This window comes from Lepidochelys kempii, chromosome 2 (assembly GCF_965140285.1).
Source record: "Lepidochelys kempii isolate rLepKem1 chromosome 2, rLepKem1.hap1, whole genome shotgun sequence".
Lineage (NCBI taxonomy): Eukaryota > Metazoa > Chordata > Testudines > Cheloniidae > Lepidochelys > Lepidochelys kempii.
Genome location: NC_136381.1, coordinates 13,940,581 through 14,220,703, shown reverse-complemented (window position 1 = coordinate 14,220,703; position 280,123 = coordinate 13,940,581). Strand labels below are relative to the sequence as shown.

The 280,123-nt window shown below is 40.9% G+C and overlaps 1 protein-coding gene and 1 long non-coding RNA gene across 4 annotated transcripts; both read left to right on the top strand.

Annotated features, from left to right (window-relative positions):
• The first annotated feature begins 65,590 nt into the window (after positions 1-65,590).
• KHDRBS3 (KH RNA binding domain containing, signal transduction associated 3) lies at positions 65,591-259,115 on the top strand. Of its 2 annotated transcripts, none has more exons than XM_073330059.2 (9): positions 65,591-65,880; positions 121,396-121,514; positions 145,290-145,406; positions 148,596-148,742; positions 169,289-169,428; positions 193,122-193,314; positions 220,735-220,817; positions 254,884-254,942; positions 258,721-259,115. In XM_073330059.2, exons 1-9 carry the CDS (start codon positions 65,793-65,795, stop codon positions 258,810-258,812), a joined length of 1,038 nt encoding a protein of 345 aa, XP_073186160.1. In that variant the 5' UTR covers positions 65,591-65,792; the 3' UTR covers positions 258,813-259,115. The 2 variants fall into 2 exon arrangements, with proteins under 2 accessions (XP_073186160.1, XP_078707545.1); XM_078851419.1 differs by lacking the exon at positions 65,591-65,880 and adding an exon at positions 99,025-99,045 and having other exon boundaries at positions 258,721-259,101.
• Positions 259,116-259,634: 519 nt separating this feature from the next.
• On the top strand, positions 259,635-264,704 carry LOC140905839 (uncharacterized). 2 transcript variants are annotated; one of them, XR_012156958.2, is made up of 3 exons: positions 259,635-259,831; positions 260,261-260,319; positions 263,645-264,704. It is a non-coding gene; the product is annotated as an uncharacterized LOC140905839 (long non-coding RNA). The 2 variants fall into 2 exon arrangements; XR_013635250.1 differs by lacking the exon at positions 259,635-259,831 and having other exon boundaries at positions 260,194-260,319.
• Positions 264,705-280,123: the final 15,419 nt, after the last annotated feature.

Here is a 280,123-nt window from a genome sequence, read left to right as displayed (position 1 = left end):
CGTTCAAAAACTTACAGTATCTGATGACTTTTCATCCTTTGCAAGTTTTACTGGCATTACTTTCCCTCTTTGACATAATTTCTCTTTGAGCTCTGTGGATATTTTGAACGTTTCAGCCAGTGAAGCAGCAGTTTCCTTAGATGTAGTGAACCCAGAAGACCATCATTCCATTAAAGCATCTCAAAAGCCACGCAGTAAACTGTGAGCCATTTGAACATCAAGATCCAAACTCTTAATTTTTTGTTCACAACATTAATTTTTGATAAGATAGGATATCACATCTCGGCCGAAACAAAAAATCCGAAGTGTTCCTTTGAAAGCTATCAGCGTCTGAATTAGGGTCTGGCGTAAGACTGTGTGAAGCCTTAATCTCATCTAAAGCAGCAAGAACATTCTCAACCTGATTTTGTAGTGGACAGATTGCCTTTACCCTTGCTGTCCATCTTGTGGTGCCTTGACATTTTAATGTAATGCTAATATGCTTTTTCAACTCATCCCAATGACTAGAAGAAGCAGAAAAATGGGATATACAATTTCTCAACAATTACAAAAAACAGCACAACTTGAGGAAGAATTGCCAGAGCTTCTCCAACATGATTCAGTGAATGGGCAGCACATGGGACAAAAGACACATACTGATTTAACTGCTGAATTTGATTCTGTTAACACCTTTGTATGATGCAGCCATTGTCATAGCTTTGTCCCCTGCAATCAGCCATATCTAAACTGTCTTTTTTCAGCTTCTCTAACATAACCTCCATCATATCTCCTCTGTTTTGGTGTGCATTGCAGTGAAATCTACAAGGTATGAAATGGGGCCCTGAATTGTCCATCTGGGGCCATAAGCAGAGAAGACTAAGATCTCCACAATGGAAGAAAATAAGTAAAAAATCCATATCCCTGATGGGCCCAGGCCCAGTGCCACTGGACCCCCTTTGCACCATCTTGCACTGGGCACCTTCATTGAGAGAGCTGGGCAGTTCACCCCGTGACTCTCTGCTAACTCTCATCTATGCACTGGTTACAGTGGTAACATTTTCTCCACAACCATAACAGCTAGAAACTTTCTTTTTACAGAAATAAAAGCTAAGCTTCTGGCAAACAAAACAGCAGCTACGGAGAAGTGCTGCTATGCTATCCCCACACCTTCTGCTGTCAAAGGGCGGCCCACCCTGTAGCACCCCCTTCTGGCCAAAAGTGGCTCTGCTGATGGCAGCTTCAGTTTCTCTTTAACTCAGGCTCCCTTAAAAAGTCCACACAGTCCCAATATTCAAAACATTCCCCCCTTCTGTGGTCCAGTTTATTGAGCCCTGCAGAAAGTCTTTCAAAATGCAAACTTACAAAATCTTCCTCCCACTTTCAGCTGGGCCCAGCCCCTCCTCCCTGAGGGTCTGTCTGTCCCTCACAATTCAAGCACTCTTCTGCTCCAGCTCCAAACTGGGCCCAGCCCATCCTCCTCCCTGGTCTCTCAGCACCTCTTGCCCTTCCCTGCTGCTGTCTTCTCTCTGCTAACTCAGGGCCCTACAGGAGCCTTCTTACCCCCTGCTGTGTCTGCAGGCATCTAACACCTCGCCTATAGCTGTCTCCTCCATAGTAGGTCCCATCTACCTTCCATTAAGCCCACTGGGCAGCAGGCAATCAGTTCATGTGCACCGGACTCTGCTCCCGTTCTTGCAAGGCCAGTTATCCTGTGACACATGCCTAAATCCAGGCCCTGTCATAACCAGGATGACTGAATGAGGGATGTGCTTGTTTTTGTGGAGGGTTGCAGTATCTACATCAGCCTACAAAAAACTAAACAGGTAAGCAAGCAGGCATGCCATGGAAGAGATGTCAAATCCTGCTGCAGGAGCTCAGTAAACATATGTATCCTTCCAGAGGAAACAGCCATCCAAACTTCCCCTTCCACCTGATGTAACCATTCAGATGCACAAGGGTCCAGAAAGAAGGAAAGACTATCAGTTTTTAAGTTTTTCATTTATTTGAAAGGCAGTACACCTTTGTACCTATTGCTCATTTGCCCATAAAGTTCTACATTTTATGGCTGTGTAAGTCAAAGACCCATCATTCAATTATATTTACAAGTCATCCTGACAAAGTGCTAAGGGGATTGTAAGATAAAAGGCTCTTATAAACATACAAGTTATTGCTGCTGTAACTAGTTTTATCATAATTTGTAAACTGTACAAAGAACTCACCTTTGCAGCTATTCATTAATTTATGTTTGTGCTACCACTAATTGGTGTCCCCCTAGGGATTTTTCAAAACCATCTGGGTGACCATATGGATAGGTACACTTGTTTACAAATCCTATTATTTATGCACATACAGATCTGCCTGGGGAAATAATATTGTGACTGGATTCTGTTAGGGAAAACAAACAAGAAATGTATTACCACCGCAAATGCGGGATTACGTTTTCCCATACCCTATTGAAAGGAAGTTATAGAAGACCCCAACACTTGTGTAGTTCCTTAAGAAAGCCCATAATGTAAGTCAGAGGCAGGGTTAAAAAATAACTGGACAATTGCATTAGGATCACCAGTCTTTTCTCTGAGCCAAAAATAAAGAAATGCAAAACAAAGCACATTTACCATATAGATCATATTTATGAAAGAATTAGTGGGTTTTGCCATTGTTGAGTAGTCTAAAAATGCCTAGGGGAGAGCTTGTAAATGGAAATGAAATGAAAACTGCAGTTTAGATGCTAATAAGTGGAGTAATGGTAATGGACCCATATTTTAATCTCAGTTATACCAGTAGAGTTCAGAGTAATTCCAATGACTTAAGTCAATGGAGTTACTCTGGATTTACATCAGTGTAACCAAGATCATTACCTGGCCCAATGTCTATAGTTAAACTTATAGCAGTTAAGTAAAATGGCATTTTAATGATAACTTAGATTTATATACTGAGTTTTAACCAAAAGTACTTAATCCACCTCAAAAATGCATTCACTGTTTAAATGGCTAACACATTCCATTGACTTCTGTGGGCTTTGGATAAGTCCCTCAAGGGGCCCAAGTGGTCACAACATCCTGACTCAGCAGGTTTGGACAGGAAATTAAGAATAGTGAGCAGATTCAATACTGAATCACTGAGACACAATAAGTAAGGAATCTGATGTTACCATTTGTATAGAGTCAGTTATATATCTCATCTAAAAGACAGCATTTCCACCACAGTATTCTCTGGGAAATATGTTAATAATAAATAAATACAATGCCATTAGATAGCACCTTGTATCTGGAAGAATTCCCAAAAGTGTACATGCTGCATATTATATTGGTTCGTTACTAACAGACCATGAAGAGTGCATCTTACATAGTCGCCAGCACCTCCAACACCATTTCTATTAGGATTTCAGCATATATGTCAGAAATTAAATATAAATAAGTATATTAAAACAGCCTCAAAACTGAACCGGTTGAAACACAGTTAAATGTGGTAAAAAATTAAACATAGCCTCTATCCATTACAAAAAAAAAAATAAGGCTGTTGTGAAACAAGTCCACTGCATCTCGGTCCAGCATCGGACCAAGATATTGAACAAATATCAGGTGGTCTACAGAGCCATTTAAAATACGTGTGATGCACACGTGTATTATAGCTTGAGTTTTCAGATTCTTGGTTTCAGCTCCAGAGCACTGCTGGGAGTTTACCCAAAAGCAGCTCCCCTGCTAAGCTTCATTCACATGATTATTTTCCCCTTTTCAGTAAGCTATGGGAAGAAAATAACTAAACTCTGAGTTAGAGTTATTCCAGTATGGGTGGACGAGCTACTTCACACAACCGTTAGCTGGAAGTATAAGAAACTTCAGATGTTATAATTGAAATAAAACTAGCCTCCTGCCACGAAGGAATTTTTTTATACATCTAATGCTAAAGGCTGTAATTCTGGACTACATTTCTACCTTTTGGCTCATCTGGGCCTGTACATCTTACAAGTAATATGACAGTAAATAATTATATATGTTATAAGGTCAAATTCTGGTAGGTGCATTGCATGGGCAGCTGCTGGGAAAAAAATACCCAACAGCAGGTGTGTAAGGCATATGTTCCTATTGGGATGACCATTCCATCACTCACTTCCCACAGCTCCATGGAGACACAACACAGTAGGCCTTTGATTATGGAGCTGCACAGCAGGGGAACAAGAGTGAAGGGGCCTTGCTCCTCATGTTTATACACATACACTCTCTGACCTGACCCCTGTGCATCATTACAACTGTGCAGATTATTTATACTCTTACCAGGAGTAATCTGCATGAGGGACTGATACCAGCAACATTACAAGCACATATTGATGCTGCTTTTGTAAAGTATCTGTTTAGGGGGCAATTGCATGTTGATCAAGAAGTTAGCTCTAAGCATTTATGAGCCAATAGAGAAGTGTGTGTGTCTGTGTGTGTGTCAAGAGGCAAGCATACAGCAATCATTGTATTTCCATTTTGGTAGCCAATAGTAAAAGATATTAATGATGCCATTGAAACAGGCGACCATGCACAGAGGAAAACAGTCTGTACCCAGAGATTTGTACACTCTAAAGTCCTGACAGTAAATCTCATCTGATCAACCAGACCCTTCTGCCCACACAAAATCCCGTTGAATTTTATGAAGCTCTATGTGAGCATAGGTTTCAGAGTAACAACCATGTTAGTCTGTATTCGCAAAAAGAAAAGGAGTACTTGTGGCACCTTAGAGACTAACCAATTTATTTGAGCATAAGCTTTCGTGAGCTACAGCTCACTTCATCGGATGAAGTGAAGTGATAAGTGAAGCTTATGCTCAGATAAATTGGTTAGACTCTAAAGTGCCACAAGTCCTCCTTTTCTTTATGTGAGCATAGTGGTTCACCTCCATGAATCAGATGGCAGGACTGTGGCTGGTAGTTACCTGTGACCACTGAGACTCCCCATGTATGCAAACCTACCCATCTTTACTGCGAACTTGTTCACTCACCTGACCCATTTTTCTCTCCAATAGTGGGACTGCATAAAGGCAGACCAGAATGTGGCCATTGAACTGAGCAACTACAACTATTTTCACTTCTTAAATGTTAGGAGTAACTCCACTGAATTCAGTAGCATAATAACAGTACAAAAGTGGGAAAATATCAAAACTGAGCCTTTAATAAATTTCCACTTTAAAAGTATATTTAAAAAAAGAGCTAAATAAAAAAAATGTAAACATCCTACTCATAAAAAGATTAAACAAATTGAGTACCCAACATCCTGGACAGATTTGAATGTCATGTAATTTGGTTCTGTTTGTGGGGTTTCACAGGGTTTAAGCTAGCACAGAATCTGACCACCTGCTGCTCTGAACCATCCTTCCTTTGTCTCTATTGGACTGAATGTGGGAGCTAAGGGGCATTTATCTGTTAAACTCAGATCCAACACAATGAATTTCCTGTGATTACAAAGTGGGCATTAGAAGACTCCAGTCTTTCCCTTTAGAGTCAATAGAGTTACACTGGCATCACTGAAAGCAGAATCTGGCCCAAATGCCAGATTAATAGTGTTGGATTTTCTTACCTGTAACAGTCTTATAGGTTACACTGACCTGGGAAACCCACTATAATTTGCTGTTCTTGTATAAGGAGGCTTTGAAGGATGAGTTCATATAGCTAATTATTTGGCTTTCAGAGGGTAGGTCCAAGGTGAATGCCACATCAGGTAAAAAAAAAAAGATGTGATGCTGTTTTCCATCCTGTCACTTGGAGTAATACAACAGGTTCCCTCCTCATAGACCTATGATCATTGCAAAATAAGACTAGTAATATGAAGACAAGGACTTCTACTAATATCCTGACATAAAGAAATTACCATAGTAATGTTTGGTCTTGCTTTGAGCAGTGGGTTGGACTAGATGACCTCCTGAGGTCTCTACAAACCCTGATATTCTATGATTCTATGACTGGCCTGATATTTCAAAAGTGACATTGCCTGATGGTATGTAGGAGACGGTCAGTCAAGGGATCTGGGATCTTTTCTCCACTTTGTCAATTGCTTATTGTGTGACTTCAGACAAGCCACTTCAACTCTCTTTACTTCCATTTCCTAGTCTGTAATGTGGAGAGAATGATACTGACTGGCCTTTGTAGAGTGCTTCAAGAACCTTGGATGAAAGGTGCTGTGTAAGTAAAAGGTATTATTGTCATCAACTTCAACACAGGAGCTTGCAAGGTTTGGAATAAATAAACAGTGCCAGAGCCTGCAAAAGTAAACCTTACAATCAATTATTAAATCAAATTAACAACAACAATATAGTGCAAAATTATTACTTAAATTTTATATTCCGAAAGTGCACAGAGGAGTCAGTGCAGTTGGAATCCCATTGTGCTAAGAGCTATATAAATATATTGTAAAGGAGAGTCCCTGGCCTTGCAAACTTACAGGGTAAAGGACAAGACATAACAGCTGAATGAGGCAAACAAGTGGGTAGCAAAAACAGTGGAGTATTTTAGTACAAATGAGTTGAGTGTTCAGTTTTTAGCTAGTCTATAACTAGAATTACAAATCCTCAGTTGCCTAACCATTATTAGAGGGCAATATTAAATGAATATTCATGTTTTTGCAATGGATTTTCATTATTATTCAAATCTGTAGTAACTTTTATATCAGAGGTGGGCAAACTGCAGCCCGCAAGCTACATCTGGCCCATGGGACCCTCCTGCCCAGCGCTTAAGGTCTCGATTGGGAAGGCTAGCTCCCTCCCCCGCAGCCTCAGCTTGCTGTGCAGCCAGCGCCTTGGGCGGTGGGGCTGAAAGCTCCTGCTGAGCAGCTCGGCTGCGAGAGCCGCTGGCCTGCCCTGGTGCTCTAGACTGTGCGGCAGCGTGGCTGGCTCTGGCCGGGCGGCGTGGCTGCCAGTCCTGGTGCTCTGAGCAGCACGGTAAGGGGGCAGGGATTAGGGGGAGTTGGATAAGGGGCAGGTGGTCCTGGGGGGCAGACAGGGAACAGGGAGCAGTTGGCTGGGGTGGCGGTTCTGCGGTGGGTGGGTGTCGGGGACAGAGGGAGTTGGATAGGCATGGGAGTCGCAGGGGGCTTGTTAGGGGGCAGGCATGTGGATAGGGGTCGGGGCAGTCAGGGGACAGGGGGCAGGGTCCAGGGGGGACGGACGGTAAAGGGACACAGAGATGGGGGGGTTGCTTGGGTCAGAGGTTCTGTGGGAGGGCAGTCAGGGGATAGGATGGCGGTGGGGTCAGGCTGTTTGGGGAGGCACAGCCTTCCCTACCCAGCCCTCCATACAGTTTTGGAACCTCGATGTGGCCCTCGTGCCAAAAAGTTTGTTCACCCCCATTTTATATGGAAGTAATAGGCAAAACAGTCAACACTCCTGTATGTGACATTAAAAATACAGCATGTACAAAAGAGATCTTGCTTCATCAGTCTTAGCTTAGTTGAACGGCTAATTGATTTTATGAGCATTTGACCCTACAGCAATATTTTTGCCAAACTACCATTTGTTCTTTAGACAGGACACAAGTTCACACCTCAGGACAATATTTCACAATATTGGGACATTCCTGAGAAGTTCTGAGCATTTATAATTCCCATGGAAGTTACAGGCACTCAACACATTTCAGGTCTTGACCCAAAGTTTGCATCTCCAGCTACTGATACAATTATGATGGCAGATATAACTTCTGATTGATGAGAACTATGAATTTGACCCTGCAACACTGACGTTAATGGGAGTTTGGCCGCTTGTCAGCAACTGGATCATGGGTGATCTTCCCTAATGGTTGGCACAAGAGTCCAGACTACCAGTTAGGGCTGGATCCAGACCAGGTGGGTAGGAGATCAAAGCCAAGTCTCAGAGCCAGGAGCCAAAGCTTAAACCCAAGGGTGAACCAGAGTCACAGTCAGAAGGCAGAGCCAAGGGTCTGAACCAGGAGTCAGAAGTCAGGAAGAAGCTGGAGGAACGGGACTGAGTACAGACTGGGGCAAGGCTAGAGATGACAGCAGCAGCAGGGACAGTACCCAAGCACAGCTGTGGGGCAGGAATGCATTGAGCAGCCATTGGACTGTTGCTGCTACTGAGCTTAAGTATCAGCCTGCTGACTCCTGCAACCATTCAGGTGGTGCAGTGAATCAGACAGCTTCTATGAGGACCAGCCCTGCTCATTAGGTTGCCAGGAGATTGGCTCTGCTGCAGGCTGGCCCCTGACTAGCTCAATGGGAGCGAGACTGGATCACAAATAACAAATAATGGAGAGAGAGTTATTTTTCAAAATTGCATGGAATATACGGCCTTCTCATACTGTAAGGGAATTTAATAATAAATAATAATAGTAATAATAAAGATACAGCATTTATTTCGGATTTTATTCAGGGGTCTTAAAATACTATATAGACACCAATGAAGCACCTTGTGAGATGTGAAATTCTTGTGAAATAAGTATTATACCAACTTTACAGGGAGAAACTGAGGCACAGAAGGATTACATGAATAACACACAGTTCTAAAAATTCAGCCCTAAATTTCTTGGCCAAGATTGCACAATGAGTCAGGGACAGATCTGGGAAAATAGCTTGTTAACCTTGACTCCCAGACCAGTGCCCTAAACACTGGACCATGTTTGTTTCTCCTATTGGTTCTTTCTAAAAATATTCCCTGAAGTAACTACTAGATTTATTTATTTATTTATTTATAGGAAAAAAATCTTGAAAATATCAAATTGTGCTTTTATTTACAGTACATATTTGATCAAATTTCAATATATATTAAAGTACATGGGTAGGTTTAAAATTTGAAAGTAGATATAGTGTATAACAAGGAGGAAGGCTATTTATTTATTCATTAACATTTTTAAACTAAATTTGTTAACATTATTTAGGTACATCCTTCGGGATTTGATGTGGGTTCTGGAGAGATTCACAGCTGTTTGAAACTTGTACCACCTTGTATTGGTAGGTTGATGTGTGAAGCATAAGAAGAAGAAAACAAAATGTTTTGAGGGGGAAAAACAAAAGAAAATGAAAACTTATCTTCTTGATAAATCCATCCTTTCAGAAGTCACACTAACTAGATGACAGTGATATTGCACCACTGTCCAGATCTCACCAAAGTTCAAAATTTCCCTTATTTATTGTACTTTTTGAAGTACTTTGATGTTGAGAGATCTTTATCCTTTATAAATGAACCTGTCATTAATGGTCTCTTATGAATCTCCAGAGAGCTATCACAGTTCTCATTAATTACTAAGCCTAAACGACTGAAGCAAACCTCTTGTTCCAAACCTATGTATTTTTAGCTCTGTTATCATGGCCTTGGTGTCTTAAACAGCCAGAAAGATGCCACAGTACAAGCCACAAAATATCTGCCAAAAGACTACCTTGGGTGCTGTCTATGATACATATGAAAAAGAAAACCATACTGAACTTCACATTTCCAATTGTTTATCAGGTATCTGAACTACATCCTCAAAACCACCCACTATAATTTTCTCAAAAGAGATAAAAAGGAAGTGTATTGTTGCAAAGCCCTTTCTTGTGTAATTCTACAGTCTTGTAACATGCTGACAATCCACTGCATTCCTTTATTGGTTCTGAATAAATCCATTTAGGCCAAAAGGGAAACCTGTAACCATTCAAGTTCCCAAAGGATTGGACATTAAAAATCTTTGCGTAATTAACAAATCCCATTGAGAAGAGTAATTGATTACAATCCCTTGCCTCTTCCATCATAGCTTTCCAGGGAAGAAATCTGACAGAGTTCTCTTCTCTTCCTAAGCATCTACTTCGTCCTGTCTGTTGTTCTTGATCTAGAATGACATGTAGAAGCCCCTTATGTATTGGAATAATGAGATTGTTTTGCTGTTTTCGATCCTACTAGTCGCCTTTATTTTAGCTAAAATAATGTAGGTCGCTTTGTAACCAGGTCTTCTGACCTAATTTCCTTCCCTCCATCTAAAGTGAAGGATTTTATGAAGGACTGTAACTACACAATCGCCATCCCCTTTTATGAGCACAGGCAACATACCCCCCTGCTCCCCGTCCTTTTATTATGTTTGTAGTCTGCCTGCCAAGGTACTTTTATGACTGTGGAAATGATTGCCTCATTCTTGATAAAGTCTGGAATATCCCTTGGTGCTTCATATAACTTGTCACAATATTCTTAACAGCAGTTCTTCATGTATTCCTGTGCAAGTGGCACTTGCTCTCTACTCCCCTGATGATGCTTTAAAAAGGCAGCAAGCATTCTGACATTGGTAAAGGGGGGAAAAAAGTCCTTCTTTGTAAGATCTCTCACACAGTGCCATATGCTAATTCTTCCAAGTTTCCGCTCTGGGTTTCTTCACTTCTCGTAACTCACTGACTTTCCCCTTTGGAGACAATAAAAATGTATGCCTTTGTTTTGTACAATAAAGTGACCAACATTTGGAAGTGACACATTTGCTTCTTTCTAGAATGCTTCTGTACTCTGTGTTAGTGTGTGTGTGTTTGTGTGTGTTACAATAAGGTGTACATTCCTCTCCACACACACACACACACACACATATCCCCAACACATTTCAATGTGATTGGACACCAGACACATTTACCTCAAAGAATCTTATATTAAAGAAAGCTTACAGGAAACTTATATTGCTACAGAATATCAGCATTCCATTCGGCTCTGCTTCACTAGCTTGTCTGCATTTCTGGTTTACAACAGATTACATTATTGTAATGTATTACAACACAGTTACATTATTGTGAAATGTGTGAGCTAAATGGAATACAAGACTAGGCTACAGTGTAGATCTGGGTTCTCCTTCAGAGGACTTAATGGAGAAAGGAATTACTGAAGATCATGTTAGAACTCTTATCTGCTGAATCATCAAATCTATTTGCAGTGGTAATTGAGACAGCATATAAATACTGCATGGAGATCTCTTTGCACTTTATTCATAAAACAGTTATGTTCCATTAAAGTGATTTTCTTGTACAAGTTAATAGCTCTCTCTCAAAAAAAAAATGGAAAAGACAGCAACCAAACAAGACCACATTTTCATTACTTGATAGACCTCTCTTCACTTGTCTGCAAATAAATCTTTCACTGTAGGCATTCTCTTCAGACGCCCTGTAGACTAAAAAGGGCAGAGAAAGGAATTCAAAATTGTCATTGCCTTCTCATATGAATGAATAATAAAAACACAGTATTAAAAGAAATAAACAATGGACCAAATGTTGTCTTGATTTACTCGCCAATAGCTCCTATTGATTTGAACAGAGTACAAATCTGATCAGATTTTGGCCCAATATGTTTAAAGCAGAAACACCTTCTTACTATCTGATTGTTTTGCATTTTTATCTCCCACACTAAATTCCTAGTCTACGAAGTAGGTTAGGAAGGGGGCTTACTGTAACTGAGAATAGCACATGGGGGAGCAACTAGTTTGGAATAGCAGAACACATGTAAAACATGAAGGAAGGAGGAGATGATGGACAGAAAACACTGTCAAATCCACTACTGCCATAACAGCACATCAAATAGATTTTCTTGTACATCCATCCTATTCCCATGTCTTTTGTCATGTCTGTTTAGACTGTGAATAATTCCTTGGGGCCAAGACAGTGTCTCCCCATAAAGTCTGCACAACAAATCATATTTTGCGTGATTCTGGAATATAAATGATAAAAACATATATTCCTTTCACCCATACATGCCCACACTTAAATAGTTCCAAGGAAACTGAAACCACAGCAATCCTCTCCAATGTCATGAAGAAGGGTCGAATGTGGTCAGTTTTTGGATAGGAGACCTCTCAGGAAACCCCGAAGTGCAGTAAGACGTGGTACTGTATTCTTCTCTCCAGTGTCCCAATTCTTCAAGCTGTTTTACACGGACAGAGCCCTGTACTCATGAAGAGCACCACTGCAGTAGGGCTCCATGGAGACACAGAGGTCCACCCACACAAAATAGCTTGCGGGATAAGGGCCTAAGACAGCATTGAAACCATGTTCCAATGTGGTAGTGAGGGAAATTGTGCTCATTTCAAATGAGTCTTTTTTTTAAAAGGCATTTTTCTCTAGTGGAGATGTATTAGATGCTGTACACTGCCCACATTCCAACTCCAGTAGTTAGATTTAGTTATATTCTACCTAACCAAATTTCACCTACAATTTTAATTTGATATAGTTTCTTTCTTCACTTCCTGTCCTAAACTGTTGTGTAGTGATATTAAGCAACTGTTGCTTTTTGCCCCAGAAGTGGTTGCATTTTCTTCACGAGTCAAGCATTTCCTTTATCTACACAGTAGTTGGCTGAGTTAATAAAATGCTTCAGGATCTTTGGGGATGAAAGGCACTCTATATAGCTAAGTTATTACTATTAAGAAAACACTAAATGAGTTGTCCCTGCCTAGAGGCAATTCCAATATGTGGTCTGGTTGTTTATCTATAAATCATAGAAACCTAAATTACTGGTTTACTTTACTGTCTATGAAACAGGTGCTTGGATGACATCCTCTGCATCAATGAATGCTTCTCCACAGTTTCTCAAAGATAGTCACACAATATATTACCTATCTATTGTGAAAATGTGAAATTCCAGGAAAAGGGAAAGGTGTTTGAGCACACTTACTTTCTAACTTCCTTTGCAGATTTGTTCTATATCTTCTATACTTTCTTTAGAAAAGCCATCCAATTATGCACTGAACACAACTGTTCTTGCTTTACCACCCATTTGTTGTATCCATATATTTGCTAAGAAAAATAGATTTTGCCTTAACTCCCTGTTTCAGGCTGTACACATTTAATTTAGGTCTCCTTATTGGTTCAATCAGTCCATTAACACCAGTAAGCACAAATATAGCTCTCCTAAGGAGCCTAAGGAAAGGGCTAATCTTGCATTCCTTATTCATGCAACTAGTCCCACAGACATTTGTGGAACTTATGAGAGTAGAGGGATGAAGGACTGGACTCTAAGGCAGAGATTTTCAAAGGCATTTAAGTGTTGCTTCACTCAGCTGACCTGGCTTATTGGCCTAACTCCAAGAGAGGGTTCATGGCTGAAGATCCTCAGTGGAGGGAAATGACTATTTCTGGCCTCTCAGCCAGGAACATAGAGTCAGCTGCTTACGGTATGTCTAAACTACAATGTAAATCTACACACAAATTGGGCTAACTCAGGGCTTGAACCCAGGGTCCCAGGATCTCACAAGAGTAGAATGGTCCAAGCCTGAATCAAGCTGTGACCCACAGTTCAAGCCCTATTGCTTTGCTGCATAGGATGGAACAACTTTCTTTGTTCTCTGGACAGTCAAGTTTGGTAGGCAGTCAAGTTTTCCCACACTGCACCATGAACAAAGGACTAGCATGGCCACCTAGGAAGTCTGGGATATGGGTGGTTGGTCTCAGGCCTGCATAATGCAGCATAGGCAATGGAACCCCAGTCTGGGACCCAGAGTTCAACAATCCTAACCTGAACTGTAGACAAGTTACTCTAGACATTCAAACCCTAGATTAACAAACCCAGGGTCTGTTAACTCAAGTGCTACTAACTCTGGGCTTACACTGAAGTGTTGACAGACCCTTAGATGCCTAAGCAACACTCCTCTCCCCACTCTTCTCCTAGACATTTCAGTCCTGGCTTGCTCAGGTAGCTCCCTGCTCAGCTGGCCAGCTTCTGAAAATCCCTTTCTTAGGTGCTTAACTATCCCCATGCCTTCCACAGGAAGCCTGGGCAGCACAGAGCCACCTAACTCAGGTCTGAAAGCTCCATTTTGAGGCAACTTGCCTAAGGGTTAGACATTGCTCTGCTCACCTAAATTCCTTTAAAAATCTGGGCCCTAGAAAGCAAAATCCCACCAGGTTACATTAACATGAACTAGGTGTCTTTTAGTTTGTGATGGCATTGTCCACACAGGGTAATCAGATCACAACATTTTGGTGCACTCGACAATTCGCTTCTCCTGCCTGCCACACCACAGTCTGCACTGTACAGCAACATAGACAAGACCTTAGACTCCTAAGTCAGTTAGGCATTGCAATGCTGAGTGCAGCAGTGCCTAAATACCTCTGAAAATCTGGACCTAACGGTATATTCTGCTGTCTTCTAATAAGCTATAATTTTCTTCACAATATTGTACATATAGAATTCAATTTTGCACCTTTATGCAGTACCACTTTTCCTGAAAGTATTTCAAAGAGATTTATAAATATTAATCAATTCTCACAACATCCTTGAGGGGTGTTATAACTAGGGCTCCAGGTCTGTCACGGAGGTCATGGGAGTCACAGATTCTGTGACTTTCCGTAACCTCTGTGACTTCTGCAGGGGCCAGTGTGGCAGCAGTCCCCAGATGGCCAGAGCAGCTGTGATCTACAGCCCCAAGCAGCGGTCCCTGACTGGCTGGCAGGAGCAGCCGCAGTCCATGGCCCCAGCAGCAATCCTCAGCCGGCCAGAGATGGTCTGCTAGCTCCGAAGCAGTCCCCGGCCTGCTGGAGCTGCCGTGATCTGCAGCGGCAGTGGCCTGCTGGCCAGAGCAGCTACAGTTCGTAGCCTCTGGCAGCTGGTGCCATGAGCATCCCGCCTAGTAGTGGCCCCCCACAAAACCCCAGCAAGATTTAATCACAGATATTTTTAGAATAAGTCATGGACAGGTCACTGGCTGTGAATTTTTGTTTATTGCCCATGACCTGTCCATGACTTTTACTAAAAATACCCATGACTAAATCATAGCCTTAGTTATAACTGTAACAGGTAAACTGAGGCAGAACATGGTTAATTTTTCCAAGGACATATACAAAATAAGTAGCAGAACGAGGAAAAAAGAAACCAAAAGTCCCTGTTGCCCATTTCCTGCTGAAACCATTAGACTACACTCCCATCCTAAGTACTACATTGTACAACCACAGAACCACATCTTTTGATTTATATTGTATTCCTCTAAAACTGCAAGTCAGCAATTAATAGGTGCATCATGGAATGAGAGCTTTAGGAATGGGTCTGTAGTGACTTCGGAAATACATTCTTGGGTAGCGCGGTGCAGCACTATTCTATTTATCTAAGATTGTTTGTTGTAATTATTTAAGAGCTATTATGCTAACTATATACTATATTCTAACTGCCATTTATCAAATCTCATACTTGAACGATCCAAGGCTGTATATCCAACTCCAGAGAATTACAGAAATACTGGAATTCAACAATAATATCAAGATGCTTCAGAGTTTTTATTCTGCTCAGAAGTTGAAGCCTTCTATATCCTCTAGTTAAAGATTCACAAAAAGTTTTTCAGAGTGCATACCACATTTAGGCATTATCATAGACCAACCCCAATGGCACTTGCAGCAATTGCTCACGTGGAAAATATTGCAAAAATATTTGCATATATTTAATTGTCTTTACTGTAATAAGAGTTCAACCACTTTCTCCATTTTCGTTTAGTACATTATCTCTTTCTTCTCTCTCTTCAATTCCTCCCTCTCCCCCTTCCACCTGAACATACATAGAATCATAGAATCATAGAATATCAGGGTTGGAAGGGACCCCAGAAGGTCATCTAGTCCAACCCCCTGCTCAAAGCAGGACCAATTCCCAGTTAAATCATCCCAGCCAGGGCTTTGTCAAGCCTGACCTTAAAAACCTCTAAGGAAGGAGATTCTACCACCTCCCTAGGTAACGCATTCCAGTGTTTCACCACCCTCTTAGTGAAAAAGTTTTTCCTAATATCCAATCTAAACCTCCCCCACTGCAACTTGAGACCATTACTCCTCGTTCTGTCATCTGCTACCATTGAGAACAGTCTAGAGCCATCCTCTTTGGAACCCCCTTTCAGGTAGTTGAAAGCAGCTATCAAATCCCCCCTCATTCTTCTCTTCTGCAGGCTAAACAATCCCAGCTCCCTCAGCCTCTCCTCATAACTCATGTGTTCCAGTCCCCTAATCATTTTTGTTGCCCTTCGCTGGACTCTCTCCAATTTATCCACATCCTTCTTGAAGTGTGGGGCCCAAAACTGGACACAGTACTCCAGATGAGGCCTCACCAATGTCGAATAGATCTCAACCACCTGATCCTTTTTTCCTCCCCCAGTCCTGCACATGCTTCCCTGTTGCCTGGTCTTCCTCTCCCTGGCACATGCTTCAATGCCCTTTGGTTTCTTTCTCATTGGACACACCGTCCATCCACCTGGATCTCTTCTCCCCCTGCTCCTCTGGACATACTGTCTGGCTGCTTTGTTCCTTTCCCTGAAGTGACTGACCACTCCAGTTCCTGAGAGTAACTCTTCTCTTGTTCCTATGTAGTAGCTGTTCATAGCAGAGGCAGCTAGTGTGGCTTCTCTTCCTTCTATCCAAGTGCTTTGGCAGGCCTCCATACTCTCATTTGTGATGAAGACAGAGACACATAAAAGCAGATGGAAACCCTTCAGACACAGCACCGTGTGACCAGCCGGCTCTTTGCAAACCACCAGTAAGTTTCCACAGACCAACAGAAGTCTACAAGTTACAGTGTGGGAACTGCTAACCTTGTGGAATTCTTTAGTGTTCAAGTAGTAACTGATTACTCAGAGTGTGTCCCTTCAGTACAATGTAGCTTGATTTTATATAAGTATTTTCTTACAACAGCATTCCAATATGCTTAACACAACTACAAATGACAAGCCCCTCCAGACAACATATAGTCTTGTTATGGGTTGGGTTAACCCTCATTTAAGCTGGTGGGTGTAACAGCTGCCTTTCATTTAGGATAAGTAAGCTGTTGAGGCCTGAAATAGGGTCAGCTGCTTTCTGAACACTCCCTCATGGCCAGCAGTGGCTCAGCAGTACCCTGTCTCTGTGTTCCCTCCTCAGGGCTCTGTAACGAACTCCACAAACACCCTGTCCTTATAGTCTAGGAACCTCCTGCTCACTGCTGCTGTTCTGCATTCTCTGCCACAGCTTTGTGTCTATTTCTTCTTTTCTTATGCCTTTTTTTTTTAAAGAGACCAGCTGCCCTCTACCAGGCCCCATAGCAAGGCAGTTAACAAGGCACAAGTGGGCTGCACCAGCTCCGTGTAAAAGGGCCCAGTCCATCCTCTAACAAGCTCATTTATGGGACAGATAGCTAATACACTAGGGGCCTCTGCCCAAAACACAGGCATATGCAAAGCTGGAATATGAGTTTAGCCATATATCCTGAGGGGTTCCACTATGATCTGGTAACATGCTCAGGGGCAGGGGATGCATTTGCTTACAAATGTGTGTATGTGTGAGAGAAACTCAGAAGCAGCAGAAATCCAAGGAGACAGCTAGAATGAGCACTGGGTGCAGGGAACTGTGAAAACCCCCTGAGAGAGCCTTTTGATCAGAATACTGGCTGACAAGAGGCTTGGAATTGTGAGCAGAGAAAAACAGTCTTATTTGATTCCTACTGTGTTCAAAGAAACAAGACTTTGTGCATGCTTTATAAATAAACAGTATATGCTAAGAACAAGGATCATATAATGACATTGTATGGTGAAAAACTTTTAGCACTAAACTCTGGAGTGCAACATAGAAGTTGTTTTTCTTTCTTTAAATAAATGAATAAGAATAGATGACCAGGACAATTCTACATAACTACTTAGAGCAGGAACTGAATAAGGAGTTCTCCTGTAACCCCCTTGGAAACAGGATTCAGGTGCTATGGAGCACAAACCAGAGAGATTCATACCTTACATGGTCTTCTCACTCTTGCCACTGCTGTTGAACACTCTGAAGTCATTTGCTCTGATCTCCAGGCTTACCTTTATGAGGTAATTGAATGGAGTCAGGGAGTATTAGGTGATACTGAATAAATTCCTAAATCTGTAAGTGGCACTTTGTAATTACATCTGTGCAGTGTTCTCCTTAGAGTGAGCTGTTGCCTGCCAGCAAAGCACAAAGCCAGCTTTGTCCTTCAAGTAGCACGGGAGCTGCTATAACATATTAAGCCTTCATAACATGTCTGTAATTGAAGACTTTTGATTCCTCCGCACCCTCCCCTCCCCCGCCCAAAATAAAAAAAAGCTAAGTTAGCAGGAGTGTACAAAAAAGCAGCACTTACCAAAGAGAGCTGTCTTCTTCGGAAATATGTACTTACCTGCAGGGGACTAGCGAATTGAATGTGTGAGAGATGATCCCCAGGGCAAGGAAAAAGAAGTGGTTACATAAAAGGGATCACTTCTCCTCTCCCTACATATCTGAGAATTATAAGGGAGCTTCCCGTATGAGGCAGATGACAAACAAAATAAATGCTAGGACATAAAATTTAGTGTTAGGAAACAGTGAGTAGACTGATGATGTGCAAAGAGAGACCAGTGAACATGACAACTTTTCTTCTTCTTAAGTCTTGTCTTAATAGTAACCTGAAGACATAGGGCCTGACTCTCAACTGCCTCACACACTGTGTACTTATGTCCCTTTGTGTAAGCCCTGGTCTACACTAGGAGTTTAGGTCAAATTTAGCAGCGTTAAATCCATGTAAACCTGTGCCCATCCACACGATGAAGCCCTTTTTTCAACTTAAAGGGCTCTTAAAATCGATTTCCTTACTCCACCTCTGACAAGTGGATTAGCGCTTAAATCAGCCTTGCCAGGTCAAATCTGGGGTACTGTGGACACAATTAAACAGTATTGGCCTCCAGGAGCTATCCCAGAGTGCTCCATTGCGACCGCTCTGGACAGCACGCTCAACTCAGATGCACTGGCCAGGTAGACAGGAAAAGGCCCACGAACTTTTGAATTTCAGTTTCCTGTTTGGCCAGCGTGGCAAGCTGCAGGTGACTATGCAGAACTCATCAGCAGAGGTGACCATTATGGAGTCCCAGAATCGCAAAAGAGCTCCAGCATGGACCGAGCGGGAGGTACAGGATCTGATCGCTGTATGGGGAGAGGAATCTGTGCTATCAGAACTCCGTTCCAGTTTTCGAAATGCCGAAACATTTGTCAAAATCTCCCAGGGCATGAAGGACAGAGGCCATAACGGGGACCCGAAGCAGTGCCACATGAAACTTAAGGAGCTGAGGCAAGCGTACCAGAAAACCAGAGAGGCGAACAGCCGCTCCGGGTCATAGCCCCAAACATGCCGCTTCTATGATGAGCTGCATGCCATTTTAGGGGGTTCAGCCACCACTATCCCAGCCGTGTTGTTTGACTCCTTCAATGGAGATGGAGGCAACACGGAAGCAGGTTTTGGGGACAAGGAAGATGATGATGAGGTTGTAGATAGCTCAAAGCAAGCAAATGGAGAAACCGGTTTTCCCGACAGCCAGGAACTGTTTCTCACCCTGGACCTAGAGCCAGTACTCCCCGAACCCACCCAAGGCTGCCTCCTGGACCTGGCAGGAGGAGAAGGGACCTCTGGTGAGTGTACCTTTTAAAATACTATACATGGTTTAAAAGCAAGCATGTGTAATGATTAATTTTCCCTAGCATTCGCAGCTCTCCCGGATGTACTCCCAAAGCCTTTGCAAAAGGTTTCTGGGGAGGGCAGCCTTATTGCGTCCTCCATGGTAGGACACTTTACCACACCAGGCCAGTAGCACGTACTCGGGAATCATTGTAGAACAAAGCATTGCAGTGTATGTTTGCTGGCGTTCAAACAACATCCATTCTTTATCTCTCTGTGTTATCCTCAGGAGAGTGATATCATTCATGGTCACCTGGTTGAAACAGGGTGCTTTTCTTCAGGGGACACTCAGAGGAGTCCATTCCTGCTGGGCTGTTTGCCTGTGGCTGAACAGAAATGTCCCCCGCTGTTAGCCACAGGGAGGGGTGAGGGGTTAGCCACGTGGTGGGGGGAGGCAAAATGCAACCTTGGAACGAAAGCACGTGTGCTATGAATGTAATGTTAACAGCAAGGTTTACCGTGAAAGAGTGTACCCATTGTTCTATAAAATGTGTCTTTTTAAATACCACTGTCCCTTTTTTTTCTCCACCAGCTGCATGTTTTTCAATGATCACAGGATCTTCTCCTTCCCAGAGGCTAGTGAAGATTAGAAAGAGAAAAAAATGCACTCGTGATGAAATGTTCTCTGAGCTCATGCTGTCCGCCCACACTGACAGAGCACAGACGAATGTGTGGAGGCAGACAATGTCAGAGTGCCGAAAAGCACAAAATGACCAGGAGGAGAGGTGGCGGGCTGAAGAGAGTAAGTGGCGGGCTGAAGACAGGGCTGAAGCTCAAATGTGGCGGCAGCGTGATGAGAGGAGGCAGGATTCAATGCTGAGGCTGCTGGAGGATCAAACCAATATGCTCCAGTGTATGGTTGAGCTGCAGCAAAGGCAGCTGGAGCACAGACTGCCACTACAGCCGCTGTGTAATCAACCACCCTCCTTCCCAAGTTCCATAGCCTCCTCACCCAGACGCCCAAGAACGCAGTGGGGGGGCCTCTGGCCACCCAGCCACTCCACCCCAGAGGATTGCCCAAAAAACAGAAGGCTGGCATTCAATAAGTTTTAAAGTTGTAAACTTTTAAAGTGCTGTGTGGCATTGTCCTTCCCTCCTCCACCACCCCTCCTGGGCTACCTTGGTAGTCATCCCCCTATTTGTGTGATGAATGAATAAAAAATGCATGAATGTGAAGCAACAATGACTTTATTGCCTCTGCAAGCGGTGATCGAAGGAAGGAGGGGAGGGTGGTTAGCTTACAGGGAAGTAGAGTGAACCAAGGGACAGGGGGTTTCATCAAGGAGAAACAAACAGAACTTTCACACCGTAGCCTGTCCAGTCATGAAACTGGTTTTGAAAGCTTCTCTGATGCGCACCGCGCCCTCCTGTACTCTTCTAACTGCCCTGGTGTCTGGCTGCGCGTAACCAGCAGCCAGGTGATTTGCTTCAACCTCCCATCCTGCCATAAACATCTCCCCCTTACTCTCACAGATATTGTGGAGCACACAGCAAGCAGTAATAACAGTGGGAATATTGGTTTCGCTGAGGTCTAACCGAGTCAGTAAACTGCGCCAGCGCACTTTTAAATGTCCAAATGCACATTCTACCACCATTCTGCACTTGCTCAGCTTGTAGTTAAACAGCTCCTGACTACTGTCCAGGCTGCCTGTGTATGGCTTCATGAGCCATGGCACTGAGGGGTAGGCTGGGTCCCCAAGGATAACTATAGGCATTTCAACATCCCCAACGGTTATTTTCTGGTCTGGGAATAAAGTCCCTTCCTGCAGCTTTTGAAACAGACCAGAGTTCCTGAAGATGCAAGCATCATGTACCTTTCCCGGCCATCCCACGTTAATGTTGGTGAAACGTCCCTTATGATCCACCAGAGCTTGCAGCACTATTGAAAAGTACCCCTTGCGGTTTATGTACTCGCCGGCTTGGTGCTCCGGTGCCAAGATAGGGATATGGGTTCCGTCTATGGCCCCACCACAGTTGGGGAAAGCCATCCACTATGACCTGCACATTTCCCAGGGTCACTACCCTTGATATCAGCAGATCTTTGGTGCGTGGGCTACACCACAGTAGATTTGCTCACTCCAAATTGATTCCCAACTGACCAGTAGCTGTCTGGCGTTGCAACCTTCCACAGGGCTATCGCCACTCGCTTCTCAACTGTGAGGGCTGCTCTCATCTTGGTATTCATGCACTTCAGGGCAGGGGAAAGCAAGTCACAAAGTTCCATGAAAGTGCCCTTACGCATGTGAAAGTTTCGTAGCCACTGGGAATCGTCCCAGACCTGCAACACTATGCAGTCCCACCAGTCTGTGCTTGTTTCCCGAGCCCAGAATCGGTGTTCCACAGCATGAACCTGCCCCATTAGCACCATGATGCATGCATTGGCAGGGCCCATGCTTTCAGAGAAATCTGTGTCCATGTCCTGATCACTCATGTGACCGTGCTGACGTCACCTACTCGCCCGGTATCGCTCTGCCAGGTTCTGGTGCAGCATATACTGCTGGATAATGCGTGTGGTGTTTAATGTGCTCCTAATTGCCAAAGTGAGCTGAGCCGCCTCCATGCTTGCCTTGGTATGGCGTCCGCACAGAAAAAAGGCGCGGAACGATTGCCTGCCATTGCTCTGATGGAGGGAGGGGCGACTGACGACATGGCTTATAGGGTTGGCTTCAGGGAGCTAAAATCAACAAAGGGGGTGGCTTTACATCAAGGAGTATTTCAGGCAGGATTTCACGGAGGGTTCCAATAAGAAATGGTGCACCTAAGTAATTGTTCTTATTGGAACAAGCAGGTTTGTCTGGCCTCAGATTGATACATGGCTAGATTTACCTCACTGCACTTTCTCTGTGAGTGACTGCAGTGTGACCTAGAGGAATGAGTCCCCTAGATGGGGGGGGGAGCAAATGAGTACAAAACAAATCTATTTGTTTTGTCTATTTGTCTATTTCTTGTTTTGATCCACTCCATCTATCTTTTACATCTTTGGCTGGCAGCAGATGGTGCAGGACCGCAAGCCGTCCACATCTCATGGCTGCTCGGCAGAAGATGGTGCAATAGGACTGCTAGCCATCCTCATCTCTTGCCTGCCTGGCATAAGATGGTGCAATAGGACTGCTAGCAATCCGAATCACCTGCCTGCTCACCATAAGATGGTTCAACAGGACTGACTGCAGGACTAAAGAGAATGACCTGGTCGAGTCACTCCAAATTTAGTCCCTGTGCCCATGTCTGCCCAGGCGCTCCTGATTGACCTCACAGAGGTGACCAGGAGCACCTCGGACACGACGATGACGGCTACCAGTCCTATTGCACCATCTGCTGTCACAAGGCAATGGGTTGCTGTTGCTGTGTAGCAATGCAGTACCACGTCAGCCAGCACACAGGAGACATACGGTGACCGTGAGCTGAGCGGGCTCCATGCTTGCTGTGGTATGGCATCTGCACAGGTAACTCAGGAAAAAAGGCGCAAAACGATTGTCCGCCGTTGCTTTCACAGCGGGAGGGAGGGCCTGATTACATGTACCCAGAACCACCCGCGACAATGTTTTTTACCCCATCAGGCACTGGGATCTCAACCCAGAATTCCAATGGGCAGTGGAGACTGCGGGAACTGTGGGATAGCTACCCACAGTACAACACTCCGGAAGTCGACATTTGCCTCGGTACAGTGGAAGCACTCCACCGAGTTAATGCACTTAATGCACTTAGAGCATTTTCTGTGGGGACACACACAATCAAATATATAAAAACGATTTCTAAAAAAACGACTTCTATAAATTCAACCTAATTTCATAGTGTAGACATATCCTTAGGGAGTATGAAATGCTAACGTGAGTTTAAAGGGAAGGAGACTCTGACATGCATATTTTACACCCAGCTTTGTACTCACTTTGCACAGATGTAAATGAGTGCACAAGGCAATGGAGAATCAGGTCCACTGAGTTCATTCCTGTGTTTGTGGTACTTATATACCTGTGTATGTAATCAATAAATATAGGTATTACATGCAAATATGTTAATACAGCATAAAGATTAAAGGTAAAAATCACAATTCCAGGAACAGCAAAAAACGAATTTTCCTATAGCATTAACTCATCTTTGTTGCATATATGTATCACATTCTTTTCCTGTTTTTCCATGCTATTGTAAATCTTTAGCTATTGCTTAATATATCATAATCAAAGAGCTACATTTTCAGAAGTCACTGCTGATTATGGGTGATTCAGTTTTTGGTGCCCAACATGAGACACCCAACAGACTTGATTTTCAGGAAGTGCCTCTGCCTTTGACAATCATAATCCTTTTATATGCCTCAAGTTGGGCACTCAAAAATCACTAGCTACTTTTGCAAATGTAAGCTTAAATGTTTACAGGTCCTGGAGTTTATAGGGCCTGGATAATGTGGACAGTTTAACAATGTGGTAAGAAAAATTTAGGCCAAATCCTGTTATGAAAGAAATCAAGAAAAAAGACAGACATTGGCTTCAATGAGAGCTTTGACTTTTGCATTTTTCGAGAGATATTTTAACTGTGCAACATAAATATCACATTAATATAGTTTCTGCATCTAGTTTCCTTGTTAGCTTTATTCTTTAAGAAAAAGAGAAAATATAAATTACTTATTTAATAATCCAAATGAGGCTTTGAATTTCACCAAGCCATTGAAGAAAAATAGATGGAAGAGAAGTAAGTTTCTACCTCCACAAGCTTTTGGCAAAGCTGTGCTAATTAATAAAGCAGAAGCACATCTGCTTATCTATATAATAGCATTCCAGGATTGTCACTGTGTCAATTTGAAGCCTAGAATGTCTGTTGAGTCAGTGCGGAGTGATGAAAACAGCTACAACTGTGGTTGACATCTCTTATTGTTCAGAATATCACCAGGTTGAATCATCACTGGGAGTCAAGATCTGATACTATCTGATGTTTAAGTTCTCAGCCATTTTGCCTTTACAGATTATACCCATGATGTCTAAAGCTACAGTAAGGCATGTATTTATGCCATGCCAAGAGTCCTAAATCATTGTGATATCAGATGTAACTATCAGTCACCAGCCTTACTCTACAGCTAATCTGCATGCAACAATTTCATTGGTTGTATGAGGCAAACTGCACAGAAGATGAATTACTTGGCCCAACTGTCACCATTCTTCAAAACCAGCCACACAACACAACCAGCATACATCATAATCCCAAACACACATAGCCTCTCATTGCAGTACATACCCCTCATTTGCCACCTACACAAATCAACACAACTTTCCCAGTCCAAAACAACCAGCGCACAAAACAAACCCAACACCATCCTGAAGCCTAGAATATCTGTTGAGTCCTTGTGAAGTGATGGAAATAACTGCAAGCATGGTTGAGAGCTTAGAATATCAGCAGGTTCAACCATCACTGGGATTTGCAGTCTGTTACCATCCAGTTTTTAAGTATTCAGTGATTTTTGGCTTTTTTAATATAAAATTTTACAAATTACACTGTGCGACAGCATGGACCTTCAGCTACTAGTATTGTAATAATGTCTGTACCTTGACAAAATATAGAAACTTATTTCAAAATGAAATCTTAAGAACCTAAAGTCTACTGTGCATTATTACAAATTTAATTTTCTCTCCCTGTTCTTGATATTAAGATAGAGTATTTTGGAAAGATTTCAGTGTGTGTGCCAAAGAGACATTCTTGCCCATGTTGTCCAAGGTGTAGCTTCTATTCTTTCCTAAGCTCTCTGTCAAGTTTCTGGGAGGCCCACTTGAAACACCCTTAGTGAGTTTTAGATTGCAAGATCTCATTGTATACTAGCCTCTATATTTCATTCTACAAACTAACAATTTCAGCTCCATACATGTTGTGCCATCTGTATATTCATAGATACAGATAACACCCCCATGCACGCACACCTGCACACATGAACTTTTAATGACAGATTTTAAAGTGCTTGGCACCTACAATCAGGGTCAATTTTTTAAAAGTGTTCAGAACATTGAGTGCTCTTTGAAAATCTGGCCATAAACATCCCCGGGGGAGTTTCTGGGTGCCAAACACTTTTGACAATCTGGCCTTTCTTTCTAATGAGAGCTGACCTGTTTTGAAAATTTGGTCTCATTTGTGGGTGCCGAGTGCTTAAAAAGTCTATCCCTCAGCCTCCCTTATGCATATATCCCAAATGGATTCAGGTGTTCAGATGTAGCCTTAAAGAATGCAGACGGACACTGATAGCATGTAATTGATCAGTAGAAGGTTGCTGATGTCCTACCTGAACACCAGGTAGTGTTTGCATTCTGCAAAAAAGCAGACAAATTTTTAAGGTGGTCAATTAATTGCAGTTAACTCAAGCAATTAATACAAAACAAATTAACTAGATTAAAATTAGTCACAATTAATTGCAGCTTTAACTGCACTATTAAACAATAATAGAATACCAATTTAAATTTATTATAAATATTTTGGATGTTTTTCTACATTTTCAAATACAGGCTTTGGGAGGGAGTTTGGGTGCAGGAGGGGGCTCTGCACGCTGCCCCTACCCTGCCCTGAGCGCTAGCTCCACAGCTCCTATTGGCTGAGAACCATGGCCAAAGGGAGCTGCAGGGGTGGTGCCTGCGGGCGGAGGCAGCACGCAGAGCTGCCTGCTGTGCCTCTGCCTAGGAGCAGTCAGGACAGGTCACACTTGCAGGGAACCGCCAGAGGTGAGCATCCCCCATATCTGGTACCCCGCACTCCTGCTGTCCCAAGCCCCCTCCCACACCCAAACTCCCTCCCAGAGCCTGCGCCCTGCACCCCCTCCCACACCCAAACTCCCTCCCTCTTAGTTAACTGGCATTTTTCACTTCCAGCACTCCCCATTCCCCCAACATGCCAGATAAAACAGCTTTTACTGTATATTGATTTCAATTACAATACAGAATATTTGTACAGTGGTCACTTTATATTATTTTTATTACAAATATTTGCACTGTAAAAAAGAAACTAAATAAATAGTATTTTTCAATTCACCTCATACAAGAACTGTGGTGAAGTCTCTTTATTGTGAAAGTTCAACTTACAAATATTAAGATTTTTTAACATAACTGCACTCAAAAACAAAACAATGTAAAACTTTAGAGCCTACATGTCCACTCAATCCTACTTCTCATTCAGCCAAACGCTAAGATAAACACGTTTGTTTACGTATGCTGGAGATAATGCTGCCTGCTTCTTATTTACCTTACCTGAAAGTGAAAACAGGTGTTCACATGACACTGTTGTAGCTGGCATTGCAAGCTATTTAGGTGCCAGATATGCTAAACATTCACATGTCCCTTCATGCTTCAATCACCATTCCAGAGGACATACTTATGACCAGTTCTGCTCTATAATGATCCAAAGCAGTGTGGACTGATGCTCTTTCATTTTCATCATCTGAGTCAGGTGCCACCAACAGAAGGTTCATTTTCTTTTTTGGTAGTTCAAGTTCTGAAGTTTCTGCATTGGAGTATTGCTCTTTTAAGACTATTGACAGCATGTTCCACACCTTGTCCCTCTCAGATTTTAGAAGGCACTTCAGATTCTTAAACCTTAGGTATAGCGCTGTAGCTATCTTTAGAAATCTCACATTGATACCTTTTGTGTTTTGTCTAATCTGCAGTGAAAGTGTTCTTAGATTGAACAACATGTGCTGGGTCATCAGAGACTGAGATAACATAAAATATATGGCAGAATATGAGTTAAATCAAGGAGCAGGAGACATGCAATTTTCTCCTAGGACAGGGGTTCTAAAACTGGGGGTCGTGACCGCTCAGGGGGTTGTGAGGTTAACAGCTGGGGGTTGCCAGCTGTCAACCTCCACACTCAAACCCTCCTTTGCCTCCAGCATTTATAATACTGTTAAATATAAAAAAGTGTGTTTAATTTATAAGAGGGGTCCCACTCAGAGACTTGCTGTGTGAAAGGGGTCACCAATACAAAAGTTTGAAAACTACTGCCCTAGGACTTCAGTTACAAATGTAATTAACACATTATTTGAATGAGTCTCATCAGCATGGAAGCATGTCCTCTGGAATAGTGTTTGAAGCATGAAGGGTCATAAGAATGTTTAGTATATCTAGCACGTAAATACCTTGCATTGCCAGCTACAACAGTGCCATGTGAGCACCTCTTCTCACTTTCAGGTGACATTGTAAATAAGAAGCGGGCAGCATTATCTCCCATAAATGAAATAAACTTGTTCAGCCAATTGCTAAGACAAACAAGAAGTAGGACTGAGTGGACGTGTAGGCTCTAAACTTTTACATTATTTTGTTTTTGAGTGCAATTACGTAAAAAAAAAATCTACATTTGTAAATTGCACTTTCACAATAAAGAGATTGCACTAGAGTACTTGTATGAGGTGAAATGAAAAATGCTATTTCGTTTGTTTCTTTTTACAGTGAAAATATTTGTAATAAAAATAATAATATAAAGTGAGCACTGTATTCTGTATTGTAATTGAAAATGTAGAAAACATCCACAAATCTAAATAAATAATATTATTGTTTAATTGTGTCATTAAAACTACAATTAATTGTGACTTATTTTTTTTTAGTCATTTGACACCCCTTCAAATTTTGCACTACATATTGGAAAGTGAATTATTTTGTGCCCACATTTGACTGTTTAAAAACACATCTATGTGCGCTCTTAAAATGTTTCCAGCTCAACAGGCAGAAAGAAAATCATGCAGCAAGAGTTTCTGTGTGAGAATTGTGTGATTTAAAGACATATCAAAATTAATGCATAAAAATACTTATTATTTTTCCTATGGTTTGTCTGCACCAGGCCAGTTCATTTAAATAATTTTTAAATCTGTATTACTTTATTATTATACAAATCAAAGAATGCAGCTGAAAATGATATTTTTATTTATTTAGCTCTTAAAGAAAAAGGAAAAATGATTCAGTTCAGTCAGTTTTAAATTTCAATAAGCCAGTAAAGAATGACACACAAAGCCACTGGGAGGCAGTATTGTCACTTTACAAGTAGGGCTGTCAGAGCTCCATTCTCCTTCTGTCCTATGTCCTCAGAACACTGAAAAGCAGCATGCAGTAGTACTGAATGCAGGTCAACTTCCAAATAAGCACATCAAAGTGCAGAAAATATATCACATACAGATCTTTAGAGGCTGATATATTTGAACCTATCTTGAATGGTATTGAAAACATTTCCAATAAAAGTGATGAACCACTTCTACAAGTGACCCAAAACTAAAACTTCTTTTTTTCTTTTTGGTACAGCATCCCCTTCATCTGTCTTATGTCCTAATCAGATACAACCTTGATATAATGAAAGCAGAGGTTATACTGTACAAACTGCCACTTTACGTGCTCGGAAAAGGGCTCCTTTGTAAGGGAGAAATTATGGCCTTGCTTCAGAGTGATTATTCTTCCTCTAAGAGCACAAACTGCTGTGTAAAAAAGAAACTGAGTTAAGTGATTTAATGTGATTTCTCTTTTGGATGACCTAACCATTTAAATTTGTGTTTTCTTATGGTTTCAAGGCTTTACCCATCATCCCTGTTGACTACTGGCTCCTATTAAACAACAAAGAGATGTGTGTCATGAATTTTTTAAAGATCAAAGTCAGATGTCCAAAATGCATTATCTAGCTAATAGAGCATGCCTGTATTAACCAACATTTCATTACTATTCTAAGTCATGTAAAGAATAAGGGGAATTTGTAGCAGACACACTGAGCTAGATTCAGTTTTGGAGCACTTTAAATAATCCTTCACGGGTAGGAAGATGGACTAGATGATCTCACAGGTCTTTTCCATCTCTAACTTCTATAATTCTGAAGCCATTCACTCAAAATAATTGTGACCCTCAATTGCAGTGCTGCACTCAGAGCAGGCTCCAAATTATCAATGAAATTTTACATTTTTCTGCCAACTTTTACCCAGTCGCTGTGAATTTGGTAAAACGCAGGAATAGCTGATACATGTAAAAATGGCAAAATGCTTTTCACTAAAAAAAGAAACATGGGGTATTGTTTCAAATGATGGCTTCAAATTTCTATTAACCCATATGGTCACATGAACATTTTGCTCCTTAAATTGCCAACAGCACTTTTCCTTTTCCTCTGTTACCCACATGACAGTCTGCATTCAGACCCTTCTGCCAGACGGAGTCAGCAGCTACAAGGGCAGAGTTCAATATCTAGGAGTTCCTTTTAACAATACAAAACAGAATTCCCTCAAGCCACCATCCCGTAATCTGGGAAAATTAAACACCACCCCAGGCACCTTTAAGAGGGAATACTTCCCCACTCATAACCACTGCATCTGCATATAACAGAAGAAAACTTTTATTAGAAGGGAAAGGGAAACCAGCATTAATTTGGGAAAACACCATTACCACAATTCAAAAGCATTTCACCAGAAGCAAACACCCACCCAACAGTACATTGGGCAGTGTCCTTTGCCTGAGTTTCCCACCTTGCAGTGTGAAAGTCCAATGAACGAATGGCCCTTTAACATGCCACTCCCCTCTCCAGCTGCTGCATCCCACTCACAGTGGTTATTGCTGGTCAGAAAAGACCCAGAGTTCAGAGGTGCATTCATGCAGGTTCACCTCCCACCCCTAAAAATGGGGCCGGTAGGGGGGCCCGAGCAATGCCTCTGCTGCTGCTCTGCGTCTGGCTCTCTGCCACCATTTCCTCTGCTGCCACTGGCCACTTGGAGCCACCTGTGTCACAGCTGCTTGCCACTCACTGCCACTTCTGCGATATTGTATTCTGAGGTTCCACCACTTAGCCCAGCTCGTAGTGATTTCAGCTCTCACAGCTCCCCTAGGTAGTGGGGAACCTCACTGCTCTTCCCTCTTCATGTCACTGCACACTGTCTCTCTCTCCCAGTCTAAGGCTTATCCTGTAGACCTGCTCATCAGAGATTTTGACTCTAGTTAACCCTGAACAGAAACATGGACTCTCAAGTGAGTCCAATCAGCTCTGTCTGGAGCGGGGAGGGTCAAATAGTGTCTAAGGCTCTTTAGGCAGAGTCCACACCATACAGTAAAGACACCTTTTCCCACCCCCTCTCATTTGCAGTGGGATTTGTCATCCCTACCACCTGCTTAGCAAGTGAAGCTCAGTTTAGGGTGACCCCCTTAGTCAGGGTGTGCTAAATAGTTCTGCTGCCCCTTACTCATACAGGAAATGTAACATTTCATTACCCCTGCATTCAATACGCATGTGAATTGTAACTCAAAACCAGCCCAAACTGATCACTTTGGCATAGTTGCTTTGTCTGCGGAAGGGTAGGTCCCATGCAAATACGATCTGCTCCTAAAGTCTTTTCCCCCATATCATCAATAGATGTCAGGGGACAGCTCATTCAGACCCTGCCTATATCCACATAATGCATGCCCTCTGTCACATAGCGAAAGGTTCATGCACCTCCAATTATTGTTACTGGAAGTTTTGCATGCAACTCACCACAACACTCAAAGAAAATTAACCCATCAAGTTTTGCTGATATTATGAGAAATCAGTAAAGAACCATAATTGGACTATTTAAGGCACATCCTAGTTTTTGTATTATTTTATTTCTAATTTTAGTAAAATAATGGGGGGGAGGGGGAGGAATAAGGGCACACATCCCAAAACAAATATCCCTTTAGATTAGAGTTTTTAAAGTTAAAGCAATTTGATGCATACAAAAGCTTAGTTCTTTGGAGACGTGTGGAAGATAGTTGGCACTGGAATCATCCAGTGAGACTCATTTTGTTCTGGAACAAGTAGCGCTGGGGGTGCTGCTTCACCCCCTGACCTGAAGTGGTTTCCATCATATAAAGGGTTTACAGTTTAGTTCAATGGCTCTTAGCACCCCCACTGTATAAATTGTTCCAGCACCCCTGGCGAGACTACCAGAGAAGAAATATAGTCTGACGGTTAGGGAGACCTGGATTCAATTGCCTGCTCTATCACGGACTTTCTGTGAAACCTTGGGCAAGTCATTCTGTGTCTCTGAGCCTAAGTCCCCCATTTGGAAAAGTACTTCTCTACTCTCCAGGGGAGTTATAAGGCTATATACACATTAAAGGGTGTGAGGTGCTTACATACCATGGTAGTGGGGGACATACAATTACCTAAGATAATAGTCTCCAGAGGGGTCTTTAAAAAATCAGCTGAATAATCAGAATAAGAGAAGGGCATCCAAAGCTCTAGGTCCTTTAGTGGCCTTTTGTATTCTTAAATGCAATCCACTGCTTCAGGGAGAGGGGAAAAAGCAGATTACTTGCTTTATTTGTTTATGACAGCTGGTAAACACAAACAAGGAATAATCTTTTAGTTCTATACCAGAGAGAGAATATGTAACACGAAGTACAAGCAAAAATTGTGGTTGTTTGCATTTATCTTTACTAAAAATAATTTGTGTAAATGTGAATCCTAGTTACATGTGCCATTCAAAACTTGTTATAAGCAAGTCATGTGGTCAGCATGTACAAGACACGTCTACAGACTGTCCCTGCCCCAAGGAGCATATGGTCTAAAAGACAAACACAGATAAGACAAGACGGACTGAAAGGTTCTCTTATAAAGTTGTGATAGCGCATGTGTGTTTTCATTCCTTAATTTCTGAACCTTGTGGAAGAAGTCAGGTATTAGGAGGGATAAGAATGTGGAAAAAGTGGGGTCCTTCTCAAAAGTTCCCAAAGCAGTCCTGGATGTCGCAAAGTTTAAGTAGCCTTGAGGTAGAAAACAATTGCAGGGGCATTATAAAACTTACTTTTTCTTGTACTGCCTGACATTTGTGATCAAAGACAGGTTCTTGGTCCGGCTCCACCAAGTACATCTGCAGGTCATCAGACTGAGGTGGGAGGACATTTTTTTCTAAATTTCTCTTTCTGTAGCTGAAACCACTGACAGAGACAATCTGTGTCAATTCTTGGGAACTGCCAGGTTTGACCAAATGAAACTAATCTATTATCGGCACTGGGAATCTGGAATAGCTCAAGGCTGGAGTACCGATCACTCTTCCTCTACACCAAGCCTGATCCTGTTCCCACTGAAGTCAATAGAGTGGGATACAGCTTTTTATGAGCTACACCTCAGTCTGGAGTAGATAAACTAGACTTTTTCTCCACAGTATGCATCCGATGAAGTGAGCTGTAGCTCACGAAAGCTTATGCTCAAATAAATTTGTTAGTCTCTAAGGTGCCACAAGTACTCCTTTTCTTTTTGTAGACTTTTATCCATCATTCAGAACAGTACTTCACCATGGCATTAGGGGGAACTATGCTGCTGCAAGCCCCATCTTTCAGGTGAAAATGTATACACTTAACCTATTGATTTACCAGAAGTTGTAATTCCACTGCAGTTCTGAAGGGTCAGAAAGGGTGCTCTGACCTCTTGGCAGCTTTCACCTATTAATTAATTATTATTATTATTATTATACTTCATACTAAGCATCTGGACAGAGTATTTCAAGAAAAAAAAGCATATTGGTCCTTGTCCTCATCTACTATATTTGCACCAATGAAATGTCATTCACTGCAATGAAGTTGCTTCTGATTCACACCAATGTGAGAACACAATCACATGCACCATTTCTAACCACCATGTTCAATTAGCTAAAGTTCCTTCCATTCTTATAAAAGTACAGAACCACAATTGTTTTTGTATTAAATAAGAAAGAGGGGAAAATGGGTATTTACCATTATTGTTTGGGGGCTTCATTTTGTTTAACACAGAACTTAGGGTACTGCTGTGTGTAGTCAGTCTCTCTTTCCCACAATCACACCTTCAAATAAAAGAAATTGTAATACAGAGATTGTGCACAGCATGCAAACTGGAAAATGTACAAACATTCTGTTATAACTAAGTTCAGGGGACTTCCTGCCAGGTTCATTTTTTTGCACAGATATATATATATGTAAACCCAATTTTAACTATCCTTTGTTCCCAAGAAAAGGAGTCTTGTCTAGTGGCAAGATATGGGTACTCGCTGTGTGTATCACTTAATCTCTTTGGGCCCCAATATACTCATCTGTAAAGTGGGTCTAACAGGATTAGCTTAGATTCAGAGGGGGTTGCAAAAATTGCTATTTGTAAAGTACTTTACATCCTAGAACAGAAGATGCTATATAATTGTTATGGCTTTTAATATTATTCGTTCCTGGTTTTAGGAATGAGCATACCATTATTTTCCTGTAGCAACGTCTTATTGGAAAATATTTTTAGAGCATAAGTGTTATGTCAACTCTTTTCTCTAAACAAAGCAACTTACTTTGGATGCAGGCTTCTTTGTTGTCAAAAATATGGCCTTCATTCTCCAATGAGCTCTGCATGGCCACAAGAATCTTCCCAACTGGATCCAATTTCAGGATTGGGACCTATAATTATAATATACTATATTTAACAAAAAAACATCAACAGTAGCAATGGGTGGACACTGGGGGTACTCATGTGAGTAAAGGCCATAAAAGCAGACCCAATATTTTCAGTAATACCAATATGGGCTGATGAAATTACTTTAGTCAAAGAAAATAAACATACACCTCTTAAATCCAGTTCACTCAGCGCCTCAGTCTTTGAGGCATCATTACAAGCATTCCCCTGCTTCCTCATCATAGTCTGTCATTTCCTACAATGTGCCCTACTACCCAGGATACCTGGGCGTAATGAATATATGAGTTTGTTTTCCCCACCCCTTCCTACTTTACATACTGAAAAAAAAGTCTATGGCTCAGTAGTGGACTAGATCAAATATTACAATGGCCAGATGTGGACTATGGGTATATTTGACCCTAATGTTGCCACAGTTGGTAGAGTCATATTTGACACTAGTTTTGCCAATTAAGTACCGCAGAGGACAGGTGAAGAAGCCTGATTTGCAATATATATATATTTTTATTTATATATATATAATTGAGTGGATTAAAGTACTCTCCACACTGCAATATAGGAATCAAGAAGTGGTATTGGACAGAGAGCTAATTTAGGCTAACATTGAACACTCTGTCTTTGAATCCATTATAAATGAGAGGATTAGAGGCCATCGTAATGGGACTTCATAGGTCTCACATTTAAGTGCCTGCATAAATCTTTGCAGGATGGGGATCATAGCAATCAGTTCCATTGGTGGAAAATTTCTTTTCAAGAGACTACATGAAAACTTGTTTTTCCACACTCTAAGGAAGTTACCAAGGCAATACAATCCCACTAAATATCTCTGGGAGATCAGAAAATTGTCTGAAAAACTATTAATGTAAAGCCTCAGAGTACTGAACATGTATGAATGTATTCTTATTTTAACATGTCTATAAACACTAGCCCTATAAAGTAGACATTTTGTGATAGAAATAACCTAACGTAAAGATATTTTTCGTTAGGAGATAATGTCAATGGAACAGAATGTTGTCACGGGATAGTAGTGTCTGCTGCTAGATTAATAAGGCAAACATGAGGCATTTCTCAAAAATAAACACTGAGGTGAAACCAAGACATTCATTTTCCAAGTGGGCTACATTTATATTATGACAACACGTTCCAGTAACTTTGTTTCTCTCATAGAGCAGCATGGTTTGATAGAGCAACTTTTACATACTCAGGTTATGCCAAAGATCCCCCACCGCGTCCCCCTCCCCAAAGAGATGCAGTAACACAGTTACTTTGTAAGAGAGCATATCACTCACTTTGCAGTTATAATTAACTCACAGAGAGAAGCATTACTACAATACTAGCAATCAGATTTTAAACTCAAAAGCCTACAAATTCAAGTAATTTTTGAACAGCAATTATAACTCTCCCCCCTGCATCTAGAACTAGTATAATTAAAGTCTTGTTATTTATTTATTGTGAGTATACTAGTTAGTTTGGCTTAGACACAGGTCACATAGCATGTTTCCTTCCACTGACTGAATGAGCATAGACCAAAAACATCATTTCAAGGGTTATATTTCCATTCACAATTTCAAACTTAACTTTGTACCAATATCTTCCAAAATCCCATAAAATGTGCTACCTTTGTGAATATTTCAGCCACTAACAAGGATAGTCATATAAAGCAAACACGAAAGGGATGACAACAAAGTCAAAATGAATTCGCTAAAAGATTCTACTGGATATTCACTGACTTTGTTTTATAGTATCTGATTGGTACTAATAGCTTCCTTTAATTGGTGAGAGAACATTCCTCTGAGCACTAGGACAATCAGCTTCACTTTTCTGAAAGAGTGATAGGATCATCCACTCTTACAGGCACAAGATGGGGTAAAGGGTCCTCCAACAGTGCAATAACTCCTAATAGTGCACGGTGATGTCCACCTGCACACTTCTGATGAAGGGAACTCAACCTGCTATTGCAGAGGTCAAAGAGCTACCAGCTAAGTTGTACTGATAAAAAAGAAACCACGGTATAAACAGAGACCAAACATCACTTTGTCAGAATGTTGCTGAGTACAGCACCATTCACTCATTCAATTACTATTAGCAAATTGTATCCTGAGTTTTAGACAGATTCTGTGCTCTTCAAAGAGCCCCGTAAAAACAAATGGCATTTTTAAATAAATCACCTCTGTACTATACTCATAAACAGCTACCCTCCCTGCCCCTAAATAAAATGCTTGTAAACGCTACAAACCCTGAACAGAGCCAACTGGAATACTAACAGACATTATTTCATCAGCCTAACTCATTCTTGGTAACACATCCTCTTTTTTGCTATTAAGAGGTCCTATTTATAATGGGCCCCAGGCTCCTCACCATTTCCCAGGATGCTACTGCAAAAGGGTCAATCTTAAATAGAGGCAGTAGGAAACCACTGACTTCCCACATTTCCAATTGACTATCATCAAGCCCCGTGCAGTAGTATTTTACTTACAAGTGAATTATTTTAGTTAGTTTGATTTACTAGTTTCCTTAACCTTTCTGGGGAACTGGATTTTAGGATTGAATAGAGCCAGCTACAACACAAACAGGTACTGTTTAACTGTTCCCAACTCCTGGTTATGCGCCAGCAGATAAATAAAGAGAAATTGTTAAGGTGGTTCTTTGTTTGTAGATAACTTACCTAGTCTCTACCACAGTGACACAGATGCCTTTACGTACTCCAACAATAGCTTCTTTTAACTAAGAAGAAAAGCAGAAGACTTTGGAAAGTCCACTAGGGACCTCTTGTAAAGACCTCATTTGCTTGGGAAATGTTTAAATAGCTAAATGATAAGTGTTATACGAAATCCTAAAATACACTGATGGAGCTCCAATTTCAGGGCTTGGGAAAAATATATCTGAGAAAACAAATGGGCTTGTTAATATGAGTGACTCTATTTCCCTAAAGCTATTTTTTTTCCCTATCCTTTCCTGTTATCCCTATTAGTCTTCCCTATTGTGTTAATACATATGCAAACAAACTGCTATTTTTAAATGTTTGGCTAAGTTTAACATATCTACTACAGCGTGTAGGTTAGCATCTAAATTCAGATCCATTCTGAACTTCTATTTAAAAATCAAGCTAGAAATCTCACTTGACTAGTATGTTTTTTGTGGTTTGAGTTAGACTAGAAATGACTCCAGAATGGGCTGTTGTGGTGTCATCACTTTAGCTTGTGGATGAAATCGGGCCATGCAGAATTGTGTGGAAATGTAAAACAAACAAACAAAAAACTTGAATAGTTTAGGGCCCTGTTCAAGTTTTAAATGAGAAGAAGCTGGCTCATAAACAGGTTAGTTAAATACCAAATTAGGTACAATTTAGTCCATCTCTTTTCCTATCTCTCACAGCGTTGCTGTGAAATGTCACAATTTTAAAGTGATTTTGTATCCTTGGGTAAGGCACTATATAAGTGCATCTTATTGTTCCTGAAAAGGTTGAGATGATACTTTCCTTCCAGAAAAAGAACATCACTTTTTTCTTTTGTCAGCAAAATAATCTTAGAAAGAAAGTGCCTGGGGTCAAGATCTTGTATACTGTTCCATATGGACAAACGAGCTTGCCAGATCAGGACCAAAGATAGTGGATAGATTTGGTTTTCTCTCTATTAAAAAGAAAACAAATGCTTGTTCCTCAAATTATAGCTTTCCCTTTTCTCCCATGGCACCAACTTCTATAAAACTTGCACAGGGTGCTTTTGTTTTTAAAAATCTTTATCTTTCAGCAAGTGAGTCTGAGAGCCTCTTGTTTTCATTTATTATTACCACTTTATGCATCTAATCTTGGATTATATTTTTTGCAAACAGATGTCCTAAACTGTGTCCATCTGAGGGACTTTGAGAGCAAATATTATTTCTGAGCCTTTTATGTCCCATAATGCAATGCACGGAAGAACGATGAGGTTGACCTAAACGTGCTAGTCTTAATTATAAAGAATGTAACACTGCTCATCTCAGAGCATTTGCTTGACTCAGCTTTCTCCAAAAGCCGATAACTTTTACGGTAACTTTTCTACAAATACCTTCATTTGACCTTGACATTTACCTAGAAGTAGAAAAGGCCATTAGTCTGCAATAACATTGTTACAGTGGCTCTTAAATAAGAAATCATATATCTACCAATCACATAGGCTGAAACCAATTTAATTGGGTGATAGTGGAGTTATTAGCACTGTCATAACTGAGGCTGTTCGGTGTTTATATTATAATACCATGGTATCAGTGCCTTATAAAATTCAGCTGCAAAAATTAGATTTGGGGTAAAACTTGCCATATTACAAGGTCAACGCCTGAAAGTTTTTTTCTGAATAAGCTTTAGTCAATTTTAAGTGAATGTGAGAAGTGTTTTTAGAGTTTCCTTGTTTTCCATTCTTATAACATTTGACTCAAGCTACTTCTACAGCTCACTAATCAGAAGGCAGCACCAAGCTGTAGAAAACTGGGAGCACAAAGCTTTAAGCACAAAGCTTTAATATTACAGCCTGAGCTCCCTGCTCTTAAAAAAGATATGCCATGCTGACACCACTGATTTGAACACCACATATGGCAAAAAAAGAAGAAAAAAACCTACCATAAAACAGAACCCTGTTAAAGATCATGCTCCTTTTGGGGTTTCCAGTTTAGTTTGAACTAATATTTTTTTCTGATCCAGATTGAAAACACCTTTATAGATTTCAATATAAAAAAAAAAATTCTTTCACATCTCATTCTGGGACAAGACTCTTAAAAGCTGCTTCTAGAAAGTTACCTCTTAACAGCTGCCCTTGTTTGTGGGACAAATGATCTTATATGTTTCAAGGGGTGAATAGGGCTTTTCCTGCAATAATAACTCAAACATGGAAAGGAAAGAAACATGGAAACTCAAATATCAAGAATTTTCCTATAATTTTAGGTAGAACCATTTCCAGCCTGTAGCCTTATTAATGAAAGTTTAAGTAGAAGGCATAAATCTCACTTTATGTAGAAATACACTACAGAGTGAAATTTCTTCTTGACCTCATTTAGGCCTCAATCCTGCAAATTAACTCCATGTGAGCAGACTCCGGCACCCAAAAATTGCCACAAAGGGGCAGGGGGAGAGGGCGGGGGGAAAGAGGTCTGCATGGAGCTCACTTCAGGATTGATGCCTAGCGTGATCAGTTCTTACCCTAAAGCATGAGGATTGATAATCCTTGTAATTTTTTTATCCTGGCTGTTTAATTACAGAGGCTATTCTTATTAATGTAGTGTCTGATCCTTATTAATATTTCTCTCTCCCCAGAGGAGTGTTAAGGATTAGGTATAGTTTGTAAAGTGCTTTGAACATGTAAGGCTCTATATAAGTGCTAATTATTTATTATTTTTTAAATTGAGCACGTTAATTATATGCCTCAACTTTGCCTTCCATTAATTAAACACAAATCTGTTTACAACAGAGCAAGGTATAAACCTTTTAAAGGCTTTTTGAAGTCCTATTTATCCACAGAACATATACACCACAGGCAGAAAAACTACTTAAAAATATCTTCTGATACAGAAACTTTCATGTTCTTATTCGCCACTTTTTGAAAAACAGCATGGTTTTAGGCTTGCAATATTTAGATACTGCAAAATGAAATCAGCACATTTGTTTCACACTTTGCCACCTTTATTCTCAGATCTTAGACATTTGTTACTACTATAAAATTATGTTTGTGCTATTTATATAGTGTAAAAATAAAGCAGAAATGTATGTAGATATTTTTAGAATTGTAAAAAGAAAAGGAGGACTTGTGGCACCTTAGAGACTAACAAATTTATTAGAGCATAAGCTTTTGTGAGCTACAGCTCACTTCATCGGATGCATACCGTGGAAAATATAGTGGGGAGATTTTATATATACATAGAACATGAAACAATGGACCTTTTGTAGTCCCCCATCCCCCCTCCAGCTTTCCTGCTGGTAATAGCTCACCTTTCCTGATCACTCTTGTTACAGTCTGTATGGTAACACTGTAGCTCACGAAAGCTTATGCTATAATAAATTGCTTATGCTATAATAAATTTGTTCGTCTCTAAGGTGCCACGAGTACTCCTTTTCTTTTTATGGATACAGACTAACACGGCTGCTACTCTGAAACCCTTTAGAATTGTGTTTCACAAGCTTCTGTGGAAATCTTTCTCATACAGTGCAGGAGAAAAAAAGAGACCATAAAATTGTTATTCCTGCAGCCATAATGCAGGGTCTCAAGAAGTAAATTAAGAATTTTAAAATATCATTAAAAGATACTAATGAGAGGTGTCATGTATAGCATTTTTATTAGTTTAGCAGTATAATCACTGATATGGCACATCAGTGCTACACATTCAATTGCTCGAAAAACAAGTATAAAATAAGAGAATCGTAAATGTGTATTTTCATGCAAACAAAATATCTGTGGTGAAACACCAGACACAAATCACAGTAATGAATGAAAAAATAAGAAGCAGAGAAACTTGCAACTAGGGACCCATTTGTTCTTGGGATTGTTATGCTAATTTCTGGGACTTGCTGCAACAGCAAAGATGGGAATCAGGATGAATGCATCAATTACTAACTACTAATGCAACAAAGATATCCTTAGTGTCTCAAGATAATTTAAAAGGCTCACTTATTTTCACTATTTTTCAAGCATTGCACTTCTGCTTGAACTTCATAAGAGGTAAACTATTTGAAAGTCTATAAAACCTAACAGCTTCTTTAAGAAAACTGCAGTTATTTCTTGGGGAAGTATTATGTTCTAATTATCTGCCAACTGGCTAGTCAGATTTTTTTTTTAAGATAGCAATGAGAATGGGGATTTAAGGTATTAGCCAATTATTTCACAATTTTTAAAGAAGTTTCTTTATTTAGAGAGATTTGATTAGGTAGAATTATTAATATTTCATTGTCAAGCATAGCTCCCTGGTACTTGTTGCACACACACAGAAACATTTCTTGCAAGTACTTCAGTAAAACTCAATATATTGGTTTCAGTAGGTTATTTTTTCGTGTGACACTAATACTTTTCTTAACTCGTATTACAGGTGACAGAAAATAAGATCAGAAATGGTCACTGACTTAATAAAACCACAGTTAGGACAACAGAAACTTGATTTATTCACCACTCAAAAAAATGGAGAAGATCTAAGCACTCAACCATGACTGTAGTTTGGGCATCTTGTAATTTCATTAAGACAAGCACCAGAATGGGGGGCAGATTTGATTTTTTTGTTGAAGCCATGGCCAAATCTTCTTGTGCTGCTACCGCATCCAAATATTTCTTGTTATGATCTTCAAAAAGCAATGAACAAAAGCATTACATATTTTATAATGTACCTGCTTGTGATGTCTTAACAACTTAAAGTACTTTGAATTTATTTTGGATTTTCTGGACAAAAATTATCACATTTTCTTTTTACATAAAATTATTATTAAAGTATATTTTAATATTTTAATGTTTCTTGAAGTTTTAATGAAGTAAGAAGTATTTTAATATACATAATTAATATACATTTTTATTTATAAATTGCAAGTTTGTTTTTCTTATGAAATTTTGTGGTAAAATAGTCAAAATATTTTCCAATTTTTTAATTAGTAGCTCAAAAACGCTTTAATATAGATATATCAATGAAATTTGGTATGTGCCATAGCGTTAGTACGTGCTATCACTGTTCTACAACATTAATTGTTGGGAAGTAACAAGGCTACATGTTACAAGGTTGAAAATAAACTTTAATGGGAAAGCGGATTCAAATTGCAAGCACAGTCCTTTTACTATGCTTGCAATTTGAATCCGCTTTCCCGTTGAAGTTTATTTCCAACGTTATCATACAACATCATTCAAATAAAATTATTTAAACTACAGGCGTCGTGAACTGAGGGGACTGGGACAATTTTATTTAATATTTTTAACTCTTTGACTATTTAACAGATACGACCCTGGAATATGATTTAATGCTAAAACATGCATTAAAATGATACTCTTAATTTATTTTGTATAATTAACCATTTCAAAGAAAACTGTTTACAAATTTTAATCTGCTTAGATGCTTAGAATGAGACAAACAATTTTACTTATTACTTATTTTTCAACTTTGGAACCATACATTTTAAACTTAATAATAAATAATAATAAAAATTATTAATTTATTATGGAACATAATATTACCACTCATAGCCAGGGGCAGTCGACGACAAGCCTTTCTTGAAATATGAAATAAAAATGACCAACCGCCAGTTCGGGACTCCTATGGTTTAAATAATTTTGGATAATATAATATGGTAGCACCTACTAACGCTAAGACACAGACATAATTTCATTACTTTATATTAAAGCATTTTTGAGATATTAATCAGAAATTAACTTTTCATCACCTCCTTGAAGGGACTGTATCTCACTTAGGAAGAATTTTAGGACACGTGTTCACAGAAACGTTTTTTCTTAAGATGACCTAAGGATTCATCCCCAACATTGTGTTGGACATTTTCCAATTACTCTGGATATATCACAAAAATCACTCCTAATTTATGAAATTTTTTTACTGTATATTTATATTTCTGCTGCACGTGACTTTTTCAGTAAATTTTAAATTACAAACAATGCTATCAAAAGACCGTTGAACAGATGACATATAAAATAAGTCCGCCAGAGTGATATGGGAGCATGTACAAATGAACACATGTACCAGTAACGGAAGCCCATGTGAGAAATGAGCTTAAGTAGTTAATATCTCTTGAGATATCTTAATATATCAATAAACAAAAACATTATTTTTTGCAATATACCTGTTTGTGATATATTAAATGTTGCGTCTTCTGTCACACTCTTCCATAATCGCAGTACTCAGCGTGTCTTGTTGATCAATCTTTACAAAAGAAGTATCAACACATACTAATCTAACTAGCTAACTAATCTACGCGAGTACGTACTCGCCTAACCTTGGCACAAGGGTTGGAGCAGTCTGCAGTGTTGCCAGATGTCTGATAATTATCTGCTTCTTTAATAAAATATATCTCCAAAAAACTTTGTAATTTTGTATCTGTACATTAAATCTTGATATCGGCCAAAGTGAGAATAACTGTGACATATTACCTAAAGTGGTAAAGTAGATGTTAATATCAATTTTTATACAATCTGAAATGTTTTGGCACCTTTAGGACTTTCTTTCTAAATATCATTCATTTTGGATTGAAAATGAAAAAAAATGGAGCAATGGAACAGTCAAGATTTTCTGTGCTCCGGCTCCGCTCCAGCTCTGGGCAAAAACCTGCAGCTCCACTGCTCCGCGCTCCAGCTCCGGGCTCCGCTCCAAAGCCCTGGTATAAGCCATAGCAATCTGTAGCCCTCTAACCCTTTCTTGCACATATTATTATGACTGCTTTAAACCAGTTGAGACTACTTTAAAATATGGACTGGCAAGGTAGTCTGCACTATTGTTATGTTAATTGGTAACTAGAGGAGAACAGCCAGAAATCTTTAACTGCTGATTTTTAGTGTGTCACTAAAACAATTAATTCTTTCTCTTCAAATTTAAGATAGCATTTTTGTTTGAATTGCGAACGATTCCATGTTTTCCAAAGATGTTTGGCATTGTCTTTGCATGGGAAATGGAATTAGAAGAATTGCTTACTGTTCTTACTGTTACTTTTACCACTTGTTTGAAAGGTTGTCTCCAACCATGGCAGTTGTCTGGAATGGGGAACCTACTTCTAAGAACCAACCTCAGAAATAGGTAAGTAAAGCAACTGGACTACATTAAAGGATCCTAAATTGGAAGGGGAAAGGTATAAGCCTTATTTATACTAAAGTTTTGTGCTTGGAGAGCATAAAGGATTCTTAGGGCAGGTCTACTCTAGAAGCGCTACATCAGTGCAGCTGCAACAGTGCAGCTGTGCCACTGTAGCACATTTGGTGAAGACGCTCTAAGACAATGGGAAAATGCTCTCCTGTTGGAATAATTACTCCACCTCTGCAAGAGATGGAAGCTCTGTCAGATGGAGAGCATATCCTGTTGACATAGCACAAGTGTGAAAAGCGCTTAGGTCACTCTAACTTGCATCATTCGGGGATGTCTTTTTCATACCCCTGAGTGATGTAAGTTAGATCAACTTAAGCAGTAGTGTAGACCTGCCTGTTGCAGTTCAAATACAAGACAGCACAAAGCTTTAAGCAAGCAAACAGGCTGGTCTGCCAACGGACTGGTCCTGTCAGCTTTCCACCCTCTCCTTTATTCTTTTTCTCCCCCCGCACATTACATTCTCCAACAGATAAAAGGAATACACTAGCTTTGTTTAACATTCTTATTTACCAATTTCTATCTACCACATTCCTTGCTCTTGGGCCTTGAGCCCAGTCCTGGGAGGCTTCCCACGGTTCATGTCATCTGGGCGAGATTCCAAGGTTCATGCCCTTGAGAGGAGCTGTGTGTGCACAGCTCCTACAAAACACTCCGGGTGTGCTCTGAATGTTGCCAAGCGCATGAACCCTGTATGAATCCTACATCCCCTCCTTTTTTGATTATTTGTGCTCGGCCATCTCATGGTAGCCATCAATTTGCTTTTGCAAGCCAATTAACTCCCGGACAGACGAGGTCATAACTCGTGGAGCCTGCCAGGGTGGGTCTCAACAAAGCCTTAACAAAAAGGAAATACATTGCACAGAACAACAGCAAAAAATAAGCCCAAGAAGGTAAAGTATAATTGGCCAGGCCCCAATTAGCCATGCTAGAGTACTGGGAAGAGAGGTTCGCATAAGCAGCGAGCATCATCTCATTCCCAATTTCCTCAGGGTGATGACATACTGGAATAAGGCACGTACCTAACAATTCTTCAGCTGCTACAAAATCAGATAAACAAAAGTGGGTAACATTTGCTATTGAAGCCAATCTTTCCCATAGGTTATATGTCATTCGGGCCCGTAACGGAGGAAGCGCTCCTGAGCCAACCCCTACAGGAAACAGCAGGCACAAAAGGCATACAATCAATACAGAATTAGCAGTAATTTGGGCGAGAATTGCCACAAACAAAGTCTCAGGAGTCTTGGTTTGCTGCCAGTCTTCGTTGAGCCGCGGAGACCAATGCTTTTACTACTCCCCATGTCACGGGCTGGCTTGGGACGCTATGTCTCCTCCGTTTCCGTCCCGCCATTGTCGACCCGGGAGGCACCGCGTTCTCCTCCAAGGTCAGCTGAAACTCCGGTATGGGGTTTGACAGCCCCTGGTGCCACGCCATGCTGTTTCAGTGCCAGTCGCACACGCCGGGCCGGAACCCACAATGGTCCTGCAGGGAGAGACACAGCAGCATATCCCCGACCCCAAGTAATTAAAGGTACTGGGCCCAACCATTGCGGATCGGGTAGCTGACAGTAATAGACACGCGGTCTTTCCAGTACCTCAGACTTATGAAAATGCCAATCCGTGGGGGTCTGCTGATCTGCGATCAGCGTTAAATTATTTAAAGTAAACAAAAGGATATGCATTTGTGGCTGAATGTCTCCTAAGGTTCGGAGACGAAGCTCCCCTTGTTTTAATTGTTTGTCGAGCAAGGTTTTTAGCGTGCGATTTGCACGTTCAACAATAGCTTGGCCTGTGGAATTATAAGGGATCCCATGTTTGAGACGGACGTCCCACTGGGCACAAAAGGTGGAGAGGGCTGTGGAGCAATAGGCTGGGGCATTATCCATTTTTATCTGGCTCGGGTGACCCATAACAGCAAAACAGGCTAGCAAATGGTGAATAACTTTGGGAGTGGCTTCCCCACGCTGTGGGGTCGCCCAGAGAAATCTCGAATAGGTATCAATGGAAACATGTAAAAACGAATAGGGGCGGAATTGTGGCACGTGAGTGACATCCATTTGCCACAGCTGATTTGCTGCGGTACCTCTGGGGTTAACGGCATAAGAAAAGGTAGGGGCAGCAGCGGCACAGTGGGGGGCAGGAACGAACAATAGAACATGCATGATCAGCAGGAATGTAAAACTGTCGGGCCAAAACAGAGTCAGACTGATGAAAAAAGGCATGGCTTTCAATGGGGTCAGAAAAAAGGGAATTTACCTGATCACGTAATGCGCGATCAGCGCGCGCATTGCCTTCAGTGAGTAGCCCAGGCAGAGGGGTATGACTGCGAATATGAGCAACAAAATAAGGGAAATTACGAGTGGTGATGAGATACTGTAAGGACAAAAACAGGCGAAGAAGGTCCGCATCGACCTGAGGGGTGATGAGGGCAAGGGGTAAATGATCAATTACCTAATAAACATAATGCGTGTCCACAATCAAATTAAAGGGACAATCAGCAAAAAGTTGAAAGGCCAAAATAACAGCAGCTAGTTCCAAGGACTAGTGAAGCTCTCCAAGCGCTGTGCATGCAAATGTTGTTGTACAAGTGAATGAAGCGCTTTCAGCTTTTCTAGGGGGAGGGGCCACTGGTCAATCCATACGGGCTCTAAGGCTTGCCATACCAATGGTAATGCGGATGGCAAGGTGGGTGAGGGAGGATTTTGGGCCATTATATATTAATATCGAGGGTTGTGTCCAGCTTTACACGTAAGTCACAGCATCAAATATTGAGGTGGACAGGGAGTACAAAAGGGCTGATTGTAGCAAGGGCATGGCCTCCTGGTTTAGAGACCGTGACCCAAGACAAACTTTGGTGCCCGGGTTTGCTACCCCCGATCCCCCACAACTCTTTAGAAGGAACTGTTGGCCAACTGACCGGCCACTCCGGATCACTAATCACCGTAACGTCCGCTCCAGGGTCCACTAGCCCTGTAAAAGGAACATTATTTAAGAGAAGTGTTAACTGAGGTTTCGAGGGGCAGACTGACATTGTTAGAGCAACAAGTGGAGAGGAGGTGTTGTGAGACAGCAATTGAGACAGCGTCAATCCAAAGCCATTCCCGCCCCGGGCTCGATCCTCTGCGGCTGGCACCTGATAGGGGACTAAAATCAATTGTGTAATTGACCGTCCACGCGGGAGCGACTGCGGAAGATGGGTCCACACCTGAACCTTAATTACGCCGGTGTAATCGGCGTCAGTGACCCCTGGGATGACAAAAAAACCCTGTTTCCCAGCATGTGAGCGAGGGAGAACCAGTCCCACAAAACCGGCAGGGAGAGGTCCCATCACCTGTGTAGGTATGGCGCAAACCTCCCCCGGCAACTGAAAATCAGCGTCCTCCTGCATAATCAAATCAAGCCCTGCACTTCCGGCAGTCGCCGCCCTCATGGAGTCTATGGATTTTAAGGCAGAGGAACAGTTGTCTGAGTGGGAAACACCCCCGTTTGGCCCTGGGTTCGGGGGAGACCCATCGTGCGGTTTCCCGACCCGCTACGACACTGATTAGCCCAGTGATAGCCCTTCCGACACTTCGGGCACTTCTTTGAGGGGCGGGTGGGCGCCGTCGATGAGCGGCACTCCTGATGAAAGTGACCCTCCTTACCACAGCGATAACGCTTCCCTTCCTTCCCGCTTTTCCGCAGGGCGGCGGCCAGAACCCCAGCTTTATGTGCTTGTGTGCCGATGTTTTGGCACGCCCGCAGCATGTCTGACAGCTCTAGAATGCCAGCGGCTTGTGCCACCTGGAGAGCACGGCGGCAATCCTCGTTCACATTTTCAACCGCCATTTTTAACAGGATCTCCTGAGCTGCCGCAGGGTTATCCACCTGTCGGAGGATAGCCTCCTGCAATCTGTTGGTAAAATCCATAAAGGACTCTGATGCACCCTGACGGATACTGGCAAAGCTTTTGGTAGGCTTGCCTGAATCCGGGACCTTCCAGAAAGCATGCTGGGCGCAGGTGGAAATAATGGGGAAGACGGCCTGAGGGAGTTGAGACTGCATCTGAACGGTAGCAAACTGGCCCTCCCCTGCCAAGTGCTCATAAATGATACCTTGCTCTCTATATACCTGGGCTTGGCGTTCCGCCATCTGCCGATACTCACTAAGCCAAATAACATACTGACTGGGTGTCAGCATCATGCGCAACAGCGCCTTCCAATCTTCAGGGATCAGGGTGTACCCAGTACCTAGCCCTTCAATGAGACCACGTACATACGTGCTAGTGAGGCCGAACTCGCGAATCGCTTTCTTTACCTCTCTGATCACCGAGTAAGGCAAACTGACCCAGTTTGCAACCTGGTTGCCCTGGCCATCATCCTGCCAGGTCACTGGACAAACTGAGACCAGATCAGCCAGCTCCTCTGCTGTAATATCTGAGCAAGTCTTCACTGCGTGAACCATTTGTTGCACCAGCGAAAGCCCCTGAGCAGACGCGGATGACCCCCCGGGGGGCCCCGGAGCATGGGGCCCCACGAGGGGATGGCGATCACACACAGGCTCCAATAGGGAAGGCAAGGGAGGCGGTGGTAATAGAGGCACTGGGGCGAAGCAGGGGGAGGGATGGTTGCAGGAGCGGACGGGGGTGGAGGGATCGGCAGCCCCTGTTGGTGCGGGAGAGGGCCTTTCCGAGGCGACACACTGTGTCGCATCACCAGGAGGGGGGATGGCTGCAGGAGCAGACGGGAGTGGCGAGAGCACCAGCCCCGCGAGGGAGGGCCTGTCCGAGGCGACACGCTGTATCGTGTCGCAGGAGAGGTGCCAGGCATGTAAAGCCTGTATGGTTGCCCAAGGCTCTTTGTGCAATGTCTGGCCCAACCGCTCCCAGTCCACTAGCTTAAGGGTTCCGGCTTCAGGGTACCACGGGCATTGGGCACTCACCTCCTGTAGCAGGAGAGTGAGTTCTCGAGTGGGGCAGTCATGCTGAGCCTTACGCAGCAAATACTGTAGCTCATTGCGGTGTTGCACTTGCAAAGCAGAGAGGGAGCTTCCCATACTTACCACAATGAAAAATACTCACCGGGATCCGCGAAGCGGATGAGTGACGTGTCTGAAACCCTTGCCGGGCGAGGTGAGTGCTGAGGGCCCCACGTTTGGGCGCCAGTTGTTGCGGTTCAAATACAAGACAGCACAAAGCTTTAAGCAAGCAAACAGGCTGGTCTGCCAACGGACTGGTCCTGTCAGCTTTCCACCTCTCCTTTATTCTTTCTCTCCCCCCGCGCATTACATTCTCCAACAGATAAAAGGAATACACTGGCTTTGTTTAACATTCTTATTTACCAATTTCTATCTACTGCATTCCTTGCTCTCGGGCCTTGAGCCCAGTCCTGGGAGGCTTCCCACGGTTCATGTCATCTGGGCGAGATTCCAAGGTTCATGCCCTTGAGAGGAGCTGTGTGTGCACAGCTCCTACAAAACACTCCGGATGTGCCCTGAATGTTGCCAAGCGCATGAACCCTGTATGAATCCTACACCTGCCCTTTGATATCAGTTTGAAATATCTGGAAGATACCAGTAAAGAAGTTATAATGCACCACTTCTGCCAGGTGTTGTCAGCATCAACAAGGCCCAGATTCAAACTGGGCGTCCCTTTTAAACACTAACGAACACCACCAGCTCAAGTCCCTGTGCAGAATTTCTGAGATCACTGAATATTTTTCTGGGCACTCTTAATAGGCATAATTTCCCACTCACAAACACTGAGTCTGTGTATGAAACAAGGAAACCTTTAATGAGGGAAAGGGAAAACCAAATTCTATTCTGTTCTATTGGTTCTTGCACTATGCTTATTACTGTTGTATCTAGTATATAGATAAACTTCTAATTAGCACAAGAAAAAAAACCTTCATCTGAGTAGTATTCTGTTAAACAGCTCTGGTTGCTGCTTTCATGGAAAAGACACAAACTTAAACTTGATTGGAATCCTTCTAGGAGAAAAACAGATATTTTTGTTTTAACATTTTTCCAGTTTATACAGTTCTATATGATTACTATTTTGCTCTTTTTATATCTTCTATCATTTTAATAAAAATATATGGAGATAAATGCTGTTATGTTTGTGATGATATAGCTAGGACAGAGGAAATTAATGTTGGTTCCTAGTTAAGATCTGAGTCTTCAATTAGAAGTTGAAATCAGGTCATCAGTACATACAGAACCCACGTAACAAGTTACCTATCTTAGGTATTATTTTATATCAGTAGCTGTTGACTTTTATTTCTCCTCTCATAACCAACAATTCCCAACTTCAAATTACCAGTTCTCCTCACTCTTCTTACATTGTTCTGACCCTCCTTTGTGTTCTCTTCATCATAAAAGATTACGGTTGGAAGAGACCTCAGGAGGTCATCTAGTCCAATCCCCTGCTCAAAGCAGGACCAACCCCAACTAAATCATCCCAGCAGTCTTTGTCAAGCCATGCCTTAAAAACCTCTAAGGATGGAGATTTCACCACCTCCCTAGATAACCCATTCCAGTGCTTCACTACCCTCCTAGTGAAATAGTTTTTTTCTAATATCCAACCTAGACCTCTCCCACTGCAACTTGAGACCATTGCTCCTTCTTCTGTCATCTGCCACCACTGAGAACAGCCTAGCTCCATCCTTTTTGGAACTCCCCCCTTCGGGTAGTAGAAGGCTGCTATCAAATCCCCCCTCACTCTTCTCTTCTGCAGACTAAATAAGCCCAGTTCCCTCAGCCTCTCCTCATAGGTCATGTGCCCCAGCCCCCTAACCATTTTTATTGCCCTCCACTAGACTCTCTCCAATTTGTCCACATCCTTTCTGTAGTGGGGGGGGGGACAAAACTGGACACAATACTCACCAGTGCCAAATAGAGGGGAATAATCACTTCCCTCTATCTGCTGGCAGTGTTCCTACTAATGCAGCCCAATATGCTGTTAGCCTTCTTGACAAAAAGGCCACCTTGTTGACTTATATCAAGCTTCTCATCCACCGTAATCCCCAGGTCCTTTTCTGCAGAACTGCTCTTAGCCAGTCGGTACCAGGCCTGTAGCAGTGCATGGGATTCTTCCGTCTTAAGTACAGGATTCTGCACTTGTCCTTGTTGAACCTCATCAGATTTCTTTTGGCCCAATCCTCTAATTTGTCTAGGTCACTCTGGACCCTTTCCCTACCCTCTAGTATATCTACCTCTCCCAGCAGCTTAGTGTCATCCACAAACTTGCTGAGGGTGCAATCCATCCCATCATACAGATCATTAATGAAGATGTTGAACAAAACCGGCTCCAGGACTGACTGCTGGGGCACTCCACTTGATATCAGCTGCCAACTACACATCAAGCCACTGATCGCTACTCATTGAGCCCAACGATCTAACCAGATTTCTATCCACCTCATAGTCCATTCATCCAATCCATACTTTTTTAACTTGCTGGCAAGAATACTGTGGGAGACCATATCAAAATCTTTGCTAAAGTCAAGGTATATCATGTCCACCGCTTTCCCCATATCCACAGAGCCAGTTATCTCATCATAGAAGGCAATCAGGTTGGTCAGGCATGACTTGCCCTTGGTTAATCCATGTTGACTGTTCCTGGTCACCTTCCTCTCCTCCAAGTGCTTCAGAATGGATTCCTTGAGGACCTGTGTCATAAATATAAAGGGAAGGGTAAACCCCTTTAAAATCTCTCCTGGGCAGAGGAAAAATCCTCTCACCTGTAAAGGGTTAAGAAGCTAAAGGTAACCTCACTGGCACCTGACCAAAATGACCAATGAGGAGACAAGATACTTTCAAAAGCTGGGAGGAGGGAGAGAAACAAAGGGTCTGTGTGTCTGTCTATATGCTGCTTTTGTCGGGGATAGAACAGGAATGGAGTCTTAGAACTTTTAGTAAGTAATCTAGCTATGTATGCGTTAGATTATGATTTCTTTAAACGGCTGAGGAAAGAATTGTGCTGAATAGAATGACTATTTCTGTCTGTGTGTCTTTTTTGTAACTTAAGGTTTTGCCTAGAGGGATTCTCTATGTTTTGAATCTAATTACCCTGTAAGGTATCTACCATCCTGATTTTACAGGGCTGATTCCTTTACTTCTATTTACTTCTATTTCTATTAAAAGTCTTCCTGTAAGAAAACTGAATGCTTTTTCATTGTTCTCAGATCCAAGGGGTTGGGTCTGTGGTCACCTATGCAAATTGGTGAGGATTTTTACCAAACCTTTCCCAGGAAGTAGGGTGCAAGGGTTGGGAGGATTTTGGGGGGAAAGACGTGTCCAAATTGCGTTTCCCAGTAAACCCAGTAAGAGTTTGGTGGTGGCAGTGGATATTCCAAGGACAAAGGATAAAATTAATTTGTACTTTGGGGAAATTTTAACCTAAGCTGGTAAAAGTAAGCTTAGGAGGTTTTCATGCAGGTCCCCACATCTGTACCCTAGAGAGAGTTCAGAGTCGGGGAGGAACCTTGACAACCTGTTCCATGGTTTTTCCAGGGACTGAGGTAAGGCTGTAGTTCCCTGAATTCTTCTTCTTCCCTTTTTAGAAGATGGGCACTATATTTGCCTTCTTCCAGTCGTCTGGGATCTCCCCCGATTGCCACAAGTTTTCAAATATAATGGCCAATGGCTCTGCTATCACATCAGCCAACTCCCTCAGCACCCTCGGATGCATTAGATCCGGACCCACGGACTTGTGCATGTCGAGCTTTTCTAACTAGTCCTTAACTGGTTCTTTCACCACTTTGGGCTGGTCACCTCCTCCCAATACTGTGTTGCCCAGTGCAGCAGTCTGGGAGCTGACCTTGTCTGTGAAGACCGAGGCAAAAAAATAATTGAGTACTTCTGCTTTTTCCACATCGTCTGTCACTAGGTTGCCTCCCCCATTCAGTAAGGCTTCCACACTTTCCCTGACCTTATTCTTATTGCTAACATACCTGTAGAAACCCTTCTTGTTACCTTTCACATCCCTTACTCGCTGCAACACCAATTGTGCTTTGGCCTTCCTGATTAAACCCCCGGCATGCTCGAGCAATATATTTATACTCCTCCCAAGTCATTTGTCCAAGTTTCCACTATAAAATAAAAGGAAGTTCTTCTTCACTCAGCACACAGTTAACCTGTGGAACTCCTTACCTGAGGAGGTTGTAAGGCTAGGACTATAACAGGGTTTAAAAGGGAACTAGATAAATTCATGGTGGTTAAGTCCATTTATGGTTATTAGCCAGGATAGGTAAGCAATGGTGTCCCTAGCCTCTGTTTGTCAGAGGGCGGAGATGGATGGCAGGAGAAAGATCACTAGATCATTACCAGTTAAGTTCACTCCCTCTGGGGCACCTGGCATTGGCCACTGTCAGTAGACAGGATACTGGGCTGAATGGACCTTTGGTCTGACCCAGTATAGCCATTCTTATGTTCGTGAAGTTCACTCACTATTGCTGAGCAGTCTGGCACATTTTCATACCTAGCTCTAAATAGTAAAGAATTTTTGAATATTTAATGTATGTTTATACAAATTTCTAAAGAACCATATTCCCAGGTCATCCCCTAAAACCTCTTCCCATTTGCAGTACTGGTCTGGATGGTAACTATTTGTTCACCACCCTGACACTGACAGATTTTACTCTCTCTGTAGCGTGGCATCACCAAATGAGTCAGGCAGTGAGTCCAAAGCAATTGTATTGAAGAAAAGTTCAATTTACACACATCTTGGTAATTATTAATGATGGATAAAAAAAAATTCCATGATGATTAAGGCAGAGCTTTGTTAGAGATGGCGTGTATAAAGTCTCTCTTATAACAATTGCTCTTTACATCCATTATAGGTTAGGTCAAAAGAAAATCAGGCCCAAATTCAGGTGCAATGCAACTCTTACACCAATGATTAATCTGGCTTCCCACCCACCCACCCACACAAACTTCCTTACTGTATTACAAAAATACATGTTTATAACTGAAATAATTTAAAAAAAATATTTTTCTCTTGGTTTTGAGGGGAGGAAATAATGGAATCCTAGAATATCAGGGTTGGAAGGGATCTCAGGAGGTCATCTAGTCCAACCCCCTGCTCAAAGCAGGACCAATCCCTGTACTTTTGTATACAACATAAATTATCATATTGTTAGCATTAGATAAATAATATTCAGATTATTTATTTGGGCATTTCTGCTTTGGATAATGAAAATAGATGAGGCAATTTCCATTTTGTTGCCAATCTAATTTCACCACTAGATTTCATTGCACTAGTTGCAATCCAATGTTTGTATTGCATGCTCTGCAAGAGAATTTTAGTTAAATACCATCATTTTTTCCAAACATTTCTGTTAGTCCTAGTTTTTATTAAAGCTTATTTTTACTAAACCTATATTTTAGGCTACATTTGAACTTTTAATGTCATTAATACAGAACCATTCATTTGAACATATAAATTATTACATGTTTAAAATTATTTGGATGTTTCAGACTCTTCATCATCTGTCTCAGTGTAGAAGGTAAAGGATGATATTTGTATCCTGGATAGTTTATTGAAGAGATGGGTTGCCACAATAACAGGTAATGTTGCAGGAACGGGTAACACAGCTATTGCATAAATAGTTCAAAATGTTATGGTTTTAAAGTTACAAATGCCTGGCTAGCTGTGTTAAATATACAGCCTCCCTTACCATACCTGATTCTAGTACTGTTTAAAATCTTACAAGATTAAAAGCAGTATAAACTGGCAAGGACAAGGAAAAAAAACAAGTAACAGGAATGCTTACAAAAAGCGTGTATTCAAACTTAACTGATGGGATTTCCCAGTGATAGTAAAGGGATGAAACAACAAACAACAACAAAACCCCTTCCAATTATATTTCTAAGTAGTAAAAGAATACCAATCAAAAAAGCATTCACCCATCTTAATGGTAAGTGCCATGGGATCCTGTACTATGCAGCTGTACATTGAGAGAGTGGTCTTGGGAGCATAAAGAGAAATTGACATAGTAATCATGGATTCAGAGAAGTGAAGGTGAACCATCCGAGAAGAGCTACAGTGAGTGCTGCATTAGGGGGCTGTCAAGGTTCCTTCCACACTCTGAATTCTAGGGACAGATGTGGGGACATGCATGAAAGACCCCCTAAGCTTATTTTTACCAGCTTAGGTTAAAACTTCCCCAAGGTACAAACTGTTTTACCTTTTGTCCCTGGACCTTATGCTGCCACCACTAAAGTGTCTAACAAAAATAACAGAAGAAGTGCCCACTTGGAAACATCTACCCCCACCAATATTCCCCCAAGCCCTACACCCCGTTTCCTGGGGAAGGCTTGATAAAAATCCTCACCAATTTGCATAGGTGAACACAGACCCAAACCCTTGGATCTTAAGATCCATGAAAAAGCAATCAGGTTCTTAAAAGAAGAATTTTAATTAAAGAAAAAGTAAAAGAATCACCTCTGTAAAATCAGGATGGTAAATACCTTACAGGGTAATCAGATTCAAAACATAGAGAATCCCTATAGGCAAAACCTTAAGTTACAAAAAGACGCAAAAACAGGAATATACATTCCATTCAGCACAACTTATTTTACCATTTAAACAAAACAGAATCTAACGCATATCTAACTAGATTGCTTACTAACTCTTTACAGGAGTTCTGAACTACATTCCTGCTCTGGTCCCAGCAAAAGCATCACGCAGAAAGAGAGGACCCTTTGTTTCCCCCCGCCCTCCCTCCAGCTTTGAAAGTATCTTGTCTCCACATTGGTCACTTTGGTCAGGTGCCAGCGAGGTTATCTTAGCTTCTTAACCCTTTACAGGTGAAAGGGTTTTTCTTCTGGCCAGGAGGGATTTAAAGGTGTTTACCCTTCCCTTTATATTTATGCCAGGGCTGTGTTGTGAGCTGGTAGGGTGACTATCCCACTGTCTGTCTGCTGTGACCATTTGTTTGACTGGAGTTAGTTGCAGGGACTGTTTAACAGTTTGGTTGTTTGTTTGAAAAGTGTGAACTGGGAGTGCTTTGTTCCTGGTGGGCCTTGAGTGATTGACTGGAGAGAAGGCTTTGAACCAGGCCAATTGCTTCGAGCCAGCAGCCTTATAAAAAAACAGCCAGTTACGAACTGAGTGAGTGGCGAACAGAGGACAGGCAGACAGAGGGAGTTGGAGAGGGAAAGGTTTCAGAGTAACAGCCGTGTTAGTCTGTATTCGCAAAAAGAAAAGGAGTACTTGTGGCACCTTAGAGACAAATAAATTGGTTAATCTCTAAGGTGCCACAAGTACTCCTTTTCTTTTTGAGAGGGAAAGGAGTCCAAGAGAGCTGGCTGTATTTTAAAGGAGCCTTATTGAGGGTGCAGGAACAAACCATCCCGATGTGCAGAAAGAATAGTAAACATGGCAGGCAACTAGCTTGGCTTAACAGAGAAATCTTTAGAGATGCTAAAACACAAAAAGGAAGCTTACAAGAAGTGGAAACTTGTGCTTCAGAATTGATTCCTTGAGGACCTGCTCCATGATTTTTCCAGGGACTGAGGTGAGGCTGACTGGCCTGCAGTTCCCAGGATCCTCCTTCTTCCCTTTTTTAAAGATGGGCACTACATGAGCCTTTTTCCAGTCGTCTGGGACCTCCCCCAGTCGCCATGAATTTTCAAAAATAATGGCCAGTGACTCTGCAATCACATCTGCCAACTCCTTTTGCACTCTCGGATGCAGCGCATCCGGCCCCATGGACTTGTGCTCGTACAGCTTTTCTAAATAGTTCTGAACCACTTCTTTCTCCATAGAGGGCTGGTCACCTCCTTCCCATGCTGTGCTGCCCAGTGCAGTAGTCCGGGAGCTGACCTTGTTCGTGAAGACAGAGGTGAAAAAAGCATTGAGTACATTAGCTTTTTCCGCATCCTCTGTCACTAGGTTGCCTCCCTCATTCAGTAAGAGGCCCACACTTTCCTTGACTTTCTTCTTGTTGCTAACATACCTGAAGAAACCCTTCTTGTTACTCTTAACCTCTCTTGCTAGCTGCAACTCCAGGTGTGATTTGGCCTTCCTGATTTCACTCCTGCATGCCTGAGCAATATTTTTATACTCTTCCCTGGTCATTTGATTTAAAGCTGCTACCCATTAATTTCATTTGGTGGCCCCTAGTTCTTATATTATGGGAACAAGTAAATAACTTTTCCTTATTCACTTTTTCCACATCACTCATGATTTTATATACCTCTATCATATCCCCCCATAGTCTCCTCTTTTCTAAGCTGAAAAGTCCTGGCCTCTTTAATCTCTCCTCATATGGAACCCGTTCCAAACCCCTAATCATTTTAGTTGCCCTTTTCTGAACCTTTTCTAATGCTAGTATATCTTTTTTGAGATGAAATGACCACATCTTTACGCAGTATTCAAGATGTGGGCATACCATGGATTTATATAAGGGCAATAAGATATTCTCTGTCTCATTCTCTATCCCTTTTTTAATGATTCCTAACATCCCATTTGCTTTTTTGACTGCCGCTGCACACTGCGTGGACATCTTCAGAGAATTTATCCACGATGACTCCAAGATCTTTCTCCTGATTACTTGTAGCTAAATTAGCCCCCATCATATTGTATGTGTAGTGGGGGTTATTTTTTCCAATGTGCATTACTTTACATTTATCCACATTAAATTTCATTTGCCATTTTGTTGCCCAATCACTTAGTTTTGTGAGATCTTTTTGAAGTTCTTCACAGTCTGCTTTGGTCTTAACTGTCTTGAGCAGTTTAGTATCATCTGCAAACTTTGCCACCTCACTATTTACCCCTTTCTCCAGATCACTTATGAATAAGTTGAACAGGATTGGTCCTAGGACTTACCCTTGGGGAACACCACTAGTTACCCTTCTCCATTCTGAAATTTTACCATTTATTCCTACCCTTTGTTCCCTGTCTTTTAACCAGTTCTCAATCCATGAAAGGATCTTCCCTCTTATCCCATGACAACTTAATTTATGTAAGAGCCTTTGGTGAGGGACCTTATCAAAGGCTTTCTGGAAATCTAAGTACACTTTGTCCCCTGAATCCCCCTTGTCCACATGTTTGCTGACCCCCTCAAAGAACTCTAATAGATTAGTAAGACATGATCTCCCTTTACAGAAACCATGTTGACTTTTGTGCAAGAATTTATGCTCTTCTATGCATCTGACAATTTTATTCTTTACTATTGTTTCAACTAATTTGCCTGGTACTGACGTTAGACTTACCGGTCTGTAATTGCCAGGATCACCTCTAGGGCCCTTCTTAAATATTGGCGTTACATTAGCTCTCTTCCAGTCATTGGGTACAGAAGCTGATTTAAAGGACAGGTTACAAACCATAGTTAATAGTTCCACAATTTCACATTTGAGTTCTTTCAGAACTCTTGGGTGAATGCCATCTGGTCCCGGTGACTTGTTACTGTTAAGTTTCTCAATTAATTCCAATACCTTCTCTAGTGGTACTTCAATTTGTGACAATTCCTCAGATTTGTCACCTACAAAAAACGGCTCAGGGTTGGGAATCTCCCTAACATCCTCAGCCAGGAAGACTGAAGCAAATAATTCATTTAGTTTCCTTGCGATGACTGTATCATCTTTACGTACTCCTTTTTTATCTCGATCATCCAAGGGGCCCACTGGTTGTTTAGCAGGCTTCCTGCTTCTGATGTACTTAAAAAAAATTGTTATTACCTTTTGAGTTTTTGGCTAGCTGTTCTTCAGACTCCTTTTTGGCTTTTCTTATTAGATTTTTACATTTAAATTGGCAGTGTTTATGCTCCTTTCTATTACCTCACTCGGATTTGACTTCCACTTTTTAAAAGATGCCTTTTAAACACGAGTGCAACCCTGTTCATTGGTTCTGTGTTGCACCCTTTTGTGTCACGGAACACAAAGGCAGCACAAACTGTCAGGAACACCATGCTCTGCTTGATGAGCATCAGGCAGAATAGAAGCACTCATGAAATCAGCTTTGCACTCATTGCACTGCTTATATGTTTCATTCAGAGCAGAAACTGGAGCCTCTAAATTCTGTAGAAATCTCGTCCCTTCTTTTGTGGGAGGTTTATCCTCTGCCATACATTGCACGTTGGGAAGAATAAAATTAGCACACTCGTATCCCAAAAGAAAGGAGTGGTAGAACTGGTTGCACTACCTGTTCTTCAGTGGTTTCCCTGGGGCTCTCCCAACACCACTAGTTTGCTTCATGGTTGCAAACCTCAGAATTGCCATCTTTTCCAAATTTTCTTGCAAGACTCACTATTTTTCCTGTGGTGTTTTTTGGCTTCTTATGATCATCTGCACTGTTTTCACGAATCATTGCTCAGATTCAAAATGGGCATCATTTTCCATCTTTTCCAACAGGACTGAAGCCACAACCTGCTGTCAGGATAGATCGTCACTGTTCCCACAGTGATGGCCAGTGACAACAAGGCTATTAATAGTAAAGAAGGATACCATCTCCCATTGTTTTCGGTGAGAGTGAAGTCAAAGAGCACTCAAGGAAGATAGACAAGAACATGGCAATGTTCTTGAAGCTTACAAGAAGTGGAAGATTGGACAAATGACCAGGGAAGAGTATAAAAATATTGCTCAGGCAAATCACACTTGGAGTTGCAGCTCAGAAGAGATGTTAAAAGTAACAAGAAGGGTTTCTACAGGTATGTTAACAATAAGAAGAAGGTCAGCGAAAGCGTGGGCCCCTTACTGAATGAGGGAGGCAACCTAGTGACAGAGGATGTGGAAAAAGCTAATGTACTCAAAGCTTTTTTCACCTCTGTCTTCGCGAACAAGGTCAGCTCCCAGACTACTGCACTGGGCAGCACAGCATGGGGAGGAGGTGACCAGCCCTCTGTGGAGAAAGAAGTGGTTTGGGACTATTTAGAAAAAGCTGGACGAGCACAAGTCCATGGGGCCGGATGCACTGCATCCGAGAGTGCTAAAGGAGTTGGCAGATCATAGAATCATAGAATATCAGGGTTGGAAGGGACCTCAAGAGGTCATCTAGTCCAACCCCCTGCTCAAAGCAGGACCAATCCCCAATTAAATCATCCTAGCCAGGGCTTTGTCAAGCCTGACCTTAAAAACTTCTAAGGAAGGAGATTCTACCACCTCCCTAGGTAACGCATTCCAGTGTTTCACCACCCTCCTAGTGAAAAAGTTTTTCTAATATCCAACCAAAACCTCCCCCATTGCAACTTGAGACCATTACTCCTCGTTCCGTCATCTGCTACCACTGAGAATAGTCTAGAACCATCCTCTTTGGAACCCCCTTTCAGGTAGTTGAAAGCAGCTATCAAATCCCCCCTCATTCTTCTCTTCTGCAGACTAAACAATCCCAGTTCCCTCAGCCTCTCCTCATAAGTCATGTGTTCCAGACCCCTAATAATTTTTGTTGCCCTTCGCTGGACTCTTTCCAATTTTTCCACATCCTTCTTGTAGCGTGGGGCCCAAAACTGGACACAGTACTCCAGATGAAGCCTCACCAATGTCGAATAGAGGGGGACGATCACGTCCCTCGATCTGCTCACTATGCCCCTACTTATACATCCCAAAATGCCATTGGCCTTCTTGGCAACAAGGGCACGCTGCTGACTCATATCCAGCTTCTCGTCCACTGTCACCCCTAGGTCCTTTTCCGCAGAACTGCTGCCTAGCCAGCTAGTCTGTAGCTGTGCATTGGGTTCTTCCGTCCTAAGTGCAAGACCCTGCACTTATCCTTATTGAACCTCATCAGATTTCTTTTGGCCCAATCCTCCAATTTGTCTAGGTCCCTCTGTATCCTATCCCTGCCCTCCAGCGTATCTACCACTCCTCCCAGTTTAGTATTATCCGCAAATTTTCTGAGAGTGCAATCCACACCATCCTCCAGATCATTTATGAAGATATTCAACAAAACCGGCCCCAGGTCCGACCCCTGGGGCACTCCACTTGACACCGGCTGCCAACTAGACATGGAGCCATTGATTACTACCCGTTGAGCCCGACAATCTAGCCAACTTTCTACCCACCTTATAGTGCATTCATCCAGCCCATACTTCTTTAACTTGCTGACAAGAATACTGTGGGAGACCGTGTCAAAAGCTTTGCTAAAGTCAAGAAACAATACATCCACTGCTTTCCCTTCATCCACAGAACCAGTAATCTCATCATAGAAGGTGATTAGATTAGTCAGGCATGACCTTCCCTTGGTGAATCCATGCTGACTGTTCCTGATCAATTTCCTCTCATGTAAGTGCTTCAGGATTGATTCTTTGAGGACCTGCTCCATGATTTTTCCGGGGACTGAGGTGAGGCTGACTGGCCTGTAGTTCCCAGGATCCTCCTTCTTCCCTTTTTTAAAGATTGGCACTACATTAACCTTTTTCCAGTCATCCGGGACTTCCCCCGTTCGCCACGAGCTTTCAAAGATAATGGCCAATGGCTCTGCAATCACAGCCGCCAATTCCTGTCATTGGAGAGCCATTGACCATTATCTTTGAAAACTCATGGTGATCAGGCGAGGTCCCTGATGACTGGAAAAAGGGTAATGTAGTGCCCATCTTTAAAACAGGGAAGAAGGAGGATCCGGGGAACTACAGGTCAGTCAGTCTGAGATCAGTCCCTGGAAAAATCATGAAGCAGGTCCTCAAGGAATCAATTCTGAAGCACTTTGAGGAGAGGAAAGTGATCAGGAACAGTCAGCATGGATTCACCAAGGGAAAATCATGCCTGACTAATCTAAGTGCCTTCTATGACGAGATAACTAGCTCTGTGGATGAGGGGAAAGCAGTGGAGGTTTTATTCCTTGACTTTAGCAAAACTTGTGATACGGTCTCCCACAGTATTCTTGCCAGTAAGTTAAAGTAGTATGGGCTGGATGAATGGACTATAAAGTGGATAGAAAGCTCGCTAGATCGTCAGGCTCAACGGGTAGTGATCAATGGCTCCATGTGTAGTTGGCAGCTGGTATCAAGCGGAGTGCCCCGAGGGTTGGTCCTAGAGCTGGTGTTGTTCAATATCTTCATTAATGATCGGGAGGATGGCGTGGATTGCATCCTCAGCAAGTTTGCAGATGACACTAAACTGGGAGGAGTGGTAGATGCACTGAAGGGTAGGGATAAGCTACAGGGGGACCTAGACAAATTAGAGGATTGGGCCAAAAGAAATCTGATGAGGTTCAACAAGGACAAGTGCAGAGTCCTGCACTTAGGACGAAAGAATCCCATGCACCGCTACAGACTAGGAACCGAGTGGCTAGGCAGCAATTCTGCAGAAAAGGATCTGGGGGTTACGGTGGACGAGAAGCAGGATATGAGTCAGCAGTGTGCCCTTGTTGCCAAGAAGACTAATAGAATTTTGAGCGGTATAAGTAGGAGCATTGCCAGCAGATCGAGGGACGTGATCATTCCCCTCTATCTGGCATTGGTGAGGCCTCATCTAGAGTACTGTGTCCAGTTTTGGGCCCCACATTATAAGAAGGATGTGGAAAAATTGGAAAATGTCCAGCGAAGGGCAATAAAAATGATTAGGGGACTGGAGCACATGACTTATGAGGAGAGGCTGAGGGAACTGGGATTATTTAGACTGCAGAAGAGAAGAATGAGGGGGGATTTGATAGCTGCTTTCAACTACCTGAAAGGGGGTTCGAAAGAGGATGGATCTAGACTGTTCTCAGTGGTACCATTTGATAGAACAAGGAGTAATGGTCTCGAGTTGCAGTGGGGGAGGTTTAGGTTGGATATTAGGAAAAACGTTTTCACAAGGAGGGTGGTGAAACAGTGGAATGGGTTACCTAGGGAGGTGATAGAATCTCTATCCTTAGAGGTTTTTAAGGTCAGGCTTGACAAAGCCCTGGCTGGGATGATTTAGTTGGGGATTAGGTCCTGCTTTGAGCAGGGGGTTGGACTAGATGGCCTCCTGAGGTCCCTTCCAACCCTGATATTCTATGTTTCTATGAATGCGGTTAGGAAAATTGTGAGGGGGCAAGCTGGGGGCAGGTAAGATACTAAGCTGGTGTACAGAACAGGGACATAGGGAAGGTGTGAGAATGTGGGGTAAACATGGGGGACTAAAGACTGGTAGAATGTGGAGGGAGAATGCTTGTGGGGCATAAGACGAGAGGGAAGATGGGATAATACAAGAAGATGTATAGAATGTTTTTCTTTCCCTTTTACTCCAGGAGTTAATAGGGTAAGTAGAATTGCCATCTGAACAGGAGGTTCATCTCTTCATATGATTGCTTTGGTTTCAAAATTTAATCCCACAATCATGCACAAAATGGAGGGGAGTTTCTTAACAACTAAGACTCAAATCAGAAGGCAGAGGAAAAGTAATGCTATTTTTTTGAATCTGACTCATGTTCTCTGAAGTCTTGGGGGTAGTAATACTAATATTTACTGGGCTGCTCTTCCTTTCTCAGCCCTGCTCCTAGAACAGACACTTTCCCGTCTCTTCTCTGGACCCTGAGAACGCTACACTTTTAGGGATTGATCTCTTTGCTGTAGCTATCCCAGGTACTGTGTCTGCCCATCAAACCTTGCTATTTGGTCTTCCTCAACAACTAGAAAATCTGAACAACTTAATTGTATATGTATTAGAATTTTTCTGGTTCATTTAAAGTAGTTTTTGTTAAGGTTGCCCCAATTCTAAATTCATTTGCTGACTTCACATATTCATAACTATAGAAATGTTATCTTTATAAAACAAGCCATATACAAATAGATCTCATTAAAAGATCTGAGTATTAAGCCAAGTTTAACTAAAATCAGTCTGGTAAACTTAGGTATACATATGGGGACAACTGTCCCAAAGTGGAACTACCTTAACAGTAAGTTCAAAATTTCTTTTTGGTTGGATCTGAGTCCTTTCTTAATGATGGGTTGCTTTTGGTACTGTTTAGCCCAGTATAGATTGGTTCTGGGGTTCTTGAACTAAATAGCTTTGAATCGGGTTTATTCTGTAAATCATATAAGGAATGTAGTCAAGCTAAGTTTGATGACTTTATACAATACAATACAATATCCAATACATACCGTGTTTTATACAATAAAGTACCATGTGAAAAGGTTCATAAGAAATCCAGTTTGTATTATATGTTGTGATATTTGATGCTTATGCTTTCAAACATAATCTCTTTATATTCAATACAAAAAAGAACGTATGAAATGCTCAGAGTTCAGTCTTAATTCTGTACTTCTTTGTTTTTGAGTGCATGGTTTCTCAAACATAATATTAATATTAGTCTCTCTCTTTTTGTATTAATATTATACACGTCTGTATTTATTTTGCAAAACACTTTTGGATGAAATGCACTATATAAATATAAAGTTATCTGATTATCACCGCATATTTTGTATTTTTTCACAGATCTTTGAAATGTTGATCACTTGTTAGCATCTATATTGATTTTTTTCAATAAACATAAACTTTGAAATTAAAATATTCCGCTAGCATTATGGCAGTTTGTTGTAAAGGCTTTAGTGAAATGAGTTGTCTATTTTTCTCATGTCTGCTGGGGAGCAGATTTTTTTTCTCTCTCCTCTTAGGTTATCAACAATGATTCATTGGTGAAATTTCTGAAGGCCAACCAGGAAGCCACACAATGTCAAAATCTTCTAATATGTTTACCAACAGAAAAAATGTGGAAAGAGTGACAGGCTTTCTAGGTGATCTTGACCAACTTATTTATCCTATGTTTCCCCATCTGTACACTGATACTAAGCTATCTTCCTACATCATAGGTCTGTTCTGAGGATTATTTAGCGAACCTTTGTAAAGAGCTTTAAATCTCAGTTTGGAGAGACATGTGAGTGCTCAGTATTAAGTATGGCAAGAGAGCTGAATGTTAGTAGGGCATTTCAATATAGCCAACCACAAGTGTTTAAAAAAATATCATAAGTACCCAAAAGATCATGAGATTAAAAAAAATTGCTTTTTTAATTGGCAATTTGGTTTCTGAGCTTTTAGGGTGCACTCAAGTCATACGTTTAATCTTTTCTTTGCAACCATGAAAGCTAGAAGCATTTTCTAATGAAAGCTGTAAAAAGAAAAGGAGTACTTGTGGCACCTTAGAGACGCTAAGGTGCCACAAGTTACTCCTTTTCCTTTTGCGAATACAGACTAACACGGCTGCTACTCTGAAACCTAATGAAGGCTGTGATTCCCACAAGCACTTGTCTTCAGTAGCTGGGATTTTAAATTAAATTTCAGATATTGTGAGACTCCTGATACAATCAGGATGGTTGACAACAAGATGGTGCACGAGTGGGGAGGGATGAGTGAGTGGGGATAGCTATAGATCCCCCAATTCTTTTTTTAAAATAATGGGATTTTGGGAAATGTCAGGTGGTGACACTTTGAGGCATAAGTGATATTGGGCTGGGATTTCTGCATCTGGGAGGGAGGGTTAGCTGGAGACCACCCTCCTAGCTGGGGGTGTGTGTGCATATGGAGGTGACTGGAGGGGGCGGGGGGCGGGATCTGCAGGGTGGAGAAAGATTTGGCCGTGTGTTTGGATGAGGCATTTAAACCCTCCCGCATTTACATGATCCCCTCACACTCATCCAGCCCCTGCCTGGAGCCCTGGGTACGGAGGGCAGGCTGAGGTGCTGTTCCCACCCGCACCGCCTCAGGTACGCTCAGGGGGAAGGAGCAGAGCCTCTAACGGTTACCCCCGCCCGCCCGCTCGCGCTCCCACTGCCGGGCCGCCTGGAGGTCCGACCCAAACAAGCCGGCGCTGAAGAGAATCAGCCAATCAGAAGCCGCAGAACGTAGCTGACTGACAGGCGAGCCTACCCAATGTGAGGCATCTTCAGAGAAGGGCAGGACGATCGTTGAGGAGGCTAAACGGCACCGCCCGCTGGGAGGATCGTAGGGGCGCGGCTAAACCGCACGGGGGCGTGGTTTGAAAGGACGTTGGGCGAGGCCTTTGCTTGGCGATGGGCGTGGCCTAGCGGGCGCTATTTAAACCTGCTGCTCCCAGCCTCTACCGCTGAGTCGGCGCGGAGCCGCTGCAGGTGTTGTAGCCTCGGCGGAGGCCGCTTTGGATAACGCTTGTGCGCGCAGGTTCCTCATCCCCGTGGCTGCCCCTTTCCTCCGCAGCAAAGGCGGGCTTCGGCGGGCGGGCGGGTGGGGGAGGAGGGGGTCCCCGTCTTGTAGGGCGGCCGTGGTGGGTCTGTGGCGCCCGTTGGATGCGCTCCCGGAGCCCGGGGCAGGAGGGGGCCGGAGGGAGGCGTTGCCTCGCCGCTGCCTGAGAGGATTTACGACGTCTCGGACTCCGCCTGGCGCCGGTGCCGCCGCCGCCGCCTGCCCTGTGTGCAGGTCCCCCTGGCGCGCGGGAAGCGGAGATGGACGAGAAGTACCTGCCCGAGCTGATGGCGGAGAAGGACTCGCTGGACCCGTCCTTCACCCATGCGCTGCGGCTGGTGAACCAAGGTGGGCGGCACGGGGGCTGCGGGGGGGACGGGACCCCCGAGGCGTGGGAAGGGGCGGCCCTGAGTTGGGGACGGGGGCTCGCTTGCTCCGTGCGGCGCGGGCTGAGTCCCGGCGGGGCGGGCTCCTGGCGGCGGCTGGCAGCCAGGTGCGGAGCCTGGCCTCTCCGGCTCCTTCGGTTGCCTGCCCGGGACGCCGGCCGCCGCTCCGCGGCGGCCAGGTGAAAGTTGCTCCCGGGGCCAAGCGCCGCTCGCTCTGGGGGGTTTGGCGGCTGGGTCGCCATCTCCCGGCGAGACGCGATCCCCAGCACGCGTGGACCGGGAGGCGGAGAGAGGGCGGCTGGTGCCTTGGCACATCGCACTCCGGTGGGGGGCGACGCACCTGCCAGGGACGGGAAATCTCCGTCCAGACGCTGCCCAGGAGGGGCGAAGGGGTGACTTCAGCTCTGGAGTCTGTTGTGATCTCCCGCAGTAGGATGCCTCTGGTCCTAGGGCTGGGGAGGAAGCCGGGTCTTCTCTCTGGGGTGTGCTTGGGACGTGACGCGTTGTCCCGATCTGTTGACACTTGTGGGTTTGATGTTGTCGCTTTCAATTGATCTTAATAGTGATGTACATTTCTGCTAGGAGAAGGAAGCCTGACGAGTTTGTGTAAAGTAAGAAGGGAAAAAAATGGCCCCGAGAACAATGCACATTGTGATTCTTCGCTTCGCGTTTTAGCAGACGGATGTCGTGAAGTTCCCTTAAATACCCAAATTGTTTAAAGAGTGGGCTTTAGAAGGAAAAGATACACTTTTAGTGAGCAGATAATATAGGATTGTCAAACACTGTAATTTTAGTTCAAATAAACGGTATCGCGATATTTTCCTGTTTTACTTCTATTGGATTATTGATGATGATCATTTAAGTTAATTACTGCAGTTTCTAAAAGGTTTATTGTTCTTGATCCACTTCTAATGGCTTTTTTTTGTTTACATTCCTAATTGGGCTTGCTCTTGTGTCTAGTGAACTATATATATTTTTTTATTGTTACCTACTGTGCAGGCTGCTGTGAGAGAATCTGAATTGTACAGTGTGTGATCAGTGGAGTTAACAAGGACTGGGGTTACAAAATCATAGAATAAATAAAACAAAGTGTAATCTTAATTACTCAGCAAAATAACATCCTATTAGCAGAATGAGAAGAATTGTTTAAATTTATATGCATAGGACACTTAGTCTTGATTCCAGATTTTTCATGTTGCCACTGCTATGTGAAGTGTTGCTTTGGGATTATTGAGCGTACATGCCTGTCAGTTTATGCTGCAAACAGTCCATAGTTGGGTTATGTATTAATATATAGTAAGAATAGATTCAACTGCATGTGTATCGTTTATCTCAAAATAGCCTTACTTATTCCACAAAAAAATTGTTCTCTAGGAGCTGTCCAGTATGCCAGCAAAACTAAATAGAACAAATATGAACATAATAATTTTCTTTAAGTGGTCTGCAAACTAAGCTTTCCCACAGGAAGTCATGTACACCTTTGTAAGTAACTTCAGAAATTGAAAGTAGCTCTTAAAATCAGTTTTATGCAAAATTGCCTAAAGCAGAATTTTCTGCAATTATAATCTGTGATTGAAAAAATTGATTTCTAAGCGTCAAAGTCAATTAGCAACAGTACACTGAAAAATAATTTGTTTTAAATGGTCACTAGTATTTTCAGAAATGTCTATTGCCTGAATATTAAAGAAGTATAGTGTAAATTTGGCTATTATTCCGGGGAAGTGTCTGAATGGTAAACTGCTTTATGATGGGTAGATTACTTTAAAGTATTCATAAAATATGCTGAGGTAATATGGCACAAAATTCACAAGTAGTGGTATTCCAGGTTTATTACCAAATCAATTCACTAATTAACTTTTAAAAATGAAAATCGAGTATGCATCTTGATCTCATTGCTGAAATCATCGGAAGGCTATGCTGGTATTTGCTTCATTACATTCATTGTTCCATATCTAAGTTACAAATGTTGTTAGATTGGCATAGCTTGTTGATTTGCAATGTGCTAGGAAATAATTTCTGGCTTTAAATTTAAGGACTAACAAGGTGTTGCTTGATAGTTGATGCACATAATCTCAATTGCAAAATGCAAATACCATGGTTTTGTAGCTTGATACTCTAAAACAATGCAAAGTTTACGCCAAAAAAAAATCCCATGAGCGAAACAGTAGACCATCTTATGTGAAGGAATCTTTTTTTGTAAAAAGTTTCCAATTAACTTAAGGCAAAATTATTTGAGAAGGGAAATCTTAGTGTAAATCAAGTTTTCTGATACTGTGAATAAGTATCTCTGTTATATATGTGCTTAAATTTTTTGTAATTACTGATGTAAGTTTAATCAACTTCTAACTATATTCTGTCCTCAAACATCATGACAGTTATTCCCTTTTCTGTTAAAGTTTGATCTTTAACTAATGTACTTAACTGTGGGTCTGAAGTTTGATGACAAAGTAAATTAACCAGAATTAATACCTAGAGCTCGCCCTTTGGTATATTTTTTATTGATAACCAGGGTCACATCTATTTCTAATCCTGTTTCCTGGAACAGTAGTTTGTGTGTGTGTGTCTCCTCACATGCTTTCAAAGGTGCTCTTCTAGCTCATACAGCTAAAACATGAATGGCGTTCTCAGTAGCACATTTGTTAGTAATATATCTTGTCCTTAGGTAGGTTTTTGTTCGGCTTCAGATTTAATTTCTGTGCCATTAGTCACAGACTTAGATGTTTCACTCATTTTATCTTTTGAAATGTAAGCTCCTAAAATAAAAGCATAGTAACTACAAAGTTACTGCTCCAACTTAAAATCAGGCTTCTGTAACCTTAACTACTTAAAATTACCTGAGTTGATGGCTGGCCTCATAGACAGACAGTTGTGTATAATCTACTGTTTTGAAGTTGCTGCTGACTAAAAGAAATGGAATATGTAGGGTATCTGCTAGTCTTACTGAAATAGGATGTTTTTAATATTACTTTGACTTCAGAAGTTAATAACTCTTTAACCTATTCTCAATTATAGCAGGCTATGATCTTCTTGGTAAAATAGAATATAACACTTTTTTTTAAATGTTTTCTTTTTCTACCTGAACTTGTAATTTTGGTGGTTTGTACTAAAGTTGAAAAGCTGAGTTAACTTCCTTTTCTTACAATTGTTCAAGAATCAGAAAATCTAAACATGTCACTATTTTTGCTTATTTGAAAGTAATAGAAGTTTAATTCTTATCCATTCAGTAACACTACCTCCCCCCCCCCCGCCACCAATGGTGCAATAATCAAAATTGGAATTTGGGTTGCAAAAATAGTTATTTGTAAGGTTTTCAAAATTCAGTTTAATTATTGTTAGTTTATTTTAACTTTTGCCAAATCAACGGAAAAGATTGTCTTATGGATACGCTCCACTGTGTGGAAAGGCAAACATATTTTGATGAATAAAGCCAATTTTCCTAATTCTTTTAGAATCGCTTCTTGGGACTTATTGAGCAACATCAGTCACAGTATTGGGGAAAAAAAACCCAAAGTTCAGAAGGGCTGAAATAAGTGCAATTTTTTCAGTACGTACGAGAGCACAATAATAGTCACAAATGACTTGCCATCTTGAAATTGAGTATCGGGAGGGAATTGAGAAGCTGCCCTGTCCCCAGACTTTACATAACTGCCAATTATAGTCTCCACATGGTAATACACAACAGTATACTGAGAATTTTTTCATCTGCCATTAGAAATCATGAAATATACATGCTTGTATGCTTTCTTGGTCTGAAGGTTTGGTTACAGAACTCTGTAAACTACAGGGCATAATAAACATCGGGTCAGAGCACGGAGAGAGGAACTCTTTACCAGACAATTCTGAACTACTACAGAGAAACGAGGTTAAGTAATACTATGTTTGCTTGGCAAAAAGCATTTGCTGGCATTGAGCATACTGATGGAATTGAAATGAGCACCTACATATTTGTTGCCTACCTACATACTTATAAACTTCATTGCTTGCTATTTTCAATTGCTATAGAGCAGTAATTTTCTCCTATTGTTCCCCCAAAATGTGAGGCCTCCAATGGCTTTAATAGAATTTTCACCAATATAAATTGAGAAAGTTATTGTTGAAGTGCAGTGTTAAACAAGTATTGGAGCAATCCACTACTGCTTAAATTTGGTAGAACAGTAGGGGTCCTTCTCCAGGAGGTAATGAGAATATATTGTCACAGTTCTTCTCTGAATCAGATGTTTGTTTACTTTTCTACTTGAGCAAAACATATTAAACCTGTTTACTGTAATACAATTAGCTTTCTTTCTATAAACGTAGTTAGGTTTGTGACACAAGAGAGCCAGACACATGGGTGAGGTTTTCATATACTAATAAATTGGCAGTTCTGAAGGGATTAATATGCAGCTGTTAAGTACCAGGAATAAAACATTCTGGCTAATTCTAGCCTAGATATAGTAGCTCTTATCCTAAAGGAAGGCCTCTGGTGCCTCTCCCATGGAGGTTAGATCACATGGGGGAAAAATCAAGGTGGTGGGCACCCCCATGGCCATGTAAGAGCATGCAGCTCAGTTCTGCATTTTTTCCCATGTTTTGCAGTGTTTGGGAACTGCTATTTTGGTAGAGAAATAAAATACATTTTTGGCTTTAGAAGCTGAAATTTTCATCTAAGGGGTGAGGGAAGTTTCCTAGAAATTGTGGTGTGTGGTTTTTTGTTTTGTTTTTTTACAATCACCTTAATCAAAGGCATTAGATATAGCTTTGATCTTTAACCTTATCATGGCAATAGCTTATCATGCAGAGGGAAGTGTTTAAAATTTCTGTAGCATGAGGGACTCGTCAATCATCCTACTAAATCTTTGCAGGTGTAACAACTTTAATATGCAATGGTTACATCTGCTCCTTAACATATACGGAAACAAACTGAGTTGAAGACGACAGCAGTAAGTTGCTCCTGGTTAAAATTAAAATCTCTCTATAGCAATGCACTTGAAGGTGTGAAGAATTATAGCACTTATTTTCTGAGGTGAGGGTGAACTTTCATAGGCTTCATAGCTGAATTTATCACCAGGTTTTTGTAATTTTATATCTGCTACTGGAAATACTACTTAAAGATGTGCAACTTGAATCTGTCTTTTGAGATTAGGTTGCCTAACTTGTTTTCTACCTCTGGACATGTCATTGCTGTCAAAAGTTAAACTACTCTTTCTTGGTGTACAATTCAGTGCCCTTTATCAAGCACAGTGTTGTGTCTGCAAGGCTGACTGTTTGTCTTTCAGATTATACATTTGCAAATGTAAATACTAGAGAGGCTGACATAATACCTATTAAACTGTTCCATAGTTCAGTAACTAGGGCTGGTCTCAACTACAAAATTAAGTTGACTCTATCTAATTTGACCTCGAGCCTCTGAATTAATGAAGTCAATTGTGTGGTGCCACACCATACTCATTGTCTCGATGGAGTGCGTCCTCACTAGCAGCACCTATATCAATGCACAAAGCAGTGCATCGTGGGTACCTATCCCAAAGTGCAACTTGCCGCACTGTGTTTTAGGAAGTTTGTACAATGCCTCATGGGACCAAAACAGAGGAGAATAGGAACACTGCATCAGCATCCCATGATGCACTGTACTCCCTCCCTCATATCCATGGCAAAGAATCCAGTGGTTTTAGTCCTTAAAACCACTGTGCATACACCATAGCCTCAGAAGCATGGAGCCTGCTCAGTTGTGCTGCAAGCCATTGGAGTGGGGGACAGTTCACAATTGCTGCTGGCAGTCACAGAGCAGCTGCACTCTGAGCACTGTTTCTGGTCCTGTGAAACAAGCATGGACTGGGACTGCATCTTTTGCGGATATGGCATGAGCAGTGGCTGCAGAACTTCTGAATGCAGAAGGCCACCTTCCAGGAACTTTGTGCAGAGCTTTCCCCTGCCCTGCAGTTCAGCAACACAAAAATGAGAGCTGCTCTGACAGTGGAGAAGTGAGTGGCGATCGCCATATTTGGAAGCTTGCAACACGAGACAGTTACTGGGCAGTGGGGAATCAATTTGGAGTAGGCAAGTCAACTGTGGGAGTTGCTGTGCTCCAAATGTGCAGGGCCATTAATCGACTTCTGCTGCAAAGGGTAGTGAGTCTTGGAAATTTGCAGGACCTAATGGATGGTTTTGCCACCATGGGGTTCCCTAATTGCAGTGAGGTAATAGCACGCATATCCCCATCTTGACACCAGACCACATTCCCTTTTGGTTTATGTACTCTTTGGCATACTTTTCAGTGGTCTTGCAAGCCCTGGTGGATCACAGGGGGCATTTCACTGACATCAGCATAGGATGGTCGGGAAAGGTTCATGACGTGCATCTTTATGAACTTGGGTCTATTAAAGCTGCAATCTGGGACTTTGCAGACCACAGACTTAACATTGATGTTGAGATGCTATAGTTATCCTGGGGGACCCAGCCTACCCCTTGTTCCTATGGCTCATGAAGCCATACACTGGCCACCTGGACAGCAGTAAGGAACAGTTCAATTATAGGCTCATCAGGTGCAGAATGGTGGTTGAATGTGCCTTTGGTGATTTGAAAGGGCACTGGAGAAGTTTACTAACAAGGCTGGACCATAGTGAGGAGAACATCCCCATAGTTATAGCTGTATGCTCCAGAATATCTGGGGAGGGGAAGGTTTTGCCAGGGTGGGCAGTTGAGACGGATCACATGGCAGCCATTTTTGAGCAGCCAGACACCAGGGCAATAAGAAGAGCACAGCAAGGGTCACTGCATATCCATGAGGCTTTGAAAAGCTGTTAGAGTAATGTGAGCTGCTTGTGTGCATTGTGCTTTTCCCAAACCTCCACCTTGTTTGTATCACTGTGCTTGTAAAGCCAACCCCCCACCCAAGCCCCGTGCTTCTACTCAATAAAGAACATTTATTTCTCAAATCCATTTACTTTATTTAACAAACATCAGTAAGGAGGGAGAAGAGAGAAAAGCTAACCTGGGGGTGGGGTGGGGGGAAAAGGGTTGTAAAGTTGGAAGGGCAGAAACATTTTCAGCTGTGTAACATAACACCACATTCTAGATCATCAAAGGTCTGTGAAGGGGTGTCTTCTGTTCCTTGTACCCTCCCCACCCGAGTTAAGTGAAAGGGATAATGGGCTTTTTACCCACTCATCATGGAGCACTTGTGGGAGGGTGATTTTACGCTAAGCGATGCTGGCTGGCTGTCCACCAGGGTCTGCAGAGGGACTCCACCCTCCTGCTTCTGTTCCTGCAGTTTAACCAGATGCCTCAAAATGTCTGCTTGGTCCCTCGTAATCCAAAGCATCTTATCCTGTGCTCCACACTCGTTGGATGCTTTCCTGTTAACTTCTCAGACAGTGAAATCCTCTATGCTTTCAGCTCTGTGTCAGCAGCCCCAGAGGCGTTCATTATCTCAATGAAAATGTCCTCCCATGTTCGTTCTTCTCCTGATCACCAAAAGTCTGCTTTCAGGTGTTGATGACATGCCGAAGGACACATTTCCAGCTGTCGGGGGAGGAGGGGATAAAGGAGCTATTGTACATGAATAAAATGTTTCCATAGCAAGGTTGTGTTTTCATTTAAAAAAAAAACTTATTAGACTAGGTGCAAGCCATAACAATCAGAATCCATAACTGTTCACTGTACTGTTTTTTGCTGCTCCAGTGATGGGTAGTATTGCGCCCCCCCCCAGGTCATGGGTGACTGCACTTTTTTAATGAAGGCTTATGTCAGGAGCCCAGGTAGCTAGTCAAACAGTAGCCCTTTCCCATAGAACCATGGGAAGCTGTTTATGAAGGGGGCAGGGACAAATGTTTTCATTTCCAAATCGTGGAATCTCTCAGGTGGGGCTCAAATCCCCATCAGCCACTTTAAACTATTTGCAATCCATGCCAAGCACAGTAAAGGCACATTAGTGGCCATGTGGTTTGGCAATCTGGAACGTGTGCATGGGGCAGGATGGGTCTATATGCCTTTTTTCCATGTAAGAGCACTTTTAATGAGGACTTCACCTGTTTTCCCCTAGGTGACCCTATGTGATATTAGTCTCCTGAGGGTAACAGAGGTGGAAAGGAAGGAGATGTTGCAAGTGCTGGGTATAAACCCAGTCTCTGTGTACTACAACAATGCCAGCTGAATTAATTCAGGAGTTGTGTGGGGAAAGTGTCCTACCATGGTGGAAGAAATAAGACTGCCTGCCCAGAAACCTTCTGCAAAGGATGGCAGAGTACCTCCATGAAAGTTTCCTAGAGAGCCTGGGAATCCTCCATGGATATCTCAGTCCACATAAACAATCTTTCTGGGGGGCAACCCTCTGCGTAGCTGGAGCAGCCTCTTGTAAGCAGAGAACCACAGCACCTCACTTTTTCTTCACAGTAAACCTACAATACCATTGAAAGTGTGCACCCCCTGAAGTTTAACTAGACTTTCATTGTAATTGTGTATGTGCTAGAGGTGCCTTCCCTGGCATCATGGTCCGCCACTATGATGTCCTGCAACCCGCAATGCTCTGGGGTTAAAAATATTTCCTGGTGCTCAGGGAGAATGGAGCCACCACTCGCCTGTCTCCCATTCTCCTCCTCCTCCACCATATCATTCTCCTTGTTATCCCTAGACTCTCACACCTGTGAGGGGTCCATGTTGCTTGTGGGGGATGGGGGTGCTTGTAGGGTCACCCCACAAGAATCGCATGCAGCTCGTTGTAGAACCAGCATGTGTGGGGTTCAGCACCAGAACTGTTCATCTAGTATGCCTGGCAAAGTTTTTATTTTCATACAGTAATGCTGTGTGTCCCGCATGTAGCTCTTCTCCCCCATTCCATGAGTGATCTTTACAGAGATATCAGCGTTTCTTCTGCTGGATCAGAGGTTTGCTTGCACAGACTCTTCTTCCCACATAGTGATGAGATCCACCACCTCCTGTACAGACCAGGCTGGGGCATGTTTTAGGTGTGTAGTCTCCACGATCAGCTGTGCTCAAGCTGGTATGCTCCCAATACTAATCAAACAGGAAATGGGTAATCAAAAGTTTCGGTGCTTTAGCAGGGGAGGGGCTGTTTCCTGTGTACCTGGCTGCAGTGCAGCAGAGTTGAGAATGATCTCCAGAGCGGTCACAGATGAGCATTGGAGATACCACTTGGAGGCCAATTAAGTCTAATTAGACAACACTGTGTCTGCGCTGCCTCACAGTCGGCCCATGAAAATCAAACTAAGCACTACGCCCCTTGCAGAGGTGGATTACAGAAGTCCACGTCAGAGGCAACTTAGGTTGACTTAAAGGACCTGGTAGTGTAAATACATACATTAATAGTTTGACTTTAAGCAGCTTCCTTCAACCTAACTCTGTAGTGTAAACCAGACTGTGAACACACAGAATGCTGAAAAAGGTTGGAAAGGGAAGGATTTCTGTTAAAATAATGGAGAGAAATGAGGATAGGACCTGCCTTTCTCTAGTTATGTATGTTATTAGCCCTTGTGAATGCCTGTTGAAATATGTTTTAAATCAAATTTAAAGAAATTAATAGAAATAAAACCTGTTAACATTTTCATTTGTAGTTCTTCATTACAGAAGGCATATGGGAACCTTACACCTGCCCCTCACCCTCAGAAGAAACAATCTCAACCCATACCACCCACTAAGGCCCATATACTGTATTTAGGTTAAATGCTTGGAATAGAAGAAACATATAAATGCAAAAGCATTAGAGATGCAAACATCAACTAAAAGGAAATACGGATTCCAGGTTATTACAGAAAGATGTAATATATTTTGCTTGTATGTATGTTGAAGGGAAGAGGTTCACAGATGCAAGTTTGTGACACAAGACCCTGTCTCTCATCCTACACAGAGTAGTTGAATTAGTTTGCAGTTCCCCTCTTGATTTCCACTGACATGGCCAGATATAAGGCAGCAATAGACCTTTCCTCGGGGGAGAGGCTGTTTTTTGTATATTAACTATATTTTGATCCATTTTATTGAATGGGCAGCTAGTACTGACCACAGAACAGGCCTGCTGGTTTTTATGTACAAATTACTTGGAGTAACAATGAAATAAAACAATTAAAGATCTTGAGAACTAAACTTTGTCCCCAAAATACTTCAGGGATAAAGTAAGCTACTGACTTTTATTCAGTTAATTTCCTCCACAAATAGTAAGTAGTACTGATTAATTTTATTATGCTGTTAAAGAATTGGGTGTTTGAAGCTGTAATTAATCAGTTTTATTTTGTAAACAGTGACTCTGCATTTCTCAAAGCATCTGCATCTTCAGTCAGGTTTCCTCAACAAAAGTCTGCAGCATACTGTATTTTACTAAGAATTTGTAATTTTTATACATTGTGACAGGGTTGGGCCAGATGGGTACAGGAGAGTAATAGAAGGCAAATATATTAGCCCCAGGTTAAGTAGGTCCCTTTTCCCTGGGTAAGGTAACAAGGAAGGTTTTTTTTTTTTTTTTCTCCACAGAGTTCCCAAGCAGAAGAGAACTGACTTTTTAATGTTAAAAACAACAACAACACCACAGCATAAATCACTCCCCCTGCCCAGTAACAGCAACAACTAAAAACTGTGACAGGGTCGGACCAGATGGCTATAAGAGAGTAATAGAAGGCAGATATATTAGCCCCAGGCTAAGTAGGTCCCTTTTCCCTGGGTAAGGTAACAAGGAAGGTTTTTTTTTTTTTTTTTTTTTTTTTTAAAACAGAAAGGCTGATTAGAACACCTGCAGCCAATCAAGAAGCTGCTAGAATCAATTAAGGCAGGCTAATCAGGGCACCTGGGTTTAAGAAGGAGCTCACTTTGGTTTGTGGTGCACCTGGGAGGAGCTGGGAGCAAGAGGCACTAGGAGCTGAGAGTTAGAACACATACTGTTGGAGGACTGAGGAGTACAAGCATTATCAGACACCAAGAGGTAGGTCCTACGGTGAGGATAAAGAAGGTGTTGGGAGGAGGCCATGGGGAAGTAGCCCAGGGAGTTGTAGCTGTCGCACAGCTTTTCCAGGAGGCACTCTAGATAGCTGCATTCCACAGGGCCGTGGGCTGGAACGCAGAGTACAGGATGGGCCCAGGTTCCCCCCAAACCTCCCAACTCCTGGTCAGACACAGGAGGAGTTGACCTGGACTGTAAGTTCACGAAAACAGCCAAACTGAGTGCTGCCGTAAAGCTCCAAGGCAAGCAAATCCGCCAATAAGCACAAGACCCACCAAGGTAGGAGGAACTTTGTCACAACATGGGATATGCCATAATTTTTCAATGTTCAGGGACTCTCTTAAAGGTGTGTTTCTGGTTAGACTGTGAAGAGACATTCATATTTTATTTGATGTAAATATCTTTGGTAGTGAATTGTTTGTGTGAGGACTGGGAGTGTGACAGGTTTGGGGGATGATGATGATCTCTCCTTAAGCCTTCATTCTGTGGCCACTATTTTATTACTGCACAACCTCTAATCTTTCATCTGCTATCACAGTGTCTCTCTTTTGACTGAGAAGGAGGGTCAGCACAGATTTGTACAAGTGTTTCTTCTGAGTGGCTATCAAATTGCTTCGTAAGAGAAGTAGACATTTTGTAACTAAAAATGTAGATAAAGAAAATTCCTCAGAGATGAGGACAGTAAGTTAATAAGATGTACTAAACCATTCACGGGCTGTATGCTTAGTCTACTCAGTTGAAAATAATTGATCCATAATGAGAAGAGGCTTGCTTAAGCCTATGAGTCACTCTGAGTAAATTGTCCTCCCCAGAAGTGACTTAGAAAGTAATGTCTGCTTGGGAGTAGGCAATGATTTTCTTGATGGAATAATGATCATGGCAAAAGAATGAAAGATCCACATGTAACCATGCTTCGGGGGGTCACAACTGAGATTACCAAATTCAGGACAAACTGCTGAGAAATAAGGCAGATACACCCCAAACTGGTGGTTATTCCTCCATAAGATATACCAAATCAGCAACAAAAAAACTTCTGTCTCACCACACTGACTAACAAGAAGTTATAAAAGCAGTTTCCTTAGGTATTCCAGTCCTTGTATCGCCCCAAAACACTGGATTTAAAGATGAGTGGTTCTTTACAACCAGCCTCATTAAATATAAGGTTCTCCTGATCCCAAAGGACCAGCCACACACCCAGGTCAATATATATCTCAGATCTTACCCAAACATCAAACTCTTGCCAATCCTTTAGTGTCTAAAATCAAAAGGTTTATTCATAAACAATGTTAAATTTTGTTAAAGGAATCAAATACATACGAAGTTCTTGGTTCAGACTTGTAGCAGTGATGGAATAAACTGCTGGTTTAAGTCTCTGGTTGCTTCCAAATCACTGGAAGGACATCAGTCCCTTGGTTAGAGTGCTCCCATTAGTATAAGTCCAGAGGTTTGAGCAGGAAAGAGGCAAAACAAAGGGGTTTCCAGGACCTTTTATAGCTTCTGCCATGGTGAGGGAAACCCATTGTTTCAAACAAAGCCCTCAGCACAGCTAGTGGAAAATTACAGGTAAAAAGATGGGAGTTTGGAGTCACATGGGCAAGTCACCTGTCTGCCTGATTTTGCTTAGTCATGGTAGGAAGCCATTACCTAGACTTCAGATGGAACAGCCACAGGAAGGTCCATTCAGTTTAGATGGGCATCTCCAATGGCTCATTGTGAGTTAAGTGCCCTTTTGATGGGCCACTCAATGTGACTAGTCTCTCCAAGATGTGCTGGCTAACTACCTTGTGGGCATTACCCCAGGAGCAAACATTTGAAATCCAGGTATATTTTCAGTACTCATCATTTTTGTATTTTAAGTTATACATGCATACAAATAGCATAATCGTATTCAGCAAATCATAACCTTTCCATAGACATCTTACATGCCACATTTTGTAAAAGATTTGTTGCAAATATATAACAGTGGTTGTAACAATGATCTATATGGTCCTATTTTAACCAGATAATGTCAGACCATGAGAAGGTTCATGCAAAGGTAGATTAGTTAGCAGATTTTATGGAAAATAGAAGTAGCTATATGACTGGACATGGTTTTCTAGAAGCTTCACAAAAAAACAACTAAGTTGCTTTGCAAAAAGAAAAGGAGTACTTGTGGCACCGTAGACTAACCAATTTATTTGAGCATAAGCTTTCATGAGCTACAGCTCACTTCATCGGATGCATGTTGTGGAAAGTGTAGAAGATCTTATTATATACACACAAAAAGCATGAAAAAATACCTCCTCCCACCCCACTCTCCTGCTGGTAATAGCTTATCTAAAGTGCTCACGAAAGCTTATGCTCAAATAAATTGGTTAGTCTCTAAGGTGCCACAAGTACTTCTTTTCTTTTTGCAAATACAGACTAACAGGGTTGTTACTCTGAAACCTGTCATTAAGTTGCTTTGGTTCTTTCTTTCCCCCTCTCTTTATTACTGCAGTAGTAGGCAATGGGACTGCAGATGCATTAGAAATCAGTTAGTGTTTGAATATTGCTCCTCACCCACTAATAGGACTTATACCTGCAATAAATAAGACTTCACTGGTTAAAACTTTCAGTAATGGGATTGGTTGGGTAGTTCAGCATTTCTTGAAAAGACTGGTTTTATGATCCCTCCCCCAATAAAACTAGGTTTTGAATAACTATATGAAACTTCTGAGAACCTTAAATGTCAAATTTGTGGACTCTGTAATTGTTCCTCTGACTTCTGATGCCAACATGAGTCAAATACTTTATGTAGCAAGTAGTTAACAAGGATGCTGTAAAATAACAGTTTAAGCTAATCACACTGCTTCACCCTGGGCTCCTCTGCTCTGAAGCATGACTCCAGCCTGCAGCCACTCACTGATGATTTCATCTAGTCTAAACTGACTTCTGATTCAGTTGCACACTTACTTTGACAGTCAATGAGAGTGATGAAATATAAAGGTTTCAAATTTAAATTGATATGGTTTGTCACTTCTAATCCTCATTAACATCAGCCACGCAAATTAAAACTGTAACCTTCTGAGTACTTTACTGGAGAAGTCAGTAAGAAGGTCAGAGTACTGATCGTCTACTCTTATGTTCTGGTCTTGTTTGACTTGCATGTACTCCTAAATTCTACATAGGCAACCTTTTCTATGCCCTCTCTGGAATTCCACCCCCCCTACTGTGGGGGTGGGGGAAGTTAAAATTATTCTTCAAGTCAAGATATTAAACTCCTTTGTCCCTTTTATATGGAAGAGTGAAGTATCAGGGTTGGGGTAAGGATTCCCTTTTGTAAAGCATCTGACTTTATATTGCATGGCATTCTGGTTTTTTTTTTTTTTAATCACTATGCGATATTACAGCACATGGTAAATGGATTAAGAATGTGCTATATGAGACCTCTCAAGGTAGTTATCTGAGGAATCATTGAAGGGTGGTGTTTCTAGTGGGGTACATAAAGTAGAAGTAAATCTAAAATCACTCTTTAAAAAAATTTGTGGATGACACACATACTGGAGTGGTAAATTAATGAGGAGAGGGCAGTTGTATGAGCAATTATTCTCAAACTTATTTGATTGTGTTCCCCTTCTTTGTATCTGTCATAGTTTACACCCCCCGACACAAGTACATATATCAATTTTAAAAAAAAACACATATAAAACATACATACACTGCATATTAAACAGTAAGGCATTGATTCAAACAGAGCAAATTATCCATTGTAATAAACACAAAAGCAAAACCGCAATTGTGGTCAATGTTTGCAATTAAATATGCACACTGCATTGTAGCAAATGGATTAACATACAGATGGTAACAACTTTGTATAAGGCTATGCAAGTTTAACAGAAATCCGTCAAAATACACAGTGCCATCTGAAGACCAGCTATATCTGGAGGTATCCAATTTTGCTAGTTTTTCATTGTGGGTAAAATGTAGGCAGTAAGTTTTCTCTTCCCTGAATGTTCTCATGTCGCTCCCCAGAATACATTCTGTGCCCCTTCAGGGGGACTCACCCCAATTTAAGAACCTCTGGTATAGAGTGATTTGGATTGCTTGGTAAGCTGTGTCCATTCAAACAAAATGTATTTTAATACAGCCAAGTGCAAAATTATACATCTAGGAACAGGGAAGGTAACCCAAACCTACAGACTGCAGGATTACATCCTGGAAAGCAGTGATTCTTGGGGGCGGTGGGCAATCAACTAAATAGTGTGGTGTGACAATAAGGGCTATTGTGATCCTTGGATGAATAAACAAAAGGATTAGGAGTAGGGAGGTGATTCTCTGTGTATGGCAGTGGTGGAAAAAAATACTGGAATACTGTGAAGGTTTTGGTTTCCGCCTTTTAAGAAGAATGTTGAAAAATGAGAGAGTGCAGAGGAGCCACAAAATTCATGGTTTGAAGAAAATGCCTTGCGGTGAGATTTTGATAAATTAAAGAGATTGAACTCTAAGAATATTGAGAGATGATTGTTTCAAGGGTGTAAGTACCTTCACAAAGTAGAAAGTATTGGGTGCTAAAGAGTCATTTAATCTGTCAGAGAAAGATAACTGGAATCAGTGTCCTGGAAGATGAAGCCAAACAAATTCAAATTAGAAATAAGGCACAGATTTGTAATAGGGAAGGTGATCACCCATTGGCCAAACTACTAAGGGAAGTGGTGGATTCTCTGTCCACTTCTATCTAGACTGCGCTTTTCTAGAATTTATGCTTTAGTCAACTAGGTTATCGGGCTCAATACAAGGGTAACTGGGTGAAGTGTGATGGTCTTTGATGTATTGGAGTTCAGACTATATGATCTCTGAGAAAAGGAGCAGGCCATGAAGACTGGGGTAGGAAGAGAACAGATATCCATGTACTGTAACTTGTAAGAGACTAAAACATAATTTTCTTTCAGCAGTGGGGGGTCTCCCTGTCTTACGTAATGCATTGTTTGTTCGTTGCATAGATTTCCCCTTTCAGATCCGTCCCTTTATATAGAACTTTTCATGTATGCTCTTCTCCTTGTTGCTCTCTTTCCATTGCTTGTCTTTTTTGTGTTTTTCAACTGCCTTCTTTCATCACATTTTTTTGTCAAGTATAAAATTAATAGGAAACTGGGAAGTTAAGTGAGTTTTGCTTCACCTATTATTCTCCACTTCCAGTTGATGCTATATCGCTGGCTGCTTTCCATCTCTTGCATTTGATATCTTTATCAGATTTTCAGCTTCAGCTAGCAGCTCACCAAGAGCGAACCTACAAGGCAGCAAACAAATGCTAGTCTCACATTAGTGGTTGGTAAATCTTTTACACTTTCTTGGTGAGCATATAGGAAGTTTTTTATACAACTCTTGGGAGGATTTTTCCTTCCTTGGTTTTCTTTTTATAGAGAAATTCCATCTATGAAACCTTTGGCTAAAAACTTTTCAATAAACTCTCTTGCTTGCGCGCGCGCGTGTGTGTGTGTGTGTGTGTGTGTGTGCATTCATATGAAGCTTTGTATCAATTTTCTTTGGGGTTATCTTTTTTTTTTTTTTTCTCCACAATGGAAGTATTGGTATGATGGAGTGACAATGAGTTGCGGCTGCCCCTGAATCCTTTAAGATTCTATATACCCCTCAATTTCAGTGAGAACTTCTCTCATTTTAACTTATTTGAATCATACAGCAAGAGGAACTGTGAATAGGAAAAATACCTCTTAGAAAAAACGTGGGATACGTGCATGAGCTACACCCCCCCCCCTCCCTTTTTGTTTGGATGACTGCTGCTACAATTAGTCCAGTACTAATGGGCTTTCTGCATTCATTCTGTGCTTTGGGATGCATCTCTTACCAGCATTTCTATTGAGTGGGAGAGGTAACAATAGTCTTGGGTGATTTGGAGAAACTTTAGATCAGAGGTCTCATCCTGTGGTCCGCAAACTCCATTTAGGCACTCCGCAGATAGTTCCCTCTAAGGCGCACACCTGGGCAGCTGCACATGAGAATGAAGGACCACCTACCTTATTAGCGGAGGCACGCAGGCTTGGACCCTGGAGAAGATGCACATGTAAGATGAGGTGGTGGCCTGGGGTTTGGAGCGGGGGAGAGGGAGTTGGTTGGAGGGGGTCAGTGAGGTCCGAATAGGGGGGTGGAGGGAATTGGGGACATGCAGGGCTGCAGCAGCCAGAGAAAAAGGAGACTTTTCCCAGCTCCAGGGCTGCAGCTGCTGGGGAGAGACTGTCCTCCTTCCCAGCCCCAGCTTTGTGGCTGCTGTGGCAGGGGAGAGAGGGCACATCCATCACATTAGAAAAGTAAGACTACTGATCTTAAAATATGAGTTGTGCTTTTATTTGTAGAACAAAAAAGCTAATAAGGTGTATTTTTTATTTAGCACTTTTATCCAAAGCGCTTTACAATAGTTAGCTAACGGTACGGACATTTGGAAAGATCATTAAGACCCTCGGCAATTTTCAAGTGGTCCACAAAACAAAAGTTTGAGAACTGCTCCTTTAGATGTTCACAGCCAATTTCTCTCCTTCTGCTTCTTCCAGATAATACTTCAGACCCTTTCTCCAGTTTGTCCAGATCAGTTTGAATTTTAACCCTATCCTCCAAAGCACTTGCAACCCCTCTTAGCTTGATATCATCTGCAAACTTTATAAGTGTAGGCTTTGTGTCATTCTCTAAATCATTGATGAAGATATTAAACAGAATAGGAAGCAGAACTAATCCCTGTGGGATTCCACTTGATATGTCCTTCTAACTTGACTCTGAACCACTGATAACTACTCTCTGGGAATTGTTTTCCAGCCAGTTATGCACTCATCTTAAAGTAGCTCCATCTAGGTTCTATTTCCCTAATTTTGTTTATGAGAGAGTCATGTGAAGAAGTGTTTAAAAACCTTACTTGAAGTCAAGATATACCACATCTACCACTCTTTCTCTCTCTTGTTCCCCCCCCCCCCCCGGCTTGTTACCCTGTGAAAGAAAGCTATTAGGTTGGTTTGTCGTGATTTGTTCTATGCTGACTGTTTATCCTCTTCTAGGTGGTTACAAATTGCTTTCATATTTGCTCTATTTTTCTGGGTACTGAAGTTAAGCTGACAGGTCTGTAATTCCCCAGGTTGTCCTTTTTCCCCCATTTTTATAGATTGGCAAAATATTTGCCTTTTTCCAGTCCTCTGGAATTTCTCCTGTTTTCCGTGACTTTTCAAAGGTAATCGCTAATGGCTTAGATATGTCCTCAGTCAGCTCCTTGAGTATTCTAGGATGTATTTCATCAGGCCCTGGTTATTTTAAGACATCTAGCTTCTCTATGTTAAAAAGGATGACCTTTGTAAACTTTTTTAGCATGTATTGTAGCTTCTTTTATTTATTGTTTTTTAATGTTTTCTTTTTCACCTTAAAAATAAAAGAGCTTGCTTATAAAGAATTGTATGGTAACTTATAACTACAGGCATTTGCTGTTGATAGCCTCTGGAGAGAAAACAAAGTGTAGATGCTTGCATGTTGAGGCAGTCTAGCTTTCTGAGAATGTCACAGTGTAGGCATGGGGCCTGGAAAACTGCTAGTCAGGAGTGAGGGGTGGGGAAGAGGTCTCTGCCCAAGAGGTGACAGATGAAGAGAGGGGCACCTAGAGTGGGTGCTGTTAAGGGACCATGGAGAGGTAATACAGAGGAAGAGGGGGCAGGGGAAGAAGAGATGGCACCTTAAGTTGCATTTAAAAAAAAATATCAGTAGCATTTGAATCTGCAAGGGAAATGCTTATATTGATGGTGGCACAGATCTTTTTGTTAAGTCTGCTCCTCTAGTGTCCTTTATTTGGAGGGTACACGTTCAGTGTTGCTCTCAAGGCAGATTCCTTACACTTGTTGGCTGTCATTGTGTGACATAGAAAACATAGATATGGTCCCTTTCCTATTCAAGTTCTGTGTTGTGGTTTTTCCAAAACACGGCTGCCCACATTGGTTTGTAACTTATCTCAGGTTGTGGCATAATAAAACAAATGTTAGAGGGGGTTATTTTCTCTACTTTGTTTTATTGGTGGCCAATCAGTTATTTGAGCCACCAATAAAATCACTTATTAAAGTTTGGGGAATCAGGTTACTATAGTAAAAACTCTGCCCTACATGATTTGATCCTCAGTCAAGCCAGTTATCCTGAAATGGAAGAAACTTTTACATGCAATTAATTGAAACCGAACCAAATGGTGAATGTAATTTGGAGCTAGGGTATGAAATTAAAGAATAGGAGCAGATGGCCCCTTCAGAAAAATAGATTAAAAGAATAGACACTCCTGGCCAGCTACAGAGTTTTAATCCCTTGTCTCTTATCAAGAGGTACTGCCAATTGCTAGTGATTATGCAAGTAGGATAGAAATATATAGTGAACTCTATGACTTTAATGAAAAGCAGAAGAATGACCTAGAGCTTTCCTGCTCTATCCTTTTCCCTTTCTGTTACACTTTTTTTAAGAGACATGAATATATTAAATTAAAACAATGAATAGCCTTTTAAATACAGTGCATCTCACAAAGTACAGTGTAAAATGCATGCTGTTTTGAAAAATGATGTGCCAAGACTTAGAGAAAAGGGAGATGGTATGAATACAGCTGAGACTCTGTATTCGCAAAAAGAAAAGGAGTACTTGTGGCACCTTAGAGGCTAACCAATTTATTTGAGCATAAGCTTTCGTGAGCTGCAAATAAATTGGATAAATAAGATAGGAGGTGAAGACCCTGGTGAATGCATCCGATGACGTGAGCTGTAGCTCACGAAAGCTTATGCTCAAATAAATTGGTTAGCCTCTAAGGTGCCACAAGTACTCCCTTTCTTTTTGCGAATACAGACTAACATGGCTGCTACTCTGAAACCTGTATTAACTGAGAATCCCTTCCTTTAGAGTTGCCATTACGGTATATTCTTTTAAAATAGCATGTATGCCAAAACAGACACATTGAGCTTTATACCTTTGAGAATCTTTAAATTCCCTGCCCTATTTCCAATAATTAGGGAGTGGCTATTAAAAATTAGCAGCATGCCAGAATGGTGTATCCTGAAGTATATTCTTCGGTCTTATTAGTGATGTTGGATAATATTAATCTATGCTGGCTCAAAGCAGCAGAACATTGACAGTTCAGTTGGGGATTGTTTTCAGTGGCACCTCTGGCTGCTTGATGGACTCAAGTCAGTCACTGATCCTCGTGAAGAGTGCAGAGTTCTTTCTGTGATGGTGGTGAGGTGTGTGTGTGTAAATGTTCTAGGTTTGAAGCTGTTCAGGGTAGAGTAGAACACCTGTATTTCTCATGTGATATTTAAATGCATCACTTGGAAGGCCACTACAAATTTTAGCTTGCGTTATTTAAGGAAAAATAACAAATCATGAGTTCGGCTGAAGTGAGGCAATCTTGTACATCCAAGTCCTATGGAGCAAGTGGGGGTTAGATGTGGAACAGAGGAACACCAATGTGTATGGTAACTCCTATTCTTAATTTGTTAACATGGCAACTAATATTAAATATATAGAAACTTTTTCTTATGAAGAAACACTTGCAGTCCTTATACAACTCTGAGTATATCTTGGGAAGCTTGGTTCTCAAGGCCTTACACGTCACACAGGCATTTGGTGCTAGCCTTCATTGCTTCTCTCTATAACTAGTGAACATTAGAACATCTCCTTCCAAGGAGCTGCACATATCCAAGATACCATAGGTGCTGGGACCAGAGGTGCTAAGGGTGCTGCTGCACCCTCTGGCTTGAAGTGATTTCCATTTTTATATATGGCTCTCAGCACCTCGACTATACACGTTTGTTCAAGCACCCATGCAACATACCATCTGCTACATGCACCTGTTTGCCATTGCTATCTTGTCCCCAATTGAGTGCTGCTTACTATGAAGTGCACTAGGGAGCTTTTAACATGCCCCAGAAGGGTCTACATGAAACAACTAGTGTGCAACATTTTAGTGCACTTTAGAATTCACAGCTGTGTAGTGCACATTGCTGCACTGTGTAAACAAGCCTTAAGGGAAGGAAGAAAAGAATAAATTCCCATCAGGCAGCAGAAGTAATGCTTAGCTGTAGGTCAAAAATACATAGCTAGGTCACCAAAGGCTACAGTGATGCAGAAAATCGCATAAAAGGAAATTGGATATATGTTATGGTATGGAGCAAGATCTTGGTTCACATGGTGAAAAACATTCCTTATGGTGCATAAACAATGAATTAAAATATCTGTGTGAATTGGTGGCCGTGGGCCTTCTGTTAGCTGCCTTTGGTCAAAAAAGTGTCCTTATTTTTAGGAAAGATATCAGCCATAAATAGCCTGTTTCCTCTTGTTTTTTCCTACCCCCCCCCCCCCCCCCAGATGTTCTGGTTTAACTTGGATTTAAACTTGGAGAGTGGTCAGTTTGGATGAGCTGTTACCAGCAGGAGAGTGAGTTTGTGTGTGTATGGGGGTGGGGGTGTGTATGTGAGAACCTGGATTTGTGCAGGAAATAGCCCAACTTGATTATCATGCACATTGTGTAAAGAGTTGTCACTTTGGATGGGCTATCACCAGCAGGAGAGTGAATTTGTGTGGGGGGGTGGAGGGTGAGAACCTGGATTTGTGCTGGAAATGGCCCACCTGATGATCACTTTAGATAAGCTATTACCAGCAGGACAGTGGGGTGGGAGGAGGTATTGTTTCATATTCTCTGTGTATATATAAAGTCTGCTGCAGTTTCCACGGTATGCATCCGATGAAGTGAGCTGTAGCTCACGAAAGCTCATGCTCAAATAAATTGGTTAGTCTCTAAGGTGCCACAAGTACTCCTTTTCTTTTAGCCATAAACTAGTTCCATTTGAATGCTTTTAATAAAAGAGCCTCTTCTGTTGTTTTTTAGTGCATCTTCTATTGATTATAATGCCTCCTTTAAAGTATATTTAGAAATTCTGCAATGTTTCTTGTGTACTTTCAAGATTAAAATAGTGTATTTCTCATCTCTTTGCATCTTTGAAGAAATTTTCTCTTCCTTAACACAAAGCCTGCTAATTATTTTTGCAAATACATGTTTAGTGTGTCCCACTTGTTGAATAAATGGTATTGACGGGCCCCATATAATTCCATCCAATATTTATCATTTGGAAGAGTGGAAGTCCTAGGAAGAGCCTTTATTAAGAGGAAATCTGCAGAAAGCTGCTTCAGCAGGTATCTAGAAGGGAGCTTTTTGAGAGCATGGAGATGGGCTATATAGGAGCATTGCACTGTGCCTACAGTTGCTGAAATTGCAGATTTCAACTTGTTCAGCACCTCATGCCTTTCTGCTTTGATCTCTGAGAACTTGTATAGTTAGATTTTAGTCCTCTTGCCACATGCTTAGATTAATTTACTTTGGTGCTGATAAAATTGAAGTTTGAACTTTTTAGGACACAACTGCTCTGCCTGTTCTGAGTGGTTTGACATCCCCATATATGTTGGTGAGACTCCAGTATTGCCAGACTATGCATGTTCTTGTGCAAGATGCTAAAAACTTTTATAGGCAGTGCTTTCAAAAACTGCAAGGGTCATTGTCCTTATATGTTCCCTGATCTTTACTCTAGAAAATGGGATTTGAGTTTTTTTTATTGCAAACACTCTTTGGAAGAGGAATGGGAAGATACAGTTCCTTTAGGGCAGACTTGTCTGTTCTGATGTCAGAAGAAGCCTTCCACCTTCAGAAAGCTGGCAGCAATAGCAAGGACAGGCATCAGAAATTGTTGTACTGCTAACCCAGGGAGAGACTAAAGGTCCCTTCAACCAAAAGATTTATTAGACAAGGGGATCATCACTGCAAGGCCTGGAAGAAAAGCTGTGCTCAGACATTGTATGGGGTATTTCTAATGGGACGCTGTGGGAATTGATATTAGGCCTGATATCTATATTATCAGTGATGTGGAAGTAAATATAAATTCAGTGTTGATCACTTGCAGACAACAATTGGTGGAATAATGAGGAGGGGGTAGTTATACAACAGGCTGGATCACTTGATAAGATGGAAGCAAATGTGTGTTTAGGAACCAGGGATGCAGGCCAGACCTATAGAATAGAGGATTGCATTCTAGAAACCAGTGACTTTGAAAAGGATTTAGGGGTCATAGTGAATAAGCAATTAAACATATGGTCCCAGTGCAATGGTGTGTGCCTGGATGACTGGCTTACCCATGCACCTTTTGTTCTGGAAACAGAAGAAATAGCCTTTATAGTAAAACATAAGTTTCAGTTAACATGATGGGGTGGGGACCAAGAAATAATATATATTTTAACCACTCCAATTCTCTTGTGGGACTTGAGATTTCTAATAGATTCTAGCTAGCTGGAATTTCTCTCTGGTGCTGTTATATAAACTGGTCTTCCATTTCTGGATCATTCTTGTAATACTTTTCAGAATCTTCCCTGATAGAATGTTTGGGCTAATGCTGTCTTGTCAAGATGTGCACCTGACCATATCTAAAGTATTTGTATCTCTGAAAGAGGTGTAGTCTGGGTTACCTTTCCCATTTTTTGTTAAAGGCAGTAATTTTTCCTCAGACCTCCAGGGACATTCCCATGGTGACTCCATCTCATGATTTTATAAGCTCTTCATCCGTTTTAGATCTTGTATCAATTCTTTCATGAAAGAGGGCTATTTTGGCTCTCACAATGGGTAGGAGAGTGGAAGATCTGGCTGCCCTGTCCTGCTTTACTCCCTCTGTTTTTTGGCTTTTCATTAAGAAAAGGTGGTGATTAAAACTTGGATGCTAACCTGTATTTGGGTCCTAGAAAAGGAGTAATCTTTTCCAAGTGAATATCCACATTCATTCCAGTAGGGCTATCACAGCTTCTTGCACAGAAAAAAATGGGGATTCCTTTGAAGAACTCTGCAACACAACCTCTTGTGCTCCTTGTGCACATTCATAGTGTACACACTTCTTTTTTTTGGCAAGAGGGTTTAGATCAAAGTCCAGTGACTTGTTTTCTTTCCTTGTTCCAGTATGCGATGGGAACTGAGATTCGGGTCACATCTGGCTAACCCCATGCAATGGAACACTATTCAGAATTGCTAGGTACAATGTCAGGTAGCTGGTCAATTTCTTGTATGCTGTTATTCATTTTTGGCTAAGATAAATTCTTAGTACTAATGTCTGGACCCGTTTAAATAACAAATGAGTTATTTGGTGGTAATAAGAAATGTAACACGTCCAGTCTGTTTCTGTAAGGTTTTTTCAGCTTCCTTTCTTGTTACCAGGATCTAATTTTTGGGAGTAATGCCTTCTTGGAAGGAAGAGAGTCAGGGTGATCCAGTGGATTGAGTGCTAGACTTCAATATCCTGACTGGATTCTGTTCCTGTTACTATGCACAAGACAATTAACCTTCCTACCTCCGTTTCTGTATCTGTGAAATGGAGGTGGCACGTATCTTGCCCTTTAAGATCTTCTGATGAATATGTAGTAGTGACAGGTAAAATATTCTCATACTTTCGTAGAACACATTAAAAACCAATTTCCAAATTCTTATGCTGTCATCTTGTTTTATGGATCAAACACAACAAGCAAACCATGCAGAATACTGTTCTTGTGTCCTTTAAGAAATGCATGCTGTTTTTTTTTTTAAGAGAATTTACAATGTTAATCTTTGGTTTAATGCTCTCCTTGCATACAAATTTTTTGTCTTATTAACTTACACAGCTTGTGTGCTTCTTCTGTGGCTTTCACTTTAATAAACAGGAGGTCACATACATAAGTGCTCTGGAGTCTCTGGTGACAGTGACAGACGTGAAAGGGCCACAGAACTTGTAAACATTACAAAATTAGCAAACTGTGTAAGAACAATGTGAACAATAGGTCAAGCCAACACAATTAAAACAAACTACAGGAAGAAGTTGATATCTAGCTTACATTTTATGACTAGAAGTAACCTTTTACACTCTTTCAGGCAGTAAAGCAGTGGTGTGTGATAGCACAGTATCTAGGACAGTTCAGATGATCAGATGTGATAAACTTTATGTAATTTTCCCAGATCTGTTACTGTAATTTATGTATAGAATTCAGCGTACCCATCCAGTGTACTGGTATTGTAAAATATTTTTTCTTTAAAATGCATGCTAAAATAACTATGCTAATGGATGGAGATAATCCCTATTTTGTTTATCAAACAAAATCAATAGGAAGAAAATTTGGGTATAATTCTTCTGCACAAGAGTACTTTTGAGTAACAGGAAGGAAACTAACATTTTTCCACTAATTTCTCATACCAGTTGGGATTTAGCTCCAGCTTTTTGGAAGGCCACAATTTTTATCAACAGTTGACCATTAAACATCAACTTTTCTTTAGATTAAAAGTCAATTTTTGGCATAATCAGCAAAAAAAAAATATATGAAACCTTCACAGCTTTTTCCGATTTGACAGTCTGACAGTGTTTGAAATCCAAAATTATGCCAACATTGTAAAAATATTTCATGAACTTCCTAGAGCAGCTTGGAACATGGCTCATGGTGTTAAATGTACAGGATGTGTCAAGGTTCCTCCCCCACTCTGAACTCTAGGGTACAGATGTGGGGACCTGCATGAAAAACCTCCTAAGCTTATCTTTACCAGCTTAGGTCAAAACTTCCCCAAGGTACAAAATATTCCACCCGTTGTCCTTGGACTGGCCGCTACCACCACCAAACTAATACTGGTTACTGGGGAAGAGCTGTTTGGACGTGTCCTCCCCCCAAAATACTTCCCAAAACCTTGCACCCCACTTCCTGGACAAGGTTTGGTAAAAAGCCTCACCAATTTACCTAGGTGACTACAGACCCAGACCCTTGGATCTTAAGAACAATGAACAATCCTCCCAACACTTGCACCCCCCCTTTCCTGGGAAATGTTGGATAAAAAGCCTCACCAATTTGCATAGGTGACCACAGACCCAAACCCTTGGATCTGAGAACAATGAAAAAGCATTCAGTTTCTTACAAGAAGACTTTTAATAAAAATAGAAGTAAATAGAAATGAAGAAATCCCCCCTGTAAAATCAGGATGGTAGATATCTTACAGGGTAATTAGATTCAAAAACATAGAGAACCCCTCTAGGCAAAACCTTAAGTTACAAAAAAGATACACAGACAGAAATAGTTATTCTATTCAGCACAATTCTTTTCTCAGCCATTTAAAGAAATCATAATCTAACACATACCTAGCTAGATTACTTACTAAAAGTTCTAAGACTCCATTCCTGGTCTATCCCTGGTAGAAACCAGCATATAGACAGACACAGACCCTTTGTTTCTCTCCCTCCTCCCAGCTTTTGAAAGTATCTTGTCTCCTCATTGGTCATTTTGGTCAGGTGCCAACGAGGTTACCTTTCGCTTCTTAACCCTTTACAGGTGAGAGGAGCTTTCCCCTGGCCAGGAGGGATTTCAAAGGGGTTTACCCTTCCCTTTATATTTATGACAGGATGTCTTCAGTCTTTAGGATCCCTGATAGCAAGTGCAGTTTGTAAAGCTCACTGAAGCATAAATATGCTAATTTAAGGTGTAGGAATTTGGCTGTGAGACTGTAAACTATTGTCTACCATACAGTTTCCAAGTATTCTCAGTTTTGAGACTTATACATCTTTCCTGAACAGTAGTAAGAGGTAGTGGGCATTTTAAAAGAGCATCTTACTGGATGGCAGCTGTAGCATCTTCTCCATTAAGAACAAGAGCAGTTGGCAGCCATTATACTGGCAGCAGAAAAGCAAACAAAAATCTAATCTCGGGCAATAAATATTTTATGTACATCTACTTCTCTTGCCTGTTCGAGAGTATGGAAAAGCTCTTCTGGTGCAGGACATGGAAAAATAGCCTTGTCTCTCTTTTGACATTCTAGAATTCATGCAACGAAGCTGCTAGAGTACCAGTTCCATTATGGAGTGTTCTTCTGCTCTTACAACTTTTTTTGGTCAATGGATTTGTGTTCCTGAACAGAGTTAGACAATATTGTGATTAAAAATACATGTGTACTGTCTATAGTATAACAACTATTATTGCAGCCACGGGAGCATTTAGTCTAATTTTTGTCAGTAGAAATTAACTTTGTAGGATTTTTTGTGTGCTTTTGGTGATACTTCTGTTTTTACTTATATTCTTCATTACTGCAAATAGCTATCACTAATCTACTTATTTCAGTGTTCTCTCTCAAAAAAATGAGGGGATCATTATACAAGATGCAGTGGACATTTATCTCTCTACCAAAAAAAACCTAGATCTCTTTTTACAGTTAGTTTGGACAAGAGAGGACTAACTTTTGTCATGATCAGTAGATACTTTCTGCTTCTACTTGCAGATTGAGTACAGCACATAAAACCAACATACATTCCTGTTGACAAAAAGAACCCACATCAATCAGTGTGTAGGACAACTAGTTAACTAACAATGTTGCTTACAAAAGTGAAAACAGCACCATTTAATTTTAAGGATATCGGGCTTAATGCTTTGTTCTGAGATAAATCCTTTAAATTATATATCCTTGTATCAAACCAGTTGTACTCATTAAATAAGTTTTCAAAATAGTCAGATTTCTTGTGTAGGTAAACTTACATTTTATGGTAAATGAGGTTAGAATGAAAACACGCAACTGCTTTACCACTGAGTTTAGCTTGCTGATGCCCATTCCCCCATAACACAAATATTAAAGATTGCAGGAAATCTTCCATAAACTCTAGAAATAACTTTTATCTTTCAGGAGAAATATTTTAATCAGTACACTCAATTATGAATAAGAAATCAAAATTCATATCGCAACATTCCCTGAGAACAGGGGAGTTCAGCTTGTTCAGTACATAAATATATTTATATACTTAATGTATTCAGGCAATTTCTGAAACCCTACCCCCACTATGTTTATCTTCACAAGTTAGAAGACCTGTAAACGTATGTGTTTATATAAAATAAAATTGCACTATAGTAATTTTCATGTACCTATATATTAAGTTACTACACAAAACTATTACTGACGGTGCAAGGAAATACATAATCATTGGTGGCCATGCTTAACCAGTTTTTGTGTGTGTGTGGTTTTTTTTTTATTTAGTCTCTTTAAAGAGACTATCTGAACTAAATATATTTCAATCTTGCATCTCCCCAATCACTAAATACTGTTAAGTTGGAGTAAACCTATTAGGATAGTATCTTAACAGTGTATTTAACAAACACATCTTAAACAAATATACTACAAGAAACAGTGTTGCAAACAGTATGGGAGTATATGGCTAGAGTTAAGGTTGTTGTATGTGAAGTTTCAGAGTAACAGCCGTGTTAGTCTGTATTCGCAAAAAGAAAAGGAGTACTTTTGGCACCTTAGAAACTAACCAATTTATTTATTTAATTTAATTTATTTAAATTGGTTAGTTTCTAAGGTGCCAAAAGTACTCCTTTTCTTTGTATGTGAATTGTCACTTCTGATTTGTGCTGTGCATGTGCGTCTGCAGCAGAACTCTTCCCTCTCCCACACACCAGTTTTTTGGGCAGGAAGTCTACCCGAAGAATCACAAATACACTCTAACAAAACTTAAACAAAAATCTTTTTCATATACCTCATTTAAACTGTGAAATGTGATATTTTTAGGTTGCACTTTATGTAAAGAAGACAGTTTTATCGGGAATTGAATTGCCAAATAAAATACAATATTCAATAATCTTGTAAATTTGATACTTCTCATAAGTTAAATTACATGCTCTTACTAGAAAATTTAAATATTTCTTTTGCAATAGGCAGGTTTTACCTAATTCTCCCAGAAGCTTGAACGTTCTCTGTAATTTATGCTTTAGTGACTGTTGTGTAGCTAATCATGCCCATGAAATATTGTTGAATTGAGGATTGGCACCTGGCTATGTGAGGATGGAGTGAGTGCTTCGTTGAATGGGAGGCGGAGAGGGGAGTGAATCAAGGTGAAAGAAGGGCTTGTGTTCTGTATGTGGAGTGTAGGAGGAGAGGTGCTGTGAATGACTGAGCCACAGAATGATGCTGCTTTGATGACCACCTTAACCCTGTAAATCCTAGTTGTTACCCTGATTTTTTTAAAATATATTTATATTGTGTAGTAAAATGCCTTTACTCATCAGTAATGTTTATCAAATGCCTTGGTGAAAGTTATGATTGTATAAATACTATATTAAAGATGCTTCCTAAATGTGAGACATTGTATCTATCATCTTGTAAACTCTGTTTCATAGTTTTAAGTCTAATATATGAGGTAAGCCCAGAGAATAACATAAAAAATGTGAGCAATTTCAAAAATAACTGTCTTTTACAACTGGCCCAAAGACCCTAACTGTCTGCAAGCAGGTGACAGTATCACCAATGGGACTGCCTGCAGCTATGCAATAAACTTGTTTTCATCCAATGTCATCCCCTAGAAAGACCTAAAAGTGGCAATTCTTCAACAAAAAAAAACTTCAAAAACAGACTCCAATAAGAGACTGCTGAATTGGAATTAATTTGCAAACTGGATACAATTAACTTAGGCTTGAATAAAGACTGGGAGTGGATGGGTCATTACACAAAGTAAAACTATTTCCCCATGTTAATTCCACCCCCGCCCCCACCTCCCTACTGTTCCTCAGAGGTTCTTGTCAACTGCTGGAAATGGCCCACCTTGATTATCACTACAAAATGTCCCCTCTCCCTCCCCCCCTACCCCCGCTCTCCTGCTGGTAATAGCTCACCTTACCTGATCACTCTCCTTAGTGTGTATGGTAACCCCCATTGTTTTATGTTCTCTGTGTCTATAAATCTCCCCACTGTATTTTCCACTGAATGCATCCAATGAAGTGAGTTGTAGCTCACGAAAGCTTATGCTCAGATAAATTTGTTCGTTTCTAAGGTGCCACAAGTCCTTTTTCTTTTTGTAGAAAGACAATATAGCTGATGATGCACTGTAAATAAAGAACACCAATCTAGGGCACATCTGGCATCCAACTCACACTTCATGATTGTCTCCTTTCCCTCCCTATCCCTCCCTCCTTCCCAAAGGTGGAAGAAGAAAAATGGCACCTTTCCTAGCCCTGTTTTGCCAGGGACCTCATTGCCCCTCTAGTGGACCCAAGAGAAATGGAATTGTATTAATTTGTATTAGTTGGTGCCTAGAGGTTATTGTGCTGGGCACTATACGTACATGTAGTAAGAGACAGTCTCTGCTCTTAAGAGCTTATACTCTAAACTAGGGTTGCCAATTTTGGTTGGATGTATTCCTGGAGGTTTCATCACACATCTTTAATTAAAAAGATTAATCATGGAAACTCAAGGTTAGTCTTGGAGGGTTGGCAACCCTACTGTAAACAGGCACCATTATAGACAAAACTGGAGAAATAAAACAGGGAGCTGAGGCATGGGGATGTTAAATGTCTTACCCAAGAAGTCCATGATAGAGCTAATAACTGAACTGACATGAGTCCCAGTCCAGTGCCATAATCACAAGCTGCTCCCCCCTCCCCCCCTAAAGTCCCTTGAGATATAGAAGGGGACAGAGCAGCGGAAATATTTTCAAGCAAATATTCTCAGTGCATAGGAACTATCTGATTTAGGCTTATTTATTATTTCTTTTTCCTTCAGTTTATAGTGGGAGAGGGGTGAAGAAAGAACACTAATATGTCAATCTAGGGGCATTGGGCAAAATGAAAAAATGCAATTACAATTCCCATAAATCACAATTTTATCAATTCTGTCTAACCAACATTGGCTAAGCAAAATGTAAACATTGGAAATTCCCTCTCCTTTTCAGTTCTCCAAAAGCTAAAAAAAAAAAATATATATACTTTTCAGTAGATCTAGATGTCACTCCTACACTTGAGCTCCGCACCTGAAACTTTTTCTTGTTTTGTGGCTACTTTTTCAGGCAATTTTCTCATTCACAAGTTGGTTTCCCTGAGAATACTTTAAATTGGTGCTCACAAACTACATTTAGTTACACTTTAGGTTGCAACAGAATACCACCCATGTTCCACAGGTATCAAAAAAGCAAGACCTGCCTGAAACTTGCACTCTAAAACAAAACCTTAATGTTGACCTCATGTGCTTTTTATATCAACAGATCAGATCAGCAGTTCTCAAACTGTGGTTGGGACAACCCCTCTGCCCAGGGCTGAAGCCCTTGGGATTTGGATTGCCGCCCCCGTCCAGGGTGGCAGGATTTAGGCAGGTTCAGGCTTCAATTTCCCCCCTTCTGGGGTCATGTAGTAATTTTTGTTGTCGGAAGGGAGTCATAATGCAATGAAGTTTGAGAACTGCTGGTGATTTGCTTCACCTTCCATGCAGTTGCAAAGTTTGTCTGTCTGCCTTAGCGGTACTGATTCACTGTTTTGCTTTGCATTAGATTGCAATTTGTTTATGTATCCCTTGAAGATGGCAGTGAAAATGTTTGTGTGTTGAAATATATTATTGACAATTTTGAAGGCAACAAGGTGGAAAGAAGTGAACCCTTTTCCATTAATTTATGTCCATGTTCTAAGGTTTTGGGTGGACAGAATATGTCCTTGATGCAAACTTAACTGTCACTGAACGTTTTGTTTTTCCTGGGTTATTTTTTAAATACAGCTTTGGTGTATCTCAAGGGATAGCTCCCCAATTCAGGGAGGAGGGGAGGTGCACTTGTCTGGAAACCACAGTGCTGAAGCTGCTCCTGACTGTTGGTTAGGCCCACTCTTCCTTTTATGCTCTCAAGTGGAAGTGGAGGAGGGTATCAAAAGCACAGGTGTGGACACTGACCAAAAGAATCTGATCTCTCTCATGTGGGCTGTCCAAGATGCATTGTTCATGTGGATTCCACTCGTAAAGAACTATAGTTACCTTGGGGATATTTAAAATACACTCTACAAATCACTAGAAAACATAGTATAGAGGGCAATCCAGCATTGGTAGGGAGATGAACTGGATGACCAAATAGGTGTCCCATTTCTAGCTTCTACAGCTTTAGACAAGTTGTCAGTTCTGACGTTTTGAAATATCATGCATTATAAGAACAGTTAAAAAATGCACCACAAAATCCTATGGGAAGAGACAAAGTAGTCAGTGTCTATCAGTGATAAACAAGCTTTCTATGAAAAGTCTCTATTGTGTGCTGTTAGTTTCATTCCTTTTTACAAGTACAATTTACCCACTTCTCATTTGCTAACAGACTGGTATAGAATTTGTAGTGCATTGTTGATTACTAAGGGTGGGGGGAGAGAAGAATGCTTTGAAATCTACAATTTATGTTCCAGGTGGTGTCTTGTTTTGTTTCACTGCTGAGATGTCTGACTTTAGTGGACCTGGCTGTGATGAAGTATTTTTATGTAATACCTGTAGTGTTGTTGCCTTGTCAGCTGAATAATTAACAGTGTGCTTTGTGCATATAGTGCCTTCTGTTATTCACGATGCTGTTTGTAAACTTAATGAGTTCTTGGTATAGTAAATATTTTTTAGATGATAGACACACGAGGAATAACTATTCTGTCCAGACATATTTTCAGATATAATTGTCATGTTCCACTGAAGTTAAATTTCAGAGTAGTAGCTGGTGGCACCTTAGACAAATTTGTTAGTCTCTAAAGTGCCTCAAGTACACCTTTTCTTTTTTGAAGTTAAATTGCTATGTTCACTAAATGTAAATATCTTCTCTGGTTTCAAACTTCTTGGACCATGTTGATTTATAATATATCATTGGGAGGATCAAACTTATAGCACAGGTAACAAAGATCTTTGCCTCAAAAAATGTCAGTTACACCTCTGTTTTACCATACATGCCTTGATTGAAAAGACCCTAAAGAAACTTCATTAACAGTCAGTTAAGACTGAGTGGGGGTTGCCTTTGAGCAAACTTTTAAAAGCAACACAAAGTCAAGTTGAGGGATACTTTTAAACATACCTTACCACTCTCGTATCCCATTAACCTCTCTTGCTGACAGACTCCACCCCTTCACAACTAAACCATATATCTCCAGCATATGCAAAACACAGTACAAATACCACATTCCCCACACTTGCACTGGGACACATAACCCCGCTGCAGATTTCACGAGGTCCGTATTAGATATCAAATTGTTTGACATACTGCAGAGCACTCATTCATCTGCTCCTCCTTTAGGTGACTCAGGGAAGGAGTAGAAGAAAGGAACATTTAATTAGCCTCAACATAAAATATGCCGGATTAGATCAAGGAGGCATAATTTACATGTATAAAAGGAGGACTCTATCTGAATGTGGCAGTAGTCTCAGATGAGACCATGTAACATGTAAGTAATTCAAATACTTGAGCTTTTATTGCAGTATTTAAGGAAAGTTAAAAGGGGCTTCTATTTAATACCACCTTTCAGTGTATCACATACACTGTGTACTCCTGAGGGAATTCTGTGCCAAAACAAATAAAAATTATGTGCACAATATTTTAAAATTCTGCAAATCTTATTTGTCAATAAATAAATGTGGAGGCTCCATCATGACAATGGGAAGCACAGGCTTCTGTCTGCATGGAGGTGGGAGATCATCCTGCAGTTTCCCCTTCCCCCTGGGATAGGGACTCAGCAGTGAGTTTGCACCTGAGCCTGACACACAGCAAGGGCTGGGTCTGCCCCAGAAACACCCCAGGGCCCTGCCCCTCTGTACCAGGCCCACCAGATGTGAGCAGGCATTGTCAGCCCAGCAGGATCCACGTGGGGGTGGGATCGAGGGTGAGAGGGTTTTGTGTGGGACTGTCAAAGTTCCTTTCCCACTCTGAATTCTAGGGTACAGATGTGGGGACCTGCGTGAAACCCCCCCCAAGCTTATTTTTACCAGCTTAGGTTAAAACTTCCCCAAGGTACGAACTATTTTACCTTTTGTCCCTGGACCTTATTACTGCCACCACCAAGCATCTAGCAAATGTAACAGGGAAAGAGCCCACTTGGAAATGTCTTCCCCCCCCAAGCCCTACACCCCCTTTCCTGGGGAAGGCTTGATAAAAATCCTCACCAATTTGCATAGGTGAACACAGACCCAAACCTTTGGATCTTAAGAACAATGAAAAAGCAGTCAGGATCTTAGAATATTAATTAAAGAAAATGTAAAAGAATCACCTCTGTAAAATCAGGATGGTAAATACCTTACAGGGTAATCAGATTCAGAACATAGAGAATCCCTCTAGGCAAAACCTTTAAGTTTAAAATAAGTTGTGCTGAATGGAATGTATATTCCTGTTTTTGTGTCTTTTTGTATCAGCCATTTAAACAAAACAGAATCTAACGCATATCTAACTAGATTGCTTATTAACCCTTTACAGGAGTTCTGACCTGCATTCCTGCTCTGGTCCTGGCAAAAGCAACACACAGACAGAGAAAACCCTTTGTTTCCCCCCCAAATCCAGCTTTGAAAGTGTCTTGTCTCCTCATTGGTCATTTTGGTCAAGTGCCAGCGAGGTTATCTTAGCTTCTTAGCCCTTTACAGGTGAAAGGGTTTTTCCTCGGGCCAGGAGGGATTTAAAGGTGTTTACCCTTCCCTTTATATTTATGACTGGGGTATTCTGGGTGGTGGCAGCTCAGTGAGGGATATGGATGCACAGATCTCGTTGGGGTGGTCCAGGTGCAAGAGGGGGTGGAGCTCATCAGGGTGGGAGTTTGATGGGCCTGCTTAACGGGGGAGTCCTTGCTGTGGCTGCTGAGGGGATGCTGCATGCTGGGCTCCTGCTGCACCCCAGAATTCCCCCATCCCCTTCTCTTATTGTTTTGTGTGTTTACATATTATCTGACTAATTAGCTGTGTCAATATACGTATACCTACAGCTGAATTGGACACTGAGGGAACACTTTTTTGTTTTTAGAAATACACTATAGTAGGCACACTTGTATTCCACTGAGGGTTTATGCATGTGCACCATGTGTCTGGAGCCAGAGAAGCTGAAAATAGTAGTGGCCATTGGTCAGGGCGCACGCACAGACTCGCCTCATAGTTTCGTCTGAGGGCAGGACAGACCAACCATGTCTCCAGTTCCTTCTCACCACTGTATGGTCTGGGTCGGAACTATTAGTGTCCTCTTGCATGTGGTGCACCTGTAGAAGAGTATAGTTGTGTGTGTATATAGTGGTTTTTTAATAGTATTTTTGCTGTTTTTATGGTCTTAATTTTTTTTTAAAGTAGAATTGGAACTTCAGGAGTTTTGTTTCCTTGTTAACTCCCCACCAGTATCCACATGCAGGTACTGGACTATGTTGAAGATTCAAGACTTCAAAATACGTACCTCCTGGCTGTGCTACTTCTTGGTTGGCAACAAACATCAATGTTACCTCTGATGTAGTGTGGGCTTCTCCAAGCAGTAGAGTACAGTATCTGCCAGTCCTTCCCCCAGATGTACCTGAGAAGGCTGGGCTCTCTGCCTCCAGAAGCAGCTCATGGAAGTTGCCATAAGACCTCATTCCGACCCAGGTTGGGGATACTCCCCATTCCCCTACCGCACATTAGCCTGAGGCAGCCAAGAGGGCAACTCCAGCACTGAGTCACATCAGCAGTACCACCACTACGGACCCTACGCTGGAGCCTAACTGGGAGGTAAGGAGGCATGCACATAAGCGTCGCAATATGTCTTCCTCCAAACCTAAGAAGAGGGATGCCTCTTCCATGAGATCTAGTCATGGGGAAGGAGTGAGCTCTAAAGCACATAAACATGAGAAGAAACCACACCTGTCGACGGATCCACTGGTACCAGTTAACGAACCGTGCTCAACATCAGACCCCCATGAAGGTGTAAGACCTGCCTGCTCTGAGGAAGTCCACTGCTCTGGTACCAGTTTCAGGCAATGAAAGAGTACCCTTAAGAACAGGAAGGTCAGGAAGAACCCCAGAAAGTGTTTGCCCTGGGAGAGCCCAGGTCTTCATGCCTTCTGATACCTTCCACCTCCTAGGCAGGCCAGATCTCCCCTTCAGAGCATACCACAGCCAAGGCACCCTTCATCCCCCTGCTCAGCTTCCACCAGCTCCAACAGTATTGCTAATGGAATTGGTGTTTGTGGTTTTTCATCTTCGGAGGAGATGGATGAAGGGCAGGGACCTCCTGACCCCTATCTCAACTACAAAGACTCCAAGAGGTTGTCTACATCATGGCACTATCCTCCAGTCCAACTGCCAAGGAACCACTAGGCCCACACGTTGTGGGGCCTGCCACAACGCCCTCCGGATCAGTCATGCTGGCCCTGTTGGGGTCCCTGGCCACAATAACTACCGTTGGTATATACCTGCTCTACAAGGGAAACTTTGCTTCTCTCCCTGTCTCAAATGCTCTCTAGAACAATGGTTCTCAAAGCTCGTCTGCCGCTTGTTCAGGGAAAGCCCTGGTGGGCCGGACCGGTTTGTTTACCTGCTGCGTCCGCAGGTTTGGCTGATCGCGGCTCCTACTGGCCACAGTTCTCCGCTCCAAGCCAATGGGGGCTGCGGGAAGGGCGGCCAGCACGTCCCTTGGCCTGTGCCGCTTCCTGCAGCCCCCATTGACCTGGAGCGGCGAACCGCGGCCAGTGGGAGCTGCGATCGGCCGAACCTGCGGATGCAGCAGGTAAACAAATTGGTCCAGCCCGCCAGGGGCTTTCCCTGAACAAGCGGCGGACCGGCTTTGAGAACCACTGCTCTAGCAGACACTCTCTGAGCTGATGAAGGAAGTGCCACTCAGTCCGGTTCCACTGGTACTGCTAGGGCAGGAGTGATTCCCATCATCCTCACCAGATGCTGCAGTGGCTTCAGTGTCTCCCTTGCCCTCAGATGACTTTTGACACTTCCAAGGTCTCCTGCATAGGGTGGCAGGTGAATTTCGCATCCCCTGGAGGAAATCCTAGACACACAACATAAGCTCCTGGACATCCTGCAGTCATTGGCACTGGGTAAAGTTCCTCTGTCAATCAACAAGTCCATTCTCAAGCCAGCTAGAACAGTGTGACACATGCTGTCCATGTGTATGCTGACTCCCAAGGGGGCAGAAAAATGCTTCTGTGTACCAGCTATGGAGTCTGTTTCTTTTCTCACATTCTCTTGTGGTACAGGCCATGTCGGAATGGTCCAGACAACAGCACCCATGCTCGATTCCAGCTCATAGAGGGCAAGTGGTTGGACATATTGGGCCACAAAGTCTTCTCCTCAGCTAGCCTTCAGTTCAGAATTTTGAATTTTCAGGCATTACTTGCCAAATACAACTTCCTGAATTAAAGCAAACTGGAGGAATTTGCTCAAAAACTGCCACAACTAGATCAAGTCTGATTCCAGGCAATCTTGGAGAAAGGAAAACTGGTGGCAAGGACAGCGTTTTAATCAGCTCTAAGTGCAGCAGACACTTCATCATACCCTATGGCTACGGGCATCCTTATGAAGAGGGAATCATGGCTCCATTCCTCTGGTTTACCCAGGGAGGTGCAAAAAAATGGCAATTAATTCCATCTTTTTAATCAGAAAGTGAATGATTCTTTCCACATCCTCAAGGATTCAAGAGCTACACATTGTTCCTTGGGTACTGCAACATCTGTGCTGAAGCATAAATTCTACCATCTGCCACAACACAGTGTTACAGGACTTCCCAGTTTTTCTATCAGAGGCCTTATGAACCACCACACAAATGTCAAAAGACCCAAAGTCTCGCCCTCCAGGTTCATTGTCACAGCCTTCCTCCTCTGATGTGCAACATTCTCTCAGAAATATCTTCTGTGGATCTAGAGAGCCATCAACCACCTTCCTTACTGCCATACTACCCCCTCACTCTTTTTGGAGGTCATGTAGCACTTTTTTTCTTCCTACCAGTTTGGGGTGTAAAAAAAGGACATATGGGTGCTAAACGTCATCCACCATGGCTATACAATTGAGTTAATCACACTACCTCATTCACAGCTTCCCCCCTCCCCAATCTCTCTTCAAGGCTACTCTCATGACTGCATCGTCACCCAAGAGGTGAACTCCTTAAGACAAAGAGGAGCGATAGAGCAGGTCCCTCCTCAGACAACTTATTTCCTAATACCCAAAAAGAAGGGTGGGTGGAGGCTGATTCCAGACCTACACATTCTCAGTGGCTTGTTTCATATGGTCACACTTGCAACAAGCATGATTTTTTTTTGTTTTGTTTTTAAACTCACGTGATTTACATCTCTTGACATTCAAGACACCTACTTTCACACAGACATTTATTTGGCACACTGACTGTTTTGAGGTTCAGTCAGTTTGCACCATTTTCAGTACAGGGTTCTCCCATTTGGATTCACCACTGCTCTCAGGGTCTTAACCAAGGTTTTCTCTATTGTAGCGGCTTACATCAGGCGTTATTGGGTCCTTATATTCCCATATCTCGATTGACTGACTGGCTCCTGGTGGCACAATCCAGAGGTGAAAGCTCAAGCTTCAACCTCCGTGTCGCTCAGCCTCCTTTTCTCCCTTGGAGTAAGCATCAATGCAAAAAAAAAACAAAAAAAACCCAAAACCATGGACCTCTCACAATTCCTAGACTTCATAAGAGCCTCCATCAACTCAGTCACAGCACAGGCCTACCTACCATTAGACAGATGATGAGCGTCTGCAAGAACTCAGAACGCTCATCATCAACAATCCTTTGGTCCCAGACAGGGCTTGTCTCTCTGTCTTTGGCCTCGTGCACATATGTCATCACCTTTCCTACCTCCAGAGGTGGCTGCAGATAGTTTGGAAGAGTAAACATCACACCATGAACCAAATGCTGACCGTCCCGCCCCCCCCCCCCGAGTACTCTCTTCCCTCCACTGCTGGATGGACCCACGTCAGGTCTGCATTAGGATTCCCTTTCTACCCTCCTCCTCGGACAAAACAATTATCACTGATGCATTCCTCATAGGCTGGGGGTGGGGGGGGGGCACATGACACGGAACATGGGCTCCTCAGTAATCCAGGATGCACATAAACATTCTGAAGCACTGGGCTGTAAGGAAGTAAGGCTGTAAGGAAGGCCTGCCAAGCTTTCGTCCTGTTCATCCGTTTCCATCATGTTCTTATGTCAGACACCACCACCACCACCACCACTGTTTGCTACATCACATGAAGTCAACTGCTTTATGTGCAGAAGCAGTCAACCTATGAAATTGGTGCATCACTCACCATATCCTCTTATTGGCAGCCTATCTCCTAGGGATGCAAAACATGGTTGCAGATTCTCTCAACAGGCACTTGGTGATTGGGCACAAGTGGGAACTCCAGCACCATGGTATATGACATCTTCAGCTGATTTGGGCGGCGGGGGGGTGTGAGCGACTCTGACCAGAGACCTCTTTGCTTTCCCCATCAACAACAAATACAGTAAATACTGCTCCAGGGATATGAGTCTCTTGGGTCTCCACTCTCAGGGTGTTGCCCTCATAGTGCCGTGGTCAGATCAGATCAACTACGCCTTCCCGCCTCTTCCATTCCTACCACGAGTACTCCACAAGATCAGATGAGACGGAGCAACAGTCATCCTGATGGCCCCTACTGGCCCACACAATTCTGGTCTCCCAAACTGCTACATATGTCTGCCTTTTCCCGCCTTCCCCAGTATGCTGTCATAACACAGTGGCAAGATCAGACATCCCAATCCATAAGCGCTTTGCTTGTGGTATTTGGATGGGCATCTTGTATAGAACGGGAGTGTTCATCAGAAGTGCAAAACATCCTCTCCAGTTGTTACCAGGAGAAGTGGAATGCTTCATCTCCTGTACAAGAACAGGGACTTTCCCTGGAAATGGAGGGGATTCCCCTTGAAGGCATTGGGTCTTGCCCTCAAGGTCCACCTAGTGGAAATTAGCACCTTTCACACGCTCCCCCTCTCAAACCCTGTGTGGATTCAGTCTTCACATCTCTTGACTGCTAGGTTTTTGGAAGGGTCTCATCAGAACCTTCCTACCCATACAACCCATTGCTCCACTATGGGACCTCAACCTAGTTCTATCTGTACTAACGAAACTGCCATTCCAACTGCTGACATCATGCTCTGTCCCTCCTTTCCATGAAAGTCGCCTTCCTTGTTGCTATCATTTCAGCAAGAAGGGTTGTTGAGCTTGGGGCCATGATGGCAGACCCTCCTTTTACCACTTTCCAGAAAGATGGTGTCCTTGTGCCTGTACCCAAATTTCTGCCAAAGGTCATCTCCCAGTTTCTTGTTAATCAACCCATTCACTTACCTGCGCCCCCCGCCCCCCAATGCCGCACACCTTGGAAGAGGGTTGACAACTCCGTTCCTTTAATGTTCGTTGGGCCTTGGCCTTTTACCTGCAGAGAATGAGACTGACTAGGAAATCCCCCAGGATGGCTGTTGTAATTGCTTGACACTTAACTCTTTCAGCTATCTCTACACAGAGAATCTCCAAGTGGATTTTGGGGTGCATTACACTTTATCAGTTATCGGGACTGCATCCACAAGAGCCAGGCTTCGATCATGGCTTCCCTCCACGACATGCTGCTCCTTGACATATGTAGAGCAGCCACGTGGAGTTCAGTACACGCCTTTGCTATGCATTACGCCTTGGTGCAAGACTCCTGTAATGGATGTCTCCTTCGGCATAGCTGTCCTTCACTCCACCCTTCCATCTTCATAGTTGCACCCTCTTTTTTGAATTAGGTACTGCTTGCTAACCACCCTCTGTGGACAACAATGCGGACCATCATGTAAAGAAGAAGGTTGGTTACTTGTAGCTGAGGGTTCTTCCAAATGTGTGGCCCCTATTATTTGTATTCCACTGATCGTTTACTCATGCATACGATGTGTCCAGAGCTGGACAATTTGAAAGTAGTAGTGTCTGTTGGTCTGCATGTGCACCCTGAGTCGCCCCATGGTTTCGTCTCGGGTGATAAAGGGTGGGGCGGACTGTGACCGCCTCTCCAGTTCCTTCTCCACTGCAAATCCAAACTATCTGCAGCAGAGGAGAATGAGGAGCTGGGAAGTGGAATACAGAAAGGGATCTCTCATATTGAAGAGCCTCCAGTTACAGCTAAGTAACCTCCTCTTATTACATGATTTCCCACCCCCCCTCCACACACATTTCATATTTGTTTTTAAAAGTCTCTAAATTCTTTATTCAACAGTTCTGGGTTTTTTTTGCCCATACAAGTTATACATACATTGAATGTTTTTCTCTTTTGGAATGTAATTAGAATCTTTCAAATTTAGAATCCATCTGGATTTAAGAATAACAGTCCCAGGTACATTAATAACCACCTAAAATAGTCTTTCTAAGGTATCAATTTCTCCACACACTTAAATGTATAGTATGGTACCGGTCTCCTGTTTTAACCCCACAAAAACAAACACCATCCCCCCACTCCATCCCCAAACCCACAGCCTGTACTGAACTACTTTTTAAAGCAAAAAAACCCAAGACCAGAAATGAATAGTTGAATTTTTCCTTAGACTTACCTGCCATATTCATTGTGGCTCTTACTGTTTTAAGTTTTGTGACATACTTGTAGCTAGTCAATAGGGAAAAAAAACGCTTTGTCCACTTTCACATCTAGTGATAAAATAGGGAGTTAAATGCTCTTATGCCTTTTACAGAATGTATTAGTGCAGTCATATTTCTGTCTCGTAGTGTGATAACGCCAGCAGGATAAATGTGAGAGACACTGAATCTTCGCACAAAGGAAATAGGTTTTATAATGAGTGCAGTCTGAACAGAACTAATCTCTTTCTTGGATCATTACTTCACCTAATCACAAAGCCTTTTTTAATTCAAATCCTTGCAGGGTTCTAATTGGTGACCTCCAGAGCCTGGTAATTGTATAAGAGAGCTGATCTTTTGCAGTATATCTAAATGGCCTTTGCAATTAAAAGTGAGAAATGTAGCTTAACCCTTCTGCTGATTTAGCTGAAGAGTTGACTCAGTTTTCAGTACTGAGACTTTAATAATCTACACACTTTACTCCCCCAAAAAGTCATTAGTTTAGGAAGATATTAACTTGTAGTTGTGTTAAACTTTTTGTCTGATAAACCCTTTGGGTCTCCAAAAATGTATGCTGACCTATTCATGGTATCTAATTTTTCAGGTCTTAAGTCATTTGATTTGTAGGCAGACTGATACAAAACTAGTCCAGTTAAAGAAGTATAATTCAGATATTGCGTCTTGTCTGTATACTTTAATTCAGATGTCCTCAAAAAAAGTATTCATAACCTTAAACTAGATTAAAGCCTATATCATTAGTATTCCCCCACACATGTTTTTATACATTGTTATAGCTTCCAGTAACCTTTAAATACCCAGATATCTTATTGCTGAGGTGTATACTTTATTATAAGTCAGATGGCTTGTACTGTTAGACTAGTTACCTTTATCTGTCTGAGATTAACCTTTAAATACAACTTTAAAAGTGTAACTATCTATATTCCTCTTATGCCATAAACAGGAGTTTGCAATGCAATGTAAAAGTACTGCAAGTAATGTGTTTACATAGGGGAAATGAATGAGAATACTAAAGTGGTTTGCTTCCAGGGTTCATCTTCTGCATGGTTCTTAATATTTGATTTGAGTTCTTCAGCTTCAATGTAATATAGTAATTTTTGTAGAATATGTTTTGTTTTCAGTTTGATCCATGTACCAGCCAGTATAAATCAGGAAGTGCCAAAAAAACATGCTTCTCCATTTACATGTAATCTAAGTTGTGTTAAAAGTTCAGTTTCCTACCACTTGTGTGTTGTAGAATATTTTTTCCACTAAAGAGAGTGGTTGCTGGTCTGAAAAGAAACCGTTCAGTCACCAATATAAGTATTTCGGGTAAGGAATATTTTAAAGCAAGATCACAGTGACTGAAGACCTGTTATCTTCATATCTTCCTTCGCTTAGTATCTAGAGTGTTTGTCTTGTATATAGTTCTACACATAGTAGGTATAAGTTTACATTATAACAATCTCTTTAGTGTGGGACCACCGGTGCCAGCTTGGTGCCCCATTCTCCTTGCTTCAAGGCCTGCCGTTCATGTAACAGGTCTGTGCCAGTGAGTGACCCTCATCCCAGTTGCATTAAGGTGCATTTGAGTGACAAATGTCACATTTGTAGGGAGGTCAAACTCTGTTTTGAAAAAAGAACAGGGCTGCCAGACTTAAGTATCTGCTCAGAGTCTGTACTTGATCCACCATTGGAACCCACCTGCTTTAAATGGGTACTGAGCACTTCAGAGGTTATAAGAAATGCTCCTCCTCCTCTAAGAGTCATGAGCCAGATGTGCATCGCCAGTGTCTAAGAAGAACTTCTGTAAGTCCTAAGGAATCAGTACTGGGACCTACCACAAGGAAGGCACCGAGTCTCAAAATGACTCTCAGGTGTATCCTAAAAAGTTGCACCCTCTGGAGCAATCCTATGAACCACAAAGGATTGACTCCAGAACCCAGGAAGGGTCCATTGATATAAATCCCTGAAGCATCAATGCACCTCTTGGAACCACAGATTCAAGACTCCTTCTGGTGCTGTTGACACCCGAGGTGTTTGAGGCAGATAGGAAGTAACTTGACCTCTTCTGTGATTCAAGAGCCTTGCATGGTACTGACATTGGAACCACGTGCTCCTGCAGTCTCAATTCTAGCCCCAGAGCATCGATCAGTACTGACTTCTTCTACTCATGTGGCACCTCTGTGGAAGACTGAGTCTAGAAGCAAGCCAGCAATGATTTTGCCAGTACCCCCATCTCAAGACCTACAGGTTCAGTTCCTGTGTGGTCAGAGGAATCAGAGTTGTAGGACTGGAATGGACCTTGAGAGGTTTTCTAGTCCAGTCCCCTGCACTCATGACAAGATTAAGTATTATCGGACCATCCCTGTCTAACCTGTTTTTACAAATCTCCAGTGTTTGGAGATTCCACAATCACCCTAAGCAATTTATTCCAGTGCTTAACTACCTGGACAGTAAGGACGTTTTTCCTAATATCCAATCTAAACTGCCCTTACTGCAATTTAAGCCCATTGCTTCTTGTCCTATCCTCAGAGATTAACTAGAACAATTTTTTTCCCTCGTCCTTGTATGTACCCTTTTATGTACTTAAACTGTTAGCATGTCCTCTCTCAGTCTGTGCTTCTCCACACTAAACAAACCCAGTTTCTTAAATCTTCCCTCATAGGTAAAGTTTTCTAGACCTTTAGTAATTTTTGTTGCTCTTCTTCTCTAGACTTCTCCGATTTGTCCACATCTTTCCTGAAATGTGGCACCCAGAACTGGACACCAGTACTCCAGTTGAGGCCTAATCAGCATGGAGTAGAGTAGAAGAATTACTACTTGTTTTGCTTACAACACTCCTGCTAATACATCCCAGAATAACGTTCACTTTTTTTGCAGCAGTGTTGCACTGTTGACTCATATTTAGCTTGTGATCCACTATGACTCCCAGATCCCTTTCTGCAATACCCCTTCCTAGGCAGTCATTTCCTATTTTGTATGTGTGCAGCTGGTTGTTTATTACTAAGTGGAGTACTTTGCATTTGTTCTAACTGAACTTCATCCTATTTACTTCAGACCATTTTTTCCAGTTTGTCCAGATCACTTTGAATTTTAAGCCTATCCTCCAAAGCATTCTCAACCCCTCCTAGTTTGGTATCATTGGCAAACTTTATAAGTGTGCTCTCTCTGCCATTATTAAATTATTTATGGAGATATTGAATAGACCCAGAGCCAGAACTGATCCCTGCAGGACCCCCCCCATATGCCCTTTCAGCTTGACTGTGAGCCACTGATAATTGAGTGGTTTTCCAACCGGTTATGCACACATCTTTATAATAGCTCCATCTAGGTTGTATTTCCCTAATTTGTTTGAGAAGGTCATGTGAGACGGTATCAATAGCCTTCCCCCCCATCCATAAGACTTTTTACCCTGTCAAAGAAAGCTATTGGGTTGGTTTGTCATGATTTGTTCTTGACAAATTCATGTTGAACTGTTACTTGTCACCTTATTCTCTCCTAGATGTTAGCAAATTGATTACTTAATTATTTGCTTCATTATCTTTTTGGGTACTGAAGTTGAGCTGACAGGTTTTTAATTCCCCAGGTTGTCCTTATTTATTTGCCCCTTTCCAGTCCTCTGGAATCTCTGCCATCTTCCAGATAATCCTAATGGCTCAGATATCTCCTCAGTCAGTTCCTTGAGTATTCTAGGATGTATTTCATCAGGCCCTGGTGACTTGAAGACATCTAAGTTGTCTAAATAATTTTTAAGTTGTTCTTTCCCTACTTCAGCCTCTGATCCTACTTCATTTTCATTGGCATTCTTTAAGTTAGATGTCATAGAATCATAGAATATCAGGGTTGGAAGGGACCCCAGAAGGTCATCTAGTCCAACCCCCTGCTCGAAGCAGGACCAATTCCCAGTTAAATCATCCCAGCCAGGGCTTTGTCCAATTCCTACTAAACTTTTTGCTGAAAACTGAAACAAAAAAGTCATTTAGCACTTTTTCTGTTTGTTTTTTCTCCCTTCATTGAGTAACTGGCTTATCCTTTCCTTGGATTTCCTCTTGCTTCTAATGTATTTGTAAAATGTTTTCTTGTTACTTTGTGTGTCTAGCTAGTTGACTTTCATTTTGTACCTTGGCCTTTCTAAGTCTTGTCCCTACTTACTTGTGGCATTTTGTTCATATTCTTTGTAATTTGACCTAGTTTTCACTTTTTGTAGGACTCTTTTTTGAGCTTCAGATCATTGAAGATCTCCTGGTTAAGCCAGGTGGTCTCTTTCCATACTTTTTCTTTCCTATGTAGTGGGATCGTTTGCTTTTGTGCCCTTAATATAGTCTTTTTTTTTTTTTTTTTTTTGAAAAACTGCACTCTCTTGAACTGTTTTTTCTCCTTAGGCTTGCTTCCCATGGGATCTTGTTTACCAACTCCCTAAGTTTGCTAAAGTCTGCCTTCTTGAAATCCATTCTCTTTATTGTGCTGTTTTCCCTCCTATCATTCCTTAGAATCATGAACAACTAATCATTTCATGATCATTTTCCCCAAAGCTGCCTTTCAAATTCTTAACCAGTTCTTTCCCATTTGTCAAATCTAGAGCAGCTTCTCTCCTAGTATCTTTCTCCACCCTCTGAAATGAAAATTATCTCCAATACATTCCAAAAACTTATTGGATAATCTGTGGCTTGTTGTGTTCTTTTCCAAGCAGATGTCTGGGTCATTGAAGTCCCCCATCACCACCAAGTCCAGTGCTTTGGATGATTTTGTTTATAAAAAGCCTCATCCACCTGTTCTGCTTGGTTAGGTGTTCTGTAGTAGACCCCTACCATGATATCACCCTTGGTTTTTCCCCCATTTATCCTTATCCAGGGACTTTCAACAAGTCTGTCTCGTATTTCCATCTCAACTTAAGTCCAATTGTATACATTTTGATGTATAAGGCAACACCTCCTCCCTTTTTTCCCTGCCTGTCCTTCCTGAGCAAGCTGTACCTTTCTATACCAATATTAGAGTCCTGTGTATTATCCCATCAATTCTGTGTTGCCAGCTATGTCCGTTCTTTTTATTAACCAGTATTTCTAGTTATTCCTGCTTATTCCCCACACTTCTCACATTTAAGATGCAGACATCTAAGATACTGATTTGATTTTCTCCCTATGTTCTCTCTTGTCTCTCTTATCACTGCTATAACATTCTATGCTTCCCCTCCCCCCCACCCAGATTCTGACCCTTCTCTTTTTGACTGACTTTCCTGGGGACTTTTGTCTTCTGCTCCCATCGAACCTAGTTTAAAGCTCTCTTCACTATGTTTGCCAGTTTGTATGCGAAGATGTTCTTCACCTTCCATGATAGCATTCCTTCTTCCCTGAACAACATCCTGTGGTCCAGGAAGCTGAAGTCCTCCTGGTGACACCATCTTCACAGTCAGGCATTCACCTCCAGGAAATGGACTCCTCATAGGACTTGGAAATTGGATCCACTGTGTCCTGATCTGAGCTTGCCCAACAGCCCTAGTGAAGTGCTTGTCCACTGTAGTACAGTTCAGCCTCAGCATTTTAAGAGTCAGTGGCATTCTCAGAATTGGTCCCACATCCTTACTGATGGCCCTTCTGGATTCTTTGGGACTCCCTTCCACAATCCAGAACCTTTCTCCTCCCTTACCGCACCTCAAGATCAATCAGGCACTGGCAGCATTTAAAGGAAGGTCACCATCTTGTTTCGCTTTGATTTGTTGTAGTAGTTAGTTGAATTTCTAGCTATAATCTTTAATGGAGACATTTTTGTCTTGTCAGCTCTTAGATGCTTTATAGCATCTGGTCTTTTATATAGAGTTTTCATTTGAAGTCAATGATGGGTGTATAAAGAATGGAGGATTGGGCTCTTTTGTTCACTTCCGTCTGAAATAGAAACAGTTGCACTTATATAAATTATTATATGGTTGGCTGGATTTGGCACAGTGTCAAGTGAAAGTTTTCTGAACTTGAAGGTAGATAAAACTGATATTTCCTTTGGCTTCCTGTCAAGGATACATATTTGTTGCTGATCTTGCTTCTTTTAAATATTCTTTCAAGTGAATCTGTTTCGGTTTTAAACTGTAGTGTAAAACATTACTAGTATAACCACAGTATCTTCCCTATGGTTATACTAAGGCCCCAATCCTACAAAAAATTAATTGTGTAGTGTGTAGCATGGGTTCTCAAACTGGGGGTCACAACCCCTCAGAGTCGCAACGTTATTACGTGGGGGGTCGTGAGCGGTTAGAGTCCACCCCAAAACCTGCTTTGCTGCCATCATTTCTAATAGTGCTAAATATTTTTAAAGTGTTTAATTTATAAGGGGGGGGGTCACATTCAGAGGCTTGCAGTGTGAAAGGTGTCACCATTACAAAAGTTTGAGAACCACTGGTGTGTAGGCATATTGCAATCAGTTGCTTAACCTTTTTGCTAAAGTTAAAACTTTTTGAAAAAGGAAATCTAAGGCCTGTCTATCCAGGGGAAACTTTCTAATAGGTTTAAAACGGATTCAGCTAACATGATTTTAAAATTTGGTTAAAGCTAGTATAGACCCAGTTTAGTTGGCTTCAGCAGCGTGACCCATGTTTACTGAACCAGTTTCAAATGATCCTAAGAATAAGGTGGTCTTGAATCTGGTGGGGGGGGGATGGAGTGGATTTGGATGCCTTAAATCAATGTGGTATCATGAGACCATTCAAATATATTTGTTAAAACTAACTTAAGGCCCACATTTATATATTCTATATATTATCACTTGGGTATTGATTGCAAACTGCTTTGGGGTCAGTGGACAGAAGATATTTTAAAAAGTACTTATTTTGTGTCTGGATCTGATCCTAAAGATCAGAAATGTGGGGCTGGACCAGTTCAGTTATAATTACTGTTTCTTCAGTACTTCCTTACGCTGTTGACTATCCTATTCTCTTGTCCATTTTAGATTGTTCAGTCAAGTCCGTTGCTATAACTTGTCAACAAACTTTCAGTCATTTCCTTTTAGAAGCTCTGAATTCATACTATTCTAAAAAGGAAAAAAAAGTACTAGCCCTGCTGACTTTTTACATTACGTAAAGTAATTAGGTTTTGTGCAAAAGAAGTTTGGTGAAGAGTCTTGTATTTTATGGCCACTGTACCTGTTTGAAAATAATGATGTGGTTTCTTGTCTCCCTTTTCCAGGCTTGCAGATACAAAAATTGTTCTCAGTTATTTTTGTTATTCATAATTGAGCTGTAAGCACAGCATCAGTAGTTTTAGAAAACCTAGACATAAGTAGAGACTGCATGAAAACTTCAGTGTATTGCTGTAAGAACATCCCTTTTAGATTAGGAAATGCATTTTTAGCTCTCATCCTTGCATCTGTCATGTTGAAAAAAATAGCCCTCCTAGTCGGAGAAACCATCTTTTTGGATCTTGTTTAGGAGCTATAATCTCAGTGAGCTGGAAAACATTGCATCGGGAATTCAGTTTTGTGCAACATCGTTTGACACAACAGCCCACAAAAGAACAGACTATAGCAATACCTACTTCAGATTTGAGTTTGACATTTTGGCCTCAGACTAAGGATGATGACAATTAAACAGATAAAGGCAGATATGCAGTACTTAAAAGCCTAAGCAATACCATTTAAATTGGAAATAACATGCCTGACTATTGTAGTTCTCTGATAGGAAGATTAATTCTAGTTTGGGATTAAAGTTAAAGAAGTCTACTTTGCCATTATCTAATATATTCATTAATGTTGTATTGTGTCATATGGGTTAATCGGCAAGCAATCATTGCTTAGCCTTCTCTGCTGTGGATAAAAAAAACCACGTAATTATTCATTCAGCCGAATTCCTAGACGAATGCAAATGCTACATCTATGGCCTGAGAACATGGGATTTTAATCCCTTGGCATTATCAGAAGCCTTAATCACATGTTCATTTATTATTTCTGAACAAGGAGACTGCACTGTCCCACAAAGCCGAGTAGTACAGAATGTAATCTCGGGATTAGGGAAAGCAAATCCTCCTATCTGTTCGACCTTGAAAATCTGATTGGATTTGCTCTTTGGACTGGCATAGTTTTCCCCAATTAAGTTAAGCTTGATATACATGAATATTTGTCAAATGAGTCTTGTATATCTTATGAGTGTATACTCTGATGCTAAAACTTTTGGTGTTCATGCTTTCCTGAAAGGGGGTTGGAAGTAGGAAGAAATGAGCAGAAAGAGAAGAAAAGATAGAGGTAAAAAATAAATTGGCTCTGCAATGCATAATAATTTTTTCTGTGTTTCTTTAGTGTTACAACAGCCAACAGGACATTGCTGTAGGGTTTTTTTTTAAATGCTCTTTCAGAATCCAATTCAATTTTATGATAACATGAACTAGCACAAATCTTGGAACAGCAGTTTATTATTATTCTGTTAAAACAGAGTAATAGGAGAAGTCTTGTGTGTTTTTGTTTTTAGTACTAACATTGTGACTATTGGGGGAAGGTTTATTATTACTGGAAGAAGAGTAATTCATTTTAGGAAAAAAAAGCCTGACTATGGCAATTTTTAAAAGAACATCTGTTATTTACCAGCAAGTTATGAGTGGCCCTTTAAGGATTTACAAAATAGTTGTATTGAGGCTAAGAAAAAGCTTGAAAAAACATTGGGAAAGCAAGACATGTAGGATAGGTCAAATGGCTGGTCAATAAAATGTACATTGATATGCCTTGCTCTGGACAGAAATGCTAATATTCAGATGAATCAATGAATTTTCACTTATCTGTGATACATATTTTGAATTAACTAATTATCTATCATTGGTGAATGAATACAATATCTTAAAGCTACCTGTTTTTATAGCATTTTATGTCCCAGATAATACATATTTTTACTAATATCAACTTAAATCTAATTTAGAAATTTAAAATATTTGAAGTAGGACAAATTACAATAAAATTACATGTAAACAAATATTAAGTGGATTGATTGTCCTTAAAGTGAGGTACTTAAGAACACTGAGTTCATATATATTCATTACTCTTTATTTTGTAGAGTAAAATCTCATTTTAAGAGAATAGCATATTTTACAGTGTGCTCATGATGGTAGGCAACTAATCCCAATGTCTATTGAATAGCGCACATAGGCATCGTGGGAGCTTTTATTTTACTTATCCAATGTATCTTAATTCTGTAAGCAGCTCTTGGTCAGACTGCTGATTATCTTCAGTTGTGTGACTTTTTTGTTCTTTGCTATCAGTGTACATAAAAGCCTAGAGTGAACCACCATTCATTGCAAAAGTAGATTTTAAAGTTTTATTAAAAGTCCTTTCTGATTTGGTTTAGAACTAGTTAAATTTGCTTGTTGCCCTGGGAAAAGAGGAATAAATCTTAAGTCATCTGTTCAATTGAGTGCAACAGTGCATGACTTCAGCTTTAATTAGTAGAAGAAAACAAACCTCAGTTTTTATTTGGTTATGCTGAGATGAGAAACCTTTTTAATAAGAAAAACGTGACTGTTTACAGGTTAGCTCACCTGCAGAGATAAACAATGCCAGATAATTTCTTTTCTAGTAAATTTACTTTAATTCATAGAATAAGTTATGTGTTTCTTACATATAATCTATTAATACGTTAGTTTCATAATCAGAAGTCACTGCAAATTTAACTTACTCCTGCACAGTACGTGCCCAGAAGTCTCAATTTTGAGTGGCGCTTTTATCTCCGTGAAACAAAATAAAACAAGTAAAAGTGTACATTGGAAACTTTTTTGTTTTACTTTCCACCTCTATGCAATTTCTAGTAAAAATTGTTATACAAAGGATGGGAAATAATGAAATCTGAGGCTTATATATTTCTATTATTGTAGTTAATTTGTTTCAATCACAGGCAATAAATACATAGGCAAAAGTTTATATTACAAACAATTAATATACAACGTGTTGTGATCTTTCATGAGATGTTATGTCAGTAAAATGGGACCAGTGTTGAATAACCAAAGTCTTTTAAATGATAAAGCTTTGGGTTTATCTGGAGTCTATATATCTTTAGTATGTTGTCTTTTGATGTTGCAATTAACACACACATTTTCTCCCACTTTTTCCATATTAAATATTGCAGAATTTATTTTAATTGAGTAAACAGCCTCTTAAAAAGTTTTGTAATATGCTGACCTTATTAGCTGAGCGATATATAACCTAGATGATTATAATCAAGTTTACCTTGCTTGGAAAAAGGCATTCTAGCTAGTTTAGTATTTTAGAGAGTACTACACTTGACATGTTAACTGGAGATATAAATCTATAAAAAGGAAAAGCTTTATAACTTTAAATGGATCATTAAACTTCAATCTTTGTATAACCTAAATTCCTAACTGTTGTAGATACACACTCTTGTCAATTTCACCTGAAAGTAAATTTCAAGCTAACTTTACATTTGACTCAGTTGTCAAAATGCACTAGGACTTTAAAATTAAAGAGATGGCCAACAGATATTTGTGACATCTAAAAATAGTTTTGGTTTTATTTTTGCATTTATTAACTTTGAAATTTATTTCAGTAGCCAAACTTTAGAAGCACACCCTACCAGAAACTTTTTTATCTTCATTTGTGAATCCTGTTTTTGTTTAATTTGTAGGGTCATAGGAAATACATACTCATGCTTATTATCTGTATTAATTTCTTACTTTTTGTTTGCTGTGTGAAAGTCTATCCTAAAAATAAAAACAGTTAAATTTCAGTAGTGAGGAAAAATGTGAGCTGATTGATCTGTTAGCTGTCCCTCAAATTTTATTGCAGTGATGAACAAGAATGACTTGGTATTCATTAAAATCAATTACTAATGATCCAAAGCTGCCTATTTACCAGTAGGAATAGATTTGTCGATGAGCTAGTTTTAGTTCCTTCTAAATTTTTTCTGCTAGCAGTGAAGGAGACAAATTAGTTTGTGAGAGCATACCTTGAAGACACTCTGGTTCTCTTAGTCATTTTTTAAATAATTCAGAGTTTTGTGTCGACCCAAAGCAAAAATGTGGGGAATAAACAAGACTCTGTTCCTGCATGACTGATGTCATTAGAAGCTTTGCTATTTAATTCAGTGGGTGTAGGATCAAGCCTACGTTGAATAAACTTTTAACAGGTGTTTCAATAAATTTTGTTCCTGTTGACAAAGGGCTGTTATAGGTTCAACAAGGACAAGTGCAGAGTCCTGCACTTAAGACGGAAGAATCCCGTGCACCACTACAGACTAGGGACCAAATGGCTCGGCAGCAGTTCTGCAGAAAAGGACCGAGGGGTTACAGTGGACGAGAAGCTGGATATGAGTCAACAGTGTGCCCTTGTTGCCAAGAAGGCAATGGCATTTTGGGATGTATAAGTAAAGGCATTGCCAACAGATCGAGGGACGTGATCGTTCCCCTCTGTTCGACATTGGTGAGGCCTCATCTGGAGTACTGTGTCCAGTTTTGGGCCCCACACTACAAGAAGGATGTGGAAAAATTGGAAAGAGTCCAGCAGAGGGCAACAAAAATGATTAGGGGATTGGAACACATGAGTTATGAGGAGAGGCTGAGGGAACTGGGATTGTTTAGTCTGCAGAAGAGAAGAACGAGGGGGGATTTGATAGCTGTTTTCAACTACCTGAAAGGGGGTTCCAAAGAGGATGGCTCTAGACTGTTCTCAGTGGTAGCAGATGACCGAACAAGGAGTAGCGGTATCAAGTTGCAGTGGGGGAGGTTTAGGTTGGATAGTAGGAAAAACTTTTTCACTAGGAGGGTGGTGAAACATTGGAATGCGTTATCTAGGGAGGTAGTGGAATCTCCTTCCTTAGATATTTTTAAGGTCAGGCTTGACAAAGCCCTAGCTGGGATGATTTAGTTGGGGATTGGTCCTACTTTAAGCAGGGGGTTGGACTAGATGACCTCCTGAGGTCCCTTCCAACCCTGATATTCTATGATTCTTGTCTACACTACCCACCGAATTGGCAAGCAGCGATCGATGCAGCAGGGGTCGATTAAATTGACCGCTGAGCACTCTCCTGTCAACTCCAGTACTCCACCAGAATGAGGCGCACAAGCGGAGTCTATGGGAGAGCATCAGCTGTATACTTACCGCACTGAAGGCACAGTGGTAAATAGATCTAAGTACGTCAACTTCAGCTAGGCTATTCACGCAACTTCAGCTACGTGATTTTTAGATTATACTACTGCGCAGTAGTATAGACAAGCCCAAACAAAAGTTATGGTAATTGCCATCAGTTTGCAGAGCGGTTTACTGACAAAGGCCCCTGATCTTTTAATATGACATCATGGGGGAGGGGGACCCTATGCCTGTATGGAGCACTTCTAAAATCAGCTGGGCTCTGTGTGGGCACAGGACTCCACATCTGGTTAACATATTGCAGGATCAGGGTTTAGGGCTCTAGTACTGCAAAGATTTAAGCATATGCAAAGCTTTACTCTTTGTTTTAAAGGAGACTGTGTTAAAGTAATGTGGAAAACGTAATGAGAGACCATAGATGTGGATGCGGAAATAACATTCTCAGGATGTTCAAAAGCATGAAGAGTGAATGTGTTTCTAACCATCATCCACAGGAATGTTATCATCTGTACATTAACTTCAGTCCTAGACTTTTGGACTTGGCATGTGGTTATTTGTTTTGGTAGTTTGTAGCTTTAAACATTGGAAAGACTGTTTTTACTTCATCTGGAGGCTAACAGTAATGTGTGTAAGTAGATGTCAAACATATACAGTGGAGAATTATAACTCCTTTACAACTCTTGTTAAAATGTATGTTGAGAATAGGGAGTGAATTATGGAGGGAGAAGAGAATTTAAATACAAATAAACTATATACAATATTGTAATGGGGCACTCACCTCAAGTATCCACTAGCAGGAAGGTGTGGTACTGTAATTGTTTCCCCTACTTCTGGAGCCCGCTGTTGGTTGCCAACCTCACTAAGCTGGTCTTCAGTGGTTCGACCCTCTGGCGAAGTCACACCATCAAAATGGAGCCCTTTTGGGGTAGCAAAGCATTTGCCAAACTGTCTTCACCAGGTTTCAGAGCAGCAGCTGTGTTAGTCTGTATTCACAAAGAGAAAAGGAGTACTTGTGGCACCTTAGAGACTAACAAATTTATTTGAGCATAAGCTCTTTCGTGAGCTACAGTTCACTTCATCGGATGCATTCACCAGGGTCTTCACCTCCTATCTTTGGGCCCTTTAAATCCAGCTCTTCTCTCATGCTTCTAAAGGATCCTTGTCCCCTTCTTGGGGGCTTAGGCCACTTTGACAGTGGCTGGTATGGGAACCTGGGTCCACCCGCTACTTCAAGTTCCAATGCAGGCAGGCACAGATACTGCTTCATTTAATTAGTTGCTGTTACAGTCCCTGGGCCTCTTCCCACCTGATCCCTTTACATCTACCTGTTTACCTTAGGGTTAGAGTTCTCAGGTCCTCTCACTCCCAGATTTAGTGCAAACAGCCCATCAAGATCTTCTGGCCAGAACGGAGTACCCTCTAGCACTAGCCAGGAACTGACCAGCTAAGGCCCTGCAGCGTCTTTTAGCTGAGCTTGCTGAGTTCGGATTGTCTGCTTCCACAAGGCCTCTAGGCAGGCCTGGAGGACCCACCTTTGCCACCCTTTTCTAGGGCGGGGTGTAGTAGGCATACAGCCAAGGAAAGTCCAGGTACATTCCATCACATATATATAAATAAAAATTAAAGCACTTTAAAGAGGTTTTTTTTCCAAATCAACTGTTTTGTGCTTAAGCTACAAGATTTGTTTTCTTAATTCAAGGGTTTTATAAAATCAAATAGAAATGTTCTCATGAGCTCTTGAGTTTTCATTGAATGATTTCCTTTTATTTAAAACTTGAAGTTTTGGAAGCTGAAACATGCAACGGCATAAGGCAAATGCAGGAGAGCCCCCTAAAATGGTAGTTCAGACATTTCATTGTCCAAGCTGAGTAACTTCTAAGTCTTATAAATGATTCAGTGTGTGGTATAAATTATATTTTCTTAAATGTCAGTTGTAGTCCAAAGTGCTGATAGTAACAGATAAAGTATTTTAAAAAATTACCTTGACTCAAATATGTGGCTGTAGATTGCAGCCTAGGAGAGAAGTCAGTCTATTTTACAAGTTACACCCTGGTTTTGGAATTTTTGCTGCTATAAGTTATTCCTCTACTTGGGAACATGATATCCAGTTTAAAAAAAATCAGTAACAGATTTTTGTACTTTTCTTTCCAGAAATTGAGAAATTCCAAAAAGGGGAAGGAAAGGAAGAAGAAAAGTATATTGATGTAGTGATAAATAAAAATATGAAGCTGGGGCAGAAAGTATTAATTCCAGTAAAACAATTCCCTAAGGTAAGTTAATTTGTTAGTAATTTAAAATTGGATCTTTGTAAGAATGTGATAGCAAAATATATTCAGTTGTTTAAGCAACAAAAGATTGTTCCTAAACCTAAGACAGTATTATCTACTATTGCTCATGCTAGTCTATAGTTTATATTATATAGGTCTTATACGAGCTTCCTCACCATACTGCTCCAGATACATTTTCTGTGAACTGTAGATTTAAAGCTGTACCTATGCCTACCTGTGTGAAGGGAAGGCTACTTGTAACCCTCATTTCAAGCAGTAGAAAAAAGAAATATTTGTTTGTAGTACATTGAAACTAGCACATAACCAAAACCTCGAAGATATTGCAGCTGTTCTGTAACCTCTAATAATAAAAAAAGGAATAAAAAATACTTATCGTGACTTTAATCCATAGATCTCAAAGTAATTTTCAAAAGTAGGTAAGCATTATTATCCTGTTTTTTGCAGGTGGGGAGTCCAAGGACACACAAAGTGAAGTGACTTGCTTAAGGCTGCACAATGATTAGGTGGCAGAGCTGGGATTAGAACTTGGGCGTGCTGTCTCCTGGTCCTTTATACCACCCACTGGATATTGTTGCCTAGGTGGTTAACAAAATGATGCTAATAAATTAATATCAAATCCCACAAATGTAGGGCTGGAAGAGGTTTGGATAGGTCAACTAGTCCAACTCTGCTCTGAGACAGGACCAAGTCTGAGGCTGTTCTAGATTTGATTTTGACAAATAGGGAGGAACTGGTTGAGAATTTGAAGGTGGAAGTCAACTTGGGTGAAAGTGATCGTGGAATGGTAGGAGGGAGAACAGCACAATGGATTTCCAGAAGGCAGACTTTAGCAAACTCAGGGAGTTGGTAGGTAACATCCCATGGGAAGCATGTCTAAGGGGAAAAACAATTGAAGGCAGCTGGCAGTTTTTCAAAGGCTATTGTGCCCTTAATAATATCTCTATCTTTCCTATGCAGTGGGATAGTTTGAAGTATGGCAAGAGACCACCTGGCTTAACCAGGAGATCTTCAATGATCTAAAACTCAGAGTCCTACAAAAAGTGGAAACTTGGTCAGATTACAAAGGATGAATATAAACAACACAAGTATGTAGGGACAAAATTAGAAAAGCCAAGACACAAAATGAGATCAAACTAGCGAGGGACATTAAAAGGAAACAAGAAAAAAAATTCTACAAATACATTAGAAGCAAGAGGAAGACCAAGGACAGAGTAGGTCCATTACACAATGGGGTAGGGGGGAGACTACAACAGAAAATGTGGAAATGGCAGAGGTGCTTAATTGCTTTTGTTTCGGTTTTCACCAAGAAGATTGATGACGATTGGATGTCTAACAGTGAATACCAGTGAAAATGAGGTAGGATCAGAGTCTAAAGAAAGAACAAGTACAAAATTATTTAGACAAGTTAGATGTCTTCAGATCACCAGGCCCTGATGAAATGCATCCTAGAATACTCAAGGAGCTGACTCAGGAGATATCTGAGCCATTAGCAATTATCTTTGAAAAGACATGGAAGACAGGGGACATTCCAGAAAGTGCCAATCTATAAAAAGGGAAGTACAGACAACCCAGGGAATTAGACCAATCAGCTTAAGTTTAGTACCCGGAAAGATAATGGAGAAAATAATTAAGCAATCAATTTGTAAACATCTAGAAGAGAATAAGGTGATAAATAAGTCAGCATAGATTTGTCAAGAACAAATCATGTCAAACCAAACTGATACCCTGTCAAAGAAAGCTAACAAGCCTTGTGGATAGGGGGCGCACAATAGATGTGATAGATCTTGACTTTAAGACTTTTGATATTATCTTGCATGACCGTCTCATAAACAAACTATGGAAATACAGCCTATATGGAGCTACAATAAGGTTGGAAAATCGTTCCCAGAGAGTAGTTATCAGTGGTTCACAGTCATGCCGGAAAGGCATAACGAGTGGGGACCCACAGGGAATGGTTCTGGGTCCGGTTCTGTTCAATATCTTCATCAGGGATTTAGATAATGGCATAGAGCATACACTTATAAAGTTTGTGGACGATACCAAGCTGGAAGGAGTTGCAAGTGCTTTGGATGACAGGATTAAAATTCAAAATGATCTGGACAAACTGGAGAAATGATCTGAAGTAAATAGGATGAAATTCAATAAGGACAAATGTGAAATACTCCACTTAGGAAGGAACAATCAGTTGTACACCTACAAAATGGGAAATGACTGCCTAGGAAGGAGTACTGCGGAAAGGGATCTGGGGGTCATAGTGAATCACAAGCTAAATATGAGTCAAGAGTGTAATGCGGTTGCAAAAAAAAGCAAACATCATTCTGGGATGTATTAGCAGGAGTATTGTAAGCAAGAGACAAGAAGTAATTCTTCCGCTCTACTCTGCGCTGATTAGTCTTCAACTGGGGTATTGTGTCCAGTTGTGGGCTCCACATTTTCAGGAAAGATGTGGACAAACTGGAGAAAGTGATTAAAGGTCTAGAAAATATGACCTGTGAGGGAAGATTGAAAAAATTTGCTTTGTTTAGTCTGGAGAAGAAGACTGAGAGGGGACATACATTTTAAAGTATGTAAAATGTTGTTACATGGAGGAGGAAGAAAAATTGTTCTTAACCTCTGAGGATAGGACAAGAAGCAATGGGCTTAAATTGCAGCATGGGTGGTTTAGGTTGGACATTAGGAAAAACTTCCTAACTGTCTGTCAGAGTAGTTAAGCACTGGAATAAAATGCCTGGGGAGGTTGTGGAATCTCATCATTGGGGATTTTTAAGAGCAGGTTGGACAAACACCTGACAGGGATGGTCTAGATAATACTTAGTCCTGCCTTGAGTGCAAGGAACTGGACTAGATTACCTCTTGAGGTCCCTTCCGGTTCTGTGATTCTAAGTATACATAGACCATCCCTGACAGGTGTTTGTTTAACCTGTTGTTAAAAACCTTCAGTCACAGGGAAGCCTATTCCAGTGCTTAACTATTTGGATGGTTAAGAAAAAATGTCTAACATCTAACTTAAATGTCCCTTACCGAAGACTAAACTAATTACTGATTGTCTTTCCTTCCGTGGACATGTCGAACAATTTATCACTGTCCTCTTTATAAGAGACCTTAACATATTTGAAAACTTATCAGGTTCCCCATCAGTCGTCTTTTCTCAAGACTAAACATGACCAGTTTTTTTAAAATCTTTCCTCATATGTGTGGTTTTCTAAACCACTTATCATGTATGTTGCTCTTGTCTGGACTCTCTCTCCAGTTTGTCAAAATCTTACTCAAGGTGTGGCGCCCAAAGCGAGATACAGGTCTCCAGCTGAGGCCTTAGTGGCTCCAAGTAGAGCAGGACAGTTACCTCCTGGAATTATATTCACCTTTTTGCACCTGCATCACATTGTTGGCTCTCGCTCAATTTGTGATCCACTATAACCCCCAGATCTTTTTCAACTGGCTAGCCAGTTATTGCTAATTTTGTATTCATGTATTTGATTTTTTTTTCATTCTGACCTGTAGTACTCTGCATTATGGACAGCATATACTGGTTTTACTTCAAAGATCTGAATTTCCTATTACGATGTCTAGATGTGGATAAGTTTCAGAGTAACAGCCGTGTTAGTCTGTATTCGCAAAAAGAAAAGGAGTACTTGTGGCACCTTAGAGACTAACCAATTTATTTGAGCATGAGCTTTCGTGAGCTACAGCTCACTTCATCGGATGCATACTGTGAAAAGTGTAGAAGACCTTTTTATACACACAAAGCATGAAAAAATACCTCCCCCCCACCCCACTCTCCTGCTGGTAATAGCTTATCTAAAGTGACCACTCTCCTTACAATGTGTATGATAATCAAGGTGCGCCATTTCCAGCACAAATCCAGGGTTTAACAAGAACGTCGGGGGGGGAGGGGGGAGGGTTAGGAAAAAACAAGGGGAAATAGGTTACCTTGCATAATGACTTAGACTTGAATAGAGACTGGGAGTGGCTAAGTCGTCATGCAAGGTAACCTATTTCCCCTTGTTTTTTCCTAACCCCCCCCCCCCCCCCCCGACGTTCTTGTTAAACCTTGGATTTGTGCTGGAAATGGCCCACCTTGATTATCATACACATTGTAAGGAGAGTGGTCACTTTAGATAAGCTATTACCAGCAGGAGAGTGGGGTGGGGGGAGGTATTTTTTCATGCTTTGTGTGTATAAAAAGATCTTCTACGCTTTCCACAGTATGCATCCGATGAAGTGAGCTGTAGCTCACGAAAGCTTATGCTCAAATAAATTGGTTAGTCTAAGGTGCCACAAGTACTCCTTTTCTAGATGCGGTTAAAACCACTAAAATCCTAGGGACTGTCAGCTTTTAAGTAAAGCATGTCTATACAGAGAGTTAGTACATGGCAAACTGTGGTGTAAATTGACAGTGTTGCAGCATGCTGTGCATTAACAGGTCATGTGAGCCCTGCTACTGCATGCTAAAAGATGTGTAGTGCACTTGGACCTATTGCTGTTTTAGCTTTCTGCGCACTAACAGTCCGTATCGAAAAGCCCTAAGTGATTTTTGTCCTTACTTCATGAAACCCCTCTCCTCCATTATATTTTGCTTATTGTACTACATTATTTTTCTTAGCCAGTCTCTGTTTGTGTTGATGTTGGTATGAAATAGAAAGTTGTCAGTGATTTATATTTAATATAGATTCTGTTTTTGGGTGATCAAGTCTTTGTTATGAATGCAGATAAGATGCAGAATGCCATTTTGTTACCAGCCTAACTTTTTCGAGTAGCCTGCAGAGAGAACCGTTGCTTGGAGATGGTGTGATTTTAATGGTTTACACCAGTGAGTGCCTAAAATAGGGATGATTCTGCGCCGAATAATTGAGCATGAAGGTTTCGAGTCAACCCTGTGTAAAAGTTAATAGTCCTGCCAACAGTTGTAACAAAAAGCTTTCACGTTGCTGTCAGTTAATAGACTGAGCAAGAGAAAACTCTAAGTACCTGCCCCTCTAGACCTGTAAAAAGAAGGGAAAAAAAAAAGGCAGATGGCATTTTGGGACATTGATGCTGACTCTGCCCTTTGAGCCTCTCTGTCTCAGGCAAAAATGCAATTTAAGAAATACACTAAAAATTATTTAGCTTAAACTATATTTCTACTTCCTAACTAAACTTTTTTCATGCTTTAATCAGTATAATGTTGTTGAAGGGTGTTCTGTCCACTTCATTTACTAACTGACCCTCTGACATAAATATAAAGGGAAGGGTAACCACCTTTCTGTATACAATGCTATAAAATCCCTCCTGGCCAGAGGCAAAATCCTTTCACCTGGAAAGGGTTAAGAAGCTAAGGTAATTTCACTGGCACCTGACCCAAAATGACCAATGAGGGGACAAGATACTTTCAAATCTGGAGGGGGGGAAAAGGCTTTTGTCTATCTGTGAGATACCTTTACCGGGAACAGATCAAGGATGCAAGCCCTCCAACTTCTGTAAAAGTTAGTAAGAAATCTGGCTAGAAAATGCGTTAGGTTTTCTTTTTTTGGCTTGTAAATTCGCTGTGCTGGAGGAAATGTGTATTTTTTGTAACTTCAGGTTTTGCCTAGAGGGAGTCTCTGTGCTTTGAATCTGATTGCCTGTGAGATTATCTTCCATTCTAATCTTAGTGTTTCTTTTATCTTTGTTCTTCTAATAAAGTTCTGATGTTTAAGAATCTGATTGGGTTTTTGGGTCTTAAAAATTCAAGGCTGGTTTGTGCTCATCTTGCTTGTTCTCAAGCCTCCCCAGGAAAGAGGGTGTAAGGGCTTGAGGGACTATTTTGGGGAAATAGGAACTCCAAGTAGTCCTTTCTCTGTTCTTTGTCTAAATCACTTGGTGGTGGCAGCATACTGTTCAAGGACAAGGCAAAGTTTGTGCCTTAGGAAAGTGTTTGTGTTTTTTTAACCTAAGCTGGTAGAAATATGCTTAGGGGGTGTCTCATGCTGGTCCCCACATCTGTACCCCACAGTTCAGAGTGGGGAAGGAACCTTGACACCCTCTCTTATTATTAAGATGTTCTCTGGACCCCTTCTAAATTATACTTTTGGCACACTCTGTTCTAGGAAAAGGAGGGATCCCCCATTATTCCATTTTGAGTAAAGTTCTGAGCAATGTATCTTAATAAGAGTTTGGTGCTCAGGCTTTTTATACAATGAATGGAGGAAGATAGGTACCTAAGAATGGGATTCACAAAATTCAGCACACTAATAGCCAATGGAAGATGCTAAGGATAAGAATGTGTCCTGATCCCTGCCCCTCTCGGGGGTTTGATGCCTGCGTCTGGGCTTCAGGGAGCTGTGAACCCTTACTTGAAGTTAAGTTCCTAAGGTCGGTCTTACAAGGGAAATCCTTCTCCCACTCTGCCCACAGCTTCTTTCTTGCAACTTTTAGCCCAGCAGTTGGAGTATTCACCTGGGATCTGGGATATTCTGGTTCAAGTTCCCCCTCCACCTGAAAGGGGTAAGAGATATTGAACAAAACTTCTACCTCTTCGGGGGGTGCTCTACCCACTGGGTTGTGGGATATTTTGATGTTTGTCTCCCTCAGCCTGGCCTGTTGGAGCATGGGGATTGGATCCTGTGTTTCATATATACAGCCTTTCTTATGCATGCTGTCTCTCTGTGGCCTAAGGATTTCATTAATTATTTATCCCAAGTAGAACAGCTTCACTGGGAGAGATTGAGGAAGGGTGGCAGAGCAATGAAGTCCTCCTCTAGAGCTGAGATGTAGGTGTCTATGAAAACAAGACCTGAATCATCATCATATTAGATTTGGCTCAGGCTCGGCTCCCCAGTCAAAGGTATAACCTGTGGCATAAGATGGGTCCCCCTAGGGCCTCTATATTAACCATAAACCAAGTACCTGTGGTACTGGCTAAATCAACAGGTCACATTTCCTCCAACACAGACTCTTCGATATTGGCACACAGCAGTACCTGACACTGGTACTGAGCTCCTGGGTACCATTATCACTGTCCCATATGTAGGAATGTTGACTGTGCCAATGCCTTCCCAGATAGAAGAGCATCGTAGCGCGCCAGAAAAAGTAACCACTGCTGCTGAGCATGTACTCCTTTTCATCTTTTATGTCTTTTCAGATAAATAGTCCTCTCCTGTGCATCCCCCTTCTCTATGGTTATTAGAGAGGAACTTAGGACACTGTTCTCTGAGCAGTAAAAGGCATGGGTCTCATAAAGAACAGGCCCCCTTGGTATACTCCCCTGGATCCAGATTCATATGGTTATCAGTCACGTCCCTACTAGGTACCCTTGGGTATACAATCCTGGTCCTACAAATGAACATTCACTCCTGCTCCCTTATAGGGTTAGATACACTGCCTCTTAAGGGTACGGTATGTTTTTTCCCAACTAGTTCAGTTGGTAAAGTCATAGATCCTAAAGAAAAAGGAGAGTGTGTCATTAGGATCACCAAAAACTTGTGGAAGAACAATTCATCCTGGCTGCAATTTTGTCACTCCTCCTGTGCCTTGTCCAGTGGATGACTTTAAGGCATTCCAAGTTTTGATGAAACACATGGCTCAGATCCTTGATACTCTGCTGGAGGTAGTGCAAGAGAAGTTGCGTAAGCTGTTAGGTATTCTATACCCTTTAATACCTTGCAGACTGGCTTGTTAATGAAGGATTGTTAAACTTGCAAGGAATCGTGGCAGACTCCAGCATCAATATTGACAACATTCAGAAGAGCAGATAGATGTACAAAGTGCCTCCCAAAAGCTTTGGATAAATCTATTCACATCTGGGGCCAGGGTTACATGTCATGATAGTGCTTGAGAGGAGCTGATTGCCCAAACTTTCCTGCAGACAGCTTTGGAATCGTCTGACATTTGCAGCATCCACCATAGCTACATTTAGACTCCTAAACTTTTAAGACCAGAAGGGAACATTGTGATTATCTAGTCTGACCTGCACATCATAGGCCACAGAATCTCACTCTCCCACTTCTGTCATAAACCCATAATGTCTGACTGAGAATCAGGGTCTTTGCCAGTCTGACCTGGGGGAAAATTTCCTTTTCCAACCCAAATATGATGGTCCATTAGACCCCGAGCATGTGTGCAAGACCGACCTGGCAGACACTTGGGAAAGAATTCACTGTAGTAACTCAGATCCCTCCCCATCTAGTAGCCCATCTCAATGGCTGAAGATGGGACACATTTTCTACTAGTGGGGCAGGTGTGCCACATGCCATTGTAGACGGTTTCATCATACCATTCCCCCTCCATAAACTTAACCAGCTCAGTCTTGAAGCCGGTTAGTTTTTTTTGCCCTCACTGCTGCCCTTGGGAAGCTGTTTCAGAACTCCACTCCTCTGATGGTTAGAAACTTTCATCTAATTTCAAGCCTAAACTTGTTGATGGCCTCTTTATATCCATTTGGCCTTGCTCTTTGTTCTTGTGCCAATATTGCCCCAAGTTGTCAGATATTCAAGGAGGTCTGACAGTTACACGGTAGAGTATGGCTGTGATCTATTCAGCTCCAAGACCAATGAGGCCCTTGATTTAAGATTGTAGGGCTATCTTGCTTTCTTTTTCAGGGTATAAGCCCAGAGAGCACAAGTCAGACCTCAGAGGTCCATCAGGCAGCATCCCTCAGCCCCATACACCTGTAGTCTGCCAAGAACATGCGAATCACTGAGGAAGAAATTCCAGTGCGGATGATTCTTTGCCATTTCCTTAGCTGCTATGCAGTCTGTGTCTTCCTCTTGGCAGAAGGTTTGACACCATAGTTAAGACCTGGCAGAACCTATGAGGGATCTAGAACTGCTGCCCCTCCTCTTTATGGCAAATGTTTTGCCCTTTTCTGGGAATAGTTGGCTGGCATCACCAAGGTGCATCTCAATTTGTCAGCAAAGTATACTGCTTTCTTACTCTCCGTCCCCATACCTTCTCAGGGATCTTTTTTGCTAGAAAGTGTTGGAAGAGGAGTTGAACTCCGTTCTGCAAGTTGGTGCAAAGGAGGTGATGCTTGTAGAGTTCGGGGGACTGTATTTCCACTGTTTTCTAATCTCAAAGAAGGAAGGGAGGTTGTGCCCTATCCTAGAAATATGATGCCTCCAAGTTTCTCTGACATTTAAAGTTCATAATGGTGAAACTGGCTTTTATAATCCCCTCCATGACTGGTTTGGGGCTCTTAACCTATTTCCACCGGTGTCTTCATCTGGTACACAGGAATTACCTCATGTGTGATATGGAAGATTGCCCTCCAATACAGGGCCCCCACCCTTTGGTCTTTTCATAGTGTTGAAGGTTTTCACCAAGTGCCTAGCCACTATGGCTGCTCACTCGAGATGTAAGGTTTTCAAGTCTGTCCATTTCTTTGCTATTAGCTCATCCATAGGCAATTACCCTAGCAGCTGACCAGGTTGACCAGTGTAATTTAGAGGTTCTGTGCTACTCTGGACCTCCAGATAAACAGAGAAAAATCCACCTTTGTGACAACTCAAAGCGTAGAGTTCAAAGGGGCTGTATTAGATTCTAGGTCAGGAAAGGCTTATCTAGTATAAGAAAGATTCTAAACTACATAGTGACCTTCTCAGCCATCTGTAGGCTCATCCAAAGACATTAGTAAGAATGTGCCTTGCACTTCTGGGTTGTATGACCTCTTGTGTCTATTGCAGTTTGCCACACTTCAGTTTGCCCTTTATAAGGGTACTTGAAATTAGTGTATTTGCCAAGCGCATGTTGCAAGGACATGCAGATGATGGTCTCTTAAGAGGTCCTTTCCTCATAAAATTGGTGGAAAGATCTACTTCAGGTGTGCAACTTCTCACCTCTTATTACCAGGATTCTGCTGAGACATGCTTCGACTCAAGGGTGGGGTGCTCATCTAGAGTCCCTACAGACTTCCCCCAAAAGTTTGTCTGCATGAAATGTTCTGGATCTCATAGCCATCTACCTGACAAGCAAAGCGTTCCTTCCCTTGCATCAGCCGCTGACAGACCATACAACAGCCATGCACTACCTTGACAGACTGGGGGAGCAAAATCATCTTCACTCTTTTTCAGGAGGTCTTGGACTTAGTGTATTTGTTATCAGATAATGCCAGTGGCTCTGTTCCTGTCAGATGTTCAGAATTCTCGAGCAAAGGAAAAAAAACCAACTAGATTGACTTAAAAAACAAAGTGGAACAGTGTGGCTATTTGGACATCCTGACATTTGTCTCTCTTGAAAATCCTATTTCTGCTCTTTTGATCTATTGGCTAGACCTAAAACAATTGGCACTTTTCATTAATCCCATAGGATATCTAACAGCAATTTTCACACATCACCCTCCTGTTCAGGGCCACACACCATATACGTTTCCTGAAGCTCAGGAGCCCCAGCTTTTCTGGGACCTCAGTATAGTACTAACAAACTTTAATGGGTCCCCCTGTATGCCCCTCTTGACTTCCTTATCTGTCTATGAAGACTACCTTCCTTGTAACTTGGAGGTAGAGACAATTCAGACCCATATGGTTAGCTCACCTTTCATGGTGATCTATAAAGTGACTTACACCTCACCCACCGGGTTTTGCCCAAGATTGCTTTATTTGAATCAGTCTATTCACCTTCTGGCTTACTTCTCCAAGCTTCACTCAAATTAAAGGGAAGCTAAACCACACATGCTTGAAATAATGAAAGCTTTGGTCTTTCAGGAACTCCCCTAGATTTTGTGACCTTTACTGACAGGGTTAAGGGTCAGACAGTACTCATTTAGACCATCTCAAAGTAGGTAACTTTTTGTAAGATCCTTCTGCAATTTAGCCTGGTTAAAGCCACCTGTCTAGATTACAGCTTAGTCCAGCCGAGTATGGGCAGCCTCTATTGCTTCCTTAAGATACATCCATTGCAGGATACAAAGAGATCAGTCAACAAGTTCTCCAAGCCCTGTTCCTTAGTTGAGGCTTCCAGACTGGATTTTCACTTTGGGTAGAGCTGTCCTGCAATACTTTTTTAAATAGGACTCCTAGTATCTACCTACAAACTAGGGGGTGTAACTGCTTACTAGTCACCAGAAATGAGATCCCTATGGACAATTACTTGAAAGAAATGCTACTTACCTTACGGTAACTGTTGTTCTTTGAGATATATTGTTCTCATGGAAGCCATGACCTGCACTCCTTCCCTGCTTCTGCATAGTCTTGTAGCTTTGAGATTTTTGTATCAGTGAAGAAGCTGAGGGATGTTTGGGCCCAATCTGTCCTTTATGTCCCCAATGGGGGAGAGGTCCATGAGCATCCAGGGTGCAGATGTGGCTCCAACAGACATTGCTGGCCAAAAGAATCCAATCTCATGTGCATGGGATGCATACACACCAGAAGTGGAATCCTTGTTGACAGTACATCTTGAGGAATCAGTTACTGTTAAGTAACTACTCTTTTCCATTTTATGAGTAAGTTGTTTGTTGAGCCAGTTCATCCTCTCGGAAACCTGACTTTCTTTGGCATTAGAAGGAATATGGGGAAAAATGGCTTCAGTCAATAATAAACTAGTTTTCTGAAGAGACTCATCATAACTTTGGGGGCAGTTACTTCCCTTCTAAGGTAGGTTAAAATTTAAAGATTGTTTGTTTCATATTGACTTTTGAGAATGACTGGTATATAGATATAAAGCTGTGAGCAATCTACGTATTGTATTCCCTTAAGTATTAGTCTCAATTATGTACTCTCAGCAGTCAGAGCCTGTATTGTGGGTTTATCCCCATGTTAAATTGCTACTGTTTACTTTACTTTAAAATGACATTTTGGTCTATAAGCATTTTGTCTACTGTTACAAGTAACACCAAAGATTAGTGTAACCTTTTCTTCTTTCTATCAGTGTGTTTATATTGCACATTTGACAGTACTTAATCTGGTTCATAGGTCAATGTCTCTTGTTTTGCATGGATATTTAACACAAATAAAAAGAGGGAGGAGAGAAAATTCTTAAAAAAAAAAACAAAAAAAACAAAAACAGGAAAAGATGATTCTAAAGTGACACAAATTCCTACAAGGAATTAGGGACAGATGTAGTACCGGAAATTGCTTTGGAATTTCTTTAATTGTTTAAATCTAAAGTTGCTAACGTTGTTTTAAGATCTGTTGTTGTAATTATAGCTATGGTTACTGGATACCCCAAGTGAAGGGGGCGAATATTGTGTAATACAAACTGGGTGCTTGAAATGGAGAGTCCTTTTTTTTTTTTTTCCCCTGTGGAAGCTTTGCATTTCTTGGAAGAGGCAAAGGAAATTCTCTCAGGGTTTTCTGATATCAGACTGTTTAGGAACAATGAGTTCCGAATGCTGAATAAACAATCACAACTGTACTCTGTTTCAGGGATCCCACATGACAGAACCCCCTAGCGGAGGACCTAATACGCCATAAAGCTACCTGTAGCTTTGGAATTGGCTTGTTAGAGCTTTGCAAATAGACCATTTGGTCAAGTGTTTATACTTTCACTAAGCATTTAAGCTGGATAGATAGCATGCTCTGCAGATTTGTCTTTGGTGGGGATAAACAAGGATTACGTGTCTTATTACGTATCCCCTCTACCCCGTAAATTATATGTTTAAACTTGATTTAGCATTGATATTCTTTTCTAGCTGAAACTCATACAGGAGATTAAATGCCTAGGAAAGGAATGTCCTTTGTAGTCTGAATGTAAATCTGGAAAAAAAAAATCTGTTTCTGATTCCTAATAAGGTCCAAGGATCCAAGACTTGGGTACTCTGCTTTATACAGACCTGGAGGCAGACCGTGCCTGCTGTCAGAGGCAGAGGAAGTGTGGCTCCATTTGAAAAATCCGACCTCATCTGCCTCTCCAAATGCAGGCAGACTAGCTCCTGCTGCTCCTGCAGAAAAAAGGGGTGGGGAGGTTGTCAGGGTCTTCCTTTATTGAAAGAGAGGGTTGCCTCAGATACTGGAACTCTGTGCCAGCAGCTCACCCATCTGGGGTCTCCAGGATGAGAAACTAAGTGGGGAGGAGAGAGCAAGACACTGTTTCCTGTACCTCTCCTGTTGATTAAGTGCCTGCATGAAGATGTGCCTGTTCTGTGGAGGCCCAGCCTCCTCTCAAGTACTCAGGCAGAGACAAAGATTCCTGTAGCCTCAGTCCCCAAGCAGCCAGGAGAGCTCCCAGGAAGCGGTGGCAGCATCTAAACAGCAACATCCCCTAGACCTGGGACCAACAAGAGGTGAATCTCTCATTTTCCACCACATGGGGATAATATAGTTTGTAGTACAATGTTAAAGGGTCAGGGAAGTTTCTCACCCAGCTGCTGGAGCCAATTCTCAGTCAGTACTGTTGACTGCAGAGCAGCTGCCCACCTCCTACCCTGCAGCTATGGCAGTGATGGAACTAAGGAAAAGCATCTGGGACAAAACAAGGAGAGTATGCTAAGAGGCAGTCAGGCACAACCCTTCCCTCCATTCTGCAGTATGCCCCCTCCCCAGCCCTGCAATGGCTCAGGGCTACTCATTGCCAGCAGTGTCAGCCCAGCGCTGTCTCCCAGTGCTGTAAGTGGGCCAAGTGGGACTCCCTTTGAACCTCCAGGACTGGAGCCTGGGATGACCCCTGCTTCTGGGGTGAGGTCAGCCTGTGTTCAGGCCATGTCCAGGAATCTCCCTTGAACAAAGCTTGGGAACTTGTGAATCTCTTCTTCACCCAGTCCAGCAACACCCTCAGTCTGAATCTTCTATTTCTCAGGACAGGAAAGTGTGGTTACTCTTTTCAGCAAAAGTTCTTCCCTCTCCAGGGCACTGTCAGAATGAAATTACTCTTTCTCCTTCTGGGGAGGAGGCAGATCAAGGACAGGCAGAAGAAAAAGGTCTCTGACATTCAGGTCCTTCAAGTTTCCGCAGCATAAAGCATGGGCACACAAAAAAGAGTCCCCAAGCGCTATCTCTTGAAGAATCTGATTCAGGGGATTCCTCTAGGAGGTACTCTAAGAGCCACAACGTGGAATTGGTTTCCCTTCAGCTGTATACATCAGCAGAGTGCAGGAGGACAGGTATTCTCAGCACATGGCTCCCCTGCTTACCTCCCCAGAGTGCACCAGGGCAGATATGCCTCCATGCCAGTGTACCCTGTTCATTTTCCACAGAGTGCAGCATGAGGGGGGATAATCAATACTGGGGCCCCCTGCCCACCTTCCTAGAATGCAGCATGGCAAATCAGTGCAGAAAAGACCTGGCCATAAATAGGTGCTGTCTCCTCTAAGCGTGCATATCCTGTGCTCCCCTCAGGGAGTCTCCCTACTTAGGGGAGAAATGCCAATGCTCCTAATCAGAACTAGAGACTCAAATAATATATTTTAAACAAAAGCCAATCACACACAGGATAGACTTTCAAGGCAGAGTGCGCTGAATACTTTGAGAAATGTAAACTGCAGTTATGAAGTATACAGATGCCTTAGGCAAGCTATAGCTGTATATCCCTCATGCACTCTGTGTGTGTGTGTGTGTGTGTGTGTAGTAGTGGGGTGCTTAATAGCTCTAATTTCCAGTGTATTCCAGTGTCACACCTGATAGTCTGGGAAAGCATCAGACTGTCCTCCTCAGTTGCCACTGTAGGTCACCAGGCCCTGCCATCCTGGTTTTTGCTCCCAGCTTCTGTTGCAGGTTGCCACATGCCTTTCTACCACCTCTACCTCCTTCCCCCATCAGATGGCTCTGGAGTGATGAGAGGGATAGCAGCCCAGATGTGGAAGAACTGGCAGGCACTAAGGGGAGTCTTGCCCACCATTTCTTTTTTCTACTCCATGCTTCTTCCCAGGCCTCCATTTTACAAGGCCAGAAGATTTGTTGGTGTTCACCAGTCAAAATGTATCCTATCATCACTGCCATAGATAAATGTTCCCTTTCTTTGATTGTCAGGGACTCGTTTCTAACTGGATGAGATTTTTATCTGAAAGAGTGACTGTGACAGTCTATGCCATTATGTTCACCACTTTTTCAAGACTCTGACAGGTGTTGCACAAAGTATGCCTTGAGATACCATTTGAAAAGTCACAATCTGCTGAACATTATTATCCTATTGAAATATGTAGTAATACTAATCTCAGGTTATGAGATTCTACTGTATATTGTTACCCAGAATTATAACATTTCAGTAGCCCCTACAAACCAGTTTTTCACACACACACACACACACACACACACACACGCCCCAGCCAGGTGTTAAAAAACAGAAGCTTAAATGGCCATTCTCACGTCCTCAGGAGACTGCTTGTCATCTGCACCCCAGCTGGGGGTAATCCTTGAAGAAGGGAGAGGGATATAACAGAGACAGTAACCTCCAACTCACCTCTCCTCCCCCATCTCTCTGTTTATGACATCAGTGAATACTTGAAGGACACCACTAAAGGAGGGGAGTGGTCCCAGGCTGAAAGGGAACCCAAGCTGTAAAATGTACAGCAGAACACGGAGAGGAAAACCTTTTGCTTTTAATTGCCATTATCTTGTTAAATTAGATTAGCTTGTATATTTTTTTATGCATCATTACTGGTAATCACTTAAAATCTATCTTTGTGTAGTTAGGACACTTATCTTATTGCTTTGAATAACAAGGTTGATGCATAGATCACTTCAATGAAATGACGGACTTCCTATGAGCTTGCATTGTTCAGTAGTGTGCTGGGTAGTACAAGACCCACATTTCTGGGTGGGAAAGTCTGGACTAGGGAACTTGCTGATGTTGCTCTGCAGTTTAATTCATGAGCGAGTGGTCAGAGTGCTCATGTATTTATCTGGAAGTGAATTTGCATGCTGAAGGCTATGTGAGCAGGTCAGAAGTAGCGGTTCTGGTAGCAAAGCAGTATAAAAAGCACCTCAGGTTATAGAGTTAAGGGGACATCGCTGTTCAACAGTCCAGATTGTACCCTGGGTAATGTCACATGGCCTCCTCATTATACAGACCCTTCACAGGCAGCTAAGGCCAGGCAGCTATAATCTCAGCCCCCTCTTTGTGGCATGAACTTTATCTGGGACAACAGGCCAACAAGAATAAATAAATAAAAAAGAACTGTTATCTGACATTCTAAGTGCCTCCTCAGACTTTCACAAACAATGCTTACATGGGTGGACGGTATTGCAAGTATGGTCCCTTTCAACTTTAAATTGCAAACCGTAAAGCCTTCTTCCTGAGAAAGAGGAGGAATCTGGGTAAGCAGATGACCTAGGATGGCTTCTATAAATGGGAGCAGCAGGACCTGTTCCTCCTCGCCAGAGACATTGCATGTTGCTCATAGTCATGCCAAAAAAAGGAACACTGCAGAACAGCTATTGACATCAGTTATCTCAACAGATCTATGAAGAACTTAAAAATTGAAGATGAAGACCTTAAAATCCACACTAGCTGCCATCAGCAAAGGGGACTGCATGACTTCAAGTAGATTTGAAGGGTGCCTATGTCTATATCGCAATTAAAAGTCTCATAATGCTTTCTAAACTTTCCTCTTGGTCCTTTCCCTTTTTGGTTTAGCAACAACACTGCAAGTGTTTTATGAAAGTGATGGTATTGTTAATAGCAGCTCTCAGACAGAAAGAAGTCTGTCTGTCCCTCCCTGGGTTACCTCCTTATTCAAGCCTCATCTAGTGTCAGTCATAAATTGTATCCCCAAACAGCAAGGATGTGCTGAGCCATGGTTTTGTGAAAGAGTCAATTAATAGTTTCAACATATTCTCAATCTCTCTGAGTGGGAGAAGTCCATTATCCTCTACAAAGTTTGTTTGTGGCAGGAAAGACTGGAGAAGCTGAAAAATCTTACCAAATAGTCAACCTCTCAAAGGCAATACTCATTCACATGCTTGTCTCTTCTGGGATCTATGGTCTACTGTGTGGATATTCATAGTGTGCCACTGCTCACATAAAGACAGTACAGAGCTTCCTCTTGCTCCTCCATCAACTGTTTTATCTAACCCTCAGCAAAGGTGTCTCACCCCAAGAAGATTCTCAGGTCATTCATGTGGTGGATGAATCCAAGTAAACTAAGATTTTTTTTTTCCCAGTAGGAGAACCAGTCAGCATAGTTATCTCCACAAATGCTCACCCTGTATCAAGGGCTGTCCAAGGGATCTGTTCCAAACGAGAGACCAAGCACAACATAAACTGGTTAGAGCTCAGGGCAGTCCAGTCAGTCTCAAGGCTTTGCGCTCTCTCATCTGGACTGCCCTCATGTGCTGATCATGACAGATGACATCTCTGCCATATCATACATCAGCAAACAAAGGGGAACAAGGTCTACAATCCTTGAAAGAGAAGCTCACCTCCTGATGACTTGGCCAAAGGACAATTTGCTGCCTTTGCATCCAAGGAAAAGTCAATGTTGTGGTTGACTATCTCTGTAGTCAAAAGTTAGATCATCAAAAAAGGGGAACTAGAGGCGGAGGAGTTGCATCCCTTGGTTAAGAAATTTAATCTCACAGCAACAGATCTGTTTGCCTCCCATATGAATCACTAGGTTTCAGTGGTATTCTCTTGCCAGTGGAATCACAAAGTCAAAGCAACAGATGGCTTGTTGCAAATGTGGCAAAAAGAGGGACTCGTATACCTTCCATCTCTTTTTATATCCTCACCAGAATGTTACTGAAGAGCAGTAGAGAAACATCATTGGTAATTCTGGCAGCTCATGGTTCTCTGACTGCCTTGATATGGTACAAAGCTCTCTCATCTGCTTTCCATCCAGAAGTGATATATTACAAAGGCCAGTCATGCATCAGAATCCAGACAGTATGAACCTGGGTGTGGGGTTCTTGAATAGAGCCTCTTAAGCCAAAGAGGTTATTCAGAGAGGTAATATCCACAATTCCATATATTCATGGGCCTGGTTGAGGCTTACTCATTACCACCAGGACAGGTCTCACTCCTCCATTAGCATCGGTACTGCACATTCTCAAGTTTCTTCAAAATGGACTCCAGGTGATAAGCCTGACTGTTCAAACACTGAGGTCAAGTTGCTGTTTTGTGTAACATCCTTATTGCAATAGACAAGAAGTGAATTTCATCTTACCCAAATATCCAGCATTCTTATGAGAGCAGTATGTCTTCTACATCCTACTTAGATGCCTAAAGTTATTTTATGTGATCTTACCTGGTTCTCAGGTTCTTCCATTTGAGCCTGTCATGAAGGTGCCCTATTACTTTCTAACCATTGAAGTGGCCCTTCTGATTGCAATCCTGGCTATTCTGAGTGTCTGAGTTGGGAGCTGTCTTTCTGGAACCTCAATATTGCACCTTCCATAAAGTTGAAGTGGTGCTCAATATTCGACCTTGTCTTCATACCAAAGATAAACTCCATTCTCTAGAGGGCACAGGAGATTATTCTTCCATCCTTCAGCAAAGCTCCATCTTCCCTCCCCCACCCCAAAAAAAAAAAAGAAAAAAAAAAAGAGAAACTGTGGCTTACTTTAGGATGTCGTCTGAGCTGAAAAAGTATATATTCACCACACAGCTCAGGTCAGAAAGGCAAATGTTCTGTTTGTGCTTTATTATCTTGTGTCAGAGGGAAAGAAGGTTTTGGAATTCTCCATTTCCAGGTGGCTGAGGTATTGTGTCTCAGAACAAGAGTTAAAGAAGCGTAACTGCATTTTCTAATATCAGAGCTCAATCTATCAGACTTGTGGGAGCTTTATGGGCAGAAAGAGAAAATCCGGAAAACAGCCACATGGCCAGCTGCTCATTCCACTTTCAAATTCTACAGTCATCATCTGATGTGGCCTTCAATAGATGGGTGCCTCTTCCTTTAGTATCCCAGTAACTATTAGAAAAGAATTCTATTTCACATCTGTACACAACTGGGTAGAGTTCCTCTGAGTGGATGCTGGTATGAAAATCCCAGTGTCATGGATCTGTGGACCTCATTATGAATAAGAAAATAGGAAAATGTGTCTTAAGTGAAAATTTCCTTACTTGGACTAATAAGGTCCACAGATCCAACCCAACCTGAATGGGCTGTTAATTGATAAACTTGAGTGCCATTTAGTAATTTGATATTTTTCCCAATCACTGAATTCCTTACTCTGCAGGAGGATTGTTCTGTTTAGTCTTTAGTCTTAGCCTAATTTTCCTTATTGATAGTGTTTAGTTTTTCAAATGATGTGCAAATGTTTCAACTGGTGGTTTCTCAGTGGTGGAGTCACATCTCCCCTGCCTCAGACAGGTTTTGGTCTGCCTTCAAGGCTGCATTGAGCAGTGTACCCAATGTCATGAATATGTGGACCTCATTATTCCAAGAAAGGTCATTTTCAGGTAAGACACTAATACATTTTCCTATCGATGGGATGTTGTGCTTGGGTAAAAAGAGATCTTTAATCCTGTGTATATATAACTAGGCACTCTTTAAATTTGGGGGTTGTGTAGGAAGTAAATCTGTACAATGATTAGGTTAAACTGATGCACTATATTAGTGCTGAGACTTATTTTTCAACATACCAATTGAATATATTTAATACAGAATTTTCAAGTGGAAATTTTTCTTTTCATGTAATGTTGACAGTGTATAGGATTATTTTTAACTGTTCTTCATTAACCTAAAATGAACAGCCGTCTTATGTTTTTTTACCACTCAAAATAATTTTTTAAAATAAAGTTATCCTGCAGTTAAAGGTGACCTTCAAAGTGGGGTGAAAATGGCTTGTGTTCCTTTTCACTTCTTTATGATGTGTAGAAGACAGGTCTGAAAGGTTTAAATATTGTCCTTATTTTTGGATTTTAATCTTGGAAATATCAGGAAAACTGAAATCTAGTTGTCTCTGGTTTTGCTGGAAGTCTTGGAGGTTTCAAATTTGTTGTAATTTTTTTTTAAAAAAGTCTCTTAATTGTAGGGGGCAGGTGTTCTGAATCTTTAATCAAGACCTTTTTTTTTTCTTGAGTGTTTTTCAGGCATTTAATTGAATAACTGAAACCAGAGTCTTTTTCTGCCCAGATCCTCTGCTACACAGGAGCTCTGCTCAGTGTAGCTGGGTATCCGAGCACAAAGGTGGGTTTAAGTCATTTTTTATTCCCCGGTTTCACAAGGGCTCTTGAGGGGGAGTTCAGTCCCCATTATAATTTAGAGTAGTCTCAAAGAGGGCTTCAGCTTCTCTTACAAGAAGTTTGTACAGCACCATGCATGAGGGGCCCTGACTTTGATTTGGGCATTTGAAACTACAGTGATATAAATAATCAGTTATTGGTTGATTTATGCCTTGGAATATGCGGGTTCGTATCTTGTATTGAATCTCAAACAAAGAAGTCTTTCCAATCAAGTGTTTCTCAGGCATTTAACTTGAATAGGAGCTGAAACAATGGTTTAGTTTGGGAAAGTAAATTCCCATTTGGGGCAAATGTTCTTTTTCCATGCTTTTATCCATTTTTAGAACCATAGAAGATTAGGGTTGGAAGAGACCTCAGGAGGTCTAACCCCTGCTCAAAGCAAACTTTTGTAGCGGGTTTACTTCCTACATTTTCTAGTTTGTAGGTTTTTTTCTTTTTATATGAACAGGGTAGCAAACTAGATTTTTAAAATATAGCTGTCGATTTTACACTTGGTCTTTGGAGAATGTTGCAGGAAGGGGTCCTTGAGACTGAATCTAGCCTATGTACCCTATGTTAGACATCCTTGCACTAAACATCAATTTTTGTCAGGGTTTTAAGCTGTCTCCAGCTGTTTATATCTTCAAACCATCAAAAATTTACAGATTTACAGCATGGATTTGACAGTTTTGAAACATGAGTTATGTATTTAGAAAAAAGAAAAGGAGTACTTGTGGCACCTTAGAGACTAACCAATTTATTTGAGCATAAGCTTTCGTGAGCTACAGCTCACTTCATCGGATCATGCCTCCGATGAAGTGAGTTGTAGCTCACGAAAGCTTATGCTCAAATAAATTGGTTAGTCTCTAAGGTGCCACAAGTTAGGTGTCACTAAATTTGTTAGCCTCTAAGGTGCAACAGATTTAAGCTATATCAGACGAAGGTCAGAAGCCATTTCCAAAGATCAAGGAGCTGTTATGGAGGACATCCTATCGGCAGCTCCCACTTTTTGATACCAAGGAGCTCAAGCAGCTAGGTTGATCTCAATTGTGATTTGTCAGGGAAAAAAAAGGAAATTCAATAGCATATTGATAAAAATGCCTATATTTTTGCATGCATCCGATGAAGTGAGCTGTAGCTCACGAATGCTCATGCTCAAATAAATTTGTTAGCCTCTAAGGTGCCACAAGTCCTCCTTTTCTTTTTGCGAATACAGACTAACATGGCTGCTACTCTGAAACCTGTCAATGTATTTAGAAAAAAGAAAAGGAGTACTTGTGGCACCTTAGAGACTTTAGAATTTAGAGCTTCTCAGCGCACAGTGAGCAGGTCATGATCTGACATAAGGGCGTAGCTAACACAGTTCCTCATTCACTGAATAATACGTTGACTAGAAGATGTCTACTTAGCTTGCACATGATGACTAGCTTCTACCTTCAGGCATTTTGTAATTGAGTAGTGAAGCTAATTTATTTTTAGTTATGTTAATTCTGGTTTGTTCTGCTTGTTTTCTCCTATGTGAATATTGCAGAGATTTGAGATTGGTGTATTTGAGGTGGATTACTTCCCTCAGGATAAAGTGTGTACTGTTTTTTGTTTGTTTTGTTCTTTTGAGTCTAATGCCCGCTAGTTAGGAGAGCCTAGTAGTTAAAATGAGTTGGAAAAGCTTTTTGTCTTCAAAAGGAAGTGAAGTTCAGCAACTGTAATTAATTATGCATTAAAATTATTTTAATTTTGTAAATAGTATTTACTGTATAGGGTTATGTGGGAAGACTACAAAAATCAATATTACGTTATATTATGTGTTTATAAAAACAAATAGTATTCAGTTGACTAAACTACTTTTATCAAATGTCATTGAGAAGAATTGATGCTAAATATTTCTAATTTTGATATTTTGGATAAGTATTAAAGTTCTGTCTTCTGATTTATATAATAAAATAAGCAGTTGGTCTTTATATATGCATTGAAGATTTATTTCTATTCCTTCCTCTAATAGCTTACCTGGCTCTGTTTCTAACTGTTTCTACAAAAATAGCCTTGTAAACATTGAAACATGGTATGGTTTGAACTATTGACCTGTCGTTCCATTAAACTGAAATGGAGATTTTTTTTTTACATATAAGGCTTCTATTTGTAAGCAATAATGATTAACCAAAACCATTAAATCTGTAAGGAGGGGATCAACTAACTAGCACTCTGTTTAAATATATGATGTGTAGAAAACTGGAAGCTTAAGGCTATGGAAAATTTTGTAACCTCTTATAAAGAATTTTGTGGAAATCCTGACTAGAGACAGAGAGTTTAATCTAGTAAGATTTTATGTCACCTTTAATATCTAGCTAAGATTGATCCCCTCCTGAAAGAAAGATGTAATGGTTTTGGTATATTATGCTTAAATGTTCATTGACTACTCCAATTGCAGGTTCTAATCTTTCTGTTAAAACTGATGTTCTAATTCTTGTTAATCACAGGATCAAAAAAGGATCATGGTCAGTGTCTGATAAAATAACCCCTACAGTAAATTACCTTTCCGTATTACCTCTCCAGGCAGACACTCAGGCATATAGAAAATATAGGAATTTTTTATCAATATGCTATTGAATTTCCTTTCTTTTTCTGACAAATCACAGTTGAGATCAACCTAGGTGCTTGAGCTCCTTGGTGTCAACAAGTAGGATCTGCCGATAGGATGTCCTCCATAACAACAGCTCCTTGATCTTTGGAAATGGTTTCTGACCTTGGTCTGATTATAGCTTAAATCTGTCGATCATAAGTAAGGCTACATTTTAGTCATATGTATTTGTAGTAAGTCACCCCAGATCATGGGCAGGAAACAAAAATTCACCAGTTTTGACCTGTCCATGACTTATACTAAAAATACCAGTGACTAAAACTTGCAGGGGGCTGCCCGCAAGCCGGAGCCAACCCACAAAGCTGCGTAGCCGTGCCTCCGCCTAGCATCTGAGTGAGGGGGATGTTGCCGCTTCCGGGGAGCCCCCCCCAGGTAAGCGCCGCCCGGAGCCCACCTCATCCCGTCCCGTGCCCCAATCCCCTTCCCCCTCCCACATCCAAACTCTGCTGCTGGGGAGGGGAGTGTGTGGGAGCCCGAGGCTACCCCAGCGGCCCGTGCAATTGGCGCAGGGGCTGCCCGAGCTGCCCCTGAGCCAGGCGCACTGGCCACTACAGAAGTCGTGGAAAGTCACAGAATCTGTGACCTCCATGACAAACTGGCAGCCTTAATCATAAGTGCTTATCTTCTTACGGAGGGTTTTTGAGGGTGGGGTTCAGGGGGCATATTCCTTCACAGATAATTTTTAAGGAGCATGAGCTACCTGTTCTTTTAAGAAATAAAAAGACTTGATTGGTTGCTTCTTTATACGGTTGAGTTAGCTTCTGAATTTATTTTTATATTGAACTGGGCTTTTAGACAGTGCCCAGAGGTACTTCGGGCTTAAGGGTTGGCATCTTTTTCTGTCTGTCCTAAATCTAAAACAATATAGTTGAACGTGAATTGAGTTCTCTTCATAGGATTTGAAAGTTTTTTGTGTATTGATGTTTGTAGGTTTCTGTACAATGGGAGAAGTCACTGAAGTGGTGGTATCTATTCCACATATGTTTGTTTAATGGCTATAAAAGTTGTGACCTAATCAATTTTTTTTTGTTTGCAGCTACATTAAGCAACATCTTTCATACCTTGTTGCAATTCTACATGACAGTTCCTCAGTGTTACAATATTTTTATTGCGTTTTTGTTGTTTCCTTACAGTTCAACTTTGTGGGAAAACTTTTGGGTCCACGTGGCAATTCACTGAAACGTTTACAGGAAGAAACATTGACAAAAATGTCTATATTGGGAAAAGGTTCCATGAGGGACAAATCCAAGGTAAATCAAGTAGCTGAAACATTTTAGTGCATAGGACATCCATGATATGTGGCTTCCTTTAGTCTTCCCAGCACAGTTTTTGCGAAAGTGGGAAAAGCCCAGAAGAACTAGAAAATGAATATAAAACAAAGCATGTGTGGGCCAGATTCAGATGTGGTCTGTTTTTCCATATGAGTCCTCCGATTTTGCAGTGAACTCTACGCAAGCAAACCCCTAAACATGTGAAGATAGTGAAGTCAGTGGGGCTCAGCATGGGCTTGTGGGTCTGCCCACTGCGAAACACATCTCAATATTGAGATGTAAGTCATGAACTTTCCAGAATGTTAAATGTCTGAGGAAATCATTTAATGGCAGACAGACCTAAAACTTGTAACATGAATAGCCATTCAAAGGCATTTTGAAATATTTATTTCAAGTTAAACAAATGTAATAGTAGGAGAGAAAAGGATGAAGTTATTTAAAACCAAACTGTCTCAAAGAATGCAGGGAGAAAAATTTAGACCACTGGCATATTGTGATGAAGTGCCTCCCAAGAAAATAATTACAGATACCATGATGATGGGCATCAGAAGTGTGTAGGTAGATGGTGATGTCAACTACACCACCAAACTGCACCCCAAATTTCTCATGCCCAGCCCCACCCCTTCCCACACCCCTGCCCTGATCGCCCTCAGTCCCAGTCCAGAGCACCCTCCTACTCTCCAAACTCCTCATCCTCAGCCCCCACCCCAGAGCCCGCACCCCCTCCCACACCCCAACCCCAATTTTGTGAGCATTCATGGCCCACCATACAATTTCTATTCCCTGATGTGGCCCTCGACCCAAAAAGTCTGCCCACCCTTGATCCAATACATCCAAGCGCTGTGCACACTACTGTTATCAGTTCCACTTATTAGGTTTTTAAATCCTTTCGCCAACAAATTTCCTAGGGATGAAATCTAGCATATGGGCTCTCACAATAAGCAAAGTTTGCTCATATAGATTTTAAACAAATTGTTGAAATCTACATAACTATGTTAAAATTAGGCTGATTAAATCCCTTTTGTTTTGTACTCTGAACCTGCTACCACTCAAAGAATCCTAGATATTTTCCATCTTTCTTCTTCTAAGTCATATAGTGTCATGCAGGATTATTCACTATCATGTTTTCCAGTGGTATGTTCTCTTAAATTATTCAAGAGCTTGTGCTGTTTCCCAAGGGAGATTATTATACAGTTTGATCATTCTCTGTTAAGTTTGTGATATCCAGCTTAATTTTTTCAGTTTTTAATTTAATTCATGGTGCTCTCACCTGTACTCTTTGGACCATGCTAAATTACTCTTAAGCAGAAATTTTCTTCAGCACTTTGAGAAGTCTGATTTGTTAAATGAGCTGAAGAGGAGCTTTTGAAAAAACAAAACAAAAACCTTCCTAGCTAGAACATTATAGTCATTGAGGGAGGTTTTTACTTTCTATTTTTGTGGTCCTTTCATCATTTGTATTGACAAGATGATGGTTAAGGCTGACAAGATTCAGCCAACTAATTACGATGTGTTAATTTTCCTGCTCTGAACGCTCTATCAACTAATCAGATTACTTTGCTTTTCCAACCAATTTTGCAATATTCATATATTGTGTACATTTGACGACAACAAAGATTACCTACAATAAGCTAGAACTGATTGTCATAACTTTAACTCATAATTATGACAGAGAAGGAACAAATAAGAAAACTTTAATCTGTAATTAATACTACTATTTTTGGACCCATTAAAAGAGATGTTAGAGCACTATTAGTTTCTTACTTAAATAGAATAAATGTCAGGAATAGCATACTTTTTAGAGCCTCAGATAATTGACAGAAAAAAATTCAAATCAAATTATATTAGTACTTAGATTAGCATACTCTTCTACAGCTTGTCTAATAGCACAACGGAACCATGCTTAGGCTGTTAGCAGTGCTTTTTGTGTTGGGATTTTAAAACACAGTTGTTTTTCCAATGCTTATTAAAAAGTCATCAAAACACATTTCAGGCATAAGTATGATTTTTAAATTGATGACCTCCTTTAAGCCTCTAAGCATTTCCAGAAATTTCTGTTTCCAGAAATCTGAGCGCACACAGATTGAACTGAGTGCTCATTCACTTAATAAAAAGAAAAGGAGTACTTGTGGCACCTTAGAGACTAACAGATTTATTTGAGCATAAGCTTTCGTGAGCTACAGCTCACTTCATCAGATGCATTCAGTGGAAAATACAGTGGGGAGATTTATGTACATACAGCACATGAAACAATGGGTGTTACCATACACACTGTAAGGAGAGTGATCACTTAAGGTGAGCCATTACCAGCAGTAGAGCAGGGGCGGGGGAACATTTTGTAGTGATAATCAACCCCCCCACCCACCACTGTTCCTCAGACGTTCTTGTCAACTGCTGGAAATGGCCCACCTTGATTATCACTACAAAAGGTTCCCCCCCCCTCCCTGCTCTCCTGCTGGTAATAGCTCACCTTAAGTGATCACTCTCCTTACAGTGTGTATGGTAGCATGTTCTCTATGTATATAAATCTCCCCTCTGTGTTTTCCACTGCATGCATCCGATGAAGTGAGTTGTAGCTCACGAAAACTTATGCTCAAATAAATTTTAGTCTCTAAGGTGCCACAAGTACTGCCTTTTTTCTTTTTGCGAATACAGACTAACACGGCTGCTGCTCTGAAACCTGTCACTTAATAAAGATTATGCACTCTCTCCAGCTAGCCTAGAAGTAGGTTGGTGCAAGAGGAATGAATAGAGTAAAACCCCCAATGTTGAAACAGTAAATAGAACAAAGATATTTTTCACGCTGCTCACAAATACTGAGAGTTTATTTTAATCAAGGCAAAACAATGGAAACAATTCTGTCTGTTAGAGGAACCAGTCATCCTCTCAGGGTAGAGATCTTATCTACTAATTTTCTCTTGAGTAATATATACTTAATAAAACATTCTTTGATAGGCAGAATAGCAATATTGTAAAGTTTTCATTGGCTTGGAGTACAGTAGAGAATATTAATTTATAATTTCCAGTTATGTTTCCATTTAGTATTTGATCCAAAAAGTATATGAACTATATGTATATGGCAAACATCTCAAACACACATTCATTTTACATTTTTTTCTTCTCTTTTTGTGATTACATTTTAACAGTGAAATTTTCTGTCCTTCCCAGGAAGAAGAGTTGAGAAAAAGTGGGGAAGCAAAATACTTCCACCTAAATGATGACCTGCATGTTCTAATTGAAGTATTTGCCCCACCAGCAGAGGCATATGCCAGAATGGGGCATGCTTTGGAAGAAATCAAGAAGTTCCTTATCCCTGTTAGTATTGTAATCTTACACTGCTGTTTAATGTATAATCTAACCTAACCCTCTCTTAGGTTTTGAGGGATGTGTACTATAACTCATCTGAGAGATCATTTGCACTAGATGTGAATGAAAATATTTAAATTGTGATATTCCCATGTAAAGTAAAACATTTTAATATGTGTATATTAATAGGAAGGCAGCATGATTATTTGTGGGTAGGACACTGGACTGGGAATTAGGAAACCCGGATTCTATTCCTGGCTCTGACATTAATGTGCTGTGTGACTTTGGTCAAGTCACACCAGCTCACCATGTCTCAGTTTCCCCATCTGTAAAATGGGGACAGATACCTTCCTTTGGAAAGCACTCTTAGATGTATGGATGAAAATCGTTATATGTGAGCTAAGTTATTTATTACTGGTGATATGCCTGTTTCCCAATAACTCATCCTAATTATATTTTTGATTTAGCCACTTCTGTTTTAAAACTGAATATAATTTGGAGTTAGCTCATTATCAAAAATACATTGTCAAAACAAATTAGGTAGCAATTGAATTGATTTTTAAACCAGTTTTATATTCAGGTGTGGCAATATAGCTTTAAAGCAACTTTTGGTTTCTTAGTAGTAAAACACAAGGCAATTCAGATGTCCCTGGTAACTTGGGTTTCTTCATGTAGGCTGTTAAGGAAGTCCTTAGAAAGAGTGGGCAATATGCAGACCCATGCTTTTGCTTGCTGTTAGGTTGGGGTAAGAGGCAAATATGAGGAAATTTGCATTGCAATTCAAAAAGTAGGAACCATTACAAAATAAATAAATCTCCAATTTCAAATGACAACTGAGTGAAGGCAAATTAGCCATGGTTACCTTATCTGCAAATAAAGGTACAATATTAACAGTTATAAGTAAAAGGCCATAGATAGTAATAGCTAGATAATAAGAGGGTTATTTATCTAAACGTTGTTGTTTTGCCAGATGAAATTATCTTTAAGCTATAATGGCTTTCCATAAACGTATGCATGAACTTTAAGTTTACAAATAATTATAAAACAAAATATTTGAAAAATCAGTTCCTCCCCTTTACTTGCATGCTAAGATGTTAATTCAGGTGATGTTTTCTTTGGTACAGATTGTGTTGTGTTAGAGAGTACCTGAGCTGTTGCAGGAAAACACTGAACTCTTAAATCAGATCTTACTAGATAAAGAGCCTTCTTTAAAGATACTACCCACACAGCATTCTTACTCTTGGATTTTTTTTCCAAGTGTGAGCTATGGGACCTTACTTATTTTATTTGTCATCACTGAGAGTCTTCGTTGCATTGTTATGTATTTGATTTTGTTCTTAAGTGAAGCTGAAACAGAGTTTGCTCCCACTTTCAGTCCTCAGCACTGAAGTTTGATACACCTACATGATGTCTTTTATTTTTAATCCTGTTATGACAGGGGTGCTACTAAAATTGTGTATATAAAGTGCATAGAGAGTGTTAGTGCTCTGTGGTGCATGTAGAAGACAAACTTTACAATGTGAGTGACTCACCACATAGTGGAGATAAGCTCTTTGCTTGTCGAAGTTGATGAAATACTCTGACAAAAGTTGGCTTCTGGTGGATGTTATGTTTAATATTTGATTATGAAGCTCGAAAGGAGTCATTCAAGCAGGTCTGTATAGCTCAGTAGTTCTCTCTCTTCTGGACTCTGGGGTACAAGCACAAATTCCAGTGCCCACTTAGAGCCACAGCAGAATACCATTACCTGGAGCAGAGTGAACATCTTAAATGTCAAGAGAGACACTGGTGGTGCCTCGGGTTGGGGAGGTTGTACTGTTGCTCCAGAATGGAGTGGTTTTGTTACCCCAGAATTTGATCAAGCTAATTGGAACCTTATTGTGTGTATTCAGCCACCATGAATTAATGAAATATGGAACACTACATAGTTAAGAATTAATTTGAACAAGCAGGGCTTCTAGAGGCCAGGTCAAAAGTATCTGCAGGGTTGCAGTTTTGGCTAATCAGAATGGGAGGAGATTGAACATGTTGAGACTGAAATAGAATAAGTGGATGGGGTCCTTGAGTTCAGGCGCCTTTGATATAGAAGCTTATTATGACTAACAAACTACTTAACAAAACATTCCTAACAATCTTAAAGTTAGGAGAACTGATGAACCAGTACGGGTCACTATGAGGTATGTGATTTGTAAAAATTAGTTATCAGAAGACTAGATAATAGAGTGTACTTTAGAGTGAGCTCTCTGAAGCTATCCTGAGAGACTTTCCTGACACCGTACTCCCTGGTGGGGAAGCGACCAACCATTGCGGACCTGCTGTTAACTACTCAGTACCATCTCAGATTCTGTGTAATTGCTTGGGATGTTCTAAACTTATTTCTTGTGCTTAAATCTAATAAATAGTAGTTTTAGATCAGAGCACACTTGTATCAATTTTTCATCATCTGGAAGCGCTGTGTTCCCATTGATTTATTCCTGACACCACCTGGAGTGAAACAGTGAAGTTTCTACTGCTTTGGGTTCTGAAAACCCTGGGTAACAGTATGTTGGTGACATACTTTGGAGGAGGCACCATGTGCAAAAAGAAATGAAAATTCAGTGTCTTTGAAATTGGTGCAACTCAGCAGCGGATCCATACCTTCAAGTGCCTCTGGTGTGGAGGAGATTTTGTGTTTTGTCATGTAAGGCCTGGATGCAGCGTGGATGTCATTGGGTGTGTGGAACATCATATAGTTTCCAGTTTACTTTTGTTGCCTGATCTATTGGTTAGGTATTATTTAGAATTTACAATTTAACATGATGTGTTATTGCGCTGGTCAGCTGCCTCTAGATCATCTACAAAATTAGATTGAGGGCCACGGTGTATCAGAGAGACTCACACTTAGGGAAGGGAAGACCATTTCTGATTTTTGTAATAATTTTATTAGCACAATGAGCAATATCACAAACACTACAACCCAGCAAAATAGATAATACAGAATTCAGCATTCATGTACTCTCACCATTCTTTGTGGGGAGCCCAATAGTAGGTGAGATGATTCACAAGTTGTCCTTGGACTTGTAGGTTCCTGGAAATCTATCTGGGGTGCACAGGTAGAGTACTAACTTTATAATAGGTTATGACAACACTCCCTATTCCTCAGGCATATGCAATAGGGATTTCAACCTCTTTTCCTTACCTATGCATCCTCACCCTACTAATGTTTGGATACTCTTCTCCAATAGGTTACTAGGCCATTTACCTTAAGCTTATTAGCATATATGTTTCGTTACCATGGCATTATCTGCTGATGCTTCTGATTTTAAAATATTAAAAGCTGTTCCAAACAGGTATGTTGTGGTTACCTGTCAGCAGTTTAGGATCAGTTACTTAATGCAGCACTCTATCTTGTGACAACTTATGATATAGGGTCACTTACTGGTTAGCTTATTATGTCAAATCTTTAGACCTTAGGCCTCAGTTAGTTTAGCTAAACTATTGGTTTTTGCGTTAGTGCCTTACTCCATACCTATACCTTGCCTAGCATATGTCTGTATATCTATAGCAATAACTGGTGACAGTTTGATGCTCTAAATGTGGGGTACTTCTTGGAGCATCTGTTCCTCTTGGTTGGCAGTACCTTCCTGTGCGTGCCCTTCCATATGTTTCTAAGGTGAGAGACACTCTTTGAACGCTGGCTGACTTCCAGTATGTTAGAGATTCTGCATCTGGAGACTCCAAAAGTTCAGACTGTCTAAAGGACTATACCTCAGTAGCTCTACAATAGCATTGTGTATACTTGTGAAATTCTTAGCAGTAATGGGAGCCTGTCTGCATGGGCTGGGAGTACACATGGTTTCCTATCTTGATGGCTGGCCGATCAGGCACACCAGTATGAAAGGAATCACTTGGATTTATCTGTAGGTATTTATAAAGTATCTTATCACCATAGTGTCTAAACACTAAACTAAACTTGCGTCAAATCTTGGATGAATGGAATACCACACAGCAGAACTTTCACTTAGAGAGTTTGCTGTCTCCAAGAACAGCTACTCTTGAATATTCCAGAGATGAGAGCAATCAGTTATGCTATCCTAATCAGATCTCGTGTCTAAATGGACAACCTGAGCATCATCTTCTAGATAAGAAGGCAGCAGATCATAACATCCTGTGTCGGAAAGTCCTGCAGTAGGCCATACTCACAAGGTATTTTGGATTGCCACTAATCCAAACACAATTACATTTAGTCAACAGATGATAAACCCTGTTTCTTGAATCAGGTAATGATGGAGTAGTGGGAGAAGATGGAGGAGATATTATTGACTAATCTAATGAACAAGAAGCTACCTGACCTGGCACCAACAGAAGACTGCTTGATCAGAAACACTGTCTCCATCCACTGGCAATGAAGGTATTTCCTCTGGTACAGCTGGAGCAAAGGCATAAATTAACCTCAGTGGAGAAGTTGTTCTGTGATTCTACTAGCACCATAAGAGATGAGACTGATATGATTCTCAGCTCAGCAGTGGCTGATCCTATCCTGCTGAGTGTGGAAAGATGAAGACTGAGAACCAGAGCAACCTTTCTCCTTTCCTCCCTAATTACATGGTTTACTTTTTTTCATAGCAGATTGTAAGAGATGGGATGGAACCTTGCCTGTGTTGAGTTCAGGTAGTACAAAATGACCTTTTGTTAGATCCAGGGTTAAGCCCATGTTGTCTTAAGATCTCTTAGCTTTTCAAAAGGAATCTACCAGAAGGACTAAAAACCTACATTTTTAAAATGGAGTATTCATTTTGTGTAGCACAAGAGAGAAGCTGTCCACCTCCTAAAATCCAGTCAAGCTAGGGTTTTTTTTTCAGTAGCAGTGGGTAACCTAATTGTGGTTTATTTGCTACGAAGCCTGGTGTGGCTTTCCTGGCAAACTGAGCTATCACTTGTCTTTCAGGAAAAATAATTGCACTCCGACACTCTGGTTATAACCTGTAGCTTGCAAACATTATTCTTTCTTAAAATCAAATCAAACTCTGGCTTGCAACAACTACAGCTGCTGCTGCTAAGTTTGCAAGGCTCTAGAAGTTGCTAAGTAGACACTTGAAAGGCAGCCAACCCACAATAAACTGACTAGTACTGAAAACTCCAAGCCCAACCTCTCTCTCTCCTCTCAAGTCATCATAACTCCATGATCCAAGCATTAGCAGAGAACACTTTTAAGATTATGTTCAGCCCTAGGCATAATCAGCAGCATACGTCTCCACAGTTCCAACCCTTTCTCCCCAGAAATAGTCTTTGTGGCTGAAATGAAGGCCTAATTCATTCCCCTCTGACTTGAGGCTTTGGTCTGTTGTACGGATTGCATTTTCTCCTGCTTCTGCACTACTCACATCTTCTCGTTCCCCTTCTCTTCGCAGCGGAGATCTTCTTTTTTTCTTCTTTCCCACTCAACTGTCTGATCTCCCTCCACCCGGACTGGGAGGGCAGTATCTTTGTGCCTGTTATCACTTAGCCCACTCCAAGCATTTCTTCTTGTCTGTCAGGCAGAAAGGAAACCTGATACTCTTTACTTGCCCAGATAACATTTACTATTTCATTTTTTGTATTACTGTTGCTCGCAGGAGGATTCTTCTCAGTCTTTGTTGCATAATATAAGGTATTGCCCTTCATTCTCTCTGCCAACTGCACTATTAATCATGCTTTATATTTTGAGGTATCATTTGAGATGTCTACTCTCCAGGAGTAATTTATGGTGCAGACGGTATCTTATTAAAAATAAAATAAAATGTATATACCTGTAATTCTGCTTCTTTGAAGATTTCAATTCACCTTTCTGACTGCACTTTCAAGAACTGACAGAAAGCTGTTTAGGAGGCAGTGGCATTGGCACAAGCTACTGCCTCCCCTAGCACTTCCATTTTTTGTGTTTTACCTTAGACACTGACATTTTGGAAGGATTCATATGGGAGCCTTATGCTCGTCTATCAGTGCCTTGGTGGATGAAGAATGTGAATTTCAAGCTTCTCTCATGTTTGAAACTACAAGAACCAAGAAAGTCCTGTGAAATATAATTTAAAAACAAGCAGATTACAGATTAGTATCTTACCCTTTTAATTTGCCTTTTAAAATGGACTGTAGAGAACTTCCTACTTACACAAATATACCCATGATTCTTGTTTTGTTTCCAGAATAAAGACTCTAAGAAAAAGATAGATTCATTGAATTAAGGCCAAAAGGGAACATTAGATCATCTAGGGAGTCTGGCCTATTGCAGGCCAATCTTCCCTCCCAGTTACACCTGAATTGAGCCTATAACTTCTTCCTGAAAGGCATCCGGTCTTGATTTGAAGACCTCAAGAAATGGGGATTTCCACCATTTGCCTTGTTAGTTTATTCCAATAATTAATCACCCTAATTTAAAATCTGTGCCTAATTTGAATTTGTCTGGCTTCTCTTCCAGTTATAGATTCTTGTTAAGCTTTTCTTTGCTAGATTAAAGAACTCTTTAGAATCCTGTATTTTCTCCCTGTGAGGGTACTTATGCTGTAATCAAGTCACCTCTCAATCTTTTTGATAGCTAAACAGCTTGAGTTCTTTAAGCCTCTCACTGTAAGGCAATTCTCCAACCCAATCACTTTCTACACCCTCTCCAGTTTTTCAATATCCATAAAACCAGAACTGTGTACATAGCATTCCAGTATTGTCTAACCAATCTCATATACAGAGGTAAAAGAATTTCCTTAATCCTATTCACTACTTCGGTTTTTATACATCCAATGATCACATTATCCCTTTTTGCCACAGCATTGCACTGGGAGTGCATGTTGAGTTGCTTGTCCACTGTAACCCCTAAATCTTTTTTTAGTCACTGCTTTCCAGGATACAATCCCTCATTCTGTAGCTATGGCCTGCATTCTATGTTCTTATATTTGGCCATATTAAAATGTATTTTTGTTTGAATGGCTGAGTTTACCAAGCGATTGAGATCTTACTTTACGATGGGAAGTCTTTGTGTCCTCTGCAATTTTTATCAACAGTAGTTTTATATTTATTTTACTACTGATGAAAAATTTTAATAGCGTTGGACCTAGTACCGATCCCAACAGAACCCCACTAGAAACATTCCCATTTGATGATGGTTCTCCATTGACTACTGTGAGATCTGTCAGTTCTAAATCTATCTTGAACCGTTTTAGTGTGCTTTATTGATAATGTGTAGTACTAGTATTTTAACCTGAATATTGTGCGGTACTATAAACTGAACTGCATATCTGTAATAATCATCAACCAAACGTAATCTTATCAGACAAACCCAATTTTATTCTTTGAAATCTGTCCATAAAACTTTGCTGGCATTACTTATAGTCCTGTTGTTTATCAACTGAATCCCATATCCGCTTCTCCATTTTGTTCATGATTGATTTCAGGCTAATCGGCCAACAATTATCCATGTCAGCAGGTTATCTGAACACTTGAAATTAAATACTTTCTACCTTTCTTCATCATTATGAACAATTTTACCATCTCTATCTAGTAATGAGCCTATACCATTGCTAGGATTTCTTTATTCCCAGTATACTTTAAAAAGTGGTCCTGATTGTTCTTAGCTCTGCGACCCATGGATTTTTCCCTGATGTCTTTAGCTTCCCTTATCAATTTTCTAACTGCAGATTTTGATTGTTCTGTTTCCCCTTTTCACCCACTTGTTATACAGTATTCTTTTGATTTCTAATTCATTTCATTACTGAACTGGGCTGGACTTTTAGCCAAAGTTGGTCTCATTTTTGATTGTGGAATCAGCTTTTTGGCCACCTGATAAACTTGTTAAAGAACTTCATATTTTAATTTTACATTTCTGTTTACACCTTCCCTCCCAATTCGCACAGAATTTTCCTCCGTTTGGAGAATTATCCCTTTTGGAGTACTGTGTGTGTACACACACACACACACACGTACACACACACACACACACGACAGATGGACAGCTGTGTCCCCTCAATTCTCCTACCTGGGGTGCCATTTACAGGGCTTTGCTGTGAGAGTAATTGCTCCTGGTCTGCCCACACACAGCATGTAAATCACCTCCAGCTATACTGTAGAAGTATTTTAGCTAGCTAGCCAGCCAGCCATGAACTACATTGCAGAGCAGCACCAGCAAATCCCAGTCCCAGAACACACACTAAAAGCCTAACTTAACACGCAAGTGAATTCAAATCAAAGATTTCTCTCACCACATGCTAAACAGTCTTATTGGCTGGAATCCTTTCAGCCAGGATCCCTCGTTTGGTTTAGTATTGATTTCCTTGTCCTTAGGTGGTGGTGGTGATGCCATGAGTAGAGATGAAGGGAGAGATCATTTGGGGAGTCTGTTCCTCATTTTTATCATTTTTCTTCTCTTTAAGAATCATTGCCAGCTGGGGTTCAGGCAGGGGTCAGCACCACCCTGTTGCATGATGGACACTTGACAAAATTACCAGACTTAATGACATAGTGTCATAGATATTCTGGCAATGTGTTCTATAATTTGGCGACCCAATTGGCGTTCCCAAATGACGCTCTTGCCAAGTATTGCACTAGAGAATCCTTCAGTAGCTCAAACCTCTCAACTCAGGCAGCCAAACTTAACTTGTGAATTTTTTTTAGCTAACCAGATTTGAATATTCTTCATTCAGCTCACAGATCTGTCTAAACTCCTTTTTTCTCACAGCCCTACTGAAATATCTGTAAAAAGAAAAGGAGTACTTGTGGCACCTTAGAGACTAACCAATTTATTTGAGCATAAGCTTTCGTGAGCTTATAAACTCATGAAGTGAGCTGTAGCTCACGAAAGCTTATGCTCAAATAAATTGGTTAGTCTCCAAGGTGCCACAAGTACTCCTTTTCTTTTAGTGAAAACAGACTAACACAGCTGTTACTCTGAAACCTGAAATATCTCTGTCGCTTTGATCATATCTTCCACAAAGTCAGGTATGACTGATTCAGCATCTCTATCCATTAAGGCTTGGTGATGGGTCATACAATGCTGGATGAATAAATCACCATAACGATCTTTCAGTCACTTTGAAACACTTTCACGTTGGGCTAGTATTACAGATGTCCCTTCCGATGTAAATCCCATAATTTTATCCACGGGATACTTGTTTTGGTCCTTTTCCAAACTGCGAACAATGGCTGCATTCAGATTTTCAGCATTACATTGTTCAGCTATTTCAATTAAGCTCATAAACTTGAAGCGAATTTCACTTGTGTCAACATTCACAAAGTAACGGTACATAATAAGCTGACTCTTGTCACTGTGGTCAGTACTGGGTGGGGGGATAGCTCAGTGGTTTGAGCATTGGCCTGCTAAATCCAGGGTTGTGAGTTCAGTCCTTGAAGGGGGGGCATTTAGGGATCTGGGCCAAAAATTGGGGATTGGTCCTGCTTTGAGCAGGGGGTTGGACTGGATGACCTCCTGAGGTCCCTTCCAACCCTGAGATTCTGTGATACTCTCATCACACATTAAGTTAACAAATGGAGCATTTACTGCTGCTTTCAGTTTCACCGTAAAGGTAGTCACCTAAATCGTCAGTGTTTCTTGCTACAGTTCTGGCACTGCAGTGCAGTCTTTGAAAAGGAGAACATTTTGGGTCAATTTTTTTGGCAATTTCTTTGAAGATGCTACCTGCTCTAAATGGCAATTTGGCTTTTGCTAAACTGTAGGCAAGGCAAAGATCATTCTGTGCATCTTTGACATTCTGGTTAAAGTCAGTCATTGACTTTACCTCTCTATCTCTTTTTGATGTGGCCTCCTGAGTGAATTTGCTTCTCTACACTCATGGTGTTTGAAGTCTTGGACATTTTTTTTGCACCACTTCTCAGCATGGTTGCGAGCTACAGTTGACTTGAGCAGTTTCATTACTTGGCCACACTTTGGGCACTCCATAAAACAATCTTTGGGTCTTTGGAACATAAAATATTCTTTTCCCAAGCTGGGTTGAATGATTTTTTTTTTCAGCGCCATGTTGTGCAGGTTCTTTTCCCCACTGGAATGAGGGGGGAAAAACTCTCTCAACGTTGATTTGAACATAGCTAACTGTGATGGGTCAGGTCACACAAACCCCCTTGGGAATGGCCACCTGGTGTGCTGGGACTACTACTGAGCCCATTTTCCCTAGCAGCTTGGGCCTTCAGTACCTTGCCTGGTTGTGCCAGACACACTAGCCTGCTACAAACACAGACCCAGGTCTGAACCACGTCCCCCAAAAGCTGCAGGCTTACCTGGAAAAAACGCTTAAGAAGTGCTCCTGTCTCCAGCACCCAGATACCCAGTTCCCAATGGGATCCAAACCTGAAATAAATCCGTTTTACTCTGTATAAAGCTTATACAGGATAAACTCATACATTGTTTGCCCTCTATAACACTGATAGAGATGCGCAGCTGTTTGCTCCAAGTATTAATACTTGCTCTGACTTAATAAGTAAAAAGTGATGTTTTTAAATATAAAAAGTAGGATTTAAGTGGTTCCAAGTAATGACTGACAGACAGAACAAAGTAAATTACCAAGCAAAATAACAGAAAAACACAGAAGTCTAAGCCTACTATAGTAAAACACTAAATGCAGGTAAATCTCACCCTCAGAGATGTTCCAATAAGCTTCTTTTACAGACTAGATTTCCTCCTAGTCTGGGTCCAGCGATCACTCACACCTCTGTAATTACTGTCCTTTGTTCCAGTTTCTTTCAGGCATCTCTTTGGGGTGGAGAGGCTATCTCTTGAGCCAGCTGAAGACAAAATGGAGGGGTTTCCAGGGGCTTATATAGTCTCTCTCTTGTGTGAGTGGAAACCTCTTCTCTCCTCCTCCCTCCCCCCGCCGCCCTCCCCCCTGTGTAGCATTACAGCTACAAGATGGAGTTTTGGAGTCACATGTCCATGCATGACTCAGTTCTCAACAGGTCGACGCCATTGCCCACTTGTTAGCCCGAACGTTCCCAGGAAAGCTCAGATGTGGATTGGTGTCTGTCAAGGTCCATTGTTAGCTACGTACTTCCATTTACTTGAATAACCCCTTCACGTTATGTTGACCAAATCTGCCTTAGGTGCTTTCTACAGCAAACACTTTAAATACAAGCATAGAGCCAACGCGCATAAGTTCAGATATAAAAATAATACATGTATACGAATAGGACGAATACATGCAGTAGAATGTAACCTTTGCAAAGATATGTTACATGGCATATCTAGCATAAAACTTGTGTCATACTTACATTTATAAGCATATTCTGTAAAGCATTATAGGGTGCAACATCACACTAATGCTTTGTCTGATTGGATAACAAAGCCTCTTCTTTTTTTGTGTCAAGATTCTACAGTAACCTATTTCACTTTATTCTAATCAGTGAAGCAAAACTCTATCATGTTGCTACTGCCACATGTAGTATGGGAATTTTAATTCAGTAACTTTCAAGATAAAGATCAGTCTGACATGGTGAGGCAAAAACATGGAATACCCCCATTTTAAATCTTTTATTATTATTATTATTATTATTATTCTATCAGTACATAGTCTATTTTCTGTGAAGTCCAGTATGGGCTTTGTTTAAAAAATGAAAGTCATTTTTTTGTAGGATGGGGGTATTTAAATAAATATTTATCCTAAAACCATATATCCAGTGCATTGTTGTCACCACCTTTTTATTGTTCTTGGACATAAATGTTCATATCAAGTGTTGTTTTTAAGTTATACTTTCAAAAAAAAAAAAACCCACACAGAAACTCAGTTCAGATACATTCAGTGAAAGGCCTGATCCTGCATCCATTGCTGTTAAGGGCAAAACTCACTGACTTCAGTGGCTGTAGGATCAGTATATTAAATTTACTAGAAAACTGTAATAGCATAAATTTGAACAATGGTGAAAAAAATTGTAGGAGCTACAAGAAAAACAGCATCCTGAAAATATGGCTTGAAAATTTATTTCAACAGCTTTTCACGGGATATTTTCAGATGTCTATAAAGAATGCTACATACTTTGTTACTGAGGGCTTAATAATTAGGGCCTGTTCTTAAATTCCTTTTGGGGAGTTTTGCATGATTGGTCCCTTGAGAACAATTTCTTGCAGGGGCTCAAGCAGCCCACCAAACTTCATGAACTCTTTCCAAATATTTTAAGTATTTTGACAGCTCTTCCTAGGGTTTGGCAACCCATTTTCAATATAACTTTTTTTTTTTGGTGACATCACTGTTTGTTAAAATATATTTTTAAAAATGTAATGATCCTCTGGGTTAGGGGAAGCAAAAGAGAAATTGAGGAGTTAAATAAAAATATTTGGATTCCACTAAGAAAAGGCAGAACCAATTTCATGTAATGTAGATCCGTATTCACAAGCTATGATCAGGAAGTACCATATTAGTAAAAGACCCTAAGAAGGGAACGCTTGTGGTGGTGGGATTAACTGACCTAACATAGTACGTACGTACGTACATACATACATACAGGAAACAGGCATCAGAAATGGGTGCCCTATTCCCATGTCTTCTGTCATCTCAATATGAAACAGTTTAACATAATGTTAATCAGGCTTTCCCAGTGTTCTGTATTTATTCTTTATTACAGTCATCCTTTTCATACAGCTGTTGCTGAAGTACAATTCTGCCTACACACAACTTGAAGGGCAGATTTTGGCCTTTACTGTGGAATAGTTACTTTCATAATGTAAGGAAAATATCCCATCAAGTTAAGTGGAAATCTACAGGTGCTGGGAATTCATTATAAATGCATTTCTTTAGCTTTAGTTCTGTCCTGCTTCTGTACTATAGCACTAATGGATAAGTAACCAATAAATAAATAAAGTGGGGGGGGGGGTTGAATCAGAGGTTCCAGAGACAATGAGAGAAACTTAGATTGAAAATGAGAAACAGTGCCATGTAAGTCGTTGCCAGGGCTGCTCCTTGCTATAGATTTGGGCTATAATAGCATATGTATAGGCAGACACAGGGAGACCTCAAAAATGTTGCATGAGGCTAAATTCATTGTCTGAGGCACTCAAATACTGTGTTACTGAGTTCAGTATAAGTACCTAGGAAGATGTTTGGAAAGAGAATGAAGCCCTGATACTGCAAGGTGCTGAGCAGCTGCTATGAGCTTCTGAGGGCCCTCAACAGCCATTGACTGCACTGTGAGTTCAAGATACTGAGGACCTTTCAGGACTGGGCTAACTAACTTTAACTGAAGTTGATGGCATTCAGAAATGTTATGTGTCCCGAATTATTGTTGTGGATATGTAGGTAGGTAGATCAATAGATTAAAGCCTGCTATAACTGTGTCCTTGGGTTTGGTTGGTATAGGGTGACCAGATGTCCTGATTTTATAGGGATATTCCTGATTTTTTGGTCTTTTTCTTATATAGGTTCCTGTTATCCGTCTCTTCCCCTGCCCTCCCCCCCGGTCCTGATTTGCTGTCTGGTCACCTTAGGTTGGTATCAAAACATCATACAAAATAAAAGGTACCCCCACTGCATTTTATTGGGTTTGCAATTACTAAAAACTGTGTTTACACTTTATTAAATATGGAGGAAATTCTTTTGAATTATGAATACTTTTAAAAAATAACTACTTTTTACAGGGTTCACAGAAAATCAAAGTTCTGTGATCTGTACAGCAGTAGCAGTTCATTAATAAAAACTATGGGCCAGATTGCACCCGGGCCCTGCATGGATGCTTAGCTGTGGGGAGGGGGAGGAGGAGGGGAAGGTACCAGAAATTCTCCTCTCCTTCCCCACCTTTTGAATCTCTTTTTAGCATCAGACTTTCATTCTCTTTCTAAATATTTCTTTATGGCCCTCATTACTGCACAATGGGGGGTTGTTAGTTCCCCAGCTGTCACAGGGATGAGGCCTTGCCCAAGGTCACACAAGAAATCCATAGCAGAGGCAGTGCCAAGAATACAAACCTAGCCTCTCAGGGACTCCGAAGCACCATCACTAAGACCGTCCTACGATGATGCAGTTCCTGCTCCACTTTCCAACACTCCACACTCTGCTGACAGGGGGGGCTTGCTGGGCTGGGTCTCCTTGGGCACACAAGGGGCTGAGGAGGAGGCAGGGTCATGGCCTGCCTGCTGCTCAGATGCAGAAGGTGAGGAGCATGGCTACTACCCTGAAGGGATGGGGCTGTGGGCATTCTAACCCTGTGTGTCTGGGATTATGCTCCCATCAGGTTTAATGCCCCCTGGTGCTCCCGCTGAGGTGGCCCTGTTCTACATAGCCTACCAACATGCGACAGTGGGTAAAAGCAGATAATTGTGTAGGGACCTATTTCATTACAGAGACCTGCAATGCCAACAGCTCGAAAGAACCTCTTTCTTCTTCACCTTCTAGCACCTCAGGCAGCTCCACGTCCCTGCTGGTGGAGGCAAGGTGCAGCCAGGCAACTCTGCAGGCACACTGCTTCCATCTGCAGGTGCAGGCCCCCCTCCTCCCTCCCCCCCCGCAGCTCCCATTGGTCATGGCGTCAGTGCTTGGAGCGGGGGGGACAGAGGCAGCATGCCCCCTCATGCTATCAGTGGCCAATGGAGCCGCATGCCACCTCCCGGCCCGTTTCCTGCCTTTTTCCCTCGCTCCCTCGTGCTGTCCTGCCTGACTCTGCCCAGCAACTAATGACACTGACTCTGTCCCCACTCCCCATGCGTTGACTCTGCGGCTCCCAGCCCATTGGCCGGGAGCTGCGGGGGAGCGGTGCCTGCAGCAGACTAATCTGGCAACATGCATGCGTGCTTGCCTGCAGAGTTGCCTGGCCATGCCTCCCCTTAGCCAGCAACAGCAGGGACAGGGAGCCGAGCTGCCCGAGGTGAGCATACTCCATGCCATGGACCTCAAAATTTTTACAACAGACACTTGTGTCTGTGTACAGACTCGTTACCAAGCCCTGGGTTCAGGAGACAAAAAGTCTGTGGGATGGGAACTTCTAGCTGTTTGCCAACATGTAAATTTCTTGCTGGTATCCTTTTTCCTGCCAAAGAGTGGTCACTTAACCATGTGATAGTCCATTTGATTTTGTTGACACCTGGCTGAGGTGTCAGTTTGCCTTTTGTCTTTGAGGAACCAGTTTGTGCCTGCTTTTCTAAACTTGGAATATGTCTCAGTGTTTATACAGTAGTATCTTATAACTTTACATATAATGTTGCCATACATATTTTACCAGGACAATAATAATGAGCACATCATGAGTTTCAAACAATACCTCACAAGGCATACTTTGTACAAAATCCATTATAGTTTTGTAAAAAGGATGAACATAGGCATACAGACTCTCTCTCACCCCTCCCCCTAGATACAATTACTGGTTATGACTGTCCTCTTTTTGCCTATATTGATGTAATCTGTTAATGATCACTGGTCCCTACGCAACCACCACCAACTTCTCCTCTAGTGATTAATTCATCTTTATCTGTCATAATGAGATCCAAAAGAGTTACCTTGTATTGTGTGCAATACCATTTCTGCATAAGATCTCCTGCATATGTATCCCAAATTGGAAATCCCAGTAACACAATTTTTCTTTCTGCACAGTATAGATGGGTATTTAAGGAGTAACTCATTCTCTTCTCTGATTTGATTCAATGGTCTTCAACACAACACCAAAAATGACTGACAGTTCTAGAGACACTAGAAATGCTCTATGAAGAGAAACTATGTCTAGAGGAGAATTAATATTAAATTTGATCAAAACTTGATTTCAGATCCTTGATTCAAAAGTATTTTCATATTAGATATGTTCAGACTATTTGGTGAGCCTTTCACTCAGAAGCTAAATACCTCTAGGGGACAGTTCCTTCAGGAAAAACGTTCATTAGAAATTCCAAGAGAACAGGTCAGTCTTAGATGTTCAAGATCTACATCTAGTACAGAACTCCCATGATTACAGATACAGAAATTCGTTTGAGAAAAAGAAATTGTCCAAGCAGTCAATAATTTACTGTATTAACCAGCAGGAAAGAGCAGAGCCTATTCTTACTGTTTTTTATTTTTCTAGAAGAGGAAAGAAAGCATTCTGGTAGACAAGGTAATTTTTAAATACAACCCACTGAAGAGTTTGATAAAACAAGAAGTGAACAGGATTTTTGAAGAAGAAAGCTCCTAAGATAAATTATTTAACCACAACTTGCAGAACTAACTGTTCTTCCTACCAAAGCAAACAGATATTTGGGGGCAGCATGGTTGTCAGAGCAGAGAGGTCATTCTTGTACCGTTTAGTTTCATTGGAACAAAAATATTACCTATACTTTTTATTTTCTATTTGCAGCATAAACTGAAAGTTCTTCTTTGAGTGAGTGTACATGTGCAGACCGCTCCTGGTGAACATGTGCCCCCCTTCACAGTCACTGCAAATTTTCCCTCAGCGATACCTGTTGGGGCAGCTAGGGCACCTTCTGCTGCTGCATGCCACTGGCATCCACATAAAAGGCCCAGCTGACTCTGAGCCCCCTCAGTTCCTTCTTACGGCCTGTGATGGTCATTGGAACTCCTCTCTTTGCTTTTGCAAGTACTCTCAGTTGACTGTATTCTGGTATTTTATTGTAAATAGTTGAGTGTTAATGGTCTGGAAGCTCCATGGCTAAATCCTAGAGAACAAACTTGCTTGGAACAAGTTCGATAGGTCTTACTAAAGAGTAGAAGGATCTCCATCATGGATGCCTGCCTGTCAAAATGCCTGTCTTCACAAGGTACATCTTCATGTGTACTGTTTCCTTCATATGGTTATAAGTCCTTTTGTGTTTTATTAGACTTCCATTGAGAGAGAGAGAGTTTTGAGATCCTATTCCCAGGAGGCTGAAAAATCAAGGCCTGCTAAATAACTTCTTTTCCTGTCTGACCGTGCTCCAATTTTTTTAAAGGAGTCCAAGCTTATACAGCTTCTGCGATAGTAGCTCACCATCATCCAAAACATTTACATCAACACAAAGCTATGCACTCTCTCCGTTGAATGTATTTTGAATACAACCATCTGTGTATTTAGATGCTGTGAAAGGATCTGATAACTTGGAGGTCTGAAAACAAGGTTTCCACCTGTAACAGTGGCAGAAAGGACATGTCCTCTGAGTCAAAGCTTTTGTATATTCATTTCCCTTTTTCAAGTGTTTAGAGGAAGAATCTATTATGAAATTCTGTTCTTCTCCCACTGTGGCCTCTGAAATAAATCCCTATGAATTCTTCTGATTGGCTGACACCAAATTCACCAGCCCATCCCTGTTGGAGGAGGTCTGTCATAGTATTGGAAATGCTAGGTATAAATAAAAGTGGACAGATGGTGATATCAATATTTCACATGAGTTACGGCATGCTTTGTACAGGTCTTCCCCTCTATCCAGAAATCTGGCATACCTAATCTCATAGTCCAAAATACAATATCTTATGTACAAGGGATAGGATCAGCAATTAGTGTCTAAATCAGACAGAGACAGACAGACAATTATAATTGTATTGTCTGGAAGATGTGAGGAGGGATACAATTCATACTGGATTTATGGATCTAATTTGCAAATGAAAACTGTAGTTTTTTTTAAATAGTAAAATATCAGTGTGTTTTATTTATCCACCTTGTTTGTAACTTTGAGGTCAGGGTGTTTTTATTAATGAATGACCAATTGTTTTTATGATTGTTCAACACCATGAACATTTTTCCAGGTGGATCGTGCTTAATAAAATATTTTATTAATAATTGTAAACTAGGTAATCCTGGGTTATTGATAGAATCTAACGTCTATTGATCTCCAAGATAATACGGTATTTGCCCATAAAAGATAGAAATACTTACGTTTTTGCTCCAAAATCTCAACATTTCTAATATGCTTGTGGTCCTTTTGGTTCCCCAAGTCCCTAAAAATGTCAGATTAATACCTGAGAGAGAGAGAGAGAGAGAGATGCCAGCATACTCAAGTCTCCTGGGCCAGGCTACAATTCAGTTGTCTTGCTTTTCTGTGAAGAGAGACCCCAAGAAGGTCAGCCTCCTTAGGATGTTGTCCAGTACTTTCCTCCATGGTTATAATATGTCAAACTGCTTAGAAGAATGGAGATAAGATAACTAGAATGGGCAACATTCATAAGGGATGCCAGTCTCCCAGGCGGGGAAGTTCACCAACTTAAAACTTTTCTCAAAAGTATCTGGCTGACAGTCAGTGTCATCTTAGAGATGAAAGCAATCTGAAATGCCCCCCACTCCCTTCTTCTTTCCAGGCTAAACGGAAGATATTCATGTGTACCTTCTAACCATCTCCCAAATGTCACTGGAAAAGCATGCTATTCGCCAAAATTTTAATGGCTGCAATTCATAAATCAGAATGTCTGTTAGTTTTAATTGAAGAATCCAGATCAGGGTCTACTGGATCAGGTCTGCTCCAGCCTAGTAAATAAAGATATAGGAAAGAAACTTACCAAAAATCTAATCCACTCCATCCCTTAGGAGTCAAAGCTGTTTTGTCTGGAGCTTTGACAATTTCTGGTGCAGACATGCATATGGATAGGAGTTATATAGGGCATCCATATATGCCTTATCAAAACTCTGCAGACTAGTCACCTCTGCTTTCCTTAGTGGGGGGGCTTTGGCCAATGCATCCTACTTATTGTGCTCATCTAGTGCTTCTTGAATGTTCTTCATTGTACACCTTGTTTATAATTTGGTATTTTGTAGCTAAGGGATTCCTATATACAATTCCCATCCATCATGACTTGTCATACATCAGGTGCAGAAATAGACATGTTATGTTCGAATTGCCTTTCTGTACTGTATGTCAATCAGAATGAAATATCCCTCCCCCCATGGAAATAACTGACATGTGGGTATTAATCTAAGATCTTATTGCAGTAAAATCTTTGCTGCTTACACAAGTTTAAAGTATTAACAGTTTACTGAAGCAGTTGCTTTAGAAAGAACAAGGTCCTGGAAATAAAACTGTCACAGAAGGCATCTATAGAAGGGCACAAAAAGGAGAGCTCTCTCCTGTCAACATAGAGCTGCTACGCGAGAGATGTTATTGCATCAGTACAGCTGTGTCGCTGTAAGCTCTCTAGTGTAGACCTAGCCTTACTTACTGATTGGTTGCTGCAGCCTTTCTGCCTGAATGGAGAGTGAACTGCAACCTATCCTCTCTGAATTAACATCCCAAAGGTGTACAAAGATGCTTAACTGGTAACATCGCTGTTTAGAATCTGTGTTTCAACCAAAAGACTTGGAACGAAGTATGAGGGAAAACCCAAGGCTGCTTTTGTTTTTTTGTTAAAAGAAAAACACCTTACAATTGAGAGGAGGCACAACATCTGACAGATGGGTGCCAGTGTTCTTAGAGTGGCATTAACCCTTTTGTTTGTTCAGTTTCTGTGCTTCATAGTAAAGTACATAAGGCAACATTTGATATTTCTTTGGTCGCATTCACATTGATAGATTTTCCTTTCTTCCTTCATTAGAATTGTAACTATTGGCAGTGTTTGAATAAAAGTCTTCCACTTTGGTGAAAAGGAGTAGAGACAATGTAGTTGTTGAACTAACAAGAGTGAAATGATGTGAGAACCAGCGCTTATTACTGGTACATGGAGGAGCCTGTTTGTTTTGAATACAATCTTTTTTTCTTGCTTTACACTAAAACTGCAATCCTTGGCTCATTTATACTGAATGGAATTTGATGATAAAGAAATTCAGCTCTGACTTCGCATTAGCTCACAACATCTGTTTCATTCCTATATAGCGCACCGGATTTGAAGGATACCTTATGGTATTTCAAGGTCTGCATGTGTTTGAGAAGTATTCTACTAACTCTGTATAAATAACTCTTTATGAATTCTTCAGTTTACTTATGAGTAGCTCTATCGAGGAAAGCAAATAAATCTAGTGTGTCCTCAGTTTACTTATACAAGTCTATTTTAGATTTTTCAATTGAAAATATTTTCAGCACTCAGTATGTTTATTTGGATAAAATTACTCCTATATGTGAGAGAAATTCATAGAATCAGAACTTAAAGATGGAATTCAGCTACTGGGGCAGGTCATTTAATCTACCTTCCACCATCACAGGATTTCTCCCTGTGGTACACTGGCCTGCAGTCAAAATGCCTTCGGCTGAAAATTCATCAGACCTGACAAGCTGAAATGAAGTGATGGGATTTTCACCACTTTGCAGTGGAATGTGATTCCACCATCAGCTCTTGCCTGATACTCATTCTAAATTGTTAAGAGGCATATATAGTGTTTTAAGTAATGGTAATTGTTTTCGCTAGTCAGTAAAGACCCCGCCTCTTTTTTACTGGTGTGGTTTGGTTTTGTTTGTTTTTGTTTAATAGAAAATATGCTGGAATTAATGGGCAGCCTCAGAGAGGAAAACACGATGCAAGCAAAAATATAATTAAAAAACATGTTTTATTTGAAGGTTCTAATCATATTTTAGATTAAATTGGTGTTCCCATTGCCGCATTTTTCTGTATTGTTGTTTCTAAAGGGTTTTCAACAAAAAATTCATCTAGAATATTATGAAAAATACTTTTTTAGAAGCAGTCCTTGAGATAAGTATTTTTCTGTGTTGGTTGAATAGCTTTCCGTTCCTTTCTTCTGTCTAGGACTACAATGATGAAATTAGACAGGCACAGCTCCAAGAATTAACATATTTGAATGGTGGTTCAGAAAATGCAGAAGTTCCAGTTGTTCGCGGAAAACCACCAATACGAGCACGAGGAGTACCAGTCCCTGCTTTGGCCAGGTAGGTACCTCAAAATGCCACACCATTTTAATTGTACATGTACGTTTGCTCTCAGTCTTGAATCAAGTCTGACTCTCCAGAGCATATGGCAAGGTATTATGTAAGAAAAACAAGAATGGCAAAGTAACTCTGTATCATTTGATTTCTATTTACACGGATACCAAAATGTGAGGAAATATCCTGGTTCTGGAGAAAGATTCACATTGGTTCACAGAATCATAGAAGATTAGGGTTGGAAGAGACATTAGGAGGTCATCTAGTCCAACCCCCTGCTCAAAGCAGGACCAACCCCAACTAAATCATCCCAGCCAGCGCTTTGTCAAGCCAGGCCTTAAAAACCTCTAAGGATGGAGATTCCACCACCTCCCTAGGTAACCCATTCCAGTGCTTCACCATCCTCCTAGTGAAAGTTTTTCCTAATATCCAACTTAGACCTTTCCCTCTGCCACTTGAGACCACTGCTTCTTATTTTTTCATCTGCCACCACTGAGAACAGTCTAGATCCATCCTCTTTAGAACCTCCCTTCAGGTAGTTGAAGGCTGCTATAAAATCCCCCCCTCACTCTTCTCTTCTGCAGACTAAATAAGCCCAATTCCCTCAATCTCTCCTCATAAGTCACGTGCCCCAGCCCCCAATTATTTTCATTGCCCTCTGCTGGGCTGTCTCCAATTTTTCCACATCCTTTCTGTAGTGGGGGGCCCAAAACTGGACGCAGTACTCCAAATGTGGCCTCACTAGTGCTCAATAGAGGGGGAATAATCACTTCCCTCGATCTGCCAGCAATGCTCCTACTAATACAGCCCAATATGCCGTTAGCCATCTTGGCAACAAGGGCACACTGTTGACTCATATCCTGCTTTTCGTCCATTGTAATCCCCCAGTCCTTTTTTGCAGAACTGCCACTTTGCTAGTCGGTCCCCAGCCTGGAGCAGTGCATGGGATTCTTCAGTCCTAAGTGCAGGACTCTGCATTTATTCTTGTTGAACCTTATTCGATTTCTTTTGGCCCAGTCCTCCAATTTTCCTAGGTCACTCTGGACCCTATCCCTACCTTCCAGCATATCTACCTCTTCCCCTAGCTTAGTGTCATCTGTGAACTTGCTGAGGGTGCAATCCATCCCATCATCTAGATCATTAATGAAGATGTTGAACAAAACCAGCTCCAAGACCAACCCCTGGGCACTCCACTTGATACCGGCTGCCAACTAGACATTGAGCCGTTGATCACTACCCATTGAGCCTGACGAACTAGCCAGCTTTCTGTCCACCTTAAAGTCCATTCATCCAATCCATACTTTTTTAACTTGCTGGCAAGAATACTGTGGGAGACCATATCAAAGGGCTTGCTAAAGTCAAGATACGTCATGTCCACTGCTTTCCCCATATCCACAGAACTAATTCTTTCATCATAGAAGGCAATCAGGTTGGTCAGGTATGACTTGCCCTTGGTGAATCCATGTTGACTGTCCCAAATCACCTTCCTCTTCTCCAAGTGCTTCAAAATGGATTCCTTGTGGACCTGCTCCATGATTTTTCCAGGGACAGAGGTGAGGCTGACTGGTCTGTAGTTCCTCGGATTCTCCTTCTTCCCTTTTTTAAAGATGGGCACTATAATTTCCTTTTTCCAATTGTCTGGGACCTCCCCAGATCACCACGAGTTTTCAAAGATAATGGCCAATGGCTCTGCAATCCCATAAGCCGACTCCCTCAGCACCCTTGGATGCATTAGATCCAGATCCATGAACTTGTGCATGCCCAGCTTTTCTAAATAGTCCTTAACCTGTTCTTTCACCGCTGAAGGCTGCTCACCTCCTCCCCATACTGTGCTGCCCAGCACAGAAGTCTGGGAGCTGACCTTGTCTGTGAAGGCTGAGGCAAAAAAGGCAATGAATACTTCAGCTTTTTCCACGTTGTCTGTCACTGGGTTGCCTCCCCCATTCAGTAGGGGTCCCACACTTTCCCTGACCTTCTTGTTACTAACATACCTGTAGAAACCCTTCTTGTTACCATTCACATCTCTTGCTAGCTGCAACTCCAATTGTGCTTTGGCCTTCCTGTTTACACATGTTGATATACACACATTGTGGTTTGAATTAGCAAGCCTATGTCTTGCGAACTCTTAGCAAGGGTGACATGATGCCTGTGTTGAGAAAAGATAACTCTGCAGTATTGAGTGTAACACTGGATGTTCAGTTACATAAGGGACCAATCAAGTTTTGTTTTAATTATAAGTAGGACTTCTGATTTTTCATTTTAACTGATGAAACGCTGCTTGTCCGAAATAAAGAGGGGTTTAGCCAATGAAGACCAGTATAAAACTGGAAATGGTTACTTATTACTTGTGTACACTGAGTGGTACTGCAGAGTGTGGGGGTTTGATTTCTGAACCACACTAATGTGTTGCACATTAATTGAACTGAGCAGGCCCTGCTGGTGCACATGAAAGGTTCCCGAGCCTAATTCAAAGTAATGCTGTTTGAAACAGTACTACATTATAGGGCACTAGGGAACATTACTCATTACAGAAGTGTATACCATAAGTAGTAATCTCATTGTAAAGTATATACAAAGAGAGCACCCCGATTCCCTCCCCCACCCACAATTTTTGGGCACCAACATAGAACTCAACATTTACTAAAATAACCCCCTCCACTCCAACTAAACTAATAAGCCCTGAAAAACAGAAGCCCTAGTTACAATGTGCTTAATAGATAGATATTCAGATAGGAAGGGTTATAAAATGCTAAGGGTTTTGTAATCAGTACTTTAATTGATTACGTTATTAGGTAAGAATAGGATATGTATTTTCCCCATTGTGCAAACAAGAAACTCTGAGGCACAGAAAAGTTAATCTTTCAAAAGGTCACAATGGAGCTCATTGGCACATCTAGAATTAGTATCCAGGCCGCCTGAATTCTAGTCCCATTCACTAGCCACACAACCACAGTGTGTCATCCTTCCTTCCTTCCTTCCTTCCTTCCTTAAGGTTGTTCAGTTATTTTTTTCAAGTAACTGCAGTCACTGATACAAATGGTCTTGCATCTTTACTCCCACAATGATACTTCTGATGTTTCGGTTGTTTTAGCTGCTATAGATTGGCTTTTTGGGACACATTTCTTAGATAAACAATTAATGGTCTGGCTTCCTTTTATTGAGTCCTGAATTTCAGACTAATTTGTTTTAACTCTATAACTGGTTTATAAGATGTACTAATTTTTTAATTTTAACATTATCGTGATAATTCAGCACGATCAAAAGCTAAAAATATAAGTTCACATAAGTGTTTTGAAGCTCGAGTTTGGTTTTGGACCCATCTCTCAATTTAAAAAAAGCCACACGTCCAAATCCTTCAGATTTGAATTTGAGTATTTAACACGCATTTTTGTTAGAAGGAGAAAAGGGGAGAAATATGCTTCCTCTTCCATAGTACTTTCCTCTACTACAAGAACAGTCTTATGCCTTCGTTATCAACCCTCTTCATGCCCATTTATTTGAAATTCAGAAGGGACAGCTCAGGTTTTTTTCCTCCAAGTCCTTTGAATCCCTAGTGTGTGTTGGGTGGTGGAGGGGGTAAAAAAAGTAGTGCAGGGCATTTACGTTATAACACAGATCTTAGTTTCTATAGAGAAAACTGTTGCTACTCTGTAAATTAAGCCATTTCCCTTCTACCAGATCCGTCATTTTTATTTACGGTAAATCCTAACTCACAGGTTAATTTCAAAATGAAGTTCAATATACAGTCCTGAGGCTAACCTAACTCATGTAAACAGATATTTTTTGGGGGAAAAATGCCTGGAGAACTGAGACAATCTGGAAAGATGACCAAATTATTCATCTCATTTAACAATGCAAATGGAGTCTGTTAATTTTTGAGCATTTACGTTATCTAGAATGGTGGTATTCTATATCAGAGCCTTATTCCTTCGAGGTTATAGTTTTGTTCTCTGTCCTGGCTTTTTGTATTGGAGGAATTATTTGCTTTTGTACACTTTGCCAAGTTACCTATTGCAAGATACATGTTGTCTGCTTTGCTGTTTCAATTTTAAGATTATTCAAACAGTGATAAAACTGTCATGATGTCCCACTTCCTTAGCATTGTACATGTTATTCACTAGGCTTAGGAAATCCATAAGGCTAAATCCATTCACTTTTTGTTTTAAAAGAAAGGAGCCTCTGGATCCCTCCATTCTGCTTGTGTAATATTTTCATTACAGTATTTTAAGTGTATATTTTAGATCAATCATGCCCAAAAAGTGTGGGCATGAAAATCCTTTGATAAAGGCTTAGATAACTCATGTTTTTGCTGAAGCTTTAACAGTGATCTTTTTATTTCTATAAAATATATTTGAATCGTTTTTATAATATTAAGGTACCAGTTGCAAACATTTGTAGCCACATCTTGGTTATCCTGTAGACCTTTCTTGCAATATTATTCTGGTTGTCAGGAATTTTCCCCTGGTTTGGGTTATATCTTTGTTCTTTTCTCCAGCTAATGTGCTTCTCTAATTTTTCTTCATATGATCTATTGATGGGAGTTCCATAGTGTTCAGATTTAGGTACACATATATTTGCATCTGAAAGGTTTTTGTGCACTAATTCCTACAAACATCACATTTTAGTTATTTGTAGATAACTTAGGTTTATACTTCTCAGGGTCTGTCTTTACATTTCTTGCTTTCTCAGTGACACCTCTAACAAGTGTATGCTGAACTTAGTTCTCATCACAAAGACTTTTGGTTCTGTCGTGCTTTTCTACTCTACTAATATTTAGAGAGAAATTTTTCATTTACCTTAGAAACACCTTTTTCTGTGATACAGAATTTGATCATTATCTTGGACTAACTTGTTTCTGTTCTTGTATTGATTCTTTTGAGATCTTTAGTTACCATTTGTCTGTAAGCTTCTACCCTTTCCATTTGCAATCACTTAAAATTGTGTGTCCTCCAGTCTTTTTTTAAATTCTTATAACTGCCATGCAATTCTATTTAAATGTATGCTAGGTACCTCTGGGTTTGAGTTCAACTTAAAGGTGATCTGCCAAGGGAAAAAAATGGGGTTTGTGTCTTCTGTTCCTTTTTTGATGATATAAAGAAGCCCTGAAATGAGTTCCTTTTTTGTTGTTGTTTAAGTTGTTTAAAAGTTGTTTCTTTATTTTACATTAAAAATTGAAGTTTTGTCTCCGGTGATGGCTGGAGAATTGATGAAATGGTAATATGAGAACTTGAAATGTCTAACATTGTGATTTAAGGAAGCCTTTGTTAAAGGCTTTAACATCCAGCCCCATAAATAATGATGTTTAAACAAACAAACATCCCTGAGGTCTGGCAACAAAATCAGAGAAGACAAAAAAGACATTCCTGATGTTTCTAAGAAAACATAGATGCAGAAAAGTTAATGATTTAAAAAAAAAAACACTTTTCAGTCGTATACCTCATAAAAGACAGGAAGATTACAATTCCAATACTTTTAAATTCATTTTGAATATAAGATCTCAAACCCTTCCTCTCACTTCATTCAGCAACCAATTTATGTAATATGATATAACAAACATCTTTCTGCACAGAATCTTTCCTCAATTCCTTTGCTTATGTTTATTTTCCTATTTACAGGTTAAAGTGTTGGGTTTTCACCTGTTATATTTTCACCACACGGTGGAATTCTCTCCTTATTCGCTGTTTCATCTTAAGGACATGACAGAATACCTTGTTCTTTTTCAGTTTCTGTACTTTATATATACCTGTTGTACAGTACCTGGTAATTGGTCACATTTTTCTTTATTAGCTGCCAACTGTATGCTTGAGTGCTGCACAGGGAAAGATCTGATACTTTCCCTATGGACTCTATATTCTAAATCTGGCAGACAATATAGCTTGTCAAAAGTGCCTTTTCTTACATATATAAAATTCCAGTATATGCTTTATTCAAAAGTTTCAGAATATAGAGATCAGTACATTTGTTACCTCTTGTAAATTGCCAAACATTAGATTGTCATAAATGTATGTCAGTTAGCTTCCTACTAACTTTCTTGACAAGAGTACTTTTTTCATAGAGCATTCTTTGGCTTAGAACTAGGACTCTCCCAGTCATCTTGCCCCTCTCCCTCTCTCTCATATCATCATCTCCACATCCCTCCCATGGCTTTGTACAGAAAGCTTGCCTCCTACTCCTGAGGGAGAAAAAGAGGAAGTAGAAAATAAGACTTAATTGTCACAGAAGAGTTTGCCTCCCTTCCCAACTTGAGCTTTTAAGTATTCACTTTCCTTCCTTCCGTTGATCTTGAATCTAGTGCTACTTCCTTTTTCTTGGGTCCCCCCGGCTTGTTTCTCTGCTCTCCTGATAATGACAGGAGGAAGGAAGCAATACTACAAAATGGTGGGGCTTACATCGATAAACATCTCTTACCCTTTAAATATTCTATATCTATTCTATATATCAAAAAGGAAGGGACAAAGGGACTTGGTCATCATGGGTGTCTCAGCTATCGTTTCTTTGGGGAAGAGGGGGGAAGAAGAATCTTAGCTGTTTAACTCTGACCTGCTACTAGCTAGCATGCAGAACCAGCCGTTCTCCAACTGTGATGCTGCTTCTGCTTCTTCCATCTTCCAGCTGCTGTTCCTTCCCTTCCTCTATCTCCACACCTACCCAGCTCCTGGAGCCCAGCAAGCTCTAAAATTTGAAAAATTATTCAAGAGTGAGTGGGCCAGTGTCACTTCCCTACTGGTGTATTAATTCATGCAACTGTAACTAAAGCCCTGCAAATCCTAGGATATCCGCTTTTTATCTGCAGATATCCACATCCGTGGATGCGGATATCAGTGGACCATTTTTGCAGATTGTGGATGGATGTGGATCCAAATTTTTTATTTAAAGCCCTGCACATCTGCAGATATCTATGGATCATTTTTGTGGATCAGATGTGAATATAAATTTTGTATCCACACAGGCTCTACTTGTAACATCTCCCTTGGAATCAATATGATTTTCAGTATCTTCTTCTTTAAAAATGCATGCATTGACAATGATGATATGAATTGCAGATACAATTTTTAAAGTGTGTAGTGAGGAATGTTAAGTCTTATGGACTCTAGCTAGTGTCTCTCTCCAAGGGCCTCTTGCAAACCTGAAAACCACATTTTTTATTTACTTTACACTTGAAAAAATAATTAGCTTATTTTAAACTTAAAATATGACTCTTCAGAATTAATCAGATTCCTGACAAACTTCCTAACCCAAAAATATTGGGGGGGGGGACTTTACTGGACACTACTTCTCAATTTACCTGAGTGAAGGAATGTACCCCAGTTGCCCTGATTTTTTTTTAAAAAAGCTCTTGACATTGTTGCTAAGGGAATTGCTTTTATGACTCACCTGGCTTTCTGGTGGGGTTGAATAATTTCTCCTATGTTAAATGCTTGTACCCACGAGTGCTAATCCATTTAGCCATTTGGTTTCTTTCTACTTATTTTGATCAGATTTGCAGTCAAAATTCTAATACTTGAGGAATTTATGCAAGCAACTGATAGGAGTTACAGTAGAATATTTAATTGGGTTTTGAGGATCTCATACAAGAGCACAAGAAGCTATTCTGACTAATATTCTCCTGGAAAATATAAATGGTCATTTCAAGTACTTGCTTCAAGGTGGACTAGCATACAGTAACTTTTGTGCAATTGTGCTATATGAAGAAACATTGTGACTTCCCATTTTTATACCTTCTTTCCTCCTTTGGAGTATTAATATCATGTAGAAAATCTCCAAAATTATCCACCTAAAATTCAGTGGCTCAAATTCCTTGATGGAATTACGTGCATGCAAGAGTTATGTTGGTCCTACACAGAAAATTCCTAGAATTGTGGCGTCTAAGAATGCAGCTATTATCAAATCTTCTCACCAGTCTCCTTCATAGAGTATTACTGTTATGCTACCCCATATAATGCCTTGTCTTAGCCCTCCTTATACTGTCCTTATATTTTGGGATAGCTTATTTGGGAAAATGACACAAGTTTCCAATTAATATAGATCAGAAGCGCTATTCATATATCTTGTTAAAACCCTGTTATTTACCTTTGTGTGCAGGCTGGGGTCCTCAAGGCTTCATTACTGCAACTCTGTCTGGGGCTAAATATAACAGTCACACAAATTCTACAGCTAGTTTAGAATGCTGCAGCCTGCCTCAGTCATAAGTGACATAGGATCATGTCACTCCTATAATGCTCTCACAAATTCCTTATTAATTTCCAGATCGAATTTAAACTCCCAGTCCTAATCTGTAATACTCTGAATTAATTTGAATTTATAAAGACTGCCTTTTTGTCCACAATCCACTGAGGCAATGTACTCCATAGGGTTGTTGAAGCTTGAGAGAGAAGATTCAGGAGCTGTGTGGGGCAGTGTGTTCTCTATGGCTTTATTGCAGTTAAGCTCATACTCAGTCTCTCATCCTCTGCTATGTTCAGCTCAAAATGAAGGCCACCTTTTTGATAGTTTTATTCCAGCAATGACATGTATTTAAAATAAAACCAAACAAAATGAGAAGGCAGAGGTGCTAATGACCTGTTTATTTTTGGCATGTGAATAGCAAGGTGCTAAGATATCAACGTTGCTAAAGAAATTTGACAAGAGAATTAAATATGAATATATTTACTAAATGCTACCTCTACAGTTACATTTCTCTGAGGATCAGTTTCTGCCCTGCTACTAAAACAAGATTTGTATCTGTGCCCATAGAAGGGAAAAATATTGTTTTTGTAGAAAGGAAATCACTAAAACAATAGCCCATACTATTTAAAAAAAAAAAACGAATTTATCATGTAAGTCTAAATCACTAAAGACTTATTGCACACTTATAAAAAAATGTTATGTAAGTATACAAGAATGATAAAGTATTACAAAATGCTGTATTCATGTATATAAGGGTTGCAGGAAAAGAGTTCTGTATTTGAAAAATACTGTTGTCATGTAATTATACCATTGGGCTGTGTAGGTATTGGGGAAGTGGTACAGTTCATGGTATTTGTGTGACTTATTCACGGTAAAATCTTTACTAAGGGAGATGCTTCCACCTATGATTTGACAAGCAGATGGCCAAAGAAGAAAAAAGTCTCTTTCCACAAGTGATTGCTGCTCCTAACCATCGAAGAACCAGTTTCCATTCCACATCAGAAAGGAGCTATTGTATAGCCCTCCTCCAAAGAACCTTCTTTTTAATTCGGTAGATGGAAGGAAAAAAATGTAAAATGTTGAATTAAGAGGGTCTTTGCCAGCTAATTTGTTCCTTGACTTTAGCAAAGCTTTTGACACGGTCTCCCACGGTATTCTTGCCAACAAGTTAAAGAAGTATGGGCTGGATGAATGGACTATAAGGTAGATAGAACGTTGGCTAGATTGTTGGGCTCAAAGGGTAGTGATCAATGGCTCCATGTCTAGTTGGCAGCCGGTATCAAGTGGAGTGCCCCAAGGGTTGGTCCTTGGGCCGGTTTTGTTCAATATCTTCATAAATGATCTGATCTGGAGGATGGTGTGGATTGCAACCTCAGCAAGTTTGCAGATGACCCTAAACTGGGAGGGGCGGTAGATACCCTGGAGGGTAGGGATAGGCTGCAGAGGGACCTAGACAAATTAGAGGACTGGGCCAAAAGAAATCTGATGTGGTTCAACAAGGACAAGTGCAGAGTCCTGCACTTAGGATGGAAGAACCCCATGCACCGCTACAGACTAGGAACTGAATGGCTCGGCAGCAGTTCTGCAGAAAAGAACCTAGGGGTTACAGTGGACGAGAAGCTGGCTATGAGTCAACAGTGTGCCCTTGTTGCCAAGAAGGCCAATGGCATTTTGGGATGTATAAGTAGGGGCATTGCCAGCAGATCGAGGGACATGATCATTCCCCTCTATTCGACATTGGTGAGGCCTCATCTGGAGTACTGCGTCCAGTTTTGGGCCCCACACTACAAGAAGGATGTGGAAAAATTGGAGAGAGTCCAGCGGAGGGCAACAAAAATGATTAGGGGACTGGAACACATGAGTTATGAGGAGAGGCTGAGGGAACTGGGATTGTTTAGTCTGCGGAAGAGAAGAATGAGGGGGGATTTGATAGCTGCTTTCAACTACCTGAGAGGTGGTTCCAAAGAGGATGGATCTAGACTGTTCTCAGCGGTAGCTGATGACAGAACAAGGAGTAATGGTCTCAAGTTGCAGTGGGGGATGTTTAGGTTGGATATTAGGAAAAACTGTTTCACTAGGAGGGTGGTGAAACACTGGAATCCATTACATAGGGAGGTGGTGGAATCTCCTTCCTTAGATATTTTTAAGGTCAGGCTTGAGAAAGCCCTGGCTGGGATGATTTAATTGGGGATTGGTCTTGCTTTGAGCGGGGGTTGGACTAGATGACCTCCTGAGGTCCCTTCCAACCCTGATATTCTATTATTCTAATGTCTGCATTTGCCTGCTTCCAACTGTGGAAGATTTTGTGCCTGAATTATGTGAGGTGAGACCTCCAGCTGAACATGCAATCAGCTGCTGAGTCTAGTAAAGTGTGGTATCCGTCACCTTCCAGTAAACAGAGAACGTCCCCACAAACTGCTGACAAGACCTCCCCATCCCCCAAAAGTAAAACCTTTCACATAGAACACTTCTTGCTGTACCACCATCTGGTGTTTTTCCAAGGACGCTCCTGTTCCTGTCACTGGTTTCCTTAGGTCCCCCACAGCTCTCTAAAATTTTAACTTCTAATACTGGACCAGGGAGCCTATCTACAAGGCCTTTAGGAAAGTCTGAACCTATGCCTCTCCTGTCTCCACCTCTCACACAATCAGTCTAAGCACAAAGGTCAAAACCATAACACTTTTAAAAATCCAAATGTAAAGTCACTTCAGTCTTCCTTTCCTGCCAAACAATACCCAGTATATATTTTTAAAACTATTGATGTTTTTAACTTTTCCTTCCAGTGGAAGAAATTGAGAAGGAAACTTAAATGACCGACACAAGTCTTTCTTTATTCTTAACGACACTGAGATACCAAAGCTAAGAAAATCTATGAGCAAAATTGATTGGAAGGGAGAGCGCAGAGAAAAATGTGAATGAAAAATGGGAGCTCTTTTAGAAGAGTTAATTGGATGGCCAAAAGCCATCAAGAAAGAGGACAAAGTTAGCTAAAAGCCCATCATGGTTCAGTAGTAAAACAAAGTCAGCTACTAGAAATAAAAAAACCCAAATATAAAACTTGGGGCAAAAAGAGAAATAGAGAGTAATCAGTATAAAATGGAAGTTATGAAATGTAGAAAACTGATCAGAGAAGCTAAAGACAAAAGGGAAAAATCCATGACTAGCCAGGCTAAGGGCAATATGGTTGGTTGGTTTGTTTGTTTTTAAAAAAAGTATATTAGGACAAAAGAAATCCCAGGCATATCATAGGCCCATTACTAGATGGGAGTGGTAAATTTTTGAATATTGCAGAAAAGACAGATGGTCAATAAATATTTCTGGTATCTTTTTGGAAATAAGCAGGATGATGTACTTACGTGAGGATGATGAAATATTTTTCTGGTCTATTAGTAAGAGCATGTTAAATAATATCTACTAGTGATAAATATTTTTAAGTCCTCAGCAGCAGCCCCACATAACTTGCATCCAAAAGTCCTAAAAGAGTTGGCTGAGGATTTCTGGCCTCCTGAAGTTAATTTTTAATAAATCTTGGAATGCTGGCAAGAAGACTGGAAGAGTGCTAATGTTGTGCCTATATTCAAAAGAGGCAGGTTGGATGACTCAGATAACTATAGGCCTGTTAGTAGAGTGGTAAATGATAAGAGAGTGTGATCTAGATTGAATGGCCCACAGTTTTACCAGGCAAACTAAATGCATTTTAATACAGGTACATACAAAGTAATACATCTAGGAACATGGAATTCAGGCCATAGCTACAAAATGGAAAGTCTGTATCCTGAAAAGCAGTGTCTTTAAAAAGGATTTTGGAGTCCGAATGGACAAGCAATTCAACATAAGCTGTGGGGAAAGAAGGATAATATGATCCTTGGATGTATATACATGGAAGTAGTGAGTAGGAATAAGGAGGTGATTTTACTTCTGTGAAGGGCAGTGGTTCTCAACACGTGGCCTGCGGGCTGCTTGCCGCCGAATTAGCGCTCAGCTGTGGCTCAGCTGTTTGTTTTATTTTTTTTTAAAAAAAGGGTTGCTGCTTCCTGGTCCCAGCAGGAGTGGAGGCGGCTGAGGGGGGAGACGGCGCCATGGAGCCCTGCAGGAGTGCTCCCTTCCAGGAGGGAAGGTGAAGCAGCTCGCTGTGGTGGGGGAGGAGCTCCCACACTGCAGTGACACACTGTAGGGTTGCCAGGGTGGGGGGAGGCACTCGGTCATCAATCCACACCGGGGCAATGCTCCCCACCCCCAATTTCTGCGAGCACTGAGCAGGGCTTGCTCTGCTCACCCTGTCACGGGGGATGGAGGTTCTGTCCTTCCCAACCTATGCCAGGTTACTCAGTGCCTTCCCTCAACTGAGCTGGCAGCTCCGGGATGCTGACTCCGGGGTCCTAGTACCCATCGTCATCCTCATCTATGCGTGCTGGGTCCTGTTTCTGTACAGTGATGAGTGCCTGTGTGGGGCAGAGCAAGGCAGTGGGGAAGGATGAGGGATGGGGTAGGGCAGGGGGAAGAGAAAGGGATGAGGGAATGGGGCAGGAAGGAGGAGGCAAGGGACTGTGTGGAGAGGAAAGGGGATGGGGTGGGCAGAGGACAGTGAGGAGAAGAAACGGAGTAGGGGGATGGGCTAGAGGGGAGAAAAGAGGATGACCGAGTGCCATCGCTGAGGGAACGCTGCCTCGTTGCTTCTGGTTATCTGTGCCAGAGGCATCTGGAGAAATGGGGAGGAGGTACGTGTTTTCTCTCCCCACGCACACTCTAGCAACAGCTACATGTAACCTCTGCGGGGGATGACCATGCTCCAGGTTGGAGCGCACTCTGGACTGCCTGCAACAGACAGCGCCCGTCAGCCTGTCCCCTGCTGGCCATATCCAGTTCCAGAACTCACAGCCAGAGCAGGAGGCTGCCCTATAAGTCCTGTCGCAGGGTGGAGAGCTGATGTGGGGGGTAAATTTGTTGTGTGGGTGGCTTCTCATGGCTTGGTTGGTGGGATCACCTCTGCCCCTGACTGTTTGGGTGCAGGTATCGAGGGATGTGCCCGACTGGCCAGCCACAGCAGGCAGGGTTGTATAAATATTGTGTGGATGCAGCCCACATAACATATAGAGAACTACATATGCGGCCCACAATAGTAAATAGGTTGAGAACCACTGGTGTATGGTATTGGTGGGACAATACTGGAATGTTCTGTACAGTTGGGGTTTAATACGGATGTTGAAAAATTGGTGAGGATGCCCAAAATGATTTGAGGGTTGGAGAAATGGCCTAACAATGAGAGACTTAAAGAGCTCAATCTGTTTAGCTATGAAAAAGAAGGTTGGAGAGGTGACTTGGTTACAGTGTATAAGTACCTTTTATGGGAAGAAAATACAGCATCCTAAAAGGCTCTTTAACGTAGCAAAGAAAGGGGTAACAAGCCAGACAAATTCAAAGTGGAAATTAGGCTCAGATTTTTATCGATGAGGTTGATAAATAATTGGAACAAACTAACAAGGGAAATGGTAATTTCTCCATCTCTTGATGTCTTTGAATCAAGACTGGATGCCTTTCTGGAAGTTCTAAGATATACTTTAGTCAAACACAAGTTATTGGACTCAATATAGGTATAGCTGAGTGAAACATAATGGCCTATGATTAAGGCTGCATGCCTGTCACAGAAGTCACAGATGTGGCTGACATTGTCTCTGCAGGTCTTAGGTGGAGGGGCCAGGGCTGCCCCCGCAGCTCCTATTGGCTGTGATTCGCGGCCAATGGGAGCTGAAGAGCTAGTGCTCATGGCGGGGGCAGTGCACAGAGCCCCCTGGCCTTTCCTCCCCATAGGAGCTGCAGGGATACACCGGACGCTTCTAGAGATCCATGCGAAGCCGGGTAGGGAGCCTGCCAGCCCCGCCAATCCTGCTCCCCCCAGCACTAGCGGGGATCCTGGGCCACCCCCCAGCACCCGAGCCACCTTCCCAAAGCACCCATGGCCCTCCAGCCCAAGTTTTAGTCAAGGATATGTAGTACAAGTCATGGGCCGTGAATTTTTGGGTACTGCCCATGACCTGTCCAAGACCTTTACTAAAAATACCTATGACTAAAACATAGCCTTACATATGATACACAGGAGGTTGCACTAGGTGATCAGGTTTGAGAAACCCTGACCTAACAGTCTCTTCGGCATTAAACTCTATGAATCCAAAAAAAGCCACAGTGATGGGTACAGTAGAAGTGAAATACACAGCTCATTAAGAGAAAGTGCTGTCAAACACCAAACAAAGAATTCCACTCTCATAAGAAATTTGATTTGGTTTTACTTCCCAGTAGGTCAGAAAGTACATATCTCTGAGATTTCTGAAGAAGGGGAAACGTTTTCATCCTTTTTAGATCAGATTGATTCTGAGGACACCTTGCTGAAGTATTTTAATGCCAAGAACATCAGCCACTTAAGTGATTTGCAAACAGAAAAAAAAAAAGACTTCTTTTGCTTCTTTGATGTAGATGGGACTTCAAAGGTTGTTCCAAAGAAAAATTCTAGCCTTCACATTAATCAAGTAGTATACCTGGCTTTTTCCTGCTTCAACCGAAAATGTGACAAAGAAATGATCCCGTATTCATCTCAGCTTGTCTGAGCTCTTAAATTTTACCTGGAAATGATTGAATAAGTCCGATCAACTAGATTGTTTCAGAAGGAGGAGTTAATCTCCTTTTCTTGGTTTGGTTAAGCACAAAATGTCTAAGGAGTTTTTTCACCAGGTTCCTTGCGCGGATTGGCCCTAGGGACCAGCCCAGGCCTTTATCCTCACTTGGCCTCTGGTCTCTGACATCTGGGTATTCCAGGTGTAAAGTCTCAGCCCATTGTCTGAGCCTGAGACAATCCACCCCTTCCAGGGTTGTCAACAAACACAAAAAAGGAACTCAAATGAATTGTCCCCCAGATGTGGTAAGGCTCCCTTTCTTCAGAGGGCTTCTGGTAGGCTGTGGCCCCAGAAGTTTTGGCTAACAGTAAGCTGCCTGTTTCTTTTTGAAACCTGAGAGCACAGTTGAAAATGACATCTGAAGAATGGGCTGTGCTTCTTGAAAATGATAAATTAGAGATATCCAGGGCTGTGGGAGGACTCTACATATAGATCACAGAGTATGATATCAGAATAGATCATGTAGTCTGACCTTCTGTAAATCCCAGACCATTACATTTCACCCAGTTACCCCTGTATTGAACCCAATATTTTGTTTAAGTAAAGCATATCTTTTTCCAGAAAGGCATCGATTCTTAATTTTAAAGACGTCAAGACATGGAGCATTTACCATTTCCATGTATCAGGTGTGAACTCCCTTGTAACATGAACATGTAAGGCATTCTGATTTTTCAGCTTGGAACTGCAAAAGTGGCAGTAATTCCAGAATGTGGGCAAGGTAGAATGGTTTGGTAGGATTGGATATTTTGAACTAGGGGTTTTTAATTGGATAAGGAACTATTGGAAGAGCTCCTGTGTGCCAGATAATCTTGCACTCATTTTAACTGACATGCATTAGAAATTATGCAGGGAAGGATTTATCCCTCTTAGTGCTTTGGGAGTGGATATGCCTCTTTGAATTAATTAAGCAAGGTTTGACTATTATGAATCTAATTCATAATATTAAATAGAACGCATTGACAAAACTTCTGGCTTAAAGCTATTCGTAATAATGGCATGGCAGCTGGCAATAGTTTAACAATGGTTGTCCGTATTTTATTCCCATAATAGGATTTCAGTGGTTATATTAAAAGTTAGTGCATCTGTGGTATTATTTCTCATGAAAATAGCATCTTGTGATATCAGGAGATGCTGTACTGAGATTTCAGTTATAAATTTAATCTATAATGGTTTAACAGCACAGTTCAGTAATGCACAACAGTTTAGGCCTGGAAGTAAATAGTAATAGTCATAGGTGTCAACAATTGAGAATTATTAATAGGAATATTTGTAGGGGGTAAATAGGGTACACTTTTAATTCATTGGAATACATGGATTTTTTTTGCGGTACAGAAGAAGTAAATTGTAAAAATTAGGACTTTCCCTCCTAAATAGCCAGTTGGCATCTATTGCAGCCAGTTGAAACAGAAGGAGATGTTTAGGTTAGATCTGTTCATTTCATGTCTCTCATTGTATGGGTAGAGTATTCTTTATCCAGGCCTATATGTTCCTGGTGGCAGATTCTTGCCGAGAACAGTTTCTAAAAAGAGCCAGTGCAGATTTGAAAAAGGAAGGGCAATATACATCTAGAATTGATCCTATCAAATAAAGTGTTTTAAGAAAATCAGAGTAGTTGCTAAAGCTATCTGCCTCAATTAGAAAAGGGCTAAATTCCTCCAGGAGACTAAATAAAAAAAGAAAAAGGTGAAGGTAATCTTAAATGCACTGAAAAAATCTCATTTGTGAGAAGCAAATACTTCAGACAAAACAGTTTATCCTCTAGTGCATAAAGAAGCTGAGAAGAATTGGAACAAAATAAAACTGCATCTTTCCCCTTTTTTGCTGCTGCTGCTTGGCAACGAACATACTCCTTTTCAGCTGATGAAACATAGACTGGGATGGTCCTAGTTTTATTTCCTCTCTAACCCTAGTAAAGTATATAACATGGTGCTGAGAGAGAGACTAGATTTACTTGTTTCAGAGTAACAGCCGTGTTAGTCTGTATTCGCAAAAAGAAAAGGAGTACTTGTGGCACCTTAGAGACTAACCAATTTATTTGAGCATGAGCTTGGATTTACTTGGAAAGACATTCTGAGCATTAGAAATACTCTTCATACAAAAAGTGGGGGTGGGGAGTAATAAGTATAAAAATAAGTCTTTATATGGTACTATTCCTTCTTTTTGTGTCTGTATCCGATTAAGGATCTTTTTGCTTTCTATTGTTCATATAATTTAATGGTACTTTGAATACTACTTAGAATCTGTGCTGTAGCTACCTTTCAATATTTTGTACAAAAAATCCAACTCTTCCTCAATATGTTTAATGATGATGTCAGTTTAAAAAGTTACTGAATTGTATAAACGGATAGAACTAGTCTGTGACCTTCAACACAATTTTGAAAGTAATACTTTTCCCCATTTTTCATTACCCTTCAAATCTAGTAAAACAAAATAGGAAATATAGTCAAGAAACAATAATATGTAAAGAATAAGGTTCCCACAAAAATGGTTCCCAGAAGGTTTCTTTTCAATTAACATAATAATGAAGATGCTAGTTTCTTTCTGTTTGTCACACTTTCACATATGATGCAGCGTGATGAGTGTTAAATGACAATCCTGTATCCAGCGTATATGGTTTTATATAAGAACATGTTCTTTTTCACATGATGGTCCTTATTGTATTCCACTGAGGGTTTACACATGTGCCCAGAACTGGAGATTTTGAAAGTAGTAGTGACTGTTGATCCATGCATACGCACTTGGTTCACTTCATGGTTTCATCCAAGGTGATAAAGGGTGGGACAGACTGACCATGTCTCCAGTTTCTTCTCACTGCCTCATGGTCCAGGTCAGAACTATTGGTGTCCTTTTGTGTGTGATGCACTTATTAACAATATAGTTGTACATAGTTTAGAGTATTTTACTGTTTTTACATTTTTATAGTTTTGGTTGTTCACTAGATTTAGGAGTAGAATTGGGGCTACTTTGGGGGATTTGTTTCCAAGTAAATACCCCCCCACACACACCCCTCTACCCATATGTGGGTACTGGACAATGCCAAAGACCCCGGGCTTTAAAATCTGCATCTCCTGCCCATGTTCCTTGTTGGTCAGCAGCAAACATCAACACTGCCTCTACTGTTTGGGAGAAGTCCATATTTCATCCAGGTGCAGTATCTTTCAGGCCTTCCTCAGCCATATCCAAGAAGGCCGGGCTCTCAGCCACCTCTGGAAGCACCTCATGGAAGTTGCCATGAGACCTCATTCAGACCCCCATACATCAGCCTGAAGCAGCGAGGAGTGCACCTCCCACTATGGAGTCTAAGTCCAGCACCAGTGGTACCACCACTATGGACCCCACCATCCTCCTCTCTAGACACCATGGAGTCACTCATTTCCTGCACCGTGGGGCCCACAACACCCTCCAGATTCTGTCATGCTGGCCCTATTGGGGATCCTGGCCCCAATACCTACTCTCAGAACCTGTCCATTCCATCAGAGAAATATTGTCTATTTCACCATCTTGGGTGCCTTTGAGTAGACACTTGGAACCGATGGCACAAGAAGAGCTGCTCAATCCGGTTCACACAGTACTGCTGGAGCAGGAGAGATTCCCATTGTCCTCACGTGATGCGAAAGTGGCTTCAGCATCGCTTGATGACTACCGCCAATTCCAGGATCTTCTGCACAGGATGGCAGGAGAGATGCAGATTCCCTTGGCAAGGGCCATAAAAGGCAATAAGAAGAGGTTCTTTAAATACATTAGGAGGAAGAGAAAGACAAAGGAAAGTGTAGGTCCTCTACTTAGCTGGGAAGGAGAGCTAATAACTGTTGACATCAAGAAAGCTGAGGTTTGTAATGCCTATTTTGCTTCTGTCTTCACTAAAAAAAGTTGATGATGAGATACTCAACACAATTAATTAATATTGTCAACCAGGGGAAAGGAATGCAAGCAAAAATAGGGAGAGAATATTGATGAATTAATAATATTTAGATAAGTTAGATGTATTCAAGTCAACAGGGCCTGATGAAACTCATCCAAGGGTATTTGTTTCAGCTACTTTCTTAATCTTGTTATCAATTATCTTTGAGAACTCCTGGAGGACAGAAGACTGGAGAAGGGTAAACATAGAACCTCAGAGATACGAACACCAGAGTTATGGACTGACCAGTCAACCGGATACCATGTGAAACCAGAAGTAATCAAACAGGCAGCAGCAGAGATTTAAAAAAAAAAAAAAAAGCAAGTGCTGTACTATGCCAGTATTGCATCTTAAAGGTAGGCACATCTGGGCTTCCTGTTCCCACCCCCACCCACAGGATAGCCACTTACAGCAAGAAGCTGGGGCTGCCAGCCCAAGGCAGCTGGAGCTTTCACCCCCTCCAGGAGGGGAAAAACGCAAATTCACACGCACACCCTGCCCGGAGGGGGATAAGCTTGCAAACTTATGCTGGGGCTGAGTAGGGTGCTCAGCTGCTGTATCTGGAGCCGGAACTGCACTTTTTTTTTCAGAATTACAACATTTCAGAGTTACAGACAACCTCCAATCCCGAGTTGTCCGTAACTCTGAGATTCTATTGTATCTTTAAAAAGAGGAACAAGGAAGATCTGGGGAATTATAGGCCAGTCAGCCTAACTTCAATATCTGGAAAGATACTGGAGAAAATTATTAAACAATCTGTTTGTAAGCACCTGAAGGGTAATAAAAGGTTATAAGGAATCATCATGGATTTGTCAAGAACAAATCATGCCACATCACCTTAATTTCCTTTGGTAGGATTACTGACCTAGTGGATAGGGTGGATGCAATAGATGTGATATACCTTGATTTTAGTAAGGCTTTTGCACAGCACTGCATGACATTCTAATAAGCAAACTAGGGAAATGTGGTCTCGATGAAATTATTGTAAGGTGGGTGCAGAAGTGGTTGAAAGACAGTACTCAAAGAGGAATTATCAATTGTTCGCTGTCAAATTGGGAGGACATATCTAGTGGGGTCCCACAGGGGTCGGTCCTGGGTCCATACTATTTAATATTTTCATTAATTACTTGGATCGTGGAGTAGAGAGAATGCTTATAAAATTTGCAGATGACACCAAGCTGAGAGGGGTTGCAAGCACTTTGGAGGACTGGTTTGAAATTCAAAATGACCTTGACAAATTGGAGAGTCGGTCTGAATCCAACAAGATGAAATTCAATAAATACAAGCCCAGAGTGCTTCACTTAGGAAGGAAGAATCAAATGCACACCTACAAAATGGGGAATAACTGGCTAGGTAGTACTGCTGACAAAGGTCTGGGGTTTATAGTGACCACAAACTGAATGAATCATCAATGTGATGCAGCTGTCAAAAAGGGCTAGTATGATTCTGGGGGGTGTATTAACAGGAGTGTTGTATGTAAGCAGCAGGATGTAATTGTCCCACTCTGCTCAGCACTGGTGAGGCCTCAGCTGGAGTACTGTGTCCTTTTTTGGGCACCACAATTTAGAAAGGATGTGGACACATTGGCTAAGAGTCTAGAGGAGAGCAACAAAAATGATAAAAGGTTTAGAAAAGGTTTACTGACTTGTAAGGAAAGGTTGAAAAAACTGAGCATGTTTAGTCTTAAGGAGACCGAGGAGCAACCTGTTAAGTCTTCCAATATGTTTTACGGTCTGTTATAAAGACGATAGTGATCAATTGTTTCCATGTCCACTGAAGGTAGGACAAGAAGTAATGGGCTTGATCTGCAGCAAGGGAGATTTAGGTTAGGGATTGGGAAACACTTTCTAACTATAAGAGTAGTTAAGCTCTGGAATAGGCTTCCAAGGAAAGTTGTGGCATCCCTATCATTTTAAGCTTTTAAAAACAAGTTAAACGAACACCTGAAAGGGATGGTCTAGGCTCACTTGTTCCTGCCACAGTGCAGGGGGCTGAACTTGATGACTTCTCTAGGTCACATTTCTATGATTCTATGAAGGAGAGATTGGACTCTCGTGGTTCTGCTTCTATCTCTCTAGAGTCACAGAACCCAAGGAAGGACAAAATTTCAAGAACATGGTCAGCTGCATGGAATGTGGCTGACAGTATTCCATCCTTATCTTCCTTGACCTGAGTCTTTTCTGGCTAGGAAAAGGTCATTAGAAACTTTGCTGAGAGCTGTTTCGGTTGAATGCAAGGGGTAAAAGCCAGATTGAAGAGGGTCTAGGATTGAACTGGAGGAGAGGAACTCCAGATAGTGATTGTAGACAGCATATTCAATGAACTTAGACATGAAAGGGAGCTAGAGTGGTATACTGGAGAGGCAAGTAGGTTCAAGGATGGGGTTTTTAAACTTTGAGAGATTAAAGCGTGCTTGTATTGTGAAGGGAAAGAACAAGAGCAAAGTGAGAGGTTAAGGAGAAAAGTGATGGGAGGGATGAGCGTGCATGTGAGGCAGATGGGATAAGATCATTGGTGTAAGTGGAGAGGTTTAGAGAAGAGCAGGGGAGAAATTTCTGTGTCTGTGACCAGGGAGAGTCGGTCTGGAGGGGAAAGGAAGGCAAGCCCAAGGGAGGGAATTCATGATCTCATGCCAGTTCTGTAACAGCTGTAGAATTTGGTCAATTAATAAACTTTAGATAGTTTACTTTCTCGTGAAAGAATCCTTTTATTTTGTTTTTTCCCCTCCCCATCCTCCACCTCCACTTCCCTGCATGTATCTGCCTGGTCTCTTGCACCCCTGACTACTTCTCTCTGCTGAAGTACATCTTTAAGGAAATTTCTGGGTCTGGCACTGCAGCTGGCTCTTGGTCTATATCTGCTGATATCTCCTGGCACTGACCCTTCCGGTGACATGAAGCTCTTCTCCCTTTCTTTGCATCCCTTAGTGGAAAGTGCTAGGTTTACTGTTTCTCCTTTAAAGCTGCTTCTGCAAACCCTGTAGAAGCAGCTATAAAGTAAGAGCTTCAGCTAGCAGCTTGTGACCAGTAAGTACTCAGCAGACCACATCAGTTAATCATACTGTTCATTGTACTGTTCAAAATATTTTGCCCTTTGCTATTTGGATTAATTATTATGAGTAATTGCATATGTATCTACTCTGATTATGATCAAACTTTGCACTTCTAAGTTTCTCAGCCAGTGCCACAATTTTTCATACATTAATATATTCAGCTGTGATGTAAGACAATATTAAAACAGTTGTACAGATAAGAAAAGTAAGGTGCAGAGTGGTTCTGTGGTTTAATCCGGGTTACACAGGAAGTGTGTATAGATCCCAGATCATCAATATGTTATCCACAAGACAAGTCTGACCCTCATTATTTTATATCATACCAGATGAGTCGAAACATTTCTGCCCAAGTCAGACTTGTCTAGAATCTATTCTCTCTAATAGTCAGATTGTAATTGCAAGGGTCACTCTTGCTCCTCTACTTCTTTTGGGATGAATTACTTTTCTACTTTTGGTAGAGAATGCAGTGTATTGTTCTGTTGATGTTACTCTAGATGTATTATAAGATGTTGGCAGTAGATAAGTGAATCAGAATACCAAGTGCACATTTTAAATCTTTTATGTGGAAGAAATAAGCTGTTTGTCTAGGTCTTTCTGCTAGCATTTCAAAGGTCATCCATCATCAATTTTAATACACAAGCTAAGCAAAGAAGGTAGTAGTTTGGTAGCTAACCACTATCTTTTTTTTTTTTTTTTACATTTAAGAGACATAAAGATTTTTATATAGGTTTTTCCTCACCTCCCCCCACTCCCCGCATCATATCCTCAGATATAAATTCTGTAGAACAAGAAAAGGGGGTTGACTAAAACTTGTGTGTAGGGTAAGTACTTCTGAAGAATTGACTTACTATCTATATTTCACACCTATCGATTGTTTTATCCATCACAATCATAACATCTTTACCTTCAACATCTCTGCTTTTCTGTTGGATTTTATCCTACAATGGAGAAGGTTTTATTTGCCACAGAAGTGCAGCTTCTGTGTCAGCGGCTACACTTCTGTGACAAAGCTCTGGGTAACTTCTCCCCACCTTCATTCACTACACTTGAACAATTAAAAACATGCCAGACACTAAATCATAAAAGCAAGGAAATGAAAAGGTAAGCCACCAAGCAGTACATAACTGTACTCCTTCACACACCAGCACACAGCTTACCGCTATCATAAACCACACACGTGGGCAAGTGTATTCTCTAATGTAACCACTCCTCGAACCCCAAAGGCTTTTTAGGTTAAAGCCAGCACCTTGAACTCCACCTGGAATTTTATATATGAATCTTATAAAGCTCTTGAAGTAGGGCATTTATACGTTCTCTGCTTGAAACACTGATAAGTGGCTGTATTTTGCAAATTCAATGTGTTTCTGTAGCTTTCACCACAGCACAAGTGTACAGCTATGCTATATATTTTAATGTAGTTTCCATAGGGCCAGAAAGGGAAGAAAATCAACTGCTGTTCCCACCCAGTCTCTCCTTTCACCATGTTCCATGAACCACGCAGAGACATCTTTACAGGGTCTGAAGGGAGATGGGTTTGATTTCTCTGTGCATGGATCTAAGGGACATGATATAACCAATAATAATCCTTTATTTCTGCCTGACTGATTACTATAATTTCACTAGGAGGCTTCTACATACACTATGAGCAGAAACTTTCACAAGACATTAGTGAAAAATCACCTAAGTGCAACTTGTGCCTTTGGTATTACTGTCATACTAAGAATAACTGAATCAAAATGTGAAATACAAATGCCAAACTCTAATTCGCCTCTTTTGTAAAGAACCTTTAAACATTCTTAGCTAGCTGTAGCAGTGATAACTGGAGCAAAATTGAGAAGTTACTGGGAGAAACCTTGCAGAGGGAAAACCAGGAGTATGAATATTGTATTTAATAGAATTATCATCTTGTTCATAGGGGCCGTGGAGGAGTGCCACCCCCACCAGCAGGTGTACCAAGAGGGGCACCAGCTCCCAGGGGAGTACCTCCCAGTAGAGGTCCTGTCAGTCGTGGTCGTGGACTTCTAGCCCCCCGAGCAAGAGGAGTACCTCCACCTGCAGGCTACCGGCCTCTGCCACCACCTCCAGCACAGGAGACATATGGAGAATATGTAAGTGAAACCTTTCATGGAGCTGTTGGCCACCACCAAGCATAATCTTCATTTACTCTTGTAACAGAAGATTGTGACTATCATTTTAGAATTCAGTAGAAAGTCTTTATTCTGCACTTTGCTGAACCCCACACCTGAAATCTGCACCAGATTTGGTGGTCTCAGCATTTTTACAAAGATTTAACAGTGTACTGGATACCACATTCTTAAATTTTAGTGTCTTTACAAAATACTCTATTACACTTCGCTATCGTACCTTAAGATATAAATAAATCTAACCTGCAGTTGACAAATGAATAAAGTAGTTCCTTTAATGAATTACCCTGCTTTTTTCTTGTTCTTACTAACTTATAACACTCAAAACTATGTAATGGGTCAGTTGTCTAGTTGTAAATATGAATTAATGAAGTTCTACTTGAATAAGCTTTAAGAAGAATGTTAAATTATAGGTTCCAATGAAAGTGGTTTAAAAACCATGCAGTCAGCCATATACTACTTTTTCCTTATTTATAGGAATCACATTGTGTTATGTCAATGCAGTTGAAAAACTTCCATATGTTGAAAATATAATATAAAAACCTTATATGAGAATCATAGAATCATAGAACATCAGGGTTGGAAGGGACCTCAGGAGGTCATCTAGTCCAACCCCCTGCTCGAAGCAGGACCAATCCCCAATTAAATCATCCCAGCCAGGACTTTGTCAAGCCTGACCTTAAAAACTTCTAAGGAAGGAGATTCTACCACCTCCCTAGGTAACGCATTCCAGTGTTTCACCACCCTCCTAGTGAAAAAGTTTTTCCTAATATCCAACCTAAACCTCCCCCACTGCAACTTGAGACCATTACTCCTTGTCCTGTCCTCTTCTACCACTGAGAATAGTCTAGAACCATCCTCTTTGGAACCACCTCTCAGGTAGTGGAAAGCAGCTATCAAATCCCCCCTCATTCTTCTCTTCTGCAGACTAAACAATCCCAGTTCCCTCAGCCTCTCCTCATAAGTCATGTGTTCCAGTCCCCTAATCATTTTTGTTGCCCTTCGCTGGACTCTCTCCAATTTTTCCACATCCTTCTTGTAGGGTGGGGCCCAAAACTGGACACAGTACTCCAGATGAGGCCTCACCAATGTCGAATAGAGGGGAATGATCACGTCCCTCAATCTGCTGGCAATACCCCTACTTATACGTCCCAAAATGCCATTGGCCTTCTTGGCAACAAGGGCACACTGTTGACTCATATCCAGCTTCTCGTCCACTGTCACCCCTAGGTCCTTTTCCGAAGAACTGCTGCCTAGCCATTCTGTCCCTAGTCTGTAGCGGTGCATTGGATTCTTCCGTCCTACGTGCAGGGTCCTGCACTTATCCTTGTTGAACCTCATCAGATTTCTTTTGGTCCAATCCTCCAATTTGTCTAGGTCCCTCTGTATCCTCTCCCAACCTGCCACCGTACCTACCACTCGTCCTAGTTCAGTATCATCTGCGAATTTGCTGAGAGTGCAATCCAGACCATCCTCCAGATGATTTATGAAGATATTCAACAAAACCGGCCCCAGGACCGACCCTTGGGGCACTCCACTTGATACTGGCTGCCATCTAGACATGGAGCCATTGATCACTACGCGTTGAGCCCGACAATCTAGCCAACTTTTTACCCACCTTATAGTGCATTCATCCAGCCCATACTACTTTAACTTGCTGACAAGAATACTGTGGGAGATGGTGTCAAAAGCTTTGCTAAAGTCAAGAAACGATACATCCACTGCTTTCCCTTCTTCCACAGAACCAGTAATCTCATCATAGAAGGCGATTTGATTAGTCAGGCATTACCTTCCCTTGGTGAATCCATGCTGACTGTTCCTGATCACTTTCCTCTCATGTAAGTGCTTCAGGATTGATTCCTTGAGGACCTGCTCCATGATTTTTTCTAGGGACTGAGGTGAGGCTGACTGGCCTGTAGTTCCCAGGATCCTCCTCCTTCCCTTTTTTAACGATGGGCACTACATTACCCTTTTTCTAGTTGTCCGGGTCTTCCCCTGATCGCCATGAGTTTTCAAAGATAATGGCCAATGGCTCTGCAATCACAGCCGCCAGCTCCTTTAGCACTCTCGGATGCAACGCATCCGGCCCCATGGACTTGTGCACATCCAGCTTTTCTAAATAGTCCCTAACCACTTCTTTCTCCACAGAAGGCTGGCCACCTACTCCCCATGCTGTGTTGCCCAGCGCAGCAGTCTGGGAGCTGACCTTGTTCATGAAGACAGAGGTAAAAAACGCACTGAGTACATTAGCTTTTTCCACATCCTCTGTCACTAGGTTGCCTCCCTCATTCAGTAAGGGGCCCACACTTTCCTTGGCTTTCTTCTTGTTGCCAACATACCTGAAGAAACCCTTCTTGTTACTCTTAACATCTCTTGCTAGCTGCAGCTCCAGGTGCGATTTGGCCCTCCTGATTTCATTCCTACATGCCCGAGCAACATTTTTATACTCTTCCCTGGTCATTTGTCCAATCTTCCACATCTTGTAAGCTTCTTTTTTTATGTTTAAGATCCGCAAGGATTTCATTGTTAAGCCAAGCTGGTCGCCTGCCATGTTTACTATTCTTTCGACACATCGAGATGGTTTGTCCCTGTAACCTCAATAGGGATTCTTTGAAATACAGCCAGCTCTCCTGGACTCCTTTCCCCCTCATGTTATTCCCCCAGGGGATCCTACCCATCAGTTCCCTGAGGGAGTCGAAGTCTGCTTTCCTGAAGTCCAGGGTCCGTATCCTGCTGCTTACCTTTCTTCCCTGTGTCAGGATCCTGAACTCGACCAACTCATGGTCACTGCCTCCCAGATTCCCATCCACTTTTGCTTCCCCTACTAATTCTTCCCGTTTTGTGAGCAGCAGGTCAAGAAAAGCTCTCCCCCTAGTTGGCTCCTCCAGCACTTGCACCAGGAGATTGTCCCGTACGTTTTCCAAAAACTTCCTGGATTGTCTGTGCACCGCTGTAGTGCTCTCCCAGCAGATATCGGGATGATTAAAGTCACCCATGAGAACCAGGGCATGCGATCTAGTAGCTTCTGCGAGTTGCCAGAAGAAATCCTCATCTACCTGGTCCAGTGAGCAGACTCCCACCACTACATCACTCTTGTTGCTCACACTTCTAAACTTAATCCAGACACACTCAGGTTTTTCTGCAGTTTCATACCGGAGCTCTGAGCAGTCATACTGCTCCCTTACATACAGTGCTACTCCCCCACCTTTTCTGCCCTGCCTGTCCTTCCTGAACAGTTTATAACCATCCATGACAGTACTCCAGTCATGTGACTTATCCCACCAAGTCTCTATTATTCCAATCACGTCATAATTCCTTGCCTTCACCAGGACCTCCAGTTCTCCCTGCTTGTTTCCAAGGCTTTGTGCATTTGTATATAGGCACTTGAGAGAACCTGCTGATCGCCCCTCATTCTCAGTATGAGGTAGAAGCCCTCCCCTCACAGACGTTCCTGCCTGTGCTTCCTCCCGGTATCCTGCTTGCCCACTTACCTCAGGTCTTTGTTCTCCTTTCCCCGGTGAACCTAGTTTAAAGCCCTCCTCACTAGGTTAGCCAGCCTGCTCGCAAAGATGCTCTTCCCTCTCTTCGTTAGGTGGAGCCCATCTCTGCCCAGCACTCCTCCTTCATGGAACACCATCCCATGGTCAAAGAATCCAAAGCCTTCTCTCCGACACCACCTGCGTAGCCATTCGTTGACTTCCACGATTCGATGGTCCCTACCCCGGCCTTTTCCTTCCACAGGGAGGATGGACAAGAACACCTTTGTGCCTCAGACTCCTTTATCCTTCTTCCCAGAGCCACGTAGTCAGCAGTGATCCGCTCAAGGTCATTCTTGGCAGTATCATTGGTGCCCACGTGGAGAAGCAGGAAGGGATAGCGATCCGAGGGCTTGATGAGTCTCGGCAGTCTCTCCGTCACATCGCGAATCTTAGCCCCTGGCAAGCAGCAGACTTCTCTGTTTTCCTGGTCAGGGCGGCGGATAGATGACTCAGTCCCCCTGAGGAGAGAGTCCCCGACCACCACCACCCGCTTCCTTCTCTTGGGAGTGGTGGTCATGGAACCCCCAACCTCAGGACGTCGCATCTCATGCCTTCCAACCAGCGGAGTCTCCTTCTGCTTTCTCCCCCGAGACGTATCATCTGGTCCACTCTCTGCAATGGTACCTGTGGAGAGAACATGAAAACGGTTACTTACCTGTGTCTGCATTGCTGGTACCCGGACATTCCCCCTTCTTCTGGAGGTCACATGTTGCCAAGCTTCTTCACTGGCTTCTTGGCTCCGCTGTGCAACCTGCTCTAAATCTTTAGAGTTTTGTGCCCATAGAAACATATCCTGACTTTTGTCCAGGAAATCCTCAGATTCTCGTATGCAACGCAGGGTCGATATCTGTTGCTCCAGACCTTCAATCTTCTCTTCCAATATGGATACTAGCTTGCACTTTGTACAGACAAAGTTGCTTCTGTCCTGTGGAAGAAAGACAAACATGGCACATCCAGTGCAGGTCACAATAGCACCCCCCTTCATATCCCCTTCCTACTATGAGCTTTCTCAGAGAAGCTGGCAAGATGTAAGCCTCACTGGGCTCACCCCAGGCAAACTCCCAGGCAAACTCCTGCTGTGTGCTGCGCTGCTGTTCCCCGCTGCTCAGTTGGTCCGCCGCCGCTCAGCTGGTTCAGGGAGCTCTGGCTATTTTTAAACAGCCAGGCTTCCCTGAAACAAACAAACAGACTCCCCCAGTACCCGCCCCCTGCAGGCTACCACCCAATCAGGCACTCGCTCAGGCTTTCAAACTGCCCTCCCAGCAAACACACACTCAGATACTCACTCAGCAAACACACACTCGGATACTCACCAATCCCAGACAAACTCCTGCTGTGTGCTGCTCGGCTGTTCCACGCTGCTCAGCTGGGTGCTATCTGAGTTCAGGTCTAAAGGTCTGTTGCTACGAAGGCTGAGGATGTGTGTTTTATATCTCACAAGTGACCTCCTTGTAATGGGAGTCTCATATGGTCTTCCTTTGCTAGAGACAGCGTATCTAATGAATTAGATCTTCAGTCTATATCGCCCTTGCCTCCGTTTTCCTCCGCCCCCCCCACCAAAAACACCCCCTCCTTTATATCACATAATCTTAAATAGGTACCTGTAGTTTCCTGTAATTTTCTTAGGCCTGTGTAAAGAAAGAGAGTTGAATGTAGGCACTGGTTTAGGATCAATTGAGTGATCGACCAAAAGGATTCTTAATAGATTCATATAGTTAGCACATATGACAAAGTATGTCCTGTTGCCACACCTGATGATACCTAACTGAAGATTGATTGCCACAGGGTGAGCAATGAATGTATTTTATGATGTCTTTTAAATGTTCCTCATTAAATCTGTTCTCACAAACTATTCCCAAGGCATACTCTTCATTGCTGATGGCAATATATGTTAGAAAATAAATTGGTGTTTGTTAATTAATATATACCTATTGCCTAAAGCTGTAGCTGCATGTAGTATGGTAATAATTGGTAGGGTTGTCAATATACTGAGGTACACCTAGCTTTTAAAAGAGAATTCTTAGAAAACAATAACAAAGAAAATGAATAAGACGCACAGTAACTTTTAAATGGAAGGTTCTCCAGTACTATATCATTTGTCTTACAATAGAAAACGTTTGAACTAGAATGGAAAACCATATTTAAAACCATATTTTATACAATAGAGCCTGCTGTTTCATTTTTAACATTACAATATATTCCCAGACATAAACTGTGCTACGATGAAGTTACAGTTGATTACGTATCTGTAGCTCCAGGGTAAAAACATTCGAGAACTGTTCCATTATGCCAAAACCACAATTTACAAACCCAGGAACTTCAACATTAAGGATAAACTTAAAAGAAATGAAAATGTATTAAGGAATAGAAATGCACAGTTAAGGCACTCAAACAGCCTTAACTCTGTCATATAGTGACACCACGCAATACAGTTGCAATTATGATCAGTACATTTTAGTGTTTGTAGTCCTATATTAGGTTAAATTGAAGATGCATCACTTTTTTTCCCTCTTGGTGCTAGTGCAGATAGAAGTAAAGGTTGGTGTTCCTTAACTGTGCATTTTGCACCCGACTTTGAATTGCAAATGTTTCTTTTTGAGATAATTACAACATCCCTGTAATGTTTTACCCTTTATTTACTGCTATATACTTAACCTTAACTCCATTGTGTTCAAGTGATTGTCCATGTGGCTTCAGCTTCTGGGTGCATATATGCCCCATGTGTGAGATTAGATTCTTTTGACCAGCGATGTCTCCTGGGATTATGTCTGGGGCCTAGATGCCCCACCATAGGGCATAATAAAACAGAGCAGGTTCAGTCTTCCCTTAATTCCTTCTTATTACCCGTGGCAGTGAGATGTAGCTCCTGCAGTGTCTGCTTACTCTGAACACTGTGCAATTAGTTGTTAGGCTACTTTTTTATTATCATTTTAGTTAGTTAGTGTAGTTAGTTAATAGTTGTCGTAGCTTGATCACTTTGGTAAAAGACGACCCACACACACACACATTCTCTTAAATTAGGATTTTTAAATTAAATTGGGGTTAACCCTGGTACCAAGTATCTAACCAGTATGGCTGAGACTAAATCCTTGGAATTGAAAACTTATCTTTCTTGTAAGGCTGCTATGCCACTCAGTGATGAGCACTCTAAGTGCCTTGTCTTTCTTGGCCAGGGACATATCCCTGATAAATGTACATTTGGCCACTCCTTTTCCAAGAGGACACAAAGCCAGGGGGGCCAGTCTCAAACTTTTCTTTTTGGAGTGTTGGATGAGGGCCTCTTCAGAGTGTCAGGCTAAAATTCCTGCTAACCCCCCTCAGGTTTCTTTAAACAAGTGCTGTAGTGGGCCCCAGGTCTCCTCTGAGCTTCTAAGCTTATTTTTCAGAGAATGAAATCCCCTATTACTGAGTTCAGAATGGTCAAGAACTCCTCCACCTACCTGTTGTCAGAAAGGAGTAGGAGGGAGCATCACTCCCAGGGTGAACACAGACAAACATCACCTTAAAATGAGACATAAAACCCATCAAGTTTCTAGATCAACTCGTGCCCTTCAGGGAAAGGATGGTTCATAACCCATATCAGTTCCCTCTGACACCTCAGCACCAGCAACTCTCAGAGTACTTGCAGCACTGGCTGCTGCCATGGTTTGCACTTTTTCCATTACCAGCTCCTCAGTACTAATGTCTGTGCCATTGTACTCATTACCAATAGCCTCAGTGACTAGGACTCCAACATCACCTCCACAGTGCAGATGTTTTTGTCACTGACTTTCTTGGTACCAAAGACTTTCTTGGTACTGAATGATCTCAAGGTGACCACAGAACCGGAGTCACCTCTACACTTTGTATGTCTTCCACCAAAGGTTTTTCTGCCTTGGTATAGCTTACTAACACAACCATTGCACTGATGAGCTCTCCTATTCAAATAATGACTGGATTTCAGTAAAATATTAGGATGCCTGACACGTTATGTCCACCTGGTTGAGGAAGAGTGTTTATGTTCTTACACATGGGTCCAGCAGCATTACATCTGACCACCTGGATTCTGGCTGGTTAACTGCCACCAAAAGAAGCTGTTCTTCCAAAAGTCCAGAACATCTAGGTTAATAGTGGAAAAACTTCCACTTGACTAATTTATGTAACTAAATTGAGATTTTTCCATTTGGACAGCACAATGTCATCTGTCTTCCATGGAAACCATTGGGTTTTTTTCTGCTGTTCCGGAGTATCTAGTAGCCATAGTCCTGAATGTTTCATGTATTAGCTCCATAAGAGTACATTTACCAGCAATAACTTATCATACTCCAGTTCAGGGTCATAATATATTTTTCCATTTTACCGTTGCTAGATTCCTCAGAGGTTTCATACATGTTTCCCTTAGTTCTGTGACCTCAACACAGTGTTATGTGGCTTAATAAGATCCCCATTTGAGCCTGACCTACCTATTCTTTTTACCACCTGTCTATGAAGACTGCCTTTTTAGTAGCCATAACTTCAGCTCAATTTGTAGAATAGGGGAAATTTAGGTCCTCCTGGCTGGTTCACTTTATATGGTGTTGCCTAATGGCCAGGTGACTCTCAGGCCTTACCCCAAGTTCTTATCTAATATTGTGTCTGATTTTAATTTAAAGCAGCTGATTCACCTTCCAGTTTTATTCCCTAAGCCCATTCAGACCTGGAGGAAATCAAACTGCGCTCCTTGACATGGTCAGGACTCTTTCATACTACCTGAACAGGACAGGTCTCTTCAGTAGCTCCCCCAGACTGAGACATTTGCAGATAAAGTTTCAAAACATGCATTATCCACTTTATTAGATCGTAAATATCTAGACCAGATCCACCTATGCAGGTTAGAGCCCATTCCACCAGGGCTCAGGCAGTCTAACCAGCTTCTTTTGAAATGTTATGGGTAGAGCAGTCCACAGTTTGACCCAGAACTATTCCTTCGTTGAGGCCTCAAGATCTGATGCGTGGTTTGGTAGAGCTATCCTGCAAGTCTTGTTTAAACAAAACTTGTAACACCCACCTTCTGACTATGATGAAGTCACTGGTTGCTAGTCACTAGAAGTGAAATACACTTGGATAATCACTTACAGAAGAAAAAAGGTTTACTTACCTTGCAAAAACTGTGGTTCTTCAAGATGTGTTATCCACATGGTTTCCTTGACCCACCCTCTTTCCCCATATATAGTGTTCTATACCATTTGGAATCTGTATTAGCAAAGGAACTGAGGGACAGTTGGGCTTATTTCACCCTTTATGCCCTTGGGTGGAGGGGCACTAGGGTGCGGGTCTGACCCCAACAGAAACCACTGACTAAAAGAAAAGGAGTACTTGTGGCACCTTGGAGACTAACCAATTTATTTGAGCATAAGCTTTCCTGAGCTACAGCTGTTACTCTGAAACCTGTCATTGACTGACTAAAAGTAACTGATCGCACATACATGGGATCTGTGCACATCAGAAATGGAATCTATGTGGACAGCGCAACTCAAAAAACAGCTACTATGTAATTAACTCTTCTTTCATGTGGCTGTTGTCTGGAAGTTTCCTGAGATTTAAAAAGTTATTAAAATTTCATATATGAAAATTAACAGGAAACCAAGAAATATTACCATATAATATGTTTAATTATTTGAAGACATGCACTCTGCAGTGGTCTGGTCAACCAGGCTGGTCTTCCCCAACTCTACTTCCATGTTCCCCTGCATGCGCATTCACAGGCACATACATACATATTATACTAGTTTCCACCTTCCTCTTGCAGTAGGTGTGGTGGTCTTTTCTATAAAGAGAACTACACTAAGAATTGCCCTCTTCCAGAATGGCTGCTCTCACATCTTGTTCTGAAAGAGATTAACTCTAAAGGCTGTCCTTTAACAAATTTGCACTCTTTCAAAATGGCCTCTGCTTGCCGACGTTCCCAATAGAAGAGAAGCCAAGCAACCGCCAAGAAAGATGGTGGCTCTTTAGCCAGTGCAGCTGGGTTTAACTGCTGTTGGGAACAATGGGAGGCAGTTGCCATTTTGAAAAGGGGACATATTAAGTGAAGGCTGCCTTAACCTCACTCTTACACAAAACAGGAGGGAGGTGGCAGCCATTTTGAAAGAGGGCACTTTTTCAAGGAATTCTTTGTAGGAAAACATTATTTGTCAGCCCTGGCTGAAGGGGAAGTATTTAGTTTTGAAGAAAAAGAGGGAAAAAATCAAATGTGCAAGATTTCAGTGTTTTAAATATAGAGGAAAGTTGATGAATCTGCATTTTTTCATTAAGATTTGAAACAAAAATGTTTTGACACAGGATGCTAAATGTTTTAAAGAACACATTTTTTAAAATTAATTTTAACACATAAAACCACTTGTTAATTTTATATATATAATTAACCAGTGGTTTTAGAATAAACAAGTGGTTTATTTATATTATATTTGTTTATTATTTTATTATTTCATATATATATGAAAATTTGTTCTATATTTGGAGAGTAAGTGCTATTATTCTGTGGCGGATACTCTGTATTCTTCATATGTAGCAAAGTGGTTGAACCCCTGTTTCAAGTGCAAAACTCAATTTAACTCTTAATCGGGGGAACCTCAAGTGAAGTTTCTATACTGGATATCCCTTCAAAATTCCATTAATTCATTTCCTCTAAGAATGTTTGAGAAAATATCCAGTAGATTTAGATGGCTAAATTTATCCTACTCCACTCAAATACAGTAGAACCTCACACATATGAACACCTCAGCAATAGAGGTTGTTCATAACTCTGAACAAATGTGGGCGTTCCTTCAAAAGTTTACAACTGAACGTTGACTTAATAGAGCTTTGAAACTTTACTGTGCAGAAGAAAAATACTGCTTGTAACCATTAACTTAAATGAAACAAGCATAGAAAGTTTTCAAAAAAGATTTGATAAGATAAGGAAACTTTCCCTTTATTTTTTTAGTAGTTTACATTTAACACAGTACTGTAATGTATTTGCTTTTTGTTGTCTGCTCCTGCCTGATTACACACTTTCGGTTCCAAATGAGGTGTGGTTGACTTGTAATTCTGGTGTTCATAACTCTGAGATTCTATTGTATTACAAGTTAGTGCAGAATTTGGGAGAGTTTGTGAAATCAGAGTACTGAGGTTTCCTCAGAAGTTCCAGACATGCAGTAGTTTTGATGAATAAAATTAAACCAGAATAGTAGGTGGGGAAAGTCAGATATGTTCCCCTATCAGGAGTAGTGTAGATTTGGAGCAGCATAAGGGAGAGAAATAGGAGGTCCTCATTTATATCGGAGGTTAGTAACACCCTAGTGTAGGCAGAACTAGATGACCCCAAGCCCTTATGGGGAAGATGTGAACACTCTACTGCTACAGATGATTGTACATGTTATACTGGCTGTGCTGGGAAGGGAGTATGGCTGTGCCCTTGCAGTCCTTACAAGATTTTGTGTAATAGACACACACCATCAACTGGGGTTGGAGATCTGCAAGCTGTGTGGGGGAAGGAGGTCATTTCTTTTAGATGTTCAAGGAGCTTCTATTAACTGGGACAGTGCTTAATTGCCACTATCTCAAGGAGGTTAATGTGTTTATGTAATGGGTCAGTTTTTAAGGGAAGGAGCTTGTGTACATTACCAGAGGATACGAGATCAGTTACCTAAAGCAGTTATGTAGCTTGCAAAGTTTTTTTTTTTTTTTTAAGTGGATTGTGTCCTTTTTCTTCTTGATGTAGAAAGAGGCCTAATAGGTTTGATTGGGTTTTAGGATTTTTCTGTTTGCTTTCTTTCTGAGAAATATCAAGTATGACAATTCTGGTATCTCTTGGTTTTGCAGCAAGACCTCGGGGTATGTTTATACTATGATAAAAAAAACCCATGGTACCAAGTCTCAGGGTCCAGGTCAGCTGACTCAGGCTTGCGAGGTTCAGGATGTAGGGCTATAAAATTTAAATGTTAGATGTTCAGGATTGGGCTGGACCCCATCCTGTAAGATCCTCCCTTCTGAGTCTCAGAGCATGGGCTCCAGCCCAAGCCCAAATGTCTGCACTGCAATTTTTAGACCCGCAGCCCAAGCCCTGCTAGTCCAAGTCAGCTGATCCCAGGCTCTGAGATTTGGTGCTACATTTTTTTTTATCACAGTGTAGATGTACTCTGAGACCTTCTCACCCTGCTGCAATTTTGTAGCACGTTAGCCTGAGCCCTGCAAGCCTGAGTCAGATAATCCAGGCCAGCTGTGGCCATGCCTGTGGGTCTTTTATTGCAGTGTAGATATACCCAGAGAGGTCAAAGGATAGGTTAGTCATGAGTTTTTGAACAACTTATGAGAAGGGGTGAAAAGGATGGATCTTTAAGTAAAAGATTACTCTATCCACAATACTACACCATTCTAGGTATACTTGGCTCTAGGGTGCTGGACTAGATGGTCTCTTGAGATCCCTTACAACCTTACATTTCTATGATTCTATAAACTCCTCTAGATAGTTGTTTTTCTCAAAAAAGGCAATCTGAAAAGAAATAGTGTATGTATGAGCAAATGCCAGGCAAAGATTGTTTTCAGCCCAGCGAGGACCCTGTAGCACACCATGTAGGGCAGCTGGTTGTGGATGAGGATTGGATTTCATTTCTAATCTTAGTTGTTTGTGACGGTCTGCTGTTCCTTCACATACAGTTCAGTCATCGAGAAGTGGTATTCTGTTAAGTGTATTTAATATGCAACTGCTTGACAAGCTCAAAAGTGGATTAGGTTGGGATTCACTACCAGGTGATAAACCTCAGTGCAACCTCTCTACTGGCTCAGTCAGAGAGAGATCATTTCAAAGTTGTGGACATGACTATTGCATTTTTAAGTGCTGGCTTAATGGTTGTACATAGTTTCAACCACAGCCCTAACTAATAAATTAATTTATTGACAGATATGGCCTCCAAGTGACAGACAATCTGTTTAAGACTTGCATCTTTAGGAGATACAGGGTTACAGGAAAGCAATCTGTGCACTTTCCTATAACTACAATCAAAACATGTTGTGTTCATGATTTCTTAACTGGAGGATGGCAAAAGACTTTAGCTGGAACACTGCTTCAATTAGTAAGTTAGAGTAACCTCTTTCCTAGGCCGCTTAATAAAGATGTTTATGCTGTTTACTGAGGAAGAGATTATTCTCTTGAGCACTGGGCCAAATTAAGCTGACAAAAAATCAAGACATTGTGTGTGCGTGTGTGTTTGTGTGTGCACGCAATTTAATCAACTGACTTTATTGCATTATAATAAGAAACAGTAATTATTTCTAATAAGTACCTAATGGAATGGACATGATTTCGTATTTTTCTAGACTTCTCTCAGTAAGCAGAAGACAGATATTTAGTAGTAACATACCTATAACTCATTGTTTTTATATCATTTCATTCTCTGAAACAATGACTGCGGTTACAGAAGTAAACTTACATGTTTACCCTAATTTACTTTTCTTATAAATAATCAAGGTTTTATTACCTTTTTTGCCATTATCCCCTTCCCACAATATTTAAAGATTGTCTAAACCTCTTCACTAATAATTTGGAAGGGACTCTATTGAAGTGTTATTGTTTTGAGAAGAGATTTTTTAAAATTACTGATCTGATTTATAGAATTTTTAAAATGATTTATTCCAAATGAAATATTTGACTTCAAGGATTATATAAAGACTTTATATAATGATTGCATGGCAAGTCACTGCTCATACTTGTTGAAATGGACAGGATATACATTCAAGATAATGTTTTGTGTTTAGACAAGTGATAATTATGGGATTGGGTTTTGAATTTAAACTTAGAACCAGTGGTTCATGAGTATAGGGAGATTCTGCACTATAAACCAGAGAATCCCAGAAGTCCTGCCAACCACAATCAGAGTGTTGTAATTTTATTTGAAATGTAGTCTTTCTTTAAGACCACTGTGCAAACCAATTAGTTCTAAGGATTCCTTCCAGTCTGTGAAAATTAGTGACAGAGCTTTAATTATGTGTCTGGCTATTTTTTGTGTTAGCCTTCAGACAAGGTTTGCACTGATGGCAGATTTTCCGAATGCAGTGCCTAATTGCATAATTTCTGACAGTTAACTAATCTCTAAAATGCTTCAATTAGCTTGGTTGCCATAATAGTAAATTTAATTAAGATGGAGAATATACTAGATAGACATTTAGGGATCCTTTTGAATTTTAAATAAAAGGTAATATTTCTACAAATCCTTTGAACTATTTTACAATTCTGGGCCAAGATATTTTTTTTTTAAGTGCCTGAAGTTAGGTTCCTATTTCCATATTTAGGCACCTAAATAAGTGACCTGATTTTCAGAATTGCTAAGTCTTCAGCAGTTTCTATTACTGTAAATGTAAGCATTACCCATTTTAAAGTAACTTGTATTAAAATGATTATAAGAACATTGTTTTCATGGAGTTTTGTTTAGCCTCATTCCCATTGGCCAGCCAAACATCGGTAGTTTTCTGATTCAATCACAACAGAGTTCTAACCATGTTTTTACTGTACAGGATTTTCAAACTTAGTCTCCTGGAAAAGACTTTGACCTGCCTGTGTCTTCACGTGGGGGAGGTTACCACAATCACATTGATTCTTTGCTCCTCCAGTTCTGCCTCTTTCCACGTGAATGAACCCTGTAATCCACAGTTTTCTTCCTGTCTTGTTACAGCAGGTAGTGTGGCAAGAAGTTGGTACAGCAACAGCAATTGTTTTTAGGCCTACATTTTTGCTTCTCAGCTCAAAATGAGTTTAGACCAATGAAAAAAGGCTTATCAATCACTAGCTCCATACTTCACTGTTCACAATATGAGCAGCCCCCACTCCCACCATAATTTCAGAGAATCCCACAGCAGTAGTTCTCAGCAGATCCCTCAATGGCAGCTCCTACAAAAGTAACGTAGATTCAGTGTTCCAGGATTGCAGCATACGGAGTAGCCCATGAGACCTAGTGGCAGATCGCTGGAAAGGAGATATAGATTCAGTGAATAGTATGAGAAACTAGACCTTGGGATTAGTAAAGCATTTCAAACTCCCTCTCTCTCTTGTATGTTTTACTTCATTTTGTTCTAAATGTGCTATCTGGCTGCTTAGAGAAGGATGAAGGCCATACTCTACCAAATATCATCTCCTCAGATCACCCTTTGAAAGAGTGGGAATCTCCTGCTCAATAGACCGTTTTTTCTGTGGCGTCCAATGTACTTTTTACCATGGTCCCCCAGTAGAAGTCACGTGTAGGTTGTGGTTCTAATGCCTTCGGCTTGTGTCTCCTCTCTGAACCTTTCTCAGAGTGTAAACGAATACATATTTGGACTGGAAAAAGAGGATTTTTATAACCTCCCCGTGCAGTTTCTCAGGAGGACTTAGGCTACCTTATTAAACTCTTATTTGTGGTCATGAAGTTGAGTGAGCACAAAGAAAAGTTCGATTTTTAAGGACTGCAACATCTCTATGGGAGTAAAGTCCAAGGAAAAGCTTTACTTCTCCACCTGTTTGTACAGAAACTCATGAAGACTGCCGGTGCTATTTTGCATTTTAAACTGATTTGTCTAAAAAACAACCACCTCCAAACAGTATTACCTTCTCACCCAGTTTTTCCAGAAAATGGCTTGGTGTTCTCCTCCCCAAAAGTACATTCTGTATTTATGGTATGGACACACATTCTTCTCTCGTGTCTAATATTTCCCTCTGTATCCAAATGAATAGAAAAGTAATGGGTATTCTTTGACCTCAGGATGGCTCAGTTTACAATGGTTGCCCACTGCTATATTTCTCATTTTTTGGCTTACAGAGATAAAACTGGAGAAAAAACGCTTTGTGTTTCTCTCCCTAACTCAGTCAAGAAAAGTCTTATTTATTACTTACATCCCAATCAAAAGTGTACAAGACTAGAGGTGAGAAAAAAAGACACGGACTGCAAAAAAAAAAGAGCCTACAATCTAAGTGTATTTTGGCCACCAATACCCTTAATGATGTGACTCGGGTTGGCCTTAGATACTGGCCAACATCCTTAATAGTTTTGTAGTTGCCTGAAGTGCCCTCTGGGTTAAACTTTAAAAATCATAGAAATATAGCACTGGAAGGGACCTCAAGAGGTCATCAAGTTCAGCCCCCTGCTCTGAGACAGGAGCAAGTTAACCTAGACCAGTGGTTCTCAACTGTGGTTCACCTCTTTTTCAGGGAAAGCCCCAGGCACGCCGGGCCAGTTTGTTTCCTTGCAGCATCCCAGGTTCAGCGGATCGCAGCTCCCACTGGCTGCGGTTCGCCGCTCCAGGCCAATGAGGGGGCTGCGGGAAGCGGCATGGGCCGAGGGATGTGCTGGCCGCCCTTCCCGCAGTCCCCATTTTCCTGGAGCGGCGAACCACGGCCAGTGGGAGCCGCGATCGGCCGAACCTGCGAATGCGGCAGGTAAAGAAACTGGCCTGGCGCTCCAGGGCTTTCCCTGAATAAGTGGTGGACCACAGTTGAGAACCAATGACCTAGACCATCCCTGACAAGTGTTTGGACAAACTGTCCTTAAAAACCCTGAATGATACACATTCCATGACCTCCCTTGGAAGCGTGTTCCACAACTAATATACCCTTATATTTAGAAAGATTTTCCTAATATTTAACCTCAATTTCCCTTGCTGCAGATCAATCCCACTATTTCTTGCCCTATCTTCAGTGGACATGGAAACAATTAATCACCATCTTCTTTATAACAGCCCTTAACATATTTGAAGAATGTTATCAGGTCCCCCCTTAGTCGTCTTTTCTCAAGATTAAACTTACCGATTTTTTTTCAACCTTTCCTACAGGTCAGGTTTTCTAAACCTTTAATCATTTTTGTTGCTCTCCTCTAGACTCTTTCGAATTTGTCCACATCCTTCCTAAATTGTGATGCCCAAAATTGGATACAATACTCCAGCTGAGGCCTCACCAGTGCTGAAGTAGAGCAGGACAGTTACTTCCCATGTCTTACATACGACACTCCTGTTAATACACCCTGGAACAATATTAGCCTTTTTCACAGCTGCATCACTCTGTTGATTTATATTCAATTTGTGATCCATTAGAACTCCCACTTCTTTTTCAATAATACTACAACCTAGCCAGTTATCTCCCATTTTTTTGTGTATTTGACTTTTCCTTCCTAAAAGTAAAGCACTTTGCACTAGGGCAAGCTTTAAAGCATACTTGAAACATCCATGCCTGATTGCTGTTTAAAGGGAATCCTGGATTGTAAGAGAATTTGTAGGATTTGAATATTTGACCTTCTGTTTTGGTGCTATAATCCATTCAGAGTAGTTCTTAGATATCTTCTATTTTTGTAGAATGAGTTATCTTGTTGATTTTCAAGGTAATTTATTTGATAAATTTAAATACTAGGCTGCAAATGAGAATCTGGTGACCTATTATCTAAATAGATTATGGAGAATGCCACAAAACGAGTTGTGTACTGTTAAACCAGAGAGAGGCTACCAATCTAAAATGGAAAAAGCAATATTGATATTTCCAGTAAGAAAGGAGGGTACACTACGAAAAAAAAAAGACCTAAGGAACACAGTATTACTGATAGGTTTCAGAGTAGCAGCCGTGTTAGTCTCTATTCGCAAAAAGAAAGAGTACTTGTGGCACCTTAGAGACTAACCAATTTATTTGAGCATAAGTTTTCGTGAGCTACAGCTCACTTCATCGGATGCATGCATTTCATCACAAAGCATCCGATGAAGTGAGCTGTAGCTCACGAAAGCTTATGCTCAGATAAATTAGTTAGTCTCTAAGGTGCCACAAGTACTCCTTTTCGTATTACTGATGTGAATGGAAGAACTGGTAAGCAATAAGGGGTGACTGCTTCAATGAAAATATAGCCTGTAGGAAATCATGATACTGTAAAGCAGTAAAATTAAACTCTGCTCCAGACAACCTGAAAAGGGTGACGTGTTAAAACACAGTTTAATGGTGTGATTAAAATGCTCCATAGTGTTAGAAAGGTTTGCATATTCAAGGTTCCAGTAACTAAGCATGATGAAGGTAGTATGAAGGCATTGGATGATTGTTCTGAAAACTATATTTCATTGATGGGATAATGGACAAAACAGCGCATAAAGGGATACTACTATCCCAACTATTCCTTTAGGGAATAAACCTTAAGAGAATTTTTCAACAAGAAATAACCCAACATACACAAAGTTACAAATTTGAAGAAGGTTAATTCTTTTGTGCTTGGGCCACCAGTCACCTGATCTGAATCCAGTAGAAGGATATCCAACAACAACAAAGGAACTGAGGCAGCGATTTATGGATGTATGGAAGGCACTGTTTTCTATTTGCAAGTATCATATGCAAAATAGTCCAAAGAAACTTGTGTGTGATAAAATCATTTGGTAGACACTCAATATTTAGCAAAGACAGAAAAATAGATTTTTTCCCTAAGACTCTTTGTACACTTTTGAGAGTGACTGAAATCAGGTACCCAATTTCATGACTTGAAAATTCTATTCAAACTATTAATTTTGTCATCCTGATATCCACTACTGCATATTTAGAGATTAACAATACATCAGACAGCTATCACAATACAACAGCTGCTTTTAATTTTCATCCCACTGTAAGTACATAGTCAACTGTAATTCTACCTTTGAATTACATCACAAAGTCAAAGAATCGTACTTTTACTTTGTAGAGGATAGATTTGTTTTTGAAAGTGCAATAGGATTCCAGTGAAGCGGCAGTTCTTCAAGGGGCTCTGCATACTCTCGCTTATGGGTATAGGGCCAACTGGTGGAGCCTACCGATAGAACCTTCTTCAGGCAGTGCCCACTAAAGTACATGTGCACCCCCCTCATACTCTCCATCAGTGTTTCCGAATGTTCTGAGGGCAACTCTGTGCCCTCTACCGCCTCAATTCTTTCCCACTGTTTCACCAGGGTTCTTCTCCATTTATAGTGCATTGATAGTTGTTCTTAGCACAGTTTTTGGTATAAGGTAGTTTTAAGCATAGTAATAAGCATAAATAGTTCAATGTGGTTCGTGAAGTTAGTGCCATGTAATGGTGGTACTACAGAAGTAGAAGCCGGATTTTAAAAGATGTGTTTCATGACCAATGGTCTTCCTGGCATTGGACAAAAATATTAGGTATCCTAAGTGCCTGGGACAAGGCCACTCTCCTTCTGGATATTCTGTTTTTTGGGCTTTCATACCCAGAGAACACAAAGCCAGGCAGAACAGACCTCTCTGCTTTTGCTTAAAGAAGCTATTGCCCCTAAGCTATCCAGATCTGGAGTGTCATCGGATCTGAAGACTAAGTGTTTCTAGTCTGGTGGCTTTCTCCAACAAAGCTAAATTGTCTAAGGGTTCCCAGTCATTGGTATCTTTGCCAATGCCAGCTCTCAATCCTTCAGAAAAAGCTGTCAAGACTCTAAAGGCACCATTGGTAGAAAAGGGCTGACAGCTTAGGAACCTAGAGCCATTTCGGTTCCGACTGTATTGGTTCAAAAGAAGCAGCTGAGGGAGAAGGCGGCCACTGTTAGTAGTGCCGGATCCTGTCTGATACTTATTGGATCCATCTGCTTCTGCCACAGCTTCTATGGTTCCAATTTCGAAATCCAAATTGGGCTCCCCTCATAGGCGCCAACTTTCCCCGACGGTGGTAGGTGCACACGCCCCAGCCCCGCCCCCATTCCAACCCCTTCCCCAAAGTCCCTGCCCCATTGGACCCCTCCCCAAATCCTGGCCCCGCCACTTCCCCAAGCGCGCTGCTTTCCCCCTTCTCCCCCCTCCCTCCCAGCACGAAACAGCTGTTTCGTACGGCAAGCGCTGGGAGGCAGGGGGGAGAAGCGGGACACGGCGCACTCAGGGGAGGAGGTGGAGCGGAGGTGAGCTGGGGCGGGGTGGGCGGTGAGGCGGGGAGCTGCTGGTGGGTGCAGAGTGCCCACCAATTTTTCCGATGGGTGCTCCAGCCCCGGAGCACCCACGGAGGTGGCGCCTATGGCTCCACTTCAAAGTCCGGTGCTGTGGAGCTGAGTATTCTCCAGATCTAGTGGCTTTCAGGCCTGTGATGCCAGTTCCATCCTCCACCCCTGTTCAGGGACAGTCCTTAGATCCAAAGAAGATGTTAACAGTGGTGGCTGATGTGCACCTTCCTGCATCTGTGCATTCCTCAGATCCAACTGACAGGAAGTTTGTGATGAGGAAGAGGCAGTCTTCTTTAGTTCTGTGGTCTGCTTCTTCACCTGCTGCAAAGAGGAAAAGAGCAGAGAAGGTTGTTAGTTTTTTTTCAGGATCCATCTGTGCCGCTGCCTTCTTCTCCAGTTCCAACAGGATCTTCAGGCAGATCTTTCTCACTATCTGTCTGCCTTCATCCTATGGTTACGTGGGTGTGTCTGGTGTGATATAGAGCAGATCTGAGGTCAGATCCCATTTTAGAGGAGGCTAGAGGAAGGAAACTTGATTTGTCCCAAGTTATGCCTCCTGTAGCGAGGTGAGACTCACTGGTGCGGCGCCTCCTGCTGGTCGTCCAGGGAATTAGCTCTCCAGCATATGGAGCGCCCTCTGCAGGCCAGTTTCTCGCCTGCCGCTGGCCCCCGTGTCCCTCCCGGACCCCCTCCCAGGGGAACCCCCAACCCTCTAAACCCACCTTGCCTCAGTGGCTACTGTCAGTCATCATCTAGTCCCCGCTCACTGGGGCAGACTGCAGTCTGTAATGGCCACTCATCATTGGCAAGGGGTTAGGACCTGTTGCCTTTGCCTATCCTCGAGCTGCCCCTCTGCAGCCCCAGTACCTCTGCAGGTAAAGGACTCTAAAGCCACTGCTCATTTTCTAGGTCTTTAGCCCTCAATCTTCTAAGAATACTTTCTCCCTCTTTTTTTTCCCAGTATCCATAGAAATATTACTCTCCATCATCTGATTATTTTTGTACAAATCTGATGTCATCAACGGCACCAGCAACCTCCATCTTCATTTGAGACCAAGCATAAAAAAGAGGCCTTTTCAGATGTAGACCTATGAGGCAATCTGTTCCCTCTTCATCTTCCTTTAACACAAGGTCTCACATTTGATGTGAGGATTGACGGTCATAGTCCTATCAGAAAGGATCCATCTCTTCTTTTATTTGGGGACAGGCTAGCCCAATTCATCAGCAGTTCATCAGAGGCTGATTACATAGAATGTATGAGTACTAAAATTACAGACAGAGGCTATGCTATTCAGTTTGCATGGCTGCCACTATCCTTCCCTTTTCAGGTAACCTTCTCACAAAGTTATTCTGCATAAGGAAGTTCACAAGATGCTCCAGACAGGAGCTGTTAAAGAGATACCGAAACCTCTGTGGGGTCAGGGTTCCATTCAAGATACTTCGTGGTATAGAAAAAAAGATCAGGGTTTCTGTCTAATTTTAGATTTAAGAAAACTTAACAGATCCTCCTGGACATTCCTATTACGTACATTAAACCTGGCCTCTATAATTCCTTCATTTACAATTATGGATTGGTTTGTCACTCTCTGTTTAAAGGATGCTTATTTCATCTCTGTCCGACACAGTCATTGACAATACCTGCATTTCATAGTGGTGGGATGCCATTTCCAGAACAAAGTGCTCCTGCTTGGCCTCTCCACAGCACCAAGAATCTTTTCAAAGTGCCTTTCTATGGTAGTGGTACATCTGAGAAAACAGGGTATTTTTGTTTACTCATATTTCGATGATTGGTGGCTAAAAGCTGCTACATCACATTTATAATCTCCCTCTTTTCGCATCTGGGTCTGCTTCTTAATGTCATCCTATCAAATCCCTGGCCAACTCAGAGAATTCTTTATAGGTTCTATACTGGAGTCAGTCGCAGGGAGGGCTTTTCTTCCAGAGGACAGGTTTCTACAAATAGAACAAGTGGTTTTCCAAATTTGAGCCTGCCAATCCCAGAAAGTGATCCCCTTCCTAAGTCTTACGGATTCTGAATTTACTGAATTGGTAGACAGACAAATCATGTTCTTTGAGGTGTTCTGTTCAATCCCCCTTCATCGGTCACCACAATGTCAGATGCATCCAACAGTGGATTGGGAGCCCATTTAGGCTGGATTACAATCTGGAGTCACTGGGCTTTTCATGAAAAGAGCTTGTTCATAACGTGTTAATAACTATTTGTTTGGCCTTCAGATCTTTCCTTCATATAAAAGAGAATGTTGTTCAGGTATCAACAGATAATACAATCACGACGACAGACAATACAATCAACAGACAATACCTGAACAAACCAAAGGAGTACTCATTCTTTCCGGTTATCTGGTGAAACAGTCAGATTATGGGATTTATGCATGGTTTAAGAGATCTATCTGGTTGTCCTGAATTTAGGAGGGGACAGCAATGTGCTAGCAGATTGTGAGCAGGAACAGTTCTCAAATTCATGAGTGGTCCCTGAAGGATTGCGTAACGTGAGACATCTTTTCCTGTTGGGGTCGACCTGATGTAGACCTGTTTGCTACAAGGATCAATTAAAAGTTTCCTCTCCTTTGTTCAAGAGCAGAGAGGGAGAATCCCTCTACACTGGGTATAAGTATACCCTTTTCCCCCTCCCCCTTTTCCATTGATTCAGAAAGTGATGAAGAGGAAACATCAGGACAGGGCAAAAATGAAATTTGATTGCCACAGCTTAGCCGAGACAGCAGTAGCATAAGGACCTTTTTCTTCAGCTATTAGTCAGACTGTACCTGTATCTTCCTCTGGCTCCAGATCTCTTATCATAGCAACTAGATAGGATCCTTCATCCGGATCCTCCATCGCTTCATCTTACTACCTGCTATTGGACTTTGGCTAGTCTTGAACACTCATGTTCCTCATTAAGCAGTACATTTTGAACCAATTCTAGAAAATTGTCTACTAGAAATGTTACTATTTAGAATGGGCTAGATTTGTTGCATGAATGCAGGAAAATTCGATTGTCCAGTTTCAGCTTCCATACCCTGTATCTTGGAATATTTAATGTACTTAAACTCTGAAGGATTATTGGATTCTTCCTTAAAGGTTCACGTGGCAGCTGATTTTTACCATGCTTTGGTCAATGGTATAGAATCATAGAATCATAGAATATCAGGGTTGGAAGGGACCCCAGAAGGTCATCTAGTCCAACCCCCTGCTCGAAGCAGGACCAATTCCCAGTTAAATCATCCCAACCAGGGCTTTGTCAAGCCTGACCTTAAAAACCTCTAAGGAAGGAGATTCTACCACCTCCCTAGGTAACGCAGTCCAGTGTTTCACCACCCTCCTAGTGAAAAAGTTTTTCCTAATATCCAATCTAAACCTCCCCCACTGCAACTTGAGACCATTACTCCTCGTTCTGTCATCTGCTACCATTGAGAACAGTCTAGAGCCATCCTCTTTGGAACCCCCTTTCAGGTAGTTGAAAGCAGCTATCAAATCCCCCCTCATTCTTCTCTTCTGCAGGCTAAACAATCCCAGCTCCCTCAGCCTCTCCTCATAAGTCATGTGTTCCAGTCCCCTAATCATTTTTGTTGCCCTTCGCTGGACTCTCTCCAATTTATCCACATCCTTCTTGAAGTGTGGGGCCCAAAACTGGACACAGTACTCCAGATGAGGCCTCACCAATGTCGAATAGAGGGGAACGATCACGTCCCTCGATCTGCTCGCTATGCTCCTACTTCTACATCCCAAAATGCCATTGGCCTTCTTGGCAACAAGGGCACACTGCTGACTCATATCCAGCTTCTCGTCCACTGTCACCCCTAGGTCCTTTTCCGCAGAACTGCTGCCTAGCCATTCGGTCCCTAGTCTGTAGCTGTGCATTGGGTTCTTCCGTCCTAAGTGCAGGACCCTGCACTTATCCTTATTGAACCTCATCAGATTTCTTTTGGCCCAATCCTCCAATTTGTCTAGGTCCTAGATCTAGATCTAGGTCTAGATCTAGGTCTAGATCACTCTTTGCATGTTATTCTGTTAAAAGATTTGTGAAGGGGTATTTAATGTGTATCGTCCTTTAAAGTATGCAGTCCCAGGCTTGGATCTTAATCTGGTTTTATCTATGCTTCTGAGGGTACCTTTTTAACTTCTGGTAGAGTGTTCTTTATTTTGTGCATCTATTAAAGAGATCTTCATTATTGTTAAAACACCAGCCAGAAGGGTAAGCAAATTCCATCCCTGATGGCTGACTTGCCAGTTAGTTTTTCATAAAGATAAGATCGTTCATAGACCTGATCCCTATGTTTTACCAAAAATGGTGTCCAAGTTTCCTATCGACCAAACAATTTTACCAGTGTGTTTTCCCGAAAAGCCTCACACTAATAAAGGGAAATCTTTGTTATGCACTTTATATGCTAGAAGTGTTCTTCCATGTTGTTTAAATATAACAGAGTTTTAAGAGTTCATCTAGGTTTTCTGTTTGTTATGCTAAGAAAAATAGAGGTCAGTGTGTGTCTGCTCAGACTATTTCCAGATGGGTTAAACAATGTGTCATTTAGTGCTACAAATTAGCAGAAAATCCTGTACTTTCTGTGTTGTATGGTCTCATTCTACATGGCTGTAGAGGCATCTTTTGCTTTTCTTAAACATGTTCCAGCTAGGAACTGCTACCTGGATGCTACCTGGAAGTCAGTGCACGCATTCACTAAATGTTATGCTCTGGATCTGACTTCAAGAGCGAATGCCAAATTTGGTAGAACAGTGTTTCTGTCATTATTTAATTTTGACTTTGTTCCCACCTCCTGGGTTTTCAGCACTGCTTGTCAAACTGCCCATAGCAGATAATATGCAGTCACTCGAAGAAGAAATGAAGGTTACTTTTTTCTTCAAAGTGACTGCATATTCACACTTCCCTCCTATCTTCCCCTCTTTCTCAGAGTCCTATTATGGTAACTCTGAGTTAGCAATGGAAGGAACTGAGACTGTAGAGGGCCAACGCCCCCTTATAAAGCCTTTGGAAATGCCAAGGGAAAGAGGCAAGGCATGTGCTCTTTAACGCAAGCTGCTTGGAGGAGGTTCTCCTGTTAGGTGCCACCAGGTGGCACAATACCTGTAAGTGTGAATATGTAATCATCTCAAAGAACTGTGAGTTATAGGGAAGTGAAGGCATCAAAAACAGAATAGTCCAATACCTGTTGAGAGACTGGAAGGTTCAATGAAACCCAAAGCTACTAAACAATATACCAACTTTTTGAAAGAAGATTATATTTAAAGAGAAGTTATCCAAATACTAAATATAGTAACACACAGAGCTGCCAACCAGGAGGGCACAGGAAACGGTAGTACTGGCCATGCCAGTTACACCCTATTAAGGCAGTTGTGCTAGTAACTTATGGAACCAAGCCTCTCTCTGTACTCTAAGTTGAACCTGCCATACTTATCCAGCATTTTGTCTCCCTTGTGGTGGAGTCAGTTTGCTAGCACTCTTTCCTACTTGAAGTACATTTTGGCGTTGTTCCTTTTAAGAAAGTTTAGATATGCTGGATCTCAAGCAAAAGCCCCTTTTCTTTTCTTTGTTTTATGACTCTTCTATTCCACCACACCCCCCAGGGCCAACTGTTCAGCAAAACATTCATCCCTAATGTAGCCAATATGGGTTATCTGAGTCGTCTTTCAAAATTCCTTAGGACTCTCCATTGGTGGAAGCTCCCAACCAATATAATAGAGGAAGTTCATTTTGGTCCTCTGTCCCCAGCCATTGTGATCATCACAGATGCATCCAGTTTGGGTTTGAGAGCTTATCTCCAAAGCTGAGAGTTCAAAATTGGTGGAATCTGGGAGAGGAGACCAAGTGCCATATAAATGTAGTGGAACAAAGCTGTTGGGTTATCTCAAATCCTTTGTGGCATTGAATATGGGCAATGTTGTTAACGTGATGGCTAAATATTTACATTAATATTGAGGTTCTAAGTAACAATAATGCCAGGAAGCAGTGGCTGTGTCGGATGGGAGTCTGGCTCATCAAATGCAACTTGGCAGATCTGACAGAGAATATGGCAACAGACTCTCAGTTGCTGGCTGCAGGAACAGTGTGAGTGTTCCTTGAAATAGATAGGGATGGATAGACTATCACAGACACATTCTTGCTGAACTGGAGCCAAGGATTCTTTTATGCCTTTCCAACAGTTCCAATGGTAATAAAAAGATACAAGACATTCTCCCAAATCATACTGGTTGCCCTAGTATGAGCTAGACAGTATTGGTATGAAGTTCCTAGATCTTCTACATTCATCATCAGACCTGCTATCACAGGAAGACTATTTTCTCTATTTTACCAATCTGGAGTCATGTCATCTCCATTGCTTTGATCATAAGACATTGACTACTGATGTGAAATGCTCTGTGGAAATAGAGAAGGCTCTGCTACATTCTAGAAAGCCATGTGTGTTGAATTGTTCTTCTCAGAAGATGTTTTCTCAAAGATAATGAAATAATGTCTCCATGAGTCATGCCCATATAATGAATATGTATTGTACTTGGTGTCTCAGTCTCACCTTGTATTCTATCAAGGAGCATCTATCTATAATCTTACTATATTATCTCCCAGTGGATGTTTCTATTGTTTTCAGTCATCAGAAGATTCCTGAAAGGGCCTGGTGTTTTCCCATCAGAGTTGAGAACCTATTCCATCAAGGAACCTTAGTGTTGTGCTGACAAGATTATACAGTTGGAGATCTTATGACAGTGTTCTTTATTCCACTGGACACTAAAAGCACCATTTTTAGTCACAATTACATCTACAAGAGAGGGAGTTATTCTGTATTTTTATCTGAAATTTATTCCAAATGTCATGTCTTAATTTCATCTGAATCAGATCATCAGTCTCCCAAGTATCTTTTCAAAGCTTCTTTCTTATCTGGAGGAACTAGACTTATATACCTTCTATGGTTACTTTGAGTTATTTGGGTAAAATTGAGGCCTTTAGGAGGTCAACAGTTTTGTAGCCTCAGGGGATCAATGTGAAGGGAATGCCATTTCCAGTCAGCACCTGTTTAAGTGGATTAGGCTTTGCACTGAGTCATGTTGTAAATTATCTAAGGTGTCAGTTCTTTACAGTTCTAGATTTCACTCTACCAGACATAAGCCAATATCATGGGTGTACCTCTATATTCTTTTCATTATAAACATCTGCACTTCTGTATAAACCTTCATACAACGCTGCTCTCTCAATTTGGGATCTAGGTCTGATGCTGGTTTTGGGAGGGCAGTTCTACAATTCTTGTTTAATTAGATCCCTGCCCTCCTTCTTTGGGTTATGCCATTTACTAAACTCCCCCATTGGGACTATGCAGAGGCTACTTCAAGAAGTACAAATGGTTACTTATGTTAGTAACTGTGGTTCTTAAGGGTGTTGTCTCTGCATAATTGCACTGCTTGTCAGCCTCTCTCTTCTTCAGAATTCTACTCTTACAGGATTCTTGAGCTTAGGGAAAAGAGCCAAGGCAACTGGATTTGCATAGCCTTTTTATAACTTTGGGTCCAAAGTTTGTTACCACAAAAGGTCCCAAACTGACACTGCTTTCTTGAAGGTCTGTGGCTCCAGACATTCCACAGGTGTAAATATGCAGAGACAGCACCCTTGAAGAACCACAGTTATTTTGTGGTAAGTAGCCATTTTTATTTAACATGCTAATGTCTCATAAAAGTGCAGCACAGGTTGCCACCAAGATCTCAAACTTAAATCCAACATAACTACATAAATTTTAGAGTTATGTTGCCTCTTAGGTAGAATTGGTGTGTATTAAGTAAATTAATATTTTATAGTTCCGTGGTACATCTTGTTGCATGAATTTAGATTTCACTGAATAGTGTTCACATTTATAATTATTAAAATATTTCTTTTAGGTTCTGAAGTGTGTTCTTTAAATTTTAACATTACTTTTCTATTATATTTTTTCAGGAGTATGATGATGGATATGGCACTGCTTATGATGAGCAGGGCTACGACTCCTATGATAACAGCTATAGCACCCAGGCACAAAGGTAAGTATAAGTCCCACTGTATTTATAGCAGAAAACTCCTACAATCCATGAGCTAATTTTTCTTTCAGTACGTACCAGCATAACTAGGAGGATTGTTAGCAACAATCTGCAATCTTATATACTTCTCTACCAGGAATGTACAAAAGACAAATTGCTGCCAAAAGGGTTGAAAGGAACCGAGTAAACAAGCAGAAGAGCTAGTGAAAGAATGGCAAATTTTACAATATGACATTATTCAGAAACTTGGTTGACAGTAACATTATAAGGTGTCTGAACTGTATACTTGAAAGAAAAGGAATTTTCACTCACTTTTTAGCTTCTTGGAAATTGACTTAGAAAAATTTCAAAAATCAAAGGATAATATGTATAACGTGTTCAGTACAAATAGATTTTGATAAAACAATTTCAAATATTCTGCAGCTTTTATTTTAGGGAACTTTTTTTTGGTTGAGCTCATTGTGCTGACCATGCTGAGTATGCACATATTCTGGTTTTATGTTTCATTTGTTATCCATAGTGATTGACTTTAAAAGATTTCTCTTACCTTTTTTCTCATGGGTAAGATGTCCTTTACAATATTTCTAAGGATAGGGAGTGTGCTGTTCAAACTGACAATATATCTCACCCACCAGTAAACAAGCTACCTTATTGAGGTCAGAATATGTAGGGATAAAGTGAGACAGGCTAAAAGTCAAGTAGAGTTGGACCTTGCAAAGGGAATTAAAACCAATAGTAAAAGGTTCTATAGTCATATAAACAGGAAAAAAACAAAGAAAGAAGAAGTGGGACCGCTAAAAACTGAGGATGGAGTGGAGGTCAAGGATAATCTAGGCATGGCCCAATATCTAAACAAATACTTTGCCTCAGTCTTTAATAAGACTAAAGAGGATCTTAGGGATAATGGTAGCATGATAAATGGGAATGAGGATATGGAGGTAGACATCACCATATCTGAGGTAGAAGCGAAACTCAAACAGCTTAATGGGGCTAAATCGGGGGGCCCAGATAATCTTCATCCAAGAATATTAAAAGAATTGGCACAAGAAATTGCAAGCCCATTAGCAAGAATTTTTAATGAATCTGTAAATTCAGGGGTTGTACCGTATGATTGGAGAATTGCTAACATAGTTCCTATTTTTAAGAAAGGGAAAAAAAGTGATCCAAGTAATTATAGGCCTGTTAGTTTGACATCTGTAGTATGCAAGGTCTTGGAAAAAATTTTGAAGGAGAAGGTAGTTAAGGACATAGAAGTCAATGGTAAATGGGACAAAATACAACATGGTTTTACAAAAGGTAGATCGTGCCAAACCAACCTGATTTCCTTCTTTGAGAGAGTAACAGATTTTTTAGATAAAGGAAACGCAGTGGATCTAATTTATTTAGATTTTAGTAAGGCGTTTGATACTGTGCCACATGGGGAATTATTAGTTAAATTGGATAAGATGGGCATCAATAGGAAAATTGAAAGGTGGATAGGGAATTGGTTAAAGGGGAGACTACAACGGGTCCTACTGAAAGGTGAACTGTCAAGTTGGAGGGAGGTTACCAGTGGAGTTCCTCAAGGATCAGTTTTGGGACCAATCTTATTTAATCTTTTTATTACTGACCTGGGCACAAAAAGTGGGAGTGTGCTAATAAAGTCTGCAGATGATACAAAGCTGGGAGGTATTGCTAATTTAGAGAAGGACAGGGATACCCTACAGGAGGATCTGGATGACCTTGTAAACTGGAGTAATAGGAATAGGATGAAATTTAATAGTGAGAAGTGTAAGGTCATGCATTTAGGGATTAATAACAAGAATTTTAGTTATAAGCTAGGGACGCATCAACTAGAAGTAACGGAGGAGGAAAAGGACCTTGGAGTATTGGTTGATCATAGGTTGACTATGAGCTGCCAATGTGATATGGCTGTGAAAAAAGCTAATGTCGTCTTGGGATGCATCAGGAGAGGTATTTCCAGTAGGGATAAGGAGGTTTTAGTACCGTTATATAAGGCACTGGTGAGACCTCACCTGGAATACTGTGTGCAGTTCTGGTCTCCCATGTTTAAGAAGGATGAATTCAAACTGGAACAGGTACAGAGAAGGGCTACTAGGATGATCCGAGGAATGGAAAACTTGTCTTATGAAAGGAGACTCAGGGAGCTTGGCTTGTTTAGTCTAACTAAAAGAAGGTTGAGGGGAGATATGATTGCTCTCTATAAATATATCAGAGGGATAAATACCAGAGAGGGAGAGGAATTATTTAAACTCAATACCAATGTGGACACAAGAACAAATGGATATAAACTGGCCACTAGGAAATTTAGATTAGAAATTAGACGAAGGTTTCTAACCATCAGAGGAGTGAAGTTTTGGAATAGCCTTCCGAGGGAAGTAGTGGGGGCAAAAGATCTATCTTGCTTTAAGATTAAACTCGATAAGTTTATGGAGGAGATGGTATGATGGGATAACATGGTTTTGGTAATTAAATGTTCATGGTAAATAGGCCCAATGGCCTGTGATGGGTTTTTAGATGGGGTAAGATCCAAGTTACCCGGGAAAGAATTTTCTGTAGTATCTGGCTGATGAATCTTGCCCATATGCTCAGGGTTTAGCTGATCGCCATATTTGGGGTCGGGAAGGAATTTTCCTCCAGGGCAGATTGGAAGGCCCTGGAGGTTTTTCGCCTTCCTCTGTAGCATGGGGCACGGGTCACTTGCTGGAGGATTCTCTGCTCCTTGAGGTCTTCAAACTACAATTTGAGGACTTCAATAGCACAGATATAGGTGTGAGGTCTTTTTTAGGAGTGGTGGGTGAAATTCTGTGGCCTGCATTGTGCAGGAGGTCAGACTAGATGATCATAATGGTCCCTTCTGACCTAAATATCTATGAATCTATGAATCTATAAGTTAAAGACAACTTTTACTTAAATGCATTGTAGCGGTGCAGCAAAATCTGAAAAAGTAAAGAACCCTAATTTCACAACACAGTTGAGGAGGAAAAACACTTTTTTCCCAGCTGGCAACTGAGGAATATTTTGCCATTCTGTTTGTCAGGAATGATTTTAAGTCTTTGTGAGGGAAGAAAGCTCTCAAAACCAGGCAAACTGCTCAAAGTGAAAAATCGGTGGAAAGTGTAAATTACACTGTTTTCACTGAGATTGTTTGTTTGTTTTTATGAAGATTTTGACAACCGAAAAAGAGTAGTCTTTATTCTGATGTGCATACCAGAAGCATTAAGAACTCTGGAGGATGTGTCTACCTTGCATACTACCTTTAGAAAATAGCTGCAGTTAACATGATTTTTTTTAGTAGAGATACTGGTCAAAAAGTCTTCAATTTTTACTTTTAACATTGGCATTTCTATTTTACTTTGCTACTTTTTATGTTAGTAATAGGTTTTATTTGCTGTTGACAGCTGTGCTTTCAGATAGCACAATGAAAATACTGGACTAGATGAAAACTTAAAAAATGATTATTTGAATTTGTTTTTCCTTTTTGTCAGGTTTTAAACAAGACCTGTTATGAACTTTTTTTATCTTTTACAAATTTTGATGGTCCTCTGAATGATGAGCAAAAATGAATTTTCCAAGAAAATGAAACCCCACATGTAATTCACATGTAAAGTACTGATTATTAGCCATGAAGTTTATTCTTGAGTCTCACCAGGGTAGAACTACTTTATTAGGTAGTTGCTTTATGTTGCATGTGAGGTATAGTTCCAGTTATGTTCACTAAACTCCAAATTTGGTAAACTTTTTAAAAGAATGATTTATTCATGTACTTATTGTGCTGTTTTTATAAACAATAGGGGTAGTTCATGGTGAAAGGGAACTGGCTCACTGAAATATTGCTCACACAATCCAGGCTCACATTTTTTATGCAAAGAGATCTCAGAATTGTATTAGCAGGCTAAAACTAATAGCTATAAGCAAACCACCTGAGCTATACAGAACAATTTTTAATCTGATGATCAAAGAGTAGCACATATTGTAATGTCATTTGTAACTACTGAGAGATGCTTGTAACACTGGAATATATCTAAATGTCTTTGTTGTTTCACAAATAATGTGAAACAAAAGAGAATTGTGATGCTATAGTATCTTTAAACCATTTGATACTGTCCCCTAATTATAAGGCAAAAAAAAAAAAAAAAAGTTGATGTATTATGTTTAAAATGGGTCACTTTTTGATTAGCATGTAAAAGCAAGTTTTGCTTGTTTTAAATACCCCTAAAATAATGTTAAAGCAAATATTAGAATAGGCCTCTTTTAAACTCAGTCGACAGGGGTACATTTTCCTTTTTTCTAGTACATTGGGTACTTGGTATGCTTAAAAAGTTCATACTGATTTAAAAATATTGCAGATTTCAGAGATATTCCCTGTACTTAAAATGAGGAATACCACTAGAACTGGAAATATCTCTAGAAACTAAAGTTTTGAAATGTATCCCACTGTATGTGTGTTTCTACTACTCATGGGAAATTACAGATGCTTCATCTATTTGCTGTTGTTCAGTTTTAGGATTCCTGATTTTCAAAATAATGACTTTTTAGAGTATTTGTTTTACATCTCAGAGTAGTGGTATTTTTGTTATTCTAGATTGAGTCAGATGGTTTTCTTATGTGAAACAAAATAGTACAGTGTTAGTTAAAGAGAATGTTCTTGCAGAGGAATGAATAACTTGCTGTCTCACCCAAGTACATCTCTAATGTGAAGTGCAGTAGTACATTTTTGTAGCTTGTTCTCCATTTTGGGGCATCCAGTGCAACTGGATAGAACTCTCCTCTAGCACTGCACGATCTGATATTTTCACATCCTCCTTACTGTCTCCCCAGGGTATCTGTAGCTGATAGGGGTTGAAGGGAATGATATGACATTCAGACACCATGGTCTAAATATTGTGGGTGGGTACTTGAATCTTCACTTGTCTTCATGAGAAGCTCTTCCTCTCTATACAACCTAACCTCCCCTTCTCTCCAGCCACCAATATTGTTATATAGTAGCCAACCTTCAACTAGGAGACTGAAAGTGTTACCCATTTTAAGTTTCATTAATGGCATTTTGTTTGGTATTCAGATGTCATCACTGAGAATCACTTTTTGCATGACTCCTGGTACCTATCAACCTTGGGCTTTATGTTAAAACCTTTCACTCTAATACCAGAGAGGAGAAGACTAAATTTGAGATTTCTCTCCAATTCTTATACATGGTAGTGTCCCACCAAGCAAGTACAATAGCTGTAGGGAGTGTTTCCATTTTGGATACTAAAATGTTGCATCGTCTACAAGTCATTTGTTCATAGAGTAAATCCACAAATAATTGAGTGTATTTTGGTGGGCTTTCAAAGGAACTATCTTTGGCAATTATGATAGTCTTCAAATAGATAACTCTGTGTGCTGGATTTAACAAGCCAGCTTCATTGACTTCTGTGGGAGATATGTGATTAAATTCCCATGCAGCACTTAACATTTAGGGGATAATATTAGATAGAAATTAAACCCATACAAATTAGTAAGGCTAATTGAACAAACAATGCTAAAGCAGTCCAGTCATAGTGAGAAAGATAAAACGATACATTGTTGCTTAGCTTTTGAAAATTAGAGAATATTAAACATTTGTGAAATTGTCAGACAGCCAACTCTACCTAAAAAACAGAGTATAATGGAAACCGTCAAAAGCTATGAACGCTCATGGTAGATTTTCAGTGCCAAGCTAAGGAAAGCAAAAAGACTAAAATTAATGTTGCCATATGCCATGCAATATAGCTTTTCTGCAGGCAGCTTTTGCATTATGCATTCAGTAATTTCTTCATGAAAGCTGCACAGCATAGATACATAATAATTTAACATACATTGCTGTATATAGCACAAATGATCTGTTTAAATATAAATTGAACTGCAGAAGTTAAATACTGCTAAAACAATAACCCCTCCCCCCCATATTATTGTATTCATTTTGCTTGGCACACAAGTGCCTTTTTTTTTACCAGCTTCACTCGTGTGTGAGTGTATATATATGTGTGTGTGTGTGTGAGTGTATATATATGTGTGTGTGTGTGTGTGTATATATATGATATTTATGAAAGAAAGTTGAATTACAAATAATACTTCTCAAAACCATACATCAGGCAGTAATCTTTTACTTGGATTTATGGTCAAAAGACGTTCCTGTTTTAATGGCCTAATGTTAATACTAGAACATTTTATCATGAAAATCCACAGATTAGAAAATAATAGAGGAAAAAGGAGAATTTTAACAGGGAATTATTTCAAATCTGTAGACTAGAGTTAGACATGTTCACTCTGAAGACAAATTTCATTAAAATATTAAATCTCTAAAACATTACAAAAAAAATTAGGCCAATGGCCTTTATGCCGTGGAAGCTTCATACATGATCTACACAAGTGTTTGCAAAGACAATAATAGGGCAAAGGCAAACTACTGCTAATAAATCAATTGCCATTGTCAGTTCACTATTTAATGTGCTCTAGAATACATAAGATTTATCACTGAGGAATTGTAGAATAATGGTAGTATATGGAAACAAAGTCCACTAGGGAGATGTACTACATCATTCGGATTTAGCGCTGCCATCTGCTTAATAGCATTGAGATGACTACAGAGGTACTTATGATCAACCATTCAGAGCAGGGACAGATGCTGCAGAGAATTAACATGCCTGAGAATGAGGTTTGTTACTAAAATTCAGATTATGAGACACAAGTGCTAAAAAAGTATATGTTTGTTACCTGTCCAACAGCACTAAAGGTTTACAATCTACTTGTAAGTTTTCTGTCAGGAGAGAATGATTAATGCTTGTAAACAAAACAAAATGCTTAATTTTTCTCAGGTTTCAAAGCTGCTCTTAAAAAATGTATAGAACCTTTTCAATTTGCCCCATGTGTCCTAGAAACTGCCAAAAAAAAAAAAGTATTTGTAGAATCGTTTGTTGATATATGTGATATGGATATATGTGATTTCTTCCTCTTAAAAGGTTCTTCTTGGGTGCTATATCCATAATATTCCAACCTGTGCTGGAAGTTTGTCAAGAATAGAGTTAGTACTTTAAACTGTGAAAGCCACAGAGTGTAAACTAGTTTGCATAAACCTACATGTCATAAGGCTTTTTCATAGAATCTTAGGATTGGAAGGGGTCTTGAGAGGACATCTAGGCCAGTCCCCTGCACTCATGGCATGACACAGTATTATCTAGACCATCCCCGACAGGTGTTTGTCTAACCTGCTCTTAAAAATCTCTGATGATGGAGATTCCACAACTTCCCTAGACAATTTATTCCAGTGCTTAACTCCCCTGACAGTTAGGAAGTTTTCCTAATGTCCAGCCTAAACCTCTCTTGCTTCAGTTTAAGCCCATTGCTTCTTGTCTTATCCTCAGTGGTTAAGAAGAACAATTTTTCTCTCTCCTCCTTGTAACCACCTTTTATGTACTTGTAAACTGTTATGTCCCCTCTGTCTTCTTTTTCCCAGACTAAACAAACTCAGTTTTTTCAGTCTTCCCTCATAGGTAATGTTTTCTAGACCATTAATTGTTTTTGTTGCTCTTCTCTAGACTTTCTCAGTTTGTCCACATCTTTCCTGAAATGTGGTGCCCAGAACTGGACACAGTATTCCAGTTGAGGCCTAATCAACGCGGCGCAGAGCAGAAGAATTACTTCTCATGTCTTGCTTACAACACTCCTGCTAATACATCCCAGAATGATGTTTGCTTTTTGTGCAACAGTGTTACACTGTTGACTCATATTTAGCTTGTGATTCACTATGACCCCCAGATCCCTTTCTGCAAAACCCCTTCATAGGCAGTCAGTTCCCATTTTGTGTGTGTACAACTGATTTTTCTTTCCTAAGTGGAGCACTTTGCATTTGTCCATATTGAATTTCATCCTATTTACTTCAGACCATTTCTCCAGTTTGTCCAGTTCATTTTGAACTATGCAAGTGGTGCAGACACGTAAACATTTAGAAAATACAGCAAAAATGTATTCAACGAGAAGAAATGTTAATTTAATTTTCAATTTCAAATCCTTGGATTTTTTTTTTGGTCTTAAAAGGACATAAGATGGCCAGGTGTGATATTTTACCAGTTTTACAAATTTTCTAAATGTAGTAGATCTTAGGTCCTAGATTCCCAGTAAATGTTAATTTCTTCAAATCAGTCCTTCAAGCCACAAGGACATTTTTAAGAATGAATGTAATGTGTTTCACCATAATGCTTTGCTTTCATTCTGATGGTAGATACTACACTGATAGTAGCTACTGCTATGTCTATACAGCATTGCATTTTGGAGAATGGACCAAACTTTATGAATTTTTTTCTTTAGATTTGGCAACTTGAAGGATCATTTTGGAAAAATAAAAAAGTAAAATCTTCAAAACAATTTAAATTTAAAAAAAAAATTTGGGCCTCAGCACTGGATAGTGTCTATCTGACCGAAAGTTGTTTATAGACAAAGCAGTGTATAGTATTAACTGCTATACCAATTAATAAAGTTATTTGTGATGGCAGTATTTTACTCGATATTTGATTGTGCTGTAAATATATTTATCAGTCTTAGAATGAGTTTAAGGAGAAAATTAAATTAAGTAGCTGTTCATACACAATACCTTTTCTGGCTTATACAGTTGCCCCATTGCTGAGGATGCAGAAACAGTACTTAAACTAGATGTTGAAATAAAGGGGGGAGGGTCAGCCCCAAATTTAATTGTTGGCTCAGTCTAGTTCTTTCAGTGTTCTGCATTATGTTGTTTGTGCCCTTTTGCCCATTGACACAATACACTATAGATTTCTCTGGTATTTGGCTTAAACATGTCAAACATATTTCATAGTTTTCTTACTTCCCACACAACAATAATTCGTACTATTTAAAATGATCCCAAAAGTTGGTAATCAGCTTGTATTAACTGGAAATTGTTTGCAGCAGTCAGAGCCATTTCAATCAAGATAATCTGAACTTCCAGTTTTGAGTCTACAGCTCTCTTTAAGTATTCTTGTTATGTTTGTTCTGTCAACATGAGAAACTTAAAATATTGGCTTCTGCAGCTAACTCAGTCGTCTTCACCTTCATTTTCCTGTTTGTTCATAATCATAATTTGTTCATTTTCCTGCTTTTTCAGGTCCCAAATGATTTCTCAGTTTGGAATGAATTAATCCAAAGAGAGAAAATATTCTTTCTATGCCAGCAGAAGAAGCTACTGCTGTTAAAAGTGAGATTATCACTTTAGCAGTCTCTGAATCTAAGTGCTTAAGTGACTTCCATCAGTTCATTGGTGTGACTTTCTTTAAAACATCATCAGCAAACATATATTTCTTGAATGTTTCTTATTCCCAAACTGGGCCTCTTTTAAGGCCTGCTGCCATTATAGGATTTCCCCTCTAGTGAGAGAACGGTATGGTAGATCTCAAATCAATGAAGGCTGCACTCAGAAAGACCTCAAGACTTCTGGAATATGCTGTTCAGACCGTTTCACTTTTGTTTCTACTGCCTGTCACTGCCTCCTCACATTTATCTCCAGACTTTTTCTCCTTGTCCAGATCTATTCCACCCCCAACAATCTTCTATTTGTTGAACTTTTTGAAACTTTGCACTTTTAGAGAGGTAAGGGATTGACTCTGTGTACACGAATTTTCAGAGGAACAATAGAGTTGAGGTCTGTTATTTCTCACCTCTATATATTATGTATTTCTTTAAAAACATTTTTTGCTGTTAACAAGCATGTTATCTCTGGAAACACAAATCCACATTTTGAGAACTGCAAAACTAAGCATCTCTAATGGTATCTTCTAGACTGAGCACTGAGTCCCATTGGTAGATAGAAACATTAACCTAAATAATCTATACAGACGCCCCCGGAACCTCATAAAATTGGATCCCTATTCCATGAACTATTGGAACTCATTTACAAAACTTTTCTTAAACATTACATGAATATATTGTCTCAACTATAGAATTAGAATTTATAATCCCTATTCCATGATGAGATACATTATAGCTCAAAGATATCTTAATTAAAACTAAAGGAGTACTTGTGGCACCTTAGAGACTAACAAATTACAAGTACTCCTTTTCTTTTTGCGAATACAGACTAACACGGCTGCTACTCTGAAACCTTAATTAAAACTATTATAATCAAAAAGAATTTTATGAAAAAATCTGATTTAAATTATTATTTTTAAATCATTGATTTTTATCCACCCTAATTATACACCCAAAATTTAAAGGGGAAAAAAACAACCAAAAACAGATGACCAAAAAAATGGCCACCAGGGCTAAACAGCAGATTAAAAGAGGCAATTAGAGGCAAAAAACCACATCACTCAAAAAATGAAAGTCAAATCCTACTGAAAGAAATAGAAAGGAGCATAAACTCTGGCAATTCAAGTGTTAAAGTAAAATTAGGCAGGCCAAATTTTTTTTTGAAGAGCAGCTAACAAAAAACACAAACCAACAACAACAAATGTTTAGATACATCAGAAGTAAGAAGCCTGCCAAGCAATCAGTAGGACCACGGGGCAACTGAAATGCTAAAGGACCATTCAAGGAAGATAAGGCCCTTGCAGAGAAACCAAATGAATTATTTGAATCCCTTGGTACTGATGAGTGTGTGAGGGAGTTTCCCCACACCTGAGCCATTCATTTTAAGTGACCGATCTGAGGAACTATCCCAGATTAAGATGCTAGTAAAGGAGGTTGTGGAACAAATTGATAAATTAAACAGTAATAAATCACCAGGACCAGATGGTATTACATAAGAACATAAGAATGGCCATACTGGGTCAGACCAAAGGTCCATCCAGCCCAGTATCCTCTCTGCCGACAGTGACCAATGCCAGATGCCCCAGAGGGAGTGAACCTAATAGGTAATGATCAAGTAATCTCTCTCCTGCCCTCCATCTCCACCCTCTGACGAACAAAGGCTAGGGACACAGTTCCTTACCCATCCTGGCTAATAGCCATTAATGGACTTAACCTCCATTAATTTATCCAGTTCTCTTTTAAACCCTGTTATAGTCCTAGCCTTCACAATCCCCTCAGGCAAGGAGTTCCACAGGTCAACTGCACTGTGTGAAGAAGAACTTCCTTTTCTTTGTTTTAAACCTGCTGCCAATTAATTTCATTTGGTGGCCTCTAGTTCTTATATTATGGGAACAAGTAAATAACTTTTCCCTATTCACTTTCTCCATTCCACTCATGATTTTATATACTTCTATCATATCCCCCCTTAGTCTCCTCTTTTCCAGGCTGAAAAGTCCTGGCCTCTTTAATCTCTCCTCATATGGGACCTGTTCCAAACCCCTAATAATTTTAGTCGCCCTTCTCTGAACCTTTTATAACACCAGTATATCTTTTTTTTTGAGATGGGGAGACCACATCTGTACACAGTATTCAAGATGTGGGCGCACAATGGATTTATATAAGGGCAATAAGATATTCTCCATCTTATTCTCTATCCCTATTTAAATGATTCCTAACACCCCGTTTGCTTTTTTGACTGCCACTGCACACTGCATAGACATCTTCAGAGAACTATCCACGATGACTCCAAGATCTCTTTCCTGATGAGTTGTAGCTAAATTCGCCCCCATCATATTGTATGTATCCTTGGCCTTATTTTTTCCAATGTGCATTACTTTACATTTATCCACATTAAATTTCATTTGCCATTTTGACAGGTTTCAGAGTAACAGCCGTGTTAGTCTGTATTCGCAAAAAGAAAAGGAGTACTTGTGGCACCTTAGAGACTAACCAATTTATCTGAGCATGAGCTTTCGTGAGCTACAGCTCCGATGAAGTGAGTTGTAACTCACGAAAGCTTATGCTCAAATAAATTGGTTAGTCTCTAAGGTTCCACAAGTACTCCTTTTCTTTTTGCCATTTTGTTGCCCAATCACTTAGTTTTGTGAGATCTTTTTGAAGTTCTTCACAGTCTGCTTTGGTCTTAACTGTCTTGAGCAGTTTAGTATCGTCTGCAAACTTTGCCACCTCACTGTTTACCCCTTTCGCCAGATCATTTATGAATAAGTTGAATAGGATTGGTTCTAGGACTGACCGTTGCGGAACACAACTAATTACCCTGCTCCATTCTGAAAATTTATCATTTATTCCTACCCTTTGTTCCCTGTCTTTTAACCCGCTCTTAATCCATGAAAGGACTTTCCCTCTTATCCCATGATAGCTTAATTTATGTAAGAGCCTTTGGTGGGAGACCTTGTCAAAGGCTTTCTGGAAATCTGAGTATACTATGTCCACTGGATTCCCCATGTCCACATGTTTTTGACCCCTTCAAAGAACTCTAATAGATTAGTAAGACATGGTTTCCCTTTACAGAAACCATGCTGACTTTTGCCAAACAATTTATGCTCTTCTATGTGTCTGACAATTTTATTCTTTACTATTGTTTCAACTAATTTCCCCAGTACAGATTTTACTTACCAGTCTGTAATTGCCAGGATCACCTCTAGGGCCCTTTTTAAATATTGTCGTTACATTAGCTATCTTCCAGTCATTGGGTACAGTAGCTGATTTGAAGGACAGGTTACAAACCCTAGTTAATAGTTCCACAATTTCACATTTGAATTCTTTCAAAACTCTTGGGTGAATGCCATCTGGTCCTGGTGACTTGTTACTGTTAAGTTTATCAATTAATTCCAAAACCTCCTCTAATGACCCTTCAATCTGTGACAATTCCTCAGATTTGTCACCTACAAAGGACAGCTCAGGTTTGGGAATCTCCCTAACATCCTCAGCCATGAAGACTGAAGCAAAGAATTCATTTAGTTTCTCTGCAAAGACTTTATCATATTTAAGTGCTCCTGTTGTATCTCGATCATCCAGGAGCCCCACTGGTTGTTTAGCAGGCTTCCTGCTTCTGATGTACTTAAGAAACATTTTGTTATTACCTTTTGAGGTTTTGGCTAGCTGTTCTTCAAATTCCTTTTTGGCTTTTCTTATTACATTTTTACACTTAATTTGGCAGTGTTTATGCTCCTTTCTATTTACCTCACTAGGATTTGATTTCCACTTTTTAAAAGATACCTTTTTATCTCTCACTGCTTCTTTTACATGGTTGTTAAGCCACGGTGGCTCTTTTTTTAGTTCTTTTACTGTGGGTTTTTTTTTTTATTTGGGGTATACATTTAAGTTGGGCCTCTATTATGGTGTCTTTGAAAAGTGTCCATGCAGCTTGCAGGGGTTTCACTCTAGTCACGGTACCTTTTAATTTCTGTTTAACTAACCTCCTCATTTTTGCCTAGTTCCACTTTCTGAAATTAAATGCCACAGTGTTGGGCTGTTGAGGTGTTGTTCTAACCACAGGAATGTTAAATGTTGTTATATTATGGTCACTATTTCCAAGAGGTCCTGTTACAGTAACCTCTTGAACCAGATCCTGCGCTCCACTCAGGACTAAATCTAGAATTGCCTCTTTCCTTGTGGGTTCCTGTACCAGCTGCTCCAAGAAGCAGTCATTTAAAATATCAAGAAATTTTGTCTCTGCATTTCGTCCTGATGTGACATGGACCCAGTCAATATGGGGATAATTGAAATCCCCCACTATTATTGACTTCTTTATTTTGATAGCCTCTCTAATGTCCCTTAGCATTTCATCGTCACTATCGCTGTCCTGGTCAGGTGGTGGATAATAGATCCCTACTGTTATATTCTTATTTGAGCATGGAATTACTATCCATAGAGATTCTATGGAACATGTGGATTCATTTAAGATTTTTACTTCATTTGATTCTACATTTTCTTTCACATATAGTGCCACTCCCAACCCCCCTGCATGACCTGTTCTGTCCTTCCGATATATGTCCTTCCCAAGAGTTCTGAAGGAACTCAGAAATGAAATTGCTGTGGTATGTAACCCAGGAGTTCTCAAACTTCATTGCACCACAACCCCCTTCTGACAACAAACATTACTACACGACCCCAGGAGGGGGGACAGAAGCCTGATCCCGCCCAAGCCCCACTGCCCCGGGTGTGGTGGAGAGGCAAAGTCCGAGCTCCACCGCTCTGGGCAGGGCGGGGGACAAAGCTGAAGCTCAAGGGCTTCAGCCCCAAGCAAGGGGGCCGCAACATGAGCCCTACCACCCTGGGCTGAAGCCCTTGGGCTTTGGTTTTGACCCTGGGCAATGGGACTTGGGCTTCAGACCTGTGCCCCAGCAACTCTAAAGCAGCCCTGGCGGCCTCATTACAATGGGGTCTCAACCCTCTTTGGGGTCCTGACCCATAGTTTGAGAACCGCTGATGTAACCTATCACTTAAATCCAACCTCAGTACCAGATGACTAGAGGATAAATAATGTAACGCTGACTTTTTTTTTTAAAGGTTTCAGAAGCAGTCCTAGTAATTGCATGCCAGTAAGCCTAACTTAGGTACCAGGCAAATTGTTTGAAACTATAATAAAGAACAGAATAATGGGAGACATAGATGAACATAATTTGTTGGGAAAGAGTCAACACAGCTTTTATAAAGGGAAATCATGCCTTACCAATCTATTAGAATTCTTTGAGGGAGTCTACAAACGTTGACAAGGGTGATCCAGTTGATATAATGTACTGGATTTTCAGAAAGCCTTTGACAAGGTCCCACACCAAAGACTTTTAATCAAAGTAAGGCTTCCTGGTATAAGGTCCTCCCTTGGATCAGTAACTAGTTAAAATATAGGAAACAAAGGGTAGGAATAAATGGTCAGTTTTTACAGTACAGAGACATAAATAGCGGGGTCATCCAAGAATCTGTACTGAGACCACTGCTGTTCAAAGTACTGATAAATGATCTGGAAAAGGGGATGAAAAGTGAGTTGACAGAGTTTGCAAACGATACAAAATTACTCAAGATAGTTAAGTCCAAAGCTAACTGTGAAGAGTTACAAAGGGATCTCACAGAACTGGGTGATAGGGCAACAAAATGGCAGATAAAATTCAGTGTTAAGTGCAAGTAATGCACATTGGAAAACATAATCCCAACTATACATACAAAATGATTAGGCCTACTTGGCTGTTACCACTCAAGAAAGATCTGGGAGTCATCGTGGATAGATCTTTGAAAACATGCACTTAATGTGCAGCAGCAGTCCAAAAAACAAAACAAAAAAACCCTAACAGAACGTTAGGAAATATTAGGAAAAGGTTAGAAAATAGACAAAAAATATCATAATGCCACTATACAAATCCATGGTATGCCCATGCCTAGAATACTGCAGAGTTTGGCTCGCCCCATCTCAAGAAAGATATATTAGAAGTGGAAAAAGTACAGAGGAGGGCAACAAAAATTAAGGGTATGGAACAGCTTGCATATGAGAAGAGATTAAAAAGACTGGGACTATTCATATTAGAGAAGCAGGGGGGATATGATAGAGGTCTATAAAATGGTGAATGGTGTGAAGAAGGTGAATAAGAAAGTATTTTTTACTCCTTCCATAACACAAGAACCAGGGATCACCCAATGAAATTAATAGGCAGTAGGATTAAAACAAACATAAGAAATTACTTATTCACACAGCCAAATCGACCTGTGGAACTCATTGTCATGGGATGTTGTGAAGGTGAAAAGTATAAAAGGATTCAAAAAAGAATTAGGTAAGTTCATGGAGGGTAGGTCCATCAATGGCTATTAGCGAAGATAGTCAGGGATGCAAGCCCATGCTGGGTGTCCCTAAACCTGTGACGGGCAGACCATGTGACTGGATTACAGGAGATGGATCACTTTAATTGCCCCATTCTGTTAATGCCCTCTGAAGCATCTGGCACCAGCCACTTTTGGAAGACAGGATACTGGGCTAGATGGACCAATTGCCATTCTTACATTCTTATTTTAAACAGATTGAGTTATTTGAATCTGTTGCTATGAGGTTTGTTTTCTAATCCTTTAATTATTTTTGTGGCTCTTCTCTGAACTCTCTTGAATTGTGAACAGTAGAACTGGACACAGTATTCCAACAGCAGTCTCACCAGTGCCAAATACAGAGGTAAAACAACCTCTCTACTCTCCTATTGAGATTCTCCTGTTTATGCATCCCAGGAGAGCGTTAGCCCTTTTGGCCACAGTGTTGCACTGGGAGCTTGTGTGTGGTTCATTATCCCCCATGACCCCCCAATCTTTTTCAGTGTCACTGCTTCCCAGGATAGAGTCCCCCAGTCCTGTAAGTGTGACTATAATAATAATAATTAATTAATAATATTACATATTGCTTGCTTCACCCCAGTTTACCAAGCAATCCGTATCGCTCTGAATCATTATTTCCTTTTCGTTCTTTGCCACTCCCCTAATTTTTGTGTTCCCTGCAAACTTTATCAATGATGATTTTATAGTGTCGTCCACATCTTTATAGAGAGTCTGGCAGACCATTTTCCCACCACCACCAAATCAGTCATGCAGACCTCCTTCCATTCAGTTTGTGACCACTTGGCATGCAACTACAGCATTTGCTTAAATTGAAAAATAAAGTAATATAGTCCAGGCAATGAAAATGTTTGAGCATCCTTGCCTTAAGCAGTGGCCTCTTCTCTCCTCCTCCCACCCTCCCAACCCCCAGCTTCATCTAGTAGATTTAGATATTAGAAATGTAAATCACCCTTTTCATTCTCCTGCCGATATAGGATCGTACCATCCGGTATGTTTACTACCGTACTTTTCAGTCAAGTTCTAAATGTCCATACTTCATGAATTGCACAGAGGGTGAATGTTCCATTTCACTAAAGGTTTATAAGGTTTAAAAAATTGCTTCATTTCAGATTGGAATGAAACTTGAAAATTTTGAAATTCCCCATTAAGGACTACTCAAACAATGTATAAGAATGATGGGAACATTTTTATTTGATTTCGACTTTTTAAAACGTGTGTTATCATATACAATGCAAAATATAAAAAAATTGAAATGAAGTCATTTCAAAATGAAAAGTCAAAATGTTTCATTTAGACAGTGTCAAAAATGTTTTGACATTGTTGGAAATTTCTTATTATTTTTCCTAAATTAAATTTTGGTAAAAATCAGCATGACTTTGCAAGGCATTTTTATTTCAATGGAATTGCATTTTACTTCAGAAAACAATTCCATCAAAGGTTTTTTTCCTGACCAGCTTTGGTTTTCACCTCAACCAGTTGAATGTCATTGGAAACAATTTTACAATTTAATATAAGTCAGGAAGATTTTTCCTGATACTCAGTCTAAATTTTCCTTTTCCATCCCTTTATTAGTTGCTTCTCTAGACGGGCATCATTTGTAAAGATATATGGAGGTTTCCAAATTTTTACTTCAATTGGAAAATTACTACATAGTTTTGGTTCTCACTCTTTCCCAGGCTGCTGTTGGCAGTGACATTTTAATTTATATTAAAGTGAGGTCAAAACTAAACATAGGAGACCAACAAAGAGTCAGATGCACTAAAAATAAGAGAATAAAACTGAGAAACCCTCAGACAACATTCTAAACCAAAACAAGCAGAATAGAAAGCAATTCATCAGACAGAGCAGCAACAATATTTAATTTTAATTTACTTGGTATAACGAAAACAGTCTGAAAACTGGTTGTGATTGTCAGCATAATTTCAGTCCAGAGCTGCCACTAAGCATACAATCAGAAAAAGGTTTCTTAAACTGGTAAGCAGCAGTGTCTTTGTATTATGGGAATTTTAATTTTAAAGTTTCATTAATGAATTGATTTGCAGATGATGGTATTTCAAAATTGTACTAAAATTTAATTGCTGACATTTTGTTTGTGAGGCTCAATGTTTTAAATTTACATTGTTAGGCGTCTCAGTAATCCTGCAATTGAGAACCCACCTTCCAGAATACTCAATAACCTGATGGTTAGGGCATTCACCTGGATGTTTGAGAGCTGGGTTCCAAGTCCCTCTTCCAAATCAGGGAGAGCAGGGATTTGAACTTGGGTTTCCCACCTCCCAGATGAGTGTCCTAACTACTAGGCTCTGACACACTCTCTCCCTTCCAACCTGCTTAACCCGGCTGTCTTTTGAGACAGGTGGAAAGCCATGGTTGGAGACTGCCTGAAAGATAGGCGGGGGAATACCTACCTTGAGAATCCCACTTTAGGACCACTGGGCTTTGGCTTCAGAGAGGGCTCCAAGCAGGTTGTTTGATGTTGGACAGGTCTGACTGCAGAACCGGAAGGATGTCGTTTTGAGAATGGCAGTGGTGCCTAAATTATGGACTAGGGCACCTAAATACCTTTTTGTGGATCTAGCTGTAGGTTCCTAAGTAACTTATGTGCTTTTGAAAATTTTGCCCCAAATCTAGCAAATTATTTGAGGTTAAGAAAAGTGTTTGATGCTTTGCACAAATGATTAGTCTGCAAATAAACGTTATAAAAAATGTAGAGCAGTTGGAATGCTATCAAAGGATAAACTTCCAAATTATTGCATAGGCAGTTAGCAGAGGCGAACGATAATGGAATTCATGAGGCTAACATACCGTAGATACTTCAGAAAATAGGGGAAAGCGGATGAAGGGTAATCAAATGAATGGTGGTCCAAGGTGCAGATCAGGGAGCTACTAAGTATAATAAATATTAGGAGTATCTTTAGTTAGCGTTAGTGATACTGAATAGACAGAGTTTTATAAGCCTGGAAATTCAACGGTTGGAAAAAACCAAAATCTAGCTGGTATGCTATAAATGATGTAAGTAATACTCCCTAAACTTTGTTGAAGGATATATCTTAAAAAATAAATAAAATAAATCAGTTTGGAGAACTGCTATAGCTTTTTTATTATTATTTGCTATAATTATAATACAAACACAAGAACATTAAGGTCATATTTTAAGTATTCAGGAAATGCAAAAAAAATGTTCTGATTGCAAACTTAACTCATTCATATTGCACAAATTCTTCAGTTTCGCCCACAGATACAGTTTTTGAACCTCTGTCTGAATTATCACCGTGCAGGTAAGGTGGAAGAGAATCAATAGGACATAAGACTTTCTCCTTTGCTTACTGGAGAGCTGAAATCATTAGGAAAGGGTAGGTGAAGTGTGACCTCTACTTTAGAAAGATGTTAATAAGCAAGTAATCTTAAGATGTGAGATCTTCAGAATTTATACATTGCAGATATTTATAATAGTAACTAATTAAAAAGTTAATAAGGGTGGAATGCACAAATGCCAGCACACTAGGCAGGGTGATCCCTAAACGAGCCAATAGGAGATGCTGACCAGAAAGGTATGTCCTAAGCCACACCCCTATTGAGGAGTTTTGTGCCTATGTTGGGGCTGCATACTTAGTAACTGGGCCAGGGAGAGAGAGCAAATGAATGATTGTTTTGACTGGGGTTAGGACACCCATGTGGGAGATCCAGGGTCCAATGTCTCTTCGCCAGTGACTCTAATTCTTTGTTCAAGAGGGAATATCTTCAACAGGAGAAACTGAGGGGCTCTACGGCAGAATATGCTATTTCCCAGTGGTTTGGGCACTCATAGAAGATTAGGGTTGGAAGAGACCTCAGGAGGTCATCTAGTCCAGTCCCCTGCTCAAAGCAGGACCAACACCCACTAAATCATTCCAGCCAAGATTTTGTGAGGCAAGGCCTTAAAAACTTCTAAGGATGGAGTTTCCATCATCTCCCTAGGTAAACCATTCCAGTGCTTCACCACCCTCCTGGTGAAATAGTGTTTCATAATATCCAACCTAGACCTCCAGCACTGCAACTTAAGACCATTGCTTCTTGTTCTGTCATCTGCTACCACTGAGAACAGCCTAGCTCCATCCTCTTTGGAACCCCCCCTTCAGGTAATTGAAGGCTGCTATCAAATCCCCCCTTACTCTTCTCTTCTGCAGAATAAATAACCCCAGTTCCCTCAGCCTCTCATTTTAAATCATGTGCCCCAACCCCTGAATCGTTTTTGTTGCCCTCTGCTGGACTCTCTCCAATTTTTCCACATCCCTTCTTTAGTTGGGGGACCAAAATGGGACACAATACTCCAGGTATGGCCTCACCAGTGCCGAATAGAGGGGAATAATCACTTCCCTCAATCTGCTGGCAATGCTCCTACTAAAACAGCCCAATATGCCATTCGCCTTCTTGGCAACAAGGGTACACTTCTGACTCATATCCACCTTCTCGTCCACTGTAATCCCCAGGTTCTTTTCTGCAGAACTGCCGCTTAGCCAATCGGTCCCCAGCCTGTAGCGGTGCATGGGATTCTTCCTTCCTACATGCAGAACTCTGCACTTGTTCTTGTTGAACCTCATCAGATATCTTTTTGCCCAGTCCTCCAATTTGTCTGGGTCACTCTGGACACTATCCCTACCCTCCATCATATCTACCTCTCCCCCCAGCTTAGTCATCTGTGAACTTGCTGAGGGTGCAATTAATCCCACCATCCAGATCATTAATAAAGATGTTGAACAAAACCAGGACCGACCCCTGGGGCACTCCGCTTGATACCGGCAGCCAACTAGACATCGAGCCGTTGATCACTACCCGTTGAGCCCAACAATCTAGCCAGCTTTCTATCCACCTTATAGTCCATTCATCCAATCCATACTTTTTTAACTTGCTGGCAAGTATACTGTGGGAGATCATATCAAAAGCTTTGATCTCAGCCTGAGAGCTGAGATCCGCGTGTTCAAAACCTTTCTCCCTATCATGCAGAAGTGGGAATTGAACCTCTTTCTCATACAGCCTGAGTGAGTGATCTAAGCACGGGGCTAAAAATTATAAGGGAGACTCCACGACCTGCATTTCCATCTGGATTTTGAATGGGGTTGTGAGCATGCCTACCAGATTGGGCCTTGCAGGCAAGATACATGGGTGAATGTCTGTCTTTCCCTGATTTGTGGATCGCACTGGGGCTTAGGTGTGAGAGAGGCATCCAGACACCTAGAGTGAGGCAGCAGTATGCACGCCCAGAGGCAGAAACTTAAGTGACATGGGGACTTTTACAATGAAAATTTAGGCATAAGTGAATTTGTGTCTACTGGGTTACACAGTAGCCAAGCAGTTTTCTGGATTGCAGTGGTGCCTAAAACTAGGGCTTAAAAGTCTAAGTCCATTTGTGGATCTGGACTTTAGATACTGTGTTTGTGATCACCTAGACAGTTGTTTGTGGGTAAATTTTCAAACCATTGAGCAGAGACTGAGCTATACAACTCCCACTATGAGAGGGAATTGTTAAGCTAAATCTCTCTCTGCACATCTCTTCAAAAGGTACTACTTGATGTTAAAATGATTGGTTGACTTGTTATAGGAATAACAAATAATGGTTATAAGAGCAGGCTTTAATGAGCCATCTGCCTATTCCTGTCCTTTTGAAAGTTCTTGTTTTCCCAATAAAGTGATACTATATTAAAAGTAAAGTGTGCAATTTAACCTTCTCAACTTCAAGCAACGGATGCTGCCCTGTGGCAGAAAAAAGTGCTGAATCTAAAAGTTCAGTTTAGTCTCTAAATGCTACAAAGAATGCACCAGAATTTCTACCAAGACCACATTTTTTTCAAAGATAAAGTGGTTTGCATATTTGCATTCAACATGTTGATGGTTTTCACTAGAGCTGGATGAAATTTTGCAGTTTTACTTTCTGACCCTTTTGAACACTTTCTTTTTGGAAACAGTCTTTTTAGATGCAGTGATTCAAATAAACTTTCATTTGGGAGAAAAAAACAGCAAATTGGAAAGGGCTGGGGGAGATGCCAAAGCTCTAAAAAAAAAACAAAAAAAACAAACTATGAAACTTCACTTATGAGCAGAGGAAGAGCTGGTTTATGTCATCTTTGGAAAATTGTCTTTTATGGGTTGTTAGGCAAGTGGGTGAAAGTCTGGGAGTTGAGAGAGAGAGTTGAAAAAATTATATAGTTTATACACACAAAATGTACACTCTTTGAGCCAGGACAAAAGGGTGTAGAGAAGACCATTATATTCATCTAATAAGGGAAGAGTGTGTGTGTGGGGCATAGAGCCCTCAAGGGGTTTATTTGCTTTACAATGGATGGATCATGTGAGATGACAGTGTAACTCATTGCAAAAGTGCATGTTCAGTCCCTCTGTGATGGCTGGTTCACTAAAGAATAACAGGCTACTGAGCTTCTCCTTAAGTTGGCTCCAGTGGTAGAGGTCTGTGCTGTAGGTCCAAGATTCAGACCTTGGTTTATCACTCCTGCAATGCAAATTAGGTACAGCTAAGTGGTGTCCAAAACTTGGTATTTCCTTTCCTTTATGAATTTGTATTGGCTACATATTATGGCTTAGCCAATTTTGATTGCATAGTTTGTTTATGCAATATTTTAATGTAGGGAACATTTTTCATTTTAAATGTAGACACACTTTTTTTAAATGATGAGAAGTTAATGTTGTTTTTCCTTAACTTATGGAGTGAATAGTCACTTGTGTAGTCCTTTTTAAGAGCATTTGGGAGAATCAGAATTTACAGGAAATTTTGGTGGAACTTGTAAGTACAATTATTGGAGTAGCTGTTTCTTCAGCGACTTTGATAAAGACGTGGTAATTGGTCTCTTATGATCTTATCAAGTAACATTTCCAAAGAGCTGGATAGGAGGAAGTCTGCATACTCACTTTCTGTGTATGTGACAGTATTTTACAGGCCACGTTGTTTTGTTTGTCCCCATTTTGAGTCTACCTGAACAAAATAATATGGAATCGAATATCTATCAATATATGAAACGCGTCACAACAGAGATGACAGAGAGATAGATCAGCAGCTACATTAAAGGCAGAGCAAGATGCTGACACCTGACCCAATTATTTCACAAACTTAAAGAAAATAAACTCATTGGAACAAAAAAGGTGCTGTATGCACCTTAAATACAGCCATGGATTGATGCTGGCCACAGTTTCATAGAATCATAGAATATCAGGGTTGGAAGGGACCCCAGAAGGTCATCTAGTCCAACCCCCTGCTCGAAGCAGGACCAATTCCCAGTTAAATCATCCCAGCCAGGGCTTTGTCAAGCCTGACCTTAAAAACCTCTAAGGAAGGAGATTCTACCACCTCCCTAGGTAACGCATTCCAGTGTTTCACCACCCTCTTAGTGAAAAAGTTTTTCCTAATATCCAATCGAAACCTCCCCCACTGCAACTTGAGACCATTACTCCTCGTTCTGTCATCTGCTACCATTGAGAACCGTCTAGAGCCATCCTCTTTGGAACCCCCTTTCAGGTAGTTGAAAGCAGCTATCAAATCCCCCCTCATTCTTCTCTTCTGCAGGCTAAACAATCCCAGCTCCCTCAGCCTCTCCTCATAACTCATGTGTTCCAGTCCCCTAATCATTTTTGTTGCCCTTCGCTGGACTCTCTCCAATTTATCCACATCCTTCTTGAAGTATGGGGCCCAAAACTGGACACAGTACTCCAGATGAGGCCTCACCAATGTCAAATAGAGGGGAACGATCACGTCCCTCGATCTGCTCGCAATGCCCCTACTTATACATCCCAAAATGCCATTGGCCTTCTTGGCAACAAGGACACACTGCTGATTCATATCCAGCTTCTCGTCCACTGTCACCCCTAGGTCCTTTTCCGCAGAACTGTTGCCTAGCCATTCGGTCCCTAGTCTGGAGCTGTGCATTGGGTTCTTCCGTCCTAAGTGCAGGACCCTGCACTTATCCTTATTGAACCTCATCAGATTTCTTTTGGCCCAATCCTCCAATTTGTCTAGATTTCCTCTCCATTTGCTAGAGCTGCTGCCATTGTCCTGGTCCCTATCTCTAATAAGGGATAAACCTGTCCTCTCTGCGGTTATTAATTTATTATAGTGAGTGACCCAGGACACTTTCTCCCTTGGAGAAGAAAATAGAGGGGGGCTTCTTTGAAACTGTGATCCAAGAAATATCACTATCACTGTAGGTATCAGGGACAGGGTAGACAATACCCATCCTTCACTGCTTCTCAAAAAAGATGCATTAGAAATGGAAAAGGTACAGAGAAGGATAACAAACATGAGTAAGGATATGGAACAGCTTCCCTATGAGGAGAGTTTAAAACCAGTAGCAGGAGTGTTCAGCTTGGAAAAGAGATGACTAAGGGGGGCATATGATACAGGTCTATAAAATCATAAATGACATGGAGAAAGTGAATAAGGATGTGTTGTTTACCCCTTCACATAATACAAGAACCAGGAGTCACCCAATTGAAATTTAATAGGCAGCAAGTTTAAAACAAACAAAAGGAAGTACTTCTTCACATAACATACAGTCAATCTATGGAACTAGTTTGTGGGGGATGTTGTGAAGGCCAGAAATATAACTGGACTCAAAAAAGAATTAAATGCATTCATGGAGGAAAGATCCGTCAATGGCTATTAGCCAAGAGGATCAGGGATGCAACCCCATGCTCTGAGTGTCCCTAAGCCTCTGACTGCCAGTTGCTGGGACTGGATTCATGGGATGGATCACTTGATAATTGCCCTGTTCTGTTCATTCTCTTTGAAGCAACTGTCATTGGCCAGTGTCAGAAGACAGGATACTGGGCTAGCTGGACGATTGGTCTGACCTACTATGACCATTCTTCTGTTCTTATGGCTGCTTGAGTAACTGTAGAGCACCTAGGAATCATTCCAAAATATACAGAGTGGAATTCTGCTGCCTTACCAACAGCTGCAACTTTTAGACCATCTACGATGCCAAATAGGGATGGTCAGGGGGCTACAGTGGCCACAGCTCTTATTGCTCTGGTCAGTATTCTATTCAAAGTGGATGCTGTGCCAGCGGGAATAATCTCACAATCAATTTTCGAGAACATGCAAAGATGGGTAAATGGAAAAACCCACCATCCTGCACTGTCCACATAACACATTTATTATCAGAAGCTGTGTGTGGAGAACAGAGAGAGCAGTGTCAGCCCTTATTACCCTTTTGAACTAATTACCTATTTTAGTTATGTCCTTTCAGAGCCTAATGGAACCAGAAGGCAGATGGCTGTAAGCAAAAATATTCATAGCTTGGTGGGCCTTTACTATGATCTTGTATGCTCAGCTGTCGATTCAGTGGCTCCTCATTACCTCCTTCCTGGTTTAGACTTCTCAGGTCACCTGCATGTATAGATGTCCAGTGACTGACACACAAAGTAGGAGAGAAAGCTGCTACTGAGGGAGGAATTTGCTCATGCTATGTCTTCATCTGCAGCATGGGGAGACAATTTCCTGCTGGCAGTGTGACAGCGACAAGTATCAATCACCACCACTTCATGTGTCCTTTCTGCTGCTTTTCTCAACATTTTGTACAGCATTAATATTTTGCAGTGGGAAACAAAACTCCCAAGTAGGAGCACCTTGTCTACAGTGGCTGAATTAAAAACAAAAGCCTTTTAATGTTCACTTTGTAATATTTGTGGGTATCATTGTAGGGCAGCAGTTCTGTGACTAACAAATTATTCTTGTCATAGACCAAAGGAGAGCACAAATTGTAATGCTATATTCAAAATTTCTAAAATAATTGAAGTTCATTTACAATGTTAAATGTGTTGTGTGTGTATTTTGATTCACAAAATTTTTAATAACATCTGACTGTAATTAATATTCAAGTATTAAAAATTCTGGACTTCAAATACTATGCTGAACAATAAATTTGTTAAGGCCACAATGGTTATTCCAGGCAGGACTGTTGGCATCACTTATCACCAAGGTTGCCTGACGCTTCGCATTGTAAGACCCTATTTTCAGTTCCTTATGATGCTGCCAAACTTTAACAGTTTGGGTTGAAATTCTCCATGCTGGGGGTGTGTCAGACTGAATTATTTTGAAAATTTTCAGAAAAAACAGTTCAGCTGTTTCCAAGAATGAGAGTAGGGAAAAATAAATCTCCCCTTCAAGATTCTGATTCAGCCCCAGAGCAGGTCCATCATTGGCACTAAAGAAAGCAAACAGGGGTCCTGTGATTAAAAATAGTATGTAATTCAAGACTGTGAAAATGCATATGGCCAGGAGGCCTGAAGTAAGTTTTGCAAAAGCAACCTTCATTCTCGCATTTCCTAATTTTTTGAGTGCTTGACTGTGCAACCTTAATGTTCTTTTAACATAGTGGGGTGGGTTGGTTGGTTTGGGATGGGGGAGTAATAGTATCTAAACTTTTTTCTAGTGATTCATGAACCAACAGCTATTTTTGATCATCTGTACCAGTCCATATGCTTGGCTACAGTTCATCTCTGTCAGCAGATAAAGACAATATGCTGAAATATTTTCAGTGATGTCATGTTGTTTGTATGACAGTCTTGTTGGTTTAACTTGGGCAGTCATTTCCAGCAGAATGAAAACCTTGTATGTTGCTGATTAACACAGAAGACATAAGAAAATGGTAACTCTCATCCGCCTGATCCTACCTTTATGACAGAACACATGACCACATCCGTGTCTTGTTGCAGTGTCCATAACAGGCACTGATGATCTAGAAGAACACAGGAACAGGAACTCAACGCTAGGATGTTCAAGGCAATAAACCAGATGTGAGGATTCCCCTACCTTGAGAACAACTAAGTCCAACAGGAAAATCCAGGACATATTTCCCACAATTGATTGATGGGAAAATATCTTAATATTAAGACCGGTCACACAGGAAGAGCTAACTTACTTTAGGTTTTTGACATAACTTTTGAGAGGGCAAGACAGGGGAAGAGGATTTGTCAGACAGTGTCATAACTGGGGTTGCAGACCAAATAAGACAATTGTTTTGACAGGCCATTTGTTCCCTGTTCGCTTGTTCTGTGCTATCAGTCTGTCACGGGTCAAACAAAAGGGTCCACATACATAGAGTATGTCTACACTCCAGCCTAGAGGTATACATTTCAGCTCAAGGAGACACGCCTATGATCAAGACCCACTCTAATCAAGCTAGAGTGCTAAAGAGTGTAGCCACAGTGGCACAAGTGGCAGTGGTAGCCCCCCCAAATACCTAGTTGTCCAAGATGCTAGGGCCATACTCAGGTGGCTAGCTCTTCCACCCACTTGTATGGCTGTGGCTACACTCTATTTTCAGCAAGTTAGGTCAGTCAAAGCTAGTGTGGGTATGTCTCCTTGAGCAGGAATTTACTGGACATTACCCATAAAGCGCTCTTCAAAAACAAATTAGAACTTCCCTGCCACTGTGTTTCCTCAACTACTCTTTCTAAAGCTATCCTGACCTCTCCCCAAAGGGGTTAGTCTCAAAGCCTGCAAAAAACAAACAATTGCTATTGCAAAATGAGAAGCAAAAGCAACAAACAATGGATTGCTTGTCACTTCTTCCACTATGCCTTGCACCAGCCCAGAACTACCAACTAGCTGCTTATGAACTACACTTCAAAGCAACCTCTAGGCACTGACTGGGAAAAAGGGCATCCAGAATATTCCTCTTTTTCCACTCCAGTGACCAGCCCTATCAGAGTTAACGGTCTGGGTTTCTCCCCCAAACTACAAATTGCCATTCTGAGACCACTTCCTCAACCTTAGCAATCATGCCCCTGTAAGGTGGTGTGTTAGAGAATACCTTGATATGTGGTAGTACTGATCCCTGGAGAGCCATTATATCCCAATTCATCGCTAATAGTATATTTTTAGAGTACACCCATGTACACTATGCAAAAATATGGAATATGTTCACTGTCTTGTGGTTATGTAGATTGTTTAAGTCTATGATTGTCCAAATAGCAAATATCCTTACAAGATGGGCTGGACTTGGGAATCAATGCCAGCCCTTTAGAAGTCCACTCTTCTGGAGATAATTGTCACTTAGGGAACATCCAGCCATCTCCAGCAATAACAGGCTGTAGTTAAGGCCAGCAATCAATCCGCCATTTCTCTTTGAGGCATGAGCTTGGAGCTGAAAGTCCTTACTAAGCTGTTTGTATCCTAATGAAAAATCACTCTGTAGCTATGGTCTACGAAAGTTTTATTTTTAGAAACAGTCTACACAGCAAAAAGAATTGGAGAATTTAGGCCCTGTTCTACACTATTTTCTACACTTATAAATTCAGTTAATTAGAGACACATTCTTCACACTGCATCAAGAAAGGACAGGCAGTTGCAGGTCCACATTATGTACCATGTTGTTTAAGTGGATAAAACAGTTCATCCAAGTGGCTTACTTGTGTGGTGATAAGGAAGTGACAGAATCTCTCAAAGCTCACTCTGCTTGATCAGTGGTGACTTCTTAAACAGAGAAATCAGACACTACCCTCCTGGCAATATGCAAACTACTTACTTGGGCCTTACTTCACACTCTCTCTAAGCATTATATGATTAATGTCCAACCTCCAGCAATTAGGAGCAGCATACTGAAGTCTATTGTTGGATGCTAATCCCTTCATTCTGTTGTGTACATACTGCTTTGTGAGGTTCCAAGATTTTAGGTTGGCACAGAAAATCAAAGCGAATTTTTTCCTACCTGACAATTTAATTTTCTTTACTATCTTTCAGACTCTCCCTTCCCTTCAGCTCTAAGATACTACACGGGTACTATCAAAATCCAGGTAGTTACATACACACAAACAGTTGTAGATATTAGATATATGAATGTACAGAAGCATCTGGTAGATAGTTAAAATTCCAATGGCAGTCAGACTAGATTCAGAATTAAAGTTACATATTTTTGAGAAAATATGTCCTTAGTGCTTTCAAAGCTTCAGCCAACATGGGTGAGCAGTATATTTATAAATAGGGACCTACCAAATTTATGGTCCATTTTGGTCAATTTCACAGTCATAGGATTTTAAAAATATCATATATTTCATGATTTCAGCTATTTAAATCTGAAATTTCATGGTGTTGTAATCGTAGGGGTCCTGACCCAAAAAGGAGTTGTGGGAGGGTTCCAAGGTTGTTGTAGGGGGGCTTGCAGAACTGCCACCCTTACTTCTGTGCTGCTGGGGGTAGCACTGCCTTCAGAGCCAGGCAGCTGGAGAGCGGCGGCTGCTGGCTGGAATCCCAGCTCTCAAGGCAGAGCCCCCTCCAGCAGCAGTGCAGAAGTAAGGGTGGCATGGTAGGGTATTGCCACCCTTACTTCTGTGCTGTTGCCTGCAGAGATGAGCCCTCAGTCAGCAGCTGCCACTCTCCAACTGCCCAGCTCTGAAGTCAGCAGCACAGAAGTAAGGGTGGCATGATATGGTATTGCCACCCTTACTTCTGCACTGATGCTGGTGGGGAGCTACCTTCAGAGATAGGCGCCTGGCCAATAGCTGCTGCTCTCCGCTGCCCAGCTCTGAAGGCAGCGCAGAAATAAGGGTGGCAATACCATGACCCACCCCCCGCCCCCGCAACACCCTTTTAGGTCAGGAATCCCAATTTGAGAAACACAGGTCTTTCCAGTGAAATCTGTATAGTATAGGGTAAAAGCACATGGGAGACCAGATTTCACAGTCCGTGACGCATTTTTCATCACCGTGAATTTGGTAGGACCCTATTTATAAACAGAGCAGAGATCACCAAAAAAAGCTTCAGAGTACTGTCTCCATCTGCTGGCAGGAAGGAGCTATTCTCAGACATCTGGGCAAGCATAGAGAATCTCAGAAAGAGAAAAATGTGAGGAAAGAATTTTTTTTTATTTTAAAAATTATTGAGCAATATTGAAATACTGACAAAGTAGATTTCCCCCGCCTCCTCCAGTGCTCTTGATTTAGATAATTTAAAGTCAAATACAAACTTTAGGCAATCTTTAACCAGCATCTTTAGATATTGAAGTACTTGTTGCTCTAACATATGTGAAAAAGATGTGCATCCAGGTTGTTTACAAACTCAGATATTTAAACTTTTTATTTAGTTAATTATTTTATATTTTAATGCTTTTGAAAGTGTTTGAGAGTTTTGGAAACTGAAGATCCCTTTATTTGCATAGCAGGCTTAAATTGGCCCTCTGCATAGGTGTAAATTGTGAGGAGTGTGATGGCCATAAAAATAGAAATTATTTGATTGTTTCAGCGGATGAATTCAAATGTTTAATTTGAAAGGAAGCTTAAGTTCTAATATAGCAGACTCTTTATAAAATGTGCTCAGCTCTGTCAATAGTAAATATCTATAAGTAAATAGCTATAAAAGGAAAGTTACCAAAAACTAAATCTTTAGCTCCTGGATGAGACAGTTCTTCTGTATGTGATTTTAGTACCTTCATATTTTATATAATATGTTTCCAAAGAGGATGGATATATACTAATAAATCGAAGAAAATATGGGGTGTTACCTTTTGAATCCAAGCACTGCTTAGACTCTGCAGTGATAGGCATTATGGGTAGAGCCTCATATTTTTCTCAAATACACAATAACCAGAAATAAAACAAAAAACTACATATAAAATGAAAACAAAATAACGAAGCTTCTCATCAACCATGGGAGATTCAGTGGCCAGTGGCAGCACCCACAACTGCGAACAGTGAGCTAATAGGATCACTTCCACCATACAGCATGCACCAGCCCAGGGAAGGCCCTGCCTGGGTCCCATGCATTCATGGTGCGTGTGTAATGTGTGTGCTGAGGCGGGGCTGGTAGGGGGATTTGGCGGCCACATGAAGAGTGCAGGAGAGAGACAGACACCTGAGTGAGGCAGTCATTGTGGTGAGGGAGCTATGGAAAGCAGGTGCTCAACCTCTCCTGAGCACGCCCATCAAAGGAGTCGCGGCACTGCAGGTTTCCGCTCCTTCCATGGGATGGAGTGGTGAGTCCTGGCTGGGCACTAGGCATCACTGCAGAGGAGTCAGGGCCCGGGTTGGGTATTGAGACGAGTGTGCCTGGACATCAGGCAGAGGTTGGAGGAGTCGGGGGAGGAGGGTGTCTAAGGCTCAGAGGGGCAAGGGTTGTGGGCACGGGGGCAGTTGGAGTCAGGGTTGTTGGGGGGAGAGGTGTTATATTAATGTAGATGTTATAAAGAGGCCCAAGGAGTCAAAGGTGTTACCATGACCCTGTCAATGTCCAACATTAAACAGTGTTAAACAACATACAGAGTTTTGTATACAGAATCCTCAGCCTACTTAGAACCATTGCAAACATACCATTAAAATTCCTTTTAACCTTTAATTAAAGATACAGAAAAGAGAGAAAAAGAGTTAAAGCATTTGACATATAAAGTATTAAGTAAATTTTATTCTAACAACAACCCGTGTTCCCTTTCCTTTTAGCTGGAACAAGTTTTTAAAAGGAAACCCTACCCCACATTACAGCACTGGAATGGGTTACCTAGGGAGATGGTGGAATCTCCTTCCTTAGAGGTTTTTAAGGTCAGGCTTGACAAAGCCCTGGCTGGGATGATTTAGTTGGGGATTGGTCCTTCTTTGAGCAGGGGGTTGGACTGGATGATCTCTTGAGGTCCCTTCCATTCCTGATATTCTATGATTCTTTTTGGTGGTATTTAAAATGGTAATAACTGTCCTTTGTAGGGAAATGAGAAAAAGTTAGTTGAAATGAGCTGGAGCTATCATTGTTGCTGTTATCGTTTGAAGTCCAGTCCTGTTTTCTAGAAGACAAAGTAAGACAAATACAAACAAGAGGGGAAAGAAGAGAACAGCAAAGATAGAAAATGCAGCCTCTGTCTCTGGTGCTGACGCACTTGCAGCCTCACTGCTGGAGAAACACGGGCATAACACGTGGTCTTATTAGCTGTATTGAGACCTGGCAAACTTGTACCAATGTTGGGCTGTTTAGGGAATTGCATTTATCTGCCTTTTTCTGGTCAAAGGCTCAAAGCGGTGTTGCAAAATATACAGTTTTGGCCATTTAAGCCAGACTCCTCTTAGACGCAAGGAAAAGGGGAGATAGGAAAGAAAAGAAATAAGGTGGGAAGGAAAAGGACACATGGAGAGGGAGGCAGCAAAGTCTCACTTCCCATGTGGTGTTTGGAGACCTAGCCGGGGCCAGTGGAGTGGCAATGAAATTTGGCTCCCTCTCTCTGGCCCGGCCTGGTTAGGACATTTCTTAGGATTAGTACAAAGAAGGTCAGGGGTCCTATGAGAAAATAGGAGTGACAGTTGTCATGGTGAAGCTCCCTCCTTCCTCTTTTCTAGTTCTTCAGTCAGCCAACATTTACATCTGTTCTTCCCTTAATTTTCCCCAAAAAGTCTTTTTCTTTTTAAAAGAATAAACAGGGAGTGATAGGTGGAATAGCCCATTAATTAGACCTCATTTTGAGCACACCAATTTTAGTTCATTGATTTCTCATCCAACGCTTCTCTTGTTTACCAGACATGATGTTAACACAGTCCTTGAGGTTATATCAATAGGCCTTTTTGTTTGGACTAATTTAGTCTTTTTGTGTCCCTTTTGCACCTTTTTTCCATTAATATTTGTTGTTATAGGTTAACATAGTGTTTTATAAACGTTATTGTCTTACAGTTAAGTTTACAGTATATGTAAATTTGTGGGGCCAGTTATTACAATGGGGGGATTGTGAGGGTTTGGGGATAAACCAAAATAAGACAAAATTCCCAAAAAATAAAATAATTTAATGGGGCTCTAACTATAAGAAGACCTGCGATAGATAGGTAGTCTTACAATTTTCCTGTATTTTCTCCTTTCCTCAGTCCTCCCTACGACCATTTACATCAAATATGTTCACTGTGTTACAAACATTCCATTGCCCACTTGTGTAAAATTTCATATTTGTTTATGGACTCTCAAGTTCAGACAGAAGTCAGCCATGAAAGGGTTTAGCAGCATTACTTTGTAATAGAGCCTGAGAGGAGAGGGTGCAGGGAAGAGAGAGAGCATTGCTCTTCAATGAGCAACTTTGAGCACTTTACATTATTATTTGACCTGATTATTAATGCTGGACAGTCTGTCAGGTAATAAAGATAAATTTTGATGTACTTATAATGCAAATAAGTGGTTTTCTCCCTTTCAGTGTTTATTGGTTTTGCAGTTTACATGCCATAAAATGTGAGTCATTTTTTGTTTAATAGACATTTTAGGTTTGTGAAATGAAACACTGCAAAAGTAATCTGACAGGATTGACAGGCACAGGGATGGGGCTCAGCTGCTATAGACCTCTAGACTTGATGACAGTCTTTTACAATAAATAATCTGATGCTGTGTGAAATGATAGAGAATGTCAATTTAAAGTTCTTGATTGTCAAAACTAAGATTGTTTTATCACTGAACTGTTGTAGGACAAATTTATGCTACTTTGTATGCTTCAAATTTTTGTCCTTAATATACAGGTCTGTATCACATGGGTGGACAAACCATAGATGAGAATTTTAGCTCTTTTATATAGGTCTTCAGAATTTCACAGTGCAGACACTACTAGAATTTTTAGTTCAGGAAGCTTTAGACTGGCATTAACAGATACTCATTCACTGATCTTATTGTTTTGTATTTACATATGTCAGAATTTTTACACTTTTGGGCCAGGTATTTTCCAAAATTTGACAACTCTATTTTATTACCTGTCTCAGCTCTGTAGTTCTCTCTGCAAGTTAAATGCAACTGCAATACATCTATTGTTTATTCTGTACATAAAAAGATTATGGGGGAGCCCGGGGTTTACCTATCTTCAAACTCCTGTTAAAACTACAAATTGCTTTATCTTGACTTAGATTTTACTTCATGTTAGTTAGCACTTGTTAGCCAACATAAGATAAGAACACAGCTTTTTTTTTCCTAGTGAAGACAAGGCTTTGGTTGTAGCAGTTTGTAATTTAGTTACTTTCCAAATAGTGATGTATTCCGTACTGGATCTGGATTTCTTTGGCTACTGGGTACCAAGTATTTTGTATTTTAAACTGTGTTTCTTATTTGTAGCTTAGTGTCCTGCAAACATCCAGTAGGCATTTGATCACATGTAAAATATTTTTAAAGCAATAATCAAAAAGCAAAAGGTTATACATAGTTACAAATGTATGGACCATGAGAACATTGTGGGATGTTGTCCCTGTAAAATAAGCGAGGGCACCGAGCAGCTGTGCAGTGTCAAGATTTAGATGATTTTGCATGCCTTCTGGCAGAAACTTAGGCACCGACAGCGTCAGATGGCAGCTAAAAAATGTTTTTTTGAATGTCACTGCCACCTAAATGTTGGACTTTGGCACCTAAAAAGGCGAAGTGCCTAAGTCCCTTGTGACTCTTTTCCATCATGATTTAAGACATGCTGCTTAACACTACATTTCTAATGGCATTACTTACGTTGTCTGTCTTTTTTTCATACAGTGGAACAGATTACTATGATTATGGACACGGACTTAGTGAGGAAACATATGATTCTTATGGTGAGTAGCTTTGCAAGTGGAATTGTCAGTGTATTTTAAAGAATTTTGAAACAAAAATCAATTTAAACCGAAAAGAATTTTCATGAGGAATGCTGCTATCCTGCATCAGGATACACTTGCATCGACTTCTGTGCTGGTATGGAGTCCCATTGTTATAGATATGGAAGATTTATGGTTACTGAGACATATTCGTTGGGTTTTGGATTTTTTTTTTTTTTTTTTGTAATTCTGTTTGCTATCTGTGCCATATAACAGTAAAAATAAGCACTAAGGGCTACATTTTCCACCCTTACTCATATTTACTACATTCCCCCAAATCAATGGGATTATTTTCAGAGTACAATAATATTTAGGTTTCAGAGTAACAGCCGTGTTAGTCTGTATTCGCAAAAAGAAAAGGAGTACTTGTGGCACATTAGAGACTAACCAATTTATTTGAGCATGAGCTTTCGTGAGCTACAGCTCACTTCATCGGATGCATACCATGGAAACTGCAGAAGACATTATATACACAGAGACCATGAAACAATACCTCCTCCCACCCCACTCTCCTGCTGGTAATAGCTTATCTAAAGTGATCATCAAGTTGGGCCATTTCCAGCACAAATCCAGGTTTTCTCACCCTCCGCCCCCCCGCCCCCACCACACACACACACACACACACACACAAACTCACTCTCCTGCTGGTAATAGCCCATCCAAAGTGACCACTCTCTTTAAAATGTGTATGATAATCAAGGTGGGCCATTTCCAGCACAAATCCAGGTTTTCTCACCCCCCCACCCCCCTCCAAAAACCACACACACAAACTCACTCTCGTGCTGGTAATAGCTTATCCAAAGTGACCACTCTCCTCACAATGTGTATGAAAATCAAGGTGGGCCATTTCCAGCACAAATACAGGTTTTCCAACCCCCCACCCCCTTTTTTTCAAAAAAACACACACACAAAAACTCACTCTCCTGCTGGTAATAGCTTATCCAAAGCGACCACTCTCCCTATGCCTATTTCCCCTTGTTTTTTTCTACCACCCACCCCCACCACGTTCTGGTTAAACTTGGATTTATGCTGGAAATGGCCCACCTTGATTATCATGCACATTGTAGGGAGAGTGTTCACTTTGGATGAGCTATTACCAGCAGGAGAGTGAGTTTGTGTGTGTATGGGGGTGGGGGGGTGAGAAAACCTGTATTTGTGCTGGAAATGGCCCACCTTGATTATCATGCACATTGTAGGGAGAGTGGTCACTTTGGATAAGCTATTACCAGCAGGAGAGTGAGTTTTTGTGCGTGTGTTTTTTTGAAAAAAAGGGGGCGGGGGGGTTGGAAAACCTGTATTTGTGCTGGAAATGGCCCACCTTGATTTTCATACACATTGTGAGGAGAGTGGTCACTTTGGATGAGCTATTACCAGCAGGAGAGTGAGTTTGTGTGTGTGGTTTTTGGAGGGGGGTGGGGGGGTGAGAAAACCTGGATTTGTGCTGGAAATGGCCCACCTTGATTATCATACACATTTTAAAGAGAGTGGTCACTTTGGATGGGCTATTACCAGCAGGAGAGTGAGTTTGTGTGTGTGTGTGTGGTGGGGGCGGGGGGGCGGAGGGTGAGAAAACCTGGATTTGTGCTGGAAATGGCCCAACTTGATGATCACTTTAGATAAGCTATTACCAGCAGGAGAGTGGGGTGGGAGGAGGTATTGTTTCATGGTCTCTATCTATATAATGTCTTCTGCAGTTTCCACGGTATGCATCCGATGAAGTGAGCTGTAGCTCACGAAAGCTCATGCTCAAATAAATTGGTTAGTCTCTAAGGTGCCACAAGTACTCCTTTTCTTTTTTCAATAATATTTAGTGTGAGTAAGGATGGCAAAGACTTGAGCCATAAGGCCTCAATTCAGCAGTGAACATAAGCATATGCTTAATGTAAAGCATGTGCTTAAGGCTCATTGAAGTCAATGGGACTTGAGCATATGCTTAAGTTCTTTGCTGAATCAGGGCTGAATTGAGCACATTTCACACTTAGTTTATGGTCTTTTGATGTATAAATTCATTTCCAAGCTCCAGTTCTGTAAACTCAAGCAGGTAGTAATTATATAAAAGTTATAAAAGTATTTTCGGTATGTAATAGACACCAGGGTACTGGAGTACTTGTGCGAAGGCAAGACAACGCATAATAAAGAAAAAGCATATGCCACAATGGTAGGATTATTTTTTTTCAAATCAGAAGTGCAGCGGTGACCAGTTTAATTAAAGGAATCTGTTATGGATTAGAAGCATAAAGCATGTTAAAAGGCACCTTTATTTCATGGATAAATGTTAGACCTCTGGCTAGAGATCAGAGAAATGCAGTTTTCAATCAGTCAGGAAGCTAAGAAACTCATGAATTGCCAGTGACTGGTGCAAGTGAATCATGACTGTGGTTAATGGATGTTATGACATTTTTTAGAACATAACTGAAAACCATTTCCTGGTGTATCTTTTGAAGTGCATTTTACGATATCTCCTCCCTGAAGCAATGATGACCTCAGCTAAGATTTGTTTGTCATAACAAATGCTTTGAACATATAGGTTTGCCACATGTCATCAGCTTGAATCGATGCAAATAACTTGAGGGAAAGTCATTGATTAGATGAGTTCATCAAAAGAGGAGGTCACTTCAAGCAATTTTTGCCCCTCACGGTTCTTTAAAGTGGTCTCTGTGGACTGCATTGCTTAAATCGTATATTTCAGCATTAAAGTTAACTGTTTGACAGTAGGGGTCTGATTTCTCAGAGTATCTCACTAAGGGAAAAATCGATAGTGATAAAGCTTACAACCTGCCTAATGCAGGACACAAGAGGATGTAACCTTTTGTAGCGTTACAATATTTAAGGTAAAAAAAAATTAAAATTTTCTCATTAAATCTTTTGTTACTTAAAACTGATAGCTTGTTATTTGCCAGGGCAAACTTGTTTGCCAGAAGTTTAGTACAAAATGTTAAGTGTGCCTCATATTTCGAGATTTGCAGAAAGATTGTTAGCACCTGGGGATGGACCATGTCTTCCTATGTCTTTCTATGCCTAGCACATTTGGACTCTGATTCGGTCTTAATAATGCAGTTCAGTGTGTGTTGTGAAAATCTTTATTTGTGTGTTTATTCATTTTGTTGTTACAAGCGAGGCAAGCAATGTCCTTTGCTCTTTGAAGATTATTTAAAAAATCCAGCTCTGTAGATCTTGCACTTTACAGGAAATGTATTTGTTTCTGTGAAATCCACTGTTATCTCAAATGCTGTATTAGGTTGTGTTTTTCAAAAGGGAAGCCACAAATGTTCATAGTGGAATTATGGAACTTTTCACTTGTAGCTTTCTAATTCAAAGTAATCCTAAATTGGTAGTGACCAAAAGAAATTAGGTGGGAGGAGGAATTTATAGCTGTTCAGTAGCCTACATAGATTTTCATGTTCTTACTCCAGGTCCTGTTAGTATAAGTACCCACGTCACAATCTACCTCCAAAGTTTCACCCTTCTTTGCAGCCTCATCAGAGGCCATACTGAATATCATAGTTACTAAACACATTCTCATCCCCAGCTAATCCCAGTCGGAACTGAGGCATGGTGGTAGAGCAGTATGGGGAAGTTCACCAGTTCTTTGGCTAAACATTAGACTTCATTCTCTACAACTGTCAGTGCAAAAGCACTGAATTCCAAAATTAAACTAAAAAAAATTATAAGTAAAAACAAACACAGCCACAAGGACCATTAGGAAAGATCTAATTATGATTGCTTTTCCTCGTTGCAGGGCAAGAAGAATGGACCAACTCAAGACACAAGGCACCTTCAGCAAGGACAACAAAGGGAATCTACAGAGACCAGCCATATGCCAGATACTGATTTTACTGTCTGATGTTGTGAAATATCCAATCTCCACCAGTCCTGTATACTGTTCCAAGTAATTTTTTTCTATAAACAATCCCTTTTTAGTAAATCAAAGTGCGTAAAAATTGAATGGTTGGACTGAACTTAAACTATTCTGTTGAAAGAACAACCTGGACAGAAAGATATGTAAAACAAGGAACTTTGTTATTTCCAGACTGTATTTGAAAAATAGGTGATCAAAAAAAAATAACCTCTGATTAACTAGTGTTAAACAAAAACTAGGTTTACTAAATATGTTAATCCATTCTTTTAACATAAGCGTAACCTTTTATTTTAAAGGTTTTCAGCAATTTAGTTCTTTTAGTTTTATTTTTCAACCATTTTGCTAGTTTTTTCTCTTGCAAACATGCGTAAAAAGGGAAGCAAATTACAAATGCAAATAATGTGGTATTTTGTAACTCAAGTCTTGAAATGTTCTGTAGTGTTAAGCAAAGTTTACTCTTGCTTGATACTAAATAAACTTTTGAAAGAAAATCAGTGTGTGTGAGAGTAATTTTATGCTTTAGTTTATTTTATAATAAACCTTCATAAATAGTAGTAAACAGGGAGAAATTCATCTAACAATGATCAACATAAAAGGCTCATACTAAACACTGTACAGCTTTTTTTTAAAAATGGTATAAACCTAAATGTACATTTATATACTCACAATAGATTTAAATGATGTTTAAATATCCAAATGGTATGGATCTGCTTGAATGCCACATATAAAAAAAAAATCTTGGTTAAAAATGGTTTAAAATAGCTAATGAATTTTCTGAAAAAGATGTGACTAGTTTTCATCTTGTTGAGCATTTTTTCACTAGTGCAACTTTGGAATTTTTATGAGAATTTTGGTACCTTAATGACCACCTCGCTCCGTGCTGGAAGCTATAAACACAAAGCTTTTAAAGACTTTCTGACTTGACTAATTGAGGTCGCTTTCGTCAGAGGCAGAGGATGTGTAACCCTTAAAACGGTCTTCATTTGCAAAGGTAAATAAATCAAATAAGATTTTAATCTCACTTAATTTATCTTAATATAACCAATAAAATCAGGGAGAATACAAATTAGAAAGTTTCATTTTAGATTTTAGAAAGGCTTTAAGATCACCTAAATTCTCATTTTAAAAAGTTTAATTTGTTTTAGTAATCTAAAAATCCTTAGCTCAGTCAGTTTAATTTGGGCAAACTATTCCCTATTAAACAAATGTAAAACCTCATAACTAGTAGTTTGTAATACCTTATTTTTCCATAAATTCTAGTAACTGAGAACAGTGCTTAAACATTACAAATGTTTTCAAAAGCTTTTCCTTAATGATTCAGTTTGTCTTTTTAATAATAGTTTAATTTGAATTGTTTGGTTTTAGTTTATATTTTAAAGTCTTCTTCTGTATTTAGTAAACAGATCTTTTCTCTTGTCAGGAAACGGTAAACGTCTTGGGGATCCAAGAGAACAAAAACCTAAATCGGTTGATGCTTTGGTATGTACCTGTTCATATATTTTAAACTTTCTGATAAACGATGTACCAGAGAAAAGAATTTTTAAGGCCTAATTCAAAACCCATTGAAATCAATGGAAAGACTTTAATGACTGCGAGGCTCTGGATTAATCCTTAAATAATCACTAAAGTCAGTGATTATTTTGAATTCTGAAGTTACTTTAAGAGTCTGCCAAAAAGAAAAGTACTTTTTTTCAGGCAGTCTGACACGCAAAGCTTAATATTGAACTGTGCCATTGTGCCCCTAGCTGTTGCTGGATTATATCTATTCTTGAGGTTTAAGAATTAACTTTGAATTTCAGCTAACTAGGTAAAGCAGTTGCCGAGCTAATAGAGGAACGTAGAGGGAAATGAGTATAATTTTATGCCATCAATCCCCCACAGAGAACTTCAATCCTGATAGAAAAGGCATGTTGACAGTTTTAGTCAGAAAGGTCCCAATCCATATTTTTTCTGAGAATAACTTCGTGGGGAACAGTTTGATAGCGAAAAAAATTGGTAGAGGATGACTTGGTGAACCAAAATGAACATTTCTGCACAAGAAACATGTTGAATACTGGTGAAGGGGAAAGTCAAATCCCGTAAAAATCTTTTACAGAGCTGTGAATCTACTGCTTCTGTGCATGTTTGCTGTGGATTACTTTTTCTAATGAAGTTAGTCAGATACTAGGTTAAAAAATAATTCACCCATATTTATGTGCTGTGCGATAAAAAATGAGTCATTCTAGGACAGAAACTTTTAACTTTTGAAGGGTTTATTTCCTACTTTGAATGGTAGTTCCAGCTGCTAATCCCATAAGAAACATTCAAATTCCAGGTTAATTGATTAATAAATGGTTCCTGGAGCTTTTTCAGTAACTTGGTGCCTTTAATTTGCAATTTGTAGTCTAAATGGAGCTATATATTTTTAAATAATGCATACATAGTTACTGTTTAACACAGTAACATTAGGAGGTCTCTTCATTTGCATATACAAAACCTGCATTTGCACATGCAAAGTTTGCTGGAACAAATTCAAGACTTAATTTAAGATTTAGCCAAAAGGCCCCATAAGACCTGTAAAGGTTAAAGAGTTCAGCTGAGATGTCTATCTGCCTTGGCCAGAATAATTGCAAAGATCCAAAATCAGTGAGCAAGGCTGACTCCTACAGCTGCTGCTATTCCTAGGCACAATAGAGTGGGGTATATTGAAACTGTCTTCTCTGAATGTTCATAGCTTTCTGGGTTAAACCCTTAATTACTATGTTAACATGATTTTGTCCACATCCTCAAAATGGCTTTTAAAAAAAATAGTTTCAGTGTGAGAGTTAAGGTTGCATAAAAAGTCTGATGTTAAGCCCTATGCAGTTTATGAACCAATCAAATGAAAACTGCAGCCCTTACACACTTAGGCCCAGTTTTAGTTAATGGGTCTTATTATGACCTTATCTAAATCTACACAGAAGAACCCTTGTGAATAGTGACCATAGCAGCACTAGATTTTTAAAATATTTGGACAGGGAATATTTTTATAATTTATGTCCATATTTTTGATCTTTCTGCAAGGATTTGATTGAACATCTTTTTTTGTCAAAAACAAAAAACTGAAACTACATTTGAAAGGTTTCAGAGTAACAGCCATGTTAGTCTGTATTCGCAAAAAGAAAAGGAGTACTTGTGGCACCTTAGAGACTAACCAATTTATTTGAGCATAAGCTTTTGTGAGCTACAGCTCACTTCATCGGATGCATACTGTGGAAAGTGTAGAAGATCTTTTTATACACACAAAGCATGAAAAAATGGGTGTTTACCACTACAAAAGGTTTTCTCTCCCCCCACCCCACTCTCCTGCTGGTAATAGCTTATCTAAAGTGATCACTCTCCTTACAATGTGTATGATAATCAAGGTGGGCCATTTCCAACACAAATCCAGGTTTTCTACCCCCCCACACACAAACCCACTCTCCTGTTGGTAATAGCTTATCTAAAGTGATCACTCTCCTTACAACAAACCCACTCTCCTGTTGGTAATAGCTTATCTAAAGTGATCACTCTCCTAATAGCTTATCTAAAGTGATCACTCTCCTTACAATGTGTATACATTGTAAGGAGAGTGATCACTTTAGATAAGCTATTACCAACAGGAGAGTGGGTTTGTGTGTGTGGGGGGGGGACGACCTGGATTTGTGCTGGAAATGGCCCAACTTGATTATCATACACATTGTAAGGAGAGTGATCACTTTAGATAAGCTATTACCAGCAGGAGAGTGGGGTGGGGGGAGAGCAAACCTTTTGTAGTGGTAAACACCCATTTTTTCATGGTTTGTATGTATATAAACATCTTCTGTATTTTCCACAGTATGCATCCGATGAAGTGAGCTGTAGCTCACAAAAGCTTATGCTCAGATAAATTGGTTAGTCTCTAAGGTGCCACAAGTACTCCTTTTCTTTTTGAAACTACATTGAAGCAGAATTTTAGACACTTTTATAGGTTCAGTGTTTGCAGTATAAATCTTTTCTCAACACTTGCTAAAATAACCCACTTTGACCTTATTTTCCTCTATTATCATAGAATGATAGAATATCAGGGTTGGAAGGGACCTCAGGAGGTCATCTAGTCCAACCCGCTCCTCAAAGCAGGACCGATCCCCAATTAAATCATCCCAGCCAGAGCTTTGTCAAGCCTGACCTTAAAAACTTCTAAGGAAGGGGATTCCACCACCTCCCTAGGTAACGCAGTCCAGTGTTTCACCACCCTCCTAGTGAAAAAGTTTTCCCTAATATCCAACCTAAACCTCCCCCACTGCAACTTGAGACCATTACTCCTTGTTCTGTCATCTGCTACCACTGAGAACAGTCTAGACCCATCCTCTTTGGAATTATTATTATATCTCCAGCTTTCTTTGGAATAATGGAATAACCTACCAAGGAAGATAGTTTAGATATTAGATAATCCTGATTCAGTGTGACAAACTTAATTACTAAGAAGAGCTAGCTCATTCAGTGTAGAATTTTATATTCTCACATCTTTTGGTTAATCACTACATATCGCTAGAGTCAAATCCAATAGCACAAGTGAATAATATCTTAACAATTGATGAATCATATAATTATTAATTTTTCCATATTGCACACAGGCTTTATTGTCATCTGTGTACTAAATTTAAACAATTAGCTCCTTTTTTTGCATTCTTTTCCATAAATCTACAGAAATTTATTGTATTTCCAATTGCCAGTTTCCACTGCCTGTAATCTGACAGTCTCCAGAGAGTCAGTAATAATTATTAGTTCCCAGTACATAAACATATTTTGTTTTCCTCTTTTCCAGGGACTTCTGTCGTGATTATTATGGACTGCTTAGGCTATTATATTCACCAGTGTGCCTAGTCAACAATGAAATCAGCTTTGGAATTTGAAAATGCAGTTCTGTTTCTCTTCCAGTATTTTACGGACTGTAGTACTAAAGTGTATCATATTATATCCTTTATTTTTAACAACTGCTATAAAATCCCTTAATTGTTTAATGACTTAACAATGTTATTTATGTAGAAGTCAATAAAGAATCTCCATTTAAATCTCTAGTACAAAGCAATAATGCATCCTTATGTTCCTTCAGTGACTTTGTAAATCCTACACAGAAGCTATGAGCGAACCTTGTGTGGAGTCTTATGACTAGACCCACAGTTAACTTTTGGAAGTGGTTTATCTACTGTATGTGCAGCATGGACAAGTAAATATGAAAACAAGTGTGTTACACAGAAGCTATTGTGTTGCTCATAGGCTCAGTGTAAACAGATGTGCCTGACGCAAGACTGATTAGTAGAGAGAGAATAAACCCAATTTCAATTTCCTTCAGTAATTTGTTTATAGAACATGAAGGTCATAATCACTGTGGACTGTATTATATGGTTCATTGTCTTTCACTTATTCTATGGTATACTGTGGTTATAATTTTATATCTACAGAAGTATCTTCTCTACTCGTATAATATAAGGTCACATGTTTTCCAGTGAAAGAATTTCAAGCTAGTTTTTGTGTCTTGATAAATATGCTCTCTTGTACCTGGTAAACCTGTTTCCCCAATGTTTTTTTCATTTTTATATTAGTCCTTATTGTGATAATTTGTAACCCAAATAAACTTCTGGTAATTTAACCTTTTCTTACTGCAAAGCTGACTACAAAGCCAACTGCTTTCCACCCATACTTCAGAAATTTACTTCCATCGGATGCATTTTCCTTTCTGATAGTTCTTGAAACTCAACAAGTTCGGCCACTGTGCATGCCAGTTAATCCATTTCCATACTGAGACCAGACTTTTCTTTTTAGCTAAGTGTATATTTTCAAGTCAAAATATTACTTTTTTTGAAAAATAAAGGAATATCACTAAACTTAAGTGTCTTCTGTTCAAACTCCTCATCTCCATCAATGCACATTGAGATGTTTTATTACCATTTAGTGGCTGTTGAAGATTGTCTTTAAGGATTTTTATAGGGAGGTGGGAAAATTGATTTCAGATCTTAGATTATTCTTCACGTTGATTTCTCAAAGTTACCTTAAGCCAATGGAGTGTCATTTAGTTCTTTTCTCCTTTGGTTGTTTGGAAGGAGCTTCAGGTGTAGTCAAAAAGAATAGTCTTCCTGTGACTTCTTTACCACTTAGCTATATCACCTTAAAGTTTCAGTTATTCAAAATTATGTTTTACATCTTCCAAGAATTTTCCTTTTTACTCTGTTTTCACTATACTACAACTGCACTGCTGTAGCTCCTTCCAGAAGACCTACAAGTGATTTAAAAATAAACAAGCCTCAAGCATTTCAAACGAAGTAGGTGTTCACTGCATAAGGATGAGTTCACATCACACCAAAACGCAGGCATCTCTGGTGTGAAATAGCAGCTGTTTAACTTTTCATAGCAAATGCTACGCAGGTATGTAAGACTGGGAAATGAATACATTTATCTGACTCTGCAGAGGGAATTTAGAGAGCAGAGGGAAATTTCTTTAATTGTAATTTGGTCAGGAGGACACGGGGATTAGTCACACAGTGATCTCTTACAAATAAAGTATCAGATTTTCAGTTCTAAGCCTTATCTAATTAAACTGCAACTCTAACAGCACAGCTTCCAAATATCATGGTGCAAAATGACATTGGCACTGACTCAGAGGGAAAAGTGTCCAGTACTAAATTATCAAAGCTATTTCCAGCATCTCTGGTATTTTCTTAGTGTTTCCTACATAAGTACTGGCCTGGCCTAACTTGATTACCTTGAGGAATCTGACCAGATCACAACACAAGATGGTATGACTGCAGACTATGTAATTTGTACGCACTTGGTTAAGATTGTCTTAAATTAAATACCTATATCTACATACATACAAGTAGACTTCCATATGTGTGTGACAAACTTCTTGTGTTAAATACTGGCCCCAGAGATGGCAATGAGCGTTTTGCCATTGATGTCAGTGGGGCCAGGATTTCATCTTTGGGGCTAGAGCCATACATGGGATTTAGGTTCACCCTTGGAAGGCTTAACTTTAGATTCTCTGTTTCCTACTGGAATCCACAGCCCCAAGTTAGGTGCCCAGTCTCCTTCAATGGGAAAAGCAGGGACCTGAGAATTGGATCCACAAAAAGCCGGCATGCTGAGCTGGGAGCTTTCCAAGATTAGCCAATAGGAAATTGAAAAGAGCCTAAGCCGCCATTCCGGGATTTAGGTGCCTATCCCCAGCTGGGATTCTCTTCAGTGAACCCTCTCCTGGAGTTAGGCGTGTAAACCAGGTTGGCCATTTCTTACAAAGCAAAAGCAGCAGCCACCACTCCTCTTCCTCACCCATTAGTGCCTAGGGCACCCATGGGAGAGTTTGATTCAAGTCCCTACTCCATATCAGGTAGCATGGGGATTTGAACCTGGGTTTCTTGGGTCCAGTGCAAGTGGTCTTACCACTGGGCAAAGGGTGGCACCACCTCCTCTAGCTATGCTTTGTGCCAAGACTCATCCAGTTGCTGTGATCTAGGGCGGCATCTGAGCATGTTTACCAGATTGGGGTCTGTTGGGGAATGCCTATTTTGAGGATCCCACTGGGGCTTAGATGTGAGCTGGGTGTCAGGACAGAGACAGCTGTGCACACAGCCCATGGGCCGATTTCAGGCACCGAAAGGGTTAGGTGGCGGTTGTACAAGGGGGTTGAGATTCTAAATTTTGGATTTAGGCACCTTAATCCCTTTGTAGATCTGGCCCTTGGTCCCAGGGTGCATTTCACAAGAGGTTATACTTGTGTATGGGCAGCAGCAGTGTGCCTGGGACTCTGCTTTAACTCTCACCAAGAGACAGTGGGCCTGATTCACTGTCCTGGTAACCAGTTTTATACCACATCTCAGTGGGAAAATATAACGGTGGTATAAGAGAGTGGAGAATCTGACCATCTCTAGCAGCAGATGTTTCAGTCTCCATGTTATCTTGCCAGTAATTATGCTGGTGGTTTTCTTGAGGCGAGCATCTCCCCATTAGAGGCTGATGCTCATGATGTTTATAACTGAGCCACAAGAAACAATTCCTGGAAATTTGAACATCATTCATAGATTTAATAATAATTTCCGATGACCATGTGAATTAGCTATGACTTCAGGCTGATCCTATTACTGCTTTTCAATTTGGAGCTCTTCATCTGTACAGCTGAAGCAATTATATATTCAGGAAAAAAAACCAAAGGGATACAATGAATCTATATGCAATAATCAGATCAAATCTGACTTTGGTAGTTGGGAGTAGATTAAACTCTTTACAGGGGAAAATAAATTTAGTTAAATGAAAAATTCTTCTCTGCCCTCCTATTTTTCCCCCCTCATCCTTTCCCGCCCCACTTTCTGTTCTGCTTAGGATCTTATACCATGCTCACCTTTATTTTGTACTAAGCTGGCTGTCTTAAAATAAAAGCGCCCAGGACAATGATCATCCAAGAAATTTGGCTCTGTCACATCTGCGCGCACACCCACACACACAGAATAACTCAGGTCCCAAAACCGTGAATAAGAGGTTAAATGGCCTGAGGAATTGCTTAACACTAATAGAGAGTCTTGGAAAAGGGAATTATTGAAGGCATGTATAGCTGAAATGTATGCTGCTAAAACAAAAAATGCTCCCATAGACCCTAGTCCTGCAATGAGCTCCCCATGTGTTCAGGCAGACTTTTCACAAAGTGGGAGTTGAGAGGATATTGCAGACAAACCCTTATTTTAAAAATGCTTAGAAACGTTAGCCAGCAGCAAACACAAAGCTGACTCATATGTAGTTTTACTCTGTTCTACCAAATGGTTCACTGGAAAATATTAAGAATGTATGGCACAGTTAATAAACATGGCAAATTATGGAACAGGTTTAATAGATGCCTCAAATCTTCTGCCAAACGCCTATAGCTGGGGCTTGTAGGATCAAAATAATTTAATTTAATGAAGGCTTATGCCAAAAACTGATCAGAAATCTCTTTTAGTACATTAAACAGTGAACATTACTCTTGTCCTTTCAAGATACAAAGTTACCCTGGACTCCTTATGCTAGCTAAACAAGCTTCTGTTTTTATTTCTGCCAGTCAGAGACAAAAATCAAACTTCAATCATAGATTCATAGATATTTAGGTCAGAAGGGACCATTATGATCATCTAGTCTGACCTCCTGCACAATGCAGGCCACAGAATTCACCCACCACTCCTGCAAAAAACCTCACACCTATGTCTGAGCTATTGAAGTCCTCAAATCGTGGTTTAAAGACTTCAAGGAGCAGAGAATCCTCCAGCAAGTGACCCGTGCCCCATGCTACAGAGGAAGGCAAAAAACAGTTTGTGCTGTTGCAAACCTGAACATTATTTTCACAGATTGTTTTTATTCTATTAATAGTATTGTAGAGCTGTATGGAACACAGATATAGGCTGGTCACTTTAACGGACAGTGAGATGTCATTTAGGCAAATAAAATAGGGTGAAATCCTGGCCTCACTGAAGTCAATGGAAGTTTTATCATTAACTTCAATGGTGCCAAAATCTCACTCTTGAACTTAAATCACTAACTACTGTATACAGAATAGCCCACTTAAGAGAACCTACTGACTTATTAGTAATTAGCTTCCATCTCCTGCAAAGTGCTGAGTGCTCTGGTTGATAGTAGTTTGTCCTATTAGTGGTGATTTGTTTGTTGAAAGACCCCAAGTCGATGACTTCATTCCCAAATCTTCCTTGAGTAATTAATTTCGATGTTTTCCCAGTTGTTATATTGCCTCATTATCTGTTGAATTAATAATTATAGTGGTGGTGTCCTGTCCTGTCTTAGCAGAAGACAAGCTATACAAGGCATCTCCTTGAGAACCATACTGGTCTCTTATGAATGATTAATAGAATGGTTCCTGGTTTAGTTAAGTATTTCCCCATGGCATGACCACATGTGGCCTGCTCAACAATCCTTTTCTTATGTAAAATAGCTATTCTTGCTTAAGATCACTCATTTCTGTCTCCCATGCATGCAGCTGCTAGGGCATCAAAATATTACCTGAAGCCAAGTTACCCTTTGTGGGTTTTGCTCAACTGTGCTGCCATGTTTGGATGGCAATATTTTGGTCTATTTGTTTGAGAATTCCATTCAGAGTGCCTAAATATAGAGTTCAAAGCAAATGACAAATCTAAAATGAGCCGGATGCTACCTTGCTGTATGCATTTTGAGAATGGTCATTTGTATGTACATTCTGAGACGATGCGCTGGATTGTCAGCTTGTGAAAATTAACTTGGCTCCACTTGTGTTTCAGCTTTTTACACCTATTGAGAATTTGGCCTGAAGTATATCAAAAAGCTAATATGTTTTGAGCAGTGGTATTCCCTTGGACACTACATTTTTTCTACTGGGGGACCTCAGAAGTATTCTACCCATTAGTAAATTACAGGACAACATCTGCTGATTCAGCTGACTAGCAAAAGATTGCTACTTAAAAAATGGAAAGCATCTGAAGGTTGATGAAAGAGTGTATTAAGGGAGGAGAGTACATGAGTCTGAGTGAGTTATCATTCCATTTCGGTGAACAGCAAGATACATGTCAGGAACTGAGGGGATGTTTCTTGTTGTTTTGTGGGATTGTAATTGGGACCTTCATTTTTAATTGATCATGACTGGCATTGTAAAACTGGTTTTGTAAAAAAAATATAAAATGATAGTACCTTTGAAGAAATTAAAGTGAGGAGAAAAACACCATCATATTCTTTTCATATGACCCTCCCCCTCCCCAAATCATTAGGTTGTAACAACCTTTATTAACCGTTGGTCTGCTCTGGAGTGGAAATTAAGACTTGGGAAATGAAAGGCTCTGTATCACAATACAAATTCCCTGAGCTCTCTAGTCCCTTTAGTAAATGGTTTTCTATATTTATTTTAATTAACAGATTTTGTTGGGCAACCACATGATAGCTGCTCATTTTCAAAGTGTCAGCCCTCTTGTTACCACCTGTCTAGTAAGATCATTTGTCAGCATTATGTGTTGGTATCTATCTTAGGTACTTATAGGGCACCCATTATCCTGGTATCTGAGCACCTCGCATTCTTTAAGGTATTTATGATCACAACACCCCAGTGGGGTTGGGAAGTGCTATTACCCCCATTTTGCACATGGAGGATTGAAAGGCTCATTGATTTGCCTAAAGTCAAGGGGAGGTTTGTGGCTGAGCAGGGACTTGAATTGAGGTCTTCAAAGTCCTAGGTGGGTGTTTTAACCTCCTCCCCTGCAGCTCAGGGCTATATGTCATCAGGGTCACTTGCATTATAACAATAACTCATTCATTATGGTGTAAGGCATAAACTGAAACAGAAGTGCCACAATTGAGGCCCCTTTGAAAAATTGTAGTATGAACTTCTGACTAATGTTTATCTACTTTTTAAAAAACTTATTTTTTTAATAAGTGCCAAAAAATTATTTGAGCGATTTGCTGTTTCAGATCCACTGGTCCATCAGGTCTGGCAGCCTGCCCACAACAGTGGCCAATACTTGTCACATCAAACAAAAGGTGAACCCCCTCAATATACGTAGCCAATTGTGCAGTTTTGTATCGCTGAGTAAGTAACAGCTCATTTTTGCAAAAAGAAAAGGAGTACTTGTGGCACCTTAGAGACTAACCAATTTATTAGAGCATAAGCTTTCGTGAGCTACAGCTCACTTCATCAGATGCATATCGTGGAAACTGCAGCAGACTTTATATATACACAGAGAATATATATATAAGATATATATATATATAAGATATCTTATATATATATTCTCTGTGTATATATAAAGTCTGCTGCAGTTTCCACGATATGCATCTGATGAAGTGAGCTGTAGCTCACGAAAGCTTATGCTCTAATAAATTGGTTAGTCTCTAAGGTGCCACAAGTACTCCTTTTCTTTTTGTGAATAGAGACTAACACGGCTGTTACTCTAAAACAGCTCATTTTTGGTATGCCATTATCCCAGAGTCAATCCTTTGAGGGAAAGCCCAGTTATCTAGGCACTAGCTGGATGCACTGCCTACTTGGTGTCCAGAGTAAATTCAGTGGTATTGTAATGTAACACTCCTGCCAATGGGAACTGGAGACTTTACACTTACACAGGGCTTATCATTTGAGGATCTGACTAACCTTCACAAAACACTGTTGAGGTAAGTCAAAGGTAATACATTTGGACCATTTCACTCCCTCCTGGAAGGCAGCCAGCTCCAGGTTGGAAGTCAGCAGCTATATTTCAGTGCCCAGCAACACTACACAAGTTCAGGACAGGAAAAGTAATTGAAACTGCAGAGGGTATTTAGGCAGGCATGATGTAATTACCTTTAATTGGATCTGGGCAATGTTCCAGCATTAACACCCTATTTGGAGAGAGTGCCATGGGCTCTCTAATGAATACAAGTTGTCAGGATCTTGGTTTCATCAAAGACAGAGAAGGGCCGATTCCCAGTTACTCTAAGGCTCCTTTATGCCATTCTGGCAGCATTAAAGTAGGCAGAAATGTCTTCTTGAGATTAGCTGTTTTACAGAGGCTATTCCTGGCCAGTGTTCAGCTGGTACAAAGGCTCTGTACCAGTCCTTCTCACAGTCCCATGCATACGGGGTGTACCAAGGGCATGTGAAAGTATGGCCAGAGTGTGGTACACTACAGCTATTCTTTGCTTCCCTGAGGACTTATGGAACAAAGCGTATGTTAGAATAGCCTTGAGGCTGCTCTAACTTACACTGACCACCAGGCAGCTGTCTACATGGCCCTGTAATTTGGAGAGTGCAAAGGAGGCTTATATCTACCTTTGCTCCCACCAAACCAAATCCCCAATCACAGGAATGGAGTAAGAAACAGGCCCAGAGTTCAGATGACGCTTTTGCAGTGAGAAAAGGAGTACTTGTGGCACCTTAGAGACTAACCAATTTATTAGAGCATAAGCTTTCGTGAGCTACAGCTCACTTCCTCAGATGCATATCGTGAAAACTGTAGCAGGCTTTATATATACACAGAGAATATGAAACAATACCTACTCCCACCCCACTGTCCTGCTGGTAATAGCTTATCTAAAGTGAGCTGTAGCTCACGAAAGCTTATGCTCTAATAAATTGGTACTTTGCTTTTGCAGTGAAAATCCATAATTAGCCCATGTTGTTAAATAGGTCACTTAATAGGATGTGTGGTCCGTGTGTCCTATCAAGAGATTAATTAAAAGTTATACAAGTCCCTGGTATGATGCTAATTTTTCAAATCCGAATTTAGGGTTTTGGAGTTGGTTTTTTTTAGAAATTCCATTAGATTAAAAAGAATATGGGAGGGATATAATACTCTGGTATAAAAAAACGGAGTCAATTAAAGCTGCTGCAGCCACTCTCAAACATTCCTTTTCAGTCTTTGAAAGGATAAGGTCATTTGCATTGTTCAACTGTTTATAAACCACTCAAAGGGGATTTAAAAGGCAATGGGGAAAAATTCTGACATTAGAACCTCAGCATCTTTGCATAGCCTGCAGTTTTCTGTATTGCCATTGTAATGTGACAAGTGGCTAGCACAACCAATGACTGCTGAGTTACATAGGTCCATGAACTGCTGTAGTATGCCATAAAGACGGTCAGGAGGTTAGGGTCCTGTAGTTCAACGCCAGCAATGTAAAGCTTAGTTGTCTAGTTTTGTTTTGTGCAGCACATTAACAGGAATGGGTATAGCGATTATGAGCTTTATGCCTCGGGAAGGACAGTGAGAAAGTCCTGTAATAGGGCATTACTATGAATGACCTAATCAAGCTCCATAGTACTCAGCAATTCAGTAGCTGGAGGATCAAGACTCAACCAGAGAACTCTCCATCAGTAGTAGACCCTGAATGGGAAGTAATGAATAGGACCCTACCAAATTCATGGTCCAGTTGGGTCACTTTCATGGTCATATTATTTTAAAAACCATAAATTTCATGATTTCAACTATTTAAATCTGAAATTTCACAATATTGTAATTATAGGAATCCTGACCCAAAAAGGAGCTGGGGGGTGGGGGGACAAGGTTATTGTAGGGGGGATTGTGGTACTGCTACCCTTACTTCTGCAGCCGGAGCGCTGCCTTCAGAGCTGGGCAGCTGGAGAGCGGCGGCTGCTGGCTGGGAGCCTGGCTCTGAAGGCAGAGCCGCCACCAGCAGCAGCGCAGAAGTAAGGACAGCGTGGTAGGGTACGGCCACCCATACTTCTGCGCTGCTGCCTGCTGAGCTGGGCCCTGGGTCAGCAGCCGCCGCTCTGGCCACCCAGCTCTGAAGGCAGCAGCGCAGAAGTAAGGGTGGCATCGGATGGCATGCTTACTTCTGCGCTGCCTTCAGAGCTGGGCACCCAGCTAACAGCTGCCACCCTCCAGCCGCCCAGCTCTGAAGGCAGCAGCGCAGAAGTAAGGGTGGCAATACCATGACCCCCCCTAAAATAACCTTGCAACTCCCTTTTGGGTCAGGACCCCCAATTTACGAAACGCTGGTCTCCGCTGTGAAATCAGTATAGTACAGGGTAAAAGTACACAAAAGACCAGATTTCACAGGAGGGAGACCAGATTTCACGGTCCGTGAAGCGTTTTTCATGGCAGTGAATTAGGTGGGACCCTAGTAATGAATGACAACATGGTACCAGCAGCTACAGGATGTGGCTTCCATTGGAACCTCGGATGGGAGTGGGTGTGCAGCTGCATAGAAAGCTGCAGACACTGAATTTGGGACAATTATATTGTTTCTTAAGATGAAAAGCAAGCTCAGGCAACTGGGCTAACTCCTGTGCAATCCCACTGAATTTAGTTGAGTGACTGTGGGCCAGTATCTGCCCCAGAGTTGTATTCTGTTACCTGAAAGCTCATCATCTGCTTTTGCATCACTCAGTGTTTCCTCCAAGAGTTTGTTTTGTATTAAGAAGTGTCGCCAGAGCGTGTAAATGCCATTGGTTGCATGGTTCTTTAGAGATATGTGGAAGGTCCCTGCCTTAGAGCTTACACTCTAAATAGTTGGTAGTCCCCATGCAATTCTTAGAGGACACGGACCACCATCCAAATAGCTGCAGTTTTAGAAGCAAAGGAATACGCTACAGAAGGTCTATGTAGGAGATTATTGAGACCCACTGGAGAGTAAGTACCCACTACCCATGCTGTATTTATTCTAAGGCTAGCAGATTGTAATAATGTGATGCTGTCACTTTTAACTAGGATAAAGGATACACTTCAGGGGCAAGGCTGCTGTTGCGTGGTTATGCTGGCAAACTCTCTGCTACTTGTTAAGATCAGCATTGGGAAGGGAGTCAGACTGCAAGACATGAAAGCAGGATAGCACCACGGTGACAAGAAGAGGTACTCGGTTGTAGGGATTTGCCATGGAATTATTACAGCTCTCCAAGGTAAGTCTGGGAATATTAGAATACTGGGTGCCATTGCCTGACTATTGATCTTAGGCTACCAAGATGAACGATATAAGACATGTGATAAGAATAGTTCATATTCCTAATGAACATTGTGAAGGAATTCCTTGAACTGCAGCCAGCTCTCGGGTGGAACACAGCAGCTGTTTACAAGCACAAAGCAACGGTACTCTGGAATCTAGGAAGAATACAGAATACTGTATCCAATCAAAATATAATGCAGGGGATCAGAAATTGTTTGTAATCTTATCTATTAGCTGCCTCTTCCAACAGAAGCCTGTAGCACCATTTGCTGGATTGATACTGACAAAGGGACGAGGATCACCTACTTATTTACCTCCTGTTTCCTTCAACCTACTGGGTCACGGGTGGCCAACCAGAGCCTGAGAAGGAGCCAGAATTTACCAATGTACATTGCCAAAGAGCCACAGTAATATGTCAGCAGCCTCCCCATTAGATCCCCCCTCCTGTCCCCAGTGCCTCCCACCTGCCAGCAGCCCCACCAATCAGTGCCTCCCTCTCCTTCCCCTTCCCCATGCCTCCCACCTGCTACAGTCAGGTGTTTCACAGTGTGCAGGAGGCTCTGGGGGAGAAGGGGGAGGAGCGAGGGCATGGCAGGCTCAGGGGAGGGTGCGGGAAGGGGTAGAGTGGGGTCAGGACCTGGGGCAGAGCCAGGGGTTGAGCAGTGAGCACCCCTGGCACATTGGAAAGTTGGCACCTCTAGCTACTGCCCCAGAGTCGGTGCCTATGCAAGGAGCCGCAGATTAACTTCTGAAGAGCCGCATGCGCTGGGTACTGAGCACTGATTTTGCGATCTGATGCGATCACAGCCCACGGTGGCATGGTTGCACAGCAATATCACCCAAGCAAAGGACAGCAATCCACTGACACACCCTGTTCAATGAATACAGGTAGGTGATCCAGCACATCCGATGGCCCCTGGCCCAGTAGGGCTCTATAAACAAGTGGTCGAGTCGATATGGTGTCACACGGTGCAAGTTAAACACTGACGAGACATGCCCTGAGACCTTGTCTCCGGTAAATATTCTGCCAAGCAGGCCCTGCAGTGAGTTACAAGAATAGCTAAATCAGACAACAGTCCAAGTGGGATCCACAGGCTTTTAATGTAACAGAGTCTGCGACCTGAAGAGACAGTTCAGGTCACAGCCTGGGAAAGACTCCAAGAGGTTTCTAAGAAGCTTCTTCAGGTTATAAAGTGCCAGCTAAGAGAGCCTGATTAATATACTCCTCAGCCAGCTTAGCACTGAACAGAACTCCAGGGTTCTGGCTCTCAGTAGTGGCCTGCACCTCGCATCTAGAAACTGATCACTCCCAGGCAAGGCTGACGGCAGCCCGAAGGAGCTGCACCTTGCAGCTGCTGACATGCTGCTTAAACTGTGACCATAGAAAGCTTTTTGGTTTCCCTCTACCCTCCACCCCCCCCCCCAGCTGTGAGGCACGTCACTTACATATTATCTCACTTTACAGGAGAAAAACCCAAATCTGTGGCCCTGACCCTTGCAGTGAAACGCGCGTCTCAGACCCTGTCTGCTCTGTAATAGCTTTTCTATTTTTACTTTGCAGCTCTGCGAGTCTGACCTGGTTTGTAAATAGATGTTCTACAGCAATAGACATCAGCGGGTGAGGGGGAGTGGACACAATCGCTTAAGCATCTCAATTTTCTCTCCCAGCAGCATGTACGTACTTGAATTTCCATCTGCATTCACATACTGAGACACCTTGTTTGGGACAGCATCCTTGTTCAGCAAGAGCACTTAAGCATGTGCTTAACTTCAAGCCTGGGGAGCGGGGGTTTCAGAAGTACCCAGGTGACTTAGCGGCACAAGCCTCATCGACTTTTCAATAAGACTTGTGCTCCTCAGTCACTTAGGTGCTTTCAAAAACCTCACCCGGCGTACTTATGTTCCAGGGAAATCAACGGGACTTAAACGTGCTTAAAGTTAAGCGCCTGCCTAAGTGCTTTCCTCAGTCGGGATTTTCCTTACCAGCCTGCACAAATTGACGTTCACTTCATTCCCTCCCACCGCTTACATTTTACTAAATAAAAAACAACAACTCCTTCCCCAACAGAGAGAGAGAGAGGATAACAAATACGTCTTATATGCAATAAATTTTAATAGGAGAGAGATGATCCCTCTGTGTCCACCCCCCTACCCCACAGCACTGGCATTCACTGACTATGACACAAGACTTCTCTTTTGATAAGCCAAATGGAGCACAGTGTACGTGGGCAGGCCGCTAATCCAATGGCTTTTCAGTAAACAGCAGTGCTTATTAATCAGTGGCTCTTGCTATTGTCTATTACAGAGACATGGTAGAGAGCAGGTAGCATTTTCAATTGCACCCAAGCATTTATTTTTCAATAAGATTTTTACTATTAAAACTCCAGCACCTGCAATGTATTATTTACTCTCTTTCGAGTACATGCAGCATTTCACATTCTCTGGGCAGAACGCAGCGCCACCTTATTTCATGTATCTGTAAATGTATTGTTCCCATTAGCTCTATCTAATAGGCTTTAAAATTTAAAAAGCCTCAGCTGTATTTTAAGACAGGCCTCCTGATCCATCTATATCTTTCAACAATGTTCAGAATTTTAAGTACCTGGCTATATCTATTGTGATGTGATTAGGGTAAAAGAAGTGGTTAGAGGCAAAAAGGCATCCTTTAAAACCTGGAAGTCAAATCCTCGTGAGAAAAGTAGACAGGAACATAAATGCTGGCAAGTTAAGTGTAAAAGTATAAATAGCCAGGCCAAAAAAGAATTTGAAGAGCAACTACTTAAAGAAAAAGACAAAAACTAACAGCGAAAGGGGGAGGGGGGAGTACATCAAAAGCAGGAAGCCTGCCAGACTGCAAACATCAAAAGCAGGAAGCATGCCACCGGATGATTGAGGTACCAAAAGAGCATTCAAGGAAGATAAAAGCCCTTGCAGAGAATCTAAATGAATTCTTTGCATCAGTCATCATTGAAGAGGGTGTGAAGGAGATTCCCACACCTGAGTCATTCTTTTTAAGTGACAAATCTGAGGAACTGTCCCAGATTGAGGTGTCCATAGAGGAGGTTTTGGAACAAATTGATAAATTAAACAGTAATAAGTTACCAGGACCAGATGGTATTCACCTAAGAGTTCTGAAGGAACTCAAATATAAAATTGCAGAACTAGTAACTGTGGCTTGTAATCTATCACTTAAATCAACTTCTATACCAGATGGTTGGAGAATAGGTAATGTGATGCCATTTTTTTAAAAAGGCTCCAGAGGTGATCCTGGCATTTACAGGCCAGTAAGCCTAACTTTAGTACCAGGCAAATTGATTGAAACTATAATAAAGGACAGAATTATCAGACACATAGATGAACATGATTTGTTGGAGAAAAATCAATATGGCTTGTGTAAAGGGAAATCATGCCACACCAATCTATTAGAATTCGTTGGCGGGAAGTAAACAAACATGCAGAGGGGGGATCCAATGGATATAGTGTACATGGACTTTCAGAAAGCCTTTGACAAGCTTCCTCACCAAAGGCTCTTAAGTAAAATAGTCTGTTATGGTATAAGAGGAAAGGTCCTCTCATGGATCAGTAACTGGTTAAAAGACAAGAAACAAAGGGTAGACTAGAATGAGGAGTGGTGTCCCCAGGGTGGACAGTGGGATGGCAAAGTTTGCAGATGATACAAAATTACTCAAGATAGTTAAGTTAAGAGCAGACTGTGAAGAGTTACAAAGGAATCTCACAAAACTGGATGACTAGGCAACAAAATGGCAGATGAAATTCATATTGATAAATGCAAAGTAATGCACACTGGAAAACATAATTCCAACTATACATAAAAATAATGGGGTCTAATTGTGGGCAATTTGTGGAAAATTTGGAAATGGGAGTGTTTTGGAGTCACTTGACCTGTAGTAACCAAGACTGGTTTATACGAGAGTGTGTCTGGGGTGTAACAAGCAGGTGGCTGGAATCTGAGCGCTGAGCCAGAGCTGTTTAAGGTACAGACACTCAGTATATGCTCGCCTGCTGGCTCCAGGCTGTGAGCCACAGCAACAGAGCATTTAAGGCACCTGGGGTTACAGGGCTGCTGGTGACACAATGTCTCACTGGTCCAGATTGCACCCCAGAACATGCCAATCCCATGACTTTCAATAGGTCTTGAGTTTGTAACTCACCTAGGTTTTATTGAAAATCCCACCCAATCACCTATTATTTTCAGCCCTTCCCAAAAATCAGGTAAATGCTTTCAGATTTTAGGTGCATTAAGAGAGTTGACAATGCCTTTTAGTGTCCTTTGTACACGCCTTGTATTCTGGCATTAGTTGTAACTAGGGCTTCTGATTTTAGGTTTTAACCGATCGACACGGATAAAACATGCCTGATACAGAAAACGAAATCTGTGTTTATCCGATAAATGCAGGGAAAACATTGGGAATGGTTACACAAGTCGTGCCGACTTTACCCCTTTCCCAGTGCAGTTTGTTTACAGAAGCAATGTCCCTGCCCCCTGGTTTGTATCTAAAGGCTTGTCCACTCAGGGCAGTAATGTGGACTACGGGAGGGGAGATTATTTCTAAAATGCACTAATGTGTTGTGTATTAATTGGTCTGCATAGACCCTGCTGGTGTGCGATAAAGGTTCCCTAGTGCGCTTCCAACTAGTGGTGTTTGAAACAGGATTATGTGTATACACAAAAAGGAAGCCCCTCTCCTCCAATTTTTGGATAGCTACATAGAACTCAAACATTGCTAAAATAAACCCTGACCAACAGAAGCCCTAGATATAACCGTGGAGCTGCACTTTATACATTTAACATGTTCAGTGAAAGCTACATGACTTCAGGGTTTCTTAAATGGGATTTTTAGGCTGATCAAGCCTCAGCACTGGTCTCTGGATGGGTTTTGGTGGGTGCGATGGGATGGAATTAGTCGCCAGTGCTCATGGTTTATTTTCAAAAGCTGCCTTTTACTTCAAGGGTTTTTTTTGGGGGGGGGAGCAGGGGGAAGGGACGGAGAGTGTTTTTTAAAAATTGTGGCTGCGTTTAATCCATATGTGTGATTTCAGTGCCTGTGAAAGCTAAGGACTGCAAGTGCTGATTAGAGCCAGACAGAATGTTGTCAGGTGCTGAACCTCAACCCAGCACCAATGAAAGCCCAGTCTTGGCCCTCTCGTTAGCACAGGATGCCAATTACACAATACAGCCATAGATGGTGGTTTTGTCATATGCATAGGTCGTGCCTGAGGAGGGACCTGCAGGCCAATTTTCACCTGTCACCAAATCCTAGACTTGGACCTAAGCGTCCAAAGTCAAAGCCATTTTGCCACTCAATATCCCGCGGGCTGGTATGTTACTGGAGCAGCAGAACACTGCTGAGCTTCAGAGCAGGCCATGCAAAGTACAGCGGTGGAAAAATAAGCACCCCTTTGAGCCATTCAAATCTAGAGTAGATGGTAATGAATGACCTGACTTTCGTTTATAACAGTGATTTCTGGGTCTAGGCAAGCACTGCTTAGATATTCCCTCTCGCCTTTTACATTAGCTGATGAATTAATCACCTGTATCTGAATTCCCTCAGGTTAGGACCCATCACCTACTGAGCCCTCTGGCAAGACTAGTTTTATGCCTTTTGGGTTTTCCTATAACTGCACTCATCCCTGACCCCAGGCTTTGCCCTTTGAGAAGCAAATGAACCGTATTGTTAAACCGTTTAATGTTCATCTTGAGGCCAGCATTTATTAGCCTGGTTGAAGTCTCTGTTACCTCAGTGGGTTGCACAGCTCTTGATTCATATGTGGATCATTGTCCTTCTGTTTTTGGAAACAACCCAGATTATAGGGGGAGGGACTGCTCAGTGGTTTGAGCGTTGGCCTGTGAAAC

What these genes read in the sequence shown, in the direction of transcription:
- KHDRBS3 (XM_073330059.2), top strand. Translation starts at nt 65,793, where the DNA reads ATGGACGAGAAGTACCTGCCCGAGCTGATGGCGGAGAAGGACTCGCTG. An exon ending in TCAAGAAGTTCCTTATCCCT is followed by an intron (nt 148,743 to 169,288) that starts GTTAGTATTGTA and finishes TCTTCTGTCTAG; the next exon opens with GACTACAATGATGAAATTAG. An exon ending in AGGAGACATATGGAGAATAT is followed by an intron (nt 193,315 to 220,734) that starts GTAAGTGAAACC and finishes ATATTTTTTCAG; the next exon opens with GAGTATGATGATGGATATGG.